Source organism: Poecilia mexicana, unplaced genomic scaffold (assembly GCF_051168715.1).
Source record: "Poecilia mexicana isolate PSO_F unplaced genomic scaffold, ASM5116871v1 scaffold_10, whole genome shotgun sequence".
NCBI classification, from domain to species: Eukaryota; Metazoa; Chordata; class Actinopteri; order Cyprinodontiformes; family Poeciliidae; genus Poecilia; species Poecilia mexicana.
The window spans coordinates 11,425,103-11,713,460 of record NW_028263379.1 but is presented as its reverse complement, the minus strand read 5'-3'; the positions used below and the strand labels follow the sequence as shown (position 1 = coordinate 11,713,460).

At 37.7% G+C, this 288,358-nt stretch overlaps 7 protein-coding genes across 17 annotated transcripts; 3 read left to right on the top strand and 4 right to left on the bottom strand.

Moving 5' to 3' along the window:
* The first annotated feature begins 90,688 nt into the window (after nucleotides 1–90,688).
* On the top strand, nucleotides 90,689–173,370 carry drp2 (dystrophin related protein 2). Its single transcript, XM_088009692.1, has 23 exons — nucleotides 90,689–90,747; nucleotides 91,607–91,763; nucleotides 103,102–103,222; nucleotides 103,677–103,788; nucleotides 107,993–108,149; nucleotides 114,214–114,360; nucleotides 120,017–120,095; nucleotides 124,850–124,910; nucleotides 128,317–128,378; nucleotides 128,878–128,952; nucleotides 132,087–132,288; nucleotides 138,496–138,581; nucleotides 140,273–140,430; nucleotides 143,125–143,291; nucleotides 144,413–144,524; nucleotides 145,167–145,303; nucleotides 151,072–151,137; nucleotides 159,334–159,399; nucleotides 163,770–163,916; nucleotides 168,610–168,862; nucleotides 172,147–172,264; nucleotides 172,959–173,216; nucleotides 173,351–173,370. Exons 1-23 carry the CDS (start codon nucleotides 90,689–90,691, stop codon nucleotides 173,368–173,370), a joined length of 2,820 nt encoding a protein of 939 aa, XP_087865818.1.
* Nucleotides 173,371–181,955: 8,585 nt separating this feature from the next.
* LOC106916384 (uncharacterized) lies at nucleotides 181,956–197,814 on the bottom strand. Its single transcript, XM_014984663.2, has 8 exons — nucleotides 197,564–197,814; nucleotides 195,824–196,003; nucleotides 195,541–195,729; nucleotides 193,350–193,526; nucleotides 192,565–192,706; nucleotides 186,204–186,772; nucleotides 184,888–185,029; nucleotides 181,956–183,299 (listed from the first exon to the last, which is right to left on the bottom strand). Exons 1-8 carry the CDS (start codon nucleotides 197,657–197,659, stop codon nucleotides 182,620–182,622), a joined length of 2,175 nt encoding a protein of 724 aa, XP_014840149.2. The 5' UTR covers nucleotides 197,660–197,814; the 3' UTR covers nucleotides 181,956–182,619.
* A 4,974-nt stretch (nucleotides 197,815–202,788) lies between these two features.
* taf7 (TAF7 RNA polymerase II, TATA box binding protein (TBP)-associated factor) lies at nucleotides 202,789–214,516 on the bottom strand. Its single transcript, XM_014984661.2, has 12 exons — nucleotides 214,301–214,516; nucleotides 213,800–213,876; nucleotides 213,636–213,714; nucleotides 211,866–211,999; nucleotides 211,436–211,556; nucleotides 211,272–211,330; nucleotides 210,729–210,801; nucleotides 207,754–207,867; nucleotides 206,615–206,809; nucleotides 204,486–204,598; nucleotides 203,321–203,380; nucleotides 202,789–203,107 (listed from the first exon to the last, which is right to left on the bottom strand). Exons 1-12 carry the CDS (start codon nucleotides 214,317–214,319, stop codon nucleotides 203,063–203,065), a joined length of 1,089 nt encoding a protein of 362 aa, XP_014840147.2. The 5' UTR covers nucleotides 214,320–214,516; the 3' UTR covers nucleotides 202,789–203,062.
* A 530-nt stretch (nucleotides 214,517–215,046) lies between these two features.
* Nucleotides 215,047–231,004, top strand: slc9a6a (solute carrier family 9 member A6a). Its single transcript, XM_014984660.2, has 16 exons — nucleotides 215,047–215,557; nucleotides 216,484–216,680; nucleotides 217,526–217,603; nucleotides 217,701–217,777; nucleotides 217,895–218,007; nucleotides 219,120–219,225; nucleotides 221,715–221,856; nucleotides 222,653–222,758; nucleotides 222,873–222,961; nucleotides 223,710–223,823; nucleotides 223,979–224,090; nucleotides 224,181–224,334; nucleotides 225,241–225,271; nucleotides 225,356–225,441; nucleotides 226,233–226,338; nucleotides 227,136–231,004. The coding sequence occupies exons 1-16, from the start codon at nucleotides 215,260–215,262 to the stop codon at nucleotides 227,379–227,381; spliced, it is 2,055 nt and encodes a 684-aa protein (XP_014840146.2). The 5' UTR covers nucleotides 215,047–215,259; the 3' UTR covers nucleotides 227,382–231,004.
* A 2,432-nt stretch (nucleotides 231,005–233,436) lies between these two features.
* On the top strand, nucleotides 233,437–249,217 carry fhl1a (four and a half LIM domains 1a). Of its 2 annotated transcripts, none has more exons than XM_014984659.2 (6): nucleotides 233,437–233,790; nucleotides 243,815–243,996; nucleotides 244,948–245,125; nucleotides 246,312–246,481; nucleotides 246,558–246,744; nucleotides 247,703–249,217. In XM_014984659.2, the coding sequence occupies exons 2-6, from the start codon at nucleotides 243,841–243,843 to the stop codon at nucleotides 247,855–247,857; spliced, it is 846 nt and encodes a 281-aa protein (XP_014840145.1). In that variant the 5' UTR covers nucleotides 233,437–233,790; nucleotides 243,815–243,840; the 3' UTR covers nucleotides 247,858–249,217. The 2 variants fall into 2 exon arrangements, with proteins under 2 accessions (XP_014840145.1, XP_014840144.1); XM_014984658.2 differs by lacking the exon at nucleotides 233,437–233,790 and adding an exon at nucleotides 240,423–240,518.
* A 47-nt stretch (nucleotides 249,218–249,264) lies between these two features.
* On the bottom strand, nucleotides 249,265–281,843 carry map7d3 (MAP7 domain containing 3). Of its 10 annotated transcripts, none has more exons than XM_014984645.2 (20): nucleotides 281,687–281,843; nucleotides 270,486–270,587; nucleotides 270,105–270,185; nucleotides 269,724–269,887; nucleotides 268,843–268,954; nucleotides 267,554–267,637; nucleotides 266,009–266,116; nucleotides 264,821–264,922; nucleotides 264,312–264,410; nucleotides 262,328–262,453; nucleotides 259,811–259,950; nucleotides 257,261–257,391; nucleotides 256,966–257,186; nucleotides 254,199–254,325; nucleotides 253,812–254,097; nucleotides 253,404–253,457; nucleotides 253,240–253,309; nucleotides 253,001–253,145; nucleotides 251,500–251,792; nucleotides 249,265–251,410 (listed from the first exon to the last, which is right to left on the bottom strand). In XM_014984645.2, exons 1-20 carry the CDS (start codon nucleotides 281,826–281,828, stop codon nucleotides 251,403–251,405), a joined length of 2,595 nt encoding a protein of 864 aa, XP_014840131.1. In that variant the 5' UTR covers nucleotides 281,829–281,843; the 3' UTR covers nucleotides 249,265–251,402. The 10 variants fall into 10 exon arrangements, with proteins under 10 accessions (XP_014840131.1, XP_014840132.1, XP_014840136.1 ...); XM_014984646.2 differs by having other exon boundaries at nucleotides 259,811–259,926; XM_014984650.2 differs by lacking the exon at nucleotides 262,328–262,453.
* Nucleotides 281,844–283,450: 1,607 nt separating this feature from the next.
* On the bottom strand, nucleotides 283,451–287,361 carry LOC106916354 (uncharacterized). The gene is made up of 10 exons (XM_014984615.2): nucleotides 287,323–287,361; nucleotides 286,492–286,590; nucleotides 286,233–286,411; nucleotides 286,037–286,152; nucleotides 285,886–285,936; nucleotides 285,066–285,176; nucleotides 284,832–284,973; nucleotides 284,609–284,747; nucleotides 283,823–283,862; nucleotides 283,451–283,719 (listed from the first exon to the last, which is right to left on the bottom strand). The coding sequence occupies exons 1-10, from the start codon at nucleotides 287,359–287,361 to the stop codon at nucleotides 283,451–283,453; spliced, it is 1,185 nt and encodes a 394-aa protein (XP_014840101.2).
* Between the last annotated feature and the right edge of the window lie 997 nt (nucleotides 287,362–288,358).

The window sequence follows — 288,358 nt, the reverse complement described above, 5'->3', positions numbered from 1 at the left end:
ATAAATCAGAATACCGCAAATTATTTTCTGTGTCGGGGGGAGGGGTTCGGTGAATGCGCATATGAAACTGGGGGGTTCGGTACCTCAAAAAAGGTTAAGAACCACTGTTCTAAATACATACTCAGGGCGTCTTTTGCATAAATTACTGCATTAATGCAGCATGTTATGGAGAATATTCTCCATAATCCTCTAAAACTCTAGTTATCCTTGTGATCTACCTTTTTTCTGCCTCACATTTTTTTTTCCACTAAACCTTTAATTAATATATGGATACAGCACTTTGTAAACAATCAACTTCCTTATCAATGACCTTTACTGGCTTATTTCCAATGAGGAAGATAAACCAGAAAAGGTTAGGTCAGCAGTATTCATACACTATAAAAACACCAAATCTTACTAAGCGTTTTTGTAGTTTCTGGTGCAAATACCTTACATGCATTTGAAATAAAACAAAAACAACTTATAAGTGACTCTTTGGCAAGATAAAGGAGCTTGTTGTAAGTAAATAATTTCTTAATATTGATGAAAAAGTACCAGTTCCACTAGTATATTATTTCAATAATAACATGGCAAAAATGTCTTATTGTTAGTGAAATAATCTGCCAAAGGAACTAGTACTTTTACTTAAAACAAGCTGATAAATGTTGCTGAAAATGTAATTGTGAGCTAGTTTTGTCTTATTTCAAGTGTATTAAAATACATGCACTAGAAACTCGACCAAAAATACCTGGTAAGATTTTGTGTTTTTGCAGTGTATGCATGCTCATGGCATAATGTTTTTGTATTAAAAAGCCTTCTTTGGTCTGTTGTTTCATTATAATTATCTGAGCAACTGATTTATTAACTTACCCCATAATCAGCAGAACTAGCAGAAATAAATGCTTCACTGTGTAAAAGATCTATTAAAAGTAAGACATTCCCTTAAATGTTCAATGATAGACTAATTTATTGAGATGCACATTTAAAATTTGGTGCAATACGTAGATTTATTCATCAAAATGATAGCTGTGGAGTTTTGTGCCTGCATCTTCCATGATGGATAGATAAATAGACTGAATAAAATAAAAAAAACTACTTCAGATGTGCAATATGGCACCATGCCCCGTCAGCCACATCCTCACAGGGTTCATTAGGAGAAGATAGCGGCAACTAATCTCTGCATATGACCCTCCGGAGAGGCCCATTCACTACACTTACTGAGCAAAAACTGCACATCTGAATGGATGCACCATTTGTAAAATGAAAAATTCAGTATACCACTGAACCTGCAGTAGCCAGTCAGCATTTTCTCAAATGTATGTGGGATTGTAGCAAGAACTAACCAAACATGTGATGTATTACTACTCAATCTGCTGAACAAATGAAATCTTTTGTACTGCTTAAGATCACATACCCAGAGCAAATGAATTTTTCTTCGGGTTTGTAGTTGTGCAGCAAGCTTCCCTGCAAAACTAGCTTGTGCACCAAAAACTGAGCTTTAATTATGGCTCCTAATTACCACAAGTTCTTCAACACGGTTTAATTTCTCAGACATAAATTGTGTGATGATTGCGTTGCTCCACAGCTAAATAAATAGCAGTAATCAACAGCAGAGTTTACCTGTTTGCCCCTTGACGATCAGATTGTTGCTACAAACAGATGAAAACGATAAAGCAAGAACCTTAATTTCCCTAAACCCAAGTCTTCACGGTCTTTCTCTGTAGGCTCCTGACCACTGGTGGTCCGCCCCCGCCCCCTAGTGGCGTGCACGGTACTGCATGTAAACGACCGTTTATTTGCCGTGACGTCAGCTCAAAGTGCGACGCTGCAGCTAGCTTAGCAAAGGATTGTGTTTAAAAATAACGATGGATAAGTGACTTAAAACCAGGTAACTAAAAAGATAATATGAAGATATCAGTGGAAAGAAAACAACAGGATCGGAAGAAGTCAAGTCATGCCTACAGAGAGAATTGATGTCATTCACGAACGATTCGATTCTTTTCAACTGTATGACTCAGTCTTTAGAACTGTTCCGTTTTCCACTTTTCTTGCTAATAATGCTCTGCTCACACGTCAGCGGCTATTGTTGTTTTTGTTTATTCTGCAAAATTGCTACTAAAAAAATGGCAAAATGAATTATTTAACTTTAAATAATTTAAATTAAATGAAATATACATACAGTTGATAGAAACGGGTGAATATTTTATAGTTAATGATGCAGAAGAGGATTTTTGTTTCTGCCAAAGAAACTCAAGTCTGTTTTTCTTTAATGATGCTTCTAAATTACAAATATCCCTAAAATGTTGTTAATGCATAAAATACAACGCTTGGTGGTAAAGAATAACTTCCTGTTTTAGTTCCATGTGTTTGACATCATTTGTAAGCTTCACACTTTAAGTATCTGTAAATAACTGAAAATGCCCCAAGGAGACATATTTACTTACAAAACAGCACCATCTTTCACAGTTGGATGAACAAAGAAAAGAACAATATTAAGAGACTAATATTGTCATTTCAGCTTGAATAGATTAAGATGTTGTGTTATTGTGAGTCTTTATTAAACGGATTAAGAGGTCGTCAGCCTGAAAAACTTTGATAAACACTGCTCTACTGCTCCTGTTTGGCTTGTCTTTATCTTTGGTCATGTCTTGGCTATTTTACACCATGAATAATGGAGTGTGAGCAATGTGAGAGCAAGGTGGCAGCAAGGACATAGAAATGGAGAGGACACTCTTAAAGATGGCTACTCTGTATGCCTTCCCACCTCAACCATTCGCCAAGCTGCTACGCTGCGCTGGGCAGATATTTATTCATCTCTTTGCCACCTTTGTTTCTCCTGCAGACAAAAGGAGTGGGCAAGAAAACAAGAAGCACCATAGATGTTGATAAGATGCTCAATCATGCCTGCTTGCATTGTGGCAGAGTGATTTTTGCTTTGTAGAGTTAGTGGCTCCGTGTGACATGTTATTGGGTTTTCTTTCTTTGATTGCTTCACATTTCTTCTGGCTGGCAGGACATATTGGCAAGTGTGAAAGAATTGATTGAAGTTGAAGTTTGAAAGGTGATTTTCTCACTTCAGCCTCCCCACAAACGGGGCTAACAGAACGCTGGTAGCAGCTGTGTTTACAGACATGTTAAACAGGCATGTCACTTCACTTATTTGTGTTTATAAACTGAATTCTTCCTTTGTTTTATGTAAAACAATAAATGCGTGATAATTATTTCACTCATACTTATTTTATCCACCACTTTTGGGAATGACACAATTAAATACTATGCGATTGTTTTAATTTCAGTTATTAGACAGTCAGTGCTGTTTTTAATTTAAAACAGCAGGTAATTGGTGTTAAATGGGAATAAAGTCTTAAAAATATGGCAGAAAAGCATAGCTTGTTATTTAAAAATGTTATGCACCAACATTTTATGGTTTCTTCTGAAGTGTTGGTGGTATCCCTTATTTTTTAGATAGCCTACTGATTTGGAAAATTTATTTTATTTTCCTTAAAGGGGACATATAGTGCAAAATGCTTGTGTTGTTGAGGCTGAATGCATTCACTGAACAGTAGCTACTGACTCAAAGTTAAATCCCCCTTAGCAAAAATGTTGTTTTCATTCTTTTACTGAAGGAGAAAATAAGTTAAAGTTGTGTTAACCCCAGTTTTCCCTGGGAGTTATCCCCCCACCTCCTGCTGTATAATATTGAGTTATGTGTAACAGATTTTGGTGGATGAATTCTATTGACCATTTATTGCAGCGTATAGTGGTAAATAACTACATTTCCAAGCTGGTGAATGTGAGCAGAGGGGCTGTAGTTTCCCTGAGCTATGGGAACCATCTGCTGTAATACGGTGAAGATAGTTTTATTCTGAATGCCAAGCGCAGAGACCTGCCGGGGGATTGCTGACATACCTTCGAGATGAACGAAAATGACAGCAGGTCCTCCTAGTATTTCACTTCCCATCACATGAACCTGGACTTAATGGGAGGAGGAGGAACAAGACTGCTGCCATGTTACAGGGATCTCTTGGTGAATGTGTTTGGTGCCTCTCTGTCTGATGCTAGCTCAGAATAAAGGGTATAACCTATTCATCTGGCATTCTCTTTGTCCCTTATTTTTCATTTCATGCCTCTTGTTCCACCTTTTCTCTCCTCTCCATCTTGCATGTTTTCTTTGTTCTTGTTGGCTGTTGTGCTTTTCACAGGTATTGATTTGTTTCTCTTATTTTGCATTAGGTTTTATGTTCTCTTCCCCCCTTATGAACAAATGGTTCTACCAGATTTTAATCTCACTATTACAGTAAGTTTGATACAATTAGTTAAAATCTCCTATAAGTAAGAGCTCATAAAAGTTATTAGTTAACTAAAACTAATGAAATAACACTGAAATTGAAAAAAAACATTTTAATTGAACCCAAAACTATAACTAACTGGAACTACATCATGCATTTATAAAACTAAGATATACTGAAATTATAAGTGTAATATCCTTCGTTTTCGTGTATATGAATCTATTGGCCTTTTGAACTGATGTTTACGTCAGCTGTCGGCAAATTACAGCACTCCACACTAATCTTGGTGGTGCTAGTTTTATAGTTGAGTTAGTGGGTTGTTCAACAATAATTGATTAAATATTTTGAAATTGGAATCCGCTGAATATTCATTACCCAATCAACATTAACATAATCACAACATGACCTTATTGAAAACTACTAAGAAATAAGCTGAAACTAAACAATATTGAATAAAAACTAGCAAGCACACTCTGAAAACTCATTAAAATAACTGAGTCAGACAAAAAGTAACAACAAAATAAAACGAAATTATAGACAAGTTGCATGTTATTGTTTATATCCGTAAATTTTGCACAAGCGCACAGCGAATAATCTCTTTGCTGGAGGGTAAAAATATTATTCTTGTGATCCATAGCCCCGCTGCCGCTGTAGAACAACTCCGTTAACAAAATGAAACCTGGAGAATAAACCTGTAGGGATTATTAATTCAGTGCATCTAAGATGTAGCTCTTTATGTTGACAACATGCTGGTCGTCGTCATCGGCAAGCAGCTTTTCTTGTGTGTGTGACGTCACGCCTCAACGTGTCTATAATGAATAATCCTAAACTATCACAGCCCTGATCTCACCAGTCAAAACCTATTTCATGCCCCTGGAACGTGCTTGGACTTTTCTGAGTGAGTGAACCCCTATACCCAGAGACAAAACGCCTTATTATCCAGCAAGCGTGAATGTGACATGAGCGCTTAAAACTGTGGATGCTGAATTGTGCTGTGTGATTGAAGTGCATTTCACTGTCCTATTTAAACTGACAAGCGGCTACACGACTGAACTCTCGTACTGCCTTACATCAGTTCGGGGAAAAAGCCAGCAGGGGGGGCGGAGATGCGTGAAAATGGCTCTGGGGTGCGAGTGCCCCTTATCCACCTTGAAGAAAGTGATGCTTTGACAGCCTGATGTCCTCCGAACCGACTGGGTTCCTTTTGAAATGTTTCGAGGCGGCGAAACATTCAGGGTCAGCGGGTCGCCACTGGGGAACAACAGAATGGTGGGGGTGGATTTTAGCATTCAGTCAAACAACGTGTTAGTGTCAATGTTGTGCTTCTGTGAAAGACTGACAGATCTGCACTTAAGGTCTAAACAACACTTTGTCTGCCTGTTTGTCGGTATAAATCTGTCAGAAGCGTGATGTTTGGCTCAAAGTCTGAAAAAATAGCTTGTTAATCTCTATTAGGATCAGATTAATATAATATTCCAGATTTATATAACTGGAATATAAATCCAGTTATCCGTTCATGTTGTTTGAAGATTTCCCTTGATGTCATTTATTTTTCTAAAACCAAAAAATAAGAAACGGAAATAAATACTTCAGTTATATTTTTTTTTGCAAAATGTGCATGTGAGTGCAGCAGTTTTCGTCTCCTTCCATTCAAATTGTGTTTTTGCTGAAAAACTGTCCTTCAAGTGAAGTGAAAATCTTGACTGGCAGATAAAATTACATGCGCTGAATAAGTCTTAATCATCTCACTTTCTTTCTGTTGCTTTTATAACCTTCATTTTTTTGGCTACTGTATCTGTGTCACTGCAGCCAAGTATAAAAATGATCAATATTTTACTACTTTGCATTTGATGCTCACAGCCTTTATTAGTGGATTTGCCCTGACTGACTTACATCCTACTTTCTTTGGATATTCTTTCCAAGGAGACGCACTTTCTCATAAGAATTTGATGTTGTATTAATCAATAGCCCTACAAGTTTTGTGAAAGTCAAAGTTTACCTTTAAACTTTGTCTGCTTCTTCGCCCATTTTCCTATCAGTTTCTTTAGGAAAGTGGACAAAAAAAATCAGAATAAGTTTCTGAAATATTATTCCTACACTGTAAATAGACTTTTTTTAAGCCTAAGTTGGACTCTCAGTGATGCACGTAGAAAAAAATGCAAAGTAAAAATTATTCAGAGAGAATCATAGGAATTGATTTTAGGTTTATTTATTTATGTTTGCTGAAAACTAAGGATGTTAGAGTTATTATGTAGTCGCTTGCTAACCACCTAGTAAGCTTTTAAAGAGGCATTTGGAGCCTATTTTGTTTGGTCATCAAAGTGACCACATTTGGTTGTTTACCCTCAAGAAAAAAGGAAAACAAATAGCAAATACCTGACAGGTGACCATGAAAATGTTAAACGCTTTTCTGGAATCAACTCATTGGTGCTACAATATAATTTTCCATTTAATTTGCTTTTTTTTTTTTTTTTTTTTACAGATTTAACTAGTAATGTAACCTATTTAAGACAGTTGCAAGTCTAAAGTGTTAAAATATGGGATTTAAAGAGGTTTCCTCTTGACATTTCATCATTATTTTACTTCTGAAGCTTTTATTAGACCTTCTGAAAGTGGACTAAAAAATGAAATGCATAATCATTGTAAGACTGATATTTACCACCATGTTTACCCTTTCAGAAACTAAACTAACTAAAGTTTTTATCCATTTAAGAGCACTGGGATTCACACACAACGGTGAAGCGCTGAAATGCTGCATCTACATCAGAAAAATGTTAAAAATGCATTTTAAAGTTGATACCTAAAAATCTCCTTCCTCTAAACTAGTGCAGTATAACTTAGCAGCCTCTTTATGTAGGTTTGTAGGGCACACATTTTATGAATGGCAAGAGTATTCATCCACTTGAGGATGTTACGCACAACTGGAAATAGCTGCTGAAGGATCCAGCGCAGCTGAGAGCCGGGGGGGGGAAGCTCTGTGTACCAAACTGTCTTCATGCATATGGACGTCTGAAGTCTTGCCTCACATCTGGAGTTTTTTTCATATGCTGAGAAAAATACACATCTAATACTGCAATGCAAAGATCAAAGCAGTTAATACCCTCGTTAGTCAACAGCAACTTCAAATGAAGTGGATGGTGTTGAGATCTGATCTATCACTTATAGATAAAAGGCTTCAGATCTTCGATGATCTGATTTTTCAAAGCGGTGAGGAGAACGCGCGTGATCTAGTGAGAAGATGTGAACCTTATGCCACCATGTTGTGATTTTAATTAAATGAAATTTCCTGATGAATGCTTTGAGTGCTATAGAAAAATATGAAACATTTGGAAAGCTGAGGAAAAACAATTACATAAAAAAAACTGAAATATTTGGAAGCGTTTTTAAATCTTGTTTCCTGTGAATTTCTGCAAGGACTCTTGGTTGATATTGTGGATCTCCTTGTTTGGCTCTTGTCTTTTTTCCAAAAGTTCCAGTTCCTGGTTAAAAGTCTTTACACTCTCAGAATTTTACAATAAGATATTTTGGTTTCAGAAAGAGCATATTAAGAAGAGGAGACTCAAAACGTAGGACATTGGTGTCTCTTTTTTTGAGCGTTCATGACACAAGGCATGTTTTAACTCCTGCTATGTCCAAAGCAGAGCTACAAAGACTCTTGCCAAGCTTGCAGCTCATCTTCCGTCTGCCTCCTAGTTTCCTCAGAAGGTTATTACAATGATTTTGGCAGATCAGCTGCATCACGCATTGAGTTCAACTGATGCTCTTCAAACCACAGTTTGTACTGTCTAATCCACTCGTTCCTTGAACAAAAACCCACACATCATTTGATGCATTTTCTGCTGGAGTTGGACGATCAGCTTGGGTTAAACTCTCCTTACGTCTCCCAAGGTTGCTGGGAGACTGAAGGAATTGGGTAATTCTTGAGGCTGCAGTTTGGACTGAATATCTGCCTGTGAGGCAATTAAAGGAAATCTTTTTCAAGGTGTTTACTGATTAATAAGGCGTATGAGGTGGGAGGAGGAAAAAGCAACACCAGCAGCTCACAGGTTTCTCTTTATATCATATTTCTGATTTGGTTAATGCACCTGGATAACAACACTTCCACCACCTCATACTAAGTAGAGTGCAAATTAGCAAGATGTTGTAAGTCACAGTTCTGCACAAACTCCATAAAAAAGTATTAGTGTCAGAGTTCAGATATTGCCCCACAGTGAAGTTTGCACAAACATGGGCATTTTGTATTTTGTTTTAACTAACCAACACTTCTTCCTTCTTAATACTCTTTTTATGTCAGCTGGCTTTGTGGAGTGCATGAAAAATGGTCGTCCTCCTGTAAACATTTTTTCCCACCTCAGCTGTGGATTTCTGCAAGGATGCTTGGTTGCTTTTCTGATTAGTGTCTTAGTAGGTTTCCAGTCGTGTAATTCTCCTCACATTTTCAGATGATGGATTGAAGCATGCCTCATGAGACACTCATCTTTAAATGCTGCTTTATAGCCTAACGCTACTTTAAAACTTGTTCACATCTTCCTCCTGACCTGTCTCCTGTGCGCCTTTGTCTTTATAATGCTGTTTGTTTTCTAACAATCCTCTGAGGCCTTCAGAAAACAATTTTTTTTAATATACTGACATTATATTAAGCACATGCGGATTGCATTTGCTAGGTAAGGCGACTTCTAAAAGCCGTTGGTTATTTTGGATTTTTTAGGTACATGAGGGTATTTCTGATTCTTCCTGAAGGTTAGAGCATAGTAAGAGCAGAAGTGACAATTTCAGGGATACAAAAACTTGTTGGATACAGAAGAAGATCTTTCACCGTTACTGCAGTTTGGCCACATTTTATTGTGATACATAGGAGCATTGTGTTGATTAATCCAGAATGAAGTTGGCCTTATAGGCAATAAATTAAGCAAAATGCACATTTTGCATGATTTGTACTCCAGTTTGGGTGTTAACAGCTTCTGAAACCAGCCCAAGTGCTTAAAACCTCCTCCCAGATGGTTTCTGGCAATTACTTAATGTTTTGTGGTGTCTGGAAAATGAGCCATTTCAAAAACCTCCAGAATGTAATGTCACGAATCAGCAGACACTGCTCGTTACCTAGCAACCCCAGTGAAGCCCAGCCCGTTACCTAGCAACCCAAGCAGCGTTCCAGCACATTAGGTCAACTGGTTTTACCGCCCTGTGTGCCCTGTACAATGGCTGCTGGAAAAGACAAATGTTTTGTTGTTGACCTACAATCTGGAAACTACTGTATTCTTGTTGGTTGTGCAGGAGGCTCTATGGCTGCTTTTCAAAGATGTACGGTTGTATAATTGCGCATCTGTTTGCAGCCATTTTCCTGTGTGAGTGTAAATGTTGAGTTGAGTGAGGAATATGTTTTGTGTAGCGCATAGATCTACTCTAACCTGTTCAAGGAAGCATAATATGTTCCTTTAAGTTGGATAAATACAATTAAATGTGTAATAAGTTAATTGAACATTGCTAAAGGTTTTCAGAAACAGAGCATTTTGAAGGAAATATGAGTATAAATAAAACCTGCCCGAGGTTAAATGGACAGAATATTCCATTAGAAGCAGGGCTTAATGAAAACAATGCTCCATTTCTCTGTCACAAACTGTAACCTAGGAAAAAAATAAGCAGGACTCATAATGGCTGGGAAAGGAAAAAGTCAGGGCAATAAGACTGAGATGTATTTAGGGGTAAGGCCATTTAAGGCTTTAAAGCCGAGCAGCAGGATTTTAAAATCAATATCAAGTCTAACAGGGAGCCAGTGCAGGAAGTAGAGCTCAGAAATGGTTGCATGCTTTTTGTTCTGGAAATAACACTGGCTGCAGCATTTTTCTTTAACCAGTGGGACAAGTAAAGATGACTCACTTTTAATGATTCTACTTCATTTACTTCAAACAAAAAATAAATGGGTAAAGAAGGGTAGCTTATTTCTTTAGCACTGTACATTAAAAATCATGACAGCAAAGCTTCATTTAAGGCTAACCTCTGGGTGTTTACTGTTTGTATTTCATATTTGAGGGAACACCATTACAAGGACTGATAATGTAATTTGATAAGCAGCTCAGCTATATAATTTAGAAAGTGTTGTTTTTCTAGTTTAACTGCTTATAGTTATAAACATTATCTGTCAAACTGATTCCTCCATGTTCTATCTATAGTTTTCAGATTTTTATTTGTGTTTCTCATGTGCTCCAGGTTTCGCTGATTGGATCTGATTTTACCCAATCGCTAACACCAAAGGCACAACTCGATGAGGATTATTGGAAATTGCTTGCACTGTAAACAACTTCCCGGGGAGAAGGGTGACACAATCTCTGCCAGCAATTAAATGTCTTACACATTTCTGTTGCTCCAAATTTAATTGCTCAGTATTTGGAAGTGTGTTTGGAAAGTCTTTGTTGTTTTCTAGCGACACCTCAAAAACATTTCAGAAAATCAACGTCAATTGTTCACAAGCTCTACCTGCAGAAATCCAACTCAATGGGAGAAATCCCGACTGATCACCGAAGGGACATGAGAATTGAGCAGAACTGCGTAGGAAGGCTGCCTTCACCTCAGCATTTATTAAAGAGATGATTTTTTTCTTCCACTGTTTTGTTTAATGCATTCAGAAGTCTCTCTATATGTATTCAGTCTCCATGGTCCAAGCTAAGTAGAGCTATGCAACTTTCTATTGACATTTTTGGATTTGATTAACCTTTCTTTCTCCATTCTGCTCTCTACATGTCATTAACATTTAGCAGTTTTACATATGAGGTAGGATTTTTTGCAGCTCGGTGCTGTTTCCTGTTTCTCACCTTGTTTGGCCTTATTTATGCATTTGCTTTTGATATTCAACATGATGCTCCTTCTCTCCATTCCTCCTGCTACTCCCTGCTGTTTTCCCCTTTGGGCAGTCTTGCCTTAAATAAATTAATATCTTTAACAAACATTCAAACATGTTAATGTCCTCTACAATCTAACATTTCGTTATTTGTGGTGAGCGGGGGAATGTAATTTACTGGGAGCGGGGGCCTGATATAGCTGCTGTGCTGAGTTTTTCACTGTCGGATCTGGAAATAAAAACTGTCTCTCACTTTTCCCACAGTTGCTGGTGATGTAATGGCGGTCTGTTTCATTCAGCTTTCATTCCGACACTCTCCCGGGATGCAGCAGAAGAAAAAGTGGCATATTGAATACGTTAAATCAGTAAAATATTCTGTCAGTCTCACAAACGTAAACAAACATCCCTTTTCTACAAAAACACATAATGGGAACAATGATTTCGTCGGTACCGGTGGTCTGACAGGCAGGAAAACAATAAGTCAAAGGAATATCCTATTTCCTCATACAGTATAAAAAGCCATAATGTGAATTATAAACGACAGGGTTTCCCCCAGAAAACTTGCTAAGCCCGGTGGTTGGGGCGTCGAGGCGGTCCACCGGCGTTCCACCGTGTTTTTGTATTAAAATATATTAAGTTGACAGGAAATGTAAAAGTAGACTGCCAACTAATGTAAAATATTTACAGTATTTGTCCAGAAGTTTAAGAAAAACACAGTCTGTCATAGGGTGTTCTGATTTTTTTCAAAACTGAAGGCTGATGCGTCTCTCCTGCTGGATTTTGTCTTCTAAGACATGCTACTCATATATAAAAAAAAGTCAAAAAAGCAACTGAAGACGAAAGGAGAACTTTGAATGACCTTCAGAAAGCCTCCAGCACTTCTGACCAGGACAAACTTTGAAAGGTTACAGGAAATTCTTGCTCCATGAAAGAAAAGTATAAAGGATTTTTGAGTGGTTTTAAAATGTGTGCACAGTATTGCATTTCTATAACATTTGTTTAAAATCCATGTCAGATATTTTTGCAGCTCCATTAGCTCCAAACTGCAATTCTTGGTTATGTCAAATCAGAAAAACACATTTTTATAGTTCAATGATCAGGATGATGCTTAGAGGAAATACTTTAATTGTGGTTTAACTGGACTTAAAATTCTGTTGCAGGTTTTTAAACTTTCATTTGAGTCTCAACAGCTTCTAAACACCTCAGCTCTTTAAAAAAACACCCAGTCGATTTTTGACAATAAGTTAATGTTTTTAATTGTCAGAAAAATTACCTGTTTCAAAAACCTTCAGAATGTAACATCACAAATCAGCAGGCAATGCCCGTTACCTAGCAACCCCAGTGAAGCTCAGCCCGTTGCCTAGCAACCCAGGCGGTTTGGTCAGCTGGTCTGACCCCTGTTTGTTTGTTGATCCCATTAACATGTATCATATTAATTCAAAATTCTTCAAAGAGTTATTGTAGATGTTGGTGGCGACGCGCAGTACAATGGCTGCTGGAAGAAACGAGTATTTACCATCCAGAAACCAGCTGCTGAATTCTTGTTGGTTGCTCAGGAGGCTTCACTTCTGCTTTTCGAAGATGTACAGTTGTATAAGTGAGCATCTGTTTGGAGCCATTTCCACATGTGAGCGTAAATGTTGACTTGGGGACGTGGCCAGCAGCAGCTGCTTGGTTGCATTTAAAGTGACAAGACCCCCTAAAACAGCTCTTTCTAAAAGGAGCTCAAAATAATCAGAGTTTACCAGAATAAAGTCTCACTATCTAAAAATGATTTTGTGCAAAAAATGTAATGAACATGTTTTGAATCACCCATAGGCCTATTCCAGCTGGTTTAAGGAAGCACAGTAGGTCACCTTTAAGGTTTCTATTGAACCTTAGGCCGGGTAGGGTTGATTAGCACTTCTGTGTTTTGCCAGAGCAGAAAATTAATTCTCAGGGTGGAGACGGGGGACGCTCATTGGCATTCCTCTTGCATCGTCCCACTCCCTTTTTCTTCCCGGTGGCCAGCACCCGGTGTCTCAGCAGTCCTATATTCCAGACCCGCCTGTGCTGTCTGCAGATAATAAACAGCCCAAGAACCGAGCCGGAGTTACGAAGCTGAGTTACAGCCCCAGCACGCGTTCCGTCTATCTCGCTTAAAGGTTGGGGGAAACCTTTGCTTTATGCTTGGTGTCACTGCATCTTAACCCCCACCTCTCTGCTGGTTCTGCTCTCTGAGCGTCGCTGAGCTCTCAGGACGGAGGAGCATTATGATTTTGGCGTTCAGCCCAGCATCTGGAATAGATTGAACTCCAATGACGGCTCTTAAATGATGTCCATCTCTTATCAAATCTCCTTCTGTCCACCAGGACTGAGACTCTGACCCTGCTCTGTGTTCCAGGTCCTTCCCCTCCCTCGGCTCCCTTTCGTGAGGAGACTGCTGCCGTTGTCGCGCCGCGTCCAGGCCGCCCTCCCCCCTACGACATCAGAGGGCAGCCACGGACGGCTTGGCTCGTTTCCAGAGAGGCTCCGATCCTGCAGCCACGTCAATCACGTCTTCACCGCTGGGTAACTATCTACTGTTTCGATTGTTCCGGGATGCGCACGACAGAGGTTTGAGATTATAGAGTTCATGCTTTTGGAAGATGTCTCTCATGCTTGTTTGTTACTTTTGGATTCACTCATGTGTGCAGCTTTCATGTAAAAGAGGCATTTTCTCCAGCGAAGCATGTAATAACATACTGTCTCCCACACCCACACAGAGAGGCCTGAAGGCTCAGAACGAATCTTTGCGGGTTTTATTAGTGGTTATTTTCCAAGCCTATTGACTCGTTTGACTCCTGGTATCATCTTCTAAAATGTGCCTGCTTCGTGTGGATCAGCAGCGCTGCGTGTTTGTAAAGAGTAAAGTTCTTAAAGCTTCACTAATCACATCAATCCGACAAAAAGCATCATGTGAAAGGAGTCGCCTTTGTTTCTGAACCGACAGATAATCACTGAGAGGCTCAGCAGATTTATTCAGGGAAATTGAAGCATTTTTACAAGCTTTTTGCTCAGATTGTTGTTTATTTCAGCATTACCGTTCATTCAGAGCAAGATATTGTTGAACAGAGAGAAAAGACGACATCCATTTAGACAATGTGAAAGAATAGCTGAAAAGTGAATGAAAAGACATATAGTGATATTTAAATGTGGTTTAGGTTCAACAAATATGCCAATGTAGTTTGATTTTCAACATCTCTGGACAGAACCTGCAACCTAAAAACGTCTAGTCCAGATATTTCTCTGGACTCCATAAGGAGAAGGATTATTTAACCTGAAACAGCCGTAGAAATGTGTTGAAATGTCCAATGTTTGGAGTATTTTAGTTCATTCAGGTGGCGCACTTCCAGATAGATTACCTTCATTTGCAAAGCACAGTTTTTAGCAGAAACCAAAACATATGTGAAAATGAAAAAAAAAGTAAAGAAAAATCGCAGCTGAGAAGTGAATGAAACTGGTTTCTGAGTGGGAACCATTAATCTGTTGGAGCCTGGTGTTTTAGTAGTAAATAATTAAACTTTATTGACAAAGCACTTTATGGCAAAAGGCCATAAAGTGCTTTATTAAAAAAAACATTAAAACACAGAAAATAAAAAGATAAAAGATAAAACGGCATACATTTAACATCATGCAGCATAAAACTAGTTAATGCCCAGTCTGAATAAATTAGCCTTCAGCTGCTTCTTAAAAGAATTAACAGAATCAAGATGAAAAGATGGATAATTTGATGGTGAGATGACATGTTTGCATCCCATAATAATTTAGAGAATGCTAAAGTTCTCTCATTGCTATATTTGGTGCCTGGCAGCTTTAATGTATCTTATTAAACCAGGAGTCTGTGACACCAGTTTTGAGTGGGAGGGAGGAATTCAAAGTTACAGGACAGTGATGCTGGAGGACTGAAGCTGCCTTTAATGGACCAACACAAAGTTGTGTGGAAGTGGGAAGTGGAAGGAAAACCAGACATGCTTTTTGTTGTATTTAATCCCATTTCCTCAAGCATAAATAAAATCCAGTGTCAACCAGTTCAGTCATTTGTCTGGATGCAGTGTAAATATAAAAATAATTTATCTAAGGGTGGACAATAAATCAATAACAATATATTAAAATAGACACATAATCAATCTCAATAGATGATCGATCTTATAGATTCACTGAACTCTGATCCAGAGCCGCACAGCATTCTGGGAGATGTAGGCAGAGGAAATGCTTTAACTGCCCAACCTCTCACGGCCAGCTAACGGTTGGTGGAATCAACTCACTCTATGGTTACCTAGCAACTCACTCACTCTATGGTTACCTAGCAACGGCCTGTTGAGCAACTTGTGCAGCAGCAGTTTAAGATTTTTACCTCCGTGCCTTATAACTGCTTGAAAACAAATAATGAGTGAAAAAAGAGGATAAAAGAGGAAGGGTCGCGCCACGAGTCTGGCAGTAAGTTAGGTACTTAAAACAAAAAACTAATCAATAATTGTCAGTATTGATTGATATTAAATGACACCTTCATTCTGCTTTATAATCACATTATTTTGTGATATTCTGTCTTTTAAAAAACTAAGCTAGAGCTGCCTGTCACAAAATGTGACAAAATTCAAGGAGTGTGAATACTTATGCGTAGTACTGTAATACTTTTTAGTCTAGTTTTAATTTTCCTTTTAATCATATGTTTTAAGGTAAAACAAATCTTGTTTCGGATTATAGATGAACTGACATGAAGGTTGGGTTGTTTAAAAAGAAAGGAAAAGAAGTTTATTATTGTTTTTCAGACTTACCATTAATGTTGTGTGCATTTTATTTTCAGGCTAAATAAATAAATTCTTCCATTAATGTTTTGGTGAATCAGAAAATTCTGAGAATTTCTCCATCATGTCTGAAGGACTTGTAAGATGAAAAATATTTCCAACTTCATCTTTTCCTGCAAAACTTGAGAGCTGGATGAAACGTCCCCCATAAATGAAGACAGCGGAGATGAAAGTAAAGGTAAAATTTTCATCTCACTCATTTAAAAAATGATAGCGAGGTGAAATAGTTTCTGTTTTATAGAGCCGTGATCTCTAAGACATTATACATGGTGACTTTAACCTCAGATGATTACAGTTTTCTCTTCTTCTCTCACACATTTCATCTGTCTTACATTTTCTGGTCCGTTTTAAATTATCAAGCAAAAATTAAGAAAACTAAAATGGGATATTTCCATTTATGCCTCTTTTTAAAGCTGCAGTATTTAACTTTTATATACTTTTTTTACACTTTTGTTGAAACTGTCACTATAATGTGATAATATAAATCAGATAGTCTGTGAATAAAATTGAGCTCCTCTGACTTCTCCTAGTGCTCCCAGTCCTTTCTAGAAACAACCAATCAGAGCCAGGGGGCGGGTCTTAGTGCTGTCAATCACTTCTCCATGAGGCACTGCTCATTGCTTTCTGCTACATTGCAGGTAGCATAGCATGTTTTGAATGCTAGGGCTAGTTAGCCACCGATGATGACCATTGAACATTTTTCCTGTAATGGTGAGTTGTTTCTCTGCCATTTGCACATTTGGCAGCGAGTACATGAGGTTGATTGAGAGCACTAAGACCCTCCTCCTGGCTCTGATTGGTTGTTTTTGGTCAGGAGTGCCGCATGTCATCAGACAGGAGATGGAGGAGGTCGATCTTTTATCTGTCTCATAACAGTGATATCCTGGTGATATGTTTCTCAACACATTTCTCAAAAACATTTTTGATAAAAGTTAACGCAGCTTTAACTCTTTCATGTCTCTGCTCTTTAATCACATAATAAATTAAAACTATTTCAATAATTTCCATTTGCATAATTTATCGTTTTTCCTCTTTTGTTTCTCTCTTTCAACCAAAAATTGGATAACAAAAATATCTTCAGTCTGCTGCTTTCCTTTTTGTTTACAGACTTCATATTGCATTTTACGTGTTGGTCCGATTGTTTTGTATGTTTGTTTTTTACATTTAAAATGTCTTCCAGTGTTAAATGTTCATTAGAAGTTTATAGTTATGCTAGTAACATTTTATTAGTTAAAAATGGTCTCAACCAGTTTATCGCAATAAGTTCAGGGGCAGTTTATCATCCAGGAAAATGTGTTATCATGACAGGCCTACTTTTGACTCACCTAATCTAAGTTTTAAATGATGCCCCTATAACTTTATTTGACAAGAGGAATTCGACTCCCATCACCACTAAGAGAAACTCCGGCCGCTGTCTTCCTTTGTTTTCCTCCTTATTTCGCCCTGCGGCGGTGCGTTCAACAGCTGCGTTCCTGCAATCCGCTCTTGTTACAGACCCGCAGTTTGAAGTTTCTTGGAGTTACGTAAGTGGGCGCTGGGTTTTGGCATGTTGTCATTTAGGTGCGTTTGACCCGACTGGAACCAATTCAATTACTGTCTCCCCTCGGGTAATATCCTCTGCCTGGCCTTATCTCCGACTCCAAATTACCGAGCGTCTTCACAGCAGAGGCCGCTGAAGGAAGTTAGAGAACAAGGAGGGGGCTTAAGGTCATGAAAGGTGACAGTAGGTTTAAAAAAGGAGAAGGTTGACTGTAGATACGCTTTAAAGTTGAAGCAATTTGGGGAGTGTAACTCCGGCTCGGAGCTCTCAGTTGGCAGAGAAATTGGTGCTGTGCACTCTTCACAGCTCACTCTGCCATCCAAGCGTCATAGCATGTGGGAGGACTGGCTTCCCTTCAATGTTTCATATAAGATATCTCCATTTGGGATTCTGGTTAGCACATCAACCTGCTCCAATACATTTTGAATGACTTTGTCAGCAAAACAGCCTTTTCTCTTCGTATTTTTTTCCACTGCGACAGTGAAAGCTGTTAGCTGACCATCTGCATGTGAAGTCTGTCCTTTTGAATGTTTTGATAAGAAAAAGTTGCATCACATATCATATGCTTGCCAAGATGTGTCAGCTTGTGAAAATGTGCCTTTTGCCTGTTACAACTCTACCGTGGCGTCATATCAGGCTATATTCATGTGTGAAATAATCACTGGAAAAAGAAAGAAATCCCTGGATAAGACGCTTCTGAGAGGCTCAAGAGGACAGAGCTGGGTAGTAACTAGTTAGTCAAGTAGCTTTTTGGGGAAAAAATACTTTTAGTAAAAAAAATCTACAGAAGTGCTTGAAGGAAAAAAGCAAAAATAAAGAAATAAATTTGATGCAGAGTGAATGAACAATGAACCAAAAAACTGTCAATAACTCCACCAAGGCCTGGCTGCAAATTTTGGACCAAAAATTATGTCGTTATTTGGGTTAAGGGTGTCCTAACTTATTCATGAGAATGATTAAAACTATTTAGTCTATTACTTTTATAGACGGTGGAGTACGCAGTACTTTAGACCAACATTTAGCTTTACACTTTTAATATCAGAGCCAGACCTGATATTAATCTAGAACAAACTGAAAAAGTACCGTCTACTTAACAACCCAGAACAAGAATCAAACATGGAGAACCAACATCTAGTTTTATCAGAGCAAGAATCCAGAGAAACTCCGACTAGCTTATAAATTATGGACAACTTATTATTCTTATTAAACATGTAGTTTTAAACTTTTACATTTTTGTCTTTCTTTTGGTTTTGTTGTTTTGTATTTCCTTCTAATTCATATAAAGCACTTTGAACTGCCTTGTTGCTGAAAATGTGCTACATAAATAAGATTACCTTACACTTTTGGTGGGGTTTTTTTTTTAAAACATTTTTTAAAATTCAATTTCTTTTTTCACAGAGATGTCTGAAATGTAGAGTTGGCATTAATGTGTGTAGATTTTTTGAACACCACAAGTTAAAAATTTACTGTAAATTTTAAGTTTAAAATTTCACCACAAAAGGTGCACAAAGTTTTTTGGTTGAGGAAAAAAAATGGGTGAGAAAAAAGTTGGTCATGTGGTGCAAAGCACTAATCACAACTTAACAGCTCTACAGATGGAAATATTAAGTAATTAATTTACTTAATTGTTATAGTTATAAGTGCCAAACATTTATTTGTAGCTATACTTTTTAAATGTCAATTAAGGAACTGAAACGAGTTAGTTTTGTAAGTTAGTTTTGTCTTATTTCAAGCATGCTAAGATTTGTGTATTAGAAATTAGACCAAATAAACTCGGTAATATTTTGTTTTTGCAGTGTATATGTGATCTCTGCTCCACATTCTCCCACTTTATATCAGTCTGTGGCTAAATAAGATGTAAATCAGGTGAATATTCAGGTGGATGACTGTGGTTAAATAAAGCACCGTCTTATTATTGCTCTTACCTCTTCGTATTATCATGCATGTAGCTCAGAGTTGACATCATGGCGGCTCTCTCTGTTAATCTGTGTTTAAGACAGCTTAGCCTGTTTCCTCTCCATGAATCTCCCTGAGTGTGTTTCACTGTCAAAGACCCGCCATATTTCCTCCTGAGCGTCATGTTTCCTTTTTTCTCTCCTCTCTTTTCTCTCTTTCTTGTAATTTCTTGTCTCCACTCCCCTGTCACAGTTTGATCTTCTTATCTCCTTTCCTCTTTCATTTTCTTGTTCTCCCTCCTTCCCCCGGAGGGCGAGAGCGTTGCGTTGAGGGGCTACGAGTGTGTCCCCTCCCCACCAAACTCTTCTCACTCATCTCCATTTCCCTGTCACTCCTCCTCTTCACTCCTTCATCTCCTTTTTCACTTAGCGCGGTTTTCCCCCCATCACCTCTGAGAATGACGGGGGAGGATTTCAGTGATGAAACGGTTTTCACCGTTGCTCTTCTGGTGCAGGATGTGTTTTCATCCTCGGCAGTTACATTTACTCAATTATGAGTATCTTTTTTTTGAATAAATTTACTTTTATCAAAATTCTTACTACACTGAACCTTTTACTTGTACTTGAATAATTTTATTATGGAGTATCTTTACTCTTACTTGAGTAAAATTTCTGGATTTTCCACCCACTGAATGAAAAACAAACATTCACCAGACACACACCTGCAGGTTTTGTTGAAACTGACTTGGATTTCTTTTTTTTTCTTTTGAATGATTTAGTTATTTTGTATTTATGTTACTTATATGAATCATTTTGGTCTTTAGAAATACCAAAATGTCTATTTGACTTTATATTTTTGTCTGTCAGATTGTGTCATTTTTAAATATTAAATAATTGATAATTTGATCACTTTGTGCTTCAGTATATTTTTTACCAAATACTTTCACTTGAGTAAAAATATGTTGGAGTACTGTCACTCTTACTTGAGTACAATCTTTTATACTCTGCCAACTGCTGCTTACAAGTAACTTTTCATCAAGAAATACGAGTTTGAGTTAATAATCCCTTGATATTGATGAGAAAGTTTTAGTTATAATCGAAATAATCTTCCAGTGGAACAAGACATTTTAACTTACATTATGGGAAAAATGGCTTGTTTAACATGCATTATAACTACTATAACTCTGTTTTAAAAAAGACGTTTTAAGTAAGTTCAGCTGTTTTTCTGTATCGGATCAGTACTGACTGATGGTAAACTTCAGATATCTGGTTGGGAAACGAAAAAAGTTCAATTCCTACTATTCATCCTTCATGCCTGTTGCCAACATTAATTTGATTTCTGATATAGTTTTTACAAGGCAGCGTTATTAGGGGAGGGTAATTTATGTTTAATGGTTGTTTTATTCGTATCCAGCCCAATTAGCTCAAACTGCTCTCTCTCACCTCACCAGACTGATCATAAATGCTGCGGTACTTTATGCAGGCTGCCAAAATGGTTCAGAAACTCTCATTATGGAAACCAAAACCATAATATATGACTCTTAAATTACTATTTTATATATTTATTTAGAAAGCTTTATGGCTCTGAGAACGTGGAAGAAATATTAAATGTACGCATATCGATTATGATGAAAATCAGTGAGAATCACAAAGTGCCAGAATTATTTACAGAAATATAAGTATTAAGAGCAGCACTGACTGAGTGATCAGTTTAAACTGCCTCCAAAAATCTGAGTTATATGTAGAAGAAAAAGCTGCAAAATGTTGCTTAAATAGAAATGGACATTATTTATACATAAGCCCGAAGTGGCATGGCTGCCACCAAAGGGCAAAGTCAGAAATTGTGATCATAATTAATGCATAAGAGACATTATTGAGTGGGAACGACGAACTGAAGATGATTCTAACAGAAATAAAACACTGAAGTTATTTTTAGCTCCACGAAAAACACCAGCAAATGTTTTTGTTTGAAGTTACTAAATAATGAAGGAACTTCATTTGAATCTTCATTTATTTATTTTTTAAATGTGCACAAGCCATTTTATCTGCCATATTGTTTCATTTTAATTGTTTTTGTGGGTTAAGTTCACAAAAAACATTGAATAATCTGTATTAAGTGAATACCAGCAGTATGTTCTTTCAGAAATAATTGTGCATATATTTTTACAGAATTTCGAAATAATAAAATTATGAAGGTGTTCTGCGCATTAATAACATGACGAACGCAAACAGTGAGCAATGAGGATGTGTTCATACGTCCAGCCCATTCTTCTGTTACATGTTAAATACAGCATATTTTTAAATTAAATAGAACAACAAGAGATGCTGCAGAGCATTTTAAGCAAGGAAAGATGTAAAAAAAAAACAACCAAAGAACGTCTGTCACTGAGTCCTAAAGTCAACGTTAAAGAACTGTTCAAAAGAATCGGATCATTAGAGAACGTCACAACACTTATTAAATATTTTTAAATATTTAATAATGTTTTCTGAAACTATGTTCACTTTAAGATGCCCAGTGATTGCCAGTTATATCTGCACGCTTTTCCTTCCACTCAATTTTCCATGAATATGCTAAAACCTTTTCACATTATTCTACAATTTTTTTTCTAAATTACACATAAATTATAGTAAAAAAGATTTGAAATATTTTACTATTTATTATTCTAAATAATTTGAGTTTCTCTTCTTAAAATGTAACTTTTTCATAATGTAATTGTTTGTTGATCCATTTAAACTATACTAAATAGACTAGAAAATGTGTTTTAATTTTAATAAATACACTTTTAATCAACCCACATTTCTGTATTAAAAATGTTTTTTTTGGTCTGATATAGTATTTTATTCTAAAAAGCAGAAATTCATCATTAAAGGTTTGAAACATTAGTCTCTGTGAAATGAATCTATATAATGTGTTTCATGGAGTGAATTTAATCACAGAAATAAATGAACTTTTCAATAATATCCTGATTTATTAAATAGATCTGTACATTCAGTTCATTTGTCATTTTGTAACAACATATCTCATTATTCTTGACCACCATTTCCTGTTTCCAACATGTTGCTGGACAGAATTACTACCAAGTCTGAGTTCCCAACGTTGATGAATGTGGAGTAAATTGCTGAAAAATTGGACCAGAAATATTTAAATGGTAAACAGAAACCAGCCATTTTATCATGAAAAGAGCAATAGGCAGCAATATTTTCAATGTTTATTAAATGCCAGAGGAACAGGCTGCAGCAGCAGTTTCCTCTGCATTTCTGCTCAGGAAAAATGCTTCAGTGCAGGATTTCGTCTCTCCTGGCAGGAGAATGGTCACCATAAATAAAGACTGAAATGCACTTTGCTAACTTGTGACGTTTTACAAATTAAAAAAAATGTTGCTGAATTTTAATACTGAATTGTTTCTGTTTGATGTTTTTGAACCCATTTCCCCAAGTGTATCAACGTTACTCTGATTTTTGCTTTAATAAGGTCACATAGTTCTCAGTAGGGATGTGCGATACAGCATAAAATTCGTATCATGACATATTGTGATGGGTAGCGGTAACGATATACATCACGATGTGATTTGCGTAAAACCCCATGTGTTTGTTACCTTGTGTGCGGTCCTGCAGGGTCGCATTGTACGCTTTTACGAGGTTTTTTTGTGTGACTGTCAGACCGTCACTCCGCCCCACGGCACATCCTCGCAGTCCGACCGTGTCTGTGCTGACATCTGTTCCCGATCATCGCACTACGGCCGCAGGAGCCGGAAGAGTTGAGAAACTGGGTCCATCAGACTCAGCAAACTTTATCTTCTGCGACTCGTTGGGTTTGCGCTGACTTTGCCTGCGCTTTTACCCCTCGCTTCCCCACTGTCTGACCGTGACATCTGCCGCGCCTCTCCTGAGCTTCGCGCTAAGAGGTTAAACCGGCACCAGGTCCAGATAATTTATGCTTCGCCTTTTCAATGAGCTCTTCCTTTGCGCTCTCCTCCACGCTGCTTCCCGTTGGTTGATGACGTAACCAGCTGGTTTGGATGCCGGTTGGTTATGTCATCAACTACAGATCTCTATTGGAGGCCAAATTTCTATATTTTTCTATATTTTATAATTTCTATATTTTCTACCTCATACCATTTATGAGGTATCATGCATTCCCAGTTCTCAGAAAGGACTCACAAAATATCGGCTCTGACATTGGTATCAGCCAATAAATAAAACTGGGCCGATATGAACAACTATTTTGTTGCTGTCTATTTCTGGTCATTATTTTTTAAAGGTGTTAAAACACTAGAGAAATACATATATTAGTAAATGTCCAGTAATAACAGCAATATTAATATTGAATATTGCATTTTCATATGGGTGCATTCCTCGTTCTCTGTCCGAAACTGATTGAAACATCTTTTTACCCTGTTGACAGATTTCATTGTCTGTTTTAATGTGGTGCATTTTATTTTATGGGACCAGCCAGGGCTATCATGTAACACTGACACCAATGAATTATTGCATCCCATAATTTACCACTTCAACAGATGTGGATGCATCAAACGTTGTCCCTAAGCTTTCATGCAAAAGAGATGATTATCATGAGAGCTGTGTGTGACTGAAAAGTAGCTGCTGGTGTCGCTTTGATGCGCTGTGAGGCATTAGTAGAGTTCAGAGGAGTCGTATATTGTTTGTGTCTGCATTTATTCATCCTGCACTCATAAAAACAACTGGAAATACAGTTTGAATTTCAGTTTTTTTAAGAAATGATGTGATGTCTTGTGTTGTTTGTGCAGAATCTCCTCCTCTCTGTTTCTGTTGACATTTTTGTAATTTAAGTGCTAATCCTGGAGCGCAGTAGTTGTGAGAGTGAGGTCTCCACTTTGATATCCTTGTGTCCTCGTAGCAGCAGTGAATTGCCCTTCATTAGCAGGAAGTTAATCCCTTCTTCTCGTGCTGGTGACAGATACTGAGAGCGGTCTGGAGAAGTCAGCACACCGATTACTCTGCAGCCTCTCGGCTCCAGGAGGACATTCAGGACAAGTCCGCTTTTCTAAGCTTTCTTTTAATAACTGGTCCGATAACATTTGTTAAGTTAGGCGTGTTTATTTTCATTATTTTTAATTTTCCTGAGATGTGCAGTCTGGTTGAAGATGCATTTCTGAGTCGTATGTCACAGACAGGGAGCTGCAGCAGCCAGAACAGTCTCACTGCAAAAACACAAAATCTTACCAAGTGTTTTTGGTCCAGTTTCTGGCGCAAATAATCTCAGTACACTTGAAATAAGACAAAACTAACTTACAAGTAACTTCTTAGCAAGATATAGGAGCTTGTTCTAAGTCACATCTCCTGAATATTGATGAAAAAGTACCGGTTCCACTGTTACCTAGCAACGCCAGCCAAGCTCAGCCCGTCACCTAGCAACCCGTCACCTTCCATCTTTCCTTATGTCCTTCCTTCCTTCTTTCCTTCCATCTTTCTTTATGTCCTACCCACCTTTTGTTTTTCCTTTGTTCGTTCCTTCCTTCCTTCCTTCCTTCCTTCCTTCCTTCCTTCCTTCCTTCCTTCCTTCCTTCCTTCCTTCCTTCCTTCCTTCCTTCCTTCCTTCCTTCCTTCCTTCCTTCCTTCCTTCCTTCCTCTTATTACATATTAAGAGTAGATAAATCTGGACTTTTTATAAAAACTGGACATAACTAAAGGATTATAACATCCATAATTTTCACTCTTGTTTTAAATTGATTAAATATCAGTAAATATCAATAGATCAACATTTGCTTGTAAGTCAACAAATTGCTCAGCATCATTGAAGCTGTTGCAGCGTAAACGCACCAGAGAAATGTTTCAGTATTTCACTACCTGTGGTTTACTCTGTTCATGTTTCTCACATGACGCTTTGATTTAGGAGACGCTGAATAAAATGTTTACTGTTTCTCAGCTGTTTGTGCATTTCAACAGGCTTCAGCGCCCAGGCCATTAATTATTAAAGCTGCTACCAGAATAGTTATTATTGCTGTTATTATTACATTCTTCCAGGCGTTTCATGTGAAAAGTCCAGATTTTATACACTTAGGGAGGAAGGGAAGGAGGGAAAAAAAGGAGGAAGAGATAGAGGAAGGAAGGAATAACAAAAAATATGGAAGAAAGAGGAAAACAGAGGAAAGATGGAAGGAAGGAAGGTATTAGGACATAAGAAAGGAAGGAAAAACATAAAGAAAGATTAATTGAAGGAAGGACAAAGAAACAAGGAAGGAAGAAAAGTATTAGGACACATAAAAGACAGAAGGAAGAAAGAAAGGAAGGACATAAGGAAGGGATAAATAAAGTTGTGACAATCTGTGGCAGCAGTGTGTCGCTCTCCTCTGCTCTCTGAATGTTTTCCATAAAATCTGAGTAACGCAGCAGAAAACTCCCAGTGTGATTGATTCTGTGCTGCAGCTCATTTTACTAAGGATTACTTTGTGTAAATTAAGCAATTAAAACTTTCAAAACATCGATGGACGTCAGAGGAGCTGGAAAAGATGGAAACACTAAAATCACGTCTCCTCTATTTAAAGACGAAACAATCTCATTAGAGCTGAAAGATGCTCCATTCTGCAGAATCCTGATTCGCTTCCTTCATGTGATATAAATACTGTAATCTTGATTGTCTTCCTCCGTTACCAAATCCTGTCAGCAGTTTCCAATCTCAACTTTGATGTTTGGTTAAAAAGAAGAGAAAAAAAAAAGACAACAGTTTCCAGGTTTTGTCAAGCAGAAAATTGGTTTTAGAAATTTGGCCTTAATCTGGATGAACAGAATCGTACATTTCTTATCTACATAATTCACGTATATTGAACAGCAGCAAAGGAAACAAAACAAACGTATCATTTAAGAAGATAAATCCTTCAAAATGGAGGAAAACTCCCAAACATAATTTCCAGTTCAGTCAGGAGGAATGGGGTAAACTGCTGAGGAAATGCATCTTTTTGAAAGCTGTATTTTCTTATTTTCTAAAACAATAAAAGCCAACGCTGATCTTTGAGATTTGAAATGATTTTTAAGCATAAAGTATTTGCCAGAATTTGTTTGTAAGTGATAATGAAACTAACTCAAAAAAGAGTGTAAAAAGTGGTTGAATTAATCTTTTTCACAGTTGCACAAATTTTTCTTAAATTGTTGAACTATAAGCAGTAGAGATTATTTTTAGGGGCGAGATAAACATCACTCTCCCTTCACAACTCCTATCGTTGTTAAACATTTTAGTTTTGGGTTAATTTATGCAAATGAAGACATGGCTCAACATGCATCAACCTTACTAATACATAATGACATGGACTCTTGTCTTTCCCACTTTGAAGAGTGGCTAAGAAAGCAGGTTTCTGTCATTTTACATTTAAATCTTGATTATTTGTTAAATCTTCCAGGTGAAACAATGATTGGTAAAAATTTATGGGAATTGTTAATTTGTTTCACAGGTAATTTTACAAAAAAACAGCAATTATTTCTGAATGTGAGATTTTATTCAGCAGTGAATCGATGTATGCAAACTAAAGTTTGTGTTTTCTGTTAGAAAATGCTGCAGCAATAAAAGATTAGTTTATTTTAAAGTTTTTTGCATGTCTTCACTAACTATGGAGAGCGCTGTAATATCAGTAACAAAGCTGGCTTTGGACTAAAACAACTTTAAAGATCAACTTCATAAAAAACATGTTTGTTTTTGTTTACCATGAATTAAAGATGATGTTTTTATCCTGAAAAATGAAGTAATAAACACCATATAGAGTAAGAAACAGAGTTTCAAATGAATTAATCTTTATTATTGTCATAATATAACCTCCTTCCAGTTCAAGATCTGCCTCTTTGTGTCTTTGTAATCTTTGTATTGTGGTAAATCTGAGCAGGGAATCACCTCAGGTCTATTTAAACAGACAATGCAGGATGGGAGAGGTGGAAGGTTTTTAATAAAAGAGAAAACCTGAGACTTTAAATGACATTGTAGGGGACAGGAGCTCAGCAGACGATGCTAACCCTATTAAAGGTCTCCTCTGAACGCTGCCCTTGAGAAAATTATGTCCTTATCGTCCCTCTCAGCACTGAAATTAAATTTCCACCCATGCCAGTTGGAGCAAGTTGGCTAGGTGCTTTTAATGAAATAAAATTTACTTTGAATTTTCAAGCGGCTCAGGGTCCAGAGCGTGGTGTGGCAGAACCGAACAAGAAAGAACCAGAGTTATAAGCAACACTTCATAATGCTTAATATCACAGACTGGTGGGTAAAAAAAAGAGAAGAAAAGAAAGGCTATAAGAATAAGTCTTACATCAGATGCTTTTCTGATTGAATGTGCAAATTTGTTTTTTGTAGTCTCTAATTTTACTTTTTTTGGTACTGTGGTTAAATTAGCCTCAATTGGTTTTACAGAAACCATTTGAAAGCATTTCCAAATAATTTTTAAAAGGACAATTTTATTTAAAAATCAACAATTTTGAGCTTTACATCACGTTATAAAGTTATTCCCCCTACAAAAACATACCAGGAGTGATGCCTTGATTTTTTTAATGTATGTTTAAGAACTCCCTTAATCACCATGGCAACCATTCAGCAACCAAACGTGTGGGTGAACCTAGCTCCGCCTTCAAGACGCAGCTCCGCCTTCGGAGCTCCAGTTTCCAACCTTTAAGCTTCCTCGATTCCCCCACCCGGCTCCTTCAGACTAGCCAGTAGCAATTAGCAAACACCAGGTGGAGCTGCTGAACTCGTTACAGGAGCTTCTTCTCAGTGAAACGCTGGTAAAAATGTTGTTAAAGGGTTAATAGAGGAGCGATGAAGTGACTTCTTGAAGGCAGAATTTCAGAAAGAGCTGGAATTTTTAGAGACAGAGGCGCTAAATTACAAAGACAAATTTCTTTTATATATAACATTTTTATAACAACTGAAGTTAACATAATTACTTGATTGTGCTGTAAAATGGCATTATGTGCCTTTGAAACACATAATAGTGTCCCTTTAATCTTTTAAGTAGTAAACATCCAAAAGATGTGGTTGTACAGAAAGCATGTTGAAATCAAATCAGATCATTGGTGGGTTAAAACTGTTCAACTTTGTGTCTTAAACCGAAATAGTTTCACCTAAAACTAATACAAGTAACCAAAACTCCTAAGAAAAGACTTTTGGATATTTGTCCTATTCCCAACATGAAGTTTATAGTTTTATGTAGAGAAAATCTTCTCAGGGAATTTGACATACTAACTCCAAAAAGTTACCAAAACCTACTCTTTTCTCTGCAGGCTTTAAATTCTCTGCAAAAATAGGCGATAGTTGTAATAAAACTTTACACCAGCACCAGTTTAGACGAGTTAAAGTTGTAAAATAAGTTTTATGACAATCGTGACCATAACAACCTCATTCTCAGTCTAGCAACAGATAAAAACGGAGAATTGAAAACTCCAGGGCTTGACTGAAGGCAGAGCAGCAAACCTTGAGTTCAGATTTCTACGTGAACAAACGATAAGTTGTGGTGTTTGTGCTTAAATCTGCTCCACAGGATTCTGGCACACACTCAACTCTGGCAAAGTCTCGATCTGCCTTTTCTTTACAATCGCTTTATAATTGCGTTTCCATTACAAATGTGCGCCAATCTTTGTCATTATTCTGCCAGTGTTGAACAAATTTGACAGTTGCAGCATTTCTATTAAATAAGAAAATAAATTTAACTCGCATATGATTAAGCTTGTTGGATGTAAACAGTTACATGAGATTGTATTCATATTTCAGCCACGGTGCCAGCGCTCATCATCTATCAGCCAATCAGAGGAGACGTCGACGTCTTATTCAGGAGTTGAAGCGACTTGGGAGCGGCTGCCTGGGGAAATTGGGGAAATTGTATTCTGCGATTTTGCAGAATAGCTACAGATTCAACATGTTTGAACAAGACAGCGTTTTATGAACTGTGCGATGCTGTGAGAGCCCAGAACAAAAACAAGCCATCATCCTCCTATTACTTCCTGTCGTCTTCTTTGGTGTTTCCGCCAGTAGTAGCATTCTGCTGTTGATCACATGACTCGTATGTTTAAAAAAAGTGTCTCAATGCTGCGGGAAACCACCTCATTCCAGTGTAAAAACTCTACTGAGAAACTTTTTTTTTTCTCAGAATTTGCATCTTTAAATTAAGCAAATTCATTTTTTTAATTTCAATTCGTACAATTTTATGGCTAATGGAAACACAGCTGGTGTAAATTTCCCTAAAGAAGGGAAAGAATAAAGTCTCATTCTGTGCTAATATTAGGTAAATTATCTTGCAAGCTACACTAAAGCTGCCCTGAAACGAACAAACCCACGGAGAGTGACTGGAAATGCCATTTTAGGAGATTATGTTTTGGCACCAAGAGTTATGATTCTCTCTGAAATTGAACCAACAAGTGATTAAAAATCCTCTCACTCTCTGTCAGCCAGCCCATGTTGATGAATGCTAGCTGTTATGTGCTGCAGGACCAAATATGTGTGGGTCTTCATCTAAATCATCCACACATTAATGAAGGTAATGTCCTGTTAACTTTACATCTGGAATAATGAAAGTTGGTGCTGGCGATGCTCTCCCCGCTCCAAGTGCAGGTCCACGGCTGGAGTGAGTTTAACCACAGGTTGCTGTGTCACGGCGGGGTCGTATGAGCAGACGGCACGGCTTTCTGTGATTGAGCGCTCTGTCACAGCACAGCCTCTGACCGACTCCTCCGGGGGGCATGCATAACGTATACAGTGGCTCTGAGTGATGTGTGGTGTAATAACGCCAGGCAGAATAGCGTGACCAGAAACCCCAGCGATGGCAAACGTCTTAACCAACTCACACACACACACACACACACTCCTACCAGGGGAGAGATGTATTTAGCCTCCGGTCTGTTACCGGAGGATCTCTTGAGTGCTGCTGTTAAAAATAATCTGTTTTGCTTCCTTTTAACATCTGAAAGTTTAAGTAGGTTTGGAAACTTCATTTCTCCTGTGCATTGGATTTCACAGACCAGTCGGGTTTAATAAGGTCTCATAAGCTGACAAATAACAGCTTAATTTAAAATTCGATTAACCTTTTCACTGCATGAAAAAATGTTTTTAGAAAGTTGCACACCACTCTCTGCACAACCGTGCCATAATTACTTATCTGAGTGGAAAATTTATAATGCAGCTTTGGGCCTGGAACCAAATATTTACATACACTTTATTAAAATACACCAGCTTACTTTTTTCTCCAACATTAAATCAGACTAAACTTTTCCTGTTTTAACTTAGTTAGGATTAATAACATTACAAATACTATATATATTTGAACTTGAGTTACATTTCCCTAATAAATGCTAGAATTGCCTTTCAAACAGTTTTTCTCACAATAGTTTGCTGATATTTAGGCTTCTGACCACCTTCCCCACACAATGTTTCATTTCACAGGTTTTCTATGGTATATTGTGAAAACATTGACCTTGTTGTCCTTCTACCACCTTGTAACTAATGTGTCGTCACGAAAGGATCCATTTGTGACGAAGCGTTTTCTTCCTGGCTGCTGTCTTCAAATGTTGCATCAATATTTCCACATATTGTCCTTATGTTACCTTGTGAAGTGCACCAGTCCCTCCTGAAGTAAAAAGAAAACATAAGGTTCCTCCAAATGTAACAATGGCTCTTATGGCCAAACATTTTTACTTTAGTGTTTAGAAAATTTTCAGATCTTTACATGAGAAAGGAACAAGTCATGTCCTTATAATAGTTTAATACTCTCTAGACATGCAGAGCTGCATGTTTTATTCCTTGATTCCATGATAAATATCTGTTTTTGTATATCCAGCGGATATGAAATACACTTATGTGTTTTTCAAACTTTTATTCTGAAAGGATTGGTTTTATTTTAAGGAATAATATAATCTAGGTGTAGGAGGGAAGGTGTAAGATAAATTTTTCATGGTTAGCCCTTCCACCAGAGTTTCTCCTTGTACTTTTTCATCTTGATGTCCAAATATCTCCATTCTCCTCACACATTTATCTCACATTGGTGAATGAATTTATACACCTTTTGCTTTGCTAATCATAACTAAAACCATTCATTTATTGAGGAATCTTGTTATGCATTTCATATAAAATCCAGATCTTTTCTGATTAGGTTTTGTTGTCACAAATATGTGGAGGTTTAATATTGACACTTTTAATTAGTGTATTAGTTTGCTTCCTTTATTTGTTTATTTGTACAGATGCCGGTGAAATCTTTCTATTACGTTATAAAACAGATATCTGCATATCTTATTGTACAGTCAGATATCTTCACAAAATAAATCCGTTGCAACTTTGACACAACCCTTTGTTTACTATTGTTGTAGAAAAAAAACTGTTAGTCACCATGTTATTTACTGCTAATCCAGTATAATTGCAGTTTAGTGTTTATAATTGACATTAAGGTAAATATAAATGTATAAACAAGGAAGTGAGTGGGTGTGGAAGAAGGCTGTCAGTCAAAGTGACAGCCGGTTGTTCCACAAACAGTGACAGTTTTGTCGTTAGCTCGTTGTAAAGCATTGAAACAAATCCGCTGTCTGCAGGCGGGAGGGATGAAGCGATGCTGCAGCCGACTCCATAACGGCAAAATGCCTCATTTATGAAAGCAATGGCTCTCAGAATAAGAGTGTGAGGTTGAACACGGGCAGGCGGCCCACTCTGTAACACGTCTTGGTGTTTTGTTTGGGGGTGGAGGTGTGGAGGTGTGGCGCGGCGCTGAAGATACTGGCAGTCTTCCTGTCGCCAGGGCAGCATTTGAAGAACTTCAGAAAACTCTCTTTTCTCTCTCAGAAAACTCAGAGCTCAGATTTTGCCAGTAAAGTCTGGCATGCATCTTAATTGTTTTCTCTCTTTTTTTTCTACGTCTAAAAAAAAACTCTTGTCCTAAGTGAGTCATTTTCCTGGAAACGTTCTTTTCTTATGAAGGAAAGTTCATCCTTTGAGGTTTGCTCTTGTTGATTACCGTTAAGCTCTTTCCCACTCAGACGCCTGCTTCGGATCGACTGTTTTCTTGTTGCTCTCCTCTCTCTCCTTTAACATCGATTCCCCTCTGCATCCCTCATCGGCACTTTTTTCTGTCACTCAATGACACACTTTTCCTTCCTTTTCCCTCCCTGTGTGTAGCAGTGACACTGTTTATGACAGCTAAGGGCTAATGGGAATCAAAAGCAGTGCGAGGAAACATCTCAACAGGATTGCGTAAAAGTGCAGAAGGTAACAGGGGAGGACGGGAAAAGAGGAAAGAAGTGATGCAGTTTACTGGAGAGAGTATATTTTTTAGGGTGTGAATGGGAACCAAAGCGCAGCCTTGATAGCAACACTGTGATCTTCAAAGTCTTCCTCCTACAGTCTCTTTTCATTCATGTCTTGACTGTGAGAGGCTGCTGGAGGGATGAAGCTGGTTAATACTGCTTTAAAGTTTTCACATGCAAATTAATTTCATCCTGTTTGACTTTACCATTTATAATCTGTCATATTGAAATCCCACCTTTTTTTATGGTGTTCAGATTAAAAACAAATATTTTAAAGATTATCATTCCATATGCAACTTTCAAACCTATTGTTATTAAAAAAACTGTTTCTTGGAAAAGTATTTCTAACATAAAGTCCAGTAGTTTTATTGGGACCAAAATCAAAACATTTCACATTTTCAGCTAACGCGTTTCACCTTCATGCTGCACCGTGCCCAACAACCCAAACTAATTGAAAAAAACTGTTCCCCTCCTCACCTGTGGGGGCGCTGCACTAAGCAAAAATGGAGTAGCATCAAATGTTAGCAGTTGTAGGATTTCTCTTTTATTTTTGGTATAAAAACTGTTAGCCGTTTCTCCTGCTAGCGCTAGACTCTTCCGTTTGTTTTGGTTGTATTTACCCAGAATGCCCTGCGATTTAGTCCACTTTTTGCTTTGGATGCATCCACATATGCATTCAAACAAGAGTTCACTTCAGCCAAACAGAGACACAGTTTTGTAGGCAAAGTTGGTTTTGACGTCGTCGTTTCTGGTTTCCAGCGTATAAAATATTATCCTGAAGTCCAGTGGGTGAAACAATCCCCAGTAAATGAACACTCTCCCTCCAATCCTTCACAAGATTTCAACTCACCTGTGGTCTGAGTCTCCAATCTTCTAGCATTATAATTCATCCTGAGTGAGTGATTGGATCACTGCTACCTGATTTAAGTTAGTCAATTTCAAGACTGTTACCTGATCGTAACCAGACTGCGCAACCTTTTGCTGCACGAGAATCATTTAATATATAAATGATTCAAGATATAAAGTCAGTAGAAGTACCACATTACTGCTGTTAATACAATTTTTGGATGCTGAATAGAGGGATGAAGGAAAGCATACAAGAGTAGAAGTGCTAGTTAGTTTGCAAAAGATGATAAAAATCAATATCAGTGGCATCATCAGTCACACTCCATGATTTTCCCAGAATATATTAGACACTGCTTAATTTTTTCGTAGGTCATCTTTAATCATGGGAGCGTTAAACGGGCAGCTTGACACACTGAATAATTAAATATGTCAGATTCAAGCTCACAACCAGGGATTTTCTTTCACAGAAAAATATTTAGTGAACTAAACTGCAGACAACCAGTAACATTTCTGTTGTGTCACCAGTACAATAAATCTTTTACCTCATAAAGATTGAGACATTTACATGTGTCAGATTTACCAGAGCTGCATTTTATGGAGGTATTTTTATGAGCCTAACTGTGCAGTTTTACACATGTTATCAGGGACAAAATGATGTTAGACTTTTCAACATTTGAAGCAGCAGTCAGAGATTTCAGCCCATAAAACAGTAACATAGATTATAGCTTGCTAGCACACACCTTTATTAGTTAGATCAGCTGGTGTCTCATTCAGTTTGCTTAACTAATGCAGATTCGGGAAGAAAACCATCCTGGTCATGTCTGTATTTCTGCTGTCTGTGTTGGTCTATCACTGAAAATCCCAGTAAAAGTTTAGGTTTGTGGTTGAAACATGACAAAATGTAAAAAGCTTTGAGGGATCTGAATAGTTGTGCAAGACACTCTCTCTAGCCATAGCCTTTACACCAGAGACCATTGTTTATATAATGGAGGCATGCTGCTATGCATCAGGTCAATGCTCACCTCTGTTTCACTGATGGCTGTCCCATAACAACTTTATGTGCCACTAAGGGGCTAAAATTTAGCAACAGGGCCACGGCTGCAGAGAGGAGCTTTCTTTAGCTATTCTTGTGCTTGATAAATCCTCCTCCATGTCTTGTTTGAAAATCCTCTTCTATTGAAGCCAGTTACTGCTCACTGCAGGGGAAAAATGACGCAGCATCCTGATGGAGGTGGCACTCAATATTTATTTAATCAAGATGATACATTGTTCTTGGTCTGACTACAAATGTTAATTACATGCACGAGGTAATATCTTGATTCAGGATTATGACAGAGTGATGGCATTGTTTGCCCTGAATGGTACCTAAGGGAGGCAATTCAAACGGGTTTATGGGTATATTTGGGAACTTGATTAAATATTTTTTTTCTACTGGAGCACAGAAAGCACACTGTGAACTTTGTCTCGCAATATGTGTGGTGCAAAAAGCAAGGCTGAAAAGGTATGAATATCATTCAGTCTTTCATGTTTTTCAGTGTCGTCTCATTTAAATACTGAAAATAAAACTTGCTGGTGCAAAGAGATGCAGTCAGGTCTCAACCAAAACATCTTAAAGCTGCAGAATGTAGCTTTTATAAAAAAAACAGTGTCACCTTTTCATTATGATACGATATGAAACAGAAAATCTGAAAAAAAAAAAATCAAGCTCCTATTGTTCCCAGTGCTAACTAGAAACAACCAATCAGAGCCAGTAGGAGGGTCTTAGCGCTGTCAATCAAGCCCATGTTCACATCCCTACCCTGCTCTCGGCTATGATGCAGCTTCTCCCTGTTAGCAGTGAAAGGTGAGGCCAGTTAGCATGACCACTGATGAAGGCGGATGTTTCTCCACCATTAGTACATTTAGCAGCGTGTTGAGAAGGTTGATTGACAGCACTAAGACACTCCTCCTTGCTTTGATTGGTTGTTTTTGGTCGGGATCGGTGCATTTCTTCAGCCAGCAATAGTAGATCTTTTCACAGATCATTTGTCTCACCACATGGTGTCAGTTTAAAGTCTAAAGATGAGTTTAGTTTTAAAAACACTTGAGTCCATATTTATTGGCTGTCTTACATGACATACCTGTCATGTTACCTTGACTCTGCTTCTGATTGGTCAATCAATTCTGCATGACGTTTCCTCCCCTGAAATGTATGACGCTCCCAGAGTACTTTGGACTGATTACATTTATGAAATTGATGCATTTTTATTAACCTCTGCGATAAGTTAGTTTTATACTTATCACATTTGTCGTCGGCGACACCTGGTAACTTTCTTTAAGTTTTACTCCTGTCCTGTTTGCAGCTCAGCCTTATAAGTGATCCATTGTGAAGCTTTGTGCATCAAAAGTCCAGAACCAGAACAGTACTGCCTGTTTCACATTAAGATAGGCAGTTGAAGTCAGAATTATCCTGTTAAACATTTTACTTGAGGCTCCGAAGAGGCTGATACGCTCTTCATAAATTTTATGTTTTAATCAGTTAAATTTATATTTTAAACTTTAATTCCCTGAGAATAAAATGTCTCTCTAAACAGTTGCTAACCCTGAGGAATAATCTGCTTAAAGGAGAGGAAAGGACAACAATTCAGTCACGATTATTTGATTGTTTGGTATATAAATATTGTTACATTTGAACATACGTGTGGGAAACGTGAGGTTTCTGTCTAGCGTTGAACTTGGATCTGTCTCTAAATTTATTTCATGAGGTCTTGTCAGTGTCAAACATTGTAATTTCTCTGCGTGTTCTGATGTCAGGATGATTCTGCGCTAAGAAGGGGAAGTGTACAGCTCAGATAAAAGTAGCAAATCTATATAGGCATGTTGACAGGAGATTGTTTCTCCGCTGTCAGCTGGTTGATATATATAGTTTTTTAATGCGCGCTGAAATCCCAGCACAGCTTTGAGTATTTGGACTGGATGCTATAAGCTCAATGGTGAATCTGTGCTTAGTTACCAGCAGTTCTAATACTGTTATGCTTGATACAGGACTAGAAGTATAACCTTTAGTTCACGGTGATATATTTAAGTTTGCATAAAATGCAAACTTTTTATTCAGATTGTTTTTGAATGTGTTGGGCACCAAACACCAGCGCAAAAAAGGAGATCATAGATTCATTTTATTAAGCATGAAAGTTCTCAGTTCTTCTTTTATATTTGTGTTCATGTAGTCTGTAGTTTTTTCAATTTTTATTCAGATTTCATCACTTAAAGCTGCAGCATGTAACTTTTATAAAGAATATGTTTCTTACATATTTGTTAAAACTGTCATGATACCTTGAGGTAAATAATCAGTGAAAACATCTATCTCCACCATCTCCTCACTGAGATACTATTGCCATCTGAAAAAAATAATGACCAAAAACAACCAGTCAGAGCCAGGAGCCGGGTCTTACCGCTGTCAATCAACCTCATATACTCACTGCTAAATGTGCTAATATCAGAGAAACAACTTACCTTTGCAGAAAAACTGTTTATCTGCCTTCAATGGTGACCACGCTAAGTAGACTGAGCTCTAACAACATGCTATGCTAGCTGCAGCACATCACAAAATTTTGATTGACAGCAATAAGACCCGCCTCCTGGCTCTGATTGGTTGTTTGTAGTTAGCACTGGGAGGAAGCAGAGGAACTTCTTTTTATTTTATTTTTTTGCAGATTATCTAGCTCATGCCATACTGTAACGACTTGGTGACAATTTCAACAAATATGTAGCACGATATTTTTCATAAAGGTTACATACCTACCTGCCTTGGTTTCTCACTCCAAAAGACAATCAGCACATCATTAGCTCAAAACCTTTCATTTTGTGCCAGTAACCTCAAGGATGATGCATGTGTCCTACATACCTGCGCAAGAAACATTTTATTTATTGTACTTTTCCACTTTTTAAAAACTTTTTTCTCCACTTTCATACTTTTAAGGACACAGAAAAATATACTGTCAAAGTCACGTACACACACTGGATAGAAAGTGAATGAAAAACAGACAAATTCAAAAGACAACATAATCTTTGAAAGACCTTCAGAAAATCTGGACAACTATTGATCAAAAACACTTACAAGAACATCCACGTCCTGGGAAAGCATAAAACACATATGCAATGGAACAGATGTGTGCAAAACATTTACTATAATTTTAGCTGCGTGACGGATATAAAGCAGGCAACTTGCCATTGTGATAAATGTATAAGTTAAATGTGACATTATGTGAAGTATAGGAATTAATTTAAAATAATTCACAAGCGTAAAAATGCTATGCATCATGGAGTGTGATGAATTGATTCTGGATGTGTTTGTGAGGTTGTAGTTCAAATTGGTTAGAGCAGGGGGAAAAACACTTTCCACACGTCTGCTTTTCTACTTTTAATGAAGCTCTAGAACTTGCCAGAGGGCAGCAGGTCAAAGAAATGTGAGCCAGGCTGTGAGATTGTTTCGCAGCAGACAGAGGACCAAAATGCAGGACTCGCTGGAGGCAGGTGGAAAGTCCACGTCTTTGTTACAGAGCCAAACGGTGTACAACACAAAGCGCTGCAGGGCAGGTAAACTTTAACTAAACAGAAATCCAAACCAACAAGTTGGGAGCAGAACAGAGAGCAGCAGGAAAAACAAAATGACCTGGGAGCGATCTGAGCAACAGAGGAACTGTTGTAAAGGCAAAGAAGAGAATCAAACACCGAGTCAAGGGTTTGCAAGACAAGGTGTTGCAAAAACAAAAGTTGTGTTCAAATTCTTCATTTGGTCACTTGCTCAGTCACTGCTTAAGTTATGGTGCATTCACACCAAACGCGTTTCACACGTCAGGAAAGTCTCGTTTACATTCAAAGTCTATGTGGAGGCGCGTCGAGGGCTCCGCATCTAGTGCGGAGCGATTTGGAACGTCTGACACGTCGAGGGCATCCGATAAATAGGCCAGCAACAGAAGACAACAGCATGTTTGATGCCTCCACATAGACTTTGAATGTAAACCAACGCGCAAAACGCGTTTGGTGTGAACACACCAGTAAGTAATCCACAAATTTGGACTAAAATTGACTTTTATTGAACTTTCACAAATCAAATAAAGGTTTTGAAAATCTCAGACTGGGTTTGAATAATCCTACTACTAATGTAGAATAATTTAGTCCAATTTGTTTTATTTTTAAATTACAGCAGGTTAAAGATGTTAAGTGCAGTGGAAAATTAAGTGAAATCACCCTTTAACAACTTCCTGAGTTGGAAGCTTCAGTCTGAAGCCGACTTCAGATTTGTATCCTCCTCTAACAGGACTAGGCAAAATTAGTATTTTGCCCCTTTTTGTGCTATTATTTGGGTATTGACTCCTAAAAACACCTAGCTTTTTTCTTGGCAATAAGTTAATATTTTTGGTGCCTGGGGAATTACCCACTTCAGAGAACCTTCGGAATGAAACGCCACAAATCAGCAGTCACTGCCCGTCACCTAGCAACTCCAGCAAAGCTCAGCCCGTTACCTAGCAACGCCTGCGCAGCCCAGTCTGTCACCTAGCAACCCAAACAGCTCATTCTGAAAGCAACTCAAAATAGGCAGAACTGAGCAGACTAAAATCTCATTATCTAAGAATACTTTTTTGCAAAAAATGTGATGAGTATTCAAGGGAGCATAACGTGTCACCTGTAAATAGACAGTGAAACAATATTTAGCACAGCCGGTTTGAATTTATGCATTTTTAGGAGTCGGTGGAACATTTTGGCGATTTTAATATGCGCTGCTTGTTTGCATAGCTAGAGGTTGTAAACAGCACTGGGCCTCTTGGAGGTATTGTTTTGTGATATTACCAGATCGATAGTTTGGCAGCACCCCCTGCTGTACAGGCATACATATTACATACAAAACGTTTGCTGAACAGTGACGGTGTGACTTGTGGTTTTATCAGCAGTGTTGTAGTTGTGATCACTGACTTGTCTGTGAAAAGATATAAAAAATTGGTCTGTGTGAAGATGTTAATACAATTATTTAGATTAGTTTTACTCCAAATGTAAAACTAATTACATTTTTGCTGAGTGGAGCAAAATACTACAGCAGGGATTTTTATATTTGGATTTTATATTTTGCAACGGATGAAATCTGAGGACCTCACTGAATAATCTGTGGAAGTTCAACAACATTTTTTTGTCTGCGAGTGATAAAAAGTATATTTTTCCAACACAGGTATGTGGATTTATTTTGGGGAAAACTAAGTGTTAGATTTGTTTTTTAACGTCTGACTCATAGAATACCATTTGTGTTCCTGTATTTAAGAATTGAAGAGCTGTTGTTTTGCATTTGTGCCTCCCACACTGTGTTTGTATATTTGAACCTGGAATTAAAAAGTTTTCTAAATAATAATTTGTTTCTGAATGTTTTATCAGTGAAGTCCAAAAGCACCTGGATTACATGTATCCATATAGCACAACATAAAATAAGAAAGTTTTAGTTACAGCAAGCTAACCATAAGAAAGGCATCTTCCAAAAAGAAAATTGTTGTTTTTAATATATTTTGTCCATATTTTCTGTTGGGAAAACTTTATACTTTCTAAACATTTTTAGGTCAATCTTTAACCTTCCTTGCAGTTTTTTTTTATTTACCTTTTCTTGTTTCCACACAAACTATGAATAATTGACATTGATTTACCTTCCTTGTTTTCTTCAGGCTAAAGCAAACAAACCATTTTTTCTTTACATCTTTTATATTCATAAGGTACTCCAGAGTTTTGCCACCTCACTGAAACTGTGACTGTTGTTCATCTTTTGGCGAAGTAATTATTTTCTGTTGCAAATCAGTGAATCTGAACCATTCTGAAAAAAAAAAACACCTAACAAAAAATCATTGTGTTATAAAGGACAATCAATAGAACTATTATGTGATAAATTAGAGCTCAGCTAACCTTATTACTGTGTTTGGGTTTGGCCTTTTATTTATTTAGTAGATTATAATTCACTTTCCTGAACTTTGAACAGTTTGTAATTGAGTTTTTGCCATGTACAACTAAAAACAACATTGTAACAGAATAGAAAGATTACACTTTACATTGTTTTGTTTGCAATGGCGCTTTGGATGAGGAAGAAAACTAAAGAGTAGCACTAAAAGGCATTTAGTTAGTTCTGTTCTGAACCAGGAGATGCGTCCGTTTTCTCAGGATCAAAAATGTTCAGTTTATGAAACACAGTTTGTTTGTGATGTTTTTGAGTGGGTTTTGTGGCGCGGTGCTGCTGTGAGGTTTGACTTTTTTCCCGGCTCAGTCTGTTGGTGTCTTTAAGGAATGACTTTCAATGTGCGCTGAAGCAGATCAAGCGAGTCTGACGCAGCTGCTATTAAAGGCGGCTCCTCACAGATCCTTAAAAAAAGAAAGATGAGTCACTAATGATGCGTCACTGCCTCTGGAGAAGTTCCTGGTCAGTTTATTAGGTACACCTGTCCAATGCCTTTTTTAAAGCCAGGTGGCGGTATTGTGTAAAGTTGCCTTTTTTGACTGTACCCTCAACATATGGTTCTTAAAGAGACATACACCAATTTCAATACACCAGATACAGTTATGACACAAAGTAAAATTTATTTTAGTTTCTTTTGAGTTATGTTTGAAAATACAATATAAGCTGCGTTTCCATTAACCATAAAATTTTGCAAATTGAAATTATGAAAATTAATTTTCTGAATGGAAACAAGCAATGGAAAAAAAAATCTAATTTTTTAATAAAAAAAAGTTTTGGTGCTAGCTTGAGATGGTTTTTGGGGGCATTTTCCAAAATTGCAATGGAAACACTTTTTTAACCTAAAGTGAGTCACATGATTAGTTATGATTAGTCGTGGCCGCCAGGGGGCGCTGTGAGGGTTTCAGAAAGTTGGAGCAAAGATGAGAAAGAAAAAAAAAAATTATCCCATACATTTTTTAGTGTTAAATTTTTCATAATTTTTCTTTTTAAATCCGAGTTAAAATAATTGATCTAAATGTTGTTTCGGATGCTCATTTTCTGATTGTCAAATTCATCAAGCTGCTTTGCTCCTCAAATTAACTTAGCAAACAAGAAACGGGAAAGTTTCTGACAAGAAAAAGAGCTTTAGAGGAAACTGCTTCTAAAAACCATGAGAACTATCTGAATAAAATTCAATTTGATGTTATTAATATACAATATTTTGTAATTTTCCATCAAAGGAGGGAATTGTGATGAAAAATTATCAGCTAATTAAGTCGTCTGATAAGTTAATAGAACTCACGACCATCTAAAATCAGACATAATTTATGCTAAATTAATGTATTAGTTATTGAATAATGAATAAAAACACTCTAAAAGTCGATGTTTTTTAATATTTTGTAACATTGCCTGTTGGTTAAAGCTCTGGGGGGTTCATGGCAGGGAAACTCAAAACTAGCATGGTGTTTATTGTTTATTGGTGTGTTGTTAGCGATTCCTGGCAGGATTGAGCTGAGGATGGAGAGTCGGACCAGAGCTTCACTGCAATGAAGAGGGCATTACGGTTGTCTGTTTGGTGAAGAAGGAGTTGAGCTAAGAGGCAAAACTCTCAATTTACTGGTCCGTCTAGTTTATGAGATATGAATACTGCCTTAAAAACTGAGTTATTGGATAACTTTATCTGAAAATGTCTCCTTCAGAGGTTCCTGAGCATATTTAACGGGCCTTGAGGCAAAGCCTGAACTGGCTGGATTTTCTAAATATCATGGAAAGGTTTGGGATTTCTGCAGAGTGAAAACAATAAGAAAATATGAACTCTTAAACATGTGATTGTTTCCAAGTCCATTTAGAAACCTTCTCAGTTGAATCTTTTTCTTATTAAAAATACTTTTTCCCCTTAACTTTTAGATGTTCTGGTAAAGTTTTGCTTGTTTTGCCAATATTATGACTACATACTCGTAATTTAATGAAAATTCTTGCAGCCTGGCCCAAATATGCAGTAATGTAAAGGATGACTAAAAATATTTTCTATCATTAAAAATTAAAGTGACTTGTATGTATTTGATTGCGATTATGATTAAAAAAAGTCACAATATTTTTGTTTTGCTCACAGTGACATTTCATAGATACAGGATCTACTGGACTTCAATACAAGCATTTTTCCTTATTTCAACGGGTCAGAAATAGAATTGAAGCATAACTTCTGCTCTCCATTGGTGAGACTAAACAGCCGTCGGTGCTGCATTGTAAATGTCATGTTGTCGTTTCAGATTTAGGACACTTTAAATGCTCCATTACTGATTTTTCTAACTATTTTTTTTCCCAGCCCAACATCTGACATCTGTTTAAACATTTATTCTCTCTGGCCTGCAGTCAGTGTTTTTATCATCCTTCACCACTTTATCGTCTATGGCCTTTATCGCCATGCTCACTGAAACATGTAATTATTGTTTGTCTTTTTACTCGCTGCATATTCGGAAATTACACGTTTCGTTTCCACATGAGGAGAAAGACGTAAAGTGTTGGATCGTTTTTCTCCATCTGGTAAAAAGGAACATCAAGAAGAAGAGCCACTGTTTGCTCTTTTTTTAGTTTTTCAGTTGGATTATTGCCTTGTGATGCCACCCAGAGAGATTACGTAATGAGATTTAAATTCTGGGTAAAAGACAAACCTGGTCACTTTGCAGCATTTAGTTGTGATAAGCATTTCTGTGTAAAGTTTTTTTTTTTTTTATCAAGTTTTCATGTTTGTTTTTTTTCATCACAACTTCAAAAGCGTCATTCAAAGACTTTTATTTTTTAAACGCGTAACCTGAAATTGGCCCCACAATAACACAACATCTTTATATGCAACCTGAAATTAAAATATTAGTCTCCGAACTATGGAGTGAAAATAGTCTCAAAATATCTGTGCGTGCGTAAAAAGATTTGTGCGTTTGTAATACTGCATTTGTAAACCTTAAAGATAAAATAAACCTTCTCCTACACCTATACTTGTTGAAAAAGTTTGCACAAGTCACAAGTCAATCCTTTGGTAAGCTAACTGTAGCGTTGCACTTTGTGCTCAAGTCACTGCAAATAAACTACTAGTGGTCAGTACTTCACTGACCACTAGGGGCCGCCAGTGGTCTGGGTACTGCAGTTTGAGAGACTGTTCTAGAGTAATCCAAAACCATCCAAAGAGCGATCGTTACCCAGATTAGGAGTGAAAACCTTGTGGTGAGATTTTAGCGAGACAAGTTCAGTGGAAGAGCCAACATTTTGGTCAAACTCGGCACTTCCTGTTTTGTTTCTGCAGAAACAGAACAAGAGAGAAAACTTAAAAATTTGAACCTCTCTGTTTTTTTACTCTCAATATTAGCATTTTGTATTATAACTTAAACTCTTTCTTAAAACTTCAGAAGAGACAAAAATAAAACTTTGAAACCCTTTAATCCCTTTTCAATCAGCTTAGATAATACTTTGAAAGCTTAATCCTTATTTGGAAATCAATTTTGTTGCGTTCATGCTAGTGTTTTTGTGATCTTTTGTGGGATCTTAGTGTGATCACAAGTAATTATAATCCTTTAGTACATCTAATTATTTCAATCACTAAATATATCAACATTTTTAAAATATCTTCTTTAAATTTGTAATATTTGTGACAAAAGAGAAAAGGATTCATCCTTCAGAACCTGTTTTAGATGGATTATAACAAAGATTAATGTAATTTGGACAAGCAGTCTGTTGTAAGGATGTTCAGATTTGACAGTCCTTGAGTTGGAGGCAGCAGGGATTGTAAAAATAAGGTTAACGAAGGACTCAGACTTCCACAGGAGGCGAGCGCTGCTACCTGAATATTTTATACTCCCTTCTATCATTAGCTGTTCATTCAACCATTGATATCCACACTGGGTTGTTTTATTGAAAGTAATTATTTTCACCTATTCTTTTTCCCTTCTTTGACCCCGTCTTGATTCCTCTAATCAGCACCAGCATTGGCTTTATTCACATCTAAAGTACAGCTGAGGTAGTTTTGGGGAATTATTTAGTTAATCTTATCATTAACGTTGTGCTTTCCTTCCCTCAACCTCTCATTATTCTGCATCCCACTTTCATCACACACACTGCAAAAACACTAAATCTCTGGTTTAGTTTCCAGTGCAAATGTCTCAGTTCACTTGAATTAAGACAAAACTAACTTACAAGTAGCTTAACAGCAAGATATCAGAGCTTGTTTCAAGTCAATAAATTCTTAATGTTGATGGAAAAGGTAGCAGTTCCATTGGCAGATTATTTCACTTATAATTTATGAAAAATGTCGTCTTATAAGTGAAATAATCTGCCAGTGGAACTGCTACTTTTTCATCAGTAGTAAGGAATTATTAATTTAGAATAAGCTCCTATTTTTTTGTTTAAAAGTTACTCAGAAAATAAGATATTTACACTAAAAACTGGACCAAATTACTGGGTAAGATTTGGTGTTTTTGTAGTGTATTTTCCATTCAAACTGCCCTGTTTTGAAGCATGTAAATGATTCCAGCAACATATTTTTTTCATCAGCCTATTTGTGTTGAGCAAGAGAAAAACAGACATGACCCTGTTTGCGCGAACAGTCGGTTCCACGCTGGAGTTCTGGCTGTCCCAATTACACAGTCGGAGCGAGAGTTTGAGTCCCAGGACATCGTGACACAGACAAAACGCCACGTTTCCCGCTGCCGGTTGCTCAACGTCTTCATGTTTGGTAAAGGCCGACCTTGAAGTTATGCGGCTCTCATCGTCGCCTGGAAATACTCTGAGAAATTTGCAGTTGGGTTTTTAATGGACAGCCAGCTGTCAAACGGATTGCTAACTATTGGAGTCTCCACAGCTCCACCAGCAAACAGGAAGTGACAAGGCTGACAGGCAAGGAGAGTGGATAGTGGAGTAGATAACCAAATGTCACTCCACTGGCTGTCAAAAGCCATTTTCTTGTTGTTTTAATGAGATTCATGCTTTAAAATGGGCCTCAGCGGAGTGTTGAATCCATTAAAGCTCTTCCCCGGTTGATTTGTGCTTTCAGCTGCCTTTATTATGTCAGATCGTCATTAGCACAAACTGGTGTTCCAAGCAGTTGAACTGCAATTTCAGTCATTATTATCATACTCTCATTTAGAAACAAGGAAACCTCTTTCAATGACATGTAAACAAAAATTTTTATGCATCCACGGTTGCAATTTACATATAGTCCTCAGGGCAGCCAATGAAATAAAGAGCAAGCAAACATGGAGTCTTTCTCGCATGTGTTCGTAGCCAGTACTATATTCTAGACATCTGTATCTGCTGCACAGACTCACCCTGGTAGCATCTGGCTCCAAAGACCCAGCAGCGGCGCTACAATAGTTTTTATTCCTTTACTCCACAGGTGTCAAACTCAGGGCCTGGGGACCAAATCTGGCCCACGGTATCTTTTTATGTGGCCCTTTAGAGTCCAAATTACACCAATAAGTCTCCAGTTTTCCACAAGTTTGCAAAATTCACACAAAATCAACAAATCCCCACATTTTCTTTTTGATTTTGCTGCAGATGTTTCTCAAAATTGTTCAAAAACATTGAGTTTAAGTGACCACTGCCTCAGCCTTACTTGATGTGAAGTTATAATCTGTGACTGATACAAGTAGCAAAAAGTCACATTTAACATCATACACAAAATTCCTTACAAATATTTCTGAATTAGTACCACAAAATCTGTGATTTTGTTTGCAAAAAATACAAAAACAATCACAAAATCCTGGAGGGACTCATCAGCGATATAGCGTTAATATAGCGTCGTAAATTTCAGATCCATATTGGCATTGTTACTTGCAAATAACACTCAAAGACCTGATAAGAACATATATTTGCTTCTTCAGACAGTGAACCAATAATCCCGTTTGTCTTTTTCTGTACAAGTGACACTCAGCTGCATATTGTCATCAAATATGCAGCGCCTTTGCAGTTTTACAGTGCTGTAATCGGTCATCTGGCTTCTCCTCCTTTCCTGCTGCTGTAGGTTCACAGAAAGTTTAGACTCGGGTCACGTCTGTTTCAGAAAAAGCAGGAGTTTCTTAAAGGGACAGAACCCAATTTCAAGACATTAAATTACAAAGTCAAATTTCTGTCAAGTCTTATTAGATGTATATTGCATCTTTATAACAACTGAAGTTAACGTAATTACTTGATTGTGTTATAAAATAACACAATCTGAATAACACATAATACTTAATAAAGGGTCAGCTCTGCTGCTGACACATTCAGGATGCAAAATATATTTCTATGCAGAGCGATAAGCAGTGAGTCGACTGAGTGATGTTTTTCTAATATCTGGAATTTAAGGATTAAAACTCAGCCTCAAGTCTTTAAGTAGGAGATCTGGGATGCCCACCTATAAACAGGTCATAGTTAAAGTTTGCTTTAGGTTAAATCTCCACTGAAGGAGAGGTGTGACAGGTAACAGGTCTGATCACAAATGTCAGAAGTGACAGTAAATAAAAATGTATTTTTAAACAAATTAAGACATTATTTGCAACAACTCCTATTTGTGGGAACTCTGTTTCAGGTTTTGTTTTTGCTTTTTGCTGTCATCAGACCTCTTCTGCAATGCAGACCCGTTATTAAAGATGTAAAAGTAATGTCTTTATTTTACCATCGTTAGTCCACCGATTCTGTGGACAACGCCTATTAAATTAGGAGTGTGGCATCTAGAGAAAATCACCATCATGCAGCTGATTTGTCTTATTGTGCGTATTATACATAAAACTTCCTAAATTACATTTATCTAATGATCATTTCTGCACCAAATTGACACATTAGAAGTTAATTTTCTATGAGCTTGAAACCAAACTGCTTCTGTGCAAATGTTATGTTTATGAGCAACAGTATAATTCTCCTGTAGCTACAACCCCCAAAGTTACTGTCCAGGCTTGGAAATCATTATCCTTTAAAATGTTGGTGCTCGATATATTCAGCATTTAAATTTACTGCCAGAGAAATGTGATGCCGTTTCTGTCTCCTTTGTGTCATCACGGAAACTGCACCTGGAAAAATCCGCTCTCTAGTTTGTGTTTAGGTTTTTTTTATGTTTTTGGTGCAGAAACATAAAAAATAAATAAATAACTCGAGTGCTGATATTCATATAAACACGCCTCACTTGACAAAATGATGGCTTCGCCAGTATTTGTGAAGCTGCTCTGGATCTGCGCCTTCATAATGGCTCGTATTAGCAGGAGAGATTTCAGCTGAATTCAGATGCCAGGTGCAGAAAATGTTGTAGCTGAATTTGTCCCGTTTGCTCAGTGATTGCTGCCAACGTGCGTAAATAGATCATGAATGCAGATACTAACAAACAAGAGCAAAATGATGCACATAAAATCAAATTTTTTTGTCAAAACTACCCTACATTTTCCATTTAGAGCTGTATTCATCTTTCATACATTTCCATTTTCACAGAATATGAAACCACTTTATTTTTGCAGATTCTTGTTTTCACTCTGTAGCTTTAGTAAGCAATTTAAGGAAATGTGTGTGATAAATGCATGTAAAATCATAAAAGTAAAAAGAAAATAAAGATCAGAAACATTCATGGGAAAAAGAATAACCGTATCTCTTTGGTAAAACTCCGAAGTGAAATTTGACGTGACAGAAACAGGAGAAAACTGTTGCTTTTTGTTAAAAACAAACGTATGAAAAATGAGATAAATTTAAAGACTTTAAAAACAAACACCTGCCTGCCTTACACTTCAGCTGGCTCTGCCGCTCTCGCCCACAAGAATATTTAATTTCCCAGTGAATGAAACTCATCTTAATTAGTGTGGATTTCAATTGGGGTTTGATAAATTACCTCTTTTTGAAGCAGGCGTCTGCTCTGCACGCATCGCTGCACCGCAGGAAGCAGCGACAGGGTTGACTTTTAATCTGTGCAGCGTTCAAATTAATCGTGAGACAGTAGATGCATTTCCTTTCTTTTTTTATTTTCTTTGATTTTTTTATAAACACACCAAAGGCTGTTGTCAGAAGATGAGAATATCAAACGTGAAATACTGCCTAGGTGTAATTTATATTTAGGTTTTCCTCAGTAAAAAGATCCAGACAAAGATCAAAATAATAAATTTCTTTCAGATGGGGGATCTATTCTCTTTATAAATTACTACATGCCTTTGATATGGGAAGAAAACCTAAAATTACTCAAATAAGAGTGCAAAAGTATTTGGTAAAAAGGTGACAAGTATTTAAAAATGTCACCATCAGCCGGATCAAAATATGAAATTATAAGGAAATTTTGGTATTTTAAGGACGAAATTACAAACGAACAAAATCAAAAAAATTTTAATCACTTTATTTCAGTAAAAAACTTCAACAAAAACTGCAGGTGTGTGTCTGTCTGGTGAATTTTTGGTTAAAACAGAAAATCCCACTGTTTTTATTCAACTAATTGTATAAAATTACTGAAGTAAAAGTAAAAAGTACAGCGTAGTAAAAATACTCTTGAACGTATTTTTTCCCCCTAAAAAGTAAATGTAACTGAGTAAATATACAACTAGTTTCTACCCGACTGACTATAATATGCTTCAGATCTAGCTAAATGTTGAGCGACACACACCAGGTACAAAAACACTTCTGGTGAGATTTAATATACCGGGTTATTTAATCTGAAACTAAATACCACTGGGCGTCTTTCTGCGTTTGGCTCAGGAGCTTCACAGATCCTCCTCGGCTTCGCCAGCCCATAAAATTTTTAGTCTGTCTATTTTCGTCTGTGAAACGTGGGCATGAAATCATTCACCTGGGAACGAGGTTTTAATCAGTAAGTTAATCATTATGTCCCATTTTTGCATATGTAATGAACTTTAAAACCCATTAAGATTAGCTCTGTATTTTTCATTTTTAAAGTGAACATGTTTTACCCCCCAGGCCAGCAGGATTTCCCCCTGATGGGGTAAAAACATGCATGTTTGGGTAATCAGTGGCTTTAAAACAGCCCTCTGAGGGCACGGCTGATCGTCTCTCTGCTGAGTTTTGTGTCGACTAAAAACAGCAGGTACAGAAAATAGGACTTTATTTTCAGCTTAATAATGAAGTAAGTTTTATTTTTGTTTGTAGAAAATGCAACACCTGCAGTACAATCTGTGGGTTTCTGATCCCCTCGTCATAATTTCATCGTCTTCCTGCAGTTCTTTGAGTTTTTGTGCCAGCAGACTGGAAGTGTTTCGTGTTTATCTTTTCTTCTTTAACCTGGATTTAGACCCAGATGCCACAAAGAGATTATTGTTGTTTGCTTTAAACCTCGACTTTGTTGAGCGTTTCAGCTCCAGCAGGGTGATTGGTTGTAAAGCCAATACTGTTGTTTCTGTAATACGTGAGATTTGCTTCAGTTTTTCAATGAAAATGATTTAGTAAATAATTTGTTGCTTCAAATGTTGGACTTTGTTGATAAGACCTGTGGAGTTTGTTTGCGGATTGCTCCTCTCACAGATGCTAAGTTGGATTTTCAGGCTTTAATGTTCAAACTGAAATTGTTTCTGTGTTGAATCTATTCCAGCTGTATCTAGAGTAGAAGTTTAACAGTCTAACTTTTAAACTAGAAACTCGCAGATTATTGATTAGTCATCAATAATCTGCAAGCATTTTTGTGTAAAATGCTTGGGTATCAAACTCATTTTTGTTTTGGGCCAAATTAAGATCATGAAGGCTCTTAAAGGGCCGGTTGTGCCAGAATGTATTGATAAAACGGGCTAAAATATCATGTTTGTGGTACTAATTTGGGAATATTTATGTTTATTTGTGAAGGTAAATGTGACTTTTTATTAGTCGCTGTATAGATCCTGGACTACAACCTGACATCAAGTAATTGTTTAGTACAAGTAAGAAAGTTTCTGACAATTTTTGAGAAAAATCTGCAATAAACTCCCAATTATGTATGAGCACAAGAAAGTTTGGGGATTTCTTGGTTTTGTGTGAATTTCCACAACAATTCTCAAGAAACTCGAGGGACAGATTGATGTAATTTGGCAGTAAACTGATGAAAAATGCATTGATTTAATTGATAACATAATATTTAAGCACACTTAGCATTTAGTCTAGAATCTAGAGGACCACATAAAAAGCTACGGCGGGCCGGATTTGGCCCACTGGCCTTGAGTTTGGTACATGTGGTCTAAACAGACATACAGTGTGTTTGTTTGTGCCAGTGAATGTTTTTAATGCTTTTTAGGAAAAATCAACCATTTGACTGTCGTAGCTGATTTAATTATTTCTGTCGATGGACAGGATCTAAATAAGATGTGGCTGAAGCCAAGGTCGAACTCTGGTTTGTTTTCTGGTTTCATTTTTCTGACAGCTTGATCAATAAGCAGCGTGTCCTTTTGTTTTAAAGTGGTTAAAGATTACTCATCTTTATTCATGATGAAAGGGTTTTACCACCAGTTTCTGAGGGGATTCAGCCACAGGAGGTTTGCTTAGTATTGGACTTTTTCCCACAATATGATTCTCTGGAACACATTACTTTAGATATTGTGGTAACACTTTATTTAGAAAATAAAAAAATAAAAATTCAAAACTCAGATTGTTCATAGAGGTTTTGTAGATGACGTGTCATGTGGTAAATACTGACATTTTAATGTAAAGTTGACATTTTTATGGATTTTTAATGCAGGTTTTAATTTAACTTTGCATTAAAATGTGTTTTTTTTTGCCAAAAAACACAAAGTTGGCACTTTTTTCAATCAATCAATCAAGTTTATTTGTGTAGCATATTCAGCAACAAGGCAGTTCAATCTGTTTTACATCATAAAAATACAGTCATAGAAACACACAGTCAACACTTGAAACATTACATTTTGCCAAGTGCCGTCGTTACACATCAGATTATTGATTAATGTTTCATTGATTATGTTTCAAATACAACTCTAAACAAGTTGGTTTTAGTCTAGATTTAAAGGAATTCAGTGTTTCGGCTGTTTTGCAGTTTTCTGGAAGTTTGTTCCAGATTTGTGGTGCATAGAAGCTGAATGCTGCTTCTCCTCGTTTAGTTCTGGTTCTGGGGATGCAGAGCAGAACCAGAAGATGTGAGAGGTCTGGGAGGTTGCTATGACAACAGCAGATCTTTAATGTGTTGTGTTGCTAAGCTGTTCAGTGATTTATAAACTAACAGCAGTATTGTAAAGTCCGTCCTCTGAGCTGCAGAGAGGCAGTAGGAACGTTAGAACCTGGGTGATGTGCTCCAACTTCCTGGTTTTAGTCAGAACGCCAGCAGCAGCGTTCTGGATCTGATTGATTTGTAAAGATGCTGTTGCAGTAATCAATGCGACTAAAAATAAAAACATGGATGAGTTTCATTAGATCTCTCTGAGACAATAGTCCTCTAATCCTGGAAACGTTGTTCAGGTGACAGAACCCGACTTTGTAACTGTCCTTATGTGGCTCTGAAGGTTCAGGTTAGAGTTCATCACTACTCCCAGGTTACTGGCCTGATTGCTGGTCTCCAGCTGTAATAACTTAAGTTTTAATGCAAGTTTTCATGAAACTTTGCATCTAAAGTCTCGTTATTCACAGTTCTAACGCCCTTTCAAATAACGTTTTCCCAATATTGTTTATATTTCTAATTAGTTGTACTTACGAAATTAAAATCTAGCTGTATAGTTTGTGCATGAGGCTAAGTTCAAAGCTTCAGAAATGTGAAGCAAGCATCCGTAGAACAGTAGTTTAAGCAGAAATCCAACCTTTTTCCATTTTCTGTACAAACATTTAGACTTTTCACGAAAATAGCTCCAGTGTTTCTGGTTAAACATCCTGTTCTTAACTGGTTCTATTTAAGCATTGGCTTGGCTGCCACATAATTGTGTCACTTTAACACAACATTCATCTGTTATTCTGAGTAACAGTACCTGGCAACACCAATGGCAACAAGATTTAAATAGGTAAAGTGACAACATTACCTGCCAACACTTTAAGAGAGAAAATAAAAATGAAAGAAATATTTGCAGGTGCTGAATGTAGAAAAGTTTGTTTGTGCTTCCACTTCTGAAAGTAGTTGGATGTGACCCAAAAATGACCCCATCGAGCAAATCCTGCCTCTGCACTGATGCAGTTTGCTCACGGTTAAATGAGACTTTATGCATTAATTTACAGGGAAGCTTGCTCAAATTTATCTATATTTATGGAGGAACAGCCAGAGGAAATGTTTGGTTTTCTTAAGGAGCAGATCTGAAGATCATAAAGTAAACTTTGTGTCTGCAGAAAACTGGTGTTAATTTGGTGCAAATGAGGAAAAGCTTAGCGGATGTCACTGCTAAAATGGATTTTAGTTGTTTTTCTGTCATAAATTAGATCTAAAACAAAACTAGCAGCGTTCTGATTGGTTGTTGCTCTCCATCCAGAAGCTCTTCTGCTAATCACCCTCCTCTGTTCTCCTGGTTTGTTTTCCATCTTTGTCAGATCCTCTTGCTACCAACACACCTGGTCTGTCTTTTCTGTGTTGGTTTAACCCCTTAATCAACCTCACTTTCTGTAAATTTGTTTACTTCATTGTTTAAAATCCACTTTGGTGAGACTTTGCTTTTCTCCTATCTGCTTTAGCAACAACGGTTATGTTTTAATCTAAGCAAATATGTCTCTTTTTTTCACTTTTAATTAGGATTTAAACTACATACAGGATATGATGAGACTGCAAAAGTTGTGAGCATTTCAGAATAAGAAGTTTAAGTTTTTTAAAATACATTTTATTAGTATTTTTTATGTTACCATTCTTTTCAGCATAGAAAACAATAAAATTATTATTTTATTTAAATTTCATCAATTATTTATTTAGAATAAACACTAACACTCACTTCCTGCAAAAACACAAAATCTCACCAAGTATTTTTAGTCTAGTTTCAAGCGCAAATATCTTAGTAAACTTAAAATAAGAAAAAAAAAACTTAGAAGCAACTTTTCAGCAAGATAAAGGAGCTGGTTTTAAGTCTGTCATTTCTACGTATTAATAAAAATCTACCAGTTCAGCAGATATTTTCACTAACATTAACACATTTTTCCCGTCTTACAAGTGAAATAATCTGCCAATGATTCATTGACGTAAAAATCTCCTCCATATGTTGCTAAAAAGTTACTTGTTAGTTAGTTTTCCTATTTCATCCCTACTAAGATATTTGCACTAGAAACTATTCAAAAATACTCGGTAACATTTTGTGTTTTTACAGTGTGTCAGTATCAACTGAGCTTCTATTTTCCTGCCAAACTGCCTGGGAAACCAAAAATAAGCAACACACCATGTAAATATAATTAAGTGTGTAAATGGCATATTTACTCCAGGGGAGAGTTGATTTATTATTTAGCAGATAATGAAGCACACAGGGTAACATAACATCCAGTTAGTAAGAAAAGCACTGCAGGCGTGACGATGTGTGGTCGTGACGAAGCAGGAAGGAAGCAGCAGCGGGAGGGAAAGTAAAAGTCTGTCCTTGCTCCCGGGCTTCGTTTGGTAGCTCCAGATCTCACATCATCACCGCCATGAATCTGCAGTCTGGATACAGTTTGACGAGAGTTCAGGGGGGAGAAGAAGAAGTCTGACAGCTGCCTGAAAGCGTTATGACTGCTTGACAGTTTGGAAGTCGTGAAAGTGTGTTTTACTTGCAGCACGCGTGCGTCTACTTCTTAAGAGTTGGTATTTATCATTTCTTATGTAAAAAATGTATGTGTGCCAAACCCTGGGAGCTCCTGCAGCCTCCCAGGCAGCATGTGTGATGGCTGCAGCAGCGAGGGGAAGCTCGGCTCGCTCGGAGGCCTGCAAACACCGGGGTGTGTGTGTGTGCGTGTGTGTGTGTGTGTGTGTGTGTGTGTGTGTGTGTGTGTGTGTTGCTTCTTGTCTCTTGTTACTGGTGGCTGTTGTGGGGATCTGGGACAGCGGGGCACAGCGGCAAAGAGGCACTGGTCCAACCTCTGCTAACATCCGTCAGGCTCAAAGCCAAGAGCCTGCTGTAGAAACGAGCCAGAACGCGCACACACACACACACACGATTCTACGCTGATCCACACACACTCAGAAAATACAGTGTGTGGTATTTACATGTCATTTAGCAGCAGGCCTCCTGGTCACTGATACTGCGTCGCTGCTGGCTTGGCATTTAATTGTAAAAGTCGAATCAGCGCCGCTCACTTAATGCCGCATCGCCGCAGAGTTTGCAGTTTCCGTATCGGAGTTTCAGCACTTTGTCTTTTGCCAGAATAAAGTGTTGTGTGTTTTTATTTTTAACACTTCTCTTAAGTGCTGTTTTTGAGGATGTAATATCTCCACAAAATGCTGCTGGCTTTAGCCATCAAACAGAAGGATGTTTTAAATTACCGTGCAGAATTAGTCCGTTTAATTTCAATCTCTCCATCTGTCACAACAAAGGTGGATTTTAATATAAGTGCCTATTTCTTGTGACGTAGGAGATAGAAAAAGCTATGAAATACATTTATTTTTGTGAAACTTCTATTGGTTTTAATTGGTTAAGTTTTATTTGATTCAAAATAAATAATAATAAATACATTAAAATCTAAATGGCACGTGGTAAAGAACAAAAATACTTTTGTGATAAGTGATGGTTAAAACACCAAAGGACAAAGAAAAAACATCAGAATTAAAATTATAAACAGAATAAAATGGGCAAAAAGTGATTTCAGAGTGTTTGGTGTCTTCAAGTGAGATTTTTCAGGCTGGATCCAAACAGAGGGAGCGAGTCAATATTTCTAATTTCCAGAGAAAGTTTGGGCTTTAGTTGCTTTCAACCTCAAATCTCCAGATGGTTTATTATTTTGGGAAAACAAGACAAGACAGGAGGTTTTGTTGTTTGTTCTGTTTCGTAAAAAGTTGATCTTGAACTGAAAAGCATTTAAAAAAAAGTGGTGTCAATGTACAAACTGGATTCCAAAAAAGTTGGGACACGGTCATTTTTATGTTGTGGTTTTTCAGTTTTGTTTAATCTCTCTTGTTTTTAGTTGTTTTTGAGGATTGGTTATTTCGTTTTTTCCTTTGATTAGATCAGTTTTGTTTCTGTCTTTCTTCGGTCCTGCTCAGTGTTTATAGTTATGTTTATTTCGTCTCTAGTTATTTTCCTTAATTTATTTATGATTCTTGGTTATTCTTTAGATTAATTTCTGAGTCTCTCTCTCTTCTCGCAGCCTGTTAGCTCATCAGTCCAGGTCTTTTTTCCAGTTTTCACCCTCTCAGTATTTAAACCTCTCTTCTGCTCACTCTCTTTGCTGCTTCCTCCTGTTATATCCTGTTATTTTCTTTGAATTTATGGTTTTTGTTCTGCTCTGGCTCCCTGTGAGTTTTGTAAGTTTGTTTATAATTTTTTCATTTATTCAACATCTCTGACTTTCTGGATTTGAATCCACCATCAAAACACATCATGACAATCTCTTTCTGCAGGTTTAGAAGCAGACTTGTTTTTCTTTCTCTCTTTTTCGTCTGTCTCTCCCCCCCCCTCCCATCTTCCTCTTTCTTTTTTCCTTTCTCTTTCATTTTTGTGTCCATTACATTTTAAATTAACCCAAAGAAATTTCAAATAAGTGGAGCATCATGGCAAAAGTCATTCTGCTCTGCTTATGGAAATAAACCTGCACACAAAACCCTTAACATTACAGTCAGACCTGCACTGAGGTGGTTTATATTATATTTTATATTGCAGTTTGTTCTTGTATTAGAATGGCCCAGTCAGAGTTTAAACATTTCTATTCACAAATACTCTCCAGCAAGTCAGACGGAGCTTCAGGTCTTTTGTAAGAGTTAAACAAAGAATCGGTCTGTTGTTGTGCAAAGCTGCCAGAGAAATATCCCTTGAAAAACTTGTAGCTGTAGTTGCAAATCAAGATGTTTTGCAAAGTGTTGACACACCAAGGCGAAACGCATACTCTGATTTATAGGGCATGCATTTCAAGTATTTCAAAGTTGAGTGCATTTTTTTGCAGCTACTGTTACAAATGTGCACCAGTGTGTGTTTGTCTAACACTTCAAATCTCCACAAACGCCGAAGTGTGTGAGAAATTGTGAAAAGGTTTAAGGACAACCTGTTTGGTTTTGAGTAATATTTTGTTCAAGGCTCCATTTCCTTTTGTTCACTGAAGCATCATTCAGCTCAATGTTTCCCATTGAAAAAGCCACTATTCAATGTTAAAGTTATTATCATCAAAGAATAAATGTAACATATCTTTGCAAATGCAAGCATGATGTGTGGGGCTGTTGTGAATGAATAGTTTAGTATTTGAGTAATCTATCAATTATTCTGATGATTAATCAAGCAATCAACTAGGATCATTTTTTGAGAAATTAAAATATTGGTAGATACTGTCATAACAGCAGCAGTATTAATATCGGATGTCAACATCAGACCAAAACAACATATTTGTGCATCACTAACAATAACTCTTCTGTAGTTAAAAAAAATTAAATTGTGACAATAATAGCTCACTTTTTAACTTAACCTGGACAAAGATTGTGCAAAAATCTGAAATTATATGCAGTTTAATAATAAAGAGGCAGGGTCACAAAGTCTATACTCCAGTTTTTGTTTATGTATTCATCTTAAAATCCCCTGGACTGAATTTAAAAAATAGATGTTATGCTGCTAATACTGAGCACTTAGCATCAACGGATAGGCAGAAGTAAAAGTGTTGTGCAACGTAAATAATCACCTTTCTGGGACACGGTGTGCTAAATAGTAAAACATTTAACGAAGCTCCAAAGCAGATCAGTCTTCCTCAATAAATTTTAATAATCGAAGTACTCGAATCACTCGAGGAATCGCTGCAGCGCTAATAATGTGTGTCGTTTATATCTTCAGGGTAAAATGAGAGATCTTGATGTTGGCTGCTAACTATAGAAAACAATCCTTTTTGTTACTGGATGTGCAACTTTCCCATTTCTTCTTTGAAACGACAAAATCCACATGAAACCAACGTTGCTCATCATCTCAGAGAGCAGCCAAACTCAGTGGGAGCCGCTGTCACAGTAAAGACATCCAAAGCAGCTGAAGGAGTCAAGATGCCAAAATGGTCTCAGAAATATGAAAAGGCCTTCACTCTGTGTGGGAAAAGAATCTACAATGTTACAAGAATGCGCTGGGTGTCTGGAAAGTCTCATTTCATTTAAAGGGACACAATCGATGTGTTGTCTGGTGCGTCGCCGCTGCTGTCCTCTCTGGACAGACTCAACTTTAATTGGTTATTTCTGTGTTTGTTTCAAAACGGGAACCGACTCCCTCACATCCTGCCTGACGATTTTATGCTGTTTATTGAAGGCATAAGATGCAGTTAATCAACTCTAGATCGCCTCTTTCGGTTTGTCAAGTCAAAAGACTGATCAGAGAATGATCAGAAGAATTTGAAAGATATTAAGAAAAGTAGAAAGTGGTCAAGGCCACTTTGAAAGACTACAGAAAGCCTAAAAATATAATATGACATAGACATTGTTTTTACAGCTTTTCTTAAGATAGATGAGATATTTACATGTTCGGGCTACTGTAATTTAATCAGTTGTAACAAGGTTCACAGAAAATGATTAAAATGCAATAGCTAAACCAATACCCAAAGTCGTGAAAAATCACAAAACAATTATCCAATCCATGACTCTAACAGCGTAATTTCAAATTCTTGAATTCTGCTTTTTTTGAAGGAACTTAATTAAAACGCACATAAATCAGTCAAAAAGACTGAGCAGAAAATGTTATATGAAAAAGCTGCGAGCAGATTTGCATCAGATTCCTTTGTTGAAAACGGTAAAATCTGTTAACTTTTACGGGATGTTTTCATGAAAACCACAGATGCTTCAAAGATGTTTTTCATTTTTATTTATTGCAGTCTCTGCAGACAGTTGTCCTTGCTCAGGCTTCTGCACTGAACGCTTTTAAAACTGCATTTTGTGAAAGGAACATATAAAAACCCATCAAAGCTCAAGAGATTCTGTTTTTTCTCTGCTGCTTAAGCTGATTTTACAGAAAATAACCACCATGAAAAATGTCAGTGTAACATTTACTCGACCTTGCTGGTAATCTTTATTGTATTTTTTTATTATTCTGCAGCATAACATGTCCATATTCTGACTTTGACCTTTTGTTCTGTTACTACATATGAGTTGAGATGTCCAAAATGTCCATTTAAAAAGACACCAGTGCTAACTCATACAGAATACACTGATGTTATGTCTGTCACCATGTTTGCATCAAATAAACATGTTATGCATTAAGAAATGTTTGTTTATGTAAATGGACATGTGTACACTGTAAAAACACAAAATCTTACCAAGTATTTTGATCTAGTTTCTAATGCAAATACCTTTGGTCACTTGAAGTAAGACAAAACTAACTTATAAGTAACTTTTCAGCAAGAAATAATTTCTTAATATTGATGAAAAATGACTAGTTCCCCTTATGAGACGACATTTTTCCCCTTTTTACCCTTATAAATGAAATAATCTGCCAGTAAAATTAGTAATTATTTTATTTGAATATTAAGGTGTTATTGACTCAAAACAAACTATTTATTGTCTTATTCTAAATCTATTAAGATATTTGAACTAAAAACTAATTGAGAAATGCTTAGAATTGTGTGTATTTGCATGTGTGCACAGACATGTATATAGTGGTAGATATCAGTGCATATGTTGTAGGTTTCATGGATTACTATCTGTATATATTTAGTGTTTATAAAGCCTGATGAAGATCGGGTCAATGCCAGGTTAAAATCTTAGAAATGTAATTGTTGATTGCATGAACTTTCTTTTCAATAAGAGCTTACGTTGCATTTCCATTTCTCAGTGTGTGGGCTGAAGTACAGGCAGATGGCCTTTTCCTGTTGGTGATGCAGAAAGGGGGATAACGTAGGTGTAAGCAGGAATCTGAGAGGACAGAGTGAGCTTTGACCAGGACAGAAATCCCCACTGCTTAGGTCACCCGACCCACTCCCATGTTTGCGCCTCTTTCCCCTCTTCCATATTTCTTCCAGCGCACGTTTAGTACATCTTTATCTTTGCATTCTCTGCCAACACTGGGTAAATAAAGACAGCTAACCTGTGGTAGCGGCACAGCAAGCGTGCTGTTTAAGGTAGGCTTTGCACACCATGAAAGAATTTGATTTATCTGCTAAGCTCTGGTAATGAGAGTAAATCGTGACTCCTTAGCTGCTTTTCAGAGGTTCAGTCTTGAGTTTTTTCGATTAAAATCAACATGTACACACGGTGTAGCAGCGCTGTGGCTTTGATCTTCTCATACTTTATCTGCACGGTTAAACTGTCTTTTCTCTGTTGCTGTGAAATCCAGCAAAGCTCTGCGTGCAATCTTTTATCCTCTGCAGCTCTTTTGATTTGAAATTCACACATTGTCTGGAAACTATCCTTCCAAGCTCTTTTGGGTTGAGTGGTTCAAAGAAAAGGAAAAGGAGAGAACAACAAGGAGGTTTGCGGTCGTTTCTGTCCCCAAACGAGTAATTGGGCCGCGATTTGTGTCTGAACCTGCTACGAATAATACAGAAGTGAGTCGTGGCTCGAGCTGAAGCAGAATATCGTTTGTCACTTTGCAACTTGTCAGTATCTTTGGGGGGGAAAAGACTGAACTTCCTCTTGACTGAGCAATGCCACATCCAATCAGGACTGTAAATAATGCATGTTTAGAGCTTGACTCATGGTTTTGAAGTTTAATGCAACAGACAGAGTCACCCAAAGTCTTCCTTTTTAAGCTGGTGCATACCTGCAATGATGCAGAGGATTTCATCAGAGAAGCACATGGTGAAACATTTGAATGACACAGATCTTTTTTTAAAGTCGCAGCCGCAAACACCGCTGTTTTTTCTGGGAGTTTTATGTGTTAGACTTACAAAAGCAAGCAGTGGACAAATCTGAATGAAAAACACGACATGGTTGTTAAAATTATTCACCAAGATAATCTGAGAAGTGTTGAATATATTTATATTTTTTATTAACTCACATTTTGCTGCAATTAGAGCTGCACCTCTTTTTGGGCACGTCTTTTTGGGATGACATTTTTATCCCAATTATCTTTGCAAAATAGCTAAACCTCAGTCAGATTAAATGAAGAGCATTTGTGAACAGTAGTTTTCAGTTTTCCTGCAGACTTTTAACTCTACTGGTATTATAACACAGAAATAAGGATTTATTTTCTGTATGTTGAAAGTCCTGCTCCAGGATGACACTCAATTTTTTATCTAAATATAAATAAAGCAGTTTTATTTTTCAAAAGTGAGTCACTTCACATTACTTGATTATCTCTTTGAGTCATGCAGAGTTTGATTTTGATGCTTGCACATAAACGACCCACAAGGTGTAGCATGATTTAAAAAAGTAAGGTAAACTACAATCTCCTGTCTGATTGTTCTTAAAGTGCCATGTTATTAAAGGCACTTTTAATAACTTAAGGAGTAAGAGAAGTGTTGTTGGACTGTAAGGAGCAAAAGTTGGTCAAAACTCAATGGCAAGCCGTTTTAACATTTAATAGGTAGAGGGGCGGATCTTTAAACTAAATATTAATAAATCAGTTCTTTCTATTAAAATTCCATTTTCAGAATAATTTTAGGTTTATCCACCCGAGCTAAGGATTTCTGCAGATCCTCCAGAGTTACTTTGGTTTTTTTTGTGAACTTATCTGAATTTACAGTCTGTTTAGGTTTAGCTTTGCAGCAGTTTGCCATATTTCCATTTTTAGATGACAGATTTGGGATTAAGTTTTATAACCTAACTATTTAAAAACTCTAATGACTTTAAAATGTGTCTGATGTGTTCCTTCGTGTTCATGTTCAATATTTTCTAAAAAACCTCTGAGAAGTTCACAGAACAGATGGATTTATACTGAGATTACTTTAAATTTAGTAAAGCTGAATACAAAGAAAGAACTCCTTAAGACGTTGATTTGCTAAAATAAACAAAAATCATGTATTGTTTTCTTTCTGTTAAACAATTATGCAGCACTTTGCCTTTGTTTACTACATATAGCCCCAGTAAAATAGATTTTTGTGGTTGTAATGTTTTGCAGGATGCTGTGTTCTAGTGCAGAAATTGCACCAATCTCAGGTTGCTAGCAGAAATGTCTCTCCTTCTTCAGTCTTCACTGTAAGTCAAATCTTTTCCTCCGAACTATTTGTCGCCCTCAGGGTTTTATTTTGATGTCGGCACCGATGGAGTCGTTGACTGTCAGCGCTCACATCCCAGAAAAATGGCAGATTTTGAAGGCAAACAAACAAATATGGCTCCTTTCTGCTCTCACACTTCATTGTGTCAAACGTGGCCTCTGTTGCCTCACTCCTAAACATTTGGGGAAATAGATAAAACCTGTCAGAACCCAACACAGGTCCCAATTTCATTTCTTTTAGCAGATTGGAGCTCAAGTAAGGTCCTTAAAGTGCTAACTGTGCATGCAGAGTCTCATGTGACCTCTGATTACCAGAGAAGGGAAAGAGGTAGAGAGAGGAGAAGAGTCTGTGAGGGATGTGCTGATTCATATAAGACTCGCCTACACTAACCAGAGCTGTCTGAGTCCGGAAGAGGGAGAAAAAGAAGAGGAGAGATAACGGGAGACAGCAATGGGAACGAGATGTGGATGATTCATGTAAAAAAAAAAGGGAAAAAAAACTCCTCCAGCAGATCTGGAGTGAGGTAACGCCACAGAAGAAAGAAACGGTAGAGAGAAGAATGAATGCACAGCAGAAAGGAGTGGAGGGGAGGCAAAGGAGGGCAAAGATAAAGAAAAGGGATTAGTCTGCCTTGAAAGAAAGTCTTTCCCTCATTGGGGAGCTGTAAACTCAAATGTTGACACTGCAACAAAGTTTTCTCCTCCTAATTTATGTCGGGTTCACTTTGTTGTAGACAAGTCCACCTGAACTTGGAGGAAAAGTTTTTAAAAGAAACCAAACTGAAAGGCTTTAAACCAGGAAAAAAGTCCCTGTAGACGGGAATATTATGATTCATAATACGGCTCAGTTTGTTAAGAGGAGAAACTTGTATAAAGTCGTAAGTTTTAAACTTCATAAAGAATAAAATACAATATACTTTATTGCTCATCAAGGGGAAACTGTTATTTGTTGACAAACTACTCCATCCAAAGTGTTAAACAAGTATGACCATATGCAATAGAAAAAAAAACTATATATATATATATATATATATATATATATATATATATATATATATGTATATATATATATATATGTATATAGTCAGTAGTTCATAGAAAAAAGAACAATTTTCATTTTACTAAAACATTTACCTATAAGGAGTAAAATCTGAGAATTTTGAGTGGTCTCTTAATTTTTTCCAGAGCTATATCTATACATAAGTGTGATATTGTACATAAAAATCTATAAATGAATCCAGAATAAACATAGACACTGAGTTGTAAAATTTTAAAATCTGATGGTTACAGTCAGAACAATTTTTTAATTTACCTCTCTGTGTAAAATACGTTTGTTTTGTTTATTCCACTTCATCTTGTCCTTGGAGCTTCACTTTCCAAACTCAGCTCCTTCAGACTAGCCAGCAGCAATTAGCAAACACCTGTTACTACTGTGATATGAGCTATTTCTCAGTAAAAACATTGATAAAGGGTTGGTAGAGGAGTGATGTTGTGATAACTTACTCGAAGCAGTAAGTTTCAGAAAGAGCAGGAGTTCTTAAAGAGACAGAAGCCCAATTTCAAGGCGTTAAATTAAGAAGTCAAATTTATTTTAAGTCATATTTAATATAGATAGCATTTTTATATCAACTGAAGCTAATATAGTTACTTGATTGTGTAATAAAATGGCACTATGTGCCTGAAACAGAGCTTCTTTAACATCTGAGCCAGAGTTGTGTGTTATGTGTGTGTTTTTGCAGCAGATGGATGTTTGCTGCTGTCAGTGCTATAGGGTTAGTTTTCCTGCAAACCCCCTGATAAGAACACACTGATCAAACGCAGCCCGATCACAGTCTGTGCACGTCTGCATACAGTATGGGAGGTTTAGGTGTCTGAGGGCGTCTTTGGAAGCACAGCTGGTGTTCAATCATATGTTGTGAATTGCATAAAAAATAGAGAAACCTCACACCAGGACCTGTGAACGCAGAAAGGCTCCTGCTGCCCTGAAAGCCACACATTTGAGTGTGTGAGTGTGTTTTCTGTTTGTGTGTCGGTGCGCTTGGGCTTCTCCCTCGGTTTTTTCTCCTCTTTGGTCCATCGCGGGGATTGCACTTCTTCATGTTGCCTTACATGCCCTCACACTCTAAAAGTCTGGAATAAAAGAAGCTTTTTGTCTGCGTTTGTTTTTTAGAGTTTAATGGAATGGAATAATGGGATAAAACCGCTGCTGTGTCGAGATTCAGGGTTTTTCCTTTTACACACAGGACAGAGTTATTAAATATAGCTTCAATTGAGTACATCTGTGTAATAGTATTGATTCATATTTTAACAGTGTTGCATTTCTTTCCTTTGATACAGATTCATGTAAGAACTTTACAATATGTTACGTCGCAAACGTAATAAAAATGTTTGCATTATTATAACTAAAACAAGGACTGCCTGGTTGTAATATATGCTTCACTCTTATATTTCAAGGGCCGTGAAAATGTCAGAGGATTACATTTACACACAGCACTAATGCAATGATTTAGAATATTCTTGAATTGTTCATTTATTTCAACTCCTTTTTATGAAATGACAGCATTTTAAATCAGAATGTTACAGGAAACCAATAAAAACATTTTTAATGCAGAATTGTGAGTTTATATACATTTGGTAGATTTTGCCTTTTGATTTCCTTGCATGCTTGAAGTCTGATTTTAGTAAAATGTTTTGGTATTTCTCCCATAAGCTTCTCACCACAGTTTGCAGGTGAGTTGTGGCCCATTCACCCCTGACAGACAGAGCAGCTGTAAATAAGTCTGGTTTTCATGTCTGCCCACAAATTTTCTATGGAACTGACATCAGGGTTTTGTGATAGCCACGGCAAAAGTTTAAAGTTTTTTTGTCCTTAAATTACTTTGCAACTAGTTTGACTGTACATACAGGCTTATTTTTTTATTTGAAAGACCCAATTTTGCTCAAAGTTTAGTTTGAGGGATGTGGGAATTTGGATCATAAAGATAACCTCCTATGCAAAGTTCACATTTTATCCATTTACTGCTTCTAAAAATTGCTCAAGTGCTTAAAAAGTACAAAGCCAAGTTACCTAGTTACCTATCCCAACTAGGTAACTTGGGATAACAAGTTACCTAGTTATCCCAATTTAAGCTCCAGCACATTTGGTCAGCTGTTTTTACCGCTGGATGCACTGAACAATGGCTGCTGGAAAAGACTGCTGGTTTTGTTGTTGGCTTACTTTCAGAAACTACTTATTGCATTCTTGTTGGTTGTCCAGGAGGCTCTACTTCTGCTTTTCAAAGATGTACAGTTACATAATTGTACATCTGCTTGCAACCATGTTCACATGTGAGTGTAAATGTTGAGTTGGGGACGTGGCCAGGAGCAAATTATTTAGATTTAAAGTGACAAGACGCCTTAAAACACCTCATTCCGGGGTGTGCTGTGGTGGCGGAGGAGTTGAGCACAACCCACATATGGAGGCCTTAGTCCTCAACGCGGCTGTTGCAGGTTCGATTCCCGGCCTGCTGACCTCTGCTGCATGTCTTCTCCTTCTCTCATTACCCACTTTCCTGTCAATTAACTATGAAATAAAGGCCACTAGAGCCAATAAAACAAGCAAACAGCTCATCCTGAACCAACCACACTAAAATCTCATTATCTAAGAATTATTTTGTGCAAAAAATTCAATGAACATGATTTGTTTTGCCCATAGAAGCACAATAGGTTCCCTTTAAGACTTCAAGACAAAATTCTTCTGAATACGGGTCAGAACTGTGGCACCACTGACTTCAGAGAAAATGTTGTGGGGCGAAAATGTGGGACATCATCTCCATTTGTGGGAAGGTCAAAGGATCGAAGTGCTGGTCAAGCCTGTGCTGTTTTATATCCACTACCTCACCTCCATGTAATAATCAGAGAGTAAATTCAGAAGGGTCGTCCTGTAACAAACACACACTGTGCTCCTCTGCTTGTGTAGCTGCGGGGCGGCCCTCGTGGCCGGGATGCCGGTGTGTGCCGTGCCAGTCCACTGTGGACGGTGAGGGGCCAGAGGAGGCGACCGAGTGCCGGAGACTGAGAGGAAGCAGTCCCCACCAAACAGGAGAGATGAACCTCTGCTGGAATGAGATCAAACGCAAGTCCCACAACATTCGGTAAGAGGAAAGAGAAGCATATTTTCTCTGCTTTGGCTCCACGGTCTCTTCTTTCATCTGCGCTACTGCTTTTGACTTAAAAATCTCAAACTATTTTCAACAATTTCTTCATTTGTAAGATGCATTGGGAGGATAAACCAGCAAGTACGCATGATTTTAGCACAAATTGCTTTGCAGAAGCTAAAGTAGATGCAACTAAAATTTGTAGTTTGTAATTAGACACATAAGACATCTTTAGAAGCCACAGCAAAAAATTAATACATGAAGAAGACTGAATAAAATTAGAATGTATAACTATGGCATAACATGAATTATGGCTTCCAGGCAAACATTTCTCAGTTTGTTTGGGTGTTTTGGCTCAATTTTCCTATCATGAAAGATGCACAGACTTAAAAGTAGGCAGTATTGTGCTCAGAGATATTCAGCTTAGTGCATTCATGAGACATATCTGTGAAATCTGAACCATGGCTGGACGATGTGGCTGAAAAACTTATCACAATATAAGCTTGTCACATCAGTCAATATCAATAATGATTGCTTATTTTTTAAATTTAAATATCTGAAATGCTGCTAAGCTGCTGGTGTGACATTTCCTGTTTTATCCAGTTTTCGCTCCATGCTGCTGTTTATTTTTTAGCAGTTATGAGGCACATGGTGGAAACTGAAACTGCTCGTGTGCCGGTTACTCAACAGGTTGTTGCTAGGTAACCAAAGAATGAATGAGTTGCTAGGTAACCAGAGAGTGACTGAGTCAGTTGCTGCCACTAACTTTTCTTATCTGACCGTAAAAGGGTGAGCAGCTAACGTCTTTTTCTTCGCCTACATCTCCCAGAATATTGAATATCAGAGATATTATCTACTGATATTGATCATGTGTCTAATATTGTTATGTTATTGATTTATTGTCCAGTGAAAAACTGTGATGCATGCTTTCATTTTACAAGCGTGATGTTGCTGTTCAATCAAGTTGTGCTCAAACAAAATCAGTTTTATATATGCAGAGCTAAACCTAAAAGAGGCCCAATGGCTGAATCTAGTTTACAAATGCAACAACGCCTTGAAGTTATTACCTGAAACGAGGTGCAACACTATTTAGCAGATAATATCTGTGAACTGAATTTTGAGTCAGTTGAAAATGTTGAACTTTTACAACACTTCTTGAAGCTAAAGAGAGTCAGCAGAGCTACAGTGCCATTCAAATGAAGTCATACTGCTTAAATATTTTCATTTTCTCACATTTTTAATAATAACTTTCTGCTGCTTTTTGGAGTCAGTGAGTAGTTAACAGGTCATCCCATCTGCGCTGTGGGTCCTTGCTACTCCTCCAGGGTTTTCTGGTTAATATTCTCCATGCCCATGTGTTAACAGGTTTTAAACTGTGTCTTACTCTTTCTCACAAAACTCGGTTCAACTGGGTTGAACCGAGTTTTGTGAGATGTCCGAAACTGGGAATATTGCTTTAGAGCTGAACCCTACTTTAAATTTCGCCACAATCTGTGACCTGTCTGCTGGTTTTCATGAAGCTGTTTGTTCACTAATATTCTCTGTCAAACAAAGAATTACACTCAAGTGTACTCTTCACTTAGTAGTTCAGTTTTAAAAGCAATTGAAAGGACTGGATTTTACTAAGAGGTGGCAAAGAATACAAATGGACAACAGGCTTAGCTGATTTTTCTGTTCTGTCAAATAAAATCACTACAAAATACATGAAATTCAAATCTGGTTTTCAGAATTAATTTTCTATCTTCTTTTAAAGAATTTGATTATTATGCTTCTTTCTACACGTTCAGACTCAGGAAGGCTAGGTTGTTGAATTTACAAAGAGTTTCATTCTATGCCAGCAGCCAAAGCCTGAGATAGGCGATTGTTTTGCGCAACAAGCTCTCAGAACTACATGACATCTGTGCCAGCCATCTGAGCTATGCCATTTAAGTGTTTGCAGCCTGGAGTGGGATGACTCTGAGTGTGTGGGTGCCCTCATGTACCCAGTGCATCCAACTTTGTGCCACTTTGACATCTGCACTTCCCACATGCTGAGCACTACATTGTAACCATTAGCATGGCCTTTTCAGCCTTCTGCTAGTGCTGGTAATGTTAAATAACATGTCATCCTCTGCATCTGGTGACGAGGTTAAACTAACTGTCAGATGATCCAACAACTGCCAGATTAGATGTCTGTTGTTATGTGTAATAATACATGTAGGACACACAACTATAAATGTGCTCTGGTTAGAAAACACCAACATGTGTCTTCCTTTTGTTAATAAATCCTGGGGTAATAAAACATCCAGTTTGTCTTAATGTTCAGCTCAAATAACTGAATATTATGAGTCATTTGTATCTGTTCATAACTCCATCCATTTTGACAAAAATCTCAGTTCCACCTAAAGAAAGCAACACCATAGCATGATGCTGCCACCACCATGTTTCACTGTAGATGTGGCGTTTCTTTGGTGAGTTTTATCATTTATGTGCTAAACCTAATTTTTTTATGAGTGCACTTTTATCTTTTTTATTAAGATTTCTTAGTCCAGATATACGGAGATTACAGCAGATTGTATGAAATAGCCAGTAGACTGAAAAAACACCAGATCTTACCAAGTATTCATTTAGTTTTTAATACAAATGTCTTAGAACATTTGAAATAAGACAAAACTAGCTGACAAGTAACTTTTCACCAAGCTATATGAGCTTGTTTTAAGTAAATAATTCCTGGCAGACTATTTCACTTTGAACATGGCAAAAATGACTTCTCATGAGTCAAATAATCTTTTTCATCAATAGATTAAGAAACTATTTACTTGAACTGAACTCCTATATCTTGTTGAAAATTAACTTGTAAGTTGGTTTTGTTGTATTTCAAGTGGACTAAGATATTTGCTCTATAAACTGGACCCAATACACTTGGTAAACTCTGGCGTTTTGCAGTGTATTGTTGGTAATAATGTAGCTCCTTAACTGTTGCCTCTGTGGCCAGTTTCAGTCTTGTCTTTTCAGTAATTTTGTGGAAATATTTAGCTTCTGTAATGTCCCTGGTGTCCCATCTTTTACTAAAATTGCTTTTTTCCTGTGCTTCAGTAGTTTAGGATGCACACACTAATGCAACCAGATAATTGCAGCCAACATGTCTACAAGCTGCATAATGATGTGCAACATTTACTTTTTTTTTTTGTTACCATGTTTTACAACAAACAGCCTTTTTAGATGCCTTCATTGTGTGTAGGCAATTAAAAAATGACATTCCTCAAGTAATACTGTGCCGTCACACAATAATACATACTTCACTTCTGCTTGAAGTCATATTAATTATTGATATAATATGGTTAAATGTTGCTTCTACACTCGAGAGGTTTGTCAGAGCAAAACAATTGCAACTGGTTCATGTAATTCTTTAATGCTTAATTGGAAAACATCCCGGCTCGCTGTTTCTTTAATTCTGCTGGCATCCTGTTTAGACAATTGCCCCCTTAATTGCTTGTTTGACCCTGATGTAGCTGAAAAGTTTGTGAGGGGAAGGATAGTTGTTAAATTGGGTAAGACAGTTTACCCTGCAGTCCTGCATAATGAGATCACTTTGCATGGCCTGCAGTTGCTGTTTACATCCAAGCTCCACTCTGGCTGCATCAGGATGAGCCAGAAAGATCGGGGAATACAGAAGGACGTTAACATAAGGGGTAAGGGTAGAAGGAGAGGAGAAACTGACAGGTGGTATTAAATCATCACACAGGAGAGATGTAGGGAATGGAGAAGGGTAGGATGAAAACGGGAATGAATGAGGAGAAGCTGTCTAACCTTGAGGCTGAGAGCTGTCCGGTGGAAGCGTCTGCCTGCATTTGATGTCCGCTGCTTGAGATGTACAGACAACTGGTTTTACAATGGCCTGTCTTGCTCTGACTGACAGTTCACTGAAGCTTTGTTACAATAAAATTCAAAGCTTCTGTCCATCCTTTCAAACGGCGTCCCTGAGGCTGTGTCTTCATATGGTTTGAGAGGAAGAAATTCAAATTTGTGCTGCTGGATTTTACTGTAGTGACATTCGAATATTGTACAGTATGTAACTTTTATAAAAGATGTTTTTGAATATTTGTTGAAACTGTCACTACATTGTGACATTATTGTATGAGTTTGTGGAAAAAAAAATCTAGCTTTTCTGCCTTCTTCCAGTGCTAACTAGAAACAGCCAATCAGAGCCAAGGGGCGGGTCTAAGTGCTGCCAATCATTCCCATTTGCATGCTGCTCCTCCCATCCCCTTGTTCTTTGCTACAGTACAGCCAATGATGGTGGATAAGGAGTTTTTCTGCAATGATAAATTGTTTCTCCGCCATTAGCACATTTAGCAGCACGTTCACCAGGTTGATTGGCATCGTTAAGACCCTCCTCCTGGCTCTGAGTGGTTGTTTTTGATCGTGAATGGTGCATTACTTCAGACAGGAATAGTATCCGAAGAACGAGACCAATCATTTCACAGATTATCTGTCACCATGTCATGACAAGGCGACAGTTTTAACAAATATGTAAAAACATATTTTTTAAAAGTTACAAACTGCAGCTATACCTAGGCACACATGCTACAAGCTAAATGCTAACCTGGCTTTGTAAGAGCTTTAAAAGTTGTTAACATGCTGTAATCTTTTAAAATAAGGGAAACAATGGTTAATTATTTTTTTCTTGGACATTGTTGTGTAAAGTAAACTAATACACAGCAATATGTGATGACATTCAGCTGTTCTTTAAGAAATATTTAGTCACTTTTGCTATGTATTTTAACATTTAGCTCAATAGTTTTACTCTTAGCACACGGGAACTTCATTGATATAGTTTTTAAAGTACAGTTTTCTCCACATTGACGCGTCTATTTTTTATTATTGTCTAAAACATGGACTGAATTTGTGCCCATTATTCGATTTACCTGGGAAAGGTATGAAATTAAATAAAATTACAAATGCCTTAAAGTTGTGTAAGTTGTTCTGTCTTTTATTAGAAGGATCACTTCCAAAATTAAAATTTTTTATCTAACAGATCATTTGGATCGTCCTTTAATTAAAACAAAACAAAAACATTTTAAGCATTTTTACTGTTTGGGAAATACAGACAGTTTTACTCTAAGATTTAATTTATTCAGAAGCCAATGAGGGAATTAACAGGAATATTAGATATAATTAGATAATTAAATTTACCACTCAGTAATATATTATCATATAATTAAATACATCAATAAATAACTATGTGAAATATACAATTAAATAATTAAACATCCCATAAAGTAATTAAATTCACATTTTAAAAAATAAATTTGAATATTGAATTATTTCACAGTGTTTATTTATTTTGTTGCTCCTTTTCAAGTGAAATAAGTTAAACTGTCAAACTCAGCCATTTACTGCTAAATAATTAATTATTGGTCAATTTAATCATTTAATTATGTTTTTAATCATTTTATGATTCATCTGAATAATTAATTGGAAATTTACATTTATGTCTTTCGTGATATTTTTAGGGGTGCACGATATATCGGCCCTAACATCAGTATCAACCAATATCAGTCATTTTTTTAATGTATCACCTGATAAATAAAACTGGGCCAATATTAACAACCAATACTTATTTTCAGCTTCTTGTCATCTGTTTCTTGTTGTTTTTACCCCAAATATGTCAAATATGTATATTATATGTAGAGAAATACAGAGGATATCGGTAAATATCGGTTATCAGCTATAATCATTGATGCATCCCTGGTATTTTTATTTAATTTTGTTACTCCTAACCCTCCATATTAAACATATATGTGTTAAACATATATCTTAGACGCATCAGTTTTTGTCCTCGTCTAAATTGCACTCCAGCTGCAGTTTGAAGAAAGCCAATTGTTTTCCTCCACACTGCAGCAGTAAAGCAAGGATCCACCTGTTGCTGAATTGTCATATAAGACACAGTGTGGTGTTTTTTCATGTGCTGCTGGTTTTAGTTATCTACCTTCAGACAGATTTCCCATGTAGTGCATTTGATTCAGTGTCAGGCATGAAGAAAACAGTATCAGGCATTGTTAGAGCTCCCGCTGTGCCACACGGTGACATGGCCGTTGTTTTGCTCTGCAGGGAATGTGCACGGCGCTCAGTGTGGGCAGCTCAGGCGCATGCTATGAATTGTTTAGCTCCGTGGCTGGGATGGCTGCAGAGAGCCAACCGCCCACGCTTGGCATCCGTCTGAGGGCAAACGGTGACCTCTGAGTTTGTTTTTATCTCCGTCTGCTCTCGTCGTTACCTCAATGTTCCTGTTTCTACTCACCGCTGCACACCCTCCTCGTTTAAAGCTGCTGTAGCTGCCATCTCAGCCTTGTTTGCTCTTACCTCTTCTGCTGTTGTGGTAATTTTGCCCATCCTTTTGTCCTCCCTACAACTCCATATAGAAAGTAGGTGAAATGCCCTGTGGTGATATTTTGCTCCATTTTTCCCTTTTCCCTCAGGAAAACTGCTGCACAAAGCCTGCAGGACTCACTGAGCCCCAGTTACATATTAATCCTAATTATTTTATTCAAGGTCAAGGGTTTAAACCTACTTCTTCTACAATAGGTGGGCAGTTCATTTTGCTTTCTCTGCCGTCTGAGATTAACTTTAAGACTTTATTTTTGTGTTTCTAACAAAGCATGAAAAGCCACATTATTCTTTTTTATCTACTGACCGTCAGAAGTTTGCTTAAACTCCCCAAGGCCTCTAAATGTGTTAACTTATTCATTTTTACCATTCTTTATCATTCATCATAAAAGTTTGTTAATTTATGTAAGAACAAGTAATGACTGAACAAGTCATTCCATCCGTCCGTCCGTCCGTCCGTCCATCCATCCATCCATCCATCCATCCGTCCATCATGATCAATAAGTATAAACTGTAAAATGTTGTAAATCTTTATTTCATTACAAAGACTGATTATTATTGGTGTCAATTGTCTGGGTTTGGATATTAAAATCATTATTTACATCTTTTGCCATAATTTATTTTCTCTTATATCTGGATCCGGTGCCGTTTCTCTCTCTTTTGATCCGGCTTGGACTCGATGCGACTCACAGAAAAGACGGAGGAATCCTGGAATAAAAATGTGCCGAGAAGAAACTCACGTCTTTCAGGGCTGCAGGCCTGACAGAACAAGTCTTGTTATACATTAATGATACGACAAACCACTGGGGAATTAGGAACCCCATGAATAATTTGATGAATTACCTCTTCACATGCAGGTGTGTGTGTGTGTGTGTTTGCCTTGCTTGAAATTAAACAAAAGTGAGGAGAGCAGCGAGCTGTGTCTGCCTACCAGCCATCATCTGCTTCACAGTCGGAGCCTGGACAGATTAGAAACAAAGCTGGGTTTTCTGGGTGGCTACACTGTTTGACTAACTGGAAATAATAATCAGGCCTTTAACACACACTGTACCATTGCATGCTGAACAGTTTATATGACTCGAATTAAACCCTCAAAGAGAGGAAACATTGTTCTGTTCAGTGACGTGCGGCGAGGCTCATGACTGGGGAGGCAAAACTCCTCTAGAGTCAGACGTACAAAATCTAAATCTTATATTCTAGTTTTAACTGGTTAAAGCTTTCAGTTAAGTCATATTTGATGTATAAAGCATTTTTATAAAAACTGAAGTTAATATAGTTACTTGATTGTGCTAAAAAATGTCACTGTTTGGAAAACGCAGGATGTTTGTTGTGTTTTTCTTACTTTGCTACTTACTATGCTGTACTTTTTACTCTTACTTGAGTAAAATTTCTGGATTTTCTACCCACTGAATGAAAAACAAATATATTTTAACCAAAGTTTCACCACACAGACAGACACCTGCAGTTTTCATCAGTTTTTTTTATTGAGATAAACTGATTTGGATTTTTTTTTCCTGTATCTTCATTCTGTTATTTTGTAATTATGTTTTTAATATGAATCGTTTAGGTCTTTGAAATACCTAATTTTCTATTTAACTTCATATTTTTATCTGTCTGATTATGTAATTTTTAAATATGAAATGATTGAGAATTTGATCAGATACTCAGTCGCCTTTTTACCAAATACTTTTTACTCTTACTTGGGTAAAAATATGTTGAAGTATTTTTACTTCAACATATTTGGCTACTCTACCACCTGTGGTGTTAAGTGAAGCTTTATGATTTTATCGTAACGTAATTTTACTTACATAATCTATCAACTTTTGACTTATGAAATATCTTTAAAAAATGACCCGTGTACGACTGAACTATGTTCTACTTCTTTCACTTCTTCATTCTTCTTCCTCTGACAAGCATAACAAGTCATCTATAATGAATGAATGTTGGAAAACACTGAGATTTATTCTGCAGAAACCCTGGAAGGCTGCGGTCACCCATGGGACGCAGCAGAAACAGGGACTCCCTCAGCCTGTGTTTCTGTGTCAGGATCTGATAGATGAACCACGAGGAGGAATGCTGCACTGCTACAAAAGCCCCCCACTCTCTGATGCCCATAAACGGTGTGGAGCACAGCCGCCTCTATCCACAAACAAACCGGGACAAACCCAAAAAAAGGGACCACTGCCTCTGAAATGCACAAACTACATCAGTGTTTTTCCTTCAGCATGCAAACCACTCGGCTTTCCTTCTGTTTCCTTGGATTTCTTAGTCGTCTTTTGGTTCCTCCATCATCTTTTTGTGCCTACAGCCACCACTCCATCTCTGCTTCTGCGTCAGGTAACATAAAAGAAAAAAAAGCAGCTTCCTTCCTGGTATGCGTCTGTGCAGAGCTGCTGTTTTCTCTGTGTGTGGAGTGATATCGAACAGGACTTTCATTCATGTCTTATGTAACAGTGCTGCGTGTGGAATGGCTTTCTGCACAAACACTTTGGATCGGATTGTTTAATGTTCGTCATACAGAGACCCGTGAAAGCGGCTGACATTTGGTACCACCGATCGTCAGACTGATGTAAAAGAGGGCATGAATGTTGGTTAATCATAGCAGTGAGTCACTCTCATATGAGCAAGACTGTTCCTGTTAAGGCTTAATTTGTGTTTTAAAGCCTACATTTGTCATATTTTAAGTATTTCTAATTATTATAAAATCTTTGTTTACCCAAGTTTGCCGCTGGTTAAATATTATGAGCCCGAGTCATTCTTCTAATAAATAAAATGCATAAACAAGTTTATTTACAGCCAAGCCAGCATCCAACACTGCCCTTTGTCTTCATAAAAAATGGTTACAGTAATTAATTTCCTTTTAGCTGCACTTATTTAGACTTGAAAACCATTTCTACTGTCTAGTTGGTTCTTCTCCCATAAGATGCTGCTTTAAGAAGTGCATCATTAAGGATGAATCCTATATTAATTGACAGGCTTTTTGCCCTGGGATTTTTCAGAAGCACACTTAGAAATGAAGTAATTATAGCTGCAATTTCACTTAAACTCACAAATGCAAACATTTATTAGGTTAACTTAAAGTTTTACCCAAATATTAGAATAGAATCAAGTTATTTTATTGTTATTGTACAAGAAAGTCCAACTAAATTTGAAAATAGCAGCTCTTGAAGGCAGTGAAAAATAATATAAAGTATAGTAAAAATAAATAGAAATAACCAGAATGTTATGTTCAAGATATTCGAAATATTGCTCTAAAAATTTATTGATATTACACTAAACAAATACGATGGTTCAGGGTTTGTCTCTTGGGAAGAAACTATATTTTTAGTATGTATGTTCTTGTCTAAATTAAATCATTATCTAAAAATCATACAATTAATCCAATAAGTTTTTGAAATTTCCAAATTTCTCTATTTGCTAAATGGAATGAAATTAAAACTTGCAGCTTATATAGCGACACAACCGACTGCGGTAGTGGCAGCATTATGCTGTGTAGCTATTTTGGTGACATTTGACCCTCGAAAAGTGGACGACATCATGAGGGCAAAATAATATAAAGAAATACGGAAGAAAGGAAGTTAAAGTTTTAATGGTGTGTTCACTCCAAACGTGTTTCATGCGTCACAAACAACACTTCTGGTTCGACGCTTCTGGTTCGGCGCTTCTGGTTCGACGTTTCTGGTTCGACGCTTCTGGTTCGACGCTTCTGGTTCGTTCGACGCTTCTGGTTCGACGCTTCTGGTTCGACGCTTCTGGTTCGACGCTTCTCGTTCGACGCTTCTGGTTCGACGCTTCTCGTTCGACGCTTCTGGTTCGACGCTTCTCGTTCGACGCTTCTGGTTCGACGCTTCTCGTTCGGCGCTTCTGGTTCGACGCTTCTCGTTCGACGCTTCTGGTTCGACGCTTCTGGTTCGACGCTTCTGGTTCGACGCTTCTCGTTCGACGCTTCTGGTTCGACGCTTCTGGTTCGTTCGACGCTTCTGGTTCGACGCTTCTGGTTCGGCGCTTCTGGTTCGACGTTTCTCGTTCGACGCTTCTGGTTCGTTCGACGCTTCTGGTTCGACGTTTCTGGTTCGACGCTTCTGGTTCGACGCTTCTGGTTCGACGCTTCTCGTTCGACGCTTCTCGTTCGGCGCTTCTGGTTCGACGCTTCTGGTTCGACGCTTCTGGTTCGACGCTTCTGGTTCGACGTTTCTCGTTCGACGCTTCTGGTTCGACGCTTCTGGTTCGACGCTTCTGGTTCGACGCTTCTGGTTCGACGCTTCTGGTTCGACGCTTCTCGTTCGACGCTTCTGGTTCGACGTTTCTCGTTCGACGCTTCTGGTTCGACGCTTCTCGTTCGGCGCTTCTCGTTCGACGCTTCTGGTTCGGCGCTTCTGGTTCGACGCTTCTCGTTCGGCGCTTCTGGTTCGACGCTTCTGGTTCGGCGCTTCTGGTTCGGCGCTTCTGGTTCGACGCTTCTCGTTCGACGTTTCTGGTTCGACGCTTCTGGTTCGACGCTTCTGGTTTGACGCTTCTGGTTCGACGCTTCTCGTTCGGCGCTTCTCTTTCGGCGCTTCTGGTTCGACGCTTCTCGTTCGACGCTTCTGGTTCGACGTTTCTGGTTCGACGCTTCTGGTTCGACGTTTCTGGTTCGACGCTTCTCGTTCGACGCTTCTGGTTCGACGCTTCTGGTTCGACGCTTCTGGTTCGACGCTTCTGGTTCGGCGCTTCTGGTTCGACGTTTCTGGTTCGACGCTTCTGGTTCGTTCGACGTTTCTGGTTCGACGCTTCTCGTTCGGCGCTTCTGGTTCGACGTTTCTGGTTCGACGCTTCTGGTTCGACGTTTCTGGTTCGACGCTTCTGGTTCGTTCGACGTTTCTGGTTCGACGCTTCTCGTTCGACGCTTCTGGTTCGACGCTTCTGGTTCGGCGCTTCTCGTTCGGCGCTTCTGGTTCGACGCTTCTCGTTCGACGCTTCTGGTTCGACGCTTCTCGTTCGGCGCTTCTGGTTCGACGTTTCTGGTTCGACGCTTCTGGTTCGTTCGACGTTTCTGGTTCGACGCTTCTCGTTCGACGCTTCTCGTTCAGCGCGTCTCGTTCGACGCTTCTGGTTCGACGCTTCTGGTTCGACGCTTCTGGTTCGACGCTTCTGGTTCGACGCTTCTGGTTCGACGCTTCTGGTTCGTTCGACGCTTCTGGTTCGACGCTTCTGGTTCGACGCTTCTGGTTCGACGCTTCTGGTTCGACGCTTCTGGTTCGACGCTTCTGGTTCGACGCTTCTGGTTCGTTCGACGCTTCTGGTTCGGCGCTTCTGGTTCGACGCTTCTGGTTCGACGCTTCTGGTTCGGCGCTCCTGGTTCGTTCGACGCTTCTGGTTCGGCGCTTCTGGTTCGACGCTTCTGGTTCGACGCTTCTGGTTCGTTCGACGCTTCTGGTTCGGCGCTTCTGGTTCGACGCTTCTGGTTCGACGCTTCTGGTTCGACGCTTCTGGTTCGTTCGACGCTTCTGGTTCGGCGCTTCTGGTTCGACGCTTCTGGTTCGACGCTTCTGGTTCGGCGCTTCTGGTTCGGCGCTTCTGGTTCGTTCGACGCTTCTGGTTCGGCGCTTCTGGTTCGACGCTTCTGGTTCGACGCTTCTGGTTCGGCGCTTCTCGTTCGACGCTTCTGGTTCGACGCTTCTCGTTCGGCGCTTCTGGTTCGACGTTTCTGGTTCGACGCTTCTGGTTCGTTCAACGTTTCTGGTTCGACGCTTCTGGTTCGTTCAACGTTTCTGGTTCGACGCTTCTGGTTCGACGCTTCTGGTTCGACGCTTCTGGTTCGACGCTTCTGGTTCGACGCTTCTGGTTCGACGCTTCTGGTTCGGCGCTCCTCGTTCGACGCTTCTCGTTCGGCGCTTCTCCTTCGGCGCTTCTCGTTCGACGCTTCTCGTTCGACGCTTCTCGTTCGACGCTTCTGGTTCGACGCTTCTCTTTCGACGCGTGTACACTTTGAATTCAGACGCTTGACGTTTTGCTCTGGAAGCGTCAAAATCGCTCTAGGCAGTGTTGAGTGTTGAGACTCCTTAGCATATGTGTTCTTCACGCTGCCCTTGATGCATAAAAGTTTGAAAGTAAACCATCTGACACTCAAAACGCATTTGGTGTGAACGCAGCATCAGAATGATAACGACCTTAAGAATACAGTTAAAATAGTTAAAAATTGCTTTTAGAACAGCAAAATCAGTGGCTATTTTCATTATCAAATTAAAATCCTGCTTTCATGTGTTGTTTTTATATTACATTCCCAGAATCATCCAAAGAAATTCTGGGTACTAACTATTATCATTTTCCATCTTTTGACAGCCTTTCGTTGCCCTAAATCTCCACAATTATTTAATATTTTTTGCTCTACGCAGAAAATGTGGATTATTTGAAATGCATATGAGCATTGCAATGCTCTGCATTTCTAATCCAGTTGCATGTTTTCCTGTTATTATGCAAACATATGTTAGCATAACCATCGGAAAACTCTGATCTCAGACATTTGCAGAGCGTAAACAGCCTCTGTGACCTACAAACTCTCCCCAGTTACACCAGTTCTGCATGTAGGAATGGTGAAAAACTCCGGTACCTTATGTCGAGACGCATGTTGGATGTTACCCTGACGTTAGGCATCAAACGTGACCCCCGCTGTGCAGAAATTAAAACGGGAAACTGAAGGAGGCCAGCAATTCAGGAAAGGTTGGCAAACATGCGCATAATGTTTACACTTTTATGATACAGCATGACTTATTTATGATGAAGGTGAACATTTTTACTTAACCTCCTGCTGCCAGCAGAGGCAACAGCTGCGCCGCATGCAGAACCTTGATTTCGTTCACAATTGATCGTTTTGGCTAAATGATTGTTTGCCTGTTTTCTTGTTAGACTGGATATTTGGGTTGTCCACAGGTCACACGCTGCAACAAGTCTGCATACGTTTGGACAAACAGCAGCGCTGAATTTCATTTCAACATTTATTAATAGAGACAAACAAAGCTTATTGGATGAAGAATAATCTTAGTCCCTTTACAGCTGGTTGCTAACGACTGCACTAGGGAATGCTTGAGGATTTGATTTAACTGCTGGAATCATTTAGCTAAATTAATTCTTGTGCCACCTGGAAAGATGTGCTTGGACTGAAATGTGGAAGTAGACGCATTCAGAATCACAGAGTCTGTAATTTAGCCATCACAGCACTCTCTTTTACGAGTAAAACATATGTTTTAACTCCTGATTCAGAGGTAAAACGCAGACTGCTTCAGGTCCAGTGGAGGGTTTCCACACTGTCATCATCCTAAGCCCCACAGAAAGTCAGTGGAGGATTGGGAAAATCAAGATAAAACACCAGATTTCACACAAAAGGAACTCAGAACAAACATTTAGCCACAAACATTTAAGTATTCAAAACTTTTCTGTATTAAAATGCATTTTCTTTTTTAATTTGCCCCATCAAACATTCAAATTCTTTGAAAAGAAATTGGGTTTCCATCATTTGTGAGCCAGAATCATGAAAATTAAAGTAACTAAAGTATTGAAAAGCATCAGTTTGTGTGTGAGTAAAAGTTCAGATCTTTGGCTCTAAGCACCATGAGCGGGTTTTCTATTTAGATTTTTGTTAGAGAAAAGTGGCCAGTTGTGAAGAATCTGTTTGACAAATTGTTGAGGAAAAAGTGAGCCGCCTGTGCTAAACTACGTCACTGCTCATACCGTGGGAATTATTCAAGCTTTGACTGAATAATTCAAAGCTGAAAATTAATGCAAGAGAAGCTAAGTTGAAAGCAAACTAATAAAATTCATGAACATCACTTAAGATTTTTTTTTTAAAAGCAATTTTAATTTTGTATTTGCTTCTTTACTCTCATTGCACTGCAAAAACATAAAATCTTATCAAGCATTTTTTTTTATCCGCAGTTGTTTCTGCTGGAATTATTTTCATACACTTACACGTTCATACACTCATAAAACAAAAAAGTAACTTTTCAGCACAACACATGAGTTTGTTTGAAGTAAGTAATTCCTTGAAATTGATTAAAGAAGAATACTAATTGCACTGGCAGATTATTTCACTTATAAAGACATTTTCCCAGTGTTAAAAGTGAAATAATCTGCTAGTGGAACTTGTAGTTTTTCTTCAATATCAAGGAATTATTGACTTACATTAAGACAAGTTTCTACATCTTCCTGGAAAGTTAACTTGTGACTTAGTTTTGTCTTTCTTCAAGTGTACCAAGATATTTGCACTAAAAGCTAGACAAAAAATAATTGGTAAGATTTTGTGTTTTTGCAGTGCACACAATGCAATGCAACGTAGTTTCCTGTCTTCTACCAATAAGTTAATATTTTAGTAGCACCCCTTCCTCTCTTATTCTGAATTCCCACTCAAAATGATCAGCCATGAAACCGTGACCTAAACAAAGCAAACTAAGAGCACAAAACCATAAATTAATCTATTTTGATTAAACAATTTCTCATTGTGGCTTCCGTTGAGATGCGAAAACAAAAAAAGATGTGAATACTAACTAAACGCCGTGGTGCTGTGTCAACGCGGCCCATCAGAATTTAATTTTCTTTGCCAGCTTTTGCAACATTTCTGCAGCTGACAAGAAAAGAAGCAAAGAAAATCAGAGCTGTGCGGAAAGCCTCTCTGTGCCCCGAGGCAACGAGCGTCGTAAACTGCAGAAACGTTGCACAGATTCCATACATTAATTAATCATCGATGCAGAAACGCTCTCTGTCTGATTGGAGTCGCAATTTTGTTTGAACTTAGTATTTGTTTGGAATTTATCTTTGAAGAAAATGAGGTAATCAAGATTAGCAGATATATGTGCATCTATATATATATATATATATATATATATATATATATATGTGTGTGTGTGTGTGTGTGTGTGTGTGTGTGTGTGTGTGTGTGTGTATATATTTCACATGTCAGAACAAAGTTAAAAGAAACACAAAACTCAGGTGTTTTCATATTTTTATCCTCAACTCTTTGAAATTTTTCACCTCAGCTCCCACTAGTGATCCGTTTTCATGGATGTTGTTTTATACTTCTGCAGCTGCAGCGGAAATCTGTGTATTCTCGGGAAAATGGAAGATCAGTCGCTCCAGCATTGGGTTGCAGATTTTCTCTCTAATTAATCTTTTTTCATGAAGGAAGCACAGAAAATTTTAATATCTGGGGTTTTTATGTGGCTGTATTCATGCAAAGGAAGCATCATGAACTATTTGGTACCAAAGCTGCTTTAGAGGAACTGAAAGCTTTCAATCAGGGTTCATAAGTGTAATATTGTCTGGTTATACAGCAGTGAACTCTGCAGCTGTGGCTGGGTCGTAATTCTTCAAAAAAGATGGATGAGGTCAAAATAAAACACCAGAGTTAGGCCTGTCGCAATAAGCAATAAATCAATGTATTGCATGATGAATTGAAACAAGGTCAATAAGTTCTGTTTGCATAATTTGTCATTTTTCTCTTTTCTCTCTTTCTACCAAAATCTGCATGATAAAAGTCTTCAGTCTGGTGCTTTGGTCTCAGCCAGCCCTTTATTTGAAGGATAATTTAGTTTATGGAGACTTCATAATTAATTTTATTTGTTGCTTCTGATGTTTTGTTTATTTGTTTTGGATATTTAAAATGCCTTCCAGTTCAAATGTTCATTAGAATTTATCGTTTATTGATCTTTGATAATGTGTTCTTGGATTATTATGATATCACGTGAAAATGATCTCAAAGCAACGATTTTATCGTTTAACTTCTGGGACAATTTATTATCAATCAAAATGTGTTATCATGACGGGCCTAAATGTCCACAAAGCAGACGAATGTGACCCGGATCAGCTGTTTTTGTCACAATGTGACCTGAAGTTTAAATGGCAAAAATGTTTATCTTTCCACCTCTCAGAAAAACAATATATTAATTCATTAATTCAGACACGTATCCGATAGTTTTCAGTAATCATCTCCCCCATGCTCCTTATTTTCCAGTCACAAACTTCCAGGTCATACTTTCGTCTCCCTCGTGTTTCTCTCTCTGTATTTCCCTCCATCTTATTGTCAGTCTTTTTGACATTTTTTCATGAAACATCCAACAGATTTTCATTAAAAATCTGTTGGCTCTCTGCATTTGGATCCATAGCAAATCATGAAAGTCAAAGCGAGACATGGCTGCCTGAAATGCATACTTGACTGTCCACTTTTCTGCCCAAAAAAAAAAAAAATATTACTTGCATATAAAGAAATGTTAGAATTGAGACAATATCTTGACGTTTTGCCCTCTCTTCTACTTGTTGGCAAACCAAGACATAAAGCACAGTCCTGCTCTAGGCCTCATCTCTGAATACACTTTAAGTTTCAAACAGATAAATCCATACAAGTGATCTATTTCTGCTGTGTATGCATCTGCCTACACAGCAGGACTGTGGCAGGAAGTTATACGTTTCTGCCCTTTTTCATGAATATACTTTACTTTTGCCGGAAAAACTCACCACTTTGAGTTTATAATTTGCAGAAAATGTTAAAACCACCAGGCACATTTGAATGCAACCATTTGCACCACTGATCCCATACAAACTGCATTTACAACAAGGGTGTCCAAAGTGCGGCCTAGGGGCCATTTGTGGCCCTTTGATTGATTCTGTACGGCCACCAAATTATACAAATAAAATATTACCAACATAATTTTCTTACACAGGAAAATATAAAGCACAACACAAAGTATTTGTCTTTTTATTACCAAGTTTATCTAGAGACTTTTACTGAAAAGCCGACTTTGCTGAACCCAAATCAGCTTTTATTCTTTCTAAAACTTGGTTAAATATAACGGGCGTTTTGAAACAAAGTGACCCAAATCTTGTTCTTATTACTGAAAACAAATTTATTCAGTCGATCAAAAAACTAGATGCCTTTATTTTATTCATTCAGCATGAAAAATTTCTAGGAAATGCAAGGAAAATACAAATTTCTAGAAAATTTGCTGGAATTTCTGATTAAGGTCAGAAATTTAAAAAAACAAAACAAAAAACAAGCTTTTAAATTTCTGAAATTCAAATGTCAAAAATTTTACAAAAAAAAAAAATTCTAGAACATTTTTAAGATTTCCTGAAAATGTTTTAGGTTAATCACAAAATGTCCGAATTTTTGGAGGAAATTTACTATTTTTTCTGCCTTTCCATAAAAATCCATTACAGGTTCTGAATATATTAAACTACTTTATTTGCTTAATATTTTTGACCCACAACTACATTTGAGTCTACAATTTTGGCCCACTTGACAAAAACTTTGGACACCCCTGATTTGCTGGTAGATTTGATCAAATTAGCCTGACAAATGAAAAGAGGCTCCAGATTTCATGATATACGGCGTTTTCCTGCATCGCTCGCGGTTCTCTTTACATTTTTATTAGCAGCATAAATCATAAACATGACTTGGGCTTTGACTTTCATTTGCTGTTCACGTCTCACAGAAACCATGTTGCAGCTTTTTCTCTGAAAAACATCAAGTCAGGAAGAAGATGTGAAAATGGATTGAAGAGAAAATCTCACATTTTTAACGTGGAGTTGTCCAAACTCCCAACCTGGCGTAAAAACTCGGTGACAGCTTCAATCATGTAGACAAATCCCACCTGTGCAAAGACAATGTAAGTTATTAAAGGAAACATGGTTGGAAGCGAAATCCCATCATGTCGATGTACAGTGACCATGTGGAAAACCACAGACTCATAAAACTGTAAAATGAAATCAAACCAGTGCAGAACTGTAACTCCCATCTGTAGATATATCCTGAACTTCAAGAAGTTTTTCCTTTAGAGGTTTATCTAGTTTTTCTGTTGCAGCTGCAGGTTTTACACAGTGAGTGTAACAAGATCCTTTCCTGATCTCCGATGTCTGCAGATGACAGCATGTTGAGTCTATTATGTGTTACAAACACAGGAAGAGCTGCTTGCACTCCATCCCCATTAGCCCATTTGTATTGATTAATGCTGGCATTGTCATCGAGCTTTTTGCTCACACTGAGCACACACACACACACACACACACACACACACACACAGACACATGCACACACACATAGACATAAACACACGCTGAGACAGACTTTCAGCAAAAACAGAAACACAATCTGGGATGAGATCATTTCCCCCTCTGTTTTTTCTCAGATAATTACAACCTTTTTTTATTGGTGTTATTTTAGGATGAAACTTTAGAGAGCGTTGAGCTTTTAAAAAACAGACTTCTGTTTTTATATGCATAATCCAGTGCATGTACTCTTTTTAAAAAACAAATTCTAACCGTGAGACAAAATGACATTTGAAAGATTTAATTGATACAGGGAGAAATCTTTACAAATTCACTGCTAATGGTAATATTCAAAGATAAAATTTAACGGATTGCCGTAATCCATCTCTGCTGGGTTAGAACTCACTGCAGTCGCTGTCTTAATAATAGGAAATTAAAATCTGTGTTTCACTTCTGTTCTGATTAAATGAAAAATCTGTGGAATGTGCCTTTTTTTATCAGATTAATAATTGTTAAATTTTTGTTAGCCTGTTAAATTTTACCTTTGTGTGGGGATAACATTCAAACTACCTGCAGATGTGCAGCGCTAACAATTGTCTTCATGCAGCCTGCATCCAAAAAGCACTCCTATAAAATAGACTGAAGCATTTTTTAGTTCATAGTTGGTCAGAGTTTCTAAACACATTTAATTTTTAATTAGTGATCTGTGACTTCTTGTTTCCTAGGGTTAGAAATGGGGCTTAATGGTTACCAGAAAATGGTTATTTGTTAAAACATGCTCATATCTGCAGCTGGAGATTTGATTAAAATGTTTAAAAACAGGTTGAACTGTAACTAACAGTGCTGGACTTCAAGACAAAACAGTCAAGGTGAGAAGGATAGTAAGGTGAGTAATAAGTATTTAAAGCTCACTGTTGGGAATTTTTTCACTAAAGTTTTCTTTTACAAGCACTTACTTTAAGGTTTTTGTACACATCTTTTCCAATAAATTCTACAAAAAAAGCAAAACCCATTTTTTTGTTTGCGAACTAGTCAGTTGGAGAACATTTAGCTTCAACATTAATCTCTTTACAAAGACGATGATGACGCTCAGTTTTCCTTTTCAATTTATTTTTTATTTTTTGACAGAAAAAGTCTGACATCTTCCAGTCTAAAGCTGCAGAACCTGGCCCACATGCAGGAGCTGTTAAACCACTTCGGAGGTGTTTCCTGCAGACAGAGAATCCCATCCTAGTGGATGTTTAGTGCAGCAAACCTGCAGCCGAGCAGAGCTGGGGGTTTTCCTGACAGCAGCTGTCATGTTAAGACAATTCCATTACAGAGCAAGTGTTTCTTTATTTGTCTCCCCTGCTGTGTGTGTGTGTGTGGTGGAAGCAAGCAATCTGTACTTTCACCTGCATGTTTTCATTGTGAATCCCCACATTAGTATTTGAAGCATTCTGAAGCATCTGTGCAAAACTGCCAAGGTCATCGTTTGATGGATGACGTTGCTGAGACTCATCCCACACATGAAATGAGAACCTTGTTAAGTCGGTGTGTGTCTGCGCCTGGTTTCAGAGTGAAAGGCTGTTTTGTTGGGGCAAAAGGGAAACATTTCTGCACTGATTCAATTACCACAGCAAACTGAGTTGGAAGGGGCAACAAGAGGCGAGAGGACATCATGGTCTGCTTCACACAGATTGGCTTTCGGCTTCTGAAATTTACTCCAACCACCTTGATTCCTCTTTTTTTTTCCCCCTCTAAGTCCTAAAAGCATTCATCACATCCTCAAACACACAAAGTAAGTTCAAGTTCAGGTTTATTTGTATAGGACATTTCAGCAACAAGGCAGGTCAGAGAGCTCTGCATCACAAAACCGTCATCATGCAGTTGTGAAACAAACAATAAGCATCACATTTTGTCAAGTTCCATCATCAATATTCATCAAATATATTGATCAATGTTCCATTTACTAATAATCAAAGGCAACTATAAACAGGTGGGTTTACAGAAATTTAGTTTTGCAGTTTTCTGGAAGTTTGTTCCAGATTTGTGGTACATAGAAGCTGAATGCTGTTTCTCCATGTTTGGTTCTGGGGATGCAGAGCAGAACCAGAACCAGAAGACCTGAGAGGTCTGGAAGGTTGCTATGACAACAGTAGAAGCGATGTGCTCTATCTTCCTGGTTTTAGTCAGAATGCCAGCAGCAGCGTTCTGGATCTGATTGATTTTGACTAAAGATAAACGCATGGATGAGTTTCTCTAGATCTTGCTGAGACATTTGTCCTTTAACCCTGTGGATTTTCTTCAGGTGATAGAAGGCCGACTTTGTAACTGTCCTTATGTGGCTCTGAAGGTTCAAGTCAGAGTCCATCACTACTCCCAGGTTTCAGGCCTGATCGCTGGTTTTTAAGTTGTAACTGAAGCTGTGACTCTAGTTCGCTCCTCTTTAGGTCCAAAGATAATAACTTCAGTTTTGTTTCTGTTCAGCTGGAGAAAGATATGACACATCCACACATCTACTCTGAGCATCTGTTCAGTGGTTGGATGGGTTCAGAGTCACCTGGTGACATCATGATGTAGAGCTGTGTATCATCCGTGTAGCTATGGTAGCTAATCTTATTTCCTGTTATAAATGGAGCTAGAGAGAGCATAGATATTGAATAAGAGGGGTCCTAGGACTGAACCTTGGGGTTCCCCACATGTGACTTCTGTCTGAGAAGACAAATAAAGGTCCCTATTCTTTATGTAAGATTTGGACCAGTTGAGTACCAAAGTCCTACGCAGCTCTCCAGTCGCTTCAATAATAAAGTAATACATGATCCTCCATGAATCAGAACTCATCGCTGCCAAATTGCCCTTCAGTGATTCTTTTCCACTATTTGATATTGTTTTTGATAACATGCTAATGATGAAGGTTTTAGACTCTTCATTATTAATTGTCATGCATAATTTCAATCCTGACTAGTCTGGCCAGTGGGGGCATTGTTTGATTAGATCCTACCTGATTAGATTAGGCCTGAATCCTTTAAGTGTCTCTCTGTTTACACTTAAGACACCGTCTGAATTTTAATTCAGGCCACCCCCCTAAATAAGAGCTTTATGTGGGAGTTCCTCTCTTCACTCAGCCTTATTATCTCCGATATGACGTCCCGGCAAATTGTGATGTACAGGCGTAATGATATCTGAGTGCAGGCCCATGGTGTGTGTAATTGAAACACCGCGAAACCTTGACAATGCCCTCATCCCTCTGGTGCCAGATGTGCCATTTATGCAAGAGCAGCCATTCCCTCGAACATTTCTTACCCTGCTGGGCGCTGGTGCACTTAGGATAATCAGCTGCTGGATTTCCGCCTGCGGTTTCCACCGGCAAACCTTCAGCAAGTCTGCAACCCTTTGATTTCCTCTAAACAATGCCACAACATTCAGAATATTATGATCTACAGATATATACAGCTCTGGAAAAAATTAAGAGCCCCACTGAAAACCTCCTGGTTATTCCACCAAATATTGATTTCTGAACTCTTCCTGAGTTAAATCATTAGTTTCGTTGTTTATAAATGAATATGGACTTGTTTCCTTTGCCTTATTTGAGGTCTGAAAGCACTGCACCTTTCATTATTTTGACCATTTCTCTTTTTCTGCAAATAAATACAAAATTTTTACTTGGAATTTCAGAGACATCTTGTCAGTAGTCCATGGAATAAAAGAATAATGTTCATTTAACTCAAACATATACTTATAAAAAGTAAAATCAGAGAAACTGATAAATTAAAGCCTCTTAATTTTTTCCAAAGCTGTATATCATGTTTTTTTTTATCTTCTTAGATTTTTAGTTTTGAAATATTTTCCAACTGTGATGTCCTGTTTTAGCAGTGATTTCTCTAAGAGACGCCAAATGCTTTTAGATGACCTGCCACAAACACACAATCATAATTATTATATTTTTTAATATGATTTTTTTTTCTTTTCACTATTTTCAGTCAGTTTGCTGAGACTATTGGACCTGTGTGTTTGCACAGCATGCTGCTGAGGCTGCAGAACCAAAGGGGCGTGGCTTAGAAGCAAAGGGGCGTGGCTTAGAGATTCACTGCATAAGATGTGCTGACAGAACTATGAAGCCACACTCATGCAGTTTTTTGTAATTTTGTGTTGTAAGTAGAAAATGTGTTGGTTCCCAACATGTTTTTATCTGCAGATCAAGAAATTTCTCAGACCAGACGGATTCTGGAACGTGATGCGGCGCCTCATCTCTGTGCGCATCACATCAGGGTCAAAAAACTGGCTTCAGCATCTAATTGTGTGTCCACTTTTTTATTCACATTTGAATAAAAGGTCACATTTATTGGATCCATTGATTGAATGAGTTATTCTTTAACTCTTCCACTGAGGCTGATTGCTGTGGAAAATCCAACCAGGGGTCAAAGCCCTAAACATAGAAACCCCAGGATATTAAAACCTTGTCTCCATGTGGAGGCGATGTGAGATCCCACACAAAAAGACGTTGAGAGAAATTAAATGCTGACTAGTTCATGATGATAGGAAATACTGGGACTCTTTCCTGACTCCAACTCTTTGCTCCACTACATGCAGACAGAAGGAGAGTCCAGGCATGATTACTTAGCTCTTCTTGAAAAGGATAACTTGTTTTTTTCAATTTTGAAGATTTATAATAAGTTAAAATCTTAAGAGCAAAAATACATTTGGAGAAATGCTCAAGATGCTCAAATTATAACTTGTGAAAGGAAAAACTTCTGCCATAAAAACAACTAAATGCTTTATTTGCAGTTTTAGAAAGTGCTAAAATTTGTATTTTTACATTTAGTCTCATATTCAGACAGTTGTTGACATCGTCATTAAGCCAAAGCACAACAGGGCCAGTGGGAAGCTCCAGTGTTGCCAAATTGTACAAGCCTCCTACTTATTATGCTTATGATGACTCTGAGTTATTAAGCTTTTGAGACTTAACTCCAGGCTTTATGCGAGTTTCTCTCAGCACCTCAAGTAATTTCCTGGTTCAGACCACATCAACAACACTCAGTTTGTATTTTTCATGCTGCACCAGAGTGATATTGCTTTATTTTTAAATATTCTGTGATGATTTCAAACAGCGCAGTTAGATTAAAATGTGAAAGAAAGTAGCAGTTTGTTGTCAGTGTTCCTTGAAGTCTAACAAATATGTTAGGAGTAATTTTTCCTTCTCACTAACAGGTTTTTGTACTTTGTTCTGTTTGCATCTATATTTACCGTTTCTCATCGCCTCAGCATATGGAGTGCTGAAATCACTGGGTCTTTATTTGTCTCGTTTTTGCATACGAGACAAATAAAGACAGGAAATGTCACACTGGTTAACCGTCTCAATTATATAAAAATGAATGATAATGCTCAGAGCATGAAAAAAGGTTTATTTCCATGTTTTAAATCAAGGATGTTAATAAAAACTATCTGAAAACACGACTTGAACACCTGCTGATGAAGCTTTAGAGTACTTTATTTTGGCATCCTTTTCAATAGTTGTCTTTTAAATTAGATTTAAATAATCCTAGATTCAGAATTAGCTGCATAAATGAGTTGGGATGCAGACAGGTAGGCAGAGAGAGCAAACTGAGAGTTAAAATCAGCAAATAAAATGTCCTCGTTGCTGTTTGAGGCCTTGTCACAACGTTCATTTCTGCCATCATTTGCATCATGTACCCACAGTAGTTTTTATTTCAGTCGCAGAGTGTTCCTGCTTGCTCACATTTAGTGAAATGTGGCTGAAAATTTATGAAGTAAGAGTTTGGAAATGCAGAAAACCCAAATCACAGTATGTTTTTTACTTTTACTTTTGTTGGAAAACTAAAACATACAGTATTTCCAGTGCTGCTTCCTGAAAACAGCACAAAATGTTCAACATTTCAGGAGAAATACAGCATTTCTTTGAGAAAACCTTGTTTCCAGAGAAACTCCATTTTTATTCTGAAAAACCTCCCACTACTTGGTTTAGTTGTTAAATCCAGCATTAAACCTAACTCATTATTTCTTATCAATATTCTACAATCAGCAGTGTACTGGAACATTTAAAGGCAGATACAAAATTATGTGACTTTGACTGAAGTGAAATTAAGCTCCTTATTTTGGCAGATTTTAACTGCACAGCATTCTGGGAAATGTAGGCAGATGAAAGACTGTCTGCTCCACTTTTCACAGTCAACTAAGTAACTAACTCACTCACTCTTTGGTTGTCATCTTTTTTTTGTCAATGTGCCTAAAAAGCCAATTTTTTGTCTGAACATCCATTTGAATCAGAAATGGCTCCAAGAGTTTTCCCCTATCATGTAAATCTACACTTCCCCTTCTTACAGCTTTTCTAGTTTGTTGAACTTTTCTATGTATTGATTTGTTGAGAAAAGGTCTATACAATGAGATTAGCAAAAAACAGTTTAAGTTCTGGCAAAGAAGCTGGACTCAATCCCAAATGACAAGCTAATAGCCTTGTCCTTGTCAGACAGTCAGGGCCCTTCGGCACTAAATAATAATAAAAAAGATTGATATGAATGTATTGCATTTGCATAGTTGAGTATGTGTCAGTATTAACATAATATTGTATAACATAAGACAGTCAGACATTCAGTTCAGAAAAGAAATGTTAAAATAAAAACTTACAAATTAATGAGAATCATGCCCAAATGACCTGAGCTGTAAAATTAATCAGAGATGATCAGAGATGGACAAGAGGCTGAGTACAGAGATCTGGTGGACGGCTTTGTGTCCTGGTGTGGAAACAATCAACTCACCTTGAAAGTAAACAATACATAGGAGATGATTGTTGATTTCAGGAAGAACAGGATGAAAGATCAAACAATTTCCATCATGGGAGAAGAAGAGGAGGTGTTCAGGAATATAAATACCTCTGTGTTCATCTGGACAACAGACTGGACTGGAGATGCAGCAGTGAAGCGTCTATAAGAAGAGACAGAGGAGCCTGGAGGAGGCTAACATCCTTCAAGATGCTGCAGATCTTCTATAAGTCTGTTGTTGAGAGTTTAGTCTCTTCGTCTGTTGGGGCAGCAGCATCAGAGCCAAGGACCTAAAAAGGCTCAACAGCCTGATAAAGAAGACTAGTTCTGTTCTGGTTCTGGTTCTGGGGACGACTGTGGAACCTCTGGAGATGATAACACAAAGAATAATTCTTCATAAAATTTTAAAAATTATAAAAAAGCCTGACCATCCTTTTCATGATACTCTCTCAGGAAAACATTGTCTTCAGTCAGAGGCTTCTTCAGATTCACTGTAACACAGACTGCTACAGGAGATCTTTCCTGCCAGCCACCACCGTCTACAATAACTCTTTGAAGAATCTGAATTATTAGGAGCTACAAAGTCATTTAATTTCCCTTTGGGATCAGTAAAGTATTTTTGAATTTTAAAATCTCAACAGGACAGTTCTTTAACAAGACGAGGGACACTTTCTAAAACTCATAATGAATCTTTATTGTGAAACAAATGATGGTAACTAATTTGCTCTATGCTGCCGTTCTGGGTGGTGGGAGGAAATGGCTTCCTGTCATCTCCTGGCTGGTGCTTTGGAAAACGTTTGCTAAATCCATTCCCTGTGCGTACGTGTGTTGGCAGGGCACGGCTCGAAGCTTTCTCCGACAACAGCGGGAAGCTGCAGCTCTCTCTGCAGGAGATCATAGAATGGCTGACAGCCAAGGACGAGGAGCTATCGGAGCAGCTGCCCATAGGAGGCGACGTTGGGGCCGTCCAGCACCAGAGAGAGTTCCACCAGGTAAAGTGCACAGTAATACCTTTTTAATTCATTCACAGGGTGGACTATTTGTTACTCTGTCAAAGCTAAAAATGTGTGACAGAGGTGACAAGAAGTGACCTTTTTTGGATTCTTGCATTTGGATGCATATAGGAGGAATATGGAAAAAGATTAATGACAAATTTATGTGCTATGTTTTGTGAGAAAAAGGTCAGACCGCTTTTTGGGAACTTCTGTAAACTTTTCTCCCATGTGACAGTTAACTCAGTCTGTTTCAAAATTCAGCAAAATATCTGGGGTTTTATTTCTTTAGAACGTTTCTTATCGACAACCACAAAGTGTGCTTTGAGTTTAGAGATACAGAAACACGTTTCTGGCAGCTTCTGCAGATATCAAAGATATCGATTAGTTCCTTTAATGTCCAGTTTCAGTCAATACCAGATAGATGGCTGAAACGTTTTTCCTGCCTTCAGTTGACAGTGATACCGATGATCAACTTGGCTCTGTCAGAGTGATATTAGTTAAATGTTCCATTGTAAATGGCAGAAGAACTAACAATGCTTTAGAAATTAGCATTTTCCAATGATTTTTAATTATAAAATCACCTACATTTAATTGCTTTTTATTATTAAAACACAACAACCCCCCTACACACAACACATAAAAACAAACGTTTTATTTACTAAATGTTATTTAGACACTCCATGTGCTGTTTCATTATTATGAGAAAGACAAATGAGAATTGGCACAAATCTTGTAAAAATGTACTGAGTATGTTCAAAAAGCAGATAAATCATGTAATGTTGAACTGTTTTCATTCATCTATTAACATATCTGAACGGTTGTGTGATTAAGGTTTAGCATGAACTTTTATCTATAAAGTTTTTCAAATGTCCGATAAGAGCAACCATCGTCTTCCTTATGCCTTTGTTTACAAATAATAGTTCACTTGCAAAAAAGTTCAATATGAAAACATCCTGCACCAAATGGAAAAAAATAATTTGGTTTCAAAAATAAGTCATAAAAAGTATTAACAGCAGAGATGCTTATATTGATTTTGTTAAAGCAATTACTGCTCAACATTTAATTTGTCCACACTGAGTACATGCTATCAAAAGAAAAAGCTGTTTTATTTGCTGCTGCAGTAAAACATGAATTTACTTAACGTTCTTTGGATAGTTTTACTATGACGCAGATAAATTTCTGTTTTTATCCCAAACTGTGACCTGGACAAACTGAGGTACAGTCATATTTTTGTTAAGCATCCCACTGATTTAAAGGTAAACAAGATTTTTTATTAACGCTAAACAGAACAAGGATTATGTATTGTTTCTTTGGCTGCAGTGTTTGCTAAGCTTCAGCAGTGTTGAGTGGATGACATCGGCAGCAGTTTCAATATTTTATTATTGTCTGTCGGCCTTTAGGGAAAGTCTTTAAGTGTTGTTGACAAAAATGACAGCTCTGCCTGTCAGATAATTGCTCTGTGGCTCAATGAGCTGGACTTTAAATCTCTTTGAGCCTGACAAACTCAAAGACAAACACCTTATGGATCAGTTTGTTTGTCTGGCCAAATGATAAATTCACCACAGATACAAAGATCATAATTTGAGACAGATTACTGCTTGTTAGAATATTCTGCAGAATCTCAGACTTCAGGATGGGTTCGTGTGAGTTTCTGCCTCTTTCTCTGCTCAGGTGTGTGTACGCTCTTTTGTGGTTTATTGTTTTTGTTCAGCTGCATGTTTTATAGCTGAATACTTTAGACATTTAAAAGCCTGTTTAGAATAGATTTCACACCACCTGGCTGTGAGCAGCTGCTGCATGTGGGAACTCAGATTAAAGTCTCAAATAAACATTTACTTTACTTTCCAGCCAGAACATGATAAAATAAAGAGCTTGACTGTTTATGCTGTTAGAGAAGTTAAAATAAATTTCCAAATATAGAGGAAAAATCACTGTTGGTGAGTTTTTCTTTTCTTTTAAAGGTGTAGTTATTTGTAGCATGACAGGAAAATGGGCAGAGAGAAGAGGAAAGACATGCAGTAAATAGTCCAGAGTCAAGAACTGAATCCAGGACAGCTGCGTCAAGGACAACAGCCTCCATATGCGGTGTGTGTGCTCTGCCACGGAGCCACATGGTGCCCCCTGTAAAGGTCAAATGACGACAAGAAAGTTTGATTTCTTAGAAGCACAATAAGAAGCTGTGGGTGACTTCAAACGTTTTGTATGTGTAACAGGGTTTTATTTTAGCAATATTATAGGTGTAGAGTTTAATTAGTTTCTAAATTCTTCAAGTAATTAATTAGGATTTTATTATTAGCAATGTTATAGGTGTGAAGTTTGTAAATTCAAATTCAAAAATACTTTATTAATCTAAAAAGAAATAAATAATTAAATTAAATGTAAATCTATTAATAATAAATAAATGTGTTTTTTATTCTTTAAATTCATTTCTGCTTTAGTCAAAAAGTTAATTCTCCTGACGTTGTCCGTGATGTCACGCTCTCCAGAATTCCGCCCACGCCGCCATGATGGACGTCAAAGCAACCAATGCGCTCCTTTAAAGCCCGTCAACAACCAGTAGTCTAATATCATTATTTAGTTGATTTCACAGTAAAAATGGATATAGGGTGCTGCGCGGTCGGCTGCACAAAGTTTATTTATAACTTTTAATGAGGAAAGATGGCGGCGGCGATGGATAGCAGCAGCCGTCAATCATGACTGGTAGTCCTCGGTGTAACCGCGGATTTGCAGCGAACGCGTTTTACAGGGTAAGAATATTTACGTTCATATACTTTATAAATAAGTATGATTAGAAAGATATAAAATATTGCTCTTTGGAGAAGGTACGTGTCTCTATTAGTAACCATGAAAACACTGCCCCACCGTCATGTAGCCTAGCATGTATTGGGGGTGGGGGGAACTGGTTAGCATCTCGTCTTTTGTTCGTTTTTAATGTTGCTCCGGTTTAAGGGGAGACGCTGTTTATGACATAGTGACATAAATCATGTGGTGTGAATTCAGGCAAAGTCACTAATTTGTTCAACACGTCAGGAGGGAGGAGGTATGGGTCGGTTTCTAAGCTGGCCATTTCCAACTTTTGTGCCGTGTTTATGAGCCCCAAACCAGTTGTGTTAACGTTCACAGATAAATTAGCTTGACTAACAAGTAGAAGCCATAAATAAACCATCAAAAACAACGTAGGAAAACAATTTCAGTCTTCCAGTGGCCATCATGGTACCTGGAGTGATAAGTGATGTAGCTGCTGCTGCCAAGCATCATTATAAGTTATGTTATGCTAACGGTTGGTGGTTACCATAGCAACCAATGACAGCTTCTCCCCCTTTTCTGTCGCCGTCTGTAACATTAGGATCAGCTTTGTGTTTTCTCTATAAGTATTATATTTTAACACATACTTTAGACACATTCAATTATAATGGTTTCATTTGTAATTTTGCCATTTTTTGTACATTTTTTTTAAACTGTTGTCATGGTGTCCAACTAAACTGAGCTAAAAACAAATTACCATTATTAAGAATCTTTCTTAAAAAAAAAAAAAAAAAACTACACCAGTAGTTGTAGTTTTCTCCTCTTGGTCCATCTGAGGCTTGTCCGCAGAAATGTTCCCACATTTATTTCTATATTGAACCTTTTGTTTACGTTTTGAACGCCTTCTTTATTGCATTTCATTGATTTTATTGGTAGAAATCTATTTAAATAACAATCTACAGATGGTTTGTTAGATGAAAGGCCAACCATGACTTTTCAGGACAATCGTTGTAACGAACCATCTGGCACACCAGATTAATCAAAACACCTGTAGGAAGTACGCTAGTTATTCTCATGAAATGATATTCACGCTGACCATATGTGCCTTCGGATGCTGGGCTCTTTCACAAAGCAATCCATCATGATGATGGAAAACTTCTGCAAAATGTCAGTTATTCTTGCAAACAAAAAGCTTTCACATATGGTGATGAGACCCACTGGTGGGACAGCTGCAGGAGTCCCAAGATGTCTTCCAGGGATTAAAATCTCTCCTTGGAAATAATTTTAATTGACAGGTTGTATAGAGAGCTGTGTGCTCTGTGGACAGGGAAGGTAATAAATAAACCTGTTACAGAAACATGGAGCCTCCAGATGACTGAGGGCGTCTGCACACAGCAAGCAGAAACTCCGACACATGGATCAGAAAATAAATGAGCAGAAACTGTGCTAATCATTTTGTTTAAAGTAAAAGTTTCACCTGATTTACTTAAATTGTTCTTTCACTTCAACTGCTTCAGCAACAAACAATGAGTCTTAAAGCATGAATACACAGAAGTTGCATTTCCATTAACGATAAAATTAAGCAAAATAAAGCTAAATAAATTTGCTTAAGAGACATATGCCAATTTAAAAAAAAAAAAAGAAAAAACATTTTCGTGCGAGGATCAGGTGATTTTTTGACCATATCTAGAGTCTTTTCACATCACAGGAGTCATGTGATCAACATCCGGATGTTACTACTGGCGAAAACAACAAAGAAAACGACAGGAAGTAGCAGTAGGATGATGGTTTCTTTTTGTTTTTATTGGAAAATGTGCAATCTGGCTCCACCGGAGCGTTCAGCATCACATAGTTCATAAAAAGTTGTGTCATTCCAACATGTTGAATCCCCAAAACACCACATAGGATTTTTAATGACTTATTGAATGAACAAGCTTATTCACATGAGCTTTTAATTTTATTTATTATGTAATGGAAACACTGCATTGTCCAAATAGTGTTTTTTTTCCTTTTTTTTTCTTACTTTAGCAGAATATTGACAAAAGTTTGTGCACATTTGTAATAGGAATGCAGCTCCACTCAGGTCAAAATAAATTATTCTTTTCTCTGAGAACCTCCGCCATCTCTGTAGATTTCTGCGCCATCATGTCTGAAGTTAATCCGAACTGACAAGAAAAGACGTGTAGCTCCTGTTTCACCTCCTTTAAACTTCAGCCAGAGCTGCTCTGTTGTTGAATCAGCATTTCAATTAGAAGTACCGCAGGAGCAGCTGACAACAGAAAACTGCCACCATACGCTCTAGTTCATGCGTTCAAAGCAGACATGCAATACTGAAGCAAAATAAAAGGGGAAATTAATTAGTATTGATATCTTGTGAACGTTGAGTTCATTATATTCAGAATATTCAGTTTCTAATTCAAAAAATGTCATGACATGGCAGCTGTGTGAGCAGGTCGACACTCACTCTGATCTATTCAACACTGAGACAAAATTAAAATGTAATTTTTAAATAAGAAGTGCAGCTTGTTCTTCATTAATATATTACATACCTCACTGTGACCCTTCCGCTGCATAAATAAATATCAGAGCAAATACAAGCAGCTTTGCATATCATGGATCTGTGATCTAAAATTTAATAGATTCCATAAAATGTTAAATAACCAGGTGAAATTTAAATTGTCTGGATTCTGTTATACTTATGGATTAAAAAAATAAATTAAAATTTAAATCTGAAAGGAGATGCAGACAAACATTTTGGTACGATCTAAAAAAATACCAAAGTCACAGCCACTAGCTTCAAAATATGAAACTCGGAGCTTATGTGACAGATTAATAAAAGTGAAATAAGAAGAATATTTCATTTTTATTTATTTTTTTACCCCTAAAAATCTCAAAAGTGTGGCATGAACCTTTTATCTAGTGCAGCTACAATCATAAATATTTGTGTTTTCATCAGCTCTTCACATGTAGAGACCAGAACATCTGCCTATTTCTTTCATAAAAATATCTTTGTCAGACTCAATGGAGAGTGTCCATGTGCAACAGATTTCCAGTTTGATTTAGGTTTGGACTTTGACTGGACCACTCTAACACATTAATGTGCTCTGAGCTGAACTGTTTGATTATAGCTTTGGTTGTACATCTAGAGTCGTTTTCCTGCTGGAAGTCAAACCTCCAACTTGTAATTTGCTCCGTCTACCTTCCTAAGAAAAGCATCCCCACAGCAGTATGCTGCCACTACCATGTTTTACTGTAGATAGTGTTTTGAGTGAATAATAATTTAAATTTTCTGCTAAGCATGGAGCTTTGTTGTCATCAGGAACACATAGTTTCTCTTGTTTGTGTCCTCTTCATGGTGATAGACTTTAAATAAGTACTCTTGGTATTTTTTTTAACATTGCCTATTTTGTTGGATGCCTCACTGAAAATTGTTAAAACATTAAAATGATGTAATATTTTAGTTCCACTTCATAATTTTGTATTATGAAGAAAAAAGAAAAAAAAGTATTTCCAATCGATCCCAATAAAATATACTGTATTAAAGTTTGAGGTTGTAGCATGAAGAAATGTGAGGAATTGAAGGGTTTTTAAAGAGTTTATAAGACGCTGTATTAAAAAATAAATAAAAATGAGACTGAATGACTGCTGATTCCTACATAAAGAGTAAAAAATAATATTAGCATGATGGTAAACGTGTCCTCTGCCTGAATCGTTGGACTGATCATTTAGATAAGCTGTGGTAAACCAGCCAGAGATTTCTCCATTTGGTAAAGCCAAAGAACAGAATTATGACCTTTATTTTGATTGCAGCATGTAAAAACAAAATCAGTCATCCTTTTCCTGTTCCAGAATTAACATGGTGGATGTTTGTTACCTCTCCAAAAAACTAATTAACCCAAGAACTCTTCGTCATCCAAATGAGTCGGTGTATCTCCTGTGGTTTGTTTGGTTTGAGCTGCTTCTCGCTCTGGGGAATACTGCTGTCCTGTTTGGTGTTTGATGCCTCTTGGCCTCATCTCTGCTGAGTGTCGGCCTCATCATGTCACTGTGATGACTGTCACAGACATCCTCACTGCCAGCTTGGCTGCAAAGGCAGCAGTGTCAAAAAGTTTGTAGTTTCTCAAACCTTTGATGCACTTGCCTTGAGTGTGTTTTCTTTTTTTTTTTTTTGTCCTCCGCTTGTTGGCACCGCCTTTATGTTCTGTCACTTTGTGTTTTCCTTTGTGTTAATCATCTCATGGTTGCCGTGTCCTGCACTTTCTGAGACGAGTTGTTGGGAAGAAGATTGTTTTGGCAGCTTTTCCCCTCACTTTCTGTCCTGTCCTTGTACCTTGACATGGCATGTTGTGTGTTTTTAAAAAAAAGAATACATGAAGTGGACAACCAGTTGGTTTGGGTTAAAAATAACTGCATAAAGCCAGATCTCTAAAAAAATCTTGTTTTTTTGATAAAAGTTTTTGCACTTGCATGAGGTACTTTTTAGTATATTTTACAAAATTGCAATGAAAACACGTTTTTCGCATCACACAAGTTACGTGATCAACAATCGGATGTTATCAGAAAAGAAAATGACTGGAAGTGGTTGGAGGACGACGGCGCCGCATGTTTTTTAATGACTTATCATGTGAACAAACTTATTCACATGATTTTAATTTTTATTTAACCCTTTCATGCATGGTGGTCACTGCAGTGGACAACTATCCAGAATACACTTTTTGTGTTTCTTGTGGATTTTTATGCTGTAAATGCACAGAGACCACTAAAGTACACACTAGTGCATCATACAATGCACTGCCAACTACTGGCCATCCACTGCAAGTGCAAGAACATTTTTGTTAAATCCAATATGGCAGACAGACGAAGAAGCAACTCAGGAATATCCAGTCCCTCCTTCTACTCTTGCTGGTAAAAAAAAATATTGTGACATCAAGTAGCCCCTAAAGACTAACATTACGGATGTATTTTCCAGATAACGACTTTCTGTTTAGAGAAAATTACAACTGATCATCTAGGAAAAAAAATCCTAGAAACAATCACTTTGGAAAAAAAAAAAAAGGATCATAACTCATGCAGGAAAGGGCTAATGGCCAATTTTCACAATTGTGAAATAGTTTTTCGACATTAGCAGAATATCTGCAAACTTTTGCACACATTTGTAATGGAAATGCAACATGTTTTAGGTTGCCCCATTTCTTATTTGATATGTTCAAGATGTACAGATTTTTGAACAAATGCAGTGGTGCTATTAGACATGTGTTAACATTCATTATTTGTGAGATCTACACGTGATATGCATTCATTACTAATTGATGATGTTCAAAGTTAATACTTTTTACTCAAATCTGTAGACTGTTATGGAAGAAATGCAGGGAAAAATACATAAATTTGAGTCTAAAGTGTGAGATTTTGTGAATAAACCCACAAAATTCACTACATGGAGTGCTGCTGATCGCCACCGTTCTTCCCCTCCTTTACCCTCTCTCTCTCTCTTCCTCTCTTCTCTGTCCCATTTTCAGTTCAGCTCTCGTGTATAATCTGTGATGCCTCTGCTCCCAGAGTGTCTGGTCGCACTAAAACTTTTCCAACAAAGCAACGAGGGAAATTGCCTCCCAGTTTTCTACGGAGAATTAAACCTTTTTAAGAAATGTGAATTATTGATCGTAAGTGGATTTATTCTCCAGTCACTGTGTGAGTCTGCGCTGTGCTGCACTTCGTTTCTGTGCCGGCACATGTGCAACAGTATTAGTTTGTGGGGATGTTTACGCTGCGTGTTTTGGGAGGTTTGGAAAGAGGGGAATGTATTTGACTGTGGCATGGATGTGTGTGTGTGTATGTGTGTGTGTGTGTGTGTGTGTATGCGTGTGCGTGTGCGTGTGTGTGTGTGTGTGTGTGTGTCTGGGTGTTAGGATGAGAGAGTGTTCCTGCTATGGAGGGGTTTCAGCTGTGCAGCATTCTCTGCCTTGTATAAAGTAGGAAAATGAGATGAAAATTCATCACACATTGAGAGGAAACATCAAGAGCGAGTGAAATTAATGCCATCAACATGTTTAAGCCAAGTCAATGACGCCATTTTATCCCCCTGACTTCCCTCCATTCCATGCATAATGTATCTTAATCTGATCTGAAGGCTCCACTCTTAATGTTCCTCCAACCAAAGATGAAGCCTGTGAGTGTGAAATTTTGCTGGAATTAAAGTTTTAACATGACAGCTGGCTCAGAGAATCCATAGCTCAGCTCCTCTTTTGGGAAGCAAAGCAGCTAAATAGACAGGGGGGAAGAATGGAGAGCTGGAGAGGATGAAAAGAGGACACAGAAACGGGAAGAGAGCGAAGAGGTTGGAGCAAACATGTCAGCGGAGGAAGTGGAGAAAGACAGACGGCAGGTTTACTTCATGACTGTTGCATTGGGAGTTTTATCTCACGCCCCAGCTTTGCGTCGTCACGCGCTTTTTGCTTGTTTGCTCTGCGCCAGCTGGTGTTTGCCGGCGCTCCGGTGTAGCTCTACTTTCCGGGTGTTATCAGGGCCTGTCGGGCTCTTGTTAAAAGCCTCGGAAACAGTGTCACTGCTGGGGTTTCCAATTCAAACTACTGATGTAGATTTTTTATTTTTTTTCCTCGCTGAAATTGTAAATCTCTTTATACCGTAAGAGGATTGAACATGCTGGCTCCGCCTAAATAAATTACTGTGAAGAGGGGGAATATCCCCGGTGCTAAGTCTTGCACCTGCAGTGAGTGTTTCATACAGAACAAAGATTAGTGAGGAAGAAAAGAGAAAGTTGACACAATGGCTTTCTTCTAGGCTCAAGAGGATGCTCTGGGTTTAAGAGAAAAGCAGAAAGTTAAGGCATGAGTGTGTTTTCTCACAAATTGAGTTGCTCGTCTGTAATTTACATAGCAAGTACTGTTAGCATACAAGACCTGGTGCCTCTGTAAAGGGAGGCTAAATGACCCAGACTCCCTGTGGATTTGTTCTTCTTTTCTGCACAAGCAGACAGCGCTACTGCGTTGGGTAGGTTCTCCTTTAAGGGAGAAGAACCACAATTTTTTAATGCTATTATAAACTGTGACTGTGACATGCTTTGGTCGAAATACAACAGGATTAAAGTGCCAAATCCGTTTTATAACCTGTCTCTAGAGTTTGGGGAGAAACACTCGACTACTACTCACCTCATTTTAGGGATAGGTGGCTGTTTACACACAGATTGTGCGCCAAAACCTTTTAAGTGATTCTACAGTATAAAGTGTCAAACTCATTTTCGTTTGAGCCAAATCAAGGTAGATGCTTTTAAAGGGCCGGTTGTGCCAGAATGTATTGGTAAAACCTGTTCACAAACTGTTAAAATATCAATGAATTCCTAAAATTAAATGATAATATTGAACATCTTTTCAGTCCCTCTAGGATTTTGTGGTTCTTTTTGTGATTTCTTGCAATAAAAATCAAAATGTTTGTGGTACTAATTTGGAAATATTTGTGCTTGTTTATGATGGCAAACAGAACAGATGCTTAGAGCAGATAAATGTGTTGATGTTACATAAATCTCTCCAGCTGAACTGAAACAAAACTGGAGTTATTATCTTTGGATCAAAGAGGAACAATCTAGAATCACAGCTTCAGTTATTACAACTTAAAAACCAAAAATCAGGCCTGAAACCTGGGAGTAGTGATGGACTCTGATCTGAACCTTCAGAGCCACATAAGGACAGTTACAAAGTTGGCCTTCTATCACCTGAAGAACATCTCCAGGATTAAAGGACTAATGTCTCAGCAAGATCTAGAAAAACTCATCCATGTGTTTATTTTTAGTCACAATCAATCAGATCCAGAACGCTGCTGCTGGCGTTCTGACTAAAACCAGGAAGTTAGAACACATCACTCAGGTTCTAATGTCCCTATAAAAGCTCTCTGTAGCTCAGAGAAGAGACTTTAAAATACTGCTGTTAGTTTATAAATCACTGAACAGCCTGGCAACACAATACATTAAAGATTGGCTGCTGTTGTCATAGCAACCTCCCAGACCTCTCAGGTCTTCTGGTTCTGGTTCTGCTCTGCATTCCCAGAACCAGAGCCAAACGAGGAGAAGCAGCATTCAGCTTGTATGCACCACAAATCTGGAACAAACTTCCAGAAAACTGAAAAACAGCTGAAACACTGAGTTCCTTTAAATCCAGAATAAAACCCAGCTGTTTGTTTGCTTTGAAACACAATAAAAGAAACATTAATTAACATATTTGATGTGTAACAACGGCAAAATGTAATGCTTCAATTGTTGACTGTGTTTTTATGACTTTGTATTTTTGCGTCTAAACAAGAAACGCTTGGAAATTCAAATAGATTTTTTAATCTGTATTATTTCCATTTGTGATCGGCAAAACAACATGTAGCACATAATTTGATCCTCAAAATATTTTATGGTAATTTTTCATCATCGCCCGGTTGTTAGTTTAAAATTGAACTCATTTTAGTGTCTATTTGATGAGGTTGTTCCATTAAAAGATAAAAGTTGCTCTCTGTCTTCACGACTCATCATTTTCCACTTCTGTCCTTCAGTTTAAAGACTGTTTTTATATTTTATTCTTCCTCCCCCCTGCAGGCGTTTATGGAGGATGTCAAGTCTCGCGGGCCCTTCATCTACTCGGTTTTGGAGTCAGCCCAGGCCTTTCTGGCTCAGCACCCCTTCCAGGAGCCCGAGGAGACCCTGACCGATGGAAAAGGTCTGCTCCCTTCATGCTATATGCCAACTGCTGCGCCAGCCGAAATGTCACATTCATTTTCCCCCTCAGAGTTCGTTTGATTAGGGCCCTCGCAGGTGAAATCCTCCATTAATTGTTATTAGCAGTGATCTGTCCTCTGGCGTCACACCAAGTTTAGGGAAAGGGTCCGGGTCGGGACCAATTACCTCCAGTTTACCAGCTCTACAGCACCATCTGCTCAGATCAATAATGCAGTGTGTTTCATTATTTCTCCACTCCTGCGTCCATTTCTTCTTATTTTTTATTCTTTTTGCCTCGTTACCCATCTGCCCTGTTTTCATTAAACTTTTCCAACTCTTTTCTTTGCCATCACACTTTTCTTCCCAATCATTGTAAAGCTATTTCCTCCACACACTTATTGCTTTCATATGTTGATGCTTTCATTGCTGTATTTACCTTTCTCTGTCTTCTGCAGAGGTGTCTCCACGGCGACGGATTTTGAACGTGAGCCGATCTGTGTGGAAGCAGGCGAACGTGGCGAGTGACCTGTGGGAAAAACTGACCGCTCGCTGCGTGGACCGCCACAGGTCAGACGCTTCGTTCTCTCTCTGCAAACAGATCCTTCTGAGATTAAAGTAATTCAACTTTATTCTGCTTTTCTGCTATATTGCACTCAAAAATGATGAACTATTAAATCCCCCAAGAAATTAAAAGAAAAGAAAAGCATAATTTTGCCTTTTCTCGTTAATCATTTCTCCAACTCATCGCATTTTTAGGGAACTTTCCTCCATTGTCTCTCTGCATCTCAGTTAAAAGAATAAAAACCTCCTAATGTTTCAGATCATTAAACTAATTTTACTGTCAGAAAAAAATTAATTGGAAAAACTTTCCAAACCAACCTGGCTCTACGTAAAAGAGTAATGGCTTCTATGTTAATTAATTGTAATTTTTCAAAGCTGAGTTTAATTTCACTTACCATATCTGGACCCGATTACTGCAGAATTAAGAAATAATTTAAATAGAACCAGCCTGTCATTTTATTATTCCTGTTTTCTGTTTTCCTTTAGCAGTGTTTTTCAACCTTTTCTGAGCCAAGGTACACTGTTTTAATTGAAAAAATCACGAGGCACACCACCAACCAAAAATGTAAACAAAGATGCTCTGTAGCCGCCTATATTATATATAGTCATTCTTATCAAAATGTATTGAATAGGAATCAAATAAACACAAAAATATATTTTTATCACATTTTACATTTCTTGTTTCAAATTGCACGTAACATGTCGACTTCAAAAATACACCTGAACACATGAACACCTGAACAGGGCCACAACAATGTGGTCTTAAATTTAAAGAAGTTGTAGAAAACTTCAGTGTTTTACAAACTAATCCACAAGCATTCTTATAGCTGGAATACATAAAATAATTCTTATTCTGAAAGAAGCAATAATATTTGGGAAAGATTTCACTTCATATTCACTGTTACAATATGAAAATTTGCATGTACAAAATGTCAATATCTGTATATTTTATCCATCTAGTGTGAAACCTGTGCATATTTGGATGAAAACAGCTGATTTCCTGGCAGAAATTGAAGAAAGACAAAGCTCTTCCTCAACAGCTCTCAGTCTCTCTTTGGTTTCAATTTTTATAGTATCCAGGCTTGAGAAGCTCACTTCACACAGACATGTGGGAAATGGACTTTCCAACTACTGCTGAGCTTCACTGTCTTTTCCATCACTGTTGTCACAGTCTTGCTGGATACGATGCTCTCACCACTACCTGTAACCATAGACATCAATACGTAGACGCCTCATGGAGCGCTGAGTCGTATGTAACAGCGTCCGCCATCTTCTATGTGGCAGCAGAGCGATCGGAGCTCCTTAAGTCCTGTTCTGTGTGTTTCAACTGTTTTACGAAACAAACTGGATTCATTGGCATTACCTTTCACAGGTAAGGATGAAAGATCAGAATTACTTTGACTTTGCAGCCAGAAATTTGCTTCTAAACAACCGAGAAATATTTCCTATGTAGTTTAATTGGCCCGAAATAACCGCTGATTGTTAGCGTAGCAGCTAAGGTTTTCAAACTGTTTTCTAATGAGAGAGAAGTGATGAGAAACCGCTGTTAGAGGAGAAGTTAATTAAAAACCAGGGGATTTAGTGAGGAAAGATCAGTCAGGATCAGAGCTGGAGCTGCTGTTCTTCAGTCTGTTTCCAGCTCAGCTTCATCATGTAGGTATTTAGCTATAAAGATGCTACGAGTCAGAGCCCAACATGCTGAAAATGTCTTTTTCTGAATGTGAAGGAAACATATACGTATGTATTTTCTATTAACTTTTGGATAATTTCTCTTTTATCCTTGGCTTCAGCCTGTGAACCAGGACGTCTCAGAAGCCATTGAGTTCTCCCAGTGTGACCAGCAGACTGAAGCCCTGCCTGTGACCAGTGTTCTCAGTATAATAAATGTTTTATTCTTTCACTTTTTGTGTATTTTTAAATATCTCAATCTGAAGTATTAGTGTATTAATACAGCTTATGTAATGAAATAAAAATAATTTACTCTGTTAGAATTATTTTCACTCTTTGCTGTCAATAGCAGAGTTGACATACGGTAATAAATATTTTTCTTTGGGAAAAAAGTAAGAAAAATATGTAGTTTAATGTTTGACAATAACTGATTTATAAATAAAAAGTCATTTATCAATAATGTATAAAAAATAAATTCAAGAAAAAAATTTGTTTCTTGTCTTGAAACGTTAAATGTACATTAAATTATGGAATTATGTAAATATGTTCTTTAATAAAACACTGTAAATATGTGTCTGCTCATCAATGTCATTATTATAATTATCTGAATAATTTCTATCAAATAAAACATTGTGCCCTTTATTCAGAAATGCCCCGAAACAATTAAAATATCACATCAAAAGTTAGAAACTCTGTCTTTAGTCATTTCTGCGATTACCAAATATATTAATGTGTGTGAGAAAATGTGTCAATGACAGGAATTAATTTAAAATACTCTGTAGAACGGCACTTTGTGAAGTTCGGTCCATTTACTTGTATTAGCTTACTGGCACATATTCCACATTCAGTATGGCGGACGCTGTTACGTATTGCAGTAATGGGCCGGCCCGCTCCATGAGGGATCTACGTATTAATGTCTATGCCTGTAACGTTCATGCATCACCAATTCTCTTGTTTTAATGTAAAATGCGCTGTACCTACTGCCATCTAGTGGTAAGAAAATTACATGATTACGCCGCTAGCCACTACTAACCATGGTTTCGTTCACACCGAGCTTAAGTGCAGTGGCTCTATTTCCCTCCTGTAGTGCCAGATTGACAGTCCTCAACTTAAAAGCTGCACCATATGAGTTTGAAAACATTTCTCCGTCGTGCCTGCTTAAAGCATGTGGTTGTTCTAAATGAAAATTAACACGTTCTTCTTTGATTTACTACAATTTTGACTTCTAATGATTCACTTCCTGCTAGAGAGCCCCCTGGTGGTTGAAGGAAAATACACAGAAAAGCCGCACTGGGCTACAATCCGCATGGTTCAAAGTTTAGGAAAAAAGTAGCGGCTTATAGTCTGGAAAATACGGTACCATAGGTGAAATTGGATAATTTCCACCTGACAATCACTCACGGCACACTAGTGTGCCGCGGAACAGTGGTTGAAAAACACTGTCCTATAGAACTGCTCCACATTCTAAGAGCTGATCGTCATCCACTTTAAATACTGCGGATATGTAAACTTACACAGTCTATGAAGATCCCACATGTTCAACTTCTTCATTGCAGATTCAACTGTCTGCTGCTGTCATAAGAACAGCTTTACATGGTGTTTAAAACTGTTTGTTCTTTACTTTAGAGCAGGACCGTCCAAACTTTTTGCCAGGTGGGCCAGAATTGTCCACTCAAAAGTAATAGGGGGCAATAAAAACAAAAACAAAAAAAACTACCTAAAATCAGGCAAATAAGGTAGTTTGGTATCTATTGAAGCTCCAAAACGTGAAAGCGATTTTTACGCGTTACGACCATTGCAGACAGAAAAAAGGAGTAAATTTCCACCTTTCTCGAAAAATTTTCAAAAGAAAGTTTTCAGCGTTGGAAAATCAGAAATTTACAAGGTTTTGTTGTAGAAATTTCTGATATTAATCTAAACATTAGATTTTTTTTTCTAGAAACCATTTGAGATTATTCTCAAAATGTCATTTTTTAAAGTTCTTTTGGCATAAACTTGCTTCTTAGTAATTTTGCGCATGTGCTGTATTAAAAAAGAAATCTAGATTTCAGTTTCTTTTGGACTCGATTGATTAAATTTATTTTCAGTAATAAGAACAGGCTTTGGGTCATTTGTTTCAAAACGCTCGCTATAGTTAGCCAAGTTTAAGAAAGAATAAAAGCTGATTTGGGTTCAGCAAAGTTTGTTTTTCAGTAAAAGTCTCGATGATACACTTGGTTTTACATTTTGTTAAAACTTGGTTGTAAAACACAAATACTTTGTGTTGTATTTTACATTTTCCTTTGTAAGAAAATGATGTTGGTAACAATTATTTCTGGTGTCTGTACGCTGTGAGCATATGAAAGACAAGCTCCTTAATTTTTGCTCAGATTGACCAATAAAACTGAATCTAATATTTGATCCTGTAAAAAGCAACACATCCTACCCTGACTCAAAGAATAAACAAAAACTTTGAGAAGTCTCTGTGATTTACTGCATGTTTGCATGAGGCCAAAACTTTTCTTAGCTCAGATTTTAACTGTAATTTCAACAAATCCTGCAGGCACATGGAGAGGACACTGGAGCGCCTTTTGCAGATCCAGGCAGCCATGGACGAGCTGGCGGGGGCCCTGGAGCAGGCAGAGGGCGTGAGGGACGCCTGGGAGCCTGTTGGCGACCTCTTCATCGACTCGCTGCAGGACCACATTGACGCCACCAAGGTAGACACACACTGCAGAACACACAACGCTCACACTTACGCTGTTACAAATCTGTTTTAAATCTAGTCTAGTGCCTCCAAATAAAGACAAATGAGCTTTTATACACCGCAAATTTTAAAGACGGGAAGTTTTTGTCACCAAGAGCACTGAAACGATGTTTCATGAATATTTCAGATCTGTATCATGCAGTTCTGCTTCAAAATGTTTGTTTGCCTGCGTAAATATGCCTGTCAGAGCAGCTGCGATGTGACAGACGATGACAAGGACGTGCCGCTTCAAAATGACGCTGCGAGGCGGCGCGGGTTACGATCCTTCTCCGCGCAGAGGTTGTTAAACAAATGACAGGTCATTGGTTTAGTCATTATTGAGTGCCGAGTGCCGCTGCCGCCTGTAATTGCGTGGCACTGTTCATTATAACTGAGGACCCTTCACAAAAATCATGTCACTGTTTGGACTCTTGTCACAGCCAGCACATGTTTGGGCCCAGTCTTCAGGGAAGGCTTGTCAGGTTTCCTCTTCTCTAGCTCTCAGTGACACGTGCACATATACATTCACCTACTGAAAGATGCTAAAATAAACCTGTGGCGTCTTCACAGGACTTGTTTTGACTCTTTAAACGCTGCTTTATGGCAGATGCAGAAATAGCTGTAGGTTTGTTGTTGCATCTTTTCATCATTTCTTATGATGGAAACGACAAAACTGAGGATTTTTTTTACATTTCCTTCAGTTTTTGCCTGTCTGAAAAATAAAACTACATAGGGTGTTGAAATTTACATCTTAATGGCATTTTGTCCCAACTTAACAAAAATAAATTTTAATGTGATTCTTGAGATCGTATTGGTGACCAGTACAAAGTAGTGCATAGCTGTGATGTGAAAGGAAATAAAACTACAAGGTTATTAAAATATTTTACAAATAAAAATCTGAAAACTGTGTTGCATTCAATGCTTCTCTTGAATCAGCACTTTGTAAAACTTTTGGATGCATTTTTTGTGTCGATTTCCGCCTGACTTTTTTTTTATATCTGGAGACATTTTTGCATATTTCTCTGTGAAAAAACTCAAACACAGTCAGACTGGACACAGAGCATCTCTAAATATCCTTATTCAACCCTTTCAGCCACAGATCCTCAATAACATTTACATTAAATCATCCATATGATTAATTTTTTCCATAAAAAGTTTTGTCTCCTTTGACTGGAAGACCATTTCCTACATTTGCTGTAGCTTTAAGTTTAAACAAACTATAATCTAGTATTTTTTTTATTCGTTTGACTCTAACATCCAGATTTGACCAATAAATGTCCATAGTGGCCTTTTGTCTGTATTTGTGATTAATGCTCTCCTTACCTGGTTTGTCACTTTAAACTAGGGGTGTAGCGATACAATAATTTCACAATACGATATACGATGTTCTGGTCACGATACGATATGTATCACAATATTTGTTGAGCGATACAATTCGCTACGATTCAGTGCATTTTTACGATTTTCTGAAAGATTTTAGAAGGACAGAGTGATTTTAGTGACATTTTGTGTTCCATAGACTTGAATTTAGTTAACTGAAAACTGATTAAAAGCACCAACTACACAATACCTGACTCTGATTGGACAGTCTAACAGTCTGCAGCTGGACAAAATGAATCAAAGACGCAGTGAGAGAATTAGTTCCTGTCATTTAATTCATGTGGATTTGAAATAAAATTCAAAAGTTTAAACGGTAATCCAGGAGCAGAGTGGGGAGATTATCAGCCTCTGTAGACTCTCAATATGCAAATGATTGCACTTAGGTTTTTTCTTTTGGACACTGTGGCTGCATTTTGGAGTAAAAATGCAGCCACAAATGCAGTCTTTTGGACTATGAGGAAAAAGGCTTTTCTACCTTGTCTCCCGGAGTTAGCTGTGGCTGTAAGCTGCTTTCGTCTAACTGCTAACGTAGTGGCTCCGCCTCACCCCGTAGTGATCGACTCCCTGCAGCTATGCAGCGCCGCTATTCCCCTGCTTGGATCTCTGAGTAGCTGCCTCTCAGACTGCCAGCATCTCATAGTACTCTCAGTCTCTGATACTTTTTGTCTGTTGCTAATAAGAATGATCGATCAGCCATTGTTATCATGGAAATCCTCACTGCGCCGCGGATTCCGGCTGGGAGTTTTTCCTCTTCGTCTTCCTGCTCAAAACACAGCGCCGCTGCGCGCCCACTTCAGATGTTATCAACCCATGTTCATTCTTCAGGTAATTCTTTATGTACAGAACGGAAACCGCTAAGCTAAAACTAATTACAAAGTGAATGCTACCAGTCAAAATTTGTATTAATTTCGCGATTTCAGCTGCTTTTGCAGCTGCTCCGTTCGCGCCGCTACTCCGTTCCGCTTCTCTTTCACAGTTACTTGTGCAACTTTACTTCGTTTCTCAGCAACAAAATACAGCCCATCGTTATTTATTGAAGATTTTACATTTCCAAAAACACAGGAATCTAATGTTTTGTTTCGTTTTGTACGTTTGGAAGCTCATTCCCTCTCACATAATCGGAAAAGCCAGGAAATGGCGGCGCTTTTGACATTTCTCTGACACTCGGAAAAATATTTTAGCATAACTCCGGTTATACTTGGCCTATTAACACAATTTAAAAACTGGTGTGTAGTTTATAATGTGCACTTTAAGCTCGAGTTGAAAGTTAGACTGAGGGAGGCGGAGTCTTGCTGCTACGCCGTAACAAACTAGACGTTAAAAAGGAGCCGTCAGGCTATGGACCCCTATGGTTTAACGGATCGATACTCGCGGATGAAAAATTGATACTTTCCGAGGGCGGAAAATATCGATATATATCACCGAATCGATTTATTTATACAGCCCTACTTTAAACAGCCGTTTGAATTGGTTCCGTTCTCTTAATTTCAGACAATCGACTGAGTGGTGATCCGTGAGATAATCAAAGCTTGAGATATTGCTTGATGATCTAACTCTTCTTTTATCGTCTCCACGGCTTCATTCCTGACTCATCTGCTTTGTTTCTTGGTCTTTATGCTGCTCGTCGCTACACAATCCAACACATTTATGCACTGCTGTGTGTTGGTTCAAATTACCAATAAAAGACACTGAAGTTTGTGTTTGAGGCGTAATAAAATGTGATTCAAATAGTAAAAGTATTTGCAAAGCTCTATCATTTACTTGGAGCCGTTTCAGCCACAGCAGCATTTTCCAGCCTGTGAATCGTCTTCTAAAATATAAATTATGTGAAGTTAAAGTTTTCCTCTTTTCACTTTTGCTTGGTTTTCTTGGCTGACTTCTTTTAGGCTCAAGCCATGCAATCATGTTGAAAATTAAATTGTACCTTGGACTTAGTCATAAAAACAATTCTTAAAACCGTGTATACTGTTTTGTCAGCCGTTATTGGGTTAGTATAGATGTAATAATAGGACTACTCTAAAATGTTCACATTGATCACAGAAGTAATGCCGCAAATCGATGACACAGCAGCAAGTGAAGATAAATTTGTAAATGAATAAAGGAATGAAGCCACCTCTGTGGCTTTTCATCAATTTCTTTTAATCCAGATGATGCCTCCAGCCTCATTTTCTTTCTCAATATTTTCTGTCACTGTAGAGTAAAGGCACTTAGATGTTATTTAGAAAGTAAGACACTCAGTGACTGTTTTACAATGAAGCTCTTTGGGCTCAGAAACGGGTCCATTGGATGTCAAGTTGCAAGTAATACTTGGAGATAGAGGTCAGAATAAGTCATAAATCGATCATAATGTTTAGCAACATGATCATGCCTCATATTGTAATTTAATTATACTAGATTATTCATATATTTGGTTGTTGTTCAACCGGTTTGCTTTCACTCTGCAGAAATGTGACAAGAAGAATTTCCAAAATAATAATAAAAAGTTTTATTCATTCTTGTTCTGCTTCACAAATGTGTGATTTAGTTTTTAAATCACATAAAAGCCAAAAATAAAAATACATAGTTTGTTAGTTTATCTGTGCATTGGAACAAGTATTTATCATTTTCGTTTTGGGCCAAATCAATACCATGAAGGCTCTTAAAGGGCCAGTTGTGCCAGAATATTCACAAACTGTTGAAATATCAATAAATTCTTAAAATAAATAATATTATTGAACATCTTTTCAGTCCCTCCAAGATTTCATGATTCTTTTTGTGATTTTCTTCAGTCTTTGTGGTACAAATTTAGAAACATTTGCACCTATTTATGATGGTAAATGGGACTTTTTATTATTTGCTGTATAGATCATGGACTATAATCTGACATCGGTTAAAGCTGAGGCAGTTGGTTAATACAAGTAGAAAAGTGCTTTTCAATTTTTGAGAAAGATCAACTATAAACTCCCAATTAGTACAAAAAGGTGCAGGGATTTGTTGATTTTACGTGAATTTCCATGATAATTCTCAATAAACTGGAAGGACTGATTTATATAATTTGGCAATAAACTGGTAAAAACTGCATTGATTTGACTGAAAACATAATGTTTAAGCACATTAGGGGTTTAGTCTAGAATCTGGGGGGCACATAAAAAAGCTACGGTGGGCCGGCTTTGGCCCACGGGCCTCGAGTTTGACAAATATGATTTAGCTGAAGATTAAATGTTTTATCACACATAGATTACTAAACTGAGTTTTATCCAGAGTCAGAGAGACCAGGCACTAGAAAATTTTACTGTGGTTACATTAAACCTGTTTATTTTTCTGATCAGGAAAAGCTATCCTGATTTTTGAGATTGTTTCCACATTCTTTCAAACATTTAATCTTTCTGCTGCTACTTAGCAGTATTAATCTTGTGTTTGTTTATTCTATATTTGTGTGATCAGAAAGCAGCATGAACAGTAGTTTTTCAACAACAAGGTGGCTCTAAAATAGCCGTTGGCTGCAGCCTTACACTCTGATCAACTGAAGGAGGTGCTCAGACTCTTTTGACACATCGTAGCTGAAATGTTTCCTATTTGTTAAGGAAATTACTTTCAGGTGCTATTCGTCTGTTATGAATAGCAGCCAAAGTCCTCAAAATATTGAAGAAGAACTTTTTAAAAAGACCTTCACAAAGCCTGAAGAAATATTGATCATGAATCCTTTAAAAGATTACAGGAAACCTTGGCTCTTGGATAAAGTCGGACAGTTTGAAGCAGTAATGAATGTCGCTATATTCTCCTTTTCTCAACTTTCACAGATTACATGTTTGTTTTTGTAGCGACTTTGTCTTCTGCAACAAAACTTTTATTTTAGTGCCAGTAAAGAGCAAAGACTTTAGCAAAAATTAAAATTCAGGTGATGAACCAATTTTTTTTCTTAGTTTAAATCAGCTTTGTTGTTTCAAAATGTTTCCAGACAAATTCATGAGCCGTCGGTTCTGTTGACCTTCATTACTTTTACATGATTTATTCTGTTTCTTTTTGAGATCAGATGGTTTTCTTTCATTGTCTATTCATTTTTAGACATATATCTGCAGTGATTAGAATTCATTTGCTCTGATTTCTAGATGTTACCTTACCATTGCTGTACAAAAGTTTGAGTAATGGAGAAATTTAAAAAAAGATTTTCTTAACACTTTATTTGATTTGGTGTGCATAAGACTGACATGACACTGTCATAAACAGGAAGAAGTCTTCATGAACACTTATGGTTGTCATGAAGGTTCATTCTGTAAATAATGACACTATAATGCAACTTTTAATTCAGCTTTGCGGTAAAAGCTGCATTATGCAATTTTTCTTTAAAAGTGCCACCTTTAATGCGGCTTTGCATTAACAGTGTCATTATTTACAACGTTTAATGTTACTTTCTATTGAAAGTGACACTTTTAATACCTTAAAAGTGACCATTTTAACACTACTGTTGTTTTAAAATGTCACCTGTAATCAAATTTGCTTTAAAAGTGTTGTTATTTACCAAAGACTTCTTCAAGTTTAGGACAGTGTCATATCTTATTCACACCCCTTCACAAATATTATCCAAGTTAAGGTATTTTTTTCTGATATTTAATTTATGAGTAGTATGTCCATTATGCACCATTTTGTGCCTCTTTTTGTTCTCTTTCTGGCTCCTGCAGCTGTTCAAGGAGGAACTCTCGCAGGTGAAGGAGGGCATGAAGCAGGTCAATGAGTTGGCCCACCAGCTGGCAATCTCTGATGTCCATTTGTCGATGGAGAACGCCCGGGTCCTGGAGCATCTCAACAGCAGATGGAAAGTGCTTCAGGTAGAGTCTATTGGCAGGTTTGATGCTGCCAGCAGCACGATTTCCTGCAGGATGTGCAGGTGTAATATCTGGAGCTATAAGGTGCTCATGCACATCAGTAGAAAGTGAAAACCTTTCATGTCAATAAGTTGCATCATTCGCTTCGGTTCCTCTTGCCTCTGTCTGAAGAATGTCTTTCAGAATCTCAGGCTTTCAACTCGTTCTCTAAATTTTAACTCTGTGGGAGGATTTCACAAAGCAGTGCGTTCTTGAAAATCTTTTAATGCTCTTTAAAGAAATTTGCACCAGTTTTTGTATCATGTGATGAGTGACCTCGGTTCAGCTGGTGAAGAACTGATTGAAATAGAACAGAAAAACATTTCCCTCAGTGAGATGATGATTTTTCTAATTAAAAAGTACAGATGATATGAAAGACAGGAGAAGGATTCTTCCTTAGATTTATTCAAAGATAAATAACATTTATTAATAAATAAGAAAAGTTCCTCTGGCTTCTGTTGCAGAGTGCTGGATACATTCTCTGTCAAAATTACCATCTGATTTCAGCAGGCGGTATTTTTCACAGCTTGCAGGACTTAAAAGGTTCTGATCTGAGAATCCAACTCTATTTGCTCTGGCTGTAATGCACAGATAATCACAACAGCAGACTTTCCCCTACATGCATGCATGACTGCTGATCTACAGCTCTGGAAAAAATGAAGAGACTCCTGCACTGAACCCGACTGGTTATTCCACCAAATACTGATTTCTGAACTCTTCCTGAGTTAAAGCATTAGTATTGTTGTTTCTAAATGAATATGAATTTGGTTTCTGTGCATTATTTGAGATTTGAAAGCGCTGCATCTTTTCTTATTTTGACCATTTCTCATATTTTTGCTTGGAATTTTGGATACATGTTGTCAGTAGTTCATATAATAAAAGAACAATGTTAATTTTACTCAAATATTTATCTATAAAGATAAAATCTGAGAAACTGATCATTTTAAATGGTCTCTTAATTTTTTCCAGAGCTGTTTATGCGGGAAAGCAATGAATCCAGAGACTCTGTTTGCTTGGCATATTTTATTTTTACTGTTGTCTGTGGTTTCAGAAATATAAGCGCATCCAAATTTAAGTTTGCAGATATTTAGCACCTGTTAATGCCTCTGATAATTGCTCCATGAATCTCTTGGAGTAGATTTTCCATCCTTTGAACTTCCTGACTAAACATTTAGCATATCAGCAGAAGAACTGCCTTTACAAGTTGTTTATTTAAAATGTGTTTTTTCTAGAACAAAGTTCAACTTTTCAACCAAGTGAGAAACATCATCTGTATTATGAACACAGAGGCAGGGACAGACTTTGAAACACAAACTGTGTAAATGTTATTACTCTTAATTTCAAATTCATTCATTAATTCTGTTGTAAAATGTTTCACTTTCTAACACTTCTGCTAATTACATGTTTTCTACCAGCTAAGTTTTTTTTCAGCCGAATAATGTGAACATCAAATGAAAAAGAGACAAGAAATCTTTCTTTTAATGTAATATTACTGTCTGCTTTTATCATCAGGTTTACCCTCTTGAACTGCAAAGCATGTCATAACTTTGACTAATTTTTTGCTCTTTGCACATATCTTTAATACTTTATGTCGCTGAGTGCTTCTTCTTTGGGGATCATCAGTCGAGCTACGCGATGGTAATATTAACGGCCTGTTAAAAGCAAGCATGGACTCTCTTTTAAGACCTGCTTTGATAAAGATGAATTGAACTTTAGGAATTTCCATATAAAAATCTTCCATTAGAGATTTAATTGGATTTCCAAGGTGAGATTTTGGTTCGTTTTGCTTGGTCTGCACAGTTTTAGTTTTCAAAGTCACACAGTTTTGTAGCATCGCTCCTGAGAACGTAGATCTATTTATGACAGCAGATCATAAAATGCAAACTTTTTTTTTTTTAAACGACAAAGCTGCAGCAGGGTGATGCATGTCATAAAGCAGAAATAATCTAAAAGTGACGCTCCAGAATACCTAGAAGGAGCGGCAAAAACAGATGTTTGCAGTAGAAATGTTTGCTTGAACATGCACTCACATATTGAGGGCAATACTTCATTGAATCTGAGGCACTCACCTTTAAAGCCTTTGAAACATTGAAGTGAACTTCCCCTCCCCTCCCTGCTTCGCTGATTGGATGGATGCACCAGCAGGGAAAGCTGCAGCGTTTTTCAAGCATTAGCTGCATCCTCCGTCAGCAGACTGTCTCTGCTCCTACAAACACAATAAAACCCTCTCAGCTTTCACCTGCTGTTAAAACATCCTGCTCACATTAGATAACCTTCATGACATCATTCTTCACAGCCTGAAATGTCAGCCGGCGCTTTTTTTACTCTCGCTGCCTCTCTTTTCAGATAATAATCATTTAGAACCACTTGGAAAGTTTGTAGAAACTAATATCCCACTTTGAAAGCAAAAGACCGTTTGGATGCAAAGAGTTTTTGTAGCTCAGAATTTGCCCATGTTTGATTTGCAACCCTTACAAATAAATCGACGTTCTAATATTTTCTTGGTCCACATGTTGAACAGAAACTCCAGAACAGATTTAGCTGTAAGTTTCTCTGTCCATTTTGGTTCTGATTCAAACATCTTCGCAGCTGAATGATTAACATTTTGCAGACATTCAGGGTCTTTAGAGACTGCTTCGAAGAGGTCTTCATCACCCTTCAGCATTTCTTTGAAAAGTCCTTTGAGTCTGACATTTGTAGAGCTACAAAAATAGAACATATTGAAAGTCTAATCCATTCATTTTCCTTTTCCCTTTAAAGGGAAAATGATCTACAGGTTATCCCCTTTCTTTTGTTCTCAGTGAGGTGATCTGTGTGCCTCAAGATAAAACCCTTTATTTATAGCTTTTGCTTTTATTATTATGGTGTAAAAAATGCTGTTTTGGATCTATATTTCCCAGCAGATATGTATTTTTTCCCCTAAAACTTTCCATCTTTTTCCATCTGTTCTAATATACAAACAGAAACTTTTCATTAGAAGGAAAGAAAGAAAAACTACATCTAAACTATTTGGACTATTTTCACGGGGTAATAAAGTCATCTGACAGTTTCGATTGTCTTTTTATGTTGGTAATCTGGTAAATAAAGGTAAGTTTCATGTGCAGCTCCATCTCAACCTTACACAAACAGCAGTGAATAAATCAATTTTCAATCAATTTTCTGCACCAAGCAGTCCAGAACATATAAACATGTTTCCACTGAGGCTCTTTAAATGTGTTTATATTTGGGGACTGTATACAGAATAGACCAGGGTGTTTTTGCTTACTGCGATGAAAACCAAAAGAAACATTTTCCCATGTCCCCTGTGGGGCTCCATAAAATTGTAATTTAAGGTGTTTCCCCCCCAAAAAAGTGATATCTGTGTTTCTCTGGACCTACTGTTATAAAAACACCTTGGAAATAAACATAGAAATAAATAAACGGCTTGTTAAAATGATTAGGATTACCCAGAAATAAAAAAACAAGAACTTTCCCAACGTATTTGGTTTTACTGTGCAGCATGAATCCTGCTGCAAGTAGCCGTCAGGAAATTGGTGCGCTGCAGCCATAAAGGGACCGAGACGACCAGTGAAGATACTCGGGTATGCTGTGACATTTATTGATGCTCTGCTGGTTCCAACGGGTCCAATAAAAAATTCCCAGCCCCATCACACCACTACCAGCAGCAGCAGCAAACTCAACCCCTGATGCAATCCAGTATGACGGCTCACCTTTGACCTTAGCAAGGCAGTTTCATCCAGCTAATTGCCTTCTGTTTTTTCTGTTTTTCTAACCCTAAGCATAAGAGATGGTCCAGGGTGAAAATCTCTGTGGATTAAAAGTTTCTGAAATAGTCAGACGGATCGTCCGGCACAAACTGAGTCACCAAATAAAGTCGTTCAGTTTGAACTTCAGCCAGTCATCTTCAGCACGGCTACATGCTGCCATTTCATTGGCTGACTCATATTTATGTTAAAAGTTGATTCAGTTTAATAATTAGCATTTTTGTTCCAGTTTGACTAAAACAGTAGTCCTTTCTAGGTACATTTTTTCTGTTCATCATTTGGTAATAATCGGACCTATTTCCAGATGTGGGTAGAGCACCAAAAATACTCTAAAGTGCTCAAGTAAAAGTAGTGATACTTCAACATGTTTTTACTCAAGTAAGAGTAAAAAGTAGCCATCCAAGAAATTACTCAAGTAAAAATGTACTTGCTTAAAAGTCCACTCAAGTGCTGAGTAACTGATCAAACTATCATCTTGTATATTGTGAAGTAATTATTTGGTTTAAATTGCAACATTAAGTTAAAACTCAATTTAAGAATAATGAACTTTAAAAACGATGTTTAGACAATTTAAATCGACTTCATGAATTTTAATTCCTGAGTTAAAACCAGAAGAATTTTCTTGTTGACTTAAATTGCTTTTTTTTTAAGTTAAACCACCTACAAATGATTTACAGTGCAGTTGAATCTTAAAGATACCAAAGATAACATAATTAAAACAGAAGCAAATATGACATATTAACCACAAATTGTTCTTTAAAACACAGGGTTCAGCTGATATTTATCTCAAAAAGATTTTCTTTCCTCTGCTTTTCCACTTGATTCATTTTCTATGTTCTATGTTCAAACTACTTCATTTAATCCAAAATCAACAAAGGAAAGCTTTAAAATGACTTGAAGTGGAAGAAATTTGATAGTATTGTACATTGTATTTCCAGAGGCAGCAGAATGAAGTCACCTTTCTCTTTGGTATTAGTTCTATTCTAATTGAAATATTAAATGCTTAACTGCTGTTCCAGATAGATCACTGTTTATTTTGGTTTGTCTGGCACCAGTGGAAGTCCTTGTCCAAATTAGTTTTGCTAATATTTGTCGTTCACGGATAATTTAGTCATTTGTCTTCCTTATGTCTGGCTAAATTGCCTGTAGAGCAAATAGATTGTAGAACACAGCAAAGTTGGCAGTAACATCTCCCAAGCGCAGCGACGGTGCTCTCTGTTCGTCTAAAACAATTTAAATCAAGCTCTAGATTGTATTTTTGAATTTCCTGGTCTGGTAGATGTTCACTGAAATCAGGTTCTTAGTTTTTAAGGGCATTGTCTATTTAATCTTTATCTTTTTCTCCTTCTATCTTTTTGTCTGCCTACTCACTTCACAGTGAGTGGATTTACCTCCCATTGTTTGAGGAGGCTGACATGGATTCATGTGCCAAATCCAATACTTTTCACATAAACTGGGATTAGACAGGCTAAATCTCATTTGGTGGGAAACCTACCAAATATTAAAGTTTTTTCAAGCTTAATTCTGTCAGCTCGGTCTCCATGGCTATTGACGCAACATTTAACGCTTTCTCTCTGCAGCTGTCAGCCACACGACTCTGCAGCCTGCTGTACTTTTCACATAACAGATAATTTTCTAATCTCTGTCTTCATTTTCTACCTGCTGCTTTCAGGAGCTGGAGAAAAAAAAATCCAAAACAAATAAAACCCCAGCTAATTTTACATTCAGCAGTTGGCTAATAGAGAAGAAGCGAGTAGCCTGTTTGTTTTCCAGTTGTGGAGGCTTGTGATCGGGAGTGCGGAGCAGCAGGAGTGTCTTTGATTTAACTTTGTGTGTGTCTTTGTGTGTGTCCTCAGGGCTCCATTGAGGAGCGGCTGAAGCAGCTCCAGGATGCACACAGAGACTTTGGCCCTGGATCGCAGCACTTCCTCTCCAGTAAGGGTCCTCCTCTGCTATTTGAAGTTGGTGCCTTGTGTTGCAACAATCTGTGGCGTGCTGTGCCAAGGCACCACCTCAAAGAAAGTGGATGCATGTGTGTGTGTGTGTGTGTGTGTGAAGAGGGAGGGTGTAATACAATTAGAAGCTGCTGATTGTGTGTGTGTGTGTGTGTGCATTTGGGTTAGAGGTGGAGCTGGAGAGCTTTGTTCCTCTGGCGCACGTGGGCCTAATTTGATCAGAGATCCACATTTATAAATTCTGTCTCTTCTTCTACCTGCTGTTCTGCAGAGGATGAGGAGAAGCAGCAGGTTGTCTACAAGTGGGATCTGATTTAAATTCAAAATGAAATGTAAAAGCTCGGTTTTGTGTGAGTGTGTTGCTTCTGGTTCTCAAGTTAAGACCCATAAAATTAAACATAAAATGGTGCAAATTGAAATAAAAAATGGAAACATGGCAATTAAAAAAAAAAACAAAGAAGAAAAAACTAAAATTTTTGGGGGAAAGTTTTTCAGACACATTGAAACACTTTTTCGCATCATACGAGTCACGTGATCAACAGCCGGATGTTTCTACTGGTCAAAACGACAAAGAAGACGACAGGAAGTGGTAGGAGGAGGATGATGGGTTGATTTTTTTTTTTTTTTTTTTTTAGACATTGTGCAGCTGGATCCACCAGAGCTTTCACAGCATCACACAGTTCATTCAAACCTGTTGAATCCAGAGCTCTTCTGTGAAATCAGCCTCTAAAATCCTCTAAAACGTGTGAAGAGGCTGTCGCTCCAATGCCTGGATAAGACGCAGACGTCTCCTCTGACGGCTGACAGTAACAGAGTGCCATGGCTGCTGAATATATATACATTTATAATATATTATTTAACTCTTTACATCCATTGCTGTCAGCATTTTTAATGCCTTATCACGTAAACAAGCTTATTCATGTATGATTTTCATTTAATTTCTTATTTAATGGAAACTTCTGTGCTGTGAAATTGTATTTTTTCAACTTCAGTAGAATATAGACGAAGATTTGTGCATATTTGTAATGGAAATGCAGCCAGTAGTATGTTAGAAGTAACAAAGGCGTGTAAACCAGCTTGTACTAACATTACTTTAGTCTTTAAAAAGAAGACAGAAGGTGCAATGCATCAAAATGCACCAACATAACCCACCACTCAATTCTGCCTGATGAGTGGGGGAGCAACAACATGGCAGCATGTGAACGAGGCGAAGAAGTTATTCAGAAGGTTAAAAAGGTTTCCAATAAACAGGACATTAGCGATGAAGGATGCTGATGCGGCGCCGTCCCGGTAGATTCACAAATCATCTCTTTATGTCTCTAACTGACAGAAAGGTCAGATTTGACTTCTGTCGTTGGCTTGGACAATGGTTTGGTTTCAAGCAGTCCTCCACAGCTACTGTTCTGCAACTCTGAGATGAACCCCTCCTCCAGAACGCATAAATCAGCTGAATGGGTTGTTAGCAGGCCTCTGCAGGGCTGAGTGGCTGCTGATGAGGGAATCCAGCTCTTTGATTCAGGTGAGTCGGAGCAGGGAGCATCTGAAAGTTACAGGAGTGAAACGCTCAAGGACTGGAGTGATCTCTGAGGTAAAGCCCTCATTTCTGAAATGGTTCAACATTTTACCGATCGAATCAGTAAACTATTGGTACCAGTAGATTAAATCTGTATTGATTCAGTCATCTATGATCTCTCTCTGTTCTTGTGTCTGCAATTAGTTAATCAATCAGATGATAAATTGAAACGAGCTTGATAATTCTCTGATAAACACATTTTCACTTGTCTCATTTATAAAGAGATTTGTTTTCTTTAAATCATTCTGTAAAGTTGGTTACTCTGTCAAGGTGAGGTCAGTGTTGAAAACTTGACTGTGAAAAGAAAAACTTCTGCACCTTTAATGTATAGAAGCACTGAACGCCTCTGGTTTGCATAAGATTACAACAATACAAGGAGTTTATATCCCATTAACTTCTTACAACCTTCAGTCTGTTTTATTTATGTGAAAGGCCAAAACGACGTCTTTCACATAAATACACCATGAAAGACATCATGTCTTCCACAAGTGTTTGGAAAATAATACAGGTTCTTATAAATCAGAACAAAAAGCATTTATGTTCTGTAAAAGAACCGCTCACTGGATTTACAGCTGCAAGTCTTTAGGAGAGAATAAAATGTCTGTCATCAGATTAGATGCAGAGTCTCTCAGTAGTGTCCAGGTTTTGCTGTAAAGTCTGAGCTGGATTTAACTAGGCCACACTAACATACCATATTTTCCAGACTAAAATTAAAAGGCGCACTTAAAAAGCCTTTAATTTTATTAAAGTAATCCAGAGCACCTTATATATTGTTCTGGAGTGAAACAGCCCCACTATTGAATTAGTGCAGATTATTTCTGGTGGTGCTGACTGGCCTCGAAGCGATTTTGTGTCAAAGTGTTTTAGTTGCATTACGGCTGCCGCAGTCAGCAGAGTGACACGTTCTGTGCTTTGACTGACTGTTTTGTTTTGCTTAATCCTCCTTATAGTCCGGTGAGTTTTATGTATGAATTTTATGTTTGTATAGTTATTGCGCTGCAGATTTTTTGTTGTTTTGTTTGTTTGTTGTTATTGTTTATTAGACTGTCTTCTGCAGCCTATAGCAGGTTTTCTGTTAGGCTAACAGAAAACCTGGTCACAGAAAACCTGGTCACAGTGGAGACAAGTTCAAGTTTTCACACAGTTTGTGGAAAACTGCAAGCAAGATTATGACTTTATTCAACAGCAGTTTTCTTGTTACAAAACTTTCATAAAGGTCAGAGTTATGAACTATATAACTAATAGTTATCCTGTTGAAAGATAATCGCACTACGAAGTCTTAGGGCCAGACTGAGAAAATAAAAACGATGTAGCCACAAGAATAAAGTTACAATATTATGAGAATAAAGTAAAAGTCAAACTCTATTTGTTCAATTCATTATATTTACTAGACATACAAGGAATCAAATTGTTTCTCGCCATCCACCAGAAAAACTAATAACTTGGACATCAGATAATAAATGAGAACAAACAGACTTGCAAGAATATTGTGTCTATATTCTTGTAATATAGTGACTTTATTTTAAAAGTAAACTACTATCATATTTTTACACCTTTATTATTGTACTTTTATGACTTTATTCTCATAATATTATGACTATTCTTGTAATGCATTTGTTTATTTTTGTTACATTTTCTTAGTTTGGCCCTCGTTCTCCATCATATATTCCAAACCGAACTGAAAAAGGGTAAAAATCTCTGTTTTTAGTTGAGTTTATCTGAACCAGAGCATCTGCTGGGAAAATCCCAGCCGACCTTCATCCTGATCAGAGCTGCCAGACTGGAGTTCATTTACAGCTTGGCTATTTTTCTTTTTTTTTTCTTTGTTTTTTTTTGCAGCTACTTTGCAGGGAAATTCATGTTGATATATGATTTACAAAATGTTGTAAGGATTCCAGGAAATTAATTTAAAGGAGAAAAGTCTAAAAATGAAAAGCTTATCCAGTCTGCGAATGAACAGAATCCTGAATAATAGGAACTGGTTGTAAAAGGAAATGTTCAGGATATGTTTTATAAAGTTTATCCTTTGAAGAGCTAAACGGGAAATGAACGTCAAATCTGTCAATGTTTACACAAATGACTGGTAAACTTTGAGCTGCTTGGTTTTATTTCTTTCTTCACTTGCAAATAAATTTCTTTCTCACAGAGCCGAAAACATCATAACACTTTTTATAAAGTGCCAGTAGTTTTACGTCAATATTAATGAATTATTGACTTTTAACCAATATTCTGTTTAAAAGTTACCTGCAAGTTAGTTTTGAATTGTTTCAGGTGTACTAAGGTATTTTCACTAGAAACTAGACCAAAAATACTTGGTAATATTTTGTTATTTTGCCGTTAATGATAACTTTATATTAAGGGGTGTGCATAAGCCTGACATGACGAACACCTGTTATAAACAAAAAGGAGCCTTCAAGAACGTCTTCATGAAATGTCATTCAGTAAATAATTCGACTAATGACGCAAAGTTGCACTAAAAGTTGCATTAAAAATCCATTAAATATGTTAATTTTGCTTTATTTGGTAAATAAATACATTTTTAATGTAAAGTTGCATTAAAAGTTAATTAAATGTGTCAGTTTTGCATTGTTTGGTACATAAATACACTTAATGCGAAGTTGCACTAAAAGTTGCACTAAAAGTGTCTATTTGCTGAATGACACTTCATTACAGCAGCGGTAAACATTCATGAAGACTCCTTCATCACAGGTGTTATGTCCGTCACACCCGTTCAGATAAAGTGTTAGCCAGGTAATTAACTTGTACCTGTCTATAATGCTCTTCCTTTATCTATTCAGACCTTTATAGAAATTCATTACCTCTGGTTTTGCATTCTTAAGTTTGATAGTCCACATTTTGATTTTCCTAATCCAAACTTTGGCTTTGTACGAGTAAATGAGTAAATTCTCCAGGGATCCTCTTTCACCGACTCCCTGGCTGTGATCTACGACCGGCTCTCTGTGAGAACCTCGTTACACAATGAACTCGTTTCTCTGGCTTCACTGCGCCTGTTGTACCGGACAGCAGCTCCGTTAGCAAAGGTCTGAATGGACGCTGTGTCCGGACACGCTGTCAGGCGCACTGAGCACAGCTCATGCATGACGGGACCGCTCTCAAATTGATTTTTACCCCCCTCCCTGTCTCTCTCTGTGCTTGCACAGGTTCGGTCCAGGTACCATGGGAGCGTGCCATCTCCCCAAACAAAGTGCCCTACTACATTAAGTAAGTGAGTGTTTGTGTTATCCAGGTGAATGCCCTTCTTCATGCCAGGTTCAATGACTCGGTTAGATGATATTTTTAGTGCCAGATTCAGTGAAAAAACAGAGATTGGTGTAATGAATTTTCTAATATGCAGTTGATTTCCTCAGATACTTGCAGAAATGAGCCTTTCTATGCTGATTAATTCTTCAGCCTCTTTGGTGATTTTGTGGAGATCAATGGAGAATTTATTACAGTTCTGCTCACACATACGAGCCCCAGTTAGTTTGATAATTTATTCTGATAAAGTCTAGGCAGAGTAACCTTTTTGAAAAACATTATTTTGCCAGATTCTGTTATTTTTTTGTTATTTATATAAAGTATTGTCATTTTTGTGCTAAAAATACTAAACTTTCCACTTTATATTTTGGTCCATCTGATGATAATTTTTAAATATTAAATTATTTGATCAGTTTCTTAAACAGACGTTTTACCAAATACGTTTTTCTCTTACTAGAGTAATTTCTTGGACGGCTACTTTTTAGTTTTACTTCATTAAATATATATTGAAGTAGTGCTACTCTTTCTTGAGTACACTTTTGTGTAGTTTTGTGTACTCTGTCCACCTCTGATTGTAGGCAAAGATAAAAAAATCAGCATTTATTTGTGTAATTCTATTTTAATCACACAGCAATTGAACCAGCGATGAAAAATCAGGATGGAACAGCGACAAAGTTTAGCTTAAATTTGCCACCAGAACAGTCGTCGGATTGATTAGCTCTCTGCCAGTTAATTGTCTGCCTGTGGAAATGATGAAACCCTGATTTTGATGCCGTCTTATTGGGGAACCACAGGGAAACATTGTAGAAGAACGACAGCCTGTCAGTAAGAAGTGACCTGCAGCAGAACCACCTGCTGTGAGCGGGTTAGAGGGCAGAAAGCACTAACAGACAGCGGCGCTGCCTGCGGTCGACTTTCCACAGGGAAGGAAGGAAGGAAGTTCATCAGGCAATAATGTCCTGTTTAAATACACATTGAAACAGTTTTCCTGTCAAGACAAATCAGGTTTTCCCTGATTATCTGTACAAATATGACAGATTCAATACGTAAAACATCAATATGTTGAAGCAAAAGTTTCTTGTCTTTCTCTTGCTGTTACTGTAGATCTTATTCAGATCAATTCAGTGCCAACCAGTCCGGAAAAAAAAAAAAAACAACTGTACCATCTGCAGGTGTTTTTTGCTTTGACGAAAGGTCGTTGTCCAGTCAATGCAGAAGATTTTTCTGCATCTTGTTAGTCAGGATTTCCACTAGTTTCAATTAGACCTCTTCCAAGTTGCTTTCAAGGCTACAGGTGGACTTTAATTTTCAAGTTAAAACACCTTCATATGTTTTACAGTGTGGAGCAAACTTTCAGAAAACACTGAGTTCCACTAAATCTACACAAAAAACATTTTTAAAGTTGCTTTTGCACCATAATAAATAAAACACTAACCAACATTTTGACGTGTAAATGACGGCACTTGGACATTTAATGTTTCGCTTGTTGATTTTTTTGTGTTTTTATAATGCCTTGTTGCTGAAATGTGCTATGCAAATAACATTTGATTTTGATTTGAAAGATGCAGAAGAGACCTGGGATAAACACCTTTTCACATAACTGCATCTTTATTGAACTTTTAGTAGCACACATATTTCCAGAAATGTTCAAAGATCTCGCCGTAGTTTAAACGTTTATTGGTGAGTAGAAAAATAATGATCGTGATTTGAGCAGAAGCTACAGTGAGCTCTGTTTGGCTAAGCACTCGTTTATTTATCAGCTCACCTGATCGATACTACTTATCCTCATAGAAAGACTTTTTTTAAATAAATGAATTGAGTCATAAATGTGTCATAGGTACATTTAGGCACAGAACGGTCCATTTGCAACTGAACAAACATTTATGCGCTTTGCTCCTCTGTAGACTTGCAGTATTTATCTTGTTAATCAACTGCAACACAACCTTGTGGGTCTTTGTTTAGCCTGCCAGTCAGTGCTTTATGGACTGTATTCCTATTCCGGTGGGGATGGGAGATGTATAGCATCTGAGTAGCTCTCTGCTCGGCAGTAATCAATGAGCGCTTGTGCAGGTAGAATGATGATTCCAGTCCTGAGAGGCCCGTGTTTTCTGGCAGACTTCCTGCTGTGGGGTTTCTCATTTATTCTGCTGCTCTTGTCCTTTTATTGGATCCATTTTATAGATGATACATTTCCTGTATGTTCCCTTCAGAGGAAACTGCAGCCCAGAGTTTTGTTCTTTCTTAAAAGGATAGAAATGAGTTGGATCATGTTCTATTTATGAGAGCAGCAGAGCAGTCATGTGTTGTAACTCTAATGCCTGAACATGAATCCTTTCATTATGTTTGACTCGTGTCTGGACTTTTCAGGCCTAAAATTTCTTGGCATGTCATGCAAAAAGTATTCACAAGCTGCGTTTCCATTAAGCATAAAACCGGGCAAATTGAAAATAGGAAAGTACTTTTGCTTAAAGCTGCAGAAATTAACTTTACAGAAAAAGTATAGATGTTTTTTACATATTTGTTGAAGCTGTCACTGTCATGACAGTATGGTATGCTCCTACCTTCTCCCAGTCCTCCCAGTGTTAACTACAAACAACCAATCAGAGTACAGATGCGGGTCAGTCACTATCGGGTGTGGCGCTGCTCTCTTCCCTTCCCTCCCCCAAACCTCTTTGCTCTCTCTTGCCGCTACAAGCTGGTCTTATTGTAAATGCTAAGGCGGATAAACGGTTTCTCTGTAATGGTAAGTTGTTTCTCCACCGATTAGCACATTTAACAGCAAGTGATTGACAGCATTAAGACCCGCCTCCTGGCTCTGATTGGCTGATTTTGGGCGGTGAGCTGTGCATTTCTTCAGATGGCAGTAATAGCTCAAGAAGGAGGGGGTAATTTTTTTCACAGATTGTTAATCTTAACAAATATGTAAAAACACATGCTTTGTAAAAGTTAATGCTGCACCTTTAGAGGAAAACGTGTTTTACATCTCTTTTCAAATGAAGAGCCCACTACACTGAACCTCATTGAAAACCTGCTAAAACTATTACATCCATCACCGCCTTGACTTTTAATGACATATTGCGTTAACAAGCTCATTCACATGTGATTTTAATTTTTTTCTTATTTAAAAGAAACACCACAAGTTGCCAAATTGTGTTATTTCGGCATTAGCAGAATATAGAGAAAGATTTGAGCACGTTTGTAGTGGAAACGTAGCTACTATGTTCAGATTCTCCCCCATCTCTCTTATTCACGCCTTTTTATTCTCACTCCTTTTGTCAGCTCCGCTTTGATCAGTGAAGTCGTAAAGAAAATGTGCTTCCATTTGTCCTTGCTACATGAATCTATTTGCCTTTGTTATTTTCTCTTTCAGCCATCAGGCCCAGACAACATGCTGGGACCATCCAAAGATGACAGAGCTGTACCAGGCGCTGGGTGAGTGAAGAGGCGAGCCGTCCTCGCGCTCGTTCGTCCGTGACCTCGGTCGGCCTGCAGAATCACCCCAAGTTTGGGTTTGGGCTGTTAAGGCCTTATCTCGCAGCTCATTAAGCGACCTGCATCTCAATCACCTCGAGGGCTACATTTCTACTGTCATTAACCTATGAGGCCCAATTTGCCAGCGCTGTGATTGCTTCCCGCTTAGCCTCTAATTAATTGTGATTAAACGACACGATGCGTCTCACAGTTAATCTCGTCTGACACAGGGAGTTTGCGGGAATAGATATGCACACCGTCGCAGCTGGACCTGCATGTGTACCAAGAAATGCGAGTGTGGATAATGTTTCTAATACAATAAAGTGCTAATGACTCTGCAGCGTGGTGATAAACAAATGGGACAGATTTGGGATGCCTTATTCCTCGGTTGCAGGGTGGAATGGATTAGTTCTCCCTCTCATCTCTTTAATCTCTCTCTATCTCTTTTTCCTTCCACCAGCGGATCTGAACAACATCAAGTTCTCTGCATACAGAACAGCTATGAAGCTTCGACGGGTTCAGAAGTCTCTGAGATGTATGTTTACTATTTTGCTGGTGTATTATCTGTCTGTCTGATTGCTTAAGTGATATTTTGTTATCCTGCACCAGCAGTAATTCACTGTGACGCGCTCTCTGTGATGCACCGATTAGCTGTGGCACATTTGTTTAGTCAGCGATCAAAAGCATCATGGCTCCCTCCACTCTGCCTGGAAACATGAAAATTACCTGTTGAAGTTGCTCCCCGCCCCCACCTTCTTCAAATCAGACAAAATTGGTGTCAAATGTTTGTGCTGCTACCATTTTAACCCTTCCAGTCCAAACAGAGCGCCGGTGATCCAGCCAAATTTGCAGTACCGTATTTCCGCCACACTTTGCCCTATCTGAACAATTTTAGCGGTTTCTGAAAAGTGAGACGTTTTTTCTTTCCAGCCAATATCGGGTTATTACGGTAATTTCACCCCCGCGTAGCAGGGAGTGAAATTAATCTGATGAAACACTTTTAATAGATGGTAAATCGTGAAAACAACTTGCTATATTTTGAAAGTTGTTATGGATAAATGGGCAAATATATGTTTACTCACTGGACATTTAAATAACTTTGTGCAATTAACATAAGCAAAAATATCCAGGTGGAGATTTGAAACATTAAGATGTTTCCAAAGGTCATGAAAGGTCAACCAGCCCCCCTCCCACCCCCCTCCCTCCCACACACACACACACTTTCTTTAAATCAGACAAAATTGGTGACAATCAACTTGACAGCAAAATTTTTTGTTTTGTTCTATTTTGGCTTTGAAGATATCAATGAAAGTTTAAAGGTCAAAAGGTCAACCAGCCGCCCCACTTTTACGAAATCAAAATGATTTCATTAATTTCTTCAAAGCCATTGCAGCACAAACAACAAATTTGCTGCACAAACATAGTCGAGTTGATTGACACCAGTTTTGTCTGACTTGAAGAAGGTGGGGAGGCTGGTTGACCTTTCATGACCCCTGGAAACAATATTTTTAAAATGATAGGGACACAAACGAACATGTTTTCTGCACAAACGTTTGGTGGCGGTTTCGTCTGATGAAGAACTTCGGTCAGGTCTGAAAACATCCTGCTGTTGGGTTTAAAATGCACCGGTAATCCTCATTGTCATCACAGCCTTGCATTCTGCTTAATTGACTATTAATGGGTCCATTTGAGTTACAAAATGGAAGTTAATTAGTTTTAGCTGCTTGGTTAAAGCCTCATTGACGGTCCCATTGGGGTCGATGCTTTTTCCTCCTTTTTCAGGAATCTGACCCCAGTTCAGCCCATTTTCACCTTCCACTCATTTTATTCCCTCTCTATTTCGCTTTTCTCTCCTTTTCTGCTGTAACCTTCCTGTAACCTTGCCTCCTTCCCACATACCAAGTCGCCATAATAAAAGCTCAGCAAGCGCGTAAAACCCTTTTCTGTCACTTCCTCTTTCCAGCTGTTATCTCACTGTCCTCGGGTCTAAGAGTCGATATCGTTACTGAATTTAATTGCTAGGCTGCCTTGATAACTAGCGAAGCCTCATTCTTCCTCGCCCCGAATGGCTGAGCAGAGCCGCGTCAGAGCCCATCAAAAATGCATTTTTGGGTGATTCCCTCCCATCCCTCAAAATACTCCCCTTATCGCTCCTCTCTCTGTTCTACCTCATTATCGCGCTATCCAATTACACCTGGCATCAACGGACACCCTTTTAGCTCCGCTCCCAGCGATGGGCCATCAAATTAGTTTAGAAGAGCGAAATCAAATTTGTGTCACTGCTCTTGAAACATATGGCGTGGCTTAAGCAGCCAAAATGGGTGAATAAGCACCGCTGCTGCGGCGTGGAAGAGGAGGCCGCTGGTCACGAGTGAGGTGAGCTGATGTTTATGTTGATTTGAATGAAACAAACACATTTTAAGCCTTTTTAGTTCCAACTGTAATGCACACGAACACCTCAGATTTGACCTTTCACCTTCAACAGTTGTTTTTCTCCAGGTCGCTTCAAAATGTATCCGCTTATTTTGAACAGACAAAAAGTAAAAATAATAAAAAAAACTAATTATCATGGCCACTGACATTCAATTTTACATAAGAACCTCTCACACCTGATAAACTCTTACATTGTCATTATCACTGTTATTATTATCTGTAGAGCTTCTTCTTCTTGTTGGTTTGTAAACATTTTGTCTATGTAATATAATTTATTTGTCATGTTGAACAGACACATGAATATTACAACATGGTTTTAATTACAATTTTTTCATAATTATTGAGCCAGTAAGTAACATATTTCATTAAACTGAAATAAAGGGTCGGATTTAATGCGTGTTCACTTCTTCCTACTCCTTTTCAAACAGAGAAGTAGTGGTAACTAGATATTTTATTCTTGGTTATTTATGCGCATGTTTTCTCTGCCCTACTGATTGTTTGTCTTCTTGTTTTTAAGAACCTGTTTGAAATAAGTAAATCAGATCAAATTCCCATAATGAATGATACTTAAACCTCTCATTCTCATCCTTAAATCTAATATAATCATTTGTTAGTTGCTAAAGTGAAACTAACCCCAAAATTAACTTGTTTGTTGATAACTAAATAGGTTATTTAGGGTTTATTTCTATGTTTTTGTTTGAATTTTGACATTTTTGTGTAAATTTGTATAGTTTTGCTTTATTTTGCCTCAGCCATCAGCACAGACCTGGTGGAACTGCTGATTTCATTATCCGAGTTGCGTCTCAGTGAAACGCTGGTAAAAAAAAAAAAAAAGGTTGTTAAAGGCTTAATAGAGGAGCCATGTTGTGACGACTTCCTGAAGGCGGAGTCTCAGAAAAATTCAAAACCGTTAAATTGAAAAGTTAATTTCTTTTAAGTCATAGAGGAATTGTTTGTTTGTAAACACAGCGGATGAACGCGCAACCCGACTGCAGGAAGGGCCCGCCGGCCGTGAAGCGCTCACTGGTTGCCATGGTTACCTGCATTTATTTTGTTCGTATTATTAAGGTTCTAATATTTAATCTTAATATTCAGAAACATGCAGGAAACTAATTTCTTATTTTGTTTGTGGAAAAAACGGCTGCTTTCACAGATTGCTTGTTGAGTGTTACCGTAACGCAGCTCGATGTCAGTGTGTGTGTGTGTGTGTGACAGAAACTTGTGTGTTGTGTTCAGTGGACCTGGTGGCGCTGAGCAGCCTGGTGGACGTGTTTCGGGAGCAGGAGCTGCAGCAGGGGGAGCATGTGATGGACGTGGTGGAGGTGATTCACGGCCTGACGGCCGTGTACGAGGGGCTGGAGGAGCAGAGGTCCCTTCTGGTCAACGTCCCTCTCTGCGTTGACATGTGCCTCAACTGGCTGCTCAATGTTTATGACAGGTGGGTGTAGCTCTTCCTGTCGAGGTAAAACTGAAGCATTTGTTGAAAACGGTTTGCGGTTTTGGCTGTAGCTTGATGAAGGGTTTATACATCCAGCTGATAAGGATTCCCGTCTCCCACCTCTTTACTATTTTATTTTTACAGATATTGCCTTTCTTTTTCCATTCGTGTTTCTCTGGCACAAGCTAAGCAGAGGTTACCAAAGACTGATAAAGAATAACTCTCTTATGAAGATGGTTAACTGAATGATCAAAACTTTTATTTCTTCAAAGATTTGAAAGATGTTGAAGCACCCAAGACGAAGACCTCTTCATCATTTCTGCTCGGGGTGATTCAGCCTTTGACTTCTTCAGTTCTTTGCACCTGAGAAACAACTCAAAACCGCGCATCACAACAGGCTTTGCTTTGACTTAATATTTGTACGCGTGCTTAGACTCACTGTGATCCTGAGAATCGGCTTGTATTTTAATTCGAATAACATTTTTTTGACAAACTCTTCCAGCATTGGAAAAATAAGCCAGGGAACCATGATGCTGCCATCACCATGTTTCATTTCGGGTATGGTGTTGATTTAATGATGCACACTGCTGTTTTTCTGCCAAACCTTTAAGGCACGCGGCTGGGGGCCTCTTCAACTTCAAATTAAATTAATTATTTTGCACTTTATCTGTAAAGTTACTTAGAGGAAGCTAACTGTACTAAGTGTTTTCAAAATTATCAAACTTTTCTCCGCTATTACCAGATTAGCAGAAGTGAACCCATCACTCTGTTTCAGTTTATCGAGTTTTACTATAACTGATAATAAGTTTAATCTCATGAAGTTGATACAAAGGTCACTGTGAAAGTGTTAATTTAAAATATTTGCACATTTTCTTTTTGTCTTTCTCACATAGTTGTTTTTATTTGGATTGTACCTATGTTTCTACGTCACGCTAAACATCGAAATGTTTTCACGGCTGCTTGAATAATTTTTATCCTTTCCCAAAAGCCTGGCATTTTAAGTTAAGTGTTCACCCTTCTTATATACTCTGTAGTTGTCAGGTTAGAAAAAGATAAATAATGTGTTGGAGAAGTCTGGAGAGTTAAATCCATCCAGCAGTGAGTGGCGCTAATTTCTCTCATTAAATGTTCATTAAATTTGATGTTGCACTGAGTCAGCAATATGTCAGAAGATTAAATTCCCTCAAAGGGATTTTATTGCACAACAAAGACAATTGAATGCTCCTGAATGTTGTTGATATCTAAATATGAATCTAGACCAGAGGTCGTGCTAGACTTTTTTGTTCTCTGTCATTTTGACCGACAGGATGAAAAAAAATCGGTCATGTTCTGTTTTTACCCGTCAAATTATAAATCGGCTATTTAGCCGCATTTTTATGCGGTTTAGTTAATATTCACCCAGTTGAACCGTGAATCCAGATCCCATCACACATAAAGCAGATAAATGCATCTAACTTTTTCTCCATAGTGAGAAAAACCACTGACTGTGGCCCCAATAACTTATAATAAATTAAATTAAATTACCAGCACTTCAGCTGGTGGGGTCTGAACTCACAGCTTCGCAAATTCCTCCTGGTCGCATCTGCAGAGAAATCTGCTCTGGTTCATCAGTCAGTTGGATCTGCCTGATCCAAACCGATCCATTGAACGTTTTTTTTTTTTACCCTGTGCAGCGCTTTTATGAGGATTTTTATTTTTTTATTTTGCGTGGTTTCACTTCCCCGAAACGGACGGATGTTAGGTCTGCCACCCCGCTCTCCTTCTGGGTGCGGGACGGTAACGTCTTCAGCTCCATTAGTTAAAACTGCAGGGTGAGTTAAGTTTAACTCTCTGCAGCGGCAGAGCCGCGTCCGCATTGGTTGTGCAGCCGCAGCGCACTGCGCTTGTTACGATCTGATTAACTTGTGCACCTTTATTTATTTCCTCAAGATAAATTGCCAGCTCCTCTGTTTAGACTATAAGTAGATTCAACATTGTATTCTCTTTAGTTTTCTCTGTTCTGTATGGAATGGAGACTGAAATTATTTCTACCAAAGTTGTTGAATGGGCTTCCTAACCAGATGCTCCAAAGCATCTGGTCCATCAGTCTTCAACACGCTGTCAGCTCCCGGTCAGAAAGACGCATTTAGTTCAGTGTCCATGAGATGATATTCAGAAAGGATATTTTTATTAATGGATTTTCGTTGCCTCTGCGGTGAACTCTTTGTGTAAAGTCTATCATGTCCTGCATGAGGTTGTTAAATGACCGACGGGCTTCAAATTTTCCTGTCGTTTAAAAAAATAACTGGTCAAATATGGAAAATGTTCCGTTAACGCGGCCTCTGATCTAGACCTTTAAAAAGTTTTAACTGTTCTAAACTTTTAGTTCTTAAAGCAAGTGAACCAAACGTACAAGACAAAAAACCTGCATATTAAACAAACCATATGTATTTTTTTCAGTGTTTTTGGTCTCCTTTGTCTTGATGAGATGTTTTAAACTGCTTCAGAAAGCAGCTCAATTCCACCTTAACCTTTACTAGGTCAGGTTTTTCATCTGGAAAAATGCGTATTAAACCTGAACCCATCATTGATTCTCCACCAAAGCAGAAGAATCGGCTTGTTCAAAGAGTCTTGAATTTAAATTCACCAGCATTTCTTCACAGTCTGCCTCAGAAACGTTTATATTTTCATGTACTCATATGGTTCTGTTCTATTCATCTGTATCATTTGTGATCATTTTTATCCTGTTTGTTGTATTGCTTTGAGATGCTTTTTTAAAGTGCTACATAACTAAACTAAATTTGTCGTATTTGAGGTTAATGTCCAACATGACTCATCACAACCTTTTCCCTCTCAAACTTGTTTGACCTTTGAAGGTTTCTGTAGTTCATTGTCAGCCTGAAAAGGTCTTCCACATATTGAATTTCTGGCTTCTTCTTTGAATCAGGCCTTTGTTATTTTCCAAGAAGGACTAATCAATGCGCCCAACTAGGATTTACTCTCTTTTTTGCTTTTTTATTATTCTGTTACTTGTATATGCAGGTCTGTAAAAAATTAAGAGGCCACTTAAAATGATCAGATTCTCTGATTTTACTTTTTATAGGTATATGATTGAGTAAAATGAACGTTGTTCTTTTATTCTATGAACTATTGACAACATGTCTCTGAGATCCCAAGCAAAAATCTCTTGCATTTATTTGCAGAAAATGAGAAATGGTCAAAATAATTAACAAGATGCAGCGCTTCCAGACCTCAAATAATGCAAAGAAAACAAGTTCATATTCATTTATAAACAACAATACTAATGTTTTAACTCAGAAATCAGTATTTGGTGGAATAACCAGGAGGTTTTTTGGGCTCTTCATTTTTTCCAGAGATGTTTATTTTCAGATTTGACCAAATACGGTCTCAGAAAATGCAAAATAACTCTGGAAATACTGTCTTGAGTTGGAGACAATCAAGTGTTTTAAGTCTAACACAACATATAATAATAATTTGATCATTTGGAGGTCACCTTTATGTTTTTAACAAAGTATTTGAACTATTAATCTTACCAGAAAGAATCCAGTCAGGAGTTTGTTTTTCCCTTGCTAACATAAATTGGCTTCACATAATTATGAAAAAATAATTGTTACGTCAGCAGCACTTTCTGTCAGCATTGCAAATGTTGCTGTGAAATCTTCAAAACCTCAAATTATTATCTTACAGGTATCTCCACATTGATGGGCATTTTGTGAACTTAAATGTGTTCCTAGGCATCAGAAATGTACTTTATTGTTGTGCTGCTGCCTCATTTGATGTCTTGTAAGAGCCGTTTCTTAGCAGTTGCAGGAAAACAGATTGGAGACGGATGTGAGCAGTCACTTTCTCAGACGTTTAGGAAGACTGCGAACGGCTAAAGCTGCAGTAACAGCTTCAAGCCAGAGGGTCAGACACAACCAGAGCAAATCCTCTTTGACACCAGAACTCACCCAGCTTTGTTCCTGTTTGTTCCATCTCCAGGAAAAGCCCCACAGCACAGACAGCGAAACATAAGACAGCTGCAGCGAAAGCCGTATATCCGGTCTGTAGCTTTTAACCATTCTCTGCTAATGAGAAACAATCAGCGGCTTCGTCGTCTGAATAAATTTCAGTAATTGCTTTTGGTTCCCTAATAAACAGCAGCAGGGAATGTGAACGATACTTGAGCTTAATTTTGTGCTTGTGAGGAGAAAACGTGGTTTACGGCGAGTGTGTGTGCGTATATGTTTGTGTGTGCATTACTTCCGGAGGCTTGTCAGGGAGAAATGTGTCCCCTGAGGAGCAGCGCTGGGATGCACATTGAAGATGGCATGAGGTGCTCAGCAGAAAGCGTGAGAGAAAGATACTGACAGCCAGTCGTCACCATGTGCTCAGTGTCTCCTCTGGTCCTGAATCTAACAGGGGAGCAACCGTGACTCACCACTTTATGTCTTCCCTTCTCATATATATTTGTGCATTTTTAATGTGTACACATTTTTAGAAACTTGTCAAATACAGATCTATACTCCTCCAGGCCAGCATTCAGCTGCAGAAATGAAGTTTGCGCTTTCATCTAATTTGACCTGATGTTCTTTGATGAATCCAATGTTCTCCATCCTCCGTGTGACATTTGAAATGCTAATTTGATTAGCACGGTTTTGCTAATGCTGCTTAGATCTGCGTTAAATTCTTGCAGGCTGTTTGGAAACATTGCGATGACGTAGTTAGTTCTCAAATTTGATTCATGCGTTCCATGAATCAAAAATGTATTGCTTGTTTAAAAACTGTCTGTTCTTCATTTAGGGATTTAGGCATTTCTTTTTCACATGAGGTTTGAACAGTACTGTGAAGGTATTTTATGATGTCACCACAAACTTTAGTGTATTTTATGTTAGGGACAAAGACAATGGAGCATAATAGGTTTCCAGTTTCTTTTTATCAAAATTTTTAAAAGTGTTATATGTAATGTTGTAGAATCTCACTTCTCATCTGCAGTGTCTTCAGTCAGACTTCTTCGTTTTCACTGTAATACTGACTGCTACAAGGGATCTTTCCCGCCAACAGCCATCACTATCTTCAATAACTCTCTGAACAATCTGAATTAATGAGTTACAGTCAGATTTAATTTCTGTTGGTGAAGTATTTTTGAATTTGTTTTGAGACTCGTACTGAAATTATTGTGTAATGTTTTGCAAAAAGCTCAGTTAGATGACAAGTCTCTAGGTTTTTAGTGAAATTCAGACTTCGAGTGCTGACCTCGATTAAACTTAGATTTGGTCTTACTCATTTTATGTCATCGTTTTTTTTCTCCTCATGAGTTTTTGCAGCAGCACCGACTTCAGCAGCTGCCGCACCAGTATGTTGTCACATTCCTTCCAAAAACCTTGAGGAGCTTATTAAGGAATCACATCAGTGGATTTATTAACCAGGAGAGCACATAGCTCATGATGGGTATTTCTCTTAATTTGCAGGTCTATGAACGCAGCATGGTTAAACTCACCTCCCTCCACCTGGATTTGATCTGAAAATTCAGACAATCAGAAGAGTTTCCTCGCCTAATTATGCTTATTAAACTCAGAGAAGTGCACAACTTTAGTGCTGCATTAATGGGCCTGTAAATAAATGGAAATGCCTGTGATCAGACGTATGTTCTCTTCAGTTCTCTCTCAGGGTTTTTGGCAGGAATGTGACGCCATACTCTTGGCAACAACCTATTCTAAGAACAGAATGTGCCACCCATCTTTCTGTCAACTCCAGGGCTGATTACAATACCAAATTTTTATTTCAAGAACTTAAGAAAAAATGTATTATTTTCCTTTTATCTTTTAAACATACCAGTGTTGGTCTGCTGCATTTAATACCAATAGAAATATTAAAGTCTTTGGTGGCAAAATGTAAAAAGTTAATGGCAGGATACCTTTACAAGGTGTTTTATTGATGTATTTTATCTGGCATATGAGATTTGTATTGCTCTTCTGGGCATAAAATTCTTGGACCACACTTTACCAATTCCCTGAAGAGCCTTTACTTACTCTGAATGTCCTCTAATGCAATTTCACACTACTTCACTGACCTGAATTGTGCTGCTGTGACCCGTGTAATTCTTCCCAGCAGGGCTCTGTATTACTACGATCCACTGCGCAGCGATTCGAGATTGTCCACCTTTTAAAAACTCTGTAATCTCAGAAGTTTTTTTTCCCTTATCCTCTCTGTGTTTCTTTCCTGCAGTGCACGAAATGGCAAAATGCGAGTTCTCAGCTTCAAAATGGGACTGGTGAGCTTGTGCAACGCAGACGTCCAGGAGAAGTACAAATGTAAGTCTGATGCTTGTTTGAGTCGGTAAGTGCATCTTATCGACTGAAGAGAGAGATCCAAAATAAAACATCCCTGATTGCCAGGATTACAAGACATCCACTTAGTGTAATGGCGGAGAATGGTTATGTTGCCATAATGAAGAAAGCTTTCTTTACTTGCTGCACCACAGGCCTTAAAAGGATTGCTTGCAGGAGTCACTTTCTTAAGGCTTTTACTTTTTCAAACAACTTTAAAATAAGTTTAGCGCTCCTTGTCTCTCCTTTGGAAATGATTCATGTTTAATGCAGCATTTGTTCTTAAAAGTTCTGACTATTTGAAGTGGGATTCTCTTGAGAGACTCTGAGCAGTCAATATTTTACCAGGTAAAATAAATGCTCTTCAACTTAGTATTAAACATACATTTTCAAACAGATTTTTTACCATAAGGTATTGTAAACAACTATGAAATTGTTTAATTAAAGATGCAGTAGGTATCTTTTGTAAAAATACAGGTTTTGTTTTACATATTTGTACTAGCAGTATGAGACAGATGATCTGTGAAAAAATAAAGCTGCTATTCCTCCTTCCTGCGGTCCTACTGCCATCTGCAGAAGTGCACTTCCTGCTACCAAATAATACTATTGGTAAATCTCTGATTGGTAACCTCTGATTAATTGTGAATTAATTAAAAGTAAGGTTAGCACACAAGAAGGCTAAACTATAGCGTATTATGCTACATAGCCCAGTTTAGCATATTATGTTTCTGATTCCTGTTAAATTCACCAGCAGAATCACCTCTAGATATCTCTCCAACACGTTTTCATTAATCATTTGGTTTTTATTTTTGCTTTCTTATAGTGCATGTCTTGTTCAGTGCGATGCGTTCTGAAATCTTTTTCCAGTTTTCACATCAGAAAATGTGTTCAGTCCTTTTAAATTAATGAGTCTATACAGAGTCTGATATGAATGTGTTCTGTTAATGTAATTTTCGTCCACAGCGTTTCCAGAATTGGAAAATCTCAGCAGTGAGAAAAACTGCAGTTCTTGTGCTTTTGTGTCGAACCAATGGTTCCTATTATCTCACCACATAGTCTGCACAATGAAAGCGGCATATTTAAGATGTAAGAGGCCGATATGCTGAGAAAATGTCTCCATAAAACATGTCCAGAGCTCCACTCAGAAGCTTTGTGGGAATATTTAAAAACATCAAACAGGCCTCAGCTCTGGTTATGAGGACGATGTGAAGGAGGCTGTTTAAGATGCAGGCGTTGGAGCCAAACGTTTGCTCATTGTGGGGAGATATAAGCCCGCAAAGAGGGGGGATACATGCAGTGCTGCGATTGTGCAGCACACTCACACGCCTGTCAGGATTCATCTCTTCAGCGACAGGCAGACTCCAAGCATAGCAAAAGAGTCAGTCAGAACTTGACAAGATGGCTTTTGTGCAGGTCTTTCATCTCTAAAGTAGCCAGGAAGATCATTAATAAAGATTTATTCCTAGTTTAAAAAAGATAAAAGCTAGTTGATTTTGGAATAAATGCAGAATTTTAAAGTCATCAGGTGTCCTCACGCAGAGGAAAGAAAACATACAGACACATGCGTGGCTAATGCTCTTAGCTACACATCGTATAATGATTGCTGCTGCATGTGCCAGTGTGAAATTAGATTAGTTAGTGCATAATTGATGGATAACTGCGTGAACGTTTTGCAGACTTGTTCCGTCAGGTGTCCGGTCCTGGAGGCTTGACAGACCAGCGTCACCTCAGCCTGCTGCTACATGAAGCCATCCAGATCCCCCGCCAGCTGGGCGAAGTCGCAGCTTTCGGCGGCAGCAACACGGAGCCAAGCGTCCGGAGCTGCTTCCGCATGGTGAGGACACGGCCGCGTTTCACGCCCAGGTCCATTAACAGATGTGCTTAGAGCTCTGGAGGCTGATTAAATAGATTTTTTTCTGACATTTGGACTTAGGCTGCATCTTTAAAGGGGCAGTGCGAGCTTTACATCATGTTTTCCCTCATCAAAAACACCTGGATTCCTCCTCGGAGCTTCAGATTCCAAGTTTCCAAGCTTCCAACTCCAACTCAGCTCCTTCAGACTAGCCAGCAGCAATTAGCAAACACCTGGTGGGACTGCGCATCAGCTGAGTTCATTACATAAGCAACTTTTCTGTTCAACGCTGGTAAAAACGTTGTTAATGGGTTAACAGAGGACCGATGTGATTACTTTTTAAAGGTGTTTTCAAAGACACAGAAGCCCAATTTCAAGGCGTTAAATTACAAATTAAGTCATATTTGATATATAAAGCATTTTTATGTCTACTGAAGCTCAGATTTACTGACTGTGCTATAAAATGCCCTGGAGAATACATAACACTGCCCCTTTAAAGCTCTATAAAAGCTCATCACCAGGTCACTGGTGCAGTTCAGATGTTTGAATATCTCAGTTACTTTTGCAAGAACTTTCTCTGAGCATCAGGACGAATTATCTGGAACGAAGAAGTCTGTAAGATGAATTGTCAAGAGAACGCCTCCAACACGACAGCCTGCCAACACAGCTGTTCTTTACACCGAGGAGATCAGAGTTGAAATGGTTGGTCTTAATTTACGTCACCGGGTTTGTTTATAAAACTATTAACAGATGAACTGTGGTGGAGAGGTCATGGTGTGGGCGCCTCTCTATATCAAAGTCCAAACTGTTTCAGAGCTGTTTTTAAAGTAAAACAAATAAAATAAAACATGTAATTTAAAAAAAAAAAAAGGAAATGCAAAAAAATTTAAATTAGACTGGCTGCTTTGGGAATTTACCTTTGTTTGTTTTCCAGTCAAGAAAAAAATAATAATTATTGTGCTTGTGCTTTAAATAATTCATGATGCTTTTATCATTGCATTTAATAAGCCACAGAAACGAGGTATATCTTTCCCATCAAGATTAATCCAAGAAGATTCAGCAGAAAATGTAAAGTATGAGAAAATAAAATTCTGCTTCTTCTAGCTGAAGAAGAACCAGAGGATCCTGGCTTCCAGCTTCAGTTCCTCTCCGTTTCCATTTTGCATATTCTCCACTGTATATGTGTAGATCCTTACTGGTTACTCCGGCTTCCACCCACAAACCAAAAACAGGACTTGGTTGCTCTAAATTCCCATTAGGCATAAATGTGTACATGTGTGGTTGGATTTAAAGCAACAGGAGGCCCTAAAACAGCTCATTCTGAAATGGGCAGAACTGAGCAGACGTAAATCTCATTATCCAAGAATGATTTTGTGCGAAAAATGTAATAAACATGTTTGTTATAGCCTATACACTTATCCTAACATGTTCAAGGAAGCATCCAAGAAGGTAAAAAATAGATGGATTAAATTTAATCTTCTGCCACTGATTTAGGTCAACAAATGAAAACTGAAGGCAGCAGAAGATTATTAGCCAATCAGAATCCCTCAGTTTCCAATAATATTCTCTTGGTGCACAATGTAATCCGGTCAGTAACGGCTGTATCAGATGCAGCTCTTTGAACGTATTCTGTTGTGTTTATATTTACTCTGAGATAAAATTAGAGTGACCCGTCTACCGGTTATTCAGGGACACTTGATGGTTCTCGATACTGTTCGTCTCCACTTCATGTTGACTGTTAAACTGAAATGACAGAAAGACGGAGGAAACGGCAACAACAAAGCAGGCTGCATGAAATAGTTGCTGAAAACAGCGTGAGCAGAGGAAGGTCTCTGCAGGGGTTATTTGGAAAAATCCAGGCAAGAAGTAAGAATAATTCATCTCCCATTAAATATTCCAGTGCTTTCACAGCATTCAAAGGTAAAGAACTGAAGAAAATGAAACAAAATAATTTGGGAAATACAAAACCCAGCACTATTTTTTATATATATGCATGGTAGAAGAGGTCGTATTACTCAAGCTAAATGTCCCAGTGGCAGTGAACATCCCGTCTGTTTTGAGGCGGAGCAGCGTGATCAGGTGAGCAGCTCCAGGTGTTTTGGTGTGTAAGAAGCTGCCATTCGACCTCCCACAGGGAGCCAGGCTGGGTACCCTGCTAACAGAAGAGCTCCTCCATCCCCGGAGACCCCACATCTCTGAGCACCTCTCCGCCTGTGATCACTGCACACATACATTTATTATGTTACCCTGCTTGAGCAGTGGGGGCAGCCCCGGGGAAATCTACTTCTTAATGCGTCTCTGATGCAGACTTAATGAGAATTTAGCACATTACGGATTTTGAGCACTTGGAGAGTTATTCCTTTATTAGGTTGGCTTTCTTTTTTTTTTCTTTTTTTTCAAACAAGCTTTCCTCAGGAGAGAGAGAACATGCAAACTCACAGTAACCCCTGTATAATTTATGTCTGTTATATTTTTAGCTTTGTAAATGCTTAAGCATATATGCTACATGAAAGATTTAATGCTTTGCGCTCTCTTCAATATCGGGACGTTTTAGCTGAAACTGCCTTTAAGCAGGAAAGAACTGTTGCTGTTTTTATTGCTTTAAGAACATAGCCTCCTGTTGATCTGTATTTGGGTTGTTTACAGTCTCTTGTGTCTCTTACCTTTCCCTAACAGGCCCCTGGGAAACCTGCCATTGAGGTGTCTCATTTCCTGGAATGGATGAGCCTCGAGCCCCAGTCGATGGTTTGGCTGCCTGTCCTGCACCGCGTAGCTGCAGCAGAGTCCACCAAGCATCAGGCCAAATGCTACGTCTGCAAACAATGCCCCATTAAGGGCTTCAGGTAGGCATGGCTGCTGGGCATTCAATTCATCCAAATGGATATTCACATGTAAAGATATTGTTAGTGGATCAAATGATTAAAACAGATGATTTTTTTTAGAAGTGTGAAATTAGACTTTTGCTTTATCAGGTAACCAAAAATCTGTGATAAATAGATATCTGTCCTTGTTGCACCTTTTAACGGTGTCAGAAATAAATATAATTTTGGGGCCTTTGTAAAGCAGTATTTTTTTTAAAAGAAGAGCTATTATGCAAAATTCACATTTTGCACATTTTAATACTTTGTTTTGGGTTTCAGCTGCTTCTAAAAACTGTCCAAGAATAAAAAAAATAATAAATCCAGCAGATTTTTTTTTTAAATAAGTTAATGGTTTTTGGTGTCTGGAAAAAGACCCATCTCACACTGCTCCGTTACCTAGCAACCCCCACCGATCCTAGCCCATAACTTAGCAATCCAAGTAGAGCTCCAGCATGTTTGGTCAGCTGATTTTACCACTGTATGCGCTGTACAATGGCTGCTGGGACAGACAAGTAAGTGTTTTATTGTTGACCTACCATTCAGAAACCAGTTGCTGCATTCTTGTTGCTTGTGCAGGAAGCTCTACTTCTGCTTTTCAAAGATGTAAGTTTGGGTAATTTTTTGCAGCAGTTTTCATGTGTGACTGCAAACGTTGAGTTGGGGGTGTGGCCAGCAGCAGTTTATTAGGATTTTAATTGACAAGAAGGGACTTAAAATTAGAATTCTAAGAATGATAATTTACATATATTAAATAAACGAATGAATTTGATGTTTTCTGTTAGGTCATTGTGAAATGTATGGATTTTTTGTATTGTTCTAAGATATTTCTTTTGCTGTTTCTGCTGAAGTCATTACATTGATTTAAGAGATTTCATTAAGATTTGTCCTAAACTTAAGTTAAGCCTATTAGTCATTTTAACAACCCCAAAATCCCAGGGTTTTGTATAGGAAATCAAACGTCTTTTGTGTGAGTGTGCAAAGAAATATAGGCCTCTACAGCATGGCTGAGATAAGAATACACACACACACACCCAGCCACTCTACCACTCCATTCAGTTCTCCTGCAAACATCGTTAAAGTCTCTGTTTTATTGATCTCGACAGGTATCGCAGTTTGAAGCAGTTCAATGTGGACATCTGCCAGACATGTTTTCTGACCGGCCGCACAAGCAAGGGCAAGAAGCTGCACTACCCCATCATGGAGTACTACACCCCAGTAAGACGAGCATTATGCACCGCTTTACCAGAATACAAATTCAAGTCTTTAGGGAGAGATGAAGCTCAACTCTACTCAAGAACAAAATACATACTCCTAATTCCCTATTTCTTCTGCCAAGCATGAACTAAGGATCTTATCGACTGTATCTTTTTGTCCAGCTCTATAGAATAAACGGAGAGAGAATCACTTAGTAGAAAAATTGATTTTTGGCAAATTTCTGGTTTATTTAAAGGGATGTCTGGAGCACAAACATTCGGGAAAACCCATGAATCATCAGTACAGTGAGTGTAAATGTGATAAGATCAGTTCAATTTCAAGACGTAAAATCCAGCAGTATTTTTATTTTCTGCAAAAATGTTTTTATATAGCAGGCTACAGTTCTCGCAGCAGGCAAGCATGTAAAAATTACTGACAGATATAATGACTAACAGAAGATTTTAAACAGAGCAATAATGTAGAGACAGCGGATAGAAGGAAACATTAGTATTGGAGGGGAAAAAAGTGGATACATTTTACATGAGGTGGTCTCTGGAGATGGCAACTCTAAAGCAGTGCAATTTGTCTTTCAATCATCCATGCCCTGTGCTTCAACCTCCACTTTTCGCCCCCTCCTCCACGCGCTTCCCTGGATGGCGGCAGACAACCTCGGGAGAGAAGATGAGGGACTTCGCTAAGACTCTGAAGAACAAGTTCAGGTCAAAGCAGTACTTTACAAAGCACCCACAGAGAGGTTACCTGCCTGTGCAATCTGTACTGGAAGCTGAAAGCTCAGAGACGTGAGTCCCACAACACACATTCAGCCCGTTGTGTCTTTTCTCAGATGCTCCGCCATGCAGACAGGCAGAATTGTGTACATTTATTTACTTGAGACAAATCTATTAAACGAAATTTGCCAACTGCACAATTCTTAAGTAGTAAATAGTATAAGTAGTATTTCAAAAGAGAAAAAGAAATCTTTTTTGAACAATAACAATATTTGTTGTTATTCTGTTGCTAAGCGACGGGCGCGTTTTCTGGTAACCAAGTGCCACAAAGAAAACATCTGATTTTTACTTTTGCAAAATTTACTAACTGTAAATTTCTTGTGTCTGAGCAGATAAGCTGTATTTCAAAAGAGTTTATGTTTTATAAACAATAACATTACATGTTATCAATTTGATGTTAAGAGATGAGCGTGTTTTTCTGGTAACGAACTGCCACGAAGTAAACGTCTGATTTTTACTTCTGTGTTGAACATCTGTTTTATAATATATTTACCACCAATGACAAAGAAAACATTTTCACTTTTCTGCAACATTCACCAACTGCACAAATCTTGTTAAGTAGTAAGTAGCATAATGTAAGCAGTATTTCAAAAGAGGAAAAGAAATCTGATGTTTTTTGAACAATAACAATATTTGTTGTTAATCTGTTGCTAAGCGACGAGCGTGTTTTCTGGTAACCAAGTGCCACGAAGTAAACGTCTGAGTTTTAGTTTAGCAAAATTTACCAGCTGTTAATTTCTTGTGTCTGAGCAGATAAACAGTAATTCAGAAGACCTTATGTCTTATAAACAATAACATTACGTGTTATTAATTTGGTGTTAAGAGATGAGCGTGTTTTCTGGTAACGAACTGCCACGAAGTAAAAATCTCATTTTCACTTCTGTATTGACCGTCTGTTTTATAATATATTTACCACCAATGACAAAAACATTTTCACTTTTCTGCAAAATTCACCAACTGCACAAATCTTGCTAAGTAACTTACGTAGTATTTCAAAAGAGCAGAAGAAACTGTATTCTTTTTGAATAACAATATTTGTTGTTAATCTGTTGCTAAGCAACGAGTGCGTTTTCTGGTAACCAAGTGCCACAAAGTAAACTTCTCATTTTAACTTTTCTAAAATATACCAATTGTAAATTTCCTGTGTCTACGCAGATAAACAGTAATTCAAAAGAGCTTATGTTTTATAAACAATAACATTACGTGTTATTAATTTGGTGTTTGGTGTGAGATGAGCGTAGCAGTTCATTACCAGAAGACGCGCTCGTCTCTTAGCAACCGATAACAACAAATAGTTATTGTTCAAAAAACATAAGATTTCTTCAGCTCTTTTGAAATACTTCTTATACTATTTACTACTTAACAAGATTTGTGCAGTTGGTGAATGTTGCAGAAAAGTGAAAATGTTTTCTTTGTCATTGGTGGTAAATATATTATAAAACAGATGTTCAACACAGAAGTAAAAATCTGATTTTTACTTCGTGGCAGTTCGTTACCAGAAAAACACGCTCATCTCTTAACATCAAATTGATAACATGTAATGTTATTGTTTATAAAACATAAACTCTTTTAAAATTCTGCTTATCTGCTTAGACACAAGAAATTTACAGTTGGTAAATTTTGCAAAAGTAACAATGAGATGTTTACTTCATGGGACTTGGTTACCAGAAAACGCGCCCGTCGCTTAGCAACAGATTAACAACAAATATTGTTATTGTTCAAAAAACATCAGATTTCTTTTGAAAGCAGAAGAACGCCCTCAGCGTTTGTGAGCGCGGCCAGCAGTAGCTCATTTGGATGTAACGTGACAAGTTGTCCTAAAACAGCTCATCCTGAAAGAAGATCAACATACAAAGAACCTACCAGATTAAAATGTCATCATCTATGAATTTGTGTGAAAAATGTAACAAACAGGTTTTTTATAGCCTGTGCTAATATATTCAAGGAAGCATAAAGGTCACCTGTAAAACTGGAAAAAAACATGAATGAGAATATCCTTGATTTTCATGAAGCTTTGACTTTCTAATAATAATTCAATCTGATTCTGTCAATTTAAAAAAGTATGTCATATTTTTCAGCTTTCTCGCCATGATTGCTATACGCATCATGTCATTTTTAAGCTGATAAAAAACAACAACACTTAAAACAAACTTGGCCCTCTGTATGAAAAACTAGGTTAGATTTCACTCTCCAGACCTGAGTACTGCCAGAAAGGTACAAACAAGAAATCACTTATCTTTCTGACAACAGGACTAAAATATCTCCAAAGCATCACACCTGGAAAGATCCTTCAGTCAAGGGTTACAGAGTTGTTTCTAAGGCTTCAAAACTCCTTCAGGCCGGCGAGAGCTATTATCCACAAATGGAGAAAATATGGATCAGTGGTAAACCCTCACATCGGCTCATTCAGGAGGTCACAAAAGAATCCAAAACAAAATATAAGTCCCTGACGGCCTCACTGGCCTCGGTTGAGGTCAGAGTTCATTGTTGAACAAGAAGGAAGAAACTGGGGAGAAATGGTGTCGGTGGGAGAGAGTGGCAGAGTAAAAAGGACACAAAGACCCAGAAATTTCTATCCACCCAAGATTTTTGGGATCTGCATTTAATTTAGTCTGTCTACGGGTTCCCAATGCATTTTATATTTACATTAAAGATAAAACAAACATTTACGTCTTCCCCTAAACCCTTCTATCATGCAAGAAAATAATTTGCAAAGGAAACAATAAGATGACTGCTAAAGCAAATGGCTCCCAATGTTGGTGTTACTACAGAATGAAAAAGTCATGTAAAGGTTTTTAACAGATTTGTAATCACGTTGGCTTCTTTACATCGGAGAAGGAAATGCTTAAAATGTACAACCAGCTGCTTCCTGGTTCTATTTACCCTCCAACTCGGTCTTTCTCAAACTGTGGTCCTCGGACCACTGGTGGTCCGCTGGCGCCCCCTAGTGGTCCACGAGGTACTGCATATAAACAACCGTTTATTTGCCGTGACTTAAGTTAGCTGTGCGATGCTACAGTTAACTTACCAAAGGATTGTGTGTAAAAATAATGACAGATAAGTGACTTAAAACCGGGTCACTAAAATGAAAGCCTTAATGCGACATTATGGTGAGCAGAGCTGCGCCCCACGCTGACTAACTGCATCTTAGCACCTAAACTAAAACTATTTACGTCAGGCTATCTACCTGCTGAAAGAAAATGTTTTTGCCAAACATCTCATTCTGTTTTTCTTTTATTATGCTTCTGAATTACAAATAGCCCTAAAACATTATTAGTTCACACAAAGCTTGTAGCAAAGAACTTTTTATGTGTTTCTAACATGTAAACAACTCAAAACGTCCCTAGTAGACGTGTTCATGGTTTTGTTGTGGCGGTCACAATTACAAATCAGCGCCACCCTTCACATTAGGACGAACAAAGACGATGAGTTAAGAGGCTAATGGATTTGTTTCAGGCTTTGTACATTAAGATGTTGTGTTGTTGCGAGGTAATGCTAAGTGAGGTGATTCATGAGTGTTTGAGAAACACTAGTTTAACTTCTGCTTTATTGTGATAAAAGGCTGCAAACATGGAAAAAAAAGCAACATTATTGCTTTAATAGATATTACAATGACTCACATTAATCATGCAATACAGTTTATGAAATAAGAAGGTAAATGTCAGAAAACATCTGTGCACTAAAGCGAATAAATTATGTTGTCACTGTTTATACTCTGCTTATGCACAAACTGCTGTCGTTTGTTTAAAAAAACAGGACAAAAATTAACATTTTGAGCCTTTTGTAGGTTTATTTAAAGTGAGATTTCTGCTGTTGCCCAACAACAACATTTCGCAAAACAAGATTATTTTTTTTTGTCTTTAAGTGTTTTTGCTACTGTGAAAAGTTTTTATTTAAAAAAAAAAGTTTACTGAGGATGAAAAATGTTTGATCATGTTTCATAAATTGAAACAAGACTCAACAGTTATAATGAGTCAACTCTGAAATATCTGCTGCTTCCTGAAATATACATATTGCTTTGAAATTGAACTGATTCAAACATAAAATAGGTTTTTATTTTCATCTACTTTTATTTGTTGTGTTTTCTTGCTAATGTTTCCTGATAATCACCAGAATGGTGTAAAGTCACTTCTCTGTGTTCATGACATTAGCCTTGTGATCTCGCTCTGATTCAGGCACATTTCTCATGAGCAAGTCTGCTGGAAAAGAAACGCAGAACCGGAGCAGTGAGATAAAAACCCGTGAGCTCACCAGGAAGCAGTAGCCTCAGGTTACAAGAGCACCCAGAATGATGTAGCATGAGGCCATGTTTCACCGGATTGTGTCATTGTTTTATAACCTCTAAAATTAAAGAAACATTACTCAGAACAGATATGAGACTTTCTGAGGATCTAATAACATGGAGAGATAGGAAGCAGCAGCTGATTAAGTCCAGGGTTGTGATGGAAGATGCAGCAACGTGCCGTCAGACAAACGTTACTCCTTATTTTTAAAACTCTCCTTTCACAATTTCCTTGAGTAAAATGACACAAACATTAATACATGAAAACAAAATCATTTAGTGTTGCACTCTGGGTGTTACAATAGCCTTCCAACCTTTCTAGCTTTAAAAATATCGCATTGCATTTGAAGAAACATTTGGAGTCGCAGCACGCCGCAGTCAGACTGACAGATCAAGTCCCACCAGGTGGTGCAAAGCAGAGGCAGGAGGTCCCAAACTAAAAATAAAAGAATTAAACTTGGGTCCAAAACCAGCAAGAGGGGGAGATTATTGGCAGCTGAAAGTAACTGATAATCTAACTTGGTTACCGTTAAAATCAAGTAATCAGTAAAGTACTTTTTCAAGGTAATTTGAATTAAAGGTATTTGAATTAGAAAGGTCCACAAATACTTCCACCTCTATCTGAACATGAGTTTTTTCCATGTAAGAAGGAAGTCAGGACAAATAGCTTGGAGACCTAACAAGATGAAAACGCTTTCTGATCGGACATATTCAGATTTACATCGTTTATCATCAGCTGTGTTTCCATTACAAATGTGATGTGTGAAACTTTGTCAATGTTTCGCTAATGTTGAAAAAACATGATTTCGTAATTCAGGTGTTTCCATTAAATTAGAAACGCAGTTAAAATCACATGTGAATAAGTTTGTTCATGCGATCAGTCTTTAAAAAAATATTCTTCGCCGTCATCCTCCAACTTCTTCCTGCTGTCCAGTGGCAACATTTTAGGACACTTGAAATAAGACAAAAGTAACTTTTCAGCAAGAAATAAGAGCCTGTATTAAGTCAATAATTCCTTAATATTGATGAAAAGGTTCTAGCTACATTGGTAGACTATTTTACTTTTAACAAGAATGTTGTCCCATGTTATAAGTGAAATAATCAGCCAATAGAACTATAACTTTTTCATCAATATTAAGAAATTATTTGCTTAAAACAAGTAACTATATCTTGCTGACAGGTTACTTGTAAGGCATTTTGTCTTATTTCAAGTGAACTAAGATATTTGCACTAGAAACTAGACCAAAAATTATTTTTACAGTGTTGGAAACACATCTTGTGACATTTCCCGTTTTCATCATGGCAGAAGAATAAAGTGAGCATTTCTAATCACAAACTCTTAAATGCTACTTCTTCCACCAGAACCAAATACCTGCAGTAACTTTCCATTTCCCCCCTGCTGTGTCTCGCATGCTGGCCTCTTGTACTGTTTCATGTTGAACTAAGGTGTTTTTCTTTTTCACTGAGGAATAATGACTTTGAATTTGCTTCTTTTCAGCCCTTGCTCCTCACCCAGGCTGCCCCATGCAGACACACACAGCAGGATTGAACACTACGCCAGCAGGTACGAGCCTTGCTCCGCTGTGCGGCTGCTTTATATATCAGCTCATTACTGTACAGCATTCTCTCCTTCTCTTCCACTTCCCCTCTTCATATAATCCCCCTTTCCTCCTAATGCACCCTCTCTGTACTCCGTCCACCCTTTCTCCCCCCTCACTAATCTTTTAGTCTTTGCTGATTGCGGTATTGATTTAATTTCTTGTACTCTGGCCAGCTTGGAGGCTGCAGTCGCTCTTCCCCCTCACACACACACACACACACACACACACACACACACACACACACACACACACACACACACACACACACACACACACACGCACACACACACACACACACACACATTTGAACAGAAGCGTAGCAGTTTGCTCTTCCCTGTGAGTGTCTGTGAAGGTTAGCAGGGTTCAGCCTGCCCAGCGGCCTGTCACTTGCCGGGGCAGTGAGCCCATTGGTCACCTGGGAGCTGTCGGTGTAGATTAGAGTCTCGGTGACAGGTTATAAACAGGCCACAGTCCTGGACTCCCACACTGCTGGCAGAGCTGCACTGTGGGCATAGCTGGACACGTAGATCCCTCTCCAATGCGCCTGCGGTGCATGAATGGGAAGAGAGTGTTCATGTGCTTGTATGTGTGCTATTGTGTAATACTTCCCTGAGGATCTACTCACTTTACATCCTGCCAAAACAAGAGCAGCAGACAGCAATGAGAGCAGGCACTATTTTCATCTTTACCCCCTTGCATTCACCCTGTTTTCTCCTTCCAACTCTTCTTTGTTTGCCTTTGTCTTTGATCCCTTTCTTCTTTTGCCTCCTGCACATTTATTTTGCCTCTTGTTCCCTTTATTCTTATCCCTTTCTCTCTGTTTTTTTAAATATTTTCTGCCACATCCTCTTATATCTCATTGGTTTTGTCATATTCAATATAATTTTGTTCAAACAGCCTTTGGGTTGTGATGGTCACTGAAAAAATCTGAACTGCAAAAACACAAAATCTTACCAAGTAATATTGGTTTAGTTTCTAGTGCAAACATCTTATGACACTTTAAAGAAGACATTATTTATTGTTTATTATTAATATTTCATATGAGAAAACATTGGAGAAAATGTTTAAGTGAAATAATCTGCCAGAGGAGCTAATACTTTATCATCAATATTAAGGAATCAGTGACCTAAAACAAGCTCCTGTGTCTTACATAAACATTACTTGTAAGTTAGTTTTGTCTTAATTCAAGTGTACGAAGATATTTGCACGACAAACTGGACCAAAACTACTTTGTAATATTTTGTGTTTTTGCAGTTCATGCAGTTCATTTATTCTCTCTGCTGGAATCATCATCATAGATTCTGTGATCACCAGGTTTCAAAAATAAGTTCCTTCATATGTAAAATAAAAATTAAAAATATAAATTCCTAACTCATTCAGTCTGTTGCACTTGCATCTTCCAGCTTCCATTTATGATTGTGAAGTTTTTACTGTTGATCTATTTGCTAAAATCCCAGTAAATGAATTGAGATCTGTAGCTGCAATGTGACAAAATCTGAAAACACAAAAACGAAATTATTTTGCAAACCACCATAGTTATCTGTTTTTAAATTAAATTGTCTCATGGGGCAAGATCCTTTAACTTCCAGTCTTCCTCTTTACTTTTTTCGCAAAAGACTCTGTGATATTAAGTCTATTTTTGTGTGTATCTGTGAAATTAGCAGCTATTTATATCAGACTTCTCTGAATCACTGTGGTTAAAGACGGTCCATTGATCTGCTGTACTGGATGATTACAGCGACAGCTACACTTTTATTCACATGGGGGGAGAAAATGAGCGAAGACCGAACTCACTTGTTCATTAACATGATTCGAGTGGAGTCATTATCGGGACAGATAGTCTTTGATATGGTCTCTTACTTTTATTCTGACTTGACGCATTATTTTCTCCTGCTTCTTTGGTTTCCTTTCCTTTTATGAGTGCATTGCAGTTCTTATTTGAATTCACTGACGGTCGTAATCTCCACTCACTGTTCACTTTGAACAGCAGTGGAAAACCAAGCTCACATCAAAATAAAAGTTACCGTTACTGGCAGGTCGGCGTGTTCAGAGTTCATCCGTTGATGTGACGCATTAGGTAAGCGCACGTTTGTCAGCCAGCGTGTCAAAGTGGCCGTTTTAAAGAGAAACTGGATGATATTTGGCTGTAATTTATTTCATATTTTTACTCTGGAGTAATCAATCTTTCAGATTGATTGATTGATACCATACTACACTATACAATACTAAACTATACTATACTACACTATGCTATACTGTACTATATTATGCCATATTTTGCTATGCCACACTACACCGCACTATACTATACTATGCCATGCTATGCTGTGCTATACCATACTATACTATACTACACTATACTATACCACACTATACTATACTATGCTGTGTTATGCCATATTATGCTATACTACAACACTACACCATACTATACCATGCTATACCATACTATGCTACACTATGCTATACTATGCAATGCTATGCTGTGCTATACCATACTATACTATACCACATTGTACTATACTATGCTGTGTTATGCCATATTATGCTATACTACACTACACTACACTACACCATACTATAGCATGCTATACCATACTATACTACACTATGCTATACTATACTTTTACTCGGGTAAAAGTAAAAATTAGTCGTCCAAGAAATTATTCAAGTATGAGTAAAAAAGTATTTGTTAAAAAGTCTATATTTAATATTTAAAAATTAAATCATCAAATGGACCAAAATATAAAGTTAACTGGAAATGTTGGTATTTTTATATGAATTATTGTCAAAAATGTCAATAATTCATATAAGTAACAAAAAAACCCAACAAAATCAGGCAAGAATATTTTTTTTCCAAATCAGTTTAAAAACTTTAACAAACTGCAGGTGTGTCTTTGTCTGGTGCAGCGAGCGCGAAAGCTCCTCACCGGGCTGAACCTGCATGATGAGGTCAGCGCTGGTTCGTTAACCAGTAAAGCTCAGGCCAACTGGGACCATGAACTTTACAGGGAAGACAGAGCCGGGCACTGGGCAGCGTGTTGAGATGTAAACGCCCCACATAATTGTTTTTTCACAAATATAAATCATTCTCACCGCTCCCTCACTGCATGTCTGAAAGCTCAGCTACAAGTTATTCCTGCTGTTCACATAGAGCTGCGAAACCAGAGCTAACCCGGTGGGTTTAAACTCTTATTTGATGTGGAGTTCGCCAAAGAAACCTAATTCCACACAGGGGGTTGATGTAAATATCCATACAGGTCAGCCTGGTTGAGTGAAAGGAGGGCGGAGATCATCAGCTGTGTGATTGGTCCACTCTCCGGCTTTAAATGCATAAACTATAAACTTTTAGGAATAAATTTGCTCCACCAGTGAAACGCTCAGAGCAACAGAGATGCTCGCAATCCGGATTAAAATAAAATAATAAAAGAATTATTATTTAATTTTTTTGGATTATTAATTTTTCTAAAACCAAAAACAAGCACCGCTTGGCCTGGAGGGGGGGCTAGGAAAGCATGGCGGGCTGCCAGGCTTATAAAACACTGGGGGAAACCCTGCAACATAAAAGGTCTTTATGCATTTGAACATGAAGGAAATATGTTTGAAAATGCATATCATTTTGCATGTTTTTGGGTATTTTTAGACACATGACAGCCATATTGGATTTTGGCGTCAAAGTTGGTGAGAACCATTTTATTTTCCAAGTCTGACTTCAGGGAAGTTTTTCCATGTGAGACTTTGCAACTCCACTCTCGGAGTTCAACAGCAGCTCGTTTTAAGACTCCATCAGCTGAAAAGAGGCCTACTTAAGCTGCAGCTTAGAAAATGTCATTTTTTTCTCCTTGGCTTGACTTTCGCATCAAAAACCTAAAAATCCTCTGTATGGATGAGTGCAAACCAATCCCACCACTGCTCCTCGTCATAGATAGGCGACTGAGAGGAAGTGTTATAAATATTTACATTACTTTTGCATTTTCTAAGGAAATTCATAGATGTCAGAGTAACTTAATAATTATTCATTGGCTGACTCTTTAAATTCTTACTTGCAGAATAACAAAAAATGTAAAAAATGTTTTTCACTTTACTTCTGCCTCCACCCCCACAGCACTTTGAAGAAATAACCTTTTCAAAGTAGCAAAAACGAAAATCTCCTCCTCTGTTAAAGTTGCAGAGGTTAAGCGTTGAAGAAAACTCGACTCTCCTCTGGTCACAAAACAAGTTTCTAGATGAGAAAACTTTGCTGTTCTGTTCTTTTTCTGCATAAAATAATTCAACGTCTCCAAATGTATTTTTCCTTTTTCGTACATCTGTAACTACTCCTTTCTCCAACTCTGCTAGTTACATTTAAATGCATTTTTTGAGGAAATGTGTAATTTTCCAAACTCCCTTGCCTTGAGCCAGACTTCCTAAGCCGCAGAGGAGGCGCAGAAGTCCACCTTCCTCAAAGATGTCTCACATTAAATATCGCCAAATTTATTCCTGCCGTTTTATAAATCCTTCATTCATCTCAAACACCATATTTGTGTTTGAAGTTTGAGGTTACAAATGTCATATTTGTACACTTCAAACACAGACACGGCCTCCTTTCTCTTTCCTGCTTTCTACGTGTGTATCTCTCAGCGCACTCTTCCCTATTCATTGATGCTGAACTTCATTCCTTTCATCATCACCGCTGCTGTGACATCTCACAGAGGAGAGATGAGAAGGAGATAATAAAGAAGCCCCTTGAAGCTCAGGCAGGATTTCTCCTCTCCAGCTCTCGCTCTCGCTCGCTCTCTCATTTCTCATTTCCTTTCACATCCAATATTATGTAGAAAAAGCTAAACACCAGCTTGTGCACACCAGAGCCCACACACACTGCTGTGTGCTATTACGTTCTGCCCTTTTCTTTCTCATTTACTCTTGTCCCTGACTCAGTCTTAAGGTTTTAGGACCCCTCCTGATGAATAGTGTTGCGGATTGAATTACGAGCAGTGAGGTTCACCGTGCCAGGACTCCTGTGCCACGACACGGATAAATCCAACATTTCTCAGAGCTGCGGTCGCGTTGGAAAATGAAAAGAAATAGGATGTAGCTTGGACACTGCAGACAGCCTCTAAATCACTACCCAGTGCTGCTTTCACTCCTCACTGCTTCAGCTGACAACGCTGCAGAACATGATGCAGTCTGGAGCGAATCTCTGTGCTGGAGGAAAGCTGCTGCAAACGTTTAGGTCTGCTGGCATGCAGTCTGAATGCTGGTCATACATTTTCATCGTGCTTCAAAAACACAAACCTCACCAAGTAATTTTAGTCTAGTTTCAAGTGGAAACATCATTTTACACTTGAAATAAGACAAAACTGACTTACAAGTAAGTTTTCAGCAAGAAAAGCCTTTTTTTAACTTAATAATCCCTTAATGTGATGGAAAAGTGCTAGGATCTGCCATCGGATCCAGTACTTTTTAAAAAACTATATTCAACAATTATTGACTTAAATCAAACCGGAAGGTTACTTGTTAGTCAGGTTTGTCTCACTTCAAGTGTACCGACATATTTTCACTAGAAACTAAAGCAAAATTACTTGGTAAATTTATTTTTTTTCCATTTGCAGTGTTTGCATTCCCTTTCAATTCATTCTCAAATGCACCCCGGTCTATTTTGTATGCAGCCACAGCGATAACGAATGTTAATTTAAAATTGGACATACACTTTTAAAGATCTTCAGTGAAAACATGTTTACATTCTTAACACTTTTGTACACAAAACTGGTTGAAAATCGATCTTTTAACTGCATGTTTGTTTTTGTATTATTGTTTTATTTATTTAAAACAAATCTCTTTCAATGTCAATTTAAATTACAAAATATTGAAGGAAAATATGGTTTTGCTTGTTCACCTCTGGCTTTCTTCCATTGTCAGGTTAATAACTCGGTTGTTTTATTCTCACCACCTCCCTGTATTTGATGTTATCAAGTAAACGGTTCACAGCTTGTGAAGCATGGCTGTCCACTGAAAGTCAAATCAGTCCTTCGTTCTGAAACACCCCCAAACCGCTCACCCTGCCTCCTCACTGGCTTACTTTTCAGAAGAGTTTATTTCTAAAAAGGCTTTTTATTGCCTGCAGGCTGCCAGACAGCCACAGTACAGTTTTATCCTCCGTCCTTGTGGACATTTTTATAGCTCTTTCTCTAAGGCGAAAAATGCATTTTTGCCATTCTGCAATCTTGTGAGCCAGATGTTTGTAGACAGTTTATTGCTGGTTGGATGCAATTATTCAAAATCTGAGAACATGTTGCTGCAACAACAAGTTCTGGTGCAAGAGCCTTCAAACACTTCTGAAGGCTTTACACATCCAGGCTGCCAGCCTTTCTAGTAGCCGTGTAAACAAGATGTATGAATTCAAGCCCCTCGTTTTGAATTGAATGTTTGGTAAAGTCAATAAAATTATAAACGACATATAATTTGGTGTTCCTGTTTAGTAACATTTCAGTTCGGCAAACATCTTAATTTCCCAAATGGTCCTATTTGAATGTCTTGGTGAATGTTGCATTGCCACACAAACTTGGGTAACACTTTATTAGAAGGGACATGACACCATCATGAACATGACATAAACATGAAGGAGTCTTTATGACTGTTGTCATGAAGTGTCGTTCGGTAAATAATGACACTTTTAATGCAAAGTTGCTCTAAAAGTTGCATTAAAGTCCATTAAAAATGCCAACTTTGCATTAAATTATCATAATTTACAAAATCATGCAAAGTTGGCACTTTTAGAGCAACTTTGCATTAAAAGTGTAATTATTTACCGGATGACACTTCATGACAACTGTCATAAACATTCATAAAGACTCCTTCATGTTTATGACAGGTGTTATGTCAGTCTTATGCACACCCTTCTAATAAAGTGTTACCAAAACTTGTACGTGTGATAAATAAACACATGAATAAATCTGCAGCTTTCATGACTTTCTGCTTTAGATCAGAAAGTATCTGAGTTTAGAAATGAATATCTCCACTGCTCTGTGGAGAAATACAAAATTCAGTGAGTTATTTCTATTCTGGAAATGGAAATAATTGGCAATGAAACAATTCAATTTAAAGTTAAGTTTAGCTCTAAATATGCTACTAGAGCTTCTTCATGTCCTCTTTAAATAGTTTCTGATTATTTAAACAACCAGCATCACTGAATCCTCAGAATTCTTAATTTTTTAAATAAAATTCTGAGAAAAAAAATCTGAATTTTATTTTTTCAGTGGTCCTAGTCCTCTTCCGTTGTTTTGCGATATTTTGATATGAATGTGCAGCTCTGGAAAAAATTAAGAAATCAGAGAAAAACTACCAGTTTCTCTGATTTTACTCTTTATAGGTAAATGTTTGAGTAAAATGAACATTGTTCTTTTATTATGAACTACTGACATGTCTCTGAAATTCAAAGAAAAAATTTAGTTTTTATTAGCAGAAAATGAGAAATGGTCAAAATAATGAGGAGGATGCATCTCTTTCAGACCTCAAATAATTCAAAGAAAACAAGTTCATATTCATTTAGAAACAACAAACCTGATGTTTTAACTCAGGAAGAGTTTAGAAATGAATATCTGAGTTTAGAAATGAATATCTGAGTTTAGAAATGAATATCTGAGTTTAGAAATGAATATCCGAGTTTAGAAATGAATATCTGAGTTTAGAAATGAATATCTGAGTTTAGAAATGAATATCTGAGTTTAGAAATGAATATCTGAGTTTAGAAATGAATATCTGAGTTTAGAAATGAATATCTGAGTTTAGAAATGAATATCTGAGTTTAGAAATGAATATCTGAGTTTAGAAATGAATATCTGAGTTTAGAAATGAATATCTGAGTTTAGAAATGAATATCTGAGTTTAGAAATGAATATCTGAGTTTAGAAATGAATATCTGAGTTTAGAAATGAATATCTGAGTTTAGAAATGAATATCTTTCAGTTGAGTTCAGGGCTCTTGATGTTTTCCAGAACTGTAGTAATTTTGCTGTCGTATTTTTTGCAGGTTAACTTTTTGATTTATTGACTTTTGGCTGTTTTCCAGAAAACATTTCTGTTTAATGGGATGTTCACTAGAGACCACGCCTGATTGATTGATTGTGAGTTTATTTATTTATTCATTTATTCATTGACTGACTGACTTGGGTTTGTTTACAGACTGGCAGAAATGGAAAACCAGAATTGCTCTTTCTTCACGGATAGCCTGTCTCCAGACGAGAGCCTGTGAGTATGTGGCCACACAACAAACGCCCTGATTACAGTCGCTGCTTTATGTGTGTGTGTGTGTGTGTGTGTGTGTGTGTGTCTGCGTGTGTGCGCGCCCTTTGGCTCTGAAGACATCATGTTTGTGCTCCAGCTTGAACATGCATGTTGTTTCTGTTACTGTACGACTGGGTAATCATGTAAGTAACCGTCCACATAATGGGACTGACCCACATGGAGCGTCGTCCTCCTTCATCATGCGACTCGCCTGCTGCGGTTCGAGTCTCTGGGTTTGTGTAGATAGTGGAGGGAGCCTGTTTGTAGGACTTGGCTGAGAGTGAGTAGCAGTAAGTGGAAGAAGTGTTATTTTGATGTGAATGAGGCAGTCACTTCTCATTGTGGAAATCTGAGAGTGGAGAAAGAGGGTTAGAGTTGTTGGAAGCCATCCTTTGAGTCCGTGTCTCACTGTTTGTTGACATCGGTGTGAGCTATCGAACGTTTGCTCCTCTGAGATTGTTTTTCTCTTTCATTGCACTTTAAAGTCGTCGCTGCGTGCCCAGCAGCCCTGTGCACAGTGTTGTATGGTCTTTGGGGCTCCAGGTGCATCTCTCAGTGTGTGCATTGTGAAATGTGCTCATTATTTCTCCTCAGATGAATGTTATGTCTGTCTGCCTCTGAGAGAAGGCGGTGATTGACACCACATAAAGAGCAATTTTTTTATTTTGTCTAAAACAAAAGTTGGTAAAAACAAGTGTTACCTCTGACGTCAGTGCTTCTCAAGCCTTTGTTCATACATGCATGCATCTTAAGAACTCCAGCATGTGACTCTACAAGTATGTGTATCTATAATTGAGCTCCTGAGCGTCTTTGGTATGCATGACAAGCCGCTCGGTTCCAGTAGCAGCATTGCTTTCTGCTCTTGTGGTCTTGTATTTGGGGTTGATTCTGCAGACCTGTCACTCTGTCTGTCAGTGCAGCTTTTTTTGCCGCATGGCTCCGAACGTGCTGCTGTGCTATCTGCGTCTCCAGCTGGTGTTTTGGCTGCTATCATGCTGTTTTCTGTCCTGACTCCTGCTGTCTCTGTCCACAGCTTTCTCCACTGCCTCATCTTTCTACATTGCTCTACACTCACTGTACTTGCTGGCAGGAAACGGAGGTGAAACACGGTCGCAACCTCGAAAACGTCTTCATTCCCCTTGACGTTTTTCACATTTTTGTCGCGTGAAATTGATAAATCTCAGTGGAATTTATCACAATTTTATTAGATAGATCAACATTAGTATAAATGAAATCGTTCCTTTTTAGAACTTGTTTTGCTTTTTTAACTTCATGCACATTGCATCACCAAAAATAAAATAAAGTGCAACAACAGTCTCTGAAGAATTTAGCTGAATACTTAAAACTTTTTTCTCTGCACATTTCACTATATTCTCAGAAAATCAAGTCTCTCTTCTGTTAAACTGTATATAAAATAAAATTATTTTTGTGTTTACACTCCTTTATTCATCTGAATAAAGGTAAAATACAAAACTACAAAAACTTACTTTGACAAAAAGTAATTTTGGTCTAGTTTTTAGTGCAATAAAACTAAACTATTTTAAAAGATATACAAATTTGTTTTAAGTCTATAATTCCTTAATACTGATGAAAAAGCCATTCAATTGGCAAATTATATCACTTATAATAAGACATTTGTCCTGTGTTTTAAGTGAACTAGAACTTTTTCATCAATATTAAAGAATTATTGACTTAAAATAAACTCCTGTTTCTTGCTGAAAAGTTACTTGTAAGTTGGTTTTGTTTTATTTAAATTTACGACGATATTTGCACCAGAAATTATATCAAAAATCCTTCATACAGTTTTGTGTTTTTGCACAAAAACACAGTGTGGGAGCAAAGCGTTCAGCCTCCATATTTGCAAACCCAATTGAGATAAATCCCCAAAGACATGCAGCTGCAGTTTCAGTAAATTCTTTGAATAATTTTGAATTAATATTTAATTCAAGAACATTTAATTTCCCTTTGGGATCAATAAAGTATTTTTGAATTTGAACGGTTGGTCGACAAAATGTCGACTGTAAATCCATGCTACACTTCCTCAGATTTGTTTTCCATGATTACCTTGAAACTCAAGAAGCATTTTCCATCTATATTGTGGTTATGCTATACTTTATATTGATTTGCTGCATAAAATCTAATTAAAAATACTATAAAGTTTTGATTTTTTATGTCACAAAATGTAAAAAAAGAATAAATAGAAATTAAATGTATGATGTTGCTCTATTCAGTCAGAATATCAAAGCAATCTTACAGTAAATTTCAAAGCTAATCAACAGATAAATATTTTTGATATATTTTGTATTGCAGAAGTTTTGTTGCTACATCCATTCGTGCTGCCTTTGCCACACATTGAAGGAAAAGCTGCAGGGGAAGCAGCTTAAGCAGAGATTTCCAGAAAGCCGTCTCTGAAGCTGCCTTCTCCAGCTTATCTGCCGGGACTCTGAGGTGTTCAGATGTCAGATACGAAATCTAATCTCCCCAACAAGTCAATGATTTGCCAGGAGACCTCCTGTTAGTGGGTCATATCTGAAACACGCCCTCCAGGAAGGAGCTCATGAAACTTCCAACCTTTAAATTAAAGAAGCCCATTTCTCCTTCCAGCTCTTCCTAAATAGCTGAAATCTTAGTTCTGTCAACAAGGCTGAGTAGCAGCGATGAGTCACCGTGAGGAAGAGGCTCTCTTCATACGCTCGGATTTGCAGTCTCATTATTTTGGACGCTGCTCTTCCTGAAGGTCATGACCAGGCCAGAGTTGGAAAATAGATCTTTAATTTGAAAGATTTTGTGTTTCTGCTCAGATCTTTTGTCTCTTTTTCCAAATGACACAAATTGAAACACGACAATTTCCAAACAAAAAGTTTCTACACTAGAATGAGGTCATAAAATATATTTTACAGAATGGTAATGGAAACATTTCTTTTTGCATCACACAAGTCACACAATCAGCATCCAGATGTTGCTACTGAACACGATGACAACAGGAAGTAGCAGGACGGTGATGGTTTGTTTTGTTTTTTTCTGACATTGTGCAGCTTCTGTAAAATTGCCAACTAAAATTTCCAAAATAAAACCTACAGAATATAGTTACTACCAAGTATAAGACACCGTCATCTTCTCCTCTGAGGGCTGATGAACATTAAAAAAACGCCACATAAGTCTGATGTATTATTACTATTATTAAAATGAGGACTGGGAGTTGGTACATTCCCTTTTGGCTTGATTTTGTCATTTGCTTCGGGGCTTGTAAAAGTGTTTCACGTATTATTAATTTGTTTTCTGAAATGTGCCTTTGTTTTGAAAGTTGTAAAAGTTTTTCAGATTTTGTAATGTTTTGGACCTCCCAGCCACCGTAGCATCCTGTCGCCACACTGAGCAGCAAAGAGCGACGTGTGAAAGAAAGTTGTTCTGGGGCAGTCTGCAGGCCAGCCTGTCACGGCGACGTATTTTCCTGGACAATAAACAACTAAATAGTTATTTTGAGGCCATTTTCAAGTAATTTATTGGTAAAAATAATGCAAGTTTGCCCTCTCAAAGACCAATCAACTTTAATCTTCTGAAGAAAACTTAACACAGGAACTGAAAGATATTTAAATATCCAAAATGAACACCACAATACAGTAAATAAAATGGAAATAAAAACTTACATACAACCAAAACCATAAATAAAATGGATTATAATGTCTCTATACACACATAAATACTAATCATGAGAATTGAAATTGTTGCGCTCATGTTAATCTATCATGCGATTAATTGATTGTTAATGCGACAGGCTGTGGTCTGGGTTGGATTAAAACACATTAAATAGATGCAGAAATGAAGCTGGGGATTTTTCCAAATATCACCGCGACATATAACCAGGCATAAAAATAAAAAGGTTATAACTTTCTGTTAACTTTAATCCAATAAAGTTGTCTCCACTGGCAGAAGTATTATTACCAGACATAAACTGCAAAATAACTGTCTTTCCATTACATCCATTACAATAATTGCCAGACAGTTAGACATCTATTTATTGCCTCAGGTCTGCTGTAATAGAGCCTCACATTATCTTTTCTATTTCAGTGTCAATGGTGGTTTTATTATTTTTGGAGCTGCGTTGTGTTGAAGTTAAAGATGAGCTCAGCTGTTTTGGTAAATGTCAGAGGTTTAATGGTGCGGTGAGCCGGGTTTGTCCCGTCCTGTTTGGTTTTGTCCCGTCCTGTGATCCCCGTCCTCATCGTCCCGCTTGCTTTGCTTTGGCTGTGATACCGCGCCGTTGGCTCTGCTTTGTGCTGCTGGTGGCTGTGTGCTGGTGGCTCAGTGTGCTGTCTCCTGTGTGGGGGACTCAGGGATGAAGATCAGTACCTCCTGCGTCACTCCAGCCCAGCCCTGGACCACGATTCACCCTGCGGGCAGCACATGCTGCTGGCTCACCTGGAGCATCAGGACAAGGAGCAGCTCCAATGCACCCTGGCCCGCCTGGAGAATGAGAACAGGTCTGTAGCTGGGAAAATGTCCGAACGCTTAAGTTTTGACTTATGCACAACAAACCCTGAAGTATTTATCGACTGAGCTGATCATTTATGAAGTAAATACATATAGAAGTAAACCAGATATATCCACCAATACTCATCAGAAATAACAGCTTTGTTGACTATTTGCACTGGAAAAAATACAAAATCTTACCAAGTATTTTTGGTGTTGGCTTTACTGCAAATACCTTAGTAAACTTGTAATAAGACAAAACTAACTTAAAAAAACATTTTAGCAAGAAATTATTCACTTGGTTTAAATACATAATTCTTTAATGTTGATCCACTGACAGATTATTTCACTTACAACATGGAGAATGTAAATGTAAAATGTAAAACTAAGCCGTATAAACCAGTTTTGTTTCTGATGCCATATGTTTCCAAAAATTTATTTTTGACCATAGTTTTAATATTGTTTTATTTTTTAATCTTGTCCTAATGACAATCTTGGAGTCAGCGACAAAACTAACAAGTTTTCAGCCACATGTAGGAGCTTGTTTTAAGTAAATAAGTCTTAATATTGTTAAAAATGTACTACTTCTACTGGCTGATTATTTCACTTATAGCATTTTTCTCATATTACAAGTGAAATAATCATCTGTTAAGGAATTGCCGACTTAGGCTGTATTCACACTGCAGCCTGAAGTCCGATTCTTTTCGAATGCGACCCAGGCGACTTGGGTATCCGATTCAAATGTGATCGACCTGAACATCATTGATACTCGACAATGTCGCTATTCTACGTCCTGATACATGCAAGAGGCAATAAAAACAACCATGACGGACTGTAATGAGGATTAAGTTGTTAATATGCTGCTCCGGTCGGACAGCAACTTCAAATATGTAAGCTAAGCTCCACCGTTAGCCTCCATGTTTACTTCCGCAAACACTGAGCACTTCTTCTTCTTTTTATGGCGGTTGGAAAACACTGAGAACTCCGACGCTATTGCGCCCTCTACTGCGCAGTGTGAACGCAGCCTTAAACTAAGCTCCTATATCTTTCTGAAACGTTACCTGTAAGTCAGTTGAATAAGATATTTACACTAAAACTAGACCAAAAATACTTGATAAAATGTTTTTGCAGCGTCATCTCCTGGTTTAGTGAGACAAGCTCAATAAAAGTGTGCAGGCGTTTATCATTCACACTGTTCTCAACAATTCTCCGATTCGAAATATCTCCTGCTGAGAGTAAACACACTCAAAATCTACAGTCATTTGAACAGCCAACTGAAAATAAAGAAGAAAAAAACCCACTCTGAACACATAGCTGTCAGCCAAATGTGTACAGCAGTGTGATAACATGGAAGAAGCTGTAAATCGAGCTCCGCTTTGACACCCTGTGTCCAAAAGAGAGAGGAGAAAAGCTCCTAATGATCTGACTGGTGTGATGCAAGAGGAAAAGCAAGTCTGAAACACAAAATATTAATGCTTTGATTTGGATTTGTATGTGCTTGGGGTTCAGACATTTTCCATAAATGACGCTAATTCATTTTCTCCTACATGCACTTAATTTGTCACCAGAGGCATCTTTATGCGAATGATTCATATGAATAATTGTCTCGTCCTCGCTTTGCAGTGACCTTTACAAACCCACAGCAACGTAAACCCGCACATGCTTACAGCCTCCAGGTGTTGGAAACCTTGACCAAATTATTATTTCTATTTTTCTCAAAATGCCCCAACATGGTGTTTGTGTAGTTTTGTGTGTACACGCTATAAATCAGGGCCACAAAAAAAGAAATCCGCTACATAGCTGAAAAAACCCAAACTGACAGCATTAATGAGAACTACTCGTGTGTTTTGAGTCAAGGCTAAAACTTTATTTTGAATACTAGGACACATTAAAAGGGATCTGGTTCCTACTGTGGTTTAATTATCTAAATCTGATCTTTAAATGTAGTAAAAATATAACTGGTTAGTAGTGATGGACAGTAAAGTACATTTACTTGAGCACTGCACTTAAGTAAATATTTTAAGTATTTTGAGTCTTTGTTTTTTGGGGAACTTATGACTTTTGACTCACTACATTTCTGTAGTCCTAATGCGTTCAAAACCAGCTGTCCAGAAGTCCATTAGTTCAGTTTAGGTTGCTAAGCAACGGGGCTGGACTTCCGTGGGGTTGCTAGGTAACGGGGCTGGGCTTCCATGGGGTTGCTAGGTAACGGGCTGGGCTTCCTGGGGTTGCTAGGTAACGGGCTGGACTTCCGTGGGGTTGCCAGGTGAGGGTCTGGACTTCCATGGGGTTGCTAGGCAACGGGGCGGGCTTCCGTGGGGTCGCTAGGTAACGGGGCTGGACTTCCTGGGGTTGCTAGATGAGGGGCTGGGCTAATTTGTGACGTTCTTGAAATGGGAATATGTCGTTACTCGTTACTTTTGGCTCAGCAGAGCTTTGTAGTCCGCTGTTGCTGTTTTTCTTGACTGACATGCGATTGTGGGGACGTTTTTAAATAAGTAAAGAAAATAGAAAATAATTTTTTAATAGCATTTTATGCTGAAGTTTTTACAAGTAGTGTAGATTTTTTGTAGTAGAGTGGTTCTACATGTCAGTACAATCAGGTGGTTTCAACAAGTTACCTGATATTATTAGAAAATATAATTTCTACTTTTGAACACTTTTGAAGTATTTTAAAAAGTAAGAACATCAGTACTGAATAAAGTTTTGAGCAAGCAACTTTTACTTGTGTTTGAGTAAGATTTGATTTTGAGTATCGATACTTTTACTCAAGTACTGGAGTTGAATACAATATGGAAAGACTCAGCAATGATAATTTAGATTGACAAAGTTTTTAATCTCAATGGGTTTTTTAATCCAAGTAAAGGATAAATAAAAAAGTACAATAAAATAGGTCACCAAACAAGGTTAAGTTCCTAACATCTACAGAGTTCAGACATTACTGTACTTAAAGAAATTGTAAAAGACTAGACTCTTCATCTCAGACTCCACAAAGCTCAGTTAGGATCTAAAGTATGGAAGTTTATGACAGAATGATTCAGAAATGGTTTGAGGTTTTTGGAAGAGTTTCCCTGCTTCAGTTACAGGGAGCCACAACATTGCAAAAACAAAATCAAAGCACTTCTAGTTTACGAAGCTAGAAGTAACTTTACAGCAAGATATAGAAACTTGTTTTAAGTCAATAATTCCTTAATATTGATGAAAAGTACTGGCAGATTTTTTCTCTTATGACATGGTTAACTAATCTGCCAGTGGAACTAATACTTTTTTACTGACATTAAGGAATTATTTACTTTAAAAAAGCCCTTTCAACTTGCTGAATAGTTACTGTTAAGTTAGTTTTGTTTTATTTTAAGTTTACTAAGATATTTGCACTAAATACTAGACAAGAACACTTGGTCAGATTTGGTGAAGATCTGCTAGTTTTGGCTGGGACATTTAGAGAAAACCAAACACAGCATTAAGTCCAAACTGGGTCATCACCAGAACCACCAGCTACAAATCCAAGAATGACTGAAGACCCAAAGAGTCACTGCAAGTGCAAGAAAGTTGTGAACAAATAAATGAACAAATAGTTGCTCTAAAGCCCTCCACACACATGCATGGTATTGATTAATTAGATTTTATTGCTACTTATCAGATTTTCCAAAACAAGTTCTGCGATATCTGACTTAAAATAAGTTGTTTTGTTCTGTTGGAAGACAGAATATTTAACTAAAAGTTAGATAATTTGCAGCATCTAAAATGTAAATGTATTTCTCATTTGCACAAGTACAAAGATAAGTGTTAAAACCGACTCTTTATTTACTTTGGGAAAAGTCATTTTAACTTTCAGATGAGTGGTTGGAGGCATGTTTACCACGGCGTTGCATCAGCTTTTCTTTTAAAATTTATGCACTACAGAACTCAGGAGACTAGTTAGAAGAAGCAAAATAACTTGATTTTTTTTCTAGTTGCCAGATTGAAAGTACTCAACATTTTTGGACTATTGTGCTGCATTTTCTTAAGTCCTAACACTCCAAATTGTTAGAGGGAGTCGCTTTGGGACAATTAAACTGGTTTAGGATCAGAATTACTCATCAATCTTGTTGGAAATGGTGCAGAATAAATCCTGATGGAGACATAAGCAAGATGCACACATAAATGGAAACGGATTAAAAAAAAAAAAAGCAAACTGCTCACAGTGCTTTTGTTTTTACCCTAAAAGTTGCAGTGAAAGATTTGGTGAAGAGTCCATTAAGTTTTTAATTTAAATTATGCCTAAGAAAGAAAAAGTCCTGTTCCTTCTCTTTATGCCAGTCTTTGCTTTCTGCTGCTCCAGACACATCAGTGTCGGTGGCCTGCAGGTCAGCGTGTCCAAAATCAAATTAATTAACGATGCATCACGGCTCTACAAACTCTGAACGGTTTTTCCCAATATTGTGTCACATCAAGGAGAAATATTGCGTGCTGAGTATTAAAGCTTGCATTAAAGATGATTAATCTCAATGGGGTGAGTTGTCAACATTCATTTGCGTTATAGTACATTTGGAGTTATAAATGCTATTTACATTCTAAGTGAGATTATTCCAGTTGCACTAAATGTTTATGTACATTTTTCTGCTGGAGGCAAATAAATATACATCATATTGATATTTTTTTGCCTCCTGCATCAATAAGTTGTCCTGACGGCTTCCTCATCCGGCCTCCGCTGCGTGTCCTCAGGGTGCTGCAGAGCGAGTACAGGCGACTCAAGTGGAAACACGAAGAGGCGGCGGCACTTCCCATGCTAACCGAGGCTGGTGAGGGCGGCCCCGGGTCGCCCACCGCGGGAGGGGCGCAGGATGAAGAGCTGCTGGCTGAGGCGCGGGTGCTGCGGCAACACAAAACGCGCCTGGAGACCCGGATGCAGATCCTGGAGGACCACAACAAACAGCTGGAGTCGCAGCTGCGCCGACTCAGGGAGCTACTGCTACAGGTGAAAGCTTTAAATCAGAGGTTTAGCAGATGCAGTCAGGATGAGTTTCAGGTTTGGATCTTTTAATGATTCTCCTGTTTTTGGTGAAATGAGCTTTAGTGTTTTAAAAATCAGATTTATTGTATCTGTTCAGGTTTGAGTTGATGCGTTCATGTTGTCCAGAAACCTCCAGAGACGCTGCGCTCTGGACCGCTTCACATTGATGTTGGCGTGTTTTATCCCACATCATCGCTGATGTCACAACAAAAAAACTATCCTGATTTCAGAATTTTGACTTTGATCCGTCTCCAAATTAAACTTTTCTCTGAGTTTCTTTCCTCCAAACTCCAAATGTTTTCTTTGGATTTTGACTTCAGTTGCCAAATTTCGTTTTTCCTATGAATTATTTTTTTCTCAGATTTTTGACTTTAATTTCCAACTTCTGACTTTTCTCAGAATTCCTGTTATATTTATCTGATATCCAACTCCTTTTCTAAATTTAGACTTTTTTTCTACCAATTCTGACCCTAATTGCTGATTTTCCTTTGAATTCTGATATTTGTCTCTGAATTACAAGCTTTTCACTGAATTTTGAATTTGTTTTTGTGTTTTTCAGATAATTTCCTTGCTTTAACAGCCAGTGGTGTCCAAATTCAAACTTTTTTGACACATTTGAGTTAATTAGAGGCTAATTTTTGGATGTATTTTTAAGACCAGGTCCGACATGAATCCCTGACGTATCCGTTCTCCTTATTGTGGCATTTAGCAAATAGAAATAATTTTGGTCATTTTAATTAAGCCCAAGGGATGAGAAATGGTTTGATTTAACTTCATCAGACTGAGAAAATAAGTGTTTTTATTCAGTTCATTTTATCTATAGAGCACAAATTCACAACGAATGTCGTCTCAACAAACAAAAAAGGTACTTGTAAATCAAAAATATAAAATAAGTCAGAAGTATTAAGTGATATACAACATTGTAAAACAGCTGGTCAGCAGTTTAAGGCAGAGGATGTTTTATGGTCGTTCTCTTTGAAATGCTGCTCAGTGTCTGTAAATTAAGAGATAAAATCCTCGATAAATTCAGATTTTTGCATCTTGTTGTTTTTAAAAATCACTATACATCTTAGACATTCCACAATAAAATTAAAGTGGCTAATTAAAGCTCAAAATTGATATATATTAATTTCTAAACACAGCTGTAATCATTCTGCATTTTATATCATATAAAGTCTGTTTATTTTGTGTAATTCCCCTTTAATTTAATAAAGTTTTGCCCGTGTATCTTGTTAGGTTTGCATGTTTTTCCGTTTATTTGGTTCAAGTTCAGTTTCCCAAGAGGAGCTGCTCCATTTAATCTGAAATAAATCAACATTAACTATTTATAAAACCAAAGAAGAAGAAAAAACAGATTTCCCTCTGTGTGGTGCAGTGGGGTTTGTCTGCAGACATATCTGTGTCTTCTCACTCGTTTAGCAAGCAGATCCCTTTCTCCATCAGGTGTTTGGTGTGTGAATTATAATGTAAGAGTCTGTTTTATCGTTGATGGATGAGAGCATGACTGAACCGGAATGACAGCGTCTATTATTCTGCAAAGCATTTATCATAAAAGCCGTTTCTATGTGCAGCATTAGACGGTTAATACCAAGTATCACTGAGTGGCATGAAGATCAATCCTTCTAGGTGTTTCTTTGTTCCACAGTAACTTTCTCTCTCATTTCTTTTTCTGCATAGAGATGGGAAAAAATTAATATTTATATAACTGCATTCATACGAGTGCAGAGAGCAACAATGGAGCCTATAAAGAGGGGAGGGAACGGGAGTACAAAGAGGTACAGTACAAAAAGACGAGGATGAACTGACACTGTAGGGTCGTATTAAAAGATTCACTGCAGTATAAAGGAAACGTATAACAAAGAGAGTGGGAGCTGACTCATGCTGTTACCATTATGACACTGTGTAAATTATTAAGTAAGAGTAACTAAATTGCACATTCAGGTCAGTGAATGAGGGGAAAGCAGAGGGACAAAGATGAGAAAGACAGTAAGAAAGAAGGACGGCATGCTGCCTCTTATGTTCGCTAAGCCTTGGAAATGGAAAGTGAACAGAGGAGGAAGAGGAGGAAAAGTGCTCAGTGTATTCCTGCTTGTGAGGACAAAAATGTTTTTTGAGTTATTTTTCCTTGTGGAAGAATATTACAGATTAGTTTCTTTGGAAAGTCTCTGGAAGCCGTAATCTGAACGTGTGGATCCGTTCCGAGTCTCTGCAGACGTTAAACTCCTCCAGAGGACGGCTTCCGGGTTGCTAAAAACAAAAACACGCCGTGTTGCATCTTATATTTTTGTGTCGCATCGTGCATGTTTGATTGTGCTGCGAGTTTTAGAGCAATGCTGACATTTTAAGTTTGGTTTAAAGCACAGGTGTCCAAAACTGACAAATTCATTAAACTGAAAATGCATAAAATGATTTAATGTGATTCTTCTGTTGTTGTTGTTTTACCTGCTTAACAATAAAATTTTTTAATGAAATCTGGATATTATTAGACTGAAAACATAAAACGGTCTTCATTCTGTTGCCTTATTAAAGGAAAAACAGACAATTTTCCTTTTTTTTGTTCATTTGTTTTCTGATCAAACTTTGTTTTCAGGGACCAAACTAAATCTTTTCAAGGGCCACAAATGGCCCCCGGGCCACACTTTGGACACCACTTTATGGCTGCTTTATTGTGTATTGACACCTCTTAAACTTTCTAAACACCTTCAATATATTGTATTGGGATATGCATTTTTACTTGATCAACGCCAAATAAAATAAAAACTGTTTGTCAGGCATCATTCTGATAAACAAAATCTTCTGTTCTTCAACTTGAGAATAATGAAATTTCACAACTTGATGGACTATTATGTTCTACAAATGGTCCAAAACTAAATCTATTTTATTTGCTGTGGCAAGACCTTAAAATTAATCTTCATAGTAGCTCAATCCAGCTTGACATAATAATTAGTAACAAGTTTTTTCCACCTGATGTGCAAAGCAAGTCGAGACGTTTCCCTAAAGACCTGCAGCTGCAGTGACGCGTTTCTGCAGGATGTTGACTCAGGGGCTCTGAATACAATCACAAATTTAGTTTGCAATTATGCACCTTCTGTTGGTCTGTGATAAATCCAATTATGATGTCCAAAGGGTACAAACACTTTGGCTTTGCGCCGTACAGCCCGTTCTTTTGTTCTTTTATCTGAAATGACTTTACAGCTTTAAAAAGGTGAAGACCTGTAACTGAATGACTGTTTTATATCTTCTCTCAGCCCAAAGATGATTCTGAGGCGAACGGATCGGAGCTGTCGACGCTCTCCTCTCCGGTGTCGGGAGGCGGGCGCCAAGGGGAGCCGCCCAGCCGGGAGACGACCGACACCGAGGCAGCAGGTCAGCATCAAGCGGCGTCACAGAAACCCGTGAACATGCTGTAGGAGAAAACACACAGTTTCTTCACAAACACTTCCTACCAATCTGCAAAAACACACAATCCCACCCAATATTTATGGCTTAGTTCCCACTGCTAATATCTTAGTACACTTGAATTAAGACAAAATTAACTGACAAGTAACTTTTTAGCATAGGAGCTGTTTTTAAGTCAGTAACTCCTTAATGATGAAAAAGTTCTAGTTAAAATGGGAAAAGTGTTTTAAGTGAAATAATCTGCCAGTGGAATTACCTTTTTGAGCACAAATTGACACTTGTCAAGCTTTTATCCCTAAAATTTTATTATTGACAATTTCTATATGTTGCTAATAACTATCTTACTTGTAAGTTAGTTACTTATTTCAAGTGTGCTAAGACATAGCAATAGAAACTAAACAAAAAGACTTGGCAGGATTTGGTGATAAATCACAATATTTAAAGAAACTAATAAAATATAACAACGTGGGAAATTTGTCTTGTTTTAAGTAAAATAATCTGCCAGTGGGATTATTGGCATAAATCAAACTCCTATACCTTGATAAAACGTTACGTGTGAGTTAGTTTTGTCCTATTTTAAGCAGATTAAGATATTTGCCGTAGGAACTGGACCAGAATCTGTGTTTTTCCGGTGCTAACGGGTTAAAACTGTTTGTGTCAGGAGATGATTTGGAGCGCGAGCAGGACACCGTGCTGCAGCTTCAGGAGGTCATCGAACAGCTGAGAAACGTCTTCCCCTCCGAGCCGGGTGAGTACATCCAGCCTGCACCGATCTCTGCCCCAGGGAGAGGAGACATGGAGAGGAGAGCAAATATGTACTGCTGTGGGTCGATAGGCAGGGAGGGAGGGATGGGAAGATTAAATGGCAAAGAGGAGGAGGGCGATAAGAGTGACACATCGACTGTTGCTAAGAGAAACGGTAAGCGTCACTGTCAGACTTATAAATCATCCCAGTGCTGTTATGATACAGCCTGCAAGGCCGTTTAGCTGCAGATCTCTTGGTCTGTTTTTTCCATCTTCCGCTCCTATATCTCCTTTCTTCTTTAATTTCAGGCACCACATCACACATCTAACCCTGCGAGGGCCTACAGAAGCAGAATGACAGCCTGAAACGAGGCCCGAGGTCAGGCGGCGGCACCTCAAACCCTGCGACTGCCACGGCGGCGCCGACATTAAGAACTAACTCTCGTCCGGATCGCTGTGCACTAAAAGCCTTTCTCATGCAAACTGCCAGAGGCTCACGCTGACGCCCTTTCTGGCCAGGCTGTGCTTCGTCAGCTCAGTGACGGCATGTTAAGGAGCCAGGAGGAAAATATCGTTAGCAGAAGGTCAGGGGGTCAGAAACAAGAAAACGAAACGCCCAACCAAGACACTGTGCTTACCAGTATTTGTGTAGTCGTTCAGAGGTGTGAAGCTTTATATCAGATCAGAGCACAAAGTCCAGAGGAAGAACTGGAAAAATACAAAACTGGAGGGGAAGGGAGTCACTTGTGTACGACTTCGTTTAGAGCCATCATAGACAGAAAAATGAGTAAATTTCAGATTAATCTCAGAAATTTTCAACTTTTCAAGCTCAGAAATTTCCAAATTTTTTCTATGAAATTTCAGAGATTACTCTCAGAATTTCTGGGTTTTTTTCTTGGAAATTTTTGACTTTTCAAACTCAGAGATTTCTGAGGTCTTTCTTTTTGAGATTTTCTCTCACAAATTTGTGTTTGACTTTTTAAACTCAGAGATTTCTGAGGTCTTTCTTTTTGAGTTTTTCTCTCACAAATTTGTGTTTGACTTTTTAAACTCAGAGATTTCTGAGGTCTTTCTTTTTGAGTTTTTCTCTCACAAATTTGTGTTTGACTTTTTAAACTCAGAAATGTCTTGAATTTTCTCCAGAGAATTTCTGAGATTACTCTCAGAAGGTTTTCTTGGAAATCTTTGACTTTTCAAACTCAGATTTCTGTTGTTTTTCAAGACAATTTCTGGGTTTTGTCTTGCAAATTTTTGACTTTTCAAAATCAAAAATCTCTGATTTTTTTCTAGAAAATTTCTGAGATTACTCTGATTTCCTGAGGTTTTTCTCAGAGATGTACTCCTCCTTTTTCTCTCCATCGTGGCTCTGACACGCTGTTGTACTTGCGTGTTTTTTACGTTTGAATGTGTTATCATGGTTTATTTTTCAGATTCTGGTAATTGCATCAGGGCTCTGCTGACTGATTTCATATCACTAAGAGATGCAAATTGGAGCTGGCAGCCCCCAGAAGAGCGTTTTTGTCTTGTTTTTTTTGTGGGAATGGTGCATCATCATCAGTTAAATCCATGATTTATTAAAGACTGCCCGAAGTGCCCGCCAGCACAGCGCCTCTGTTTGCACACATCGCTCCTCACTCTGCTCGTCGCTCTCGTCTCCTGCCTCTCCTAAGTGAGCCCTTCACACGTTTGCTGCTATACATACACATCCCGATTCAACCTGCACTCTGCTTAAATGCACAAGGAGCCTCTGTATGATCAATAACACGCTGTGCAGAAACACACACTTTCATAAACCTGGAGATTGATTTATTTTCCCCCCAAATCATTCGGGTAAATTAGGTGTTCTGAGCCCATTTTGTGTTGTTCCTGGATCTCTGCGCTGTTGAGGAAATGTATGCCGATCAGTATCAGCATGCATGCCTCCTCCCCGGGATCTTATTGTTTTCATGCTGTGTGAAGAGAAATTGACAGAAGGAGCTCAAGGCTGAAGCCCTCCCTCTCTCTGCTTGGCCAATTTCAAACACAACGGGGGTCCAGACGCGGCTCACCGCCATGATGCACTCCGGCAGCATCATTATCCACAATAATCTTTTCATTCTATGTCGTTTTAAAGTACTCATAGCTCCGGATTGTACATTTATTATTCCACTTTGATTGAAAGTATTTCCATATAGAAAAGGTTGTGTGATCGGGAGAGATGACTATTATTTATATGCCTTATAAGAGTATTTATACCCCTTCAACTTATTCATATTGGAAACATTGCAACAAACAAAAAGTGGATTATTGGGAATTTGTGTTATGGACCAACAGAAAATGGTGCACAATTATGAAGAAGAAGGAAATAAGTTGGGGGTTTTTGATTATAAGTTAAAATAATCACATGCATAGGTTAAAATCACCCTTTTAAATCCAACATCCAGTAAAACCAAACGGTCTACAGTCTGAAGAGGGTTCACCTGTGAGCAGCTTGATCTCAGTATAAATCCAGCTGAAAGCCTCAGAGGTTTATTAATGAACAAACATCATGAAAACCAAGGAACAAAACATAACAGGTCAGGGAGAACATTAAAACAGACTGAGGTTACATTAAAACAGACTGAGGTTACATTAAAACAGACTGAGGTTACATTAAAACAGACTGAGGTTACATTAAAACAGACTTAAGTTACATTAAAACAGACTGAGGTTACATAAAACAGACTGAGGTTACATTAAAACAGACTGAGGTTACATAAAACAGACTGAGGTTACATAAAACAGACTGAGGTTACATAAAACAGACTGAGGTTACATTAAAACAGACTTAAGTTACATTAAAACAGACTGAGGTTACATAAAACAGACTGAGGTTACATAAAACAGACTGAGGTTACATTAAAACAGACTTAAGTTACATTAAAACAGACTGAGGTTACATAAAACAGACTGAGGTTACATAAAACAGACTGAGGTTACATAAAACAGACTAAGGTTACATAAAACAGACTTAAGTTACATTAAAACAGACTGAGGTTACATTAAAACAGACTTAAGTTACATTAAAACAGACTGAGGTTACATTAAAACAGACTTAAGTTACATTAAAACAGACTGAGGTTACATAAAACAGACTGAGGTTACATTAAAACAGACTTAAGTTACATTAAAACAGACTTAAGTTACATTAAAACAGACTTAAGTTACATTAAAACAGACTGAGGTTACATTAAAACAGACTTAAGTTACATTAAAACAGACTGAGGTTACATAAAACAGACTGAGGTTACATAAAACAGACTGAGGTTACATAAAACAGACTGAGGTTACATAAAACAGACTTAAGTTACATTAAAACAGACTTAAGTTACATTAAAACAGACTTAAGTTACATTAAAACAGACTGAGGTTACATTAAAACAGACTTAAGTTACATTAAAACAGACTGAGGTTACATTAAAACAGACTTAAGTTACATTAAAACAGACTGAGGTTACATTAAAACAGACTTAAGTTACATTAAAACAGACTGAGGTTACATAAAACAGACTGAGGTTACATAAAACAGACTTAAGTTACATTAAAACAGACTGAGGTTACATTAAAACAGACTTAAGTTACATTAAAACAGACTGAGGTTACATAAAACAGACTGAGGTTACATTAAAACAGACTTAAGTTACATTAAAACAGACTGAGGTTACATAAAACAGACTGAGGTTACATTAAAACAGACTGAGGTTACATTAAAACAGACTGAGGTTACATTAAAACAGACTTAAGTTACATTAAAACAGACTGAGGTTACATAAAACAGACTTAAGTTACATTAAAACAGACTGAGGTTACATTAAAACAGACTGAGGTTACATAAAACAGACTGAGGTTACATTAAAACAGACTTAAGTTACATTAAAACAGACTGAGGTTACATTAAAACAGACTTAAGTTACATTAAAACAGACTGAGGTTACATTAAAACAGACTTAAGTTACATTAAAACAGACTGAGGTTACATTAAAACAGACTTAAGTTACATTAAAACAGACTGAGGTTACATTAAAACAGACTGAGGTTACATAAAACAGACTGAGGTTACATTAAAACAGACTGAGGTTACATTAAAACAGACTTAAGTTACATTAAAACAGACTGAGGTTACATAAAACAGACTGAGGTTACATTAAAACAGACTGAGGTTACATAAAACAGACTTAAGTTACATTAAAACAGACTTAAGTTACATTAAAACAGACTGAGGTTACATAAAACAGACTGAGGTTACATTAAAACAGACTGAGGTTACATAAAACAGACTTAAGTTACATTAAAACAGACTTAAGTTACATTAAAACAGACTGAGGTTACATAAAACAGACTTAAGTTACATTAAAACAGACTGAGGTTACATTAAAACAGACTGAGGTTACATAAAACAGACTTAAGTTACATTAAAACAGACTGAGGTTACATTAAAACAGACTGAGGTTACATTAAAACAGACTTAAGTTACATTAAAACAGACTGAGGTTACATAAAACAGACTGAGGTTACATAAAACAGACTGAGGTTACATTAAAACAGACTTAAGTTACATTAAAACAGACTTAAGTTACATTAAAACAGACTGAGGTTACATAAAACAGACTGAGGTTACATAAAACAGACTGAGGTTACATTAAAACAGACTTAAGTTACATTAAAACAGACTGAGGTTACATTAAAACAGACTGAGGTTACATTAAAACAGACTTAAGTTACATTAAAACAGACTGAGGTTACATAAAACAGACTGAGGTTACATAAAACAGACTGAGGTTACATTAAAACAGACTGAGGTTACATAAAACAGACTTAAGTTACATTAAAACAGACTTAAGTTACATTAAAACAGACTGAGGTTACAAAAACAGACTTAAGTTACATTAAAACAGACTGAGGTTACATTAAAACAGACTGAGGTTACATTAAAACAGACTTAAGTTACATTAAAACAGACTGAGGTTACATTAAAACAGACTGAGGTTACATTAAAACAGACTTAAGTTACATTAAAACAGACTTAAGTTACATTAAAACAGACTGAGGTTACATAAAACAGACTTAAGTTACATTAAAACAGACTGAGGTTACATAAAACAGACTGAGGTTACATTAAAACAGACTGAGGTTACATTAAAACAGACTTAAGTTACATTAAAACAGACTTAAGTTACATTAAAACAGACTGAGGTTACATAAAACAGACTTAAGTTACATTAAAACAGACTTAAGTTACATTAAAACAGACTGAGGTTACATAAAACAGACTTAAGTTACATTAAAACAGACTGAGGTTACATAAAACAGACTTAAGTTACATTAAAACAGACTTAAGTTACATTAAAACAGACTGAGGTTACATAAAACAGACTTAAGTTACATTAAAACAGACTGAGGTTACATAAAACAGACTTAAGTTACATTAAAACAGACTGAGGTTACATTAAAACAGACTGAGGTTACATAAAACAGACTTAAGTTACATTAAAACAGACTGAGGTTACATAATAATATCCTCAACTTTTAATGTGGCACTACCTACAGGGTGTCCGTGCATCTTTAATAAATCTTAAATTCATGTATCTAAAATTAAGGCCTTAAATTCGTTTAAAAAAATTTAAGTGGGCCTTAAATAATTTTATCATGGCAAAATTATTTAATGTCATATTTTCTAGGTAGTTTATTTTCCGTTACGTTTGAGTTGTTAGCAGTCTTCTTCATTGCGTTCTGTGGCTGGAGGCAGTTGAAGCTACCGCTAACTAGCTGCTAACATACTCTTGCTAGCTAGCTTTTTGTAACGTCTGTCATGGGAAAGTGTAAATTTATCTTCGCCACGGACTCGCATGTATTCAATCAAGCCCAAAAGAAACTGGAAATTAGAAAAGTTTCTTTTAGCACAGCAAGCATCCAAAATCCGTATTAGGGCCACTGTAAGAAAAAGAGAAGTACATTTCTGCAAAAAATCTCAGAAATTTCCAAGAAAAAAAAAAAGAAAATTTGTAAGGGGAAAAATAAAATGTTTATATAAAATTTTTTTCTCCCAAAAAAATATGGAAATTTCTAGGCAATGTCTGATTAATCACAAAATTTCTCAGTTTTGGTGGGAATTTACTTGTTTTTTTCTATCTACAAAAGCCCTAATGTACCGCCGTAAAAATCTTGATTTTACGTTGAGACTCACCTGCTTTAGGCAGTCAGATCACATCAGAAAGTCCTCAAGGCTAAAGTCAAATAAGAATCTGTGGGAGAAAACTAAAATTACTGTTTAAAGATGCTCTCAATCCAATCTGATTAGTAGATGAAAGCAGAGAAAAAGAGGCACTACTTTGTGTTTGACTGTCACGTCAAATCCCAATAAAATCCACAGAACCGTTGAGTTTTGAAGTGACAAAATGTGAAAAGTTGAGAAGGTGTGATTGCTTTTTCAAGGCTCTGTAAGTTACGGCATGCATCTCCTGCAAACACAATTAATGCCTTAAAAAACAGGAGCGAGTCGGTGTGACAGAAGTCGGTTTTTCTGAACTTTTTTTCATTTTCAGGACAGGAGGTTGCATCAGATGTTTGTGTGTCAGTGTTTGGAAAGGCCTGCCGCTGATTGAAAGTGATGGGACAAGTGGGGATCACAGCATAGTGGAGCACGCAGTCAAACTTGCGACGCTCCGAGGGACCGCAGACCCGAAAGACATGAAAGGAGGGCAGAAAATACTAAAACAAAAAGAATTATTCCATTTATCGCTGGAGGGCTGGCGGGAGAGACCCACTTTGAAGTGTCTGCCACTGGTAGAACGAAGCCGAAGCGAAATGAAACCACCGCGTTCTTCCAGGACGGACGGAGACATTCGGGTTGAAGCAGAAGGAGCTGCGACCTCACAAACACCAACCTGAAACCTGTCCGGGCTCAGCACTCACATTTGACACCGTCCTCCTCCTCGATGCCTGTTGGTTTTGATACTGTTGCTAGGGAACCATCCCCAAGGACGCGGCTAGATGGATGGTTGATGTGCAGTTCATATTACAGATGCTAATAGCCTTAAGGGAAGCAAGAGAAAGCTCCTTGTTTCTCAAACACAAGCCACCAGAGCTCGGTGCTGAGGGAAGCCATTATCATTACCCAAATCTTTTCTTTCTTTCTTTTTTTTTTTTTTTTGCTTCAGAGGAGAACAATGAGCAGAAGCCATGTTTACTCATTGTGATTTATCTCTGGGTATTTATGCATCTCATTAAGCAATGATTACCCATCACACACGTCAAGATGCACAAAAACATGTAGCAGCGACAAACTGTGAGAAACACACGGAGGCATTCAGAACATGTCAGCTGTTTATCTTAATATCATAGCGACATGGCAGTTACAGAAAGACAAGAAATGGATATTTAATGAAGTTACGCTGCTTGTTAGAGATTGTTTAGAGCGAGTCAGACACGGGGAATCCAGTCACTACGACAACAATCAGCATAATCGGCCGCCATATGGGCGAAATCAATCAACGGATTACAAAACGTTTGAGCTGCGTTCCATTTAGCCTGGAAGTTGAAATGTGGGTGTGGAAATGACGCTTCACCTCACTCCATCCTGCCAATGTAGGGTGTCCACCCATACTTAAAAAGATTTAAATTGATGTTTCCAAAATCAAAGCCTGAAAATGTCAAATTAATTTTAAAAAATGAATTTGGCCTTAAATAAATTAATCACAGGTCTTTATTTATTTTGTATTTATTTTTCTCATGAGTCGCTTTCACATATTTTGCTTTTGTTCTGTGACTCTGTGCTACATGTGTCAAACTCATGGCCCGGGGGCCAAGTCCGGCCCGCCATAGCTATTTATGTGGCCCTTTGGACTCCAGAGGGACACATAAATAAAACCTTTAACATAACAGCTGTGTGCTTAAATTTTATGCATCAATCAAACCAAATCAGTTTTTAAATCTGTATAATGCCAAATTTCATTAGTCTCTCTGAGATTCTGCTATCATGGAAAATCATCAGATCCCTTTTTGCAATAATGCTTAATTGTGAGTTTGCTGAAAATTTTCCAACAAAATGGTCAAAAACGTTGTTTGTGTGATGCTAACTCCCACCTGCAGGTGGCAGTATTTCTAACACCATATAACTATTTTACTAGGCAAACGTATTTTATTGCGACTCAAGAACACAAAAAATACTAGAGTTTCAGTTTGAATTGTGCAGCGATGGAAGATCTTCTGGTTACCGTCATTTCATGTCCAAACAAATCAGATCCTGATATTAGAAATAACAGAACAAATCGTGAATTGTTAGATTTGATTGTTTCTTCTTTTTTTTTTTAAGTTGAAAGTTTAACTTTGGGCATTTTGGTTATTTTTCTAACCTTATAGCATATAAATTTCAACCTTAAAGTGCAAGAGGAACACATCATCAAACTTTTCTAACTTCCTACAGCACCTAGCTGTGCTTCAGTACTACAGTTAACATAAACAAACAGGAACAGTTGCAGCTTTGGCATTTCTTATTTCTATCCTCCTGTTGGTTCTAGTTTCTAGTGCAAACCTTTTATTAGGCTTGAAATAAGACAAAACCAACTTATAAGTAACTTTTCAGCCAGTTAAAGAACTTTTTTTAAGCTAATAATTCCTTAATGTTGATGAAGAACTTCTAGTTCCACTGGCAGATTATTTCACCTTTAATAAAACATTTTCTCATGTTGAAAGTGAAATAATCTGCCAGTAGTACTGATACTTTAAGTGATTATTGGCTTAGAAAAGTTACTTGTAAGTTAGTCTTATTTCAGGATATTTGAAACTAAACCAAAACCACCTGGTAACCGTTACCAGGTAGTTTTAGCGTTGCAGCTGCATTATGCTACAGACACATAATGTTTCTTTCCCCACTTTAGAAAAAACACAAGGCTCTGCTGCATTTTTACTTATAATTATGATTTTTTTTTTATCTGACCCGTATCACCTCTACAAACGTGCCGAGTAACGCTCCATGTTGCATGACAGAAACAAAAACAAGCTCACATGCGTCATCATCATCATCGCTGTTCATTCGTGTCTGAACATGTTTGCTCAGCCTTCATGTATGTTGTCCAACATGCAGCAGGTTTCTGCTCACATAAAGTCACTGATTCACGCGGGTGAACTGAGGCTTCTTCTGTTTAACTCACCACTAATATACCTCATTAATCACCTTGAAGTTCATTGTTTAACGGTTTTGATTTCCTGCTGTCGTCCAACACTTTGTCCTGGGAGTTTTTAATCTGTGTGAGAGGTTTTTGAGGAGAGGCTTTTTACTGTAATAAGTGGGTTACTGGCTGCTTTCTACTCTTTGTGTACAGAAATAAAACTTTGTATTTGGCAAACTGCTCGTCTGTGTGCGTGTGTTTTCTCTAAGCCCTTTGAGGATTGAATAAAACAACTGAACTCAGAACGAGGCCATGCTGTTTATATTAATTTTATTTAGGTGTCTATATTTGGCTTTAAAGTGGTAAAATCAGTATTTCCTGACTTTGTTTTTCCACTTCCAGCTCTGTTATATAATTGCTTTTTACCTCTGATTCTGACTCTACAGGCTGCCGTCAGTTTATTGGTCCGCCTCCATTTCCTGTCCCTGACTTTGTTCTTTTTGCTGCGTTTCTTGATTGGCGTTTGACCTTCTTCTTCTTCTTGCCTTTATCGTGCCGCGATCTCCTGCTCACTACATTATCTGAGCTGGTGGACGCAGGGTCACCATCTTTATCTGTTTTGTGATTCTCTGCTTCAGGAGCCGCGACCCTCGCTGGGTTTTCTTTATCTGACCCCAATTCACTCGTCCTCCCACACGTTTGCTCTTTATCACGACGCTCTGCTTTCAAATCTGGATTTGTTTCTGTTTCTGTGTCGCCCGCTCCTTCAGTCTCAACAGGACGGTGTTCTGCTGGGCTCTCCTGCTCTTCAACTTCATGACTTTCAGTGTTTTTGTTCATCTCAGTGTTTTTTTCTGTGGCTTTCTTGGCAGAGTTTGTGTTTTTCTTTCTTACTGCATCCTGGGTCCTGCTTCCAACAGGACCCCACTTCTCCTTTGTCGTTTCCCAATAATTCTTCTTCTGGCCGGCGTGCATTTTGCGGATGTTTTCCCCTAATATCTTCAGCTCCTTCTGGACAAAGGGTTTAAGGTTTGGATCCAGTTTCTCCACCGTGGCAAAGTCTCTTCGAGCCTCATCCTCGTTGCACAAAGCGGCGTGCGCCCGCGCCCTCTGGTACGTCGCTTTAAAGTTACCTTTGGAGTAGAAATGGGAAGAAATAAGTGGAAATTACAGAAGTACTGAGAGGAGGAAGTAGACAGTAAATATATCTATATCCTTTGAAAGGAGACATAAAATTCACATTTTGCATGTTTTTGTGCTTCCATTTGGGTTTCTACTGTCAAAGTGGTTATAAAAACACCAAGATGTTCCTTAGAGATAAATTCATGTTTTTTGGTGTCTGGAAAATGACCTGAATGTAACGTCAAAAATCAGCAGGTATTGCCCGTTACCTAGCAACCCCAGCAAAACCCAGGCCGTTACCTAGCAACCAGAGTTCAAGCACGTTGGCATGACTTGGTTCAATTGAAAAAACCTAATTTACCCCCAAAGGTGCAATTATACAACGGCATATTTGTGCCATTGTAGATAGAAAAGAGAGCAAAAACTGTAACAAAGAAATTTAGGAGTTTGTGAAGTTGAAAATTTGAGACAAAAACTAAGAATTTTTTAGATTTTCAGAAATCTTCTAGAAAAAGCAAGGAAACGTCCAAGTTCGAAGAGTTGAAAATTTATGAGAAAAAAACTCAAAAATCTTGAGATTAATTTCAGACATTTTCTAGAAAAAGCAAGAAAACGTCTGAGTTCTAAAAACGGAAAGTTTGTAAGAAAAAAATCTGATATTTTCCAGAAAGAAAAAACATTTCTGAGCTTGAAAAGTCAAAAATGTTCCACTTTACAAACTCAGAAAATGTAAAAAAAATAAAAATAAAATTCCTAGAAAATATGTAAAATTAATTTCAAAATTTCTGACAAAAAATAAGAGGATTAGGATCACTGACAAAAAAAAAAGAAATCTAACGGAGATTAAAGTCAGAATTGAGAAGTTAATTTTTTTCTTTTTCAATAGCCCTATTTACATAGAGCACACAAAAAATAATACATGCAAAAATACGTATTAAGTAATGTGCAATGTGAATGAAATGGTCCATTCTGCCCCAGTTTCAAGTCTTTGAGCTCCAGCAGATTCAGAAACCTCAGAGTCCTTCACAGATCAACTGGACTTAACCTGAGACTGAATGAAGCAAACATTTAGCAGACAGACGACCTCTAAAGGCAACTGGCTACACTGGAAAAGAAAAAAAATGAAACAGTTTACAGGGCATAAGCATGGCTGTATGGTCCTGTGAATCAGCAGAAATGAAACTCAAAACCAGCACAAGAAATTTGCTGACTGAGGCGGAAGCGTCTAAATCGACCAGCAGGTTTGGTGACAGGAAGACGTCTGAGGAATGCTGAGAAAACCAAATGATGGGAAAAGACAAACATAAAAACAGAAACTTCACATCGGCCTCAACTATAAATAATTCATCCCAGAGGAAGCAAAAAGAAAATTCATCTCTGACTGTGATGTCCATGGATTTGTGTCGGAGGAACAAAGAGAGACACCGAATGTTGAATTATATTTTCTCAGTAAACAAAGAGATGAAGGATTTTTACAGAGGCAAGACCTTCATATTTTTAACTTGTGCTCCTATTTCTGTATCAAGTAGGATGTTTTGTTCTCAGCTTCCTGCCAGGTGTGACAAACTCTCTTTGATTTTTCACACCAACAAATCGTACCTCTGTGTGTCTTCAGCAGCCGGCTGTTCAGCTCCACCACCTCCTGGTGTTGTTTCAGCTCCAGCATGCACTGACTCAGGTTGAGGCTGAGCGGGAGGCGCACTTTCTCCAGCGACTCCCAGTCCTCGCCGTGTTGATCCACCTGCCGCCGAAAGGCAGCGGACGGACGGAGACGGGCGCCCAGGTGATGTACGGCAGAGGAAATGTTGAAAAGATTAAACCCAAACAAGAGGAAGTGAACAAATATAGGAAAGGAGTGATGAAGATGATGACTGTGAGGTAAAGGGAAGATAAAGATGGAGCATTTGGGGGCTGCAGGAGAAAGTTGCTGAAGGAGAGCTGTGATAGAGACGTCTCTGTGGATGTCTGGTATTTTTAGCTCGGCTGCTCTTCAGTACAAAAACAGACAGAGCAGATCATCGAAAGCTCTTCAAAGCTGGAAGATGTTCTAAACCACCTTTCAGTTCTTGAAATGAATTTAAATGGTGCGCTGCAAAAACACAAAACTGCGTCTGAATATGCTGAGAGCGAAACCATTAGATTGCGGCTCCAGTTGCTAAAACATTACACATTATTTTTGGTCTGGTTTCTAGTGAAAATATCTTAGTACACTTAAAAAAAACTAACTTACAAGCAACTTTTCAACAAGATAAAGGATCTTGTTTGAAGTGATATTGATGAAAAGTGACAGATTATTTCACTTACAACATGATAAAATGTCTTGTAATAACTGATAATCTGCCAGTGGGACCAGCACTATTTCATCAACATTGAGGAAACATTTACTTAAAACAAGCAGCTATGAAAAATTACTTGTAAGTTAGTTTGTCTTATTTCAACAGTAATAACATATTTGAACTATAAATTACTTGGTGATGATATAAGCAGTGAATGATAATCTCCTGAACAAGCAACCAGAGTCATAAGAAATGGTTTAGGTCATATTCAGGTGTTAGAATGGCCTAGTCAAAGTCCAGACATAGATATGAATGAGAGTCTGTTACAGGACTTGAAAACTGCAGCTCTGATGATCTCCATCCAATCGGACTGAGCCATTTTCCAAATTACGGTTAAAAATATTTATCCTTATATTTTAAAAACTGATAGATAAGCCCTAAAAGTATTGCAGTTATAACAGCATTAAAATGTGTTTTTTTTCTAAATAGTTAAACTTTTCAGATTTTCATGCAAAAACATGAGAATAACTTATATTTCTTCCAGTTCACATTTATTTATGTGGTTAAAAAACTAGCAGAAGTTTGTGATAAAAAGGTGATAAAAAAGTGAGAAATGTCTAAGAGTATTTCGTCCCATACCTTGTGTTGTAAGAAGTCCACGTATCCCAGAGCCTCCTTGAACTTGGCGGAAGCGTCTGGGAAGCGTTGCTCTTTGATGAGGAAGTTTCCGTCGTTCTGCAGAAACATGACCAGCCGTAACATCTGCTGCCAGTCCTTCCCCTCCATCTCTTCGCAGGCCTGCAGCTCCTCTGCACGGCTGCTTTCTTCCTCCTTCGCTCCCTCAGACGGCCGAACCTCTTCTGCTCCAGATTCTCCTTCTTCAACACGTCTCATCTCAGATGAACCGGTTTTCTCTCCTGCTTTGCCACTTTCAATGTCGCTTTCTTTCTTTTTTGCTCCTTCATCTTTCTGCTCCTCTTCCTCCTGTTTACTGGCGCCCTCCGTTTTCTCCAGCATGTTCCAGTACTGCTCCTTCTCCTCCCAGTACTTCTCCTTCATGCGCTCCGACAGCTCCTTCAGCTCTCGGCGAACCAGCGCAGCCAGAGAGATGTCCAACTGGGCCACCGTACTGAAGTCTCTCCTGGCCTCCTTCTCGTTCCACACGGCGGCGTGAGCCTTGGCCCGCTTGTAGTAGCCCTTCACGCAGTCTGAGAAGCAGGAATTCAAGCGGTTGTTTAAATCATGTTTTTATTATTCATATGGAAGTAGAAATACGCTCTGTAGATGCTGAGTTTGCAACCTGGTAAACTGCAGATTCAGCTTATATCTCTAACGTGTCAACATTGGATTGATCTGAAATTAGGTGTTCATGTCATTCAGGCAAAATAATTTTAGCTCTTTTTAAGTTTCTGACAAATGACTTTAAAGATTTTTTTATATATATATATATATATATATATATATATATATATATATATATATATATATATATATATATATATATATATATATACGTTGAAACTCACTATGCTGTTAAGGTACAATATGAGACAGATAATCTGTGAAAAAAAATGGTACCAAATGGTGTCGGGGGGCCAGGTCTTAGTGCTGTCAATCACCCCTCCATGTAGCGCTGCTCATACCCCTTTATTGTAGCTAATGGTGTGTTCACTACAAACGTGTTTTGACCGTCAGACATGTCAGGTTTCCATTCGTCTCTGTGGCGGTGCGGCCAAAGGCTGCGGCTATTTGAAGCGTTTCACATCCAGGGTGTTCAGAGCAAAATGTCAAGGGTCTGACTTCAAACTGCACACGGGTCGAACTTGAAGCGTCGGACATGTTTGTGACGTGCTAAACACATTCGGTGTGAACACACCATAAGGCTGGTTAGCCTGGCCACTGATTACGGCGTTTTTTCTGTAATGGTAAGTTGTTTCTCCACCATTGTACTCATTTAACAGAGTACATGAGTTTGATTGACAGCACTAAGACCCGCCTCCTGCCTCTGATTGGTTGTTTTTCTTTAGACGTCAGTAGTAGCTCAGAGAGGAGGAGGAGATCGATCTTTTAAAACTCCTATTTTGTTTTCTTATTCTGTTTAAAACAACGAGGTTCAGTATTAATGGAAAAACTAGTTATTGAATAACGAACTCATCGTCTCTCATTATCATTTAAAAGCACAGTTAGTTTGTAACTCCAGGTGTTTTGAAATTAATCACATGGTGCTTATAAAACCTCCTTATAACCAAAGTTTGCAGGGATGTTAAAAATAAATCAGGGATTAAAATTGTAATTCTGAGTCTTTAAAAACGTCCAAGTAATTTTATATCGGCATTTTTTAAATATATTATTTCATGAATTTGCAGAAATACAAAATAAAGACATTTCTTGCTCTTTTTCTGTAGAAAAAAAGAACAAGGAGAATCTGCAATATGTAGAAGCACCATGAACATGTTTTTAGGTTTGCAGAAACATATTTAACTTTTTCACTCTTCGTTAACTAAACTAAGATGACAAGAAGCTTGTAATTTACATTAATCATGCAATAAAAATAAATTATCAGTTTTTAACACCAGTTTGTAAAGAAACGCTGCGTTCTCGCATGGCGGTGCCTCTGTCTTCGGGCTAGATTCACTCACCGATGCTTTTTCTGTTCCTCAGCATTTAATTTCTGTCTATGCTAAATTTTTATTCAGCCAACAGTTAAACAGATTTCACTGTCGCCGCCGGCAACGGCAGAAACACTGCAGCGAGCCTGCCGTTTCCACAGAGCTGCTGCGCTGAGGGGATGAAACGGGAGACTTAAAATTCAGCAGACAACATGACACTGACGACAGGAGAAACAACAACACAGCACCAACTCAGAGGAGGATGAGGAGGTGATGAAAGGCTGCGGAAAAGTGACAAAAATGAGCTGGAGAAACAGCAGGAAGACATAACACCGCAATAATAAGATTTAAACGTCATAAGGCGAGCGGCAGAGACGTTTTAAGCTTGACCAGTGGAGTGCGAAAACGCTCCCCTGTAAAGCACATTTCAACAGTAGCATCACATTTTGTCAGGTTACAGCCACAAACTTCAGTGTGTTTTACTGGGGTTTGTATTTTTATAAGTTTTGTATGTATTTGGAGTAAAATAAAAATGACACAGATCTGATTTTATGGAAGAGAAGAAGAAATATAAAATGTTCTGTTTGACGTAAAGCGTGCTGGGGACGCAGAAGATGCTCTGGTCACATCAGACTGAAAACACTATTCTGACAGAGAAAAGCATGATGGGATGCAGGTCAGAGTTCATAGGAGAATAGATGGGAAATATGTCGGTCCGATAAATAAAACTGGGCCAATGTGAACAACAAATATTTATTTTTATCTGTTTCTGGTTGTTGTCTTTTCCCACAGGTGCGGAAATGGTAGTGAAATATATATAATATTGGTCGTAACAGAAATATTAGTACTGGATATAGATATCGGCCCACATTTCGTATCGATGCATCCCTAAATATTTATTCAAAACAAGCTCCTGTATCCAGCAGAACAATTACCTGCAAGTTAGTTTTGTCTTATTTTAAGTGTAATAAGATATTTGCACTACAAACTAGACAAAAACTAATTGGTAAGATTTTTAGAAGTAAGAAATAATATCCTGAACAAGCAACCAAAGTCACAAAAAATGGTTTAGATCTCAACATAATCAGGTGTTAGAATGGCCTAGTCAAAGTCCATTTTATAAATATAAATGAGAGTCTGTTCCAAGGCTTGAAAACTGTAGCTCTGACACTTTTCATCCAGTTGGATTGAACCATTTTACAAAGAATGGTTAAAAATATTTATCTTATATTTGAGTCAGGGTATTTGTGGCTGTAACCTGACAAAATGTGATGCTACTGTTGAAATGTGCTTTACAGGGGAGCGTTTCACACTCCACTGGTCAAGCTTAAAACGTCTCCACAACCCTACTTAAGACGTTTAAATCTTATTATTGCGGTGCTATGTCTCACACTTTCACCTTCCTGCTGTTTTTAAATCAACACTTTGTAGGAAAGTGGTTCTTCAGCAGAGACAGAAATGATGGTCAAAGTTCACGGAGGATGGATGTAAAGATAGGACATTTTTTCTATTTAGAGGCTGTAGAAAAAAAAAACTTCTAGGACAAATACCATAAACATAGGACAATGACAAACAGGTCTGGTGGAGCCAGCTTCAGATTGTCAGAAAAAAAAAGATCTAAACTATCGTCCTACCACTTCCTGTCAGCTTCTTTGACGTTTCCTCCAGTAGTAACGTCCAGCTGTTGACTTCTGTGATGTGAAAAAATGGTTTCCAATTCAGTTTTGCAAAATATATCCATTTCCAAATGGCTGAAGAATCACCTCATTGTGGCATGTTTTTTAAAAATGTTCATATTAAGCAAATTTATTTCCTTAATTTCAATTTGCACAATTCTGTGGTTACTGGAAAAGCAGCTAGTGGAAACCAGTTGAGTGCAGCTGCATTTTGACAGTGAGCCTGGGCAACTTAGGGATGAACCCAGAATAAATACAGAGACATTTAGTTCTTATTTAAAGCTTAAAAGCACAACAAAACCATAACACAAAGCAAACACCAGGAAAACTACTGAATAAACCAAGTGTAGAAAAGACTCGGCTCGTTACAAAGTCACAGCTGCAATGATTGGTTTAGATCAAAGCTGATCAAAGTAGGACTGGCCTAGTCAAAGTTCAGACTCGAATCAAAAAGGGAATTTGTGGCTAGACTTGAAAGCTGATATTCACAGCAGCTTAAGCTATAGTGCATCAAAGAGTGGGCAAAAATCTCAGTCTTTAGATGAATAAAGCTGGTGGAGACAAATCCCAAAAGATTTTCACTTGCAGCGAAAAATAGTTCTGCAAAGTTTTGACTCGTGGGGCTGAATATATACGCATGCTACCATTTTCAGTACTTATTTGAAAAAGAGTCATGCACCCTTTTCCTTTATGCACTTCTTTGTTTTGGTCTGTCACATAAAATCCCACAAAATAAGCAGAAGTTTGTGGTAGTAGTAAGAGAAAGTGTGAAAAAGTGAAAATCATGCCTTTAAGATCACTTATCCATAACTGCAATTGTCTGGTACATAATTATTGACTTAACCTACGATTTTCATTCATACCAAAATATTATCACATGCAGTAAAAGTAGGGGAGCACCAAAGTACATAAACTAACATAGAATAATCAAAAAAAGCGTAAAACTGAAAATTCTGTCTCAGGGTAAAGGGGGAAACTCGTGAGGCTCTGAAGTGGCGGCTGTGCCAACTTGCAAGGCTCCTCTCGGCTTATATGACCAGCCATGAGTGTGACAGTGCAATTCCCATTTCTGCTCCAGCAGTAAAACCTGCGGTAATGTCAACCTCATGTCCTCCTACGCACTCTGTCACAACGTTCAGCTGCAGAATCCTGCAGCTTCTCACAGAAAGTCAAACATTTTAAAAAATTTAGCTGAAGTAGCTTAACGCAGGTCTGGACTGGCTCTTTGTTTGATGGATCCTTCATGTGAAAGAAAATCGTTTTCCAGGAATTGAGGTGGATTTAAACTAAGAATCTGATCATTTATTAACTAAAACAACCTTAAAGAACACTACATTTTCGGTTATATCTGACACTTGGCAACAGTGCTACCAAGTTGCTGCTATGCAGCCAATGTCTTTCTGCATGTTCTCCCTGTGCAGGTTTGGGTTCTCTCTGGATACTCCAGCTTCCTCCCACAGTTCAAAACCATGAAAGTCAGTGTGGTTCATTTACGCTACAGTTCGTCTACTGAAACTAACAGGATTCATGTTTTTCACAGATTCTTTCATACAGACCAGATTTTCTGCACCAGTGAACCTGTAACGACCCTGTTATTGGTTTCTATATCGACTTCTCTTGCACCACGATTAGCAGGTGCCAGCTACCTAACGCTCCAGTCAAAGCGTTATTCTCTAATTCATTAAAACTAATCCTGACCTGCTGATCACATCTCAGTTTCTGTCAAAAGCACAAAGATCACCAAGCTTGACGAGTTTCAGTGCTTACAATAAGTGACAGCTCACTTGCTGCACAACAATCTCCACATCTTGACAAGTGTCAACTGTAATAGGATAATCAATTATGGCATACATAATGACATTAGTGTAGTTACGTTACTGAGTCTCAAAAGCCTTTGCATTTTTATAATTTCTTCTTTTTTTGCCTCGAGGATTGGTGCATAATACACTTTGGGCCCTTTTTGGTAACAGTGGACTTTATAATAATAATAAACGTCAATGTCATTTCTATTTTTTTTGCACTGGAGAGCTTCTTCCAATGAAATGTTTATATTTAAAACAGGGCAGTCAAATATGCAGAGATCTTGTTATTGTATTTAAATCAATAAATATAAACTTGGGTAACATGCAGAAAATAAAACCCTAGTGAAGGTCATTACTAGGAAAGGCTGTCATGTTAAACAATACTGAGAAAATCTGCTTCAAAATGTCAAAATTTCTGTAATTCAGATCCAGAAACAGTGTTTCAGTCACAACTTCATTACAGTTGACTTTAAGTGGCTAATAAACATTAAAAAGAAGCCTTAAACTATGTTTGAACATTAAAACACCAAAGGAACTCCGATAAGAAATTGTGTTTTCTTCGTTTTTCTCTGATTTTGAGCACATCAGTAGCCTTGAGCTTGGAGGACAGCAAGCATATGGTGAGATTTGCTGGTTCACATCTCTGGAGTGAATAATAACCTCACACTGTTAAACCACCTCAATGCACAAGATTAACCGTGGAGCCTCCGATGCAGCTGCTAACCTCAGAGGTACAGCGACACAGATGTGGGAGTGTGAAGCTTGGTGACGCAGGAAAAAAAAAAAGAAAAACAAAGATGGAAGAAAAGACAGATTACAGTATGTCATTTCTTCCTGGAAGAGATAAATTTGTGATTCCCACATTTCCTAACATGAACCTTACAGCGGTATTTCCTCTGTCCTTTGTTGTTACCTTTGTGTTTCTCCAGCAGCTCCGTCGTGTGCTCTATGACTTCGTAGTACTCCTCCAGCTCCAACATACACTGGCAGTAGTTCAGCTCCAGGGGGACAATCATTCGCCCCAAGTTAATGTAGTCTACATCACCTGGCATCTCCTAACATGCAGAGACGGGAGAAAGAAAACAGGACATGGCCATGGTGCTGCTGTCACTCTGCAGTTCCTCGTAAAGATGAATAATTTACTTGAACTTGATTTGTCTGGTGGTTTTTTTTCACTGATTCAAACAACAGAAGGATTTGAAACAGTGACCAAAGCAAAAACATCTCCAGAAAGTGACCCAGGATGCTTCCTTCCAGGTTAGAGTAGGTCTACAAAATTACATTTTTAGTTCAAAATCATTCTTAGGTAATGAAATTTAGTTTTGATCTACTTTCATAATTAGGTATTTTTCCTGTCACTTCAAAGCCAAATAGTCTGCTGCTGGCCACTCCCCCCAACTCTACATTTACAGTCGCATGTGAAAATGGCTGCAAACAGATTCACAATTATACAACCGTATATCTTTGAAAAGCAAAAGTGGAGCCTCCTGCACAACCAACAACAATGCAGCAATTGGTTTCTGAATGGTAAGTCAACAATAAAACACTTGTCTTTTCCAGCAGCCATTGTGCAGCAATAAAACCAGCTGACCAAATGGGATAGAGGTCAGCTAGGGTTGCTGTGCTTCAACATTCATGAAAGTATTAAAAGACAGAAAGGACATGTCTAACCGTGATTTATCCCCATCCTTTACTCACCCTGGACTGCACTGTTTTTAGCAGCAGGACGGCTTCCTTGTACTTGCTGGCAGCCTCTCTGAATTGTTTCTGCCTGACCAGAGCGTTGCCCTGCATGTGGAGAACGGGCACCGTCTGCAGCTTCTCGTCCTTCTCCATCATCCACGACTCTCTGTGGTAAGACAAGGGGTCTCCTACCTGGGAGCAGCAGGGGGGAGGAGGAGAACGCAGCAGGATAAACATGGAGCAGAGCAGAAAAAACCCTCCAGCAATGGAACGACACAGTCATCCTAAAGTATCTGGAGTTATGTTTTATAAATACATCTCATTTAGATATTCGTAAATGTTACTGCAGATGAGTGTTACTAGTTTGCTAGCTTTTCAACAATTGGCTTAATAAAATGCTAATAAAAATAGTGCGGAACAAATAATTGAATTTCTTCTTCCTTAAGTCTTTGCGCTCTACAAAACAATACCAATGGTTAGCACTCTGGACTCCAGCGATCTGAGTTCAAGTCTCTGTAGAACCTTTTGTCTCTGCTAATGACATCTTCTATACATTTTTTGATCCCAGGTTTAGTTTATGGACTGTAATGTGAAATTAGGCACAAGTATAAGTCTGACAGTTTGTTCACCAAGTTACTGTGCTCTCTGAGAGGATCTGTGGTTTAAGTATTTGACTTTGTTCCATGCCCATTGTTGACGTTAGTCTCTAACAAAATTTGGATCATCTACCAGGAACAGCGGCACAAGCATGAGTTCCTGTAGTGTAGTGGTTATCACGTTCGCTTCAAAAGGTCTCTGGTTCAAAACCAGGCAGAAAAGGTTTTTGTAGGTTATGCATCTCTTGGGGTGCAGTGAGACAACAAGAGCCTTCCTCTTTCATGATGGTTCATTTGCCAATCGACTTCAATGTCGGCTTCTTTGAAATCGAAGCTACTTTACTTCAAATGCCACTTGGTGGTTCTATGGTGTAATCACTATTAAGTTTAAAGGAAATTTTAATGATCCGTTCTTGCAGTTTATATAGTGTTTCAAAGGGCTTTTTACTGCTTAAATATTCTGCAGGTTGAGGTTTACGTTTTGAAGAGCACAAAAGCTAAATAATTTCCTGCTTGAACTTTTACGTTGAGGCTACATGACTTAAGTCAGAGATCTTAAGTTTTCCCTAAGAAAAAGGCATCAAAAGAAGAGAAAATATAGATTTTATGTCTTGAAGCATCAAAGTCCCTGATGAGATTCAGCTTATTTATCTCTTCAAAGTTGAATGTTTGCAGACAGAAACAGGTTTTTTTGTCTGTGCATTGTAAATGTTTATTTTTTTATCCATGTGGTGTTGTTGCATAAAGAGGAAGGACATCTGATGGTTTTTTCTTTGCTTTTATTCTACAGAAGCCCTGAGGGGCCAACCTTCAAACAAAAACACAACATATCTTCAGGAAAACATAACCATTATACAGAGTCAAAACAGGTGCTGGTCATTTATACTCTGATGTTTTCTTATGAAAATGAGTTATGGGTGAATACTCTGCTGATGTAGAACAATAAAAATCACTCAAAATGGAATAGATAATAATGTACATTGCCTTGTACATGAGATTTGACAATTTCTACTATTATTTACATCTATAACAAAACAGCTAGTTTCTGTCAGAAACTAGCTACAGAGGCTGCGCATCTGAATACTAATGGTATATTAACAGGTACAAAATGATTGGAAGATGGAATCAAATGTTGATAAAATAGGAACCCAGGTTGGTTGAGGAGAACTGGCTATAACATAAAAACACTTTCAGCAAAAATAGCAAACAAAAATCCACAGCAAAATATTAAACTATTCAAAACATGACAATAAAATAAAAAGCATCTCTATACATACAACTGAATATAAGATTTTTGAATAAGTATCACAAATGCATTTCAGTTTGTTTAAACCAAGTTCTTTTTGTTTTCATGTTGTATCTCAATTCTTTGTTTTCTTGTATTTTGCACTTTGTGTTAACCAGATTTAGTCCAAGACTTATAAAACTTTTACCAAAATATTATACCTGAAATTCATTCTTTCTGCTCTTATAAGGTATTTATGACATTTGTTATAGAGTTTTTGTGCGCCCCCTGCTGGCTTGGAGGCATAAAGCAGCTTCTTATGTGAACTTGAGCCTGCTGTGGGGCTAATAATCTTTAAATCATCTAATAAAACTCTGTAGCTTACCTGCAGCAACTCCATGATGAATATGAGTGGCTGAGGATTTCGCATTATCTCGTCGAGCTCCGGGAAGCCAGTGGAGTGATAGTGGAACAGGTTCCCCATGCCACACATGTGTTTCTGGCCCTCCAGGGGGTCCTTCCCTTGGGCAATTAGCCTCATTCCCTTCGACACAATGGGATACAAGCCTGTGTGCTGAAGCAAATTACACATAAACAAAACCGCTGACATCAGAGGGCTGAAATAAAACACATTCGTATGCTCCATGAGTTTAACCTCCAGGACTCACAACAGCGTCACACCAGAACTCTGCCACCTCTCCGACCCGCATGGACGTCAGCAAGGACTCCCAGATTTCCATCTTGAACATCTTTCCGACAAAGATCTCAGCCGGTCTGCCGGCCAGTCTGCTGTCATCGACGACCGTTCGCTCAAAGTTGTCCAGCAGGGTTTGGAAATGGAAGATCACCTGAGACGTACAGCGGGGAAAATACAGAAATGTATTTCTTACGTCGAGCTCTCTAATTATTTCCTAATTATTTCTCATTGTTCCTCCTATTATTCTATCACTTCTGTAGTTCCAAGCTGCCAGTTTTCCTTTGAAAATATAAGCATTTTTAATTTAAATTGCCCTGGTGGTGAGCGCTTTAGTGGCTCTACTATTTAAAAACACTTCATACTGAATTCCAGACACTTATTATGCAACATACACTGAAAACATTTGAGGCGCATTTCGTTGTGTCTACTATCTTCTACTCTTTAAGTCATATAAATTTAACCAGTTTTAGATTTTGAACCTAAATGTGAGTTTGTGAAAGATAAACTTACAGTAGTAGTAAGTTGTCCAAGAACAAGCTAGAGTTTTTAGGTTTGCACTTAAAAAAACTGAAAGAAGAAAAAGACAGGAGTGGGAGTTATTTCCCAGAATGCTTAGCGGCATGTTTCTGTATCCTGAGATGGAAGTGCGTTACATTGATCTGACTGTTTTGTTAAAGAAAATGTTTAAATTAAAGCTTGAGGATAATGTCCTGATCACATTAAATGATTTAGATCAGAATCAATTGTGATGTTTAACAAAATTCATTATTAGATCAGGAATTGTCTTCATGCAATTTTAAACAAGAATTTAAATTATTCTAAAGAAAAATAAGTAGTTATTTTAATTTGATATATTTAGTAAAATAATATAGAAATGTGGCTTTTTAACTAGGTGAGGCAGATTTTTCTTGTATCATGAATAATTTGGTTTAAATTGCAGCATTAAGTTAAAACTCACAATTTAATATTAATGAATTTAAAAAATAATATTTAGACAACTTGTCTCTTGTTAAATCAAATTAATTAACTTTAATTTCAGAGTTGAAATCAAAACAGTTTTCTTGTCGACTTAAATTGCATTTTCAAGGCAGCAGGTGGACTTTTCTTTTCAAGGTGGTTTCATTAAACCGCCTTAAGATGTTTTACAGTGTAGAGATGGAGTATTTTATTAGATCTCTCACCTGTTTGTTATAAAATACATACAAAACTAAATCACTCTGAAATTTTGTGGAGTCCTAACCTTCTATTTATAGCCTGTGATAATAATAGACAAAATGTCTAGAAGCGGTGTGTATGAAACCGGGGTAGAGTGGAAAAACACAGGCACACACACATACGCGCACACACACCTACACACACACACACACACACAGGTGAATGGAAATTCATGCTGGCATTGTCATGGAAAATATTTGTCACAACATCCAGGCTCAGCGCCATATGGCTGGATGGTGACTGAGAAGGAGGGGAAAAGTTGGAGACCAGCAGATCAGAGGCTGAACAGGAAGTGGGCCAAAAAAACATGTTGCAATTTGGTTGACCAAATGTTTGCTTTGTCCATGAGAGCCAGACATGGAGTAATTTCCCCTCCTTATGAATAATTCAGCAGATCTAATTTAGGTGCATAAAACCCATCTATAAATATCCACTTAAAAACTGTTATTTATTTAGTTTATCAGCATTTAACACCATAAGGGGAATTTAAAGATACCTTTGTCCCAGGTGGGAAATGAGGCAGAGGTCCTTTCCCTCCTGCCAGGATTTTCTTCTTGACGCCTGGATAGCTGAGAAGGTAGGTCTCCTCCATCGCCTCGCTGAATATTAAACAGAAAAGTTTGAAGATTTCCTTTCCCCCTTCTTTGGGTGTGCGCTCTTCTGGCTTTTCTAATTAGCCCAGTGAAGAGAGTCTTGGCTGGTTTGCTGCTCTCTGACAGATGGCGGGATTAGGCAGGGTTTGGAGATGGCCACTTTAATCTGTGGAGCTAATCCCTTGCCTACCCTGACGATTGGTGGGGCAATCCTTGCGGCAAGGAGCAAGGAAGCTCAGGCTCATCTGGACAAGAAAGGTCCAGATTCCTGTGGAACAACTAAAGATCATGCTGATAAATATGATGAATTTGATGACGTAACTTTAGATACCTAAACGCAGTTATTTGGGTCAAAAACGGCGCTAGGGGGCGCCAGAACTCTGGAGGAGTTCTTATAAATTAAATAGAATTAAAGTTACATTAGATTAGTTGATTTATTTGGAAATAGTTCCAAAAGTTACATTTATTAGATAATATTTCGTCATCTTAAATTAACAGTTATTTAAGATAATTTAAGACTTGAGTAACATTCTGGTCCACACTGCGTACCAGTTGGTGGCGGTAATGCACCGTTTTCGTCATTCGCCAACCGCCAAAAAACATCGAAGAAGAAGAAGAAGAAGAAGAAGAAGAAGAAGTGGATAAAACAGGAAAGTCCTTGTCACCAGTCTGGCAGCATTTCAGCAGTGACGTGCGGTCAGGGTAGGCAGGTACCTGTCATCATGGAAGAATAGTAATAAAATCATTTATATTACTATTTTCACCCTGTGGTTTGTACTATAAAGTACCTATTTTTTACTTAGCTTAACCAATTCTGATTATTTTTTCTTCAAAATCGCTGGATTTTCGCATTTTCCCATTCAAATGCTCAGAAGCGAAGCCGGTGAGGCAGCAGCGAGCTGAGCCTCACCTGGGATTGCGCAACCTCTCGCTAACTGCACTGGCTGCCATTCTATGGGAGCAAGTTCGTCCTGTCTGTACGCCGGCAATAAAATGGCTAAAAAACATTTAATATATGAACTGATTTTCCTTAATTTAGCTTACGTATATAATGTACAGTGTGTTTTTTGTCGCTAACTGTGTGTGTATCGTGTTTTGTGTGCAGAGGAGCGATCAGAAACGGCAGAGAACAGACTCCAGGGGAGGCAGGCAGTTCTCCTGCCTCATGACAGGGGGCGCTCATGATCCCAGATATTGTGACTCCACAACTGCAGAGTAAGACACAGTGAGCTAGCCATGGAGCTAGCCACACAGTAAATAAGTAAAGTACAGCGATATATTTGTTTTCTCCTCTCTTCCGACGTAAACATGAAAGACTACATTTCTACACTTAAACTGTTTTCTAAAGTGGATTTTCAATTGAAGCAGTAGATAATAAATGAAGGAAGACCAACACCGGAGCCGAAGGTTTTGCTTCGAGACAGTTTGATGATTCTAAAAACGGAGTAGAAAAGACATTCCGAGGATAGACTTGGCTTTGGATGAACGGATATTTTTGTGCAGAATTAGCGGTGCATGGATTTCATTGATAAGTAAAGGTAAGACAGCAATAAGATGTTTCTGTTTAGTTTTTTTTTTTATTTTATGAAATGTGCGTTTTGTGGGCTACAGTTTGTATGTCTAAATAATTCAGTAAAGTAGAAGCGGTAGCTAATCTACCACAGCAATTATTTATTAATAAAACATTAAGCCTAAAACATACTACAACAACAGACTGAATGTTCTGTTCTGTGTGCAAATTTCTTGAATGTTTTTTTTTTTGGTGTTAAATCCTAAAACATGAAGTGGCATTGTTGTCAGTTGCTATGGCAACGAGTCTGCGTGCAGCGTGGAGAATACCTCTTTCCCTTTGTTGTGGATCATAACAATTAATAACTACATTTCAAAGTTTCACTGAGTTAACGCGGCAGATTAGTCTTTTACATGTCATCCATGTAAAAGATGGATGACATGTAAAATGTCGCGCAGGCGTTGTATGCCTGCGCGAAATTTCCGTACGTACAATAACATGCATGGTATTTCAGATATTTAAAAGAAAAAACTAATCAGTAATAATCAATATTGACTAATATGAATGTTTATATTGTGATATGTTTGTCAGCCATATTGCAGTTATTCGGTTCAGAATACCAATTATTCAATATCCACCTTGACTTGTAGCTTCTTCTGTGTGTGTTGAGAATGAAGAACAAATGATCGATCCTTCATAAAATACTTTGCCTCTTTTCGCACCTGTAAGAAAAAAATCTCTAGTGCCGCCATCGATTTGGTTGCACCCTATGAATTGTTCAGTAGAGAACAAATCTTAAAATAACCATTCTTGTTCAGATTCAATTTACTTTGTACTACAGTGTCTGTATACATTTGTAGTAATCGAAAGGCTGAAGCTTCTACTACTGCTTCAAAACATAAGCATGTATTTTTAACTATACAGACAACAAAATAATTGATTTTCTTTTTTCTCTTTGCACGCAACAACCTGTCATTGATGGTTTATTCAACATGTCTTAACGAGTCTCTTTCTACAGTCTTTGTTTTTAAACTTTCATGATTCAAAGGTAAATAATAAAATATCTAACCTCATCAGATTGATCAAGAAAAAAGTTTCACCTGAAGTATTGTCAAATAACCTAAAAGACAACTCATACTTTGCCCTGTTGGTGTTGGATTTAATAAAAAATCAGGTTTTTGCTCAGGTCATGTCTTTTAGGAAAGTGCAGTTTTCAGTTCAACATTAATACGGCATTGTGTTGTAAAAAATACTTTAACAATAGTCTGGATGATAAGACATGACAAATTTATTAAAACAATGCAAGATCAGAACAAAAATACAAGAGTCTGTGAGGTTTGTTCTAGCTAGCAGTTGATTCTGGGTCTCTTATAGGTTCTGGTCAGAAAATCTTGTGAAAGTGTTTCCTAAAAATCGAAGACAGGTTTTATGAAGTTTTGGATTATTATGGACCAATGACTCTTCCATTTGCCTTTTGTTAAGAAAAGTGAGTCTGTGTTTGATGCTAAAGAGGATAAATCTTGATAAGTTCTGACTCGAGCATCATGGGTCTGACCCCGACCGTTTTGTTGACACTGCAGAGGAATGTCTGAGTGAGAGCAGCTGACTGACTTTACGGCAAGAATATTCAGAAAACCTAAACAAAAAGAAGCCTCAGGAGCACATATTACATTTTCCCATTACAATTGCCATCACCTACTGGAGTTAACTAAGGCGTTCCTCAGGGCTGTGCTCTAGTTCCACTTCCAATCCCAACAATTCTCCCCTTGGCTACATCATCAATAAAAAACCCCCGACTGTGTAATAAACTTCCACAATTAATTACATATTAGTGTAGAAAATTAAACTTTATAAAATGGCTAAGCGTCGGATCACACTGTAGCCTAATTAGATCGACCTCATTTTCCTGAAGCTCAAGGATTTCCTCCTTGGACATCTAAAAGGTTTATTCAGAAGGCAGTAGTAGATACCAACTTATTTAAAACAGCTCATTGTCTCTACCAACAACGTTTCACTGTTACTACATGCAGATCTGTTTGCTGTTCTCAGAAAACCTCAGTAGAGCTTTTCAACTGGACTTAACTTCTAGTAGGACACCAATGGCCTCCATGCAATTAAAACTAATATATCTTTTTAATATCTTATTGTAGACATTATGTGTCAGTCTTCCTGGTCAGCCAGTTAACTTTTTTATAACTATTCCATTCAATAGTTATGCATTTTAATTAATACTTTCCTTTTTAATTGTTTTTAAAAGTATTGCCAGTCATTTACATAATATGGTTTTAGTTTATTTCTGTTGTGCTTATTTATTTTGTCTACTTTGCTTTGTTATGCATTGTACTTCTGACTTCAAGGAGTTATATAAATAATTTGGAGTTGATTAGTGAGACTGGACATGACACAATGACCTATTTCCTGTTGGGAGACAGTAATCAATCAGCAAGTGATCAGAATTGCCCAGGTTTTCTTTGAACAGTGACCAGCAGGTCAAAAACAGATTGTTTCTCCTTTCCATTAAAAGTAAAACTCTGAAAACAACCTCCATTTTGGTCCACTAAAGCATGAATCAAACCACCTCTTCGTTTTAAATTAAGTGAAATTCAGATAATGACAAGAGAATAGAAACATAAAAGAAAAAGAGCTCCCTAACACATATTCAGCCTTTTTTCAAATTTATCTCAGGAAAAGAAGATGGGTCAGTCCTCTCAATTTTAAATGTCAAATATTCAAACTTTTATTTATTATTTAATTTAATTTGAGTTTCTTTTAGAAAAACACCTAAACTATCATCCTTTAATCTGTTTCCATCAGAAATGAGGATGGATTTGTTTTGAGGTTATCTGGCCACAGATGAGGATCTGGAGGAGTTCTTACAGCCTCAACCTTGAACATTTCTGCTTTATTTTTCTTTTAACATTTAGTACCAAGCACACAAAAACACAAAAAAAAAAAATAAGGAGAATTGTTTAGGACACCTGAGAGATTTTGCTGATGGCAACCTTTTGGTTTTGTTCAGTTCCTATTTGTTTCATGAGCAAAAATAAAGATTTTTTTTTACAAGTTTGGCTGCTAAGCAAAGACAGCAGGTATGAATAATGGAAGAGCTTCACTTATCCTCTGTGTGAGACAATTAAATAACCTGTGACTTGACCAACACCACCTTAAACAGTCACTTAATATTACCCTCTTATTTTAAGTTTAATTCATCCTCAAGCTGTTGATTGAAATTATTGTAAATGTAAATTCTGCTAACAAAATTAGGAAAATGAACTTAACTTTTTATAGAAAAATATAGCTTTTTATTCAATATTATTTGCTATTAACTGGAAATCACCCCACTTCTGTTGGCACAATTTTTAAACCATTGCTTAAAGAACAAAAAGTTAACTTTCTGCCATTTCCATCTTGACTATTAATTTTGAAGTTAAAAAAGGCAGAAACGTGTCATTTTTTTAAAGCAATGGTTTAAAAAATTGTGCAATTAATAGTAAATAATAATACAGAAAAAAATTATTTATTTGCACCCTAAATGGATGAAACAAATGCTTAAAGAATATGAATATGCTGGTACATGTCTTTCTCATTCTTACACAGAAAAGACAGAAGCAAAACCTGTACAAGACTCATATTTTATTTTAGGATAACACAATATATCCTCCTAAAGCCCCAAATGCACATGCATAATGCAGCAACTTGGAAAAAAAACCTTCTAAACTATTCACAAATCAAAAACGCTGCAGATGTGAATCATAAAAACGACCAAATCGGAATGACAAGGCAAGTTTCGTTGATAAAAGACGCCTCCTTCCTGAATGAGGACACGTCCTCCTCCCTTTTCATTCTCCTGATGAGGAGCGACTGAAGACGATGAGAGACTGCCCCCTGCTGGTCACTTCTCTATCAGGGAGTCCAGCTGCTCCTGAAGCGAGGCCAGCTGTTGGGGGATAAAATACATAACATGATTGAACCAAATTAAACTGCAGAGGAAGAAGACGATAATTAACTCTTCACATCACAATAAATTTCACAGTACGGAGTGTCAGAAGAAATTCAACTTTACCTTCTAACTTTTCTGTAAAGGCTGGTATTTAGAGCTGAAAGCTGTAAAAAGCTCCCAGCGTGAAGTTATTACCAAACAGTTACTCACCTGCTCCATCTCCTGCTCCTCCTGCTGAACGATGTCATCCAGCAAGGCTTGGAAGCGATTCTGCGAGGAGAGAGAGAGACACAAACAGGATTAGCAGGAGTCGACATGCTGAGCCTCATTAAACTGTGATGGCTTTAAATGTGTGTCTGCTCATGTCAGTATCTTCTCTGTGACAGAAAGGCCACTTGGAATGCCAGTCAGAGACAGCTGACCTTTTCGACGCGACTGTGATAATAACGACTGGTGATGAGCCTGAGACGGTCCCAAAACACCAGGAAATGAGAGCTCGAAATGGCAGCTTGAAAAAGCCCCATGTCTGCTCATGCTCTACTCATTGTGAAGCTTTCAATAAAGAGCGCAGGGTTGAAGAGGGAGACTTTTCTGTTTTTATGGATTCTGCGCTAAACAGCAACGCATAGAAATGTTCCTTAAACACATAAAACATTTTTTTTTACAACCAAATATCTAAAACGTGTGGCGTACATTTGTATCCATCCCCTTTAAGTTTGATTTAAAAAACAGGGATTCTGCAGGAAACTCAATCATTATGAATGAAATTAAATAGCTGCTCAGTGAAGAAATATTTCTGCATAAACAAACCCTGCACTGCAAAAACACTGATTATTGCAAGTATTTTGGGTCTGGTTTCTAGTGCAAATATCTTAGTACACTTGAAATATAACAAAACTCACAAGTGACTTTTCAGCAAAATATAGGAGTTTATTTTAAATCAACAATTCCTTAATGTTGATTAAAAAGTACTAGATTATTTCACTGATAAGACATTTGTCCAATGGTGTAAGTGGAACTAATGCTTTTTCCTCAATATTACCACCACCAGTATCTTGTTGATAAGTTAATTATAAGTTAGTTTTGTCTTATTTCAAGTAAAATATTTCCACTAGAAATTAGGGGTGCACTGACTGCATCTGCAGTCGATTGACTGGTTGATCAGTCAAACCTCTCTAACGGGAGAGCAAAAGAGGGCAGCGGCTGATTTTTAGACGTTTGCCAAGGTGGATAAGATCGGCTTCACATGTAAAAGTCATCCCCCAAAATTAAGGAAATCGGCTGGCTAAATCGGTGCACCCCTACTAAAAACTAGACCAAAGATAGTTGGTGATATTTTGCGTTTCTGTGATCCGAAATTGGATTCGCTGCTCACCTTCAGGGCCTGGTTTTCCACTTTCATGATGAGCTCCTCCTGCTGTTTCTTTCTGGCACGCGTTTCCTGAAGCTTGGCCTTAACGTTGTTAATCTGCACCTGATAGTCCATTACTGCAGAAAACAGCAGGTGGTTCGTATGTTAGAAATATTAAAAACATAAAGAAAACATTGATGTGTTTGCTTTCCTGTGCAGCAAAGCTGAAACATTACAGGAGCATCTTCACAAGCAGCACTCCAGGGACGACACATACACCTTTAGCACAAGAAGAGGAGTCTAACAAATTGGATCTAAAGGAAACAATTGTTCAATTTAAGGAATTGAGACAACTAAATCAGACCACTGTAGGCTTAACCTCCCTATTAAATTGAATCGGACTGTGTCACGCTAAGCTTTTGCCTCATCAGCATCTGCATTAATCAAATTAATTGTACCCTCTCTTTGCTTGTAACGGCTGGTGCTTAAAATTCTGGTGCAGCTGCTGCATTTTGTTAAATTACTGAAGAAGCAGCCACTGCGGCGTCGCTGATCACAACCTTGAACTGCTGCAGGAAGCACTGTGAGCCAGCTTGAAACATACTGGGAATAAAGTGTGTTTGGAGCTGACCAGTGGTGCTGACTGACAGCTTCACGTATGCAGATAAGGAGGCAGAGCGCTGCCAGAGCGGGCAGCTGCCTGAGCTGCATGCTGAGACACAACACCTGTCAGGCTGGTTAGCTGAGAGCTGTCAGTGTGTGAGGGGCACAGCGTGTGCGTTTAAGTGAAAGAGGGGCTATTTATTTAACTCTGAGCGTGTGATGTCTGACCTAAAAAACTCAGCTCTTATTAAAAGTTCAGATACTTGGCTCAGTTTATTTATTTATTTTTTACATCTGTTTTGACAAGTACCTGAGGGCGATCTGATTTAATTTAACATCAAACTTTCTTCCAAAGTCCAACCTTGTCGCTGTGACAACTAGGCCTGAAAAATTAACATCTGAGTCGGCTAAGAGGCGGAACATTTACCCTGAGGTGGGACTTGCAAGCCCAGCGTGAAGCATTGCATAATCCAAGGCGCCTATTGCTTCATACAGTTAGGTATGGAGGTTATTTGAATGTGAATATGTTTAAATTAAAGAGTCTGCGCTTGGCACTCATGTCCATATCTTACATTTAACAAATACAAGCCTTGATCTGGGATCATCCTTTGGCTTTTGTACATGAATATTTGAACTATGGTAATAAACTTCATAGAGAAAACTGCAATGTCCACAAGGGGGTTACAGAATAATATAACAGCTAAATATCTTCAATCGTTTTAAACTAATTTATACACATTCTTTAGTTATTGGCACGCCTGGTAAAGATGATTAAAACTCCTTTACAGAAATTCACCTTTTCTTACAGCAACAACTAAACGTGATTCAAAAAATCCAACATTTAATTACAGTTAATTAGGTAGTTAAAGAATGTTTTAGAAGCATAAATTCAGTTTGAGTTTGTTCAGATCTTCAGGATAAATTAAGTTAATTCTTATGATTTACGATTATTAGGATAAAAGTGACTATTTACGGGTTCAAATGTGTACAGGACGATATTTTACGGGTTAGAGCCTCTCATGCATAAAGATTTGTAATGTAAGAAACTAAACCAGCAAATATAATTGCTTATTAGACAGTTAAGGAGGTTTGTGTGTGTGTATATACTGGCCTGGAATCACACAGTTTTTAAATATTCTTATTATGCTTTTAATTTTGATCATTTTTGAGGATAATTTTCATTTGTATTGTTTTTATTTTTGAAGTAAACGGTTGAGCTCTAGCCAAAGGATCCAGTCTGGGTCTTTTTGTCGTCAAGTGGATTGTAGGGAAAATAAGGAGAGCATTTTAATGCTTTTTTTTTTAAGTTGCAACATATAAGGTTTAATTTATTTTAGCTGTTCTTTAAAATAGGAAAGAGGAGAACATACAATTTATACAAAAGAGGATTAGAGCAACTGAAAAAAGTCTAAATTCTGACTTTAGTCTCAGATTTCTGGCTTTTTATTCTGAGAAAAAAGTCACAATTTTGACAGAAAAGTCCAAAATTCAGAAAGAAAATTTGTATGAAACTAAGCTTTTGCCTCATCAGCTATCTGGTTGTTCCTCACCTATCTGGTTGTTTCTGTCGCTTTCATTCTGGGCCGAGTCCGACTCGTTCAGCTTGTCTTGCAGCTGCCGCACCAGATCGTCCTCAGTGTCCATAATGTTCAGGTCTTCGTCGTCGTGACGGTCCCCTTCATCCTCCTCATCCTCACTCGAGCTGCTGATGTCGTTGAAGATCTCCCTCAGTTCGTCATGTGGGACTTTAGAGAATGAGACCAATCAGAAAAATGCTGAAACCTAAAATCCATCACCAAAAAGACAAAACGGTTCACATTTCATACAGCTTAGTTCCTATTAAGCTAAAGTGGAAAGAGGAATCAATGGTGATCACAAACACCGCTACAATGTCTGGCAGGAAATTTGATATTTCACCTTTTCACCAACCATAGCTATCATTTATTTCTACTTACATTTTGTGTTCATGGAGAGACTAGTTCATTTCCGTGGAGCTTTTGTTCTCTTTGTAATAATTAATTATGAATATAACATATCTCATTCATAATTTGTTTGGGTTGGTTGACTTCTCCAAACTACAATCCCACATCAGGACCAAATAATGACAGGGAGATCTTATTCACTGGAATCCCAAAACCACATTTTTGTAGCCAAAACATCAGAGCACAACATTTCCAAAATTGCAGAACAACAATATAACAAAGCCTGGAAAAACAAAACAAAAAAAATACCTGGCACCAAACAACCAAAACTGCTAAACCACAAGAGGGCAACAGGAAAATGGCTGGGAGCCATCTTGCTTTTAATATGAATGCATAAAAATATTTTTGACATTTATGCTGAGAAAATTAAAATATAATGGTCATGCAGGTAATTTATCATCTTAAACCGCAAAGGAATTATTTCATCAACAGCTGAACACCAATAATTTTTTTTGTTAGAGTGTGTTGATTGGTTCCTTTTCCTTTCATTGTATAACTAACACACAGCAAACAGAATCACTGGTTTATCTTTAACAAATTAAAGTGAGAAACTCAAAGCAAACTAAATATTTCACAATGTATCCAGGGCGACCCAAAGAATGGGAATTATTTTCGCCTGAAACTCTTTGTTATTAAGGAGACCTACAAAATCAGCAAATCCTTTTCTCTCCACACTTCATACAATGAATAAGTTGTGTTGTTTTTACCTGAGGCTCCATGACCCATCTTGTGCCCCGAGGTGCCGGGAGAAGAATCCAGATTGGCCAGAGAGCCGTGCTGGTCGGCTTCTTTGGACTCATCCTCTGCTATGACCTCCCACCCTGGACATCTGGAGTTAGGGTCAAACAACTTCTGGAAACTTCACTTATCCACAGCGTAGCAAAGAAACACACATCGCATACAAATGAACACCAAATGAACCACACGTCTGGTAACTACGGGGTTAAAAACCTTACAGATAAATGTATATTCTATTGTAAATAGGATGTTTATTTAATAGGAAAAACATCATGTTAAAATACTATTACGATAACTTGCTAATAATTACGGATATGACAAAGTCGTATTTAATTTATCCAGTGAGCAGGACAGCAAGGGAAAAGTTCTAAGGAGTGGCTTCTTAGGGTCTCCCAGTATCCATAGCAACCATTTGAAGTCGTCGTCATGCCAACCAGTTCCTTGTAAGGTTTGCCAGAAAAGAACCTTTTCTGTCGTAAAAGAACAATGCAAATATGGGGAGTTTTTAATCATTTTCTGTAAGAAAGAACATAAATAAATAAAATTATGAGATTAAAGTCATAATATAAGAATAAAGTTGTAATAATATGATAATAAAGTCATACAATTTCAAGTCATATTACCAGAATAAAGTTATCATATTGATTTATTCAGGAAAATAATCTAAAATACGTGCCAAACTCGAAGCCCACGGGCCAAATCCAGCCCTCAAGACTCTGGAGCAGGGGTGCTGAAACTTTTTGTCAATTAAAAAAAAAAAAAAAAAAAAAGAGAACATAAAAAACATTAGTAGAAAAAGGAGGTTATTGATTATAGATCCTAAATATTAAAATAATTTTGTAGGTTTGCTACATCTAAAGAAAGGCATCTTGTTTTCAAATTCTTTTGGGCTCAGTATAACCAAGTTATTCTCAGTTACAAGAACATAATTTAGGTCAGTTTCTGTTAAAATGCTTGCTATAATTAGCAGTAGACTAAATAAAAGTTTATTTTTATTTCAGCAAAGTCAGTAAAAATCTCTGAATAAACGTTTTTCTACTTATAATAAAAGCTAGGCTATAAACTTTGTGTTGTACCTAACTTTTTCCATTATGAGAAAATGATGTTGGTAAGAACTTCATCCTGATTTAAAAATAAAAAGTCAAGTTGGATGGACCAAATTTCTATCATTCTCAACAGCTTCTGAGGGCCACACACACTCAGTCCAAGGTCCACAAAATGGCCCCCAGGCCACACTTTGGACACCCCTGCTTCAGAGGGCCATTAAAATCAAATCAGTTTCTTGCATAGTGTCAAATTACAATGTGAAAACAGGTTAATTTTATGACACTCATCATATGTTGAGAAAGGTATAACTAACGATTTGTTAATCTGTAGTTTTATCAATACATTTCGCCCTTTGAGGATGTTTAAGATCGTAAAGTGGCCCAAGATAAAAATTAGTTCTAAAACATCAACTCAGAAATGCTCCAAAATCAGACTTCTTTCATGGTTTTTGTGGGGCGATCTTAAGGGAAGAAAGCAAAAGACAGAAGGAAAGGTTGTGCAGGAGGAATGATGAAGGATTCTCCTCTCTGCAAACACCAAACTTGAGAAATGCTCTAAGACAAGTCCTGTCCTATTGTCAAAAAAGGTTATGCAGAGTACAGAGAGGAGGAGCTTTAATAGTGTTTCCACTGCTGGCTGCATTAAAACTATTTAGATTTTTCCCCACTAGAAAAACAAATCATTTTCCAGCTTTGTCCACGTCTCTACATGCATATGTTGTGTGTATGTCTAAAGCTGTATGCAAACAATGGGACTATAAATAGCCTAGTTCTACAGTGCTCAACTAAGCAGTGATAATGAACAGTCTGTCTCAATTAACTCTCAGCGAGTAGCCTCACAAAGCAGCCTCCCTGTGCTCTTATTCTGTCAGGCAGGCTCAGAGCTTCATCAGACCTTAAAAGCTTCTTTTCACACCGCAACTTCACCCACAAACGCTTTACACAGAGGCAAATAAGGTGAGCTGGGCAGGAGGCCGAGTGTTGGACAAATCCAGCTGGGAAAATAAAAGTCAGGGGAGCAAATATGGCGGTCACACCAGAGAGGAGAAAGACGCCCCATCTAAACATCTAATCGTATAAAACTGTGGGCATTTCCAGTGACTGACCAATCACAGCCCAGCAAAAGGAACCATAATAAAAACATAAGAAAGACAATGTGTGGAGGTTATATGAAATAGATTATTATCGAAAACTGATTCAATCTACATGAGTAACTCAGCTGAGATCCTTTGGGCTTTTTATGTGTCCCTTAAGACTTCAAATTACATCAATTAGTCCCTCCAGTTTTTCACTAAATCCGCAAAATCCACACAAAATCAACAGATCCCCAATTTCGTTTCTAGTTTTTACTGCAAATTTTTCACAAAATTGACCAAAAATGTTGGGTTTAAGTGACTGGTGCCTCAACCTTACTGGATATCAAGTTATAGTGCGTGATCAATGCAGTGATTGATAAAAAGTCACACTTAAGATCAGAGATTAGCGCAAATATAAAAATTCCTTACAAATATTTCTAAATTAGAATCACAAAATCTGACAATCACAAAATGCTGGTTGGACTTAGCAGTGTGAAAACATGTTCAATGTTATGTAATTTTAAGAAACACTTATTGAATACTGAAACAAGCAGCTATTTATTAATATTTTAAAAGCTTAGTGGGTTTTATTAATACGTTCTGGAATAACCGGCCCTTTAAGAACATTCAGATTTTTGATACGGCCCAAAATAAAAGTGAGTCTGACAGCCCTGCTCTAATATACTGAGATGAACCTGAATGTGTGATCTTCTACTTTCTTCAACATGTACCAGATTTATTTTGCTTGGTAAAGCACAACAACACAAGCAGTTTTCCAGTGGATGCACTGAATATTTTCACCGCAGGTGCCTAAAAGGATACGAACACTGACAGCCTCTGCGTCTGTGCTCAGCAGCCTCTTCACTTCCTTTTCCACATCAGGAGATTCAATGTACTGCAGCAGGGAAAAAAGCAGAGAAAGATCAGGATACTTGTAAACCAACATGCACAGACACACACACACACACACAACCACAAACACGTGAAGGTAGCAGCTGGCTGCCGGCCAGGAAGGACATTAGCGACTGAAACAGAGGAGGCCTAATCAATATGGCTTTGCTCCACACCTTCAGGAAAATCCATTCTCAAGACAAAGTAGAAGTGTAGAGCTTCGGCTCGTTCACTTTGATCAGAGTTATTGTGAAATGGCTTTTTTTTGTATGCCTTTGGGGAAATCTAAGACGAAACGCTTTATTTATATGTAAATCTTAGTTTTCACTTTCACCACTGTTTTATGAAATGTGAAATGTCTTGTTGGAGGAGAGCTCATAAAAAAGACAGGTCATCAAACAGTACGCTAAGCGGACAGGTGGGGAATGCTGGAGGAGAATTTTAAAAAAATGTAACGGTGTTAAATGTTAAAACCTTCTTTTTCGCCGTCTTCCGAAATCTTCGCTTGCGCGTGTTTTTCAGAGGGCAGGTGACTGTGGACATGAAACGACAGTTAGCAAGAAGAATCTGCTAATATAAGACATTTTTAGCTAAAATCTTTTAAAAATCAAGACCTGTTAGGCTATTTATCAACTTACTGCCATGATTCCAGATGAATTTCTTGTCCTTATCTTTGTCTTTCTTTTTAGTCTTTGGGTCAGTGCCGGTTGGCTCCTCCAAAGGAGGGTAGAGGTCTCCATCTAGTGTACACACCAGCATCTAACCACAGGTACAGAAAACATTGAATTATTGAACAACTTTTAATACTTTGTCATATTAAAAATTGCAAACATGAAGGCATGAAGTAGTACATAATTGTGAAATGGAAGGGAAATTATGGATGTTTTTCCAAAAATTTCTGATCCTGATTAGTAAAAACAAATTGGAAAACGTTTATTGTTTAATTTCCACTTGACAATGATCAACTGGATTATCCCACATAAATAAAAATAAGAAATTTAACCAAATTTAAGGTTGCAAAACACTAAAAAAACAGAATAAAAAGTTTAAATTGAGATTAAGGTTTACCTGACAGACATCAGCTGTCTTGTAAAATGTTTTCTTGTCGACTGTTTTCAGGGACTCAATCATGCATGGCAGCTCCACCAGTTTGCAGGCCAGAGGAACACGATCGACTCTCACTATCCCATGACGACCGTCCGCTGTAAACCAGAGAAAAAAGAGAAATGAAAGCATTTTGGTTTTTACTCCGTTCTCGACAGATGGAGAAAAAAAAGCTACCTTTTAACATTCTTAACTAAAAAAGTAAATGCATAAGATTTCCAGAACACTTTTAAGGGGTTTTATGGATTAATATCCAAATTCTGTGTTCACACCATTCAGGAAAGTTTTTTTTAATTGCAGAAATGATAAGAAGTAAAATTGTTGAATCCGCCAAATTGAATTTAACCACAAGCAAGTATGATTTGCTAATCAGCAGTGCTTTCACTGAAAACTAATACTGCAGAATGGATTCAAAAATGTTTTAAATGCTAATAAATATGAAACCAGAATGTAAAAATAAAACTCATTCAAGACAGAAGTTCACATGAAGAAATGTTATGCTTCTGAAAGATGTATTTGCCTTTTTCTTGGTGAAAACATGAATCCACTTTGATTAATATTAAACACATAATAAACATAACCAGAATCTTCTTCTATACACACACACATACACACACACACACACAGTCAAAAACATTAATACAAACTTAAATACGTGACAGAGTTTTATTTTCAACATAATTGTCAAAATTGGATTATTTAGACTTCAAATTTGTTTTTTTAGTCAAAAAGTCTTGACAGTTGGTGGTTACCATAGCAACCAGTAACAGACAGCTCATCTCCTTTTTTCTGCTGCCATCTGTAACTGTGGTATGTATTAGCATTAGCTCTGTGTTTTCTTTATTTTAACATATATTTTGGACCAATTGAATTATATACAAGGTTTCATGAGTAATTTTTCCAGGTTTTGCAAATATTTCAGACTATTATCATAGATAATGTTGTGCATTTCACTCAGTAAGCCTGATTGTGTCTGTTGTGACGCCAACCTAAGATGAACAAAGAAGGGTTACAAATGCAACCCCGCTAATATTTAGCAAAATATTCTTCTGTTTTCAAAGTTATGAGTGAAGTTTAGGCAAAATTCTGAATGGACTTCAGATCATTCTTCTTATCAGCATTGATAGAGTTAACTTAAACTGGTTGGTTTCCTGCCATCAAATTAGCGTTAAAGTATAGTCCAAATATGTTCAATGGGAATGATGTGAGGGTTTTAGCTGTGTAATGATGCCCTGATTTGTTCTTTTTCTTTTTCTTCCAGTTTTGATATGTGTTTGAATCAGTTTCCTGTTGAATCTTGACCCCCAACTTCAACCCAACTAAAAATTTACAGGCTTTTCTTAAAAACTGTGCCAGTGCAGTGCAGGAAACTAGCAACTTTTATTTGACTTTAGGAAGAGTTGCCAAACATCCAGTAAGAATTATACCAGGAATTTATGGGAGAGGATATATTCATATTTGAGTCTGTATGCATCATTTAGGCTCTGTGTGCATTAGAGAAAATTCTCAATAAATTCAAACTCCTGCACATAGTTTCAGTTCTAAAGACTAACATAAAACAATGGTTGAAATCAAAATGATATTCCTTTCCATAATGAGTGCACGTTACCCTCCCATCGGCAATGCAGACCTCGTGAGATTAATTTCATGATCAAATGAAGTGAAATTAGTAGTTTAGCAACTACTAAGCATATCACACAGAATAGTGGCAAAAATACTGATAAAGTAACTTACGGTGAAGCTCGATTGTAAGTCTGTCCTTCATGTTCATGCTGCTGGACTGCGCTATCCTTCTGACTGTTGAGGCGTACTCCTGAAGAAGACAGAAAGTGAATTCACATCACTTTAAACTCACAGTGTACCATGCTGACTTTTATTAAAGGGGTAAACTTCCTCACCGAAGGAAGCCTCAAGACAAACTGGCTCTCCAGCTCATAAGGAGCATCTTCTTTGCTCTTGGAGCCGACCTTTCCCACTAGAATCAAAACATAAACATAGACAGGGCTCTGGTATCACTTTATGAGATAACTAAGAGCTTGTAACTTAGTTTATTATGAATATAATAATTACAAAAATTAAACCTTCTAGTTAAACACAGAGTTGGATAAGAAGACGATCAAATTAAATAAAATGAACGTATTTACCCAAAGCTTACTGCAGCTGTCACGCTTTATTTATAAGGCAAAAGAGAGCAGGTAAACATAGTAACCAAAGACGTTTACTGTAACGTTTACATTGCTATTGTTATAATTGATATAATGCAGTAAACTTAAATTATCACACTGTATTACATTTGTTTGCGTTCATTCCTCCAATGCAGATGTGGTTAACATAAATAATAAAAAACCAAGGTAAGCAAATGCTAATGTTAGCAAAGAAGGCTAAATGATGGCGCTGACCTTTAATTTTAGACGTCATTTCCAGCTTCGTGATTTACGAGGCCTGCAATTGAAATGAAATGTAGATCCGCACAGAATAATAAAGAAAACTCGAAACGAACGATTTAGATGTAATCAAAGTATCGTCTGACCACCGAGATTAGCCATATGCTAAACTAACTGTGGAGTGATGCTTTTCCTGTGCTGCGTTCACTGCCACCTCGGATTTGTTGGATGTTACTCCTTCTGGTCTGTACACTTCCGCTGACGCCTATCAACAAAATAATTGTGAAATTAAAAATGTGCATGATCATCCGAAAAGTGCAAGATTCACCTCTTCATACAAGAGTTTATGAGCTACGGGTGAGTTATTTAAATCTGAACTAATTACAAGGAAAGCGTCTATGTGAAATACGGTGCGTTTTCAATTTTAATTTATCTAAATTTACAAATATCGATAAATGCAAACGTTGCATTTGGGTTGTATCGCGAGACTTGCAGCTCTAGAGTAGCAAAAGAGTCACAAATATTTTCAGAATGTTTTAATTGATTTTATCGCAAAAGTTATATTTCGCAGCGTTAATTAAAAAATTGTTAAATGCCTGTTTGGATTCACTTCCTGTTGAAAATGACATAAGATGCATATTTCAAAATAAAAATGTGCAGGTCAGAATGAAATGGGTAATTTCCGTTAAAAGCTCAAAATCTTTAATACGTTTGAGATTTCAGTATTAAATTATTGTTTTAAACAAAAAAAAAATTTTTTTCAAGCATTGGCTAATTTTATAACAACACTGAAGAAGGCTTTTAGCGTGAAACACATTTATACGCTTGCTGGAGAAAAATTATTTTCACTTCCGGGTTGACTCTGTTACTGCCGTCTTGGCTGTCATCTCTTCTCTCAGTCCGTGACTCATTCCCTTCTCTCTCTTTTTTTCTTTTAACTCCTACGACATTGACCCTATCAGAAAATAGCGAAAATGTTGACAAAAACGAGCGTGGACGGCTCGCTGCGGGCTTTGAGGACGCTGCGGCTGTTGGTTCTGGTGAGCCTGTGTGTGTTCATCAGTGTCTCAGCAGCATCATCTCCAGCCCAGGAGGAGGACAGTGCCATGGAGAACATCGTTACAGAGAAGAAGGCTGAGGAGAGCCACAGACAGGACAGCGCAGACCTGCTCATCTTCATCCTGCTCCTCACCCTCACCATCCTAACCATCTGGCTCTTCAAGCACCGGCGCTTCAGGTTTCTGCACGAAACCGGGCTGGCCATGATTTACGGTGAGAGTGACAGTTGGGAGACGTCATCAGACCCGCAGATATCGATCAGATGTGAAATGTCAACACCGTGATCTTTAGTTTAAGCTGTAGTTTCTTTTTGAAAAGACGCAGCTGCTCTTCTGTTCCCTTTTTAACATCAAAAACATTTCACTTCCCCTCCACGCAGGTTAAACTGGTAACATTTGATTGACACGAGACAGTAATTAATCTGCTTATGCTAAGCTGCACTGACTACTTCCTCGTATTTAACCTGACATGTTGGTTTTTTTGTATCACCCAAAACCTCATGCACATCAGTTTTAATTCTGTAAATATTAATCTGCAGACTTAACAGGAAGTCAATGCATTTCTGCACTTTGTTTATTAAATCCACTAGACCGGGGGAGTCCAAAGTGTGGCTTGGGGGCCATTTGTGGCCCTGAAATTAATTTGATCAGCCTCTCAAACACAAGTAAGGGGTCCAAAAAACAGAAATCAACTGATGGACCCCAGAAGTTTGGAAATTATCTGTTTTTCTTCTAATAAGGCAACATGATTTAGCAGGTAAAAAGAAAAATTAATGAATTTTGTGACCTGCCAGTAGTTTAAATTTAACAGTTTTGGCCTCTGAGGCAAAAAGTTTAGACACCACTGCAAGTAAAGATTTAGTAGCAAAACAGAAATTCAGACATGACTAACCAGCAGCTTGTTGATGGCATAAAAATGTGTGTGATGAAGGTGAGACTAAAGCTAAATTTATCAGGGGTGAATGAAATTATTTTATTTCCCCCTCCATGTGGATGAGAAGGTACCAAACTCAAGCACCAGGCTCTTATTTTTAAACGTGTTTGAGAGAAAATTCCAAATGCAATCAAAAGAAATGGAGCTTTGTTGTCTTAAATTAAACCCTCCTCTGTTCTATTTTTGCTCTCCGCCTCTTTTCTCAGGCCTTATTGTCGGGGTGATCTTGCGCTACGCCGTTCAGGTCCCTCGGGACACCATCGTCGTGTCAGCATGCTTTGTCAACTCCAGCCCCGCCACCATGCTGGTAAATGTCAGTGGCAAATTTTACGAATACACCTTGAAGGGGGAGATCAATGCCAACGAGTTGAATGACGTAAAAGACAACGAGATGCTGCGCAAGGTACGGGCCATCTTCTCACATTTGTGGTAGTTACTGCTGATGACTGAGTGAGTATTTTGGTGTGTTACTTTACTTTGCAGCTTTGTAGTTTGAGCCATGATTCTGGTTATTTTAAATAAATGAATGCACAATTATGAAGGATGAAATTGCAATTGAAACAATACAAAGCACTTGAGTTATTTCTGGTTAAATAGAGAAGTGTGTCATGCTTTAGCATCTGGTTGCAAAAATGATACTATGCTATTTGAATGTTTTTTACATTTTGTCAAATTTCAACTGCAAAGTTCTAAATTTTTTAGGGAAACACAAATAATTTACCTCCTCTGAGATAATACTTTGTAAAAAGACCTATCACTGTTATGTTAGTGATTTAGAGTTGTAAAAATCATACATTACTTTCCAGTTCACAACTGTGCTGCTTTCTGTTGGATTGTCACATAAAAATCCTTAATTAATTGAGGAAATACTTTTCCAAGGACTTTATTTCTCTGGAATCCCAAATTCAACACAAACAGCAGGTGAAAAAAATCTGCTTTAATCCAGTGTACTGTAGTGCTATAAGAGGCTGTTCCCTGTGTGACCCAGTGTAAAATAAAAATGTCTTAACTTCTCTCTGCTCTGACAAGTTTGGCACTGGTCTGGATTCAGACCTAAAATAAGAATAATCTCAGCCTTAATTGATGCTTGATTCAGTCGCTGCCCTCTTTTAACATGTTATTTTACTCAATGTCCCAGTTGTGTCATTCTTGATTAAATAATTAATTTAACATAACATTAATTAGCATCAAAGCATTTGATTATTTCGCTGTTTTATTGATAAATATCTTTGTTTTTGTGGGCTTCAGGTTACGTTCGACCCTGAGGTTTTCTTCAACATTCTTCTCCCGCCCATCATCTTTCATGCAGGCTACAGCTTGAAAAGGGTACAACATCCTCAGATCTTTAAATAAATAGTTTTCATTTATGATTAAATACTGTAACCTCAGTACAGTTAGCTGCATGTTTGCTTTTATTTTCCAGAGACATTTTTTCCGGAACATGGGATCCATCCTGGCCTATGCCTTCGTGGGGACAGTGATTTCCTGTTTTATTATTGGGTGAGATGATTGTGCTCAGAAACAGCACTGAGAAAAAAACACAGCTCTAACTACTTTAGTGCATTTTACAGTGTCGATAATCCATTTAGTAAGATAATTAAAGCTGTCCTCCGACAGGTTGTTGATGTACGGCTGTGTCACGCTGATGAAGCACCTGGGCAAGATGGGTGGAGACTTCTTCTTCACTGACTGTCTATTCTTTGGAGCCATTGTCTCAGCAACAGACCCGGGTATATATTCACATGAACTTCTGATTATGTTTTCTATTCAGGGATTATATTTTAACCCTCTGAACTGGAACTTTCAATATATAGCATTTATTTTTGCAATTTACTGTCTATTAAAAAAGTCTCTCATCAGATTAAACCGAAGAAAAACATGCTCTCTGTTACGGCAGGATTGAAATTACCTTAGTAATTTCCAATCCTGGCTGGAAAGCGCAACGTTCCTCTTTCAGAAACTGTTCGAATTTTTCAAATAGCGCAAAATGTTTATGGCACTGCAAATTCGGCCGTGTCGTTGCCGACACGTTCGGTCTTGAAGGGTTAAATTAATCAAATAAATGACATTATTATACACATTTATAATAACAGAACACACACTGTGAATGTGGATACAGATATAAACATTTTTTTACCCAGTTTGTATTGTTTTTTACAATATAAACTTATAATTATTCATACAAATTCACATTTGAACCTGCATGAGGTGATCAAACTCCAGGAAAGTCATTAACATACAATCCAAAAAAAATGGGACTCAATACACAACCAGCATTATTATCAGTCTTTTCACAAGCTGGTGTTATGACTCATTTTATCTACTTGATTGCAGTTGCTGCAAACTAAGTGTTGATAATTTGAAAAATGATTTAGTCTCAACACCTTCTTAGAAATGTTTATCTAAAAGCCAACATTAGTTTCTGCTGGCAGTAGTGAAAAGTACTGATAACATGTTTAGTTGCTGACATTGTCTGCACATTTTTGTTTTCCAGGCACTCAGAAATTGTCGCTCTTTAATTTCTGAGACTGCCTAAACTCAGTAAAGGTGCGCAGGTTTGCACTGACTTTAAGTTGAAATACATTGACTTTAATAAAGTGAAGACATAAATGCTAAATAGATCAATTTACCAATTCTGTAAAAGCTTTCAAGATAATCATCTTGATGCAAAAATTAGAGACAAAGTTGAGTGAAATTTCTGAAAGCGTTAAAGGGCAAAAGTAACCACATTTGAGATTTTCTTCTTTGTACTCTTTTACATGGCAGCATTTTGCTTAAAGGAAATTGCTTACATGTCTTTTCAGTATATGTCAGTTTTCATGTGTTTCTGTTGGTCTCACAGTGACGGTCCTGGCTATTTTCCACGAGCTGCAGGTTGACGTGGATTTGTATGCGTTACTGTTTGGAGAGAGCGTCCTCAATGATGCAGTAGCGGTCGTTCTGTCCTCGTAAGTTTTTAAAATCAAATTATGTCTAATCAGCATGATGGCTGGATGTCTGAGACATGAACAAACATGTATGAAAGTGTATGTTTTTCATGTTTGATCAGTGGACCAACCAGCTGTGAGATTCACATTTGACCAAACTGGAATCGGTTCCCCTGGTGTTGCTTCGTTTGTCCTCCTTCCCTTTATTGTTCTGTTGTAATTTCCACAGAGTAATGCATTATAATAGCATGCAGCTAGGAGGAAGCGGGCCATGCAGAGAGCTCACTGGCTGTGGGTTAAGTAGAGCATGTCGTCGTGTGCCTTTACAGTGCCTGGGGACTAGCATGACGAATCAGAGGCTGTTGTTGTTTTTACCCTGGTTTATCCATCCAGAGTTTGAGAATATTGCTTTTTTTTGTCTTTTTGGTAGACTACTTTTGATGAAAAAAATGTCCACACCCTTTAGTTATCTTTGAAAAGGAGGAGATGAGAAGCTTAACAACAAAAAGCCTTGTGATTCGTGTGTCATGTTGAACAAATCTAATTTTAGAATCAACTTTGGTTGGAAAAAAATGTAAAAGTTCCTGTTTGGTGTTTTTTAGTACATTTTATTCTAAAACTACATTAGTAAAGTGTAATTGACACTGTATGAAAATATACACACACTAGAGCTTTCCACATGTATTGGTTTTTACATGGTAATATTGAGTAAAAATAACAACAACCTGCAAATAAATTAATCTTTTATTGCAGTAGCATTGTAGAGCATCATAAAGAAATATTTAATAATGTCTGAGCTTTTCAGCACTAAACTTCTCTGGTGTGTTTTCTGTGAAACATTGTTACCTAGGGAGCAATAAGTAAGAGATATATGTTTTTTTAAATTGGAAAAAAAATCCCTGTTTGCCAGATAATTATTTTCATCTCAGCCTTATTTTCAGTACACATTTGATCAAAGTTTGATGACACCATTTTATACTTTTGACTAAAGCAGTCCAGGGTTCTCTGTCCTTCAACATGAATTTAAAAACAGTTTTCCATATTTTCAGGTCTTTTCTCTGTTTCTAATTGGTCGTCTTCCCAGCAATGGATCATTTTAAGTATCTCCATGTTCCTGCTGCAGGACTGTAGAGGAAAACATTCAGCCCGAGTTCTTTCTGGTTCTGATTACTTAAATGCTGAAGTACAACACTGGAATGTGAAGTAAATATCTGCCTGATAAGGTTGCTGTTTAAAAACGTGCTGTTTGGTCAAATTGAGTAAGAGAACATTTCTGAAAATAAAGTATCTACGCTTTGGTTTACAGTTTGGCTATTTTTTACATGCACAACCTTTTTTTCTCTTACTGTCTGACATTAAATCAGACTGAAGTTCTCCAAATTACCATCTGCTAAAAGACAAAGAATAAACCATTTCCTCGATAAGAAAGATCTTTATAGGTTATATTGTATATTACTTTTACCATGTGCAGAACTTTGAAGAAAAACATAGAAAATTAATCTCCAAACAGTATATATAATACAGAAAAGGGCCATTAGATAGATAAATAAATGAAGTAGGTTAAAAAGATCACACAAATGAGGTTTTTATAAAAATGTCAATGGTAAAAATTCCAATCTTTGTTCAATGTGAAACAGCACAAATAATATTTGAGACCAGAAATAATTTACTTTTTATAAAAATAATAAAATTATTTGCAGAAAATGACAGAGGGAAATTGAGTTCAAAAGTTTTTTCTGTTAGAACAGCGTTTAAAAGGTGTGTGTATTTCAATAGCAGAGAAATGTTGGAAATGTTCAAAAATAAACATATGAAATATTCATTTAGCTTTATTTGAAAGAAACTCTGTTAATTGGTTAAAACATAATATAGCCTGTTGATCATTTTCTTTGGCTTTGCTTTTTATAATTGGAAGAATTTGTGTTTGAGTATAGTGTTGTATTTTTATTGGGTTTTCAAACATTACATTTCTAGAAAAAAGTGGGAAGCTTGTAAACCTGAGAATACTGTTAGAGTCAATCCTAACAGACCTAAAACAGGATAAGTTTAGTTTGAGTTAGTAAGAAAACTAAGGCTTTGTCTTTTTCTTAGTCAGTGTATGTGTAACAGGGTTTTGTTTGGCAATATTGTGGATGTTAAGTTTGTCAAAATTAGTTTCTTTATTTCCTCAATTTATTTAATTTAGTCAAGCAGTTGCTTCTCCGGACATTTGTTGGCGTTTTAGGTTCTGTTTTGCTGCTCTTGGTGGTTCCCATAGCAACCAGTAACTGACGGCTCCTCCCGCCCCCTTTTTTCTCTGTTGCCGTCGGTAACTGTGGGACAGAAGCTGCTGGACAGATGTCAACTTGATTTCCTCTTTTGTTAAATTAAATACAGAGAACCTGAGTGTGTCCGTCATGAAGACAAACCTACTGGACCTGAGACGCACATAGAAGGGTTTCATATGCAAATATCTGGTGTCCATTGTGTATGTTTGCCCTTAAGTTTTTTTCTTTATGTCTTATCATCAGGTCTATTGTTGCATATCAGCCACAAGGAGACAACAGCCACACGTTTGAAGCCATGGCCTTGCTGAAGTCTTTAGGGATGTTCCTTGGCGTTTTCAGCGGCTCCTTCTCTCTGGGCGTTGCCACGGGAATCGTTACAGCTCTCATATCTTTTCTGGTTTTGTCGTCTATCCAGTCTGCTGCATAAGCTCTGAATAAACAAGGTTATGCCTTAGGTTACTAAAGATATCCTGCTGTCAGTGATTGGCAGATAGGTGTGCAAAGTACTGAAAACAACACCGATTGTTCTTTGTAATGTGACACAGATAGAAAGTAAATTGGGGGTTTTTGACACCTGGTAGTTCAGTATAGTTGGTTTGATTGGGGATCAAAATTGCAACATTTGTTAAATTTTCGGCTGGTGCGGTTCGCTTTCACATCACATTGTGTCAAAGGAGCCAAATCCTTTAGAAAATGTGTTTCCCTCCTTGCCTGTGGTGGCGCTGCACCAAGAAACACTAAAGTAAACAACACAAAAACCTCTGAAGAAGACAATGAGCGCAACTTCCTTCCTCGTGAAATGTAAACAAAAATGGAGTAGCGTCAGATTTTAGTGCTTGTAGGATTTCTCTTTTGTCTTTGAAAAGAGACCACAACCAATTTCTCCCACTAGTGCTAGAGAGGCACATTTGTTTTGTTTGTAATTACCCAAAATCCCCGGCGCTACAATTCGCTTCCTGCTTTTGGAGCAGTCTCTGGTCCTCTTGGCATTTTCATATGAATCCAAACCGCACCAGAGAATACAGAATGAGATTTTTAGGTGGATTTTTGGTTTTTGGCCATCATCAGTGTTCGATTGTGCTTTCACAAATCCCCAAACGAACCAGACCTTCTAGACAAACAAACTACAGTATGTTAATATCCGTTAAATCAATTTCAATAAAGTCCTTGACTGGGACTACGTGACGAAGTTCACCAAACTGAGGGACTTTCAGCTGCTGGAGACGGCTCTGTTCTTCCTCATGTCCTGGAGCACCTTCCTGCTGGCTGAAGCTTGTGGCTTCACAGGTAGAAACACAGTGAATCTGTAGTAAATATAATTTCATACATTCCCTCCTCGTTGAAGGGATTTAAGTGTGGTTTGCTTGTCTTTCGATCGTATGACCACGTTGTGTTGTGCAGGTGTTGTGGCTGTGCTCTTCTGTGGCATCACTCAGGCCCACTACACCTTCAACAATCTGTCTCCAGAGTCTCAGGACCGGACAAAGCAGGTCAGAACCAGACTAATACTACAAATCTATTTAGTATTTAATAAAGTATTAGGGTCTCATAAAAATAATACACCAGGATTCACTGTTGTAATAAATAATAACTTGCGTTAAATCATATGTGTGAAAAGGCCTGTTGCAATAAACAACAAAACAATTACTTGCACCATAAATAAGCATTTCTACTTTCATGATTGTTTTTTCCTTTTCTCTCTTTCTACCAAAAACTGGACAAAAGTCTTCAGTATGGTGCTTTCCTGTAGGATCATTTTGTTACAGAGACTTTATTTTATTTGTTGTTTCTGTTTATTTATTTGGGATATTTAAAATGTCTTCCTGTTCCAGTATTAAATGTTCACTAGAATTTAAAGTCTATTGATCTTTGAGATCGTGTTCTTGCATTATTATGGCTGATTAAAGATTTTAATTCATCACAACTTTTATAAGAGCTTCTATCTGAAACTCAAACCAAAAGTTTTGCTAATAATCTGGAGTTTTGAATACTTGACATCACTTTAAAAACAGAAAGGTTTGGGAAAGAGAAATGTGATTTAAAAGGAAAAGTCTTTTAGGTCCATCAGTTTCACCACGATCACCTGAAGCGATTTAAACGCATCACAAAGTACGGTAAATATTAGCTGTACTTTTACGATATGGTGAATAAAAGCCATTAATTTCACGACCAAATCATTAATGAGACAGAAAGACAAAATGTTAAGGTTTTTTGATGTTTCTTGTCTTTCTTTTTCAGCTGTTTGAGCTGTTAAATTTCCTGGCAGAAAACTTCATCTTCTCCTACATGGGTCTGACCCTGTTCACCTTCCAGAACCACATCTTTAATCCCATGTTCATCGTCGGAGCTTTTGTATCTTTTCAACCTGGGAAACAAACATTTCATGAGTGTTTGCATTCATAAAGGGGTGTTTATTTATTAATTCAGAGTTGATTCAGTGAGGAGTTTTGTGGGTGACGTGTGAGGATGTTCCGCTGGTTTTCCTCCTTGACGTTCCTCCCGTCCAGCTGGCGGTGTTTGTGGGAAGAGCTGCTAACATCTACCCTCTGTCGCTCCTCCTTAATCTGGGTCGACGTAACAAGATTAGATCCAACTTCCAGCACATGATGATGTTTGCAGGCCAGTGGAGCAGACTGCAGGACTGTTAAAAACAGACCTTTTGCCTTATGATCACACGTTTGTGACCTTGTTTTCCTGTTTGGTTTTCAGGGCTGCGCGGTGCGATGACCTTCGCCCTCTCCATCAGGGACACGGCCACGTACGCTCGCCAGATGATGTTCTCCACCAATCTTCTGGTGGTTTTCTTCACTGTTTGGGTTTGTGGTGGCGGCACCACTCAGATGCTGTCCTGTCAGCGGATACGGTAAGCAGTTTCAGACACAAACTTAGACAGATTTCCCACTTAAAAACAAATGCCAAACTTGATACGCACATTTCTGGGAAACCTCTAGTGGACTCTGTTTAAATCATGTTGCATCAAACTGCTCATAATGTCTGTGGAAAATAACATTTTCCTCCCCAACTAGTCCTAATGCTGCAGCAACATTTTAGGGCCATTGAAGAAAAAAAAAGTACATTTTCACCAAAATATATCAGACATTTTGTAGAACAAAATTTGCACATTTCTGATGTTCAATTGTTGAAAATTTGCCAAAAAGATAAATCATAGATTTTGAGTTTATTCTTAGAAATTTATGAGTTTCAAAAGTTGAAAATTTTTCAGAAAACAAGTCTGAAATTTCCAAGATCTTTTGAGGAAAACTTCCAAGATTAATCTCAAAATTTCTGAGATTTTTGACTTTTCAAACTCAAAAATATCCCATTTTTTTCTATAAAATTCCTGAGATTAATCTCAAAATTTAAGTTTTTTGTTGTTTTTTTCTGTTTACAATGGCCCAAATGCTCGGTTGCACGACACAGACTCTAAGAATATTATAATATAAAAAATTAAATGTATTTGCCTGATTATTTTGGTTTGAAACAAAAAGGCTCAAATTTAGACTATTTAACTTTTTAAAAAATTTGGTTTATCAACCCGAGTAGATAGAAATTACAGTTTTCAAAAAAATGTATTTGATCTATTAAAGGAGAAAATCTATCCAAACCAACCTGTGAAAAATACTTACTGGTTGCTCCAGTGTGACAGTGACTTTGATCAAACATTTCCAGTAACTCCAATGAGTCTTCTACATCTGGGTGTTGTTGCCATTTAGAGACATTTCTCTAAAAATGTCCATCTGCGACTGATTTACTGTTTTCCTTTTAACAGAGTGGGAGTTGACTCTGATCAGGAAAACTCTGTGAGTAAGCAACATGATGAGAAAACTTGCAGCAAATGTTATTTGAACTGGTTTTACAGAATAATGTCCTTGTTGTTGGTTCAGATGAGTTTTGCAGACGGATTAGAGAGGAGAAGCACCAAACAAGAAAGTGCCTGGCTTTTCAGAATTTGGTACAACTTCGACCACAAGTATCCTTTATAGAAACAAGTCGTATTGACAACTCGTAGTGTTTTTGTGATTCATCTGGTTCCGTTTCAGCTCCATGAGTGAAGTTCATATATTCAGCCAGCAGGGGGAGCACAGGTTATAGACACAAATGATCTCCAGAACTACAGTTGAAACCAGATATTTACATACTCTATAAAAAATGTAACGTTTTTTAACTGCCTGACATTAAATGAGACAAAATGTTTATTTTTTAGGTCAATCAGGATTACCAGAATGATGTGTATTTGACAAATGCCATATTAATAAGATAGTATTTATTTCCTTTATTTTAACATTCAGGAAATTGTTGTTAATTTTTGTAATCCTCTCCGACCTAAAACAATAAAGATTCCATGTAATTTAATGTAACCGAGTAAGAAAATACATTGTATGTAACTTTACAATAAAATATTAACTATTTAATTTTTTTATTAAGTTCAATTATTTTATTGTCCCTGCTCATTTGCAACAGGAATGGGTCAGTAGTGTAAAGTGGCTTGGTGCCTACGTATTCCATCTTCATGAGCTGCATTTTCTTGCAAAGAGTTTAGATTTTCTTTTTTTTTTTTTAAATCCACCCACAGGCAAATTTTCCCTGAATAATTTGGAGAAAAAAACAGAAAAATCTGCAAATACTGAACCTTGCATAAAAACGATGGAGTTTTTGATCCTGATGCTCATACCAGGCATTAATCACCTTATCGGCTACTTCCTGTTTCTCTCCCTCGGACTTCATTGGGTAAGTTTTTCCTTGACTCCAGCCTCCCTGCAGCTACCTGAAGCCCATCCTGACGCACAGCGGCCCCCCTCTCACGACCACGCTGCCTCCCTGCTGCGGCCCCCTCGCCCGCTTCCTCACCAGCCCCCAGGCCTATGAGGTCAGACTGCAGGTCACACAGGACAAGCAAGTTATCGATTAAGAAGTTGATTGGTCGACTAATACATGAGATGATAAGCGGCCATTTTCTTACACACTTGAGTTTTCATTTGTATCAAGGGGGCAGACTGTCTTTCCATGAAGGGATACGTTGTTCACGTGACGAATATAAAAAAGAATCACATCTCAGAAATGTTCTGGAAAAAAACAAGCAAATCTCTGTGCTTGAAAAGTCAAAGATTTTCTAGAAAAACAACTTTTGAAACATTTTGAGATTAACCTCAGAAATCTGTTTCAAAAGTCGAAAAAGTTTGACTATTCAAACTCAGAAATTTAATCTCAAAACTTTTCCAAGCAAACGTTTGATGTTTCAAACTCAGAAGTTTCCTTGTTTTTTCAGAAAATTTCAGAGATTCTTTTGTCAGAATTTTAATTTTTCTTTCTTAATATATCTTAATTTTCCACGGCCCTAATACGCCGTCGTACAAAACAGAACCCCATAAAGTGCATCTTTCATTCCCCACCGGACTCTATTTGGACCATTTCCCTTTCCTGGTCTCGTTTCCGCCATCTTTGCTTCTGTATTTATTGGCCCCACATAATGATGACCAGTGCTGCCCTCTGCTGGATGGCAGCCAAACTACAACACTAATGAAATGTCTAAGCAGAAGTTACTATTTAATCGATTTGAGCTCATTTTAATCCAATTAGCTGTTAATCGATAACATCCCTATACGGACCCGTATTAGTTTAGATGAGTGTAACAAACCTGACTTGTTCCTTGTTTTGCTCCCCCAGAATGAGTGTCAGCTGAAGGACGACGACTCCGACCTCATCCTGACGGACGGTGACATCAGCCTGACTTATGGCGACATCACGGTCAGCACCGACGCCACAGGCGCCCGCACCAGCGGCGGCCTGGCCACGGACGACCTGGACCGGGAGCTGGCGTACGGCGATCACGAGCTGGTGATGAGGGGCACGCGCCTCGTTCTGCCCATGGACGACTCGGAGCCGCCGTTCACGGATCACCTGCGGATGTGAAAACCAGGTTTCAGCGCAAACGTCCAGTAAAAACTGACCTGAGCCACTGAGCAAAAGACGAGTACCTGACTCCTCTTTTCACACTCCCCTTTTTATCTTCCTTTTTTTTTTTCCTTTTTGCTCACTTCCTCCCTAGGAAATCGCTGTCTCTACCTCATTCTCTTTCTACTCATTTCATACCTCTTACTTCAATCATTCCTAGTTTTCTTCACATTTCTCTCTTGTCATTCAGCTTACTGTAGCATTGCAGCATGAGTTAGTGAGTAAATGCAAACGCCAACCACTTCCTAATTTGTCACTGTACAGTATATCTCAAGAGAAACTATAACGTTGTTATGCATGTGGAGGTTGCTTGTGTTTTCTTTGTATTTTAGGATATAGAGCTTTTTTCTTTTTTTTTTTTCAGTCGGCGTTTTGGGTCTGACTTTGAATGTTGCTGCCTTTTCTCTGAGCATCAGAGGCAAGCTGACCCAGTGGAAAACTTTACTGTACATTTGGTTACAATCAAGTGCCTGGGAATTGTAGTTTTTAAGCATTAAGCATGGCAACTCTATATTAGATTATCTCTGAGAGGGAACGTAACTTTGGGATGGTACAGGAGAAAATATAGAAATATATATTAAACCCAAGAGAAGCCTCCGTCCCTAAAGGTAGCAATATACCGCGCAGGTGTGTTGGGAAGGTTTGTGCTTGTAAATATGGTGTGAAGCCAGCAGGCAGCGGTAGGAGCCAAATACGGATCTCTGTGGGTGACCTTAGACTGTGACATTAGAGAGAGGCTTAACGCCTTCCTCTGGACGCCGGTCACAGCAGATTGAAGGTTTGCTGCTGTGAAAATGAGACCTAAATGAAGTGAAGTGAGTCAGCTTTGTGCCATTCCCGTCACGCATTTTGATGCTTCGTGTAAACCGAATCCATTCGACCTTAAAGTGTTTTCTACGCTCTTTGCAGAGGAACATTTGTCATGCACATCCAGCTTTGTTCACATATTTCTATTCAGATATTTTTTCAGTAAAGTAATAAAAAATAAAACGTTTCAGTACCTAAACTTGACACTAAAAAAATCTATTGTCTTTTTAATTAGAAATTAGAGAGATTATCTACTTGCAGAAGGTTTGTTTCTTCATGAATCTGGTTTCATATTGCTGAACAATGAATGTATTGGCTGACTTAAACTAGGCATCTTTCAGTGCTTTGCTAGTTTAATCTCTATAATATATTTTCTGCTACGCAACTTTACTATACAGCTAAATCTCAGTAGGTGTGAATATCATCACATTAATTTATTTCAGTATTTCAGTTCGTAAATTGTATTACTGTGGATTTATTGGAGAGAGAGTGAAATATTCAGGTTATTTCTGTTGATTATGATTACCAGCTAATGAAAACCCAAATTTCAGTTTCTTGGTAAGTGAGAATGTTACATTAGACCAAGAACAAATGAACATCCAGCCACTGGGATTGTGTGCCTTTCCACTCATCTTCCACACCCTTCAACCTTGAAAACTAAATGAGAAACTAACTTTACCTTATATTTAAAAAGAGAACACTAAACACTTAGCTTCTTCACATATGCTACTAGATGTTTTCCTTCCACTCAACTTTCTACTAAGCTCTCTTCTTTAGCTCTGAGCTCTTGCAGCTTACCTCTTCATGTTGATGTCATTGACTGTATTCTGGATAACTATACAATCAACAGTCATACACATGATTGTGTGCCATAACGTGACAACTTTAAATAATAGATTAGAAATATTAATCTTATACGATGTTCTAATTTTTCTTTTATGAGAAATTGAAATTTGAGTTTTCATAATCAGCTGAATTTGCAGCAGATATCTCAATCTGTGTGCAATTGATCTTAATAATATGCAACTTTCCCTTTTTTATTTAAATTACTGAAATAAAATACATTTTTAATGATGTTCTCTTGTATTGAGAGACAAATAAATGTTTTCTCCGTTTTACTAGTCAGTTCAACACTGCAGTGCTGGATTTTATACATTGACATGTTTTTGTCACTCCTTATAATTCATAATATTAGGGCTGTGCAGTATTTGGAAAACATAGCATTACATTAATATTGTTGTCCTTTTGGTAACAAACCGCTTTCTGGGACAGTTAAAGACCATCCAATTAATCAGTTACCTCATTAAGGTCCTCATTTTAAACAACGACTCCTAAAATGTTGCAGCCTGCTAAATATTGCATCTCGACAGATTAATATTTCATATTTCAGATCCCCTGGTAGGAGTAGATATTTGCACTGGGACTGTTACAGGTCTTCATTTTGAAAGCTGCCAGTGTTGGAATAGTTTCCTTGCTGGATTTTTTTTTTTTTCCTATTTTGTTTTGAACTGTTTTCTCATGAATCATTTGAAGGTAAGACAGAAGTTTACTTGCACATTTGCTTTATTTTTGTTCATGATCATGAAGAACGGAAAGCTTTCTGAACTCGCTGAGGGCTGCAGAGTTTCGCATCTGCTGATGCTGACTGAACAGGAAGCGTTGGTCGGGTTGTCGCCGTGGCGACGCTGTGTTTATTTGAACCGAAGCCAGAATACATTTGGTGACTAAGCTGAACACAACCATCTTTTTTTGTGTTTTGGCCTTGGTGCGAGCCAAAGAAAAATAAGTGAGGTCATTCAGAATAAATGCAGGATGATGGGAATTAAAAAAAGAGAGAGGGAAAGAATGAAGGAGGGAAGTAGAGCAGGCTTGTAGATATCGCTCTTCCTTCCTTAGTTATCTTCTGCTGTGCAGGAACCTCTAATTTAACTTTTTATTTCTTGTTTGCTTGTTTGTTTGCTTTAATCAGGTGTTCTTTGTGACTCCACATGATCTATTATTCTGTTGAATTATCATTTCACTTGTTTGTGAGATGATTTTTTTAAAGAGAGGAAATAAAGTGAAAGAAGCCTCTTTTTGTGTGCTTTATTTGTTTTCAGTAATGCTTTTTGTTTTTCTGACAGCTGATTTTATATTATTTACTGTTTTATTTTGAGCGATGTTACAGAAGTTTTTTTTCTTCTGTAAAGAAACATTTCAGTGACTTTAAAGATGATTTCATGCATATGTTCCATCTTATCTGGTACTTTTGTATCTTGTATGTTTCCAACAAGATGCTTTTTCCATGATGTCTTCAGAGCATAAATTGTCTTTCGCTGATTGTGCAGCTTTGGGGAAAAAAGAAAAAAGAAGTGAAATAAATCTGAGCAGAACTGTGTGCCATTATTATCTACATGCCGCAATGTGAATTCTTCAAAAGGTGAAGGAGGTCTTGGTGTTTCTCTGCTCTGCTTCTGTTTCTTGAGCTTCGATCGGTGGAAATCTTGTCAGAAGTAGCTGACCAAAGAGGCCTGCTGTGCTCCGTGTTTTCAGACACTGCTCTCTTTCTCTCTCGCTTCATTCTGCATTTTCTCTCTGGGTGAATGTGTCCAAATTCCTGCAAGTGTTTATGGATGCGTGTCTGGCAAAAAAACAAAACAAAACAAAAAAAAACATGATACTGTGTCCTCTCCTTTTGTTTTCGTTGCCGATACTGTTTACATCTGTGTAAATATACTCACCTGTTCTGTGTGCGTGCAACGGTCAATAAACTAAAGCCTTTGCATTTGATTAAAGCTCTCTGTCTGACGGCCTCATTATTTACCTATTTCAGTATTAGTTTACAGATGTCTGACTACTGATCCTCTCATTCTGACCTGATTGATATTAGTGTGTGAAAATTATCAGTTTCATCCAGTTTTACAGTTTGTAACATGCTAGCTGTGCTTCCATTAAAATGTCCATAAAACTTTGTCAATATTCTGCTGATGTTGAAAAAACACAATGAGGACATGACCACATGACTTGTGTACAGCTGAAAATCATTTTTTTACTGGTTTCTATTAAACAATTACATTTTTCTAATTCCAATGTGACTAATTTTATGGTCAATAGAAACTAACGTTTCAAAAATTAGATCTAGTGTGAGTTGTTTGATCCGTCATTCTCTCTTGTTGCCATTTTAAAAGAGCTAACAAATTATTGATATCGGTGCAAAAACACAAAGTCTTTTCAAGTGTTTCTAGTCTAGAAACTAGTTTCTGCCATAAGAGCTACAACTTTTTCATCAATATTAAGGAACTACTTACTTAAAACAAGTGTCTGTCTTGCTTGAAAGTTGGTATTAAGTTAAGTTTGTCTTATTTCAAGCGTACTAAGATATTTGCTCTAAGAACAAGACCAAAATACTTTGTAAGACTTTGTGTTTTTGCAGATTCCATCAAAGTAATGAAGCAAAATTTAGGATTATATTTATTCACTGTATAAAAGCTGATGAAAGACGTAACTCGTCTCTGTTTAAATGAAGGACTCGTGTTCTAATTTCACATTTGTTTACTTTCATTTGAGTCTCAGGAGCTTCTAAAAGGATCCCCCCCCCCCCAAGAAAAAAAAACAAACAAAAAAAACAAGTCATTTTTTGCAACCAGTTAATGTTTTCTTCTGGTGTCTGAAAAATGAGCTGTCCCAAAACCCTGCCGATTTCTAAGTCACGTTCAACCGGCACTGCGCCGTTACCTAGCAACCCCAGCCTAGCCGAACCCCGTTACCTAGCAACCTAAGTGGAGCTCCAATACGATTGATTTGCTGGTTTTACCATTGAAAGCGCCATAGCTGAAATAAACAGAGCTTAAATCAGACATGTGCTGCCATGAGAGACAGCATTTGATTCTTCTTTCCCAACATATCAGGTAATGCTCCTAATATGGACATCGAGTCCATGCCGTTTGCTCAAGAATGTCTGTTTAGAGAAGGAAGTAGTGAGCACTTAGTTCAAGTTTTCCCAAGCATTTTGTGATTATTCAATCAAGGGATTTATTGTGCAGACTTAAAACACACTTTAAATGAAGAATGAGACTTAATAGAGTTTTTTTTTTTGTAGTTTCCTCCTCTGACTGGACATAAATACCAACTTAAAAACATTTGGATATTTTTGTCTATTCATGCTTTTGTAATCTTACTAATAGGTGTGTGGTAAAGGCAACAAACGTAGAATACATTGTTTTATTGTTTTACAAAAGTATTTACACCTGTTCAGCTTTTTCAATGTTTTATCATGTTACAACCTCAAATTTCAATGTGTTTAATCTGGATTTTGTTAATTTAAGATTGTGGAAAATTGTGGAGTAGAAACAGAGATACATGCTGTTTTTTTTTTTATAAACATTTGAAGATATTTGCATTCAGACCCAAAGAGTCAATACTTTGTACACTGCAAAAACACAAAATCTTACCAAGTATTTTTGGTCAAGTTTCTAGTGCAAATTTCTTAATACACTTGAAATGAAATTAAACTAACTTAAAAGTAACTTTTCAGCTAGATATGAGCTTGTTTTAAGTTAATAATGTATTAATATTGATTAAAAAATTACTAGTTCCATTGGCAGATTATTTCACTCATTACATGGAAAATTGCAGTGAAATAATTTTTCATCAGTTTTAAGGAATTAATTCCTTAAAACAAGCTCATATATCTTGCTGAAAAGTTACTTAGTTTTGTTTTATTTCAAGTGTTAAGATATTTGCAGTAGAAACTAGACAACAATACTTTGTAAGATTTTGTGTTTTGCAGTGTAGGACTACATTTTACTGTTACAATGTGACAAAAAAGTGAAAAAGTTCAAAGGGTAGGAGTGCTGTTACAATATAAAGGCTTTATAAATAAAGTTTATATCATTTAACTTGATCTTAGGTAACTTTGGCAGCTTTTAAGACAACAGACATAACCTCCTGATCTCTGAAATTTCACCCTGAAGCATCACAAACTATCTCTTAAGGCTTGGCTGTTTGTGTTAAGGGAGGATGCAGACATCTGCTAAAGCCCTTTGGGAACTTTAAATCATATTTCTTAAGTAATATTCAGAATTGTGGGTTACTGCAGGGTGCATGTGTTTGCTTTGGGTCAGGACTGAGTCATCTTGGTTTCTTTACCAAAGAAGGAGATGAGTGAGGCTGGAAGTGTCAAGTTAACAAATCCCCTACATTTTTTTAAATAGCTGTAAACAGCTGAAGTGCTGCCAAGATAAATTATGTAATAGCTGAATATTTCTGCAGAGCAGAGCTGTAACTATGTTAAGTCTCTGCTCCCATCGATGCAGAAAAATTATGACTACTTTCCACCGATTTCCGTTTCTGCAGAGCCAATGAGAACTAAGTAAGCGCTTGTAGATTCCTGGTTGAGGTCATTGTTTATTGGGATTTGTAGGGGTTTGGCTCGCCTTTTTCTTTTTTTTCTTTTCCTCTCTTTTTTTTCAGCTGCGCTCTTTAAAGCTGCGCAGTCTGCGCTCATTTGAACCCTTTCCGTCAAACCCAGCGGACCGGACGCATCGCAGCTGGCGCAAAGTGACAGACGCTTTCTGCAGAGGTGAGTGAAAACTGCTGCCGTGCTTATGTCCCAAATCATCAATTAGACCCTCTGTCCGGTTTTAATGATATTCATGTTTATCAACATGGATGAATTTCATCATGAGGATATTGTTTGGTTCACTTAGGGACACGTTTTCTTACTAGAGGGACATTTCCAACATGATTTCCTCTAGAGAGAGTCAGCTTGGTGTTAGCAGAGTTGGGGATTTACTAGTTAGATTTACTCAATTACATTTACTTGAGTAACTTTTTTTAAATGTACTTTTAAGAGTATTTTTGTACTTGAGTAAATTTATTATGAAGTGTTGCTACTTTTACTCGAGTAAAATGTCTTATTCTCTCCCCGCTGCGAGTAACTAAAAATTCACCAGACACACCTGCAGGTTTTATTGAAGTTTTGTCATTTTTTATTTAAAGAAACTGATTTGGAAAGTTTTTCCTTTTGTCTGATTTTGTGTTGCTTATATGAATTATTGTCATTTTTGGTTGTTAAAATACCAACATTTCCACATAACTTTATATTTTGGTCCATCTGATTATGATATTTTAAATATTAAATCATTGATAATTTGATCAATACTCAGTACTTGAGTAAACTTTTTTCCAAATACTTCTTATTGAGTAATTTCTTGCATGGATACTTTTTACTTTTACTTGAGTAAAATATGTTGAAGTACTGCTTAGGGAGTACAAGTTTTGAGTACTCAGTCCACCTCTGGTAAGCTATAAGTGGTTAATATCTTTAAATGTATATAATTATTTATGGGGGAATTGTCTTACGAGCAACAAATGATGCACCAGACAACATCTCTGGTTATTTAAAGTTGCATTTTAACGTTACGTGAAGCAGTTTAATTCAGCATCAGGTGCCACTTTCTCTCCGAACGCATTTTACTAAATATTATGATTTAAGCATATAGTAGAAAGCCTCCAGAAGGTTTTTCAGTGGGTGACCAGATGATAATCTGAGGTTGGCACACCACAAAAATGCAGAAAAAAAAGTTCTTTATTTTTATTTGTTTATCTGCTATTCCTTTGGATTATTTTAGCCGATCTAAAATCTTGCCTGCTTATCTTTTTAAAAAGATGCACAAAACAAAAACGCATAATAATGTCAAATAAATAAACACATTCTGAAACTCATTAAAGTTTGTCCAATTCTCCCTTGAGTTCTTGACTAAACTTCAATTCAGTCCGATTCAATAAAAAAAATACTTTAATAATTGTTGTTCTATGTAGTGTTTTATCACGCCACGCCACTAGGTGGAGCCGCTGACAAGAAGTAAATGAGAAACTTTAGGAAGAGTAAGAATAATTACGGCACTGTGGTTCTTCGTTAAGTTCGTGTCTGATGTGCTATGTTAAATATATGCACTGTGTCTTTTTATTCCACACTTTTACAAAAATCCCAGAGAAAAATTTAATAATATATTTTATACGTAGCTCAAAATGTGTGAACTGGTAACAAGTAATCAAATTAAGTTTATCCAAGTCAATTTATTACATTTATTAAGTTATCAAGGTAAACAAACGTATATAAAGAAGTTTGATAAACTTAATTTAATTACTTGTGACCAACTAGCCCAGTTTTCTTTAGGTTGGAGCTGCAATCTCCTTTTTAATGCAGCTTAATGTTGACAGCCACTATTATCTTTCTGACTGAGAGCAAAATAATAAACAACACAATAAAATGTACTGTTGGCAGTTTCCTTTAATTTCAAAGTCCTTTTTTGTTTATAGGTGAAATTGCTCTGTGTAATTGTAAGGAAAAAGATAAAAATGTACATTTTTGTTGCAATGTTATCAGTGGTATAAGTTCAGATTCAGTGCAAACAGTCGCCTGGGCTAATGAAGTGTCCACTGTCTGCTGCTCTCTTCCTCACAAACACCAGGATATCTGGATGGAGCTCAATGTGCTCAGGATCAAACAGGAAGCTGCAGGCTTGTTGTGTAACGTCACATCAGTGGTGCAAAATTCTTGAGTCATTTTGTTACATTTTGCTTCGAAACACTTCCTCATTTAATGTGGCCTTGGTCAGAAAGTCCACAGGCTTTCTAAATTTGATTTTCTTTTAACTTTTCCTTCTTTTTTTATACTAATTTTCAAACCATTAAATATTATTCTCCAGACTAATATTTCATAAAGTTGCATAGCTCTCACCTATGAATCATTTGGCAGGAAAAAGGATCTCAACTCAGAAGAACCAAGAAATATAATTTAACACCAAAAAGGAAGTTTCCAAAGAGTTGTACATCGCATGTAAAGATAGTAAAAGATGATGCATCTGACAGGATCCTTGACTTTGCTATACTGCTCCTCTACAGAAGACTTTTTTTTTCTTTTTAGATGTGGGACTTTTCCACTTTAGGAACATTTTCCACAGCATCTGGTTGAGTAAAAACAGATTTTATGGATACAAAGTCACCCCAGAACACAGCCCGGTCAGGGAGATTTTACTTTTGTTATTACTCTCAATCTTTGAGGTGTAGCTTTTTGGGAGAAGAACAGTCGAAGAATAATTTCAGCGTTGTTGTAATTGTCATAGATTTTAGCTTTAGAAGTGAATCCTCCTGTTAAAATAATATTTTAGGGTTTTAAACAAAAGCAACTGCCCAGAAATGTGGATTGATTGACAGGTTTTAACTTTAAAAGAAACAAAGTAGCTGCTGTTGTTGGGTCATCTGACTTTACTTGTTAAATATCTGGTATAGTTAAATATTTCCCTAGAGTTCAAATCCATTTTAATTTTGTTAAAAATACCAAATACTTTTAGTATTTTCTTCCATGAAGAGACATTAAAACCTGCTACAATTTAAAGCTGGAGAGTATGGCTGAAAAACGTATCACTATATAAACGATTCATATAATTTAATATTGATAATTGTCAATTTTGATAATTATTGATTAGTTTTTTGTTTTAAGTACTGGCGGCTTTACCTTTTCTGTTTTATCCTGTTTTCACTCCGGGTTGCTGTTTATTTATTATAAGCACTTATGAGGTGCAGCGGTTAAACCTTAAACTGCTGCTGTGTCAGTAACTCAACAAGTTGTTGCTAGGTAACCAAAGGATGAATGAGTTGCTAGGTAACCAAAAAGTGAGAGAGTTAGTTGATTCCATGAACCTTGCTTTAGTGGCTAACGTCATTCCTCTGCCTACATCTCCCATAATTCTGTGCTGTTCTGGATCAGCATTCAGTAAGTATTCAATATATTGAATATTCTATCAGGTGTATGATCTATTGATATTTGATATTGATATTTGAACCCAGGACCTCCTTCCTGCGAGGCAACAGTGTTAGTAACTGCACCACTTTAATATCTTTCAAATTCTGCATAATATGCTGCTCTATGGTTTTTTCTTTTGGAGGTGTGCAAAAAGGAAACATTTGAAACATTGAACAAAGACAAGACAAATTCAGATGTATCAGAAAATGTTTGACGACAATGTGAGATCATTTGTGAAAAAAGGAAGGCTGAAGATGAACTTTATCCTGCAACATAACAGAAAAATCACCATGTTTCAATATTCTTGTGAACAGCCAAAGTCTGGATCTTTATCACTTGAAACATGACAGAAATTTCTAAAACATCTCACTACTGCAGCCAAAGAGTGTGGTAAATGTTCCTCAGACCCATTTCAGAGCCTGGTGGAGTTGTGTCACTGTAATTATTTCAACAGAAGGGCTAACATTGGGTAGCATATACAAACATTTTCCTCATCTAGAAAATGCCTTTCTGTTAAAATCCATTTTTAATAAGTGAAACAATGTAAATTTTTGTTGATTAAACACATTAATCACATTATTTTCCAGAGACTAGATTCAGATATGTGAGCATTTCTTGCTAAAATTCACTGGTGTGTCCTGATTTTGGCCCAGACCGTATGAACCCTGATCTTAATACCCTTCAAGTGTGTTTATGTGTGTAACCTGCTGAGCCCAAAGGTACTACTTGTGGCCATAAGCCTTTAAAACATACGTCCCCTCCCTGTTTTTACCCGGGATGCTGCCAAACCAACTACATGATGTCATTTAGGCGAGTGGGAGATTACGGCTCTTTCTCTGGCCTCCCTCCAGTATGACCTCACCAGCCTTTAAAAACCAAAACGTCTTTGTACGTGACTAATGAATTAACCAAACTTTTATGGCAGAGAAGAAGTCCTTAGCCGTCGTCATTTCATAAACCACTTAAAGCAAATGCAAACTTGGAGATGCAGCAGACTGAGGCAGTTCTGTGCCAGCTGTTACTCAGGCAGAGAGGCACTTTTGTTGAGGAGACGGTCCCATCACTCTTTCTTTTATTGCAAATGGAGCGGAGAGGAAGAAAGAGGGTGTGCCTCGGTGACGTCCACGTTGATGAATGGAGAGCAGCAGCGGCCCGGCGCTGCCTTAAATAGGCAACACTGCTTATTTCTGTGAAGGCTGAGCAAACTGAGCGCAGGATAAACTGCTGTTCCCTTCACAAGCAGAGACTTAAACTCAACTTGAATGTTTGGTGGATTATAGAGCAACAGGAGAGCAGAAAGAGGAACAAGAACGAAACGGCTGGAATAAAATTTCTGTCAATAGTTTTGAAGTAATACTGAAACAGTGACGGCAGCATGAGTGGGATTCGTTAGAAGCAGGAAATTGCTTTTAATACTTAAAAATGAGGCGTCACCAGATTATATTATTATATGCAGCTCTGGAAAACATTAAGAGACTGAACTGAACCCCACTGAAAACCTCCTGGTTTTTCCACCAAATACTGATTTCTGAACTCTTCCTGAGGTAAAACATCAGTATTGTTGTTTCTAAATGAATATAAGGTTTTTCTTTGCATTATTTGAGGTTTGAAAGTGCTGCATTTTTTTCCTTATTTGGAGCATTTATAATTTTCTGGTAAATAAATATTAAATTTTTGCTTAGAATTTCAGACATGTCAGTATTTCATAGAATAAAAAAACAATGTTAATTTACTCAAACATATACCTATAAAGAGTAAAATCACAAAAAGTTAAAGTGGTCTCTTTTTGTCCAGAGCTGTAACTCATATAGCTTCATTTGTTGATTATTAAAGAGCAGCTATTATGCACATTATATTCGTTTGGGTTTCTACTGCTTCTAAAAATAAGAAATTCAAAAAAACAAACACCCAGCTAGTTTATGGAAATGAGGAAATGTTTTTAGTGTCTGGAAAATAAGCCATTTCAAAAACCTCCAGAATTTAATGTTACAAGTCAGCAGCAACTGTGCCGTTGCCTAGCAACCGCAGTGAAACCCAGCCCGTTACCTAGCAACTCAAGTAGAACTAGTCAAACTAAAATGGTAAGATGAAGTATGTAGTTTTAGGCAAGGGATCAATAAGGATTCATCCACACTTAATCCCAGTTCAAATGGCTAAAATTACGCACACATTAGATTATCATTCCCAGCCTTTTAAAGATCTGTTCACTTGTGGCATAGAGAGAGGAAAAAGGTGAATATTTTCTTTTGTTCTTCTCATCTGCCCAAAGAAAAACCTCCAAGGTGTCATTAATCAACATGAACCGTTTATGTTCCTCCCATATCAGCAGAAGGAACTGCCTCTTTCCTGTTTTGACTCCTGTGAGCCCAGTTGGAACCACAGAAACGTCCAACCTGCACTAGTCTTATCTGAATTTGCTCCAGCCCCTTTGGTTTGGGAGTGTTTGTGTGTTGATAGAGCTCCCCTCATGGCCTTTTGTCCACACATATTTTAGATCTCGGCATGTCTGGCTCTGCTAGCCAAACCCTGACCTTATGTCTGCGTGCTAACACGGCTCTGTGTGCGAGGAAGCATGCGGTGAGTCACTGCTCCTCCTGACGGACACAGTTTGGCTCAGGTCATCTGCTAACCAGATTTGGAGGCTCATGAAAGTCCAGGGCAGAAGGTCAGGCGTGGAAACAGGCCCGCCGCCGTATAAACATGACGTTAGTTGGTGCGGGTTACAGCCTGATGAGGCTACGCTTCATTAGATCCAAGCTAATGAAGCAAAATGTGCTGTTTCTCATCTTTAAAGCCAACAATGGAAACTTTTGTATGTCAGTTGTTCTGCTTTCTGTCTCCATTAAAAAAAACAAACAAATATATCAGATTTAATCCCAACTATTTACTTCAGATACAATAACTGTTTTGTTAGTTTTTAAGAGAAAGTTTGAACAATTTCTGCTCATTTAAAGACAGCAGATTAACTAAATATCAGCTCAGTAGTCATAAGTTAAACTAAACTAAAAAATCAACTATTTTTTGCAGATAAACTGAAAATAAATCGGTAATTACGGGTGCTGTCTTCATGTTTGTGGGTAAATGTTCCCCATCCAACCTGAGCCTTTCTATGATTCATCTTTTCTGAAAGCAGTCGATTCATCCTGTCATTTGTTCATGATCTAAACACTCCAGCTAAACATCTCATGTTGGGGGAGTATCTTTATCTTCGGCCTGGGATTTCTCTTTATTTAACACCTGATGTCACTGCTCTGGAATCCAAAATATATCCCCTAATCTGTCCTCCGTCCATATTCTCTAATCCATATCCTAAAAAGGCCCGGAGAGGTGAAGGTTGGATTTGGATGAGGGGTCAGCGGTGGTCTGGGTCACAGCGGGGTATAAATGGGCCTCATAAAACACTGATGCTCACGGTTTGATGTTCTGTGGACCATAAAACTCAACATTTTCCTCCCTTCCTACCTGATTGGAGCCAAACATGACTTTCTACAGGCATTCAGGTAAAAATTAATGAGTTTTTAAACAAAAAATTGGAAATTTATGTTCTTTTTTATTTGTGTTTCCCTAAAAGAGGAGTATGTTCATCTAAAGCCCCATCATCCCAGTTGTTTCTGTGTTTCTTCTATATGTTTTATATTTGAAATGTACCTATGTATTATTGTTTTATTCTATTATTTGACTTGCCTTCCAGAGTTGCTATTTTTTAAATTTTGTCATGTTTTCTTTTGTGCACAAAATGAATTCTGATATTTTAAAATATCAGACAAAAAACCCCAGAAAGAATGTGTTTTCTATGTTTATTCTCATTCAGAGCAACATTATTATACCAAATTAAAGTTTCCAGCATTGCTGCACTTTTAGATTATATTTTATTCCCAGCTATTTATGAGAGCTCATTGTTGAATTTACTCTAGGAAACTATTACTGGGTCTGATTCTAATGAAAAGAGAAAATCTACATAAAAATAATCTGAATTTAAAGATAATCTTAGTTTGGTTGATGTTTAGAAAACATATAAATGTCACAGAGATTACATGTGGCAAAACTTTAAAGTCAAAATATGTCTGTTTCTCTTTATTGGAGGGAAATAATTAGTCAGGTTATGAATTGTTTTATTTTTCACTGCAGCATTTTGCATGTTAAATCTATTGTTTACTCGTTTTTACGATGTGGTTTAAACTATTTCTGCCACACAAACGTCACCGACGCACAAAATTATACAAAACCGTTTTCTAGTCAGCAGGTTCAATCAGTTGACCATAAAACTGGAACATTATTTTCATTAAATGACTGACATCGATTTATTCCTGACAGGAACAATGTTTTTAATACCTGGAGTTCAGATTAATTTGGATATATTTAAAATACTCTCATAAAATGCAGTAAATAGTTGGTAGCAAATATATTTCTCTGAAGATATTTGAAACTAGGGAAGCAAAGCTCTCCAGGTTGTGGTCTTGAGACACTTTGAGACATTTTTATTTGGGGTTTAAGTATTTTTTAAATTCCAGTTCTGTCATTTGTTTAATTTTTTATGTCTGTAAAGCTTCTGTTACTTGAGATTAAAATGAAAAAAAAAATTATCTAGTTACATTCACTCAATTACATTTATTTGATTAACTTTTTTAAATTAGTTTTAGGAGTATTTTTACTGCATTGTACTTTTTACTTTTACTTGAGTAACTTTATTATGAAGTATTTGAGTAAAATTTCTGGATTTTCTGGTGATTTTTTTTTAAATCTTGCCTGATTTTATTGTTTTTTGTTGTTTTTTTTTTTGTTGCTTGTAAGAATTATCGTCATTTTCATCCTAAAAATACCAAAATATGACTTGACTTTATGTTTTGGTCGATCTGCTGTTGTAATTTTTAAATATTAAACGATTGATCATTTGATCAGTTACTCTGTACTTGATTAGACTTTTTACCAAATACTTTGTACTCGAGTCATTTCTTGAACGGCTCCTCTCAACTTTCCTAGAGTAAAAATATGTCGACGTAGTGCTGCTCTTATTTTAAAACACGTTTCTGGCTATAAGTGATGAATCTGCCAGAAGTGGAACAATATTAAGGAATTACTGACTTACATGAAGCTCTTATATCTTCAGAAAAGTTACTTGTAAATCAATTTGATCTTATTTCAAGTATATCAAGCTATTTGAACCAGAAACTAGACAAAAATACTTGGTAAGATTTGGTGATTTGCAGTGTATGTGCAAAACATTCAACCATAATAAATGAAGATGTGGCTGGTGAGTTGGTGATGGGTCTGGCTCCGGTCTCTGGTCCCACTGTGACCTTTTCCACTGCAGAGGTCGTCTGTCCACAGGGACACAGTTTTGATAATCCCGTCCTTCCACAGCTGAGGGTGAGTGGATACCATCTCACTCGTTTGTTTGACAGACGGCAGCTGCCACTGTGTTTGCAACAAAGATTAAAGCTGCGCCAACAATAGCTGCTTATCCCCCTGCGGGCCTTTCAACATTTTCCCCACTTTGGGAGGTTCTTTAAATAGATCCGCTGAGCGGCTCGGCTCGGCAGAAGCTTGAGTTGGTTGGACAGGTTGGGTTATTTCTGGGTTCCCTCTCTGCTCGTTATCCCTGCAGCAGCACAGCTGCACATTGCTACACCAAAACCTCTCCCATCCATCCATCCATCCATCCGTCCGTCCGTCCGTTCACACACAACAGGGGGACATGCCGCGCTCCAGGAGGGGGCTGTTTACCACATCCCATTAAAATAGCTTCATAAATATTTGTCTTGTTCCCATGGTTACTAGGACAAAATGTCATCCACCCATTGTTTCCTGCTCGGTTCCTGTTATTGCTATCAGATCGAAACATCTGCGGCTGCAGGTAGCGATCAGCTGAGGGAGAGATCGATCAGCCTTCTGGAAATCAGAGTGAAGAATAAGCCGAGTTGTTTACCGAGTTCAGAGGAGGCCAACAGACAAAGCTCTGCAGGGGAAGTCAGATTAACGCAGCACAAGAAGCCGTCCGTGTGAGCCGGTTTACCTCATTCGCACCTCTGTCATCAGTTTGGTATGCCGCCGCAAGCGAACACATGGTCCTCGTTTAGCCCCAACTCCCGGTTTCACTTCAGGAAATTATTCTGATAACTCAGAGGCTTGGTCAGTACTTACATCTACTCAGTTACTTTTACCTGAGTAACTTTTTAAAATTACATTTAGGGGTATTTTTTTATTGTGCTGTAGTTTTTACTTTTACTTGAGTAACTTTATTATGAAGTATTTCTACTCTTACTTGAGTAAAATATCTGGATTTTCTACCCACTGAATAAAAATTAAACATGTTTTGACCAGAAATTCACCATAAAAGTTTTATTAGTTTTTTTATTGAAAGAAACTGATTTGCCTGATTTTATTATTTTTATTTATATGAATTATTGTAATTTCTGTCCTGAAAATACCAAAATTTCCACTTAACTCCATATTTTGTTCCATCTGACGATGTAATTTTTAGATATTAAATGGTTAATGTTTTGATCAGTTACTTTTTTTTAATTTCTTGGGCGGCTGCTTTTTACTTTTACTTGAATGTTGAAGTATGTTGAAGTATGTTGAAGTAATGCTACTTTAACTAGAGTACAATTTGTGGTTTGGTAAAGTATTAATATCCTTTAATGCTGCAGCTACAAACCTTGATGTATTTAATTAGGCTTATATCAGACAGACCAACACAAATAGAAGCATAATTATTAAAGAGAATAAAAGCTTCTTTTTGGACATAATTGCGCCCCCTGCATTTTGATTTAACCCTTCACTGACTTTGCTTCAGGTCCCAGGAGTTACCTCACCTCCACCATGACTGATCGCTTCGACTGCTACTACTGTCGCGACAACCTGCACGGTAAGAAGTACGTGAAGAAGGATGAGAAGCACGTTTGCACCAAGTGCTTCGACAAACTCTGCGCCAACACCTGTGCAGAGTGCCGACGCCCAATCGGAGCCGACTCAAAGGTAAGAAACGACAGATTTTACATGATCAATTAAAATAAAATAGAGCAAAAAGAATAAAACTTACTGAGAACTGTGGAGTATTTTTGTTTGCTCTGATCAAACAAACTAAAGCTCAAAGTGGATGAAACTAAATACTGGGAAATCCTGGTGGCTGACGTTCATTTTCCTAAACGTACCACCATGAAAAAAATCAATTCAATCAATAATTGTGATCAGAATGGCCTAGTCAAAGTACAGGCTTAAGAAGGCTGGTTGTCCTGGATTTTACTCACAGGAATCCCAGGAAAGGCGAGCAAATACTTCTGGAAAACCATCAAATTATCGTCTAATTCACAAATATGCTCTGTCACATACACTGAAACACTATTAAATTAAAACTAACTTTTCAGCAAGACATCGATCAATGGTTCCTTAATATTTATGAAAAAGTGCATGTTCCACAGATGGAAGATTATTTCATTCATAGGAAGATTTTTTTTTCCCCATATAAGCTCCTATATGTTGCTAAAAGATACGTTTTATCTCAGTACACTTAAAATAAGACAAAACTAACTGGCAAGTAACTTTTTAGCAGGATATAGAAGCTTGTTTTGAATAAAAAGTTCCTGATTTTAATATTGACACACAACAAAATGTAATTAGACTTTATGTTGTTTTTATGACTTTTTATTTTTGTGTTTTACTGACATAAACCTGATTGATAATGTTGATGGAAACTTACTAGATCCACTGGCAAATTGTTAATTTTTCATCAATATTAGGGAATTATTTACTTAAAACAAGCTCCTATATGGTGCATGTTAGTTTTGTCTTAATTCAAGTGTACTGAGATTTTTGCACTATAGAAACTTGACCAAAAATACTTGGTAACGCGCTGTGTTTTTGCAGTGTAAAAGTTTGATGATATCTGCAGGATGCTTTCTAAACTTACACCTCTTTGTGTTTGTTTAGGAGCTGCACCATAAGAACCGCTACTGGCATGAGGATTGTTTCCGGTGCGCTAAATGCTACAAGCCGCTGGCTAACGAGCCGTTTAGCGCCCGAGACGATGGCAAGATCATGTGTGGGAAGTGCGGCTCCAGGGAGGACGGCAACCGCTGCCAGGGCTGCTACAAGGTGGTGATGCCAGGTGGGTCAGTTTAAACCAGATCTTTGGGCAAAGGAAGTTAATCCCAATTTCTATTCTTGAATCTATAAAAAACAGACATTAAAAAAAGTAGTTGGTGTATGAATACTTTAAACACAAGAAATGAAACCTTGTCTTGGATCAACTGAAGGAGGAGGATGCAATGGGGTATTAGGGCCATTATAGAGACAAGAAAACAAAACGGAGGAAAAATTCAAACATTTTGAGATTAATCTCATAAGTTTTGTAGAAATTTTTCTTTTTAATTTCTTAAATTGAAAAGTTGAATATCTGCTAGAAAAAAATTCTTACATTTTTAGACTAATCTCAGATTTTGTAACTTTATTTTTGGAAGTTTCAGAGTTTGAAAAGTTGAAAATCTGCTCGAAGAAAATTCAGAAAATTTGAGCTTAATCTCATAGAAAAAAGGAAAGTCAAACATTTGCTGAAAAAAAAAATCTTAAAAATTCTCTAGAAAAAATAAATAAATAAAAAATTTCGAGTCAAAATTTTTTAAGTAAATTTTTGATTGATTAAGCTCAGAAATTTCCAAGATTTTCTCTAGAAAAATTTCTCAGACTAACCTAAAAATTTAATAGTTTTTTGATGAAAATTTACTCATTTTTTCCCCTCTATCAACTCTGACCTTTGGGTCTTTGCTGACTTTAATGTGACATTTAGGTACATTTTATCTGCTGCAGATCTTCTTTGCCCAAGCCTCACATCCCACTTGGTACCCATATTCTAGCCCAGTTTAGACCCAGTTGGGGCCCAGGTAAAAATTAATGAAAGCTCCCAAGTGGGGCCCAGATGGGCCTCATGTAAGTTACCCATCTGGGCCCCACTCAAAACCCAGTCAGCACCCATTTAAATCTAACTGGGCAAACCCATGTGGGGCCACCATGGAACCCGCGGACAAACCCATTTGGGGCCCATATTGGCAGCCCACTTTTATCCCATATGGGGCCCACATGGGTATGCTGGCTGGGATTTCACCTTTTGTCTCCTAATTATTTTAGTTTTAATTTTATTTCAGGCTGTAACCAGTATGTGGTCATGTTCAAATACATGAAGCGAACAGAATGTGTCCAAAAACAGAAAACAGGCATCATCCAGAAAAACATGATAAAAACGCAGGTTCTTTAAATGCACTACATAAAGTCTGAGCAGTCGCTGTTTTGTGCTTCAGGCTCGCAGAACGTGGAGTATAAGAACAAGGTGTGGCATGACGAATGCTTCACCTGCTTCGAGTGCAAGCAGCCAATCCGCACGCAGAGCTTCCTGGCCAGAGGCGATGACATCTACTGCGCTCCGTGCCACGAGAAGAAGTTTGCCAAGAAATGCTTCAAGTGCAAGCAGGTATGAAGCCAGGTTGTTGTTGTTGTTGTTGAGGCTTTCGGAGCTCAGCCTTGTGACCAGCATGCTGCTCTTACAGCCCATCACCTCTGGAGGGATCAGCTACCAGGACCAGCCCTGGCACTCGGAGTGCTTTGTGTGCGAGACGTGCCGTAAACCTCTGGCAGGAACGCGCTTCACCTCCCATGAGGATCACGTTTACTGCGTGGACTGCTACAAGACCGACGTGGCCAAGAAGTGCCAAGGCTGCAAGAACCCAATCACAGGTCGGACCGGAGTCTAATGTTTGGTCTTTATTTAAATAAATAGAGACACTGGGTTTGAACCGAATCTAACCCTGATTTTAATTGAGAAAGTTTGCCAGCAGAAGATTAATAATAATTTGCTACATCTTTTCACAGTATTCCACTTTGTTTTAAAGAATAAATTACATTTGTGTATTTTGGACAACTTCATCTGCTTTTTAAATACTTAAAATCTTAAATCATGTTGTTCTGTAGGTTGTTTCAGTCCAAAAAAACCCTGAGACAAACTTAAAACAAAATATTAACAAAATAGAGAATCCCTGAGAAAGTTTTCCTAATTCATTCTGTTTTGGTATTTTTATTCATTAAATGCTCTCTGTGCAAACTAAAACTTTACTTTGAAATTTCCTTTAATTCAAACCAACACGTATTTTTTAATACGTTAAAAAATCAAAAGTAGGAGAGTTTTCCATGTTATAATGTAAAAATTGACAGTTTCTTTAGTCAGGTTGGTAAAATATTAGGAAAAATATTATACCATTATTCATTTTTGTCTTTTTCCATTGTAACAATTAAAACTTGAGTCAGATGTCAGAAATAAGGGCAGTAAAATCACTAAATAAAGTCTAAATCCATGGAGGTATTAATCTATCTCACCATATGCTGCTCTTACTGCACCTTTTCACACATTTATATTGAGAAACTATTTGCAATTAACTCTAAATTCTCATTATTTTTAAGATAAAGTAAATCACTAAGATACTGAAATAATTCAAGAAACAGATAATTTATTTTTTTTAGCAGAACCGACAGTAAAAAAAGCTCCAAATATTGTAAATATTGGGATTTAAATTTCTCCATTAAGGCTTAAAAAGAAGCATTAATGTCTGATTTAAGATCCCAACCCAGATGTGTTAATTTCGACAGCGTTGGTGTTTATTTTTCCCGTAAACTGAAGGTGCCCACGTCTGCTCTCCAGGGTTCGGCCACGGCACCAACGTGGTGAACTACGAGGGATTCTCCTGGCACGAGTATTGCTTCACCTGCAAGAAATGCTCCCTGTCCCTCGCCAACAAGCGCTTCGTCATCAACGCAGAGCAGATTTACTGCCCCGACTGCGCCAAGAAGCTGTAAACGGAAGACTTTTGATTCACGAGGAAACTGATTTGTATGGAAGACAATTAGGGCCACCAAAAAAAAATGACTTTTTTTCCTCATAATTCTGTTTCAAAATTTAAATATCCAAACATTTTTAAGTGTTTGTCAACTATGTTAGCATATAAAAAATATTCTTGTTATAAAGTATATAAATCTGCACTTTATCCACACTGAAAGCCTGTCTCAAATTTCTTTGATAGATTTTAATTTTAAGACTAGAATTGCAAAGACAATTCGAACATTTCTAACAAATTTTCAACTTTTAGAGCGCAAGAAATTTCCCGTTTTTTTTTTTCTAAAACATTTCTGGGATTCTGAAAGTCAGAATTTCTGAGGAAAATGTTTTTTAAAAAGTCAGAATAATGTTTTTAGTGGCCCTAATCCTCTTCTGCAGCTTTGAGTTCAGTTTGACTCAAACTGAATTATTTCAGAAATAGGATGCATGCAGTTGTATTTTTTTTTTTTTTTGGCAAATCAAGATAAGACTCGAGGTTTCTGCAATCTGCTTCTGCACTAAAGTTTCCGATCTTCAGCAATGCAACATGTCTCAGTTTCTGGAGTTCGTCTCCAATATGGCCGCAGAATTTACAAAGTGGGATTATAATCTGATGTTTTTAGGGATTCTCTCTTGCCTTGTGTTTCTAACGTAACTGTAGTGCCTTAAAGGAATCGTTTCTGGATGAGATGCTTTTATCCTGCCAGTTGCTGCTCAAGCATAACAGCTTTGATTAATAATATGTTACATGTTAGGATTTTTGGCCTTGTGATCCGTGCAGAATAATCTGACGAGGTATCAGGGCCACTGTGGATAAAAAAGGTGCATTTCTACCAAAAACTTAGAAATTTTCAGACTAATCTCAAAATCGGGATTTCTAAAACGTATGAATTTTCTAGAAAAAAAGTTGAAATTTCTGAGTTTCAAAAGTAAAAAAAAAAAGACTTTTGAAACTGAAAATCTCCAAAAGTTAAAAATTTTGCCTTTTGAAACATTTTCTAGCAAAGAAATGTCCAAGTTTTTTTTTTTTTTTTTCTAAATTTCACTTTTTTCTTGTACATTTTCAACATTTGGAGTTCAGAAATCTCCAAGTTTCTTCTCTAGAAAATTTGGGATTAATCTAAAAATAGCCAAGTTTTTTTCTCGCAAATTTTTACTTTTGGAGCTCAAGAAATTTCTGGGGTTTTTTTCTAGAAAACTTCTGAGATTAATCAAAATTTTTGGAAGGTTCTTGGCAAAAATGTACTCCCCCCCATGTATAATAGCCCTAACACACCATAATAAACCTACTGCATAGCTAAAACTTGAAGCTTAAAGGAAACAAATAAAAGGATGTATGGAGCTCGTTTGTCTTTTCTTTGGCACAAGAAACAGAATCACAACGGAAATATTTTCATTTAGACTTTATTGTTTTAACAGTCTGTATCATATCTGTTCTCTTTAGATATATTTACAGTACAGATTTTATTTGCAAACAAGGGAAAATCCTCCAGAGAAATATTTATATTCACAGAGTCGCCCTGGGTGGGTGGACTGATTGTCGAGGCCGAGGTAAAGACACCGTCAACTGTGAGATAAAAACAGTACATCTCAAAAACTAAGGCACCTTTCTATTCTATCAAACATTATATTGAAGACAGAGAGCTTTAAGTTTAGTATTTAGAGATGCAGCACAACCTGAACAAAAAGAAAAACACCTGCGACTATAAACAGGATCTGTCTTTGATGGGGAAGTGGATGGAGTAAAACGAAGAAATGCCAAAACATCGCAGCGTCCCAATAACGAGTCATCTGACAGGGCGGAGCGTTTTCCCAAAGACTTCATGAAATGAAAGCTGGAAGCGAGCGGCTCTTAGAGATTTGGTGAGCGAGTGATGAAGGACGGCTCTGTAACATTCACTGAGCTCATTAATCAAAGCTCAAATAATTTAAACCCAGAATGAACAAGGCAAACATCAAGGTCCCCAAACCTCCAGTCTGGATTATTCAAGCAAAGGGAATATTAACGTTTCATTTCATGAAAAAAGGAAGGAAAACATGGAAAAGTCAAGTCTGACCAACATTATTTAGTTTGGTGAAAAAGCTCCTCTTTAGTACAGTGACAGCTGAAACCTGAGCTGATGTGCCACATCTGTATATAAAACAACTCAGGTCAGAGGTCAAACAAGTTGCTAAAATGGCCCAAAGACGTTTTAGACGGATCTGAAACGGAGATCAACATTAAAACTGCACAGTGGATTTAAGGACATCATAAAGTTGCTTTTGTTAGAGGATTTTCTAACACAAACGAGCCAAGCTGAGCTAAACCAATCACAGCGCACCACTCAAGCTATAACAGTAACCAATAAGAAAACCCCAATAAACCACAACCTGAGCCGCCTCCTTCCTAAACATGGCTTTACTCGCCTAATACTGATTATATACAGAACATAATAACACTTGCATATAAACAATCCGCCACTTTCTACTCTACCAACGGAGCTGAAATGCATTTTACCAGATGTAGCAGCAGGTGAGAGAAGGTGAAACTGAGGAAGAAGAGATACTTTGGATTTTTTTATGTTTAGTTTTTATCAGTAATTCACTCCCCATAAAAAAAAAAACAGATGCAGTGACATAAGTTAAAAAAATCCAAACTATCCCTTTAACAAGCTTTGTTGCAGCTGGATGCAAAGATAAAGATAGGAGACTAAAATCAGGCCCGTTAGTGATGTTAGTAAACATTAGTTCTATGCAGAAACACTCAAAATATTTCACCTTTGTGGTTACGACGCCCCCTAGTGGCTGGAAAAGAGAAAACACGACAGTGTGAGAAAGAAGAGAGAAGAAACCCAGATCTATCCCGTGTTTGTGAACGAGTCACGTCGCCGAACTGTGAGTGCATGAGCTTCATAATAATTATGCATTTTAGCACTTGGAGAGAAAAAAATCCAAAGCTGGGAAATAAAAATAAAGGGTAAGGCCATACATGTAGCTGGGTGCTGCAAAAAGCAGCCGGTCAAGTAAATTTAGAGGAACCACATGCAGAACGAAGCTTTCCACCCGAACCCAGGCAGGAATAACAATGATTATTAACATTTCTGTAGATATTTATCATATAATTCACACGGCCTGACTTTCATGTGTCATGGAATATTCTCATACAAGAGAGAAAAAAAGACTAAACATAATAATTACAATAATAAAGCAAAAAAAAAAAAATGTAATAAATTATAAGAACGCACCCCTAACAAAAAGAAAATATAAAAGTTTTTGACACAAAATTGAATTGAAACTAAACACAAGAGGAAGAGGAAAGACGAGGAGCATGAAACATTTCCCTGAAGCGTGGCGTTTTATAATATTTTAATTCAATCCGTTTCCTCGTTGCAACGTGGGGTGCAACTGCAGCACTTGGGGTGGTCTTTCCGTCTCGTCTTGTGCGCCTCCCGCAGGAAGAGGTGGGAACTGTTTGGAACAGCTGGAAGATTCTTTCAGGGAAGTTTGGAGTGCAACACAAAGAGGCTTCTCCGCGACGACCGCAGCATCACATTTCTGCCGGGACGAAACGAGAGAAGAGTTTCAGCCTGCGGGGAGATTAGGCCGAGTCAGCGTTGGTAACTGGGCGAGACGTGAAGCCTCACCTGACATGGCTTCTATGGGCTGACTGGAGGAGTGCAGGGTGCTGATGGGGGTTCCCTTCTCCTCAAAGGCCACCCTGGTCCCATCGGAGCTCCCGTCGCAGTGGATCAAAACCTGGTTGCGGTCCTCGGACTCGATGAGAGGCCGGGCCTTGGAGTGGACGTTGGTGTCGATGAGCTCCTCGAAGCTCCACTGGTTGGACTTCCCGTTGAGGCTGGACACCAAGCCGTCTTTGGTGGAGTCCTCCTCGTTCAGGAACTCTGAGCCCTCGACGAGGCGGCTCGTAGGAACCGGACTGGAGTCGGAGAAAGACGTTAACGGCATCCGAGACTCCTGCAAACCTTTCCAAACTATCCAGCTCCAAGTTAACTTCTGACCCGTATTTAACACGGTTTGCCCCAGAAAACCTGCTGAACCCGGAGCTACGGGGGCCAGGCCCATGTGTTTGAGTTAAAAAATGTTTAAAGTTATCAAGAAATCTGAAAATAAAAGCTGCTACATGTTTTACTAGATCAAGTATTCTAGTTTCTAAAGAAAATATCCTAGTCGGCTTGAAATAAGATAAATCTAATTTACAAGTAGGAGCTTATTTTAAGTCAACAATTCCTTAATATTTATTATATCACTTATAACAACATTTTTATGTTTTTTTCCCATGTTACGAGTTAAATAATCTGCCAGTGGAGCAAGAACGTTTTCATCAATGTTAAGGAATTATTGACTGAAAACAAGCTCTGGTTAAATTATTTTGTCTTATTTCAACTGTCCTAAAATACGTGAACTAGAGACCAGACCAAAATTATTTGGTAAGATTTGGTGTTCAGTGTAATTATGAGTTATTATAAGACATTAACACCTAAACAACAGATGTAAAGTCTTACAAAAGGCAAACGTAAAAAAAGCATGCAACTAAAATGATTTGACTTGTCACCTGGTGCAGACCGTTAAAAACAGGAAGTGGTTACAGAGTCTGGTGAGTTAAAAAAAGACACCTGGCCTCCGTTTCACACTGTGTTCACACACTGAATGTGCTCTTTAACCCAGTTATCACTGTTAATAATAAAGACAATGCTCAGCCTGGTGGGAGGGCAAGTAAAGCCTGGTGGCCCGCCAGGCTGATAATGCATTGTTTAAATAATTAATGTTCAGATACAGAAACTTGTTGAAAAGCAGATTCACAGACTGATGGACTTAAATCTATTGATCTGGACAAAACTTAAATTCCATGATTTTAATAAATTTTTCATCAGCAGGAATGAAGGCTGAGAATCAGACGAACTGCGATGAATCGATTATTAAAATAATTGTCAATCGATTAATCGCGAAATGGAGAATATAGATTTAAAAGAAGTTGACAGCCATAACTGTATAAAATATCTATTATTTTAGAATATTTTTACAAACCACAGCTGAATTAGATGTCAGAGGATCAACATGAATGTTTTCTGTTTTATGCATCAATCTGCAGAAACTAAAACGAGGAGAAATCATTTTAATTCCCACCTTCCTGCCTGCGTGTCGTCAGCGGTCGGCCCGTTGGTGTTCTCCTTGTCTTCAGTCTCTGGATTTCCGTTCAAGCCGCCATCTTGTTTAACCCCAACATCGCCAGCGGACAGAAAGTCCTGGTCGTCGTCCACAGAAATGTCGTCTGTTTGAGGAAGGAATGGTTTGATACACGACTCACTTTCACCCATAGTTACATATAAAAATATGTTTGGCTGTGAAAATGGAGCCAGACTTGCCTTTGGTTTCGCCTTTCATCTCATCCAGGCCTTCATCTCCATTCTCCTGGGAATATTTATCGTCGTCTCTCTGAATCAGAAATAATCGAGACATCATTGAACTCTGATCAGCAGCTGATCAAACATGTTAAGAAAGTCACAGTGTGAACTGATGGAAAGTTCACCTTTGAGTCGGTTTGGTCCCCTTTTCTAGTTCTCCTCATTATTTCATCAATTCTCTGAAAATAAAAGACAAAAATGACTAAAAAACAATTTTTACCCACCAATGTTTTCAATAGACAAGGTGGGAAATTTCAGACTTTTCCAGATTTCTCAGTTCTTAAACTCTTTATATTTTAAAATATAAAACACTAAAGTATTGAAGCTGATTAAATGAGAGGATGGATGGAGAACAAGACAGAAAGGAATAAAAAATACAAGAAAGAAAAATAAATGAAGCAAAGAGAGGAAGACCTAAAGAAGTAGAAACGCAAGGAAATGGAGAGATGAGGAAAAAAAGGAAAACAGAAAGGGACGAAGGACGAGGAAACACAGAACCAGGGCGAAAACCCTCATTTCTCCTCCTCTCCTACCTTCTTCCTCTCCATTCGCTCCTGCTGGTTCTGCTGCATGATGCGGTCTCGCTCCTGCCGGACTCGCTCGGCCTCCTCCAGGGCTTTGGCCTCGGCCTCCTCTCGTTCCTTCTGGAGCTGCGCCTGCCTCACTGCTTCTTCTTCTTCCAGTCTCTTTCTTTCTTCCTCTGCTAGGCGGGCTTCTTCTTCTTCTTTTACTTTCCTCTCTTCGGCCAACCTCTTCTCCTCCTCCAGGCGTTTCAGTCGAGCCTCTTCGGCTAAACGCTCCTCTTCCTCTTTTCTCTGCCTAGAGAAGCAAACAGAAGTTTTTAGTTGAGAACATATTAATACATCGAAACAGATTACACCAAGTAGTGATGTATAGCTTCACTGCAGCAGTAATCTCACCTCTCCTCTTCCTCCTTCTGTATCCTCAGCTGCTCCTCTCGCTCCTTCTGCTCCCTCATCAGCCTCCGGTTCTCCGCCAGGATCTTCGCCGCCTCGGCAGCCGAGTTTGTGCCGGTCGGCTTCGAGTCTGACAAGAAAAATGTCAGTAAGTTTATAATCACTTGTCATTATGACAACTTTTTTCCAAAAGACAGATATCAGAGAAGAGCCTCACTGATGGCTAAAGATGGCCTGGTACAGAATTGGACCTTTTGTTTTTCCAGTTTTTTTAAATGATAGACAAATCCGAAGGTAATTTAGACAGATTATAATTCACAACCCTGACTACTTGTACTTCATGGAGGAAACTCAGTCAGCCGATAAAAAAATCTCTCCTGATTATCATCTGTGACACTGAACTAAAAGCCTGTTTCTGATCAGAAGTTGGATTAGACTGAAGTTGACCTTTTTAACTGAACGTTAAAGTTCAATGTTGGCAGCATTATGCTGTGGGGATTGTTTTCATCAGGAGATGGAACTAAATCAGGACAAATAAATAAAATAAATGCTACAAGGTGCAGCACATTACCTGCTTTGGTTTAGATTAACACACATTCATCTTAGAATGGCCTAGTCAAAGACCAGATTAAATCCAGTTCGAATTTTTGCACGGGACTTTAAAACTTATGTTCACAGATGCACTCCATCCAATCTGACTGAGATTGGATGGAGGATTTCTAGAGAGGAAAACAAATGCACTGCTCTGAGTTTTACTTTGTAGAAAAAGTGTTTGTAATTTTCCCTTCCACTTAAATATTCAAAACTTTCTGCTGATCTGAGCTAAAATCTCAGTTCAATAACTGCAATTTGCAGTTTTAATGTTGACCTGTCAGAAGGTATGAATACTGTTGCAAGGAAGAGAATTTCTTAGCAATTATAATATAGAGTGTACATGGCTGACGGTTGATTTAAAGTGGCATTATTCACACATGTATAAAGTGATTTTTCCTTTTATAAACTGCTGCATACAAAAATGTAATTTTTACCCATAAAGAGCTTTGTGTTCAGGTACTAGCACCGAATAATGTCAATCTGCTAATTCATCCTGCAGTACCCCATTCTGTCCAGAGGGTGGCAGAAGCAACATCAAGCAGAACAGAAACAGGAAGTAACTCCAGCTGGAACATAACGAGTCTCCTGCTCCAAAGGGATTTTATGCTGGAAAAAGCTGCTGCCACGTCGATGTGCAACAAACAAAAGACTTTTAGGATTGTTTGGAAATTCAGAAAGATTTCACACCCTGCTAAAACTTTGCTCAATTTCAAAAATGCAGAGAAGAACCGTGCATTTTGTTCTGCTACTGTTTACAGACCATTAATTTGGTGTAAACTGAACAAGTACATGGACAATAGCAGAGGAATTGGAAGAAAACGATTAGAACAAACCTGCCACAGCATCAAACTAGAGAACAAAAGTCTGAAAGTAAACATAACATAACATAACAAAGAGCTGCTGCTGTGAAATTTACCCTCTTTATATGGGAAGACAACACTGTCAACATTTCTGGATGCACCAGAGCAAACATCCTAGTTGCTTTACTATTAATCAGTTTGTGCAAATACAGAACCAGTCAGCTGACTAATGAAGTTATGTTGCATTATATTATAATTTACACTGTTTTGCAATCAATATTCTTATAATTAACAGTAATCGGATCTGCTGGGCTTACTCTGAGAACTTTTTATTAACGGCCTTTAAAAGTGTTACAATTTGAGTTATAATTGAATCTTAGTTGGACTTTATGGTGGGATTGTACTAAAATAATTTGAACTGAATATATTGGATAATATATCAAGTATGAACTGGACCCCTGGGATTACATTTATTGCGGACTTCTGAAATGACTATTGGTGATGAACTGATTATTGAAATGATCAACTAGTTTATTAATAGATAACTGACCAAAATATGCCACGGGCTGAAACAGCAAGTGGCATTTACCCTTACTGTTGTTCTATGCAAGATAAAAACTCCCCTTCTTTATCTGTAAATATGTTCCAACCAGATCTCCTCAAAGCTTTAGTTTCACCTGGTTAAAGTTTTGCTAAATTAAATCTCCTGTTAAACACCTTTTGCTATCCAATTATTAATCAGTTAATCAATAAATAATCACCACGTCAGCCCCACACTGCTGATGTTAAGTGAAACAGAAACTTTTCACATGTTGATGTTGGAAGTACAGCTCTGAAAAAATGATCAGTTTTTCTGATTTTACTCTTTATAGGTAAAGAGTCTTTTATTCTATGAACTACTGACAACATGTCTCTGAGACTCCAAGCAAAACTGTAGTATTTATTTGCAGAAAATGAGAAACGGTCAAAATAAAAAAGATGCAGCGCTTTCAGACCTTAAATAATGCAAAGAAAACAGGTTCATATTTACGTAGAAACAACTTATTTCAACTCGGGAAGAGTTCAGGAATCAATATTTGGTGGAAAAACCAGGAGGTTCTGTTCATTTTGACCGGAACTGAATGTTTTTAGCTGCAGATGGATCCTTACAAATAATAAAGAACAGACTAAAGGAATGCTACGTTACTGCATTTTAGGCAATAAAATGTTTTTAAAATTGAATCTAATTGTTTATTTGCTTCTTTTAATGTTTTTGTCATATTGTATTAAATAAAAAAATCTTAGAATGTTTTCTTTTCTGACAGAATAATGGAATACTAAAATAATCTGTAGTTGCAGTCCTAATCTGTAAGCAAACTGAATGTTTCGCAGCTCACCGTCTTTGTCTTTGGTCTTGCTGGCCTCAGCGGCCTGGGGAGCCACAGGCTGAACAGGACCCAGGTCCTTGGACTTGGAGTCCCTCTTGCGCAGCGTTGGCGGCCCAGTTGGAGTGAGAGATGGTTTCTGGATGGGTGGGGGTTTGGCTGATGCTGGCTGAGGAGACGGGGGGCGCTGCTTCATCGCAGACGGCGACGGCGGGCGCGTCTTGGGACTTTGCCTGTATGAGAAAAAGGTTACATTTTAATTTAAAGTCAAATCAAAAGAAGTGAGTGGGCGTGGGTAAAGTCTTACTTGGATGCTGACGGGGACGGGGTTCTCTTTGGAGTTGGGCTAGGCGCTGGAGACGGTGAGCGGTGGCGTCCCATGGAGGTGGACGGTGAGGCGGGACGTTGGCCCCTGGGTGATGCTAACTGTTTGTCTTTCTGTAGGGAAAAAAAGGACAAATTTGACTGATTTAAAAGAAAATATCTGAAGAAACCTTCATTTTAAAACAATTGAACAACAAATGCCTCGTCTTATTTGACATTTCAAATAGTCTGTGTTGATCTGAATATCTGCAGGAGTTTGGTTTCATGTGAAGACCTAAAGCAGGTTCTGGATGCGGTTAATCATTTGGAGCCAATGGCTTGAAGTGTACAGTGTCTTTGTCTCCTCTGGAGTCACATGGGTGACCTTGCTGTCATCATGTTTACAGCTCTAAATAAAGCACTTGCACATTAAAAGTTAATGAAACGACATCCTAGAAGCCTGTGTGGTTTCTCACCCAGGAAATCAGTTCCTTTTGAGCCCTTAGATTTGAAACAAAGCACATTTTCTCCTAAAGCCCTCACCACCGGATTAGTGTTTTCGGTATTTAGGTGCACATGCAACAAGTCCAGTTTAAAGTCAATTGTTCTGATAATTCATGGGATAAAAAAAAGGTACATTAAAGCCTTTTTTATGCATTATTAGAGATACAACGCAAAAATAAAGTCATTCAATTCCCTTTTTGCAGTGCAGTAACATAGTGATACCAAAGCTCAGCTCTGTCTGCTCGACTTGACTTCGATATAAAATAAAAAGACAGTCACTTGAAATAAAAAATGATTTTTGCAGTCGTTTTTTAATTTTTTTTAATCTTAAATGCAAAGTGAGTATAATAAACAGAGAGTCACTTTTGAGTCTGTTCTCCAGCTAATGATTAATCGACTCAATAATCAACTCATGGCGATTAATAGACCTGTCATGGTAGCAAATTTTGCTGGACAATAAATTATTCCAGAAGTTATTGCGATAACCGATAATATTGTTGTTTTGAGTAATATCATGGTAATGGCATAATAATGCAAAGATCAATAAACTTCAAATTGTAAACATTTAACACTGGAAGTGCAAGACGTTTTAAATATCCAAAACATCAGAAACAACAAATAAAATGAAACTTTTCTCATCCAGTTTTTGGTAGAAAGAGAGACAGAAAAGAAAAAAAAACAAAAGAAATCAAGCAGATGGAAATTACTGAGTTTGTTTTAATTTATCATGTAACTGATCTATTGTTTATTGAGTCAGGCCAAATTGTAGGCCGCAATTTTTCAAAGGCCTAATTTTCCTTTCTAATCACACAGAGAAGAGTTTCAGTGCTGTCATACTTTAATTTAGATCATATCTTACTAATATAAGTGGAGCAGAAGGACAGAAAACGATGAAGTAAAAAAAAAGTCAAGTGCTTCCTAAATTAGTCTCCGTGACCAGGGTGGGGTCGGTCTGCTTTGCATGGCTTGACCCGAGCATAATTGGGCCACTGTGGATCCCTTTGTTTCATACAACAACAATGAAGTCCTTCACCACCACAGAGGAGGACGAGAACGGGCAGATTACTCTGCAGAGCCGGGCACCGAGGCCACCAAGCTAGAACATAGAGGTGGACTTTGTGTGCAGGAGTAGGAAACTATTCCTCTGGAGGATAAACAAATGCAGCAAACAGGTGACCAGGCATGTTCAAAGCACAGCAGGGGCAGCATTTTCCTACGGTTAGCATAATACTTTGACAGGCAAATGTAAATATGTGCATATAAATCAGACCATGTCAGGCCATTTTCCCACCAGTTTAAAGCCCTTTTATTGTTGGAGCATGAATTTTGTATCGTTATTTTAAAATGCTTGGGAGACAAACTAAAAGCATCAAATGTTCACCTTGGTTACTAAGGTTACAACTAGAAAACTATCAAGTTTGTGAACCAGAAAGAATCGTTTAAAATGTTAACTCCACCAGAAAATGTCACAATAAATCATCCCAGAAGTTATTGTGATAAACTATAACATTGTTTACAATCATTTTGAAGTAATTCTTCAAAAATGGTAACACATTCGTAAAGATCAACAATGAACATTTAATACAGGAACTGGAAGACATTTTAAATATCCAAAATAAATAAACAAAAAACTAAATTATAAAGTCTCTGCAAACAAAACTGTCCTTAATAGAAAAGGCACGCTGAGACAAAAGCACCAAACTGAACACTTTTGCCATTCAGTTTTAGTAGAAAGAGAAAAAATGGGAAATCATGCAAATAAAAATGATTGAGCTGCTTCTAACATAACATGCAATTAATTAATTCATTGTGCCAGGCCTAGCTGATATTAACATTTTGCTAACATTTCCAATAGCATTCAGCCTCTAGATGCATGCTGATGGTTATTCAGACTTCTTCCTCAATGAGTCACTCAGTAATTTGAATACAGTTCAGATCAGACCCGACAACCAAGTAATCCTGGCTAACCTACTGACACAGGTGCAGCTTAATTCAATAAATAAGATGTAATAAGCTGCATTTTTTACTGCAGAATGAAGAGATCTCTCACCAGGGATGTGTCGAGGGCTTCGCTGGCTGATTTTGATGTAGTCATGCCGCTCTTCTGTCGGTCGATGCTGCGGCTGCGCAAGGGGCCGCGCGCCGGGTTCATGGGGCTGGGGGAGGCTGAACGAGGACACAGGTGACACTCTGGTAAAGGACACAGTCATCGCAGGGCCAGGGGAGCACAACCAATGGGAGGCAGGAGTGAGAAGCGACCGAGTTGGGCAGCAAAGCAGCAAAAAGAGTGGAGAGTTGATGGAGAAGAGAGGGAGATTTGGGGAGAGGCAGATGATGGTTGGAGAGAAATGTGGGAAGAGTGGTTTGTGAGGGAACAAAAGCACACAAAGAGCAATTTGTTAGATGTAGCACTTAAGCAGGCTCTAGGTTGATTGCTACATTTTGGGAGATAGGATGAGCGAGGAGGAACAATCTGAGTAAAGTCCCAAACACACACTGCATCCACCAAAGCTTCGGCACACAACGTAAATATCTAAACAGGAAGCACGCCATAACACAAAGCACACGAAACCTAACACTGAACACACACACCGTCTTTAAAAAACACGTCTAAGTTTTAACTTTGTCTTGTAATCACAATCTTTCACCGTTAAAGGCAAGAATGACTGAATTAAAAATATATCTAAAATTGGGATTTTGACCATTTTCCCAAGTTAAACCACAAACTTGGGAAAAGGCGTGAGCCCGCACATGATTTTCACATGTTGATAACGTTAAAAGTTAATGCCACTGTTTAACTAAATCACACTGAAATTAAATACTTACACATACATATGAGCAAATTTAGTACATGCTGTTGTTGATCTGTTCATATATAGAAGACTGTGGAAGGTCTTAGCTTTGATGCATTTAATGACTTTAGGGAAAAAAGGGGTTTTCAATGTTTGAACAATCTGATTTAAGCCATTCGGGGAAAAATTGGCCAACTGAGATGTCTGACTACTGACTGGTGCAGCTCACTCCACATGTTTCCAGTTATTCCTAGTGCTGCTCAAATAACACCTACCTTTAAAGTTTTGTCATCTATATCTATTTATCGTAATTTGATTTTAAGAAATACATTAATAAAATGCAGAACAAATGTCCACATATATTAAGTATTTAAATATTCAGGCTTTTGCTGGGGTAGCAATCCTGTTGTTAGCCGTTTTACAGACATGTTGCTCATAACTGTACTTGTGCATACAGCTGTATAACCAGCTGACCAACCGTGCTGGAGCTCAGCTTGGGTTGCTAGGTAACGAGCAGTGTCTGCTGATTTGTGATGTTACATTTGGAAGATTTTTGAAACGGCTCATTTTCCAGACACCAAAATGGATCAACTTTCTGCCAAAAAAACATGGCTGGGAGTTAGTTTGTTTTTTTAAAACCTTGTGCTGCTTTTAGAAGCAGCTGAGACCCAAGTGAAAGTATAAAAACATACGAAATGTGAATTTTACAGAGTGGGGGCCCTTTAAACTGTAGGAAGGTTATTATGGAAAACTGTTGCGGTACTGAAACAAACTTTTAAAAACCTCTAAACCAGTAATTAGTTCATGGCTACTTGTGAATGGAAGTGGCTGTCAGGAACTATAGTAATCATGTTTACAGCTGGGAGGAGAAAATAGCTTTCTTCACCAGCTTGCTGTGTCAGATTGGGGGGATTAGCCGTCATAATCCCGAGACCTGGAGAACTCTTCCTGTCACAATATCGCTCCGAACGTGCTCAGTAATTCACTGTGACGGCGCACGGAGCGGCAGTGGTGACTGTGCAACACACCCTGTCACGAGCTCTCCCTCCTGCCGAGGACGACGGCTCTACTGGGCTCCACAGGATCTATAGCTGTTAATGGGCTGGTAATGGCCAGTCAATAAACACAACACACTAGAAGGTCCAGGCAGCCCTAAAGTGACTGCTTGTTTCATAACTTATAAAGCATACAAAGAGATATCCGTATTGTATTCCCATCAGCCAGTGACACAATGCCCTGGATATAGCTTTAGAACAGCATAATTTGTCCAAATATCAATGAATTCACCCGAAATGTCGCCTCACTACTGGAACACGTGCATAAAAACACGGCAGACCTTTTCAGACGTAACAAGAACCAATAGGTAATCAGCTTAGGGTAAATCTCTTGGAGCATGAGGCTCGTCAGATGGAAAGAAATGTTTGTGGCCAAGGCTGCTGCTCAACAAACAGCCAATTGTGACAGAACCAAACAGACATGTGAGCTGGAACACTGTTCATGTCAATATTTACGTACTACTTTCGCTCACATGAGTGCAATGTACTGAAAATAATTGGTGTGCAAACACTGCAAATTGCTAAAAGAGGCTTTATCGATGTTTTTTTTCTCTAGTTCCACCACCAATGTTGAAGCCAAAGGGAATTAAAAGCATTTAAGAGTTCAGTAGGATCCTACAGAAGTACTACTAAGAGACTTTAAGCTTCTCTAATAGGCAGGAGAGGGGTACTGATCTAGCCATCCTTCTTCTGAGTCAGGGTCTCCGAAGCGGAGGTTACCTGTAGCATCTGATCCTTCAGCGGACAGGACGGCGGCGCTCTTGCTCCTAGCTAGTGAGGCCTGGGTGGGAGTGAGCAGGCGACTAAGGACCCCTTCATCCACTGTACTGGCCGGTGGCTTGCGGGCTACACGGCCGAAAAATCACCGAAAAACAGCAGAGGAAGGAATGGGTGGATGAGAGTTGGGGAGGATGAAGGCAAAAAGAAAAGTCACCAGGTGATTTAACAGGAGAGAATCATACTGAACCAAAGGTTAAGTCTCTGTACTCATACATGGACTGTCTGTCTGGGTCACTGTCCAAACCATGAATGAGCACAGAGAAAAATGATCTGAAACTGAACATGAGTAAAAACAGAAGGTCAATTAGACAGCGAGGTCGAATCAACGGTTCCTTGAAGAAAAAGGAGGAATGCTGATGAAAAAAATAACCGTTAATTGATCCTAAAGAACGAGGAAGAATACGGTTGTGTGAGAAGAGAAACAGACCAAAGAAAGTGATAGAGTGAATGAAAGTGACCATGCAACTTCTGCTGCACATCTCCACTGCAGATAATGAAGATGTGGCAAAAATAAAACACCCAAATGAAGAAAATGATGCAAAGTAGGGGGCTAAATGAAACATAAAATTGAGGTTTGCCTGTTGTAAGGTAACAAAAGCTCAAGTGGTAGGAAAGCTTTTTAAAAGCTAGCTTTGTAACAGGAAACCCTTTCTGACAGGACATCTGCTGATGACAGATCAATAAATGATGGTCGGTAATTCAGGATCAATCTCAGTTTTTAGTTTGTTCCTAGACACTGTTAAGGTCATGCTAAAGAAAATAAGTCTGTGTTTAAGAGGATTTATGGTTGCAGATGTAACACTCTGCTTCATCACTAGCTAAGTTAACCACACAGAAAACACATTTGTACAAGACAATAACATCATTCGAGTTTCACTGGCACAAACAGGACAATGTGGCTGAAGCACAAACAAAAAAGCACTTGTGGTTAACTGCAACACGGAGCCTGCAACAAGCTGCTGTTGTTACTTCTGCGCTCTCGTGCTTCTGTGGAAGGATGGCACTGAGAGACACCGCACTGAGGCAACGGCGAGTTAAATCCAGCAATGACGCCATCTTGAAGGGAGAAGACAACCATCACTTTGATACAACAGGACAAAAAACCGCGTTAGAGCAGACGACACGTAACAGAACAGTTCCTGTACGGATGCTTAGTAACAAAAAAGGCAAAATAATTAAACGAGTGACAAACACCGAGTAGGGTTAGGGAAGCAGAAATGTTAAGTATTCTTAGGGCTGGACAATAAATCGAAAATGTATAATCACAATAGACATGATAGAATATTCAATAATCAATATGTAGAATATTCACTGAACTTTGATTCAGAACCGCACAGCATTCTGGGAGATGGAGGCAGAGGAAAGGCTTTATCTGCTCAAAGCCGACTAAGACAGGTTTGTGAGCTAACTCTCTCACTCTGTGGTTACCTAGCAACTCACTCAATCATTCTTTGGTTACCTAGCAACAACCTTCTGACCTTAACCCTCATAACTGCTTAAAATAAATGAATAAAAGAAACAGCATGGACTGAAAACTGTGGATCAAACAGGAAAGGTCACACCACCAGTTTGTCAGTATTTCAGATATTTAAAACTAAAAAACTAATCAACAATTATCAACAACAATTGATATGAAACGCTTATATCATGATACATTTTTCAGCCATATCGTCCAGCCCCAAGTGTTTTATTACAAACAACAGTACAGTGAAGAATAGCATCTGCTTTAAGAGAAATTGACCATTCAGTGCAAAAGATGTGGTTAAAAGGAGAAGACAAGCCAAAACCAACCATGACCTCCACAGCACTCAACTGATATAAACATTTCTCTCAGAAGTGCTTAGTTTAGGAAAAGGAAGCTGAATGCTTGTTGTTAAAAAGGAGGCGACCCGAGCAAAGCATGCTGCTTTTCCATGCTAGCCACCTTGATTGTCCGTTGTCCCCTTTTCGGGCTTGGCAGGGGTCTGTGCTCTGCTCACACTTACTCGTGTGAGGGAGGAACTTCTCTTCTTCACAGAGCGGCCTACAGACATGAGAGCGGAGTTATAACCAACCACACACCGCGGAGGGAGTCAACAAGCAAAAAAGCCCAGGAAAGAGTCTGCGGGTCATGTGTGCTTCGTTTGGCCTTATGCAAGTCACCAGGGTCAGCGCTGGCAGCAGCTGACGCCCTAGTTTAAGAGATAATGGGTAAACACACAGACAAGCTTTACCACTGTTTGAGCGAACTTTTTCCTTCGGAAACACACTTTAGGAGAAATAAGCCCAACAGCTGCAAGGCTTTCACACAAGCAAGACTTAGAAAGCTCACTCAGTTTAGAGTTTAAAGCAGCTTCAGGGCTGAAAACGTGTCACCGCTCTGATGAGCGATGCGACGTGACCCGGTTTTGGTTCTAAAAGCATAGGTAGGATAGAAGAGGGGATCGTGTGCACCTGTCTGTTCCACCTGAAGCTGTTTGCCATCTCCCTTACAGGCCTGAGCAGCCGTGCCATTGCTTGGCAACCGGTTACAAGACGAACTCCTCGGCCTAACACCTGAGAGACAATAATCAAACACCCACAGATAAAATTAGATGAAAAAAGTATAGTAATTATTAGAAAAGCCTCTTAGACTCTTTATTTTACTACTTTATGCTTAAGGCGAAGTACAAATAATGAAAAATGCATAGAGGAGAAAAAAATCTATTTAGAACGAAGAAAAAAAATGTCGAAGGGTCAGTTTAACATGTACATTGTTTCGTTTTAAATTCAAGTCATTTATTAACAGGATATAGATGAATTTCAAGCATTTGCTTCCATTATCTTTAATGATTATAGGTTACATCTTATAGTTGGAGATCGTGGAAAAAGGATCATAAATACAGATTTGTAATTGCTGACTTGACAGATGTCCTTCAAATAGTTACTGAAAACCTTCACCTGCAGGGAAAGCAACAAAAGGTTTCTGCTAAAGAACAAAATCTTGTATCCAAGAATATTAGTGGAAAGTTGAGTGGAAGGAAAACGTGTAACAGAAGAAGGTGTACCTTGACATGCAACATCTAATTCACACTGCAAGTCAATTATAAAAATCCCCAACTAAATATGGGATAGGCATTATACTGTGCAGTACACAGACAGCATTTTATGGATTACAATTATTATTTTCAATTGGAACTTTGAAGAGTATAACTTTCTGATCAATTTGGAATTCTTTTAAAGATGTAAGCTGTAATCATTCAAAGTAATAGAAATAAACACCACTGTACTAATAGGCAGTTTTGAAATTAAAACATGTTTCAACATGGAAATAATGGCAATTAAAACGACTAATTTCAACCAAAAAGAAAAGGAGTAAAAAGACCCCAACTTTGGTGACTAAAACTCATAAAAAGTATATTAAAAGGCACAATCAGTAAGCATCACAGGCAGTAGTTTTATGGACCCACATGACATCGTACCAGATTCTACACACTCCGAGTTTATTAGACAATTAGTACCGACACAGGGAGAGGCTGGAAGAAACCTTGTTAATCACACAGTTTCTGCATCTTTATTCTAAAAAACATTAAGAGGATTTCACTGTATGGGTCAGAGAATTGGAAAGCAATCTGAGGAGGAGGAGGGAGAGGAAGGACTTACTTTTGTCAGGTGATTTACCGAGGGTGGCAGAGGAGGAGGATAAACGTTTGCTGATGCCAGCCTCGGGCGGCTGTTTCAGGTTAGTTGTGGATGTGGAGCGCTTGTCAGCTAAAAGCAGGGAGGAAGAACAGACAAGGGAGGAGGGATTTACAGGAGGGCAGCCAATAGGGAAGGGATTCAGGTGCAGGCAAGGGACTACCAGGCTCTACTACTAACTCCTTTAAGAGAAAACAGTCAGGTTTGCTTCCAGGTATACGAGCTATTTATGCAACATTCAGCTAATGCAATATAAACCCAGAACATGAACAAGCCAGTTTGTAGTCAGCAGACAACAGATGTTGGGTTTAGCCAACCCTAACCAGACAGCATTAACAACAGACAATAGTGGTACTTCAATAGTGGTACTTTGTTGATTTTCGTTTGAAAGGTTTCAATGCCAAGTGGCCGTGTCACCTGGATGTGCACAGCTGTAGGGCCGGGCAAAATTACCTAAAGCAATCACTGGAGTCAATAGTCCCGTTTGGATCTATTGTACTGGACAAGGAAAATAAACAGCCTGTTTCTGTGTTTGGGTCTCTGAAGAAATGCATAACATACTTATTGTACTTTTTTTAACATACTGTCCAGCAACTGTAAAAAGTGTGGATCAATTCGATTCTTCACCATTCTAATAAACGAACCACTTTGGACCAAGGTGCATAAATCATTTTAAATGTTTTTTTTCCTTTTGATAATTTGATATTTTTGATTAATTAAAGAGAATGCAACAGATTATCACCTTTCCTTTTCAAACAAAATCTATTTACACTCATTCTGGTTGTAATCCCCACTTATTTTATTGAAGTTATTAAATAAAACAGATTATGTCCAGCGCCTGCTGTTTGGGCATTCATAAAAATATTAATCTATTTTACAATACTGTAGTTTTCTGAGACATTGAACTGTGATCAGTAAACCATAATCATCAAAATTATAAGCAATAAAGGCTTGAAATAATTCAATCCATGTCTGACAGACCCATATGTTGCACAAGTTTCACTTACTGAAATGAGTGACAAAAATACTGAACTTTCTCTAGTTTTTTCAGACACACATGATTAGCATAAACACCCTGATTTGATGGTAGCTGTGCAATTAAGTTAGTATTTAAAGCAGTCCAAGCATTTCTTTGCAAAGCTTGCAGCGTAAAATGACTTTGCGATAATAAATGTGCAATATATGGTAGAGCACTACTGCTTTTCCATATGTCTACCTGCTGTTAATTTTCTTAGAAACAGCAGAAACAGGAGTAAATCCAATATTTTGACCAGACCTGCGCATAAGTGAGAGTGAGAAAGCCACACATGAAGCTAAAAACCAAACCTAGTGAACTTTCTGGATGAATGCCTCAGAAAAACAAAAAACTGTTAGTGAAAAGTGCCAGTTAGTGCCAGGCAAGGAGTAGATGGGACAACATGTGACGGTGGAAAGGACAAATGGTAAACAAGCCATTTGTGGTGCCAGTGAAAGTCCATGCTGCACAAAGGTAAACAAATTAAACAAAACCTTGTCCACTCCTTGGTGGCTTTTCTGGCGAGGGAGAGGAGACAACTATAGCTACTGGAGAAGAGATGCTGGCGTCAGAATCTCCTGTGGGAAAACACAGCGCTCTGAGTGGAGCAAACACACGAGGACGGGACACATCCTTCACACGAAGAACAGAACGATATTCATAACACACGACACCTGAAAGTTATGCAGCTGTGGTTAACTCTCCCAGTTAAAAAAATGACAAAGTTTAGCTAATAATTTGAACAACAACTATTTTACAGTGGGTTTTAAAACTAATCATACCAGTTGAATATTTGCACATTTTGTCAAACTTTTATGCATGTTACTGGGAATTTTCTTTGACACAAACAAAATAGTAGCACAAAACTCAGATGTGGAAGGAATCCTTGGTCCTGGAGCTGCTTGAAGGTGAACATCCACCCTGCTTTTCACATGAATGTGAAGTTAAATTTTAATCTCATCTAGTCAGAGTAGCTTATGCCACATGATTGGAGTTTTCTATACATGGTTTTTGACAAATTGGACTTGAGGCTTTTTTCAAGCCAGTCTTGCATAAAGACCATATTTGTGGGGCGCATCTTTTACATCAGCTCCAAAGTCGCCAGTTGGACAAAACTCTCCCTCATTTTCAGATGATGGATTGAAGAGCATACAGTCAGTTTTAAAACTCAGGATGTTGTTTTATAACTTAAAAATTGTTTAAACCTCTCCACAGCTTTCTCTCTGACTTGTCTGCCATATTCCTTGATCTTCATGAAGTTATTCGCTCACAAATTTTCTCCAACAAACCTCGGAGGTCTTCACAGATCAGCTGTTTTTATATTGAGATTAAATTACACTGGACTTATAAAGGCAATGTGGATTCACTGCATTTAATTTAGAGGTATCAGAGTGAAGGGGGGCTGACTAGAAATTAAAACCAAACTTTAAGGATTTGTATTTGTTTTTAGAACCACATATTTACCCCCCACTTCCAGTTATGTGCTACTTTATTTTGGTCTATCATATTAAAATCGGAGTAAAATACTTTGAAGTTTGTAGCTGTAAATAAAAAACATGGAAACGTTCAACAGAGTATGAAGAGTTTTGCAAGGCACAAAGAACATGGTGCAATTTTTCAGTAAATCATTTTTAATGCATATTAAGCAAACGTAACCTGCTGTGTCTGCTGATGTGAACCATCTTGAGTTGAAGACGCTGAAGTCTTGTTTTGAAAAGTTCACTATGCCTCAAACAAACAAAAACCCCAGAAGCTTAATCAGCATAACACAAATTTCCTGTACCTGCTCGTCCATCTTGGTCTCCGGACAATCCTCCCCAAGACCACCTCTTCTGTCTCTGCTCGACTCGCTGGCTCCGTTCTAGTGTTCGCCTCATGACTGCCTCGTAGTGCTCCTGAAGAACGACGAGGACAGAGCAAAAGAAAACACAAGTCATTGTTTTCAGCCTCCAAGGGTGGAAATATATCGATGTCCTTCACTGCACAAGAGCTGGAACAAATAAACCACAATCTAACCGTTTTAAAATTAGCTCTTAAGAAAATATAAGATGATCAATTTAAGATGTCAAACTCCATGATAACTTCATTTTGAGCCACATCAAAAACCTGACTGTTCTTAAAGGGCCGGTTGTGCCAGAAAACTGTTAAAGTATTTAAATTTTAAGAAACACTTATTGAATGCTGAAACAAACATATATTTATTAATAATATTGAACATTTTTCACACTGATCAGTCCCTCCAGGATTTTGTGAATCCTGGAGGGACAAAATCCTGTCCTCCTTTTGTGTTTTTTGCAATAAAAGTCACAGATCGTGGTGCTAATTTAGAAATATTTGGAAGGAATTTGTGCAATATTTGCACTAATGTATGATGTTAAATGTGACTTTTTATTAATCGCTGCATCAATCATGAACTATAACGTGACACCAAGTAAGGCTCAGGCAGGAGTCACTTTGTTTTTGATCAATTTTGAGAGAAAAAATTGCAGTAAAATCAGAAACAATGTGGGGATCTGTTGATTTTGTGTGAATTTTGAAAACCTGAAGGCATTTACTGATTTAATTTGGAGTCTAGAGAGCCACAAAAAGCTATGGTGGGTCAGATTTGGCTCTCGGGCCTTCTTATATCTCATGTGATATAAAAAACAACTTAGAACTTTTTACCTTTTCCTCTTCCTGCTTCTGCTTCCTCTTCTCCTCCACAGCCAATCGTTTTTGTTCCTCCTTCTTCCGCTGTTCCTCGAGCTTTTTCTGACGTTCCTCCTGCTGGCGTTCCACTTGCAGCTTAGCTTTGCGCTCCCGCTCCATGATCTGGGACTCCCGTAAAGCTGACAACATTTAAGGGTTGTTAAAGTGTGCCACTGAAAACCAGACACTTAATCTGCAGTCCTTCATGTATGGGTGTGGCATAATCTCTATACTGAAATGCCATTTGGCATTGAAGCTATAACTAGCAGTGACACACATTCTTGATTAATCTACCGCATGCTATGCTTTTATTAAGCAGTTGATCGTCAAAGAAAGTAAGCCATATTCTTCTCTTACCCTGTTGTTTCTCTGCCTCCTCTCGTCTCTCTTTCGCCACTCGCAGCCGGTCGTCTACTCTAAGTGCGGCGCCGTCAATAACTGAAGACATGAAGGTATAAAGCAGGTTAAAAACCATGCACAGCAACCCAGACAACTTGGAAGGGAATTACACTGAAGCAGAGTGCTACGAAGGCTTTGTATGGTGCAAGCAGATGTGTGCATGTGACTGTCATTAATGAGCTTTGGCAACCGTTACAGTAATAAGATGATGACTAACCTCCTTTAAGCCACACTAGGAAGATGGCGGAGGTGGATCGTGTTGCACCGGTTAACGTTATGGAAGATAAAAGCTGTGATAGAGCTTTGATTGTATCCGTGTCAGTGTGTGGTGTCATGTACCTGGCTTACAGGCCTGAGGTTTGGACGGGGAGACGGCTGAAGGTCCTGGACTGTTCCCTGCTAAGCTACGCCGCTCCTCGGCTTGTGCCTGTGCAGCCGCGGCTGTGAGGGGAAACAAAGACATCCAGGACTTACAGATCAAACTACACACACATTATGAATTAATATAACTGCATAATCCTGCATACAGAGTAGTATGAGGTAGAGGTGGGAACTTATCATGAAAAATTAAGACTTTTGATTCAACATTGTCCTGATAAATTTCCCTTATTGATGGTAAGTAAAAACAAAACTGGCAGTATGATTGGAAATGTTATTTTGCTATTTTCTCCATTGTTTTTTTCCACAAGAAAATCAATAAATACCAGTAAATTTGGAAATATGATTAAATGCAGTTACTGTGTGGAGTTTAGTGATATAAATCACACATTTTTTAAAGTAAATTACATCCTGCAGAAGTCTATATTTCAAATGAGAATATTTTTCAAGAATAATAGAAATGTGCGTCATGCATTCATAGCCATATAGTTACTTAAAAAACACAACAGTAGCTCAAAAATATTGTGATATTATTTAGTCTGGGGTATTTTAGCATGTAAGAATGACATGCTTTTCTCTGCTGCAAAAGATTTATTGAGCGATTTGGAATAATCACCCATACCTTCCCTCTCATTGCCACCTCTATATTAGAAATGTCTTAAATCAATCCTTTAAAAGTTGTGCTTGGTTTTGTACTGACTGAGCACAACTTTCTACTACCACCATCATTGTTCTCTGCTGCACTGAGAACCCAAAGGTCACAAGGGAAGGAAATGGTGAGGACGTGATTATTTTTTTATGAGCCCTGGAATCAATCAGGAGCTTCTTTTCCTCCGGTTGCCGTGCATTCAGCACTACAGAACTGCTGACCGAGCAAAACGACCAGCAGGCCTGACACTCGCTGTATTGACTGACACTTTCAAAGCTGTCCTGAAAGGCTCTCGCCTACTCTAAAACCAAATATGAAATTCTTTTGACCAAGCAGTGACCTCAGTTGAACATATAGTAATGATATATAAAACCCAAACTTTAGCAAACGAGTATTTCTACTTATTTCTATTTAAAGTACCAAGGTGTATTTTAAGTGATGTAATTTCCACACCCACAACTTTGCATAAAGTACAAGAAGTGTTAGAAAACTTGGTCTTTGAACTTTGAGTCGCATTTCATTACAATTTCATGAGTTAGGTCAACATAAAGTGCCAAATAATTATGAAATAAAGGGAAAAAGGATTGACCGGTTTGAAGTTTGGCACAAATCAAGTACAGGACAGATCAAAGACGAGGAAGACAGGGTTCTGTTGCATAGTGAGTCGTCTTTCCAATCAAACTGTGTGCAAATTAATACCACTAAGGACTCGTTGGATTGCACCAACTGTTGGTGAAACGTCTTGAACTCACATTTGCATTTCAATTTAACATCCAGACTGTTGGTATCATGAACCAGGAAGAGTGAGGAACAAGCATTTATCGCAATTCCAAGATTTACCAATAATATCTACTCAACTTGCAGCCAGAGACACAATGGAGTGATTTGGATCCTACCATGTTCAAGGCGGATCAATGGTTCAATGAAAACCATGCATCCCTTTCCATTTCACAAATATGCACCAAATACATTAAAACTGTTGGCTGTAATGTGGCAAAATGACAAAAATCTCCTTCAGTTATGTTTAACAGCTGAACACAGCAAAGAGAGAAAACCCCTGCATGTTTACTGAGTGAATAAAAAACTAGTACCTTTGATATATAAAACTGCAAAAGCCATAAAACGTCAACTCAAATCTAAATGCTGTCGACAAAGAGCACTATAAGATAAACATTATTAGTTTCTGTTAATTAAGTGGAAAAACTTAATTTATGACTTCCACTGACTTAAACAAATTTCACCCATGCTCTAAAATCTGGATATTATTTGCATCATATAGTTATGTGTAGTCCGCTAACAAAACTTTGCTAAGCTAAAATCAGAATTTGCATCCTAGCAAAGAGGGTAAAACTGACCGAAACCATGCTTCCTAAAAGTTAAGAGAGCATGGGTGGAGCTAAAATACAGAAACTGAGTCTTCAGCAAAAATATTTTATTCATTAAAATATTAAAGTTTTTAAAAGGGCTAACATGTTTTTATAACGGAAAACAATCAAAAATAATTTGCAGAACCAGCAAATTAACCACAAGTGAGTAAAAGGAATAAGTTACACAATGCTGCACGTTCTGCTTTTATGAAATTTGCTTTGTTGACGTGTGGTAACCAAATCATCTTGAACACATACAAGCACTAATCATGGTTTCTCAAACTACAAAGTAACATGATATATCCGCCCGTCTGGATGGAAATCAACTCCCTTCCAGATGACGGAGCAGAACTGAGAGGAAATCCCAACCCTAAAACAAGCGCAGTGCAGACATGAGCAGATAAACTTCAGGGAATTTCACAGCGGATATGATTCCCTAAAAGACAACCAGACAGTACAGCATGAATCTGTCCAGAACTTTAGTTTAAATGCAAATAATAAACCTCCAATGTTGGGTATTAAAAGTTACTCATGCTGCTTCAGGACAAAACTAGAACCAGTTAAATAAAATATTCCTGCCACAGTAACATCCACAGCATTTGCTAGAAGGTCAGGACATTAATACTCAAAAACTGGCAGATGAAAGGTCACATGACGTTTGACTTCCTAAGGCCACATCTTTTATCAATAATATTGACAGAAAGTACAAACATAGCAAATATCTGCCCGTGGCCCCACATGTCATGGTCTACATTTAATCTCTGTACTCGAACTTTAAAGAGAACATTTTTGAAAATGAAATTATAATATAAGACATCAATTGTCAGTGCAGAAAATGTTTGGCAAATTAAATTTCTGGAGAAAGTAGGAACCCAGAAATGCTCGGTGTTTTTAAGGCTGCATTTTAATTATACGGCAACGCGTCTCCTTCAGGACGAATGGCCGACTATCTCGTTCCCTTGAAAAAGAAATGTATAAAAAACCCTCACCTGAACTGTTATCTTTCAATAAGATCAGTTTGTTTAAAGAAAAACAAAACATCTGAAAAAATAAATGATATTTTATCAGATATATATCTGATAAAAATTCTATCAGAAAATATTTAAACATTTATTGCTTACCCAAGGATGTAAAGTTGTGCAGTTTTAAAACTGAACATCTTGAATGAAACTTGTTTGGGATTTCAAGCACAGCATCATAGCATGTGGCTTTTAAAGGATTCTTTTAAATTATTGCATTGCTGCAGCACAGCATGGAGGCAATCAGCCTGTGGTTCTGCTGAAATGCAATGGAAGATCAGATTGGTTTTATAGGGGTCATTGGACCAGGTTTTGGTACCTTTGGCAGTGTGGGTCGGTACCAAGTCCAGCTGAAAAATGGAATCAGCATCTCCATGAAACTTCTCAGCAGTAAAAAGCATTCAGCTGTCTTCCCAATAATTGTGTAGCTTTCTGACTCAGACTGAGAGTCTGGAGGATCAGGAAACGTTTACATGTGTTTTGAATAAATTGAGTTATTAGGGCGTGAAAATATATAACTTTCTGATGATATTCTAATTTTCTACAAGTAGACATTTGGAGAAATAAAGACATAAATCTAAATAATGTAAGAGTTTCAATTTCTGAGATGAGTGGCAAAAGCAGAATTTTCTCATGATAATCAAATTTGTTTATGTAAACTTGTAAATGTCATCAATACCTCTGGGTTCAAGTCTCTTTTACAGACGTATCAGATTCTTCCTCTTCTGTTCCAGTTGTGAGTGAACCAACAGTTGGTATCTGATTACAAATTTGGGCTGCACTGCAATCAACATTTTATTGATACTCAAGATGACCCAATTACACTAAACAGAAAAAACACAAATAACTTTACAATTAATGGGATATATTTGCATTTGTAAAATGCTGCAGGTACGCTGTTAAAACATAATGCAATCTGTCACTCAAGGGGACAGAAAAAGACACGGTAACTGTTGCTAGGTAATACTCTGAGCAGCTTAGGAAGACTGAAACGCTTCTCAACCTCTCTGAGGCATGAAAGGATTCAAAAAGATGGTTCATGGACAAAGAGACGTGTCAAATACAACAATCCAGTCATATTTAATATATCTCTCAACATTATGAACGTACGAGACTCCAGGAGACTCAAAATAAGCTCCATTAAACAAAAAAATAAATAAATCAATTTTAGTTTTTTTCTAAATGTCAGACTTTCGAGTTCAGTAAACTGCCTCAGAGGGAAGTAAAAGCTGACAGGAAGGACAGCTGTTAACTCTGACAATGCAGACTATTTAAGCATAACAACAGCATATGTAAATGTCAAAGTGTGTAGAACTTTATGAGGCAAACATCAATCTTTTCATGATTTGACTTAAATCCCGAGTTTCAACAATCTCAACACGTAGGATGGTTGCAAATATGACAAACATCTTAGAATAAGATGCACACAGCTCTCCAGGGACACATCTTTCATTCTTGAATAAAAAAAGCTTTAAGGAGATGGCGGAGAGCGTTTCCTAACCGGACTGGAGAGAGCCAGGTGTGCTCATAGAAATGAAGAGAGTCAATGAGAGGAGCTCCCTCTTAGCGCCATCACTATGGAGATCTGCACACATTTACATATATCTACTGATGATAAGACAAACTGCTAAGTCTTTAAAACATCTCAAGCACATATTCTGGAAGCTGACCTCTCTGGAGGCTGGTTTCCATGCCGACCAATGGCGGTAACCAGGCAGAATATTCTCTCTGCTGAGCAAAATGACATTGGCCTATAGTACAAATTTAGTTTACAATTCTTATCTGACCATCATATATAACCGAATAATGTATTTGATCTCAGCTCCTTTTACCTTAGGGATAAGGAATTGTAAAGGTGCCATCTATTAATGTTTCATTTTTAGCAAATTTGGGTCATAGAAGATGGTGGAGCAGACCAGACACTGATTGATTAAAGTCAGATCTGCACTGAGCCAAAGGGCTTCGTAAAGCGGGCAATAAAGACCACCAGGGGGCAAATGATGACCCAGCTGCTCAACTCTGCAGCCTGGACATAAAAAAAACAAAAAAAAACAGAAAACATACAAAACAGGAAACAAGCCAGTTTGTATTACAATAGTCTGAGTCAACTGTAACAACATTAAGAGTAATATTTTAATAGCCTCAGTCAGACACTGAGTGAATCCATGTATGAAAAATTCAAAAGTCAGACAAGCCGGTTTGTTTTGTTTTGCTTGTTTTTCAGCTGTGCTCCATATTGTGCCCTGCAGCAAGTTGCAGCTAAATTGCTTGTTGCTCAGGAAGTGTCTGAACTGCTAAATATAAGGGTGGACCTTGTGGTATTTAGAACTTTAAGTGGACACACTTTTGTTCAACAACGCGTCGTCACAGGATGAATATGCAGACCAAAATACCTGCAGGCGGCGTTTAAAAATATATATGTGTATTTTTCCTGAATGTTAGACCATATATTTAGCATTTAAAAGCCACTGTCAACAGACGAAGCTTTAGTAGGGTTGAAAGTATATTAATTAGTGAGCTGTTATATTTGAAGGAAATAACTATGTTACCATTCCAGCTTGGACTAGAAAAAAAATCCACCTTTTAAAGCAGTTTGCTCTTAAATTTAACGTCATTTATTGTATCTCAGAACTCCAGACATATAATTTTCAAACATTTTATTTCCCCAAAACAGGAAATCATATCTCTAGTTGTATATTCTTGTAATAAATTTTGTTTTCAACAGAGCTAGGAGCCCAACTAGTTCAACAGTTACAAACTAGCTAGTATTCGTTTGGATAATGGAAAATTAGGGAATTTGTCACTGGAAATGTACAAATATGCTTGAGTTTAAAATCTAAACTGCTGCTCACAGAGTACGCCTGAGTACGTTGGAGCAGGTTTGAGGTTTTTCCCCATAACTGCTTAAAGAAGTAAATAAGAAAATGAAAACATCTCAAGAGGAAACTGTGGCTAAAAGAGTAAAGTTGACATCACTAGTTTGGCAGTATTTTGGATGTGTAAAGCAAAAGCTAATCGATAATTATTGATATGGGCTGATATAAAATGCTTACATGGTGATATGTTTTCCAGTCATATTTCCCTGCCTTTCTTAAAAACCATTTGAATTACATCCTTTTTTATTTCTCTTTGAAGCAAATTAACATGAGCCTCCACAACAATAGTCTGACATTATTCCATTCGAGCAAAGCTTCTTAAATTTGGCTTTTAAAAGTTAGACCCAACCAGAACTGATCACAATCTGGCCCAGAGCGCTGTGGTATTTTGAAACCATTGGCCAGCATTAAAAATGTACCTAAAATATTGATCATCATCAATTATTTAGGACCAAACAGCAAATGAAGAACATTTTTAAGTATTTTATTTTGCTGTTTCCTGAGTTTGCTCTGAGTGCGATGGTAAGTTGCTAAGCTGGATATTTTACATCCTTTTTCAGGGTTTGGGGTAATTTGCATGCACAGAGACAGGAGGGGAGGAGTGGGGTCAGGTTTCTACCCAGGTCAGGAGGGCAACCTGATTTTTTTATTTTAACAGAAGTGGAGTTAACATATATCCTCAATTACATCTAAAATAACTAAAATATTCTTCTGCAGCACCAGAAATAAAATCTCAAACGACCAACCATCTCGAATGTTGTCACCTTCAGGATCTCAGGTCAGATGACGCTGCAGACAAAAGCTAACACACACACACACACAAAATCTGCTATAGGATTACCAAGGCCTGTTTATGCAACTGTAAGCCTCGGCTATTTGCAGTATAAGAAGGAAGTGATGACACATCACAGTTTGATAGCGTTCTCTCCTCCAGGTTCACCTCTTTTTCTTAGAGACCATTTTTATTCAGATATCCTGCTTAACCAACACGATTTCTTACTTTTCTTTCCATGTACTTCTTTGTAAAAGAGCAGAATCCATTTTTTGTTTTACAAAGGAGCCAGCATGAATGTTGTCAATCTGAAACCCTGCAGAAAAACAAAACTATGTAAAAAAAAAAAAAAAAAAAAAAAAACATTTATCAGGACTTGCATACTCCATCTTTCCCATCTGTCTGAGATTTATGTCTAAGATATCTCCTACATGCACAAAGGAGCAAAACTGCAGATCTTCGCTACCAGCAGCTGCTCCCAACAAACAGATTATCTGTTTACATCCCTGCTGTTTTTTGCACAGATCTCCATTTTCCTTCATATATCCTGTTTTATTAAACTCTATATTATATATATATATATCTGTGCAGTGCAACTGAATTAAATGCACCTTTCCATATAGGACCTATTTTTAATATTTATTAATGCATAGTTTCTTCAGTTTTACTTTTGGTAACTCCTAAGATTTTCTTTTTTAAACTTGTATTGAAATTGAATTAAATGTTTTTACTTTGTGTTTCTGATCCACTTAAATTTTTCCAATGTGGAACAAATAATGGAGGATTTATTTTTTTATTTTTTTTACATAAATAATATTTTAGTTAAATATCTCTTTAGGTTCGGTGAAATACTGTCCAGTGGTTCAGCAGCAAAGTCCATGAACTCTTGTAATAAATATTCATAAAAGGACAAAATAGTAAAACAATGTTTAGTAGCATACAGTGACATGGGGCATTTATATTAAATCAGTTAACAAACTAAGTCACATATTAGTGGTCTGTGCATCCAGATCTGTTACATAAAACTAAAGAGAAATAGTATAAACAGTTAGAGATATTTAAGGACAAAATAAATATAAAATCATCATTGCCACATAACCTTTAGTGATGATATATAAACAAACTGACTTAGTTTGCAATTCAAATTCTTGTGTGTGTTCGTATAGGTTCATCCACTGACCTAGCCTAGGCTATAAACTTAAATAACAATCAAAAACAATAGTAGGAAAATAAAAACATAACTTAAACGTCAACTAAAAAACAACTAAAAGTATAAACAGAGTTTCTGCTTTTGGTCTATTCATTTATTGTCTGTGTAAGCTTGCATTTTCACATGCAGCTGTGTGATTTCCTTCAAACTGCAGGGTAAATCTTCTCCTTCCTCACATTCTTGTGGAAGAGACAATGCCCACGAGTCGGATTCCTTACATTATTTTATCACTGTCAGTCCTCTAGTCCGACTCAAGGTCAATCAAACGATTTCTTTTTTAATTCCTCACAAAGCCAGAATTCCGACACGTAACTCTAAACTCAGTGGACATTTTCATAAAACCACAGAAATGGGTGGACGCAAATTCCAGATAGAAAATACTGACTGGAAAAGTGAAGGGGGAAACAGGAAGATCAGCTCTAAATGTGGTCCACTTGGAGCCAGGAGTAAAAAAACGTGCCTACACCCAAATTGGGTATGCAGAGAAGTCCCTCATACCCTAAAAATCGCTCGAACACACGAGCCCGATTGCTGCTGCAGTCATAACAAGCTGAGCATTCATGCCCACAGATGCAAACGCAGTAAACATCCAAGAGCTCAGAAAAGCAGCGATGAAAAGCACTGATAGACTGCTGCTTCAGTCTACCCACATGGATCTGCATCCAAAAAATGCAGGGATTCTTTTGCTTAACAAAGCAGGTTTCTGACCATGAGACCGAACCCAAAGCAAGGCCAACGACACAGTCAGACTAGGGAAAAATAAATAAAGAGAAACAGAGATGCAACGATCCGACTGAACAGGACGATTCTTCCCTGAGTGGCAATTCATGTACTGAAAAGCCTGATTCTTTTAATTAAATAGATGGATATAATTGATTAAATGCACAAAAAATTTGAACTCTCACCATTTTCAGGCAATAAATGCATCAAACAGCATATGCTTTGATGTATTTTTTGAGGTTAATAAAATATAAAAAGATTAGGTATGCATGATTTGATGAAATCATTGGGATTATCTTTGTTTTATGTTACTCTACAATTTACTACCTCTTTCCAACAATCTTAAACACATTTTATTATAGATTTGGGGTGCACCAATTGCAGTTTTCTGGCCAATTGCCGATTATGACCTTTAAAAAGCCCGACCTGCCAATTCCTATTTTGGTCTATACCATTTTTTTTTTTGTCTGAAATACAACCTGCAAAGGCAAGACATGGCATGGTGGACCAGTCTGTCAGTCAAGCCTCCCTCACAGCAGAGTGGAAGAGGACAATGGCTGATTTTTAGACCTTTGTTGAAGTAGATAAGATCGGCTTCACATGCATCTATCTGCCGATCAAGGATCTCCCTAAATTAAGGAAATCAGCTGGCCGATAAATCTGATTGGAGATGCCCGTTATAATGACACTAACATCAGTATTGGCCGATATTAGTGAACATCTTGATGCCGTTTGTTTCTGGAGGGGAAGTGGAGGAGGTTGGTCAAGTAGTGTTTGTTCATTACGTGACAAAGATGGTGATGCAGCAAAAGATTATGGGAAGTTTAACTGAAGCAGCCGTGATGTCAGCAGTGTGGTTGTATTTTTTGAGGTGTCTAAAAGTTTGTGAAATATGTAGGGTATCAGTAAATATTGGTTATCAGCCATAGCAGCAATATTAAAATCAGATATTGGCCCAAATTTTCATTTTTGCTGCAAAGAAAAGAATGATCTCAAATAAATAGCAACACACCAATTGATCAGACAAAGACCATAATCGATTATTTTCTTCTCGTTTGGCTCCGATTAGTGATCTGAGGCCCAACACTGAAAAATATTAACCTTTTGTTGCATTTATAACATGCACCAAATCTAAGAAATCCAGACATTTCTGGACCCCTAATGCATCAACCAACACCATGTACTGGGATGCACTTTTGTCAAGTTTAATAAAAGTAACAGATCAACTGAAGATGCATTTAGAAACGTTTATTTTTATATAGGGGGAAAAAGAACAAAAGGAAAAATAAAATGGACTGTTAGTCGGCTCTAAAGCTCCTGTTCATCAAAACTAAATTCATCAGGAAGTACCACAATTTTGAGGCTATAATTCCACCAACAATGCACTGATGCATATCTTGGGTTTAAATAAAGTGCCAACCAAACTACTCCCAAATTACCAGAGCACATTTTAGTAAACACCTCAAAGACAGATCTAATATCAGTTTCTGTCAGGAAAAGTGATATCTATACCATCTATTTGGTATAAATATACCAAATAGATGGTATCTCTATTTGGTAGAGATACCATCTCTATCAACTAACCTGCTAGTTATTGGGGAGAAACAACCCAGAATCAGCAGGTCAGACATTAAAACAGATTTGAACTGATTTTTAATGTAGAGCAGTTCTTTAAAAAAATGTGTCAGCTCTACATTTAAACTCTCCAATCAGAGACTGATTCTCCAGCTTTTTACTGAAATTCAGGTCAGCCATTGTTGATGTTATCCACTCTTATGAGTGGAGGGGGTTATGCCATATGCCAACAAAACAGACACAACTGACCAGCATTATAGGAGCATGAAGGAGGGGGAACCATGCAGCATAAAGCACTTTAAAGCAGGAAGCTGCAAAACTGCTGATTTACCATGTGCCTGCTGGTTTGTAGCAATAGGACCTGGCACTGAACCACTCAGCTTGTTAAAACTTTAAAAAATGAGCTGAAATGAATTCTGTTGACAGAATTTATAAAGGAAGAAATAGATAAAAGATAGTTTGGTATTTACAAGCAGTTAGCTAGCTTCGTCTGTAATTCGTATGTGTCAGTAAATCCATGGCACGTTGTTATCCAAAATGAATAGCGCAACAACTAAATAATTTATAAAACAAAGTAAAAACAGAGAACCATAAGCTAATACTGCTATTCTGTCGTTACATGTCATCCGGCTTCAAACTACAAACATTAAGTTGTATCGGTGGCTAACATTAATTACAGGAACTTTTACAAAGTGGCATTAGCTAGTTTAGCTTTTATAAAGATAATAACTTCAACCAGAATGGTGTTTTTGCCAAACCAACGTTTAGCTTTAGGTAGAGAAGTTGCAAATTTGTCTGCGTCCATTGTAAGCAGGTGACCGAACTGAGAGCTAACGTTTACTAGCCAGGAAAGCTTGCCGCTCAAACAGCCCGGTAAACGGCCGCGGCTGTCTGGAAACATCATAAACTCATTACCACGACGAACGGCACAAACAGGTCTAACAACAACAAGCTAATGTTTTATTTTCGCTTACCCATCTGGGCTCTCAAGCCTTTGAGCGTCGTAGCACTCTCCGCCATTTCTATGAAGTTTTCCTTCTCTGTTTTTTTTTCTACACCAGGGGCGCGCAACACATCGCAGCCGGTTGGACTCGGACACCGCGGGGACGTGGACATCAAAGACGGTTGAAGGAGAGGCCTCACTCTGACCAATTTACGGAAAAACCATTAAACAAAATATGGGCCGAACTTTTCCTAATGTGGTTCCATGTGAATTTATTTCATGGACAGCAGTCACTGACCACAAACCGAAGTTTATTTCAAAACGGATATAATATGCTAAATAATATGCAATTTTGATTTAAATAAATAAGCAAAAATTAAAAATAAAAGATTGGATAACAGTTGTAGCTCACTTTACGTTTCTATATATATATATATATATATATATATATATATATATATATATATATATATATATATATATATATATATATATATATATATATATATATATATATATATATATATATTCATAATGTGAATTATGAAAAAAGGTCCTTGGAATTAAAGTGATAACTAATTTTCAGAAAAATATGACTATATTGTATGTTATGTTTTTTGGTACTATACTATTTTATAATATTATAGTATTTATGTTACTATCATTTTTATTATTATGTACTTCTTTTACAAGCTATTAGTACTTTTTGATTTTACAGCGAGTCTACGGTTCTTCTCCTAAACATTTCATTCCATTGTTGACTTTGCGTTTATCTGCATATAATAAATAAACCAATCTGATCTGATTATTATTATTACAATAATTATTATTTAAAACGTGCTCTTTTCACTTTTTTTCATTAACTGTGAGCGACTAATAAGCCTTCTGTACTGCATCTGTTTAATAAACGATCCCGCACAAAGGAAGGAAAGACAAGAAACAACGGTGGCTATTTCTAATTAAGAAGGAAGCGCCCTCTAGCGTTCAGAGAGGTACTTGCGTGTAAATGGAGACGAAGAGGTACTGAAAAAGGTCCTGGCTTCAAAAAGTTTTTTTTTTTTTTCTTAATTGCACTAAATAAAACTATTACTCTCTTTTATTGCTACAAAATATTATTGCTAAGATCAATTCTTATTATGATTGCTGTATCATTTAAAATACATATTTTACTAATTTACTTTACTAATTTCAGACAGAAAGAATAAATGTAGTACATTTTGCACTTGAGTTCCCTATAAAGAACGTTTGATTTAATTTTTAAAAGAATGGGATAATCTTACCAGATTGGATGTGTTGGAGAATCTCAATTCACAAACATCTCCCAGTAAGCAGATAAGAAAATGTTCTCAGAGCTCAAGTTCCTTTCTTTTACCATGAACACTGTATCCTCTGTCTGGCTTTGTCTCACATGCTTTTGCCAGAGGGCTGCTCACCCATTTCACATTGGACACAGGAAACAACATTGCCTAGAACTGCAGCTGGAGTAACACATAAAGTATGAAATCTGATTTATTTTATCTGAAATTATTAGTTTATCATCATAACACATGCATTATTTTTTGCTTAGCACAGGTTACACAAAATAAATTAGTGAAGTCAGCTCTGCTATGAATAATGACCTTACAGTGGTGTCACATTTCACTCCAAATCTATTTTCCACAGAAGAAACAATGTCTTTTTCATCTTGCAGTAAGTAAATTCAGCGTGATCTGGTGACTGTGTCATCATGTAAAGCAGGTTATGAGTAACACACAACAGTTCAAGTCATGGGAATGCATCCTCAGGGTGTAAGTAATCACTTGTTCACCAGGGCTTTGTGTATCCTTGAAACAACTTCAAAATTAGGCAGGAGCGCAGCGGCCTGTGCCAGTTGGGGAAGCTGCGTGTAGGTGGAGGTGCGGAGGTACTGAAAAAGGTCCTGGAAGCTGTGGAAATGAGCAGTGAGGTGAGGCGGCACACCCAAAGACAGCCCCAGCTTCCTCAAAACGTAGACGTGGTTGGGAGAGTCGAGCAGCAGGGACAAATCCTGGACGGCGTCGTAGCTCAGCATCTCGATACTCTGACCTGAACAGATTCAGAACAACAGAAAGAACTTGCAAAATAAGAGCTCATACTTTAAAACACACAACTGGAGAATATTTAGATCTTATTAAGGTAAAGTACGTACCTTGAGCAATCTCCCATATTGTCTGCAGCTTTTGCTCCACCTAATGTTGATGTAATAGATGAAGCAGGATTACTCAGTCGTTTAATGAATATATTTGATCACTGACACTAACAGTAATCCAACAGATATACTATGATTTAGAATAAATTCATTGATTATCATGTACTTATTTGACTTATTATTCATAAAAGCACTGAGAACAAATTATTTAGACTCACATATAAAATATCATCACTTTCCTAAAAAGTAATTTTTTGCTAAGAGATGATTTGGGGGGAGAAAAAAATCACTTTGGCAATTATTTTAGGAAGGTGACGATATGGAAATTTTCCACCAAATTTAATTAAAAACCAGGGTACTGTACATTACCCTTTATGCCACAGTATACAACTTTTATAAAAATATGTTTAGTTCACAATTTTTTAAATAATTGTCATCTAATCAATAATTGTTGAGACAAAAAATTAATTAACGTATTTGTTCATTTGCATTTTTTATGTATTTCTAATATTGTATAACATTAGCTTAAGCGGTTAAATGAAAGATCTACAAAAAGTGCCAAGTGTTTTATCCAATTAATTGATTAGTTGGCAGAATAATCGATTACTAAAATAATCGTTTTTGCAGCCCTACTATGCACTTCAGTACATGAACAAAAGTTCTTCAAAATTAACTTCAAAACTGAAGTTTGAACAAACGCTCAAATCTTAAGACAGAGAGCTCAGCAAAGGTCTCAGTGTTGCTGCTGCGAGATTCTCAGAAAATGAGGAAAAGAAAACAAAGCACCTCCTCTGTGGTGACGCCTTTTTGTCCTTCCTGCATGATGTTATCTTGTTTCTGACTGCAGGGCTTGATGTTGGTGGTGACATTAATCACGATAGAAGTGGGATGCAGCTCACTCTCATGGTTCAGAGAATTTGGGCCTCTGGGTTTTTTAACATTTTAAAAAAATAGATTAAATAAATGCTTATAAAGTTGTTCTTTGTTCCAGATTTCATAGAAAACATACCGTGGTGTGTCTTCAGGTGAAACAGGCTCTGAAGGACGGACTTGTTGTGTTGCTTTCTCTGCGTGACTGGAGGGACATTCGTACTGAATGTCTGCTGCAGACAGCAAACCTTCAGGCTTCAGACGGCGCTCAGGAATCTGCTCTGAACAGAGAAACATGCTTAGAATCTCACTTTTGTCATCCAAACACAAATAAAACAGATAACATGGATAAAATGTTAATAAACTAACTCACTGAATCTTTTTGCAGTCAGGAGGAGAATCCAAAGTAACAGAGAAATAAGGAAAAACAGGGACGCTATTGCAGTGCCGATGAAGATCACAGAAAGACTTTCCTCTTTTATTCCTGAAAGAAGAACAAGAAAACATACAAAAGAAATTAAAAACATGTTAAGAGTTCAGGTGGAAATTTACATGCATTCATCAGGGACATGAATATCCTGGCATTTTGGAGATTCATGGATAGATTTGAACTGATCTTTTTGTACTAGGTTATACAATTAACAACGTTGATGGATTTTAAAAACAATGAAATAATGAAAACGGAGGACTACTCAGTGAACATGTGATTACAGGCCCCATGTGGATTTTAGTCAGGCAGATTACTGGGCTTGGAGTCACGCTAGGCTTCTTGTCGGGTCTATTTACAGCTCGTATCGGCAGCATATTTTCTGGGTCTCAAAAAGGTTCAAATCGTACAAGAAGTCAACTTTTTACCCCAAGCTGTCCTGCATCAAACATATACAGATGCGGTTAACATGGGAGCAGAAGACAATCTCTGAAGAGGGTTCATTTTTCGGACTATTTGTGGACCCAAATGTAAATGTTGGTTGGGTACTTTCAAATTATTCAGCTGCATCTCACTGCAGCAGCTAGCCTGTTAAAATCCCAACAGGATTAAAGAAAGTTCACAAAGATTCCAACTTGTGCCCCAAAATCTTGTTTTCAGTCATTTAAGTAATTTATGTTTATTGTATGGTTATTAAAGCCTTAAATTTCCATTAAACTTGCATGTAAATTTCTCTCTTGATCTTTACGTATAAACATTGAATTACCATTTGCTGTTGATTCTTCTGACTTTCTGACTGGTAACAGGATGCCACTCTCTGTCAAACAAAATATCAGTTTCACAAAATCACCAATAGATACAAAAACTTTTGCATAAAGTTGCATGTGTTGTGTCACTGGTTTATCTTTGGGTCTTACGTGTTTTTGAGCCTCGAGAAGTAAAGTGCAAACACTCTTTGTGGACTGTGTCATGACTGTCACAAGGAATACACAGCAGCTCCACCTCCCCTGTCAGGCTCTTCAGTTCATAATATCTGCACACAATTACACATACAGCTGAAACTAGTAACAAAATGCGACTGGTGTTTTCTCTGGCGCTGTGGATGAGACTAACCCTGGGAGACAGTGCCCACACACAGAGTCACTGGTGGGTGAACAGGCAGCCAACGCCAAGCGGTTCAGCAGGTTGCACTGGGTGCATCTCCTGCAGGGATCCACACTCGTATCTGTGCTGAAGGTCCCTGCTTCACAAGGAATGCACACCCCATCCCCTCCATAACCAAAGCCACAATCCTGGAAATGATATAAGGTGTAGATTTAGTGTCAGCGGGTTTTAAAGGAGGAAATGATGCTGTGAAATAATGTTGCATTACCCCTGACAGCTGTTCTCCGGGTTTACAAACAGGGCATGCAACACAGGTGCCATTATGGTGCAAGTACTCCGTCTGATCACATCTAGGCTCAGATTGCACCTGTGCACACAAAGGAGGGGGATTAATTTTAGGAGTTTAGAAAGAAGCAGGTAAGACTACAAGCCAAATCAATCCTTTTTTATTGTTTCACCATCACTAAAGAAATGTACAGAGCTTTGCAAAAGATTTGCTTCCTGAAGTTTCTTGCATGTTGTCAACTACAGCCACAAACACAAAGAAATGCATCTTTCTCAGGAATGATGCATTCCTGAGGAAGTTAAAAAAAATTTCTAAATGTTTTCTTACAAAAGGTGTTGCATGCTATTCAGCCCCCTGGTTATTACTTCCTTGGAATACATATATCCCAAACCACTTTGCACACCAAAAACTAGGATGCTTTCGGTTCTTTTCAAAATTAGATGGAGATTATACATTTTCAAGTCTGTTACATCAATGTACATTTTCAAGGGCCAGTGTCTTGCTTTAATGTGTTATGGTCTGCTTTAAAACACCTTAATCCAACTGCTTGATTCCCTTCAATATATAGAAGTTTTGCCAGGTAATGAAACTTTCATTTCAGCAAGTTATGCTTAATGTCTTCTCTATCTCAGTGTTCCTCAACCCTGATCCAAAGAGACAGCTGTGTTTCATGTTTTAGATGTGTTTTCCTGTTAATGATGTTGTTCTGCAGAAAATCCACAAAATACTAACACAATATTTAGGAAAATTATGCACTGTGCCATCATATTTAAATGACAGTGAAAAAGGAAAGTAATAAGAAGACAGACATACCATCAAAATGAAAGAAGCTCCAATCAGAAAAGTAAACATGCCTCTTCTTTATTGTGTATGTTCCAGCTTGAGAAAACACAACCTTTAAAAATGATTTCACATGTTAAACTAAAACAAAAACAGCTAATTCTGAGAGAGAAACTTGAACGGACTAAAAACGTCAAACACTTACGAATTTTTTGATGTCTGCTCAATATCTCCACACCTTCTGTGTTCGTTTTGATCTCAGAGTTTCTTAGAGGAGGAATTCAAACAGTGGGAACAATCTTTGGGAAATCCCATCGCTCTACATCACCTGTGACGCAGAAGGGGTTCCCAAGCAGGGTAACCTTAGACCAGTGAATACAAGTCCCCCCAGACGGGGCACTTCACGTCACAAACCGGTCATCTCAGATTCTCTCTGGGGAACCCTCTCTCATTTTACTCCGGACCACTGAGACGAAAGGGGAAGGGGATAAAAATAGATGAATGAGGTCTTTGTTAGTGGTTCTTAGTGCAACAAAGAGACTTTGTTTGTGTCAGAGTGTCTGCATTTCTGGGGTCAAATCTTTGATTCTGGTGCAAGCAACACCTTGATAAAGTCTAGGCTCATGGTGTGGATGACAGAAAAGTTCATAAACTCTTTCAATACAAAAGGTTGCAATACAGGGTTTGGCCACTTGATGGGAGTATCGAGCAAGAAAAAAACGAGAAGGAGAAGGAAAAATGGCTCAAAGTTACCTTTGACTTAAAAATGTACCTTTCTGGTTAGAAAACATGAGTGTACAAATTCTGTTAATACACACTGGTTGTTAAATTTTTTCAGTGTTGTAATGGGCTTGGCCTGCCTTCTGTTCTGAACAGCTGAAAGCCATTGGACGTGTCACGGAAAAGCCAATTAGGTTTGTTTGGACAGTTATCACTTGAAGATAAAACTCAATGTATGAGAATATTAAGCTGAACTCAAGGCTTGATAAAACCTACACACAAACACACGCACAGTAACATCCGCATGATGTGGCCGTCACTGTGACTAATGACAGAAATGGAATGACAA

Excerpts from the sequence above, each read along its gene's own strand:
- drp2 (XM_088009692.1), top strand. The coding sequence starts at position 90,689 with ATGATCAGAGATGGACAAGAGGCTGAGTACAGAGATCTGGTGGACGGC. Across the intron at positions 90,748-91,606 it reads GTGGACGGCTTTGTGTCCTG|GGCACGGCTCGAAGCTTTCT; the intron begins GTGTGGAAACAA and ends GTGTGTTGGCAG. Across the intron at positions 172,265-172,958 it reads GACCGACACCGAGGCAGCAG|GAGATGATTTGGAGCGCGAG; the intron begins GTCAGCATCAAG and ends TGTTTGTGTCAG.
- LOC106916384 (XM_014984663.2), bottom strand. The coding sequence starts at position 197,659 with ATGGAGGAGACCTACCTTCTCAGCTATCCAGGCGTCAAGAAGAAAATC. Across the intron at positions 192,707-193,349 it reads TAAAAACAGTGCAGTCCAGG|GAGATGCCAGGTGATGTAGA; the intron begins GTGAGTAAAGGA and ends TCTGCATGTTAG. Across the intron at positions 183,300-184,887 it reads GCTGCTGAAGACACACAGAG|GTAACTTTAAAGCGACGTAC; the intron begins GTACGATTTGTT and ends TCTACTCCAAAG.
- taf7 (XM_014984661.2), bottom strand. Across the intron at positions 213,715-213,799 it reads TTGTCTTGAGGCTTCCTTCG|GAGTACGCCTCAACAGTCAG; the intron begins GTGAGGAAGTTT and ends TGTCTTCTTCAG. Across the intron at positions 203,381-204,485 it reads TGGAAAACCAGGCCCTGAAG|AATCGCTTCCAAGCCTTGCT; the intron begins GTGAGCAGCGAA and ends CTCTCCTCGCAG.
- slc9a6a (XM_014984660.2), top strand. The coding sequence starts at position 215,260 with ATGTTGACAAAAACGAGCGTGGACGGCTCGCTGCGGGCTTTGAGGACG. Across the intron at positions 219,226-221,714 it reads GTAGCGGTCGTTCTGTCCTC|GTCTATTGTTGCATATCAGC; the intron begins GTAAGTTTTTAA and ends TCTTATCATCAG. Across the intron at positions 224,335-225,240 it reads CTGTCCTGTCAGCGGATACG|AGTGGGAGTTGACTCTGATC; the intron begins GTAAGCAGTTTC and ends TCCTTTTAACAG.
- fhl1a (XM_014984658.2), top strand. The coding sequence starts at position 240,497 with ATGACTTTCTACAGGCATTCAG. Across the intron at positions 243,997-244,947 it reads CAATCGGAGCCGACTCAAAG|GAGCTGCACCATAAGAACCG; the intron begins GTAAGAAACGAC and ends GTGTTTGTTTAG. Across the intron at positions 245,126-246,311 it reads CTACAAGGTGGTGATGCCAG|GCTCGCAGAACGTGGAGTAT; the intron begins GTGGGTCAGTTT and ends TTTGTGCTTCAG.
- map7d3 (XM_014984645.2), bottom strand. The coding sequence starts at position 281,828 with ATGTCCACGTCCCCGCGGTGTCCGAGTCCAACCGGCTGCGATGTGTTG. Across the intron at positions 254,098-254,198 it reads CAGAAGGAGGAAGAGGAGAG|GCAGAGAAAAGAGGAAGAGG; the intron begins GTGAGATTACTG and ends TTGCTTCTCTAG. Across the intron at positions 253,310-253,403 it reads GGGACCAAACCGACTCAAAG|AGAGACGACGATAAATATTC; the intron begins GTGAACTTTCCA and ends TTTCTGATTCAG.
- LOC106916354 (XM_014984615.2), bottom strand. The coding sequence starts at position 287,361 with ATGTTTACTTTTCTGATTGGAGCTTCTTTCATTTTGATG. Across the intron at positions 286,412-286,491 it reads CCGGAGAACAGCTGTCAGGG|GATTGTGGCTTTGGTTATGG; the intron begins GTAATGCAACAT and ends TATCATTTCCAG. Across the intron at positions 283,863-284,608 it reads AAGGCGTCACCACAGAGGAG|GTGGAGCAAAAGCTGCAGAC; the intron begins GTGCTTTGTTTT and ends CATCAACATTAG.